Source organism: Vulpes lagopus, chromosome 6, assembly GCF_018345385.1.
Source record: "Vulpes lagopus strain Blue_001 chromosome 6, ASM1834538v1, whole genome shotgun sequence".
In the NCBI taxonomy this organism is placed as follows: domain Eukaryota; kingdom Metazoa; phylum Chordata; class Mammalia; order Carnivora; family Canidae; genus Vulpes; species Vulpes lagopus.
This window is the reverse complement of record NC_054829.1, coordinates 71,510,242-71,754,034: the sequence shown is the minus strand read 5'-3', so window position 1 is coordinate 71,754,034 and position 243,793 is coordinate 71,510,242. Positions and strand designations below refer to the sequence as shown.

Below are 243,793 nucleotides of genomic sequence, written 5' to 3'. Positions count from 1 at the left end.
TCCCACCTACGTCCCCTCGGGCCACCGTGGAGGTTGCCTATAGACAGTTCCCCTACACACCAGAGGCTGCAAATGTTCTCTGCCTGAAGGTGTTCTCTGGCCGTGGAATTTTGCTTGGCCCTTTGGGCCATGGAAGTTTGCTTCGCCCTTTCACAGAACAGACCAGAAGTGCTGGGAAATCCATGCCTCCAAGAGAGATCCTCCATAAAGGAAAGGAATCCACAGGTAAGTACTCCAGCTTTCTGCAACCAGTGGAACAATTCTGACATGCGTTCTGCACCGTCTCCAAACAAGTCCCAGCAGGGGACTGCCTTTAGTGGTGCCTGGCTCATCACCATACCCTTCATTGGCTCTTCTCCTTTCTTTGTCTACTTCCTTGCTCCCTCTTTGTACTTCTTGGGGTCATTTCCAAATGAACTCTGTGTACCAAATCCTTGTCTTAGGGTCCGCTTTTGGGAGAACCCAAAGACAAAAATCAGACCCATGACTCCTTGAAAGGTATCAATTGATGGTGCGTAGGTTCCTCATCAGAACTACAAAACACAGAAATTATTTTAACAGCTATATTCTCAATTCTCCCAAGGATAATGCATAATTAGTACTATTCCAGGTGCATGCAAGAGACATTAATTCATTACATATTGAATGCCTTAGGACATTTGGGCTTAATTTTCTCTCTCTCTCTCTCTCTCTTTTTAAGATTTTATTTATTTATTCATGAGAGACACAGAGAGAGGCAGAGACACAGTCAGAGGGAGAAGCAGGCTCCCTGCAGGGGAGCCTGATGTGGGACTTGATCCCAGGAGTCCAGGATCACACCCTGGGCGGAAGGCAGGCGCTAAACCGCTGAGCCACCCAGGGATCCCCTGGGCTTAATTCTCTTACAGAACTCTATCTGTATGCAAGGATAATAATGGCACCTACCTCATAGGGCTGTTAATGTAAAAACGCTTAGGATAGTGCCTAATTCTTAGCAAGGTTTCTACAAAGGTTAGTGTTTGTCATCATCCCCCAGAGTTGAGTAGTACGGAATATTAATTGTCCCCCAGGATCCCCTCTTCTTTTAGTAGTCAGAACCACTCCCAATGGATGCCCAGCCTCCCTTTCAACAAAGTGTGTCCATGTGCCTAAGTTTTAGCCAATGGGTTGTGAGAAGTGATCAGGCAAGTTCTTTATCATATTCTTACAAAGAAGCTGCTTGGCCTCCATCTATCCTTTGTCCCCTTTGCCATGGTAGAGAAATATTGAAAACTTAAGTAGCTACCTTGGTAGCAAAGACAGAAATCTCATATTGAGAACGACAGAGCCACACCACTGTTTACTTCTGGGCTGTGGTGTATGGGAGAAACGAGATCCCATTTTACTCCACTGTATTTTAGGTTCCCCCTTTCCCCAGCAGCTTATCCTTACCTAAGTAATCCAGCTCAAATCCCAAAGAGGAGATCAAGGGGTGTGAGATTTTTCTATCTTTAATTCTTCTATCGTGCCTACCAGGTGCCCGGTACTAGGCCAAGAACTGACTGAGGTCACAAGATGATCAGGATGAAGACCAAACACCACAGATCTCAAAGCATAATGAGATAGAAGGATTGAAAGACAAAACATTCAACCTTCTGTGATAAGTGTTGTGGAGGCAGAGAGGAGGGAGGAATTACCTCAAACCCTAAATTACCTCAAATCCCCGTCAAGCCATCGGGGACAAAGTGGGATGGTCATTGGGAGGCATTCCAGGAAGAGGTAACAATATGTGGGAAATCATGGGCATTTGGGCTAAACAAGTTCTAGATCCAATTTTATCATTCATTTGTCATGTGTCACTTTAACATCCTGAGTCTCATTTCCCAAATCTGCAAAGTAGGATCGAAACTTCCATTTACCTTAGGCTGAGGGGTGCCATAAGAGCTCAAAAATGAACATTTTGAAGAGCTATAAAGCATAGTGCAAGTGCTAGTTACTGGCATTATCATCTTAGAAGCCTAGTTTCAGACATTTTTGCTGGTTGGTTATGCTCGGCTTCACGAGATAAACAGGAACAGGCTCCTGGAGAACTGAGGCTCTTGGAAGGGTGGCATGGGCTCTCAAATTTCTCTTGAGGGCAGCCCGGGTGGCTCAGCTGTTTAGTACCGCCTTCAGCCCAGGGCCTGATCCTGGGGACCGGGGATCGAGTCCCACGTTGGGCTCCCTGCATGGAGCCTGCTTCTCCCTCTGCCTGTGTCTCCGCCTCTCTCTCTCTCTCTCACGAATAAATAAAATCTTAAAAAAAAAAAAAATTTCCCTTGAAAGAAATCCACTCTGCTTGGGAAGTGGTTCAACCTTCTTCATGGCAGTTGGGCAATGCGTACTAACGAGTCTTAAAAATATCCATTTTTAAAGATATGAGGAATTCACCTATTATGCAAAATAATCACAGATGTCACAGAGTTTGTGTATAAGATTGTTGTTTAAAATAGCAAAACCAACCAAACAAAAAAAGCCCAGGAAATATATCTGTACATTAGTCAAACACACTGTGGCACACAATGAATGTTCGTGGACTGCTATACTCAGGACACGGGTAAGTCTGTGTGATAAGCCTTGGGAGAGGAAATGTGTTGCCGTCCTCTGCAAGCACGTTCAGGACGACCCCACATCAGAAAGGCGTGGTGCATATATTGTCAGTGCTCAGCTGAGGTCTTTCCCTGGGAACTGCCCTTTACAAAGGGAGCTGCCTCAACAAAGACCCTAGAATACTGCATATACTTTAAACGTAGCCCCACCCCTCCCCAACACACTCATCCCCCTTCCCTGCTTCATTTTTGTCCATAGCACTTGTCCCCATCTGACAACTGTGTATTTTACCTCTTTACTTCTTCATTGTCTGTCTTCACCCTTTAGAATGTAAACTCTGTAAGAATCAGATATTTGTCTGTTCACTGCTGTATCCTCCACACCTAGAATAGCTGAGTGCTGTTTTAGGGTGTTCTAAGCACACAGTAGGTGCTAAACAAATAGCGTCTGAATGAAAGAATAAATACGTGAAAAGGATCTTTCAGTGTCCTCTGAGTTCCTGCCAGGTCTTCCTTGAGGGGCAGGAGTGGGCGCAGGGTGGGGCAGGAAGCAGGGAATAGTAGCAGCAGATGTGGGGAGAGTGTCTCAGGAAGAAGGAGGCTCTGGACAACACCAGCTGATGCCAAACTGTAGCCCAGATACCAGGTTCACTATGGCACCGGGGTCAGGTGGCAGAGGGCTTCCGACCTGTCATCCAGGTTGGGAGCAGCAATGGAGTCCTGGGCAGAGGGACACAAATCCAGAAATCAGCCCGACGCACAAAACACCCAGATCTTAACGCTCAGAGAAATGTGAAAGCTGTTCTCAAATATACAGTGGGTTAGGTTACCAGCAGCAGGAAGGCGATCCTGAGGGGCTGAACTGGGGCTAATGGACAGACCTTAGACAACTCCTATTTTGGTTTGCTATCAAGAACTGTCCCCCATTCCTCCTTCGCCAGCGCCCACGAGAGCCAGAGTCTGGGGTTCACTCATTCATCCCTGGATCGAACTCGACCCATAGGTTCAAGAGTCATCTGTGAGCTGTGTTTCCCCTGCGCCAGGTGCTCCACTCAGCACTGTGAGAGCGATGCCCAACAAACGTTTTCGAACACATAAATATGGACACGGCTACAAATTGTGGCGGTGGGGCCCCGGGTGGTTCAGCCGCTGAGCGTCCGCCTTCGGCCCAGGGCGCGGTCCTGGGGTCCCGGGGTCGAGTCCCGCAGCGGGCCCGGCACGGAGCCCGCGTCTCCCTCTGCCTGGGTCTCTGCCTCTCTCTGCGTCTCGCATGGATGAGTACACGAAACCTTTTTTTTAAAAAGGTTGTTAAGGCCCGAAACTGGGTTGGCAGTGTTGGGAGAGGAGAGACCTTCTCCAAGCAGGGGTCGGGAGGCCTCTCCGCGGCCCTCTAGGTGTGAGGGAGCGGCGGGCGGCGGGGAGGCCTCGGGCTCCGAGATGGGGGGCGCCCCCGCCCCCGTCCCGGTCCAGCGGCGCTGGAGGCTCAGCTTCCCCGTCCCCGTCCTGGTCCCCGTCCCGGTCCCCGCCCCCGTCCCGGTCCCCGTCCCCGTCCCCGCCCCCGTCCCGGTCCCCGTCCCGGTCCCCGTCCCCGCCCCCGCCCCGGTCCCCGTCCCGGTCTCCGTCCCCGTCCCGGTCCCCGCCCCCGTCCCCGCGGAGGGAGTCTCAGAAGCATAAAGCGGCGCGTAGGGCCGGCGGGGGCCTCGGGGCGCGCGGGGGGCCTGGGAACGACCCGCCCACGGACCCAGCAGGCCGGCGGGACCGTCGGAAGGTGCGGGGCGGGAGCGCCGGGCGGCGGGCGGCGGGGCCCGAGCACGAGGAGCGAGCCCGAAGGCGGAGCGAGCCGCGGCCGGACCCCCGGGGGGAACGGCGCGATGACGTCACTTCCGGGCCGGGGCATATAAGCTCCTGCAGGCCCGGCGCGCCGCGGAGAGGAGGCGGGTGGCCGACGGCGCCGCTGCAACCCGCTCCCAGGCCGCGCGAGCCGCCAACTCTCGCCAGGGTGCCCGCCGCCCGGGCCTCGGGCTCGCCATGCGCTCCGCCGCCGTCCTGGCCCTTCTGCTGTGCGCCGGGCAAGGTGAGCGAGCGCGGGGCCCCGCCCGCCGCCCCCAGGCCCGGCCCGGTCCCCCGTCCCCCGCCTCCCGCCTCCCGCCTCCCGCGCGGCGAGCGTTCAGCACCGCGGACAGCGCCCCGCTGCCCCGGACCCCGCGGAGCCGCCGCCCCCCCGACCTGCTGTGGGAGCCGCCGTAGGACCCCCTGGCGCCCCCTCTCGAGCCCCGTCTCGAGCGCCTCGGGGCCGGCCCCGCTCCGCGCCTGCCGCGCAAGGTCATGGGGGAGGTGGGACACCGCCGCGGCTCCCGCCCTCCCGCCTCCCGCCTCCCGGCTCTGGGCTGCCCCTCTCCTCACCGCTCACAGCCCTCGGCCTCCGCGGTCCCTCTTCCTCTCCCGCCTCCTTCCCCACCCCAGCCCCACTCAGCCACGGGCCTTGATTTCATGGCCCTGCCCTCCGCCTCCCCCACCTCCCACAAACCCAGAGCAGGAGCTTTCCCAAGGGGAGGTCAGGGAGCTCAGTGCAGCGCCTGGGGACCATCCCCCTGGGGGCAGCAGCCAGGGAAGGGAAACAAAACCAACCCCAGCACCCCAGCATCTCAGTGGGGGGAGTTTTGAAGGAGAGCACGGGGCTGGATGGGCCCCTATGAACCCAGTCGGGAAGGACTGGGCTCTCCTCTTGGAGCAGAGGCATGACCCCAGCTCTCTCCTTCTCTTCCCAGCCATTGCCCTTCCTGTGAGCAGCCCGATGAATAAAGGGGACACTGAGGTAAGAAGGGGTACGGGAATGCCCCAGGGTAGTGGGTGGGAGGCCCCCGTGAACACCTCACAGCCAGGTTTTGGTCAGCTGCAGGAGAGAGTCTGGCATAAAGCCAAGAGCCAGCACTGCGGCTGCTGAGCCTGGGAACAGCTTGTAAAAGAAGATATCAAAGATTGCTAGATTTCCCTGCCATCCCGCTGTGGGGACTTCCCCAGCTTCTTCTGAGCTGGGTATGCTGCCTGGCTCTTAGCTACTGGGCCAAGATGCCAGGCTTGTTGCTGTGAATGCTCCAAATCTGCAGGCCCTGCATGAGCTGCTGGGGGGCACTTCTCTCTGGTTATGGTTGTCCGCAGACCTGCAAGAATGGTCTTCACTTCTCTGGCTCTGGCTTCCCTCTTTGAGCTTCTCCTCCTCCTCAGGCTCTGCCAGCAATCCGCCCCCCCCCCCCACCAGCCCCCCCTCTTGCCCCCGCCCCCACCCCGGGCTGCATAGGCCCTCAGGCCCCAGCTCTCCCAAAGGCCACGAAAAAAACACTCTTGACCATGGCTTCTGCACCCAGAGGCCTGGCCATTGGGGCTGATGGTAGACGTCAGCCAGGAAAGGGCCTTAGGAGATACTAGTGGGAACCTGTAGCCAGTGAGACGATCTCTGTTGGGTGTGTACTTGGAAGTCATTCATGTCTGGGCTGGGGTTCTTTTTCCAGTCTCTGGTGCTCACAGACCCTCACTTGCAACTCTGATACATTTCTACCTTTTCAGGGCCTGTTTTCTTCCATTCCAGAGGGGCTATGGTTAAACCCAAAACATCAAAGCAATTTCAACCTCTATTTGCTCAGTTATATTTCATGTGTTTTCCTTGCAGACAGGCCTATATGTGGGCCTCTACCACTGTGTGGTTTTGGTAAAATTCCTTAATTTTTCTGAGCTGCCCCTTTATCCATCTATAGTATTTCCCTTGAGGGAAATTGTGAGTGTAGGAATCATAGATGTAAGGCACCTGGCAAATAGCAGGTCCTCAGTAAATGGGCACCTAGAGCTTCCCCTCTGAGCTCCTTATTATTCTTTGGACCCATACCCAATTTCTCTCTCCCAAAGTCTGTCCTCATGGACTGCTGATCATCTGATATTCCCAGTGTAAGGTCGACAGCTACAGCGGGAGGCAGGGTACAGGCTGCAGGGCCCTTCCTACCAGATCCTTCATGGTCACCATACTGGACCCAGCAGCCTGGGGTCAGGGGCACCATAACAGCTAGTGAAGACCTAAATATTCCATCCTGTGATGCTGTGACTACTGAAGCGCCTGTTTGCCAGTTTGCCATCCTCAATTTTTGGATGGGTTGCTTTGGCATGACATAAACACAGCCTGCCACCCCCTCACTCCCCACCAGCATTGCCTAATGCATGTCTGACACCTCCTGCTTCTCTGCCCTGCTCTAGGCAGCCAAAGCAGGTGGAGAGTTGTGAATCCCTCCCTTGGTGTGTGTGGCACTTCACACTTTATAGAGTGTTTTCCCATCTGTGTCTGATCACCCTGGGAGAGGAGTTGGAAAAGTCTTCTTGCTCTCATTTTACAAATGAGAAAGTTGAGGCTCAGAGAGGTCAAGTCATATGTTCAAGATCACCCAGTGTGGATACAGCATGGCAGCTGCCACTACCTTCAAATATCCATGTATCAGCTGCCTAATTACCCACTGCACCTTGCTGGGCACTGGACAAAACGTTCAGAGATATGGCTGCTGTTGGCCTGGGGCAGGCACCCAGATGTAGCTGATGTGAGCCCACATCCAGCCACAGGACTTATCCCCAGGGTAAATATAAATCCAGACCATGAGGCTGTCACTCCCTGCGTGTAACAGCACCATGGATTTTGGGAGAGAGTGACCCAAGTCCTGTTTCCAGACAGGGTAGAGCTAGGGAAGGTCTTTGCTCTCTGGGCTGTCCAGAAGTACTTCCTGGAGGTAGTTGACCTTTGAGGCACCTGCAAGACTAATGTACTTCTAAAAGACATACCTTAATGCCCAGGAGCAGCTTCCCCATCGTTAGAGAGACATGTGGTACTGGGTACCCAGTACTCAGCTCCCACCATGTCTCACCTTTGAGGGGTACCTGCTGGCTATATCATTAGAGTGCCTGGCACATGGCAAACACCATCTAAGGGGTTTCTATTATTGCTCTTATTGTCTGGCTGGGAATGCAGAGCTGTGCACCTGAGACAGGCATCCAGGGACTCCTGAAGACAAAAGCAAATGGTCCTATGTTCTCATTAGGAATTTGTCCTGGAGCTGAGCCCCAAACACAAACCAGCCCCAGTGTGCCCCCACTCTCTTCCTAGGTGATGAAGTGCATCGTTGAGGTCATCTCTGACACACTCTCCAAGCCCAGTCCCATGCCCGTCAGCCAGGAGTGTTTTGAAACACTCCGAGGAGGTACAGGCAAAGCTGGGGGCGGCGGGGTGGGGGTGGGGGTGGCAGCGCACTGCCCCTGGGGCTGGGAGGTGAGGATACAGGTCTGTGGCTTTTGGCAGAATTCAATGATTTAATTCAACAGTCACCGATCAAGTGCCTGCCCTGGTTGGGCTTGTGCTAGTGTTGAAGTGGTACGGGGCGGGGGGGCGGGGGGGGGGGGTTTGTCACAGCTCCTGGAGCTTGCAGACCAGCAGATAGAACAGATAGGAACACAATTAACTAGAATTCTGGGTGGAATGAAACCAGGGCCGGAGCAGCAGGCCACCTGGTCTACCCTGTTGACAGAGATGTTGTGTTATGATATCTCCAGAGCCAAGAACAGCTGGTGCCCGGCAGATAGTCTGTAGGTTTGTGATGAGGAAAGGAGTGTTGTGGGCGTGACAAGGACGGAGTGTTTGCAACTGAGCAGTTGAGTCTTGCCCAGCTGTTGGAGGGTCCACCATTAGCACTGGGGGCGGACCGTCCAGGAAGAGTCAGAAACCAACGGATAGAAAAGTCAAGAAAGGGTAGAACACGGTGTAGAGACAACCCCGGCCGCACCTGAGGGCCTGGCTCTCCCGCGGAGGCCTGGGCGCTGGGCTGGTGCCTGACCTCTTGAGGCCGTAGGAAGCAGTGACGTTGGGAGGGCAGCCAGTTCCACTGTGTATCTCAAGATGCAATCTCGCGGCTGCTCCCCAGGTTTTCAGTTTCCAAAATAAACTTGTGCTCAGCTGAAAATTGATGGTAATCTCTTTCTCGTCTGTTCTCTGGAAACCACTCATAACGACTCTCCCTCCTTGCAGATGAACGGATCCTCTCAATCCTGCGACATCAGAATTTGCTGAAAGAGCTCCAAGACCTTGCTCTCCAAGGTATTTTCCAGTCTCTGCATAGGAATCTGGATAAATTCCAGTAATTGATAGAAAACCAGGATGGAAGTTTGAGCAAGGTCCTATTTCTCTCTGTTATTTCCCTGCCAACATAGAGGAGGAAGGTGGGCTCTTCCCTGTCCCAATTTGTCATTGATACAGTTAAAGAGATAAAAGCCCAGAGAGGTTGAGTGACTTGTCCAAGGTCACACAGTAAGTTAAGGACATGCCAAGATGTAGCTCTCCTGATACCCTGCTGTCTCTGGGTATGAGTCATCTCGGTGGGGGTACTTTTAAGACTACGTTGCAGAGAGGATCCCTTTCCTCTGTTAACTGAAAAGCAAATTGGTCTCCAGGAAAAAGGAGGGGCCCATTACCACTTGTGAGCTTCTATTCAAGGAGTAGATGGGGAAAGCAAGGTCTTGCTTGCCCCCAAAACACAGACCAGACTCTCAGCATGTTTTAGAGTCGAGTATGTTTTTCTCTCAGAGATTCAGAAACATCCAGTGATACTCTTGGGAATGGAGTGACTTTGTGGGGGTAGTGAGCATCTTGTCACTGAGGATATGCAAGCAGAACCCAGATAGGATGCTGGGATGGAGAGTTAGGCTGATGTCATCCCGTGGATGCTCATGCCCAGATTGCTTCCCAGATTCCTTCACATGTGGTTCATGTGAGTCACAGAGATGTCCCTGGTACATTGAAAAAAGATGGGTCCTGGCCTTGCATCTTTCCAAGGTGACGCCCCTGTGGGAAGTGGCCGCTGGCGCTCTGCCTCTCCCCAGGCACTGGCCCTCTGCCAGAGATCTGCATCTACGTCCACCGAAGTGAGGACTCACTTTCGGGGCTGGGTTTCTGTGGGTGCAGTGAGGTGGGAGGCGCGCAAGCTGCTTCGGCTCCGGGAAGGCTGCAGTCGAGGGCCCACGGGAAGACCCTCCACGAGTGCGAATGGACGGCAGGCACCCGGTCACGTGGCCACCGGGAGCCTAAAGTGAGTGCCTGGCGCGGTGCTGGCTGGGGCCTGGCTACCACCGCCTGTCTCATCCATTTCATCTTCATTGACCCTGGTGGGTTTTTTATAGCTAAACATTAAATATTTTATTGCAATATGATAATTTAAAACTTAAATATTGAATGACTGACTTATTACATTTAAATAATTAAATCAAGTCAATGGAGACTGTTCCAGGGGTACGTGTCCTGGTGTGTCTGCACACATGGATGTGCGTGTCCAACACGAACCTTCTCGATGGGCACGCACATCACTGCTCTCTAGTAAGAGTACGGGATGAGGCTACGTGTCCGCCTGTCTGCCCACCCGGGCGTCCTCCCATCCACTCCCTCTTCTGCACTCAGACTGTCTCGTGGGCACCCGCACCTCAGCTAGCTCGCCACCCCACATCACATGGTGAGGAACAAGCCACCGGGAGGCGTGACCCGGGGTCCGCGTCTGCGGCCCACAGCCGATGTGCCGGCGCCTCCACCCACCCCAGGGATTCCCAGCCTGGTGAAAACTGCAGCAGCATCTGCAGAGGTGGCCTGGCCAGGGGGTCGTCATCAGGAAGCGGGCACAGGTGGGGACAGAGGCAGGAGCCCGGGGCCTAGGCAAGGAGAGGGCCGCCTGCGGATCCTGGCAGAAGCTCAGGCAGCTGCTGCCCAAGGACCAGGCCTGACAGGGTCCTGGAGGGACCTGGTAGGAGGGGTCCTACCAGTCAGTACTGAGGGGCCCTCACGCTCTGCTCCCCGGACCCTCGGCTCCATCTTTGTTGCTGTTGGAGGCAGCAGGCGAGGCTTGTCCTCGTTTCCCAGGTAGGAGAAATGTGTGCGTGGAGAGGGGCTGTGGCTGCGACGGGCCCTGGCTGGGAGGGGGCGGGGAGCTAGCACCCCTGCCCCCAGACTTGGCGCTGACTCATCCCACCGGGCAGGCCTGGAGTGCCATGTGCCTGGTTTACAGAAGTAAAGGGACACCGTCACTTGCAAATATGCCAGGGCTGGGCTTGGCCAAGTTGGACTTTGTTCTTCTTTTCTTTTTTTCCCCTCCTTCTCTCATACCAGGTGCCAAGGAGAGGGCACATCAGAAGAAACACAGCGGTTCTGAGGATGGACTCGCAGAGGCTCCTGACAAGCAGAATGACCAGGCCGAGCAGAAAGGTCAGTGCCGCCAGTCTAGCCAGAAGTGGGGGAGAGAGGATGTAGGAGCTGTACTTATAAGGATTGGGAGGGGTTAAGGAGCCCCTCCGTTAGGGCCTGTCAGGCAGCTAGCTCTCATTTTAATCTGTCCTGCACAAATGGAGAAACTGAGGCCCAGCGTGCTTTAAGCAGCATCACTACAGATGCACCTGTCCCCCAGGATCTGGTGGTGCCTCAGCATCAGTCCTGTTGTACGAGGATCCCAGACTCAAACACTAAATGAACCTGGATCATCTTTCTTGAAGCCAGAGAGCTTCTAAGGTCAAAGAGATCATGACTTAGGTCACGGGGGATGCCCCAGGACTTGTCCTCCCGCTTGGCAACAGCCACAAACCACCTCTGCTGGGCCTGCCCTTTGCATGTGGAAGGTTGGGGGACAGGCCAGTTCCAAGGATCAGGGGTCTCTGAGGGCTTCCATTTGGGGAGGCAGCTATGCGTCACCTGCATGTGGCACTTGGAGGCCCTGCTGCTTACAGACAGTGAGCATGGACAGGTCACCGTGCCTGTCCACGGGTCGGGCAGCGTTTCTGTAGATAGGATGGGGACACTTGGACCTGGGGGCCCAGAGTCAAGTGGTGGAATGTACTTGGTTACAGTGCTGGGTTTACTTTTCCTGGTTAAAAGGTACCTTCAAGGCAGCCACCAGAAAATGCCTTTTAACGAACCCATACAGTTAGGGATGGAGCACTTCCAAAGGACACTCAAGGCAGAGAAGCTCATGTGGAGGGGAGAACAAAGCTGCAGCACTGGTGCCTCTTACACAGAGAGGTTAAGGCACTTGCTCAAGATCACATAGCAATTCAGCTGATGTCCTAATTTTTAGTTCTGGGATCATTTTCAAGGTCTTTATTTTTTTTAAATCACTTCCTGCTTTAAGAAGTAGAATTACAAAGAAAGAAACACATACCCATTGTGCTGGGGTCAGACCCAGACATGGAGCAGGTAACACTAATTGTCATGAGTGTCTCAGGTGGGACTCACTGGAAGCCCAGAGATTCAATGACTGAGTTCTGAAATCGGGGGAGACCCCAGGTGCAGCCTGGTCCTCAGGGCCTGTTGTTTCTGCAGAGGTGACGGGAGAGGCATCCCCCAAGGATGCTGTGGAGAAAAAAGAGGATCCTAAAGAGACAGAGAATGATGGAGACACAGACGGAGCCAGGCCCCAAGCCTCCCAGGAACCTGGACAAGGGCCCCAGGTCGAGGGGGACAGCCAGGCCCCAGGGCAGCAGGAGGCTGCCAACACTCACTCCCCAGCCAGCCTTCCCGGCCAGAAACACCCAGACTCACAGGCCGAGGAAGACAGCGAGGGCCTCTCTCAGGGCCTGGTAGACACAGAGAAGGGCCCGGATGCAGAGCAAGGGCAGCAGGCAAAGCGAGAGGAGGAGGAGGAGGAGGAGGAGGAGGAAGAGGAGGAGACTGGAGAGAAGGCTGCGACTGAGGAAGAAAACCCCACGGAGGCACTTAACCCCCACCCAAGCCTCGGCCACCAGGAGACCCACAGGGGTGAGAGTATGTATGATGCCTGAGGGGGAGGGGGCTCATCCACACTCTCATTCCACCTCCACTGCAATCCTGGGAGGTCGGTATTAGCTCTTTTCCACATGGAAAACGGGCTCGGAGAGGTTAAGTAATCTGCCCAAGCTCACACAGCTGATTTGTAGTAAAAGCAGAGATTCCAGCCCAGGTTTGTGTGACTCCAAACCCTGCATCTCTCACTATTCTACACGGCCCCTCCCCTCCAACCCAGGAGACGAGAGGGTGAGTGGGAACAGAGGGACAGGTGAAAACGGGCTGGGCTGGGGGACGGTGTCAGCTTCACCCAGGGTCTAGGGGAGCTGCTGGCTCCTCAGGGGGCCTTGTCAGGGACCTTCCTGGCTCCCCAGCTGGGGCCCCGTGATCGGGGACTTCTGGGAGGAGGGGCCCATAGAACACGCAGGCTCTGGCCAACCTGCCTCTGAGCTTTGAGAGGCTCTTGCAAAGTGCGATATCAAGACTGCCTTTGCCTCCAAGTAGGATCATCACGGGGAGGCTGGGCTGGATCTGGCTGTGGTCTGCGGTCCCAGCAATGGCCACAGGCCCTGGGGAGCGGCAGGGGCCAGGGCGGTGCTCCCGCGTTCATTCTATTGCTCTTGTGCACCACCTGCTCCAGGTTGGCCCGAGGCTCAGGCTGTGGACGAAGCCAGGAAGACAGGGGCTAAGGAGGCTCGGCCCCCCGAGGGAGAGGGAGAGCGGGAGCACTCCCGGCAGGAGGAGGAGGAGGAGGAGGAAGAGGAGGAGATGGCAGAGGCCCCTCGAGGCCTCTTCCGGGGCGGGAAGAACAGGGAGCTGGAGCAGGAACAGAAGGAGGAGCAGCTCTCCAAGGACTGGGAGGGTGCCAAGCGATGGAGGATGGACCAGCTGGCCAAGGAGCTGACGGCCAAGAAGGGGCTGCAGGGGGAGGACGAGGACGACGACCCCGACCGTTCCATGAAGCTCTCCTTCCGCGCCCGGGCCTACGACTTCAGGGGGCCTGGGCTGCCGCTGCGTCGAGGCTGGAGGCCGACCTCCCGGGAGGACAGCGTGGAGGCGAGTCTGCCCCTCCAGGTGCGCGGCTATGTGGAGGAGAAGAAGGAGGAGGAGGGCAGCGCCAACCTCAGGCCAGAGGTTGGTACGGGGCGGGCTCCAGCCCCAGGCCAGGCCTCCAGAATGCGGGCCAGCCAGATGTGCGGTCCTGCCCCGCGGAGGGGACATGGCCAGTCCTCGGGGGTCTGAGCCCGAAGAGGCATACAGATGGGGCGGGGTGGGGGGCTCTGGGGAGCGGGGCAGGGCGGGGAGGGCAGGCGGTGGGGGGGTGAGTAAAGTCTGGCTCACAGGCTGCAGGCGGCTTGGGGAAATGTTCCGGGCGGGTAGGTCTCTGTCCCGCAGCGGGAGGGGCTGGAGTGAGTGCAGCTGCGCAGAGGGAGCTCGGAACGGAAAGCACCAGGCAGGGACCGGCCTGGGGAGGCCCCACTGGCCCCGAGAGGGTAGGGCCAGGCTCGGGGGCCCTAGAGGACGGGGAGGCCAGGGAAGCCCCTGCACACAGTGATCCAGCAACACCCCTACTGGGAGGCACACTTTCCCCCTAGGTTCAGATCCTGCCTCCTCTCCTGTGGCAGGGCCGGCCACAGTACCTCAGGCCTGGTGGGGAGGGGTGAGGGAGGCACGGAGGCCCCAGAAGACCTGGGTTCTGCCTCTTGCCAGCTGTGTGACTTTGGGCAGGTCATTCCCCTTCTCTGAGCTTCTGTTTCCCCCATCTGAGAAATGGGAGCAAGGTGACCTTCCTTGCTCACCTCATTGTTGTGGTCGGAATATAGGAGCATTCACAGCCTGGCTACGGGCAGGGCTACCCCGTTAGTTCAATGGTGTGCTGGGACGTAGCTGCAGAGGTGAGGAGGCGGAAGCTGGGTCCCCGGCAGGCTGGCGACACTGCCCTACAGCTGGAGGTGGCCTTTGGGGTCTGTGGTCCAGCCCTTGCTGCCCTGCAGGGCAGGGACCTCTCCATGGCCCCAGTGCCGTCTGCCCATCCTGACACAGACGTGGCTCCTTCCTCAGGTCCCAACCATCTTTCTGGGCTGTGACCAGGTTCGTGGTACCTCCTTGGCAGCCGGAACCAGGATGCATCCCCAGGAAACTGCCCCCACCTAGCTTTGGTCCAAAACAAGCCTGGGCACCTCTGAGCACCCCTCCGCCCCCCTCCCCCCACAGAAGCTGGAGACAGTGGAGTGCCGTGAGGGGCCTGCCAGCTTCCTGTCTCCATAGGCAGAGCAATCCCTGGGCTGCCAGGCAGAGAAATGGGGACCCCAGAGCCACGAGGGCAGGGCAGGGCCTCCTCTCCACCAGCCCCAGGGTCTCCTCAGAAATGCTCCAGCATCACAGAAACTCACGCCCCAGGGGCTGCTCCAAGACAGAAGCTCTAGGGCCCCTAACCATGGCCCGGTGGATTACTCCATGTCCTGCCTGGCATCCAGCAGGGACCCAAGGTCACCACCGGGGGTGGGGCATGGCTTTCCCTAACTGTGGCTCCAAGTCCCAGGTGTGTGGGCACTGGTCCCAGCTCCGGGGGTCCTGGCAGTTCCCCGAGGCTGCAGCACAGAGCACGGCTCACGAAGGGCTGCCCTGCCTGGCACCACCCTGGCAGCCAGAGCTTGGGGCCCCTGTGACTGGGGCTAAGGATCCAGGCCCAGCCCCCAGCAGGTAGAGGCCGGGCAGCTCCCGTATCCCCACAGCCCCTCAGGCCAGGAGGAGCACTGGAGGCTTTGTGTTCCCTGGGTTCGCCCAGAGCCACCAGGGAGGAGGCCACTGGGGGTGGTGGAGGCAGGCCCTGTCCCCTCCAGTTCTCTGCACAGTAACCCCCAGTAACCCCAGCAGGGCAGCATCTCTGTCCCCACGGTGTGAATGGAGCAGAGAGGCCGAGCTACCCATCTGAGACCACACAGCGGCCACGGCACAGCCAGGCTGGAGGACCGCGCCCTCCACGCCGCCTGCCTGTCCTGGCCTGATGTTCGTTTGTTCTCTCCTAGGACCAGGAGCTGGAGACCCTGACGATCATCAAGGCAGAGCTGGAGAAGGTGGCCCAGCAGCTGCAGGCGCTGCGGCGGGGTTGACCCGCCGGCCAGCCCCCCCACCCAGGGCCCCAAGGCAGCCGGTGGTCCTGGCTCTGTTGTTCCCCCTGCAGGTCCTGGCCAGGTGCGGCTGCTGGTAGGGAGACCGCTGCAGCCTGCCCAAAACCCAGGCCACCCTGACCCCCTCACCCCTTTCCTCCTGCTCCCAATTCCTGCCCCTGTGCGCCCCTCTGCAAGGGCGGACCCCTCCACGACTTTAACCGGTTGTCTTTTCTCGCGAGACACAAGCAGATTTCTAGAAGTTTCCTTCCCACCGTCAGAGCCATTGGGTGCAACTGCAATAACTTCTAACCTTTTGGTGAAAGCTGAGGATTCCTAATATATTCTTTACAAAATTTATCTAAGGAAAAATAAATCTGCTCTGGGCTCTTTCTGGTTTCTGTGACCGTTTCCCCCTCTTGACTCAGAGTGGGGGAGGGTGAGATGGGTTGGATTCAGGCAAAGGGACAAGGGGAGGTTTACTTCCCTGGAGCAAATCCTTTCTGGGCTACTTTTTTAGCCTGGGACTCTGGGTCCGCGACTTTGCATCCCTGGACGTCAGTCTCTTCATTTGAAAAATGGAATACTTATTTCCTCATTAGATGGTGACAGGGATTCAAAGGGCCCAGGGCCACAAAACCATGACGATGATGACATGAATCCATGAAGGGTCTTGGCCACCTTTAGGCCTCACTGATGAGGCTGGCGGGGGGTGCCCACTGCGGCTGCTAAGCACCCCGAGGCACAGAGGGACACCCCCACAAAGAGCTGGTGCCATAAGACGTCTATGTCTTCACACATTTCAAGGGTGTGCTCCACCCCCAACAGTGACAGAAATGACACACACATCAACCGTGTTCCAACCAGGCAGTCAGGTATCAAAACACCTGCTACCGAGGCCAGTTAACAGAGAAAACAAGAGGTCCCCTTGTCCCTGAAATAACCCACCCCGAAGATGGCCACCTGCGCTGTCATAATCACGTGGAGAAGCCAAAGGGCCGGCAGATGTGTCCTGGCTCTTCCAGAAGCCGTGACTCTACATACAGGATGTACACTCGTAGAAACCTCGTATGTGTGTATGTTCACAGATCAGATACAAAGCTGCTCAGGGTTCTGGGAAATGTTGCTTGTCGCTTGTGAGGAGGACTTAGCATTTGTCACAAAGCTCAGGTGTCACAAGAAACGCCACATTTTTGGTGAAGTCGCCATGCGAGGAGCTTTTTGAGAAAAAACAGATGTTGACAGGGTGTGATCCCACAAACAGCTCTGGAGGGAGAGGTCGGCCTCTCCCGGCCCTCAGGGCACATCATGGATAAGTCTGCAAGTGAAGGGGAAAGGCCCCTGGGGGCCTGGGGAGGGGCAGGTGCTCGGGAGCAGAAGGGGGGGCCCCGGGGTCCCACCTCACTAACAGTCCTGGGAACAGCTTGTGTCTGGGGCGGGCGGGGGATCACCCCAAGCTCACACAGGCGGCCCTGTGCACAGAGGTGGACGCCCTTTCTCGCGGAGGGCAAGACCAGTGGGAGCGCGGCTGCTCTGGAACCTTAGCCACGTCGATGCAGGCTCGGGCTCGGGCTCGGGCTCGGGCTCGGCGGGGAGACACGAGGGCTAGGGCGCAGCCAGGCTGACCCGGGAGGCAGAAGCCCAACCGCTTTGTCAGGCACCAGGCCAGCTCTCTGCCTCGTGGCCGGCCAGCACACGGCTCACGGAGCCATGAGGGGTCCCTCCACGTGACTGACTGTCCAGGGGCAGAGGCATGAGCACAACCCAGGGGCTTGAGCCGATGTGGGCTCCCAGATCAGGACAAGGACACGCAGTCTCCCCTGGCCTCAGAGTGGCTCCAGGCCCGGCCCACCCCCCCACGCACTGCAGAGCTCCGATGAATACCTGGTGAAGGACGCCAGGCCAGGACAACCCCCGGGCCCTCCGGAGGACAGGGTCAGTGGCCTGTGCACTGTCCGCAGAACCGCAGCATCTGTAAGCAGACCTGATTCCAGGTTCCTGCTCCACACTGCCCAGCGCTGAGACCCTGCAAGTGACCCCTGACCCCGCCCTGCTGGCACCTGTTCGGGGAGCCCTTGACATCAGCTGTGGGCTCAGCAGCCCCGGGCACTGAATCCCCTGGAGACCCCTACATGCCCACCACCCGGCAAAGGAAGCTTGGGAATGAGAGTCTTGATGTCCTGATTCCCGCAGGGCCGCTCAAGGTGCGACGCGTGCACAGCACAGCCGACCCCTACCCCCGCCAGGGGCCCCACAAGATTCCAGGGCCTCTGGTCCAGAGGCAGCACCAGCGACCCTCAGGAAGGAGCATCCTAGTGGCTCTGCGTTCCCCTGACGCAGACACCGCAAAGCCTGAGGAGACAGGAGGTCTGTGGAGTGTCCTGGGACCCACAGCTGTCAGTGAGCCCCCAGGGACCCTGCGAGGGAAGGTCTGGGGCCGGTGCACCACCACCGGCGACTCATGCTCCCTTCCCATCTGCTCCTGAGGCCCCTCAACCAGAGATGGCCAGTGTTTGCTGGACGGGTTCACAGCCGGGGCAGGAGCAGCCTGTGTGCTCCAGGGGCAGGCCTCCCGTCTCCCACCACCAGGCACTCCCAGTCTTTAGGAAGTGAACCCCTCCCTCGATTCCACTTCTGGAAACCATGGTCACCCTGCTCGCCACCCGCATCGGGGCCAGTGGGGGAGTTACTTGCTGCGTGGGCCCCGGAGCCGGAGTCGAGCTTGGGTGACCTGAGGGGTGGACCTCAGGTACACAGGAGCATGGAAAGGCCTCAGGGGTCACATGGCACCCCCACCCCCGCCCGCCACCTATTCTGAGGCAGATCAGGGTTGGAGTTTCATTTAAGAGAGTAAAGCTGTTTTATTAACAGTCCAGAACAATGGAAATTTTTAGCAACATTTGTAAACACGTGTGAAATGCGGTTTGATTTCAGTAGTTTATTTTGGAGACAAAGCAGTGCAAGAGGCCAGCCACACTTTCCTGCTTCCCCGGGGCTCAGGGTTGGACTAGGAAAGGCGCCATACAGACATTATAATCAGGGTTCAACACTCAAGTCGTGTAAACGCGGTTAGTCAGTGGATCCTCGGGTCACGGGGTTCCTCAGCCGGCCCAGTCCTGCCTTCCTCTGCCAGAGGGTGGGCGACCCCCCCCCCCACCCGCCCCTGCTGAGCCTGAAGGTACTGCCGCATGCCCAGGCCTTGCAGCAGCGTCCTCACTGGGCCACAAAGGACAGCCTGGAGGCCTCTCCCACCTTCTCCAAGTAAAAGGGTATCTGAAGGTCATGCTCACCAGGTCCTTTGCATTTTGCCTTGGTTCACCCTGTCCCAGGGCTGGCGAAGGTCCTCGCTGGCCACCTTCTCTGCGGAGGGGCAGGTGGTGCCCCACTGGCACCGTGGGAGGTGCCCGAGGGGCTGGTGGCATCTGCCGTGCATGGAGGAGGGGGTGAATATTTCCTCACTCCTGGGGCCGCAGCTCCCTTCACACTTGGCCGGCTTTGCGCTTGGGGCTTATGGGGAGTACAGGAGGGCCCGCAGGGCAGGTGTCAGAAGATGTGAAGCGCAGAGGCAGCCCTCCTGGCCATGGAAGCAGGCCTCAGCCACCTTGATGCCAGGGGGTGCACTGGGTTGACTTCTCAGGCAGGCAGGCCCCACCGCGGGGCGCAGGGCATCCAGCCTGCCTGTCAGAGGTCTCTGGTCTCAACTGCTCATCACACAGGAGGACGGTGAGGCCCAGCAACACCTGGGGTGATCTGTCCAGTCACAGCTCAAATCCTTGGCACAGGCAGGATCAGCCTGGGGCCCCTCATGGGTCCCAGGAACCACGTGTGGTCAGGGAGGGAGCCCCCCCCACCCTTGAAGGGCTGCACAGGACCCATGCTGAAGGGCCTAGGGTGCCGGATGTGGAGACAGGAACCAATTCAAGGCCTCGGCCTCCCCTGGGAAGCATCCTTTCGTTAGTGGGCCACAGGTGGACCACAGCCCAGACCCTATGTGGGACCCCCCTCCAGGAAGGAGTGGGTGCACCTCCTGCTTCGTCTGGCTCCTGCTCTGGGGAGCAACACCCAGCAGCTCCCCTGGCCACAGTGTGAGGCCCTGTCCCTCCCACAGCTGTGGAAGTGGCCAGCAGGAGGCAACAGAGAGGGGGCCGGGCCTGCGTGCCGGGGGCTGGAGAAGACAGGAGGAACCCTCGTGCACTGTCGGCCACCAAGCACCCAAGCAGGGGCGGCCCCCACGGGGTCCACAGCAGCCATGGAGACACACAGACGTGGATGTGCACACGCACTCGTACACACATAGCAGCCGCACATGCATACGCACAAACCACCTCACACTCAGACCTAGTGTTGAAGACACAACAAGTGTCAACCCAGTGAAGACATCTGCACAGCAGGTACCAGGTGGGATGTCCATCTTCCCCGAGGCTGGACCAGTGGGGTACCCTTACATCTCCCCCTCCACCACCCCTTATTTCGATCATGACATCAGCAAATCAGGTTAAAAATTAAAAATAAAAACCAAACATAAAACAAGAAGAATCAGATCGCTGGGAATTCTTAGTAGGAGCGTCGCTGCTGGGAGCTGCTTGCCCGGCAGGTGCACCCCGCGGCTCACGCCGCCCTCTGGTCCTGGTCTCCATGGCTATTGGGAGGAGGCCTTAGTGGCCAGTGAGGCCACGCAGTGCTGCTGGAAGCTGGGGGACACGGCTGCGGTGCAGCCAAGTCTCTGGTGTGGGAGCTTGGCGGTGCCGCCCGCGCCCATGCCGCCCGCATCGGCCTCCGATGTCCAGGGTGGGTCCGGGCCCATCATGCTGCCACAGCAGCCAGGGCCGGCGCTGCACGTCCGCTCGCCTGCCAGGCTGCCTGCCTGCTCCGCCAGGAGCCTGCTGTGCCTCAGTGGGGCCACATCCCCTGCGGCCGCTGTGGCTGTGCTCTGGCCCTGCAGGACGGTGGCCACGTGGTTCAGGAGGTCTGTGAAGAACTCGCTGACGCCCTCATAGCCTGTGTGTGGGGGAGAGAGATGGGGTGGGGGGGGCGTTAAGCCAGGTTGGGGTGTAAACGTGGCTGCAGACAGAGCAGGCCCACCTTGGGGCTCTTAGAGTCACGGTGGGTGTGCTGAGGACCGAGAGACCAAGGCGTGGTAGGTAAGGGGACAAACTGGAGCAACCAAGCCTAGACTCAGAGTGGGAGTGGGGCCCAAGGCTAGTCCTGGAATTTGGCTGAGCCCAGGGCGTGAAATGCTATTACACTGGAGTGGACAGACAGACGCCCTGCATCCTGTCCCTCTCAGGCACAGCTTCGTGTCTCATGTATTCACCCCCCACCCCCCATATGCTGTGATGCACGTGGGGGAAAAGGTGTGGAGGGATGGGGAACAGACACGGGCGATGGGGCACGAGGCATGGGGGACGGGAGATGAGGCACAAGGGACAGGGCACAGGAGATGGGGGGAGGGGGCCAGGCTTGGGGGGTAGGGGGACGGGCACAGGGGACAGGACAGCTCCAAAGACCCACTGCACACATGCTCTATCACAAACAGCTCCTTCTCCACGTGGCCTCAGCTTCCTCCTCTGTAAACCGCGAGATCTCGGGGGGAGACTTGACCCAGCGACCCTGGATCGACAGCTATTGCTCTGGGAACAGTCTGCAGCCCTCTCACCCCCAAGTCCCTGCGGGGGAACCGCTGTGCCACATCTCGGGGCATCAAAGCCAGCAGACCGAGACCAGGCCCCCAAGGGGCCCCTGCATGCCCACAACTGAGCCTTGAACACAGTGGGGCTTGGGCTCCCCCACAGTCCATGCTAAACCCCCAAGACAGACACGAAGGCAATGTCAGCCAACTGCTCCTCAGGCCACCACTGAGCGCTGTGCCATCAGGGCCAGGACTCTGCCTACTCCCCCAAAATTTCAAAGACATCAGTGAGTGGGCACCCAACACCGTCCCAAACCAACCAAGGCCTCCAGGAACAGGGCAGAGAGAGTGTGCCTGCCTAGAAGGGGCTCCAGGCACTGCTGACTCCCCACGTGACTGTGACCTCTGCCACAAGGTGGGGCAGGGCAGAGGGAGCAGGACCCTCCAGGATGGCCCTCACTGCTGTCGACACAGGCTGGCTGAAAATAAGCCTCAGGAATGGGCAGGGCGCCCTCCTTGTCACAGAAGAGCCCCCCAGGGCCAGGTGGCAGAGGCGGCCTTGCCTGTCCACCATCTGACTTGTCCAGCAAATAACTGCTGTCGTTTTGAGGTGCCTGAGGCTTCAAGGGGAACACAGATGTGCCCACAACAAAAATAAAAATGGGTAAACCAGCTGACATGCCCCGTGCTTCTGTGTGCCCTTGCTCACTTTTCACAATGCTGTTCCCATTCTGCAGATAAGGAGACTGAGGCACGGACTGCCAGGCTGCCTGCCCGTGTCCTCCCTGGTTTAGAAGATTTTGGTTTTTTTCTTTTCTGAGCTCTGCTGTCATATTTTCTATTTTTATCATTATCTTGACTTGTTCCCCTGCTTTCAAGGAACTAAAAAAATGAAATGGAATTATATCTATTTATCAAAAAAAAGTCAATTACCATAAATGTAAAAATAATAATGAATCGGTATCACACTTTCAAACCGGTTACCTCTAGAGCTTTACAAACAGGCATTTAAGAGTCGTTTGAACTATTTCATGTTACAAAACATTCCCATCAGCAGAGGGATGGATGCGGGAATGCGTGTTTGTGTTGAGGATTCCCAGGCTCAGGGAGAGCCAGCCTGCGGGCTGCATGCACAAGGGCCCCACTCGTGGCCTCCTCACCACCCCAGGGGCTGGGGCCAAGGGATTACCCAGGGTTTAGAGGAGGTAAGAGCTCCCAGATGGCAGAGCCGGGACCTCAATCAGCCCTTTGGTACCATCTGCGCCCAGGGTATCACGTGGAGGCCAGGGAAGAGGGGGTGGCCGGGGCCTCCGGGGGGGTGACAGCGGGTGCACGGCTAGGTTTCCAAGGGAGAGATGCAAATGGAGGGCAGAGAGCTGGACAAGAGTCAAGCCAAGAGCAAGGAACACAAGCTGGCTGCTCAGCCAGCACTCTGTGGCCCCCAGACACGGCCCAGGGCTGGGTGTGTGTGTGCTTCTGGGGCTCCCAGGGGTGGTCTGGAGACCTGAGGCTGATCTGGAGATGACGGGGGAGGCCCCTGAGGTCTGCCTGAACTGGCTACCAGCCACGCGGCCAGCTCCCGAGGCCTGGGGAGCTGACTGGGTGACAGCTAGCCCTGCGGGGCAGCAGCTGGGGGCCAAGCCCCGGGCCAACGTCCTCTCCTCCGTCTCTGCAGTGGGAGTCACGGCTCCCGCTGTGCACAACAGACACTGACAACATCCCCGTAGGTGGCTCGTCCCATCACAGGCTGAGAGGGCAGAGCCAGGATTTGAACCCACAGCTTCAGCTGGGAGGCAGGAAGCCATGCAATAGGCAGCAGGGCTCCACTCCTAGCTCTTAGCATGCGCGGGCCACAGGTCTTGGGCAGGTCAACCGGCCCCCACCTCCACGTGCCCACAGATAATGGGACCATAAGAGCTCACTGCATGCCATGCTGTGAACACGAGAGCAAAGCTCTCAGCACAGGCCTGGTGCACTACTAGTAGCTACTGCTCCTGCTCCTCCCCATGACCAGCGGCAGCCTCCTGGACAGGGTGCCACTGCCCACCCAGGGCCCCGAACTGGCCTTCCCCAGCGTGCACCCCTCAGGATATACCCCGAATACTCCAGACCCAGGCTCTCCTGGACACGGCCTCCCCTGGGCTCCCAGGCATTCCCCTGGCATTGGGCTCCCTAAGACAGTTTCTGCTGGGCTGGGTGGCCAAGGTGCTCCGGCTGCCGTGACCCGACCTCCATTCCCGGCCCCACCTGGGTGGCCCTTGTCTCAGCTTCTGTGGCTGGGAACCTCTCCGCCCATGCTGGCTCACAGTGTGCTCCTCTGGGCACATAGGATGTGGAGCCAGAACCGCGCTGGGAGGGGGTCTCTCAGGACCTGCACAAAGCCAAAGCTCAACTGCAGAGCTCCAAATGCTCACCACGTCCCACCTCTATCTTCCTAGAGCTTCTACCCCAACATCCCTGCATTGCCCCCTCCTTGTCCTCCCATTAGTCTGACTTGGCTCCCACTCTGCTGTCATCACCCGTGTCCTCCCTGGTTTAGAGCCTCTGATATGTCACCATTGGTCCCCGACGCACCCTGGATTCCTTTGGTCTCTCGTCCTGTCACTTACTCATCAAAATCCCACCTCTGGCAGCACCCAGGTCTCTATCTAGGCTGCACCCATAGCGACTGGAGAAACACAGGCCACTGTCCCTACCGGCTCACTCTTACCTAGCTCAGAGTGAAACCCCATGCTGTCACCACACCACATGGCCGGCTCCTCTCATGCCTCCTCGTCCCCCCCCCCGCCCAGAACCCTGGGTGGGGGTAGGTCTTCCATTCCTGCCGGGCTCTGCTCCCATATCATCACTTCAGGGAGGAGCCCCAGGTACCCCTGTCCTTTGAGGGCAGGGCTCTGGCAGCCATGGGCATGCTGCACCATGTGTCTGCAGCATCTGGGACACATAGTAGGGCCTCAACACATGTCAACCAATGAATGACAGAGAGCCAGCCAGTGGTGTCCAACCAGCCTTGGTTTCCTTGGCTGTGACTTGTGATGGTGGCTGAGCCTGGCTGCACACTGAGTACAGCGTCACATGTCAAGCACCCAGCCTGCGGTCCACACAGCCAAAGCCAGCTGAAAGGGTGAAAGAGTCAGCCTTGGGATAGCCCCATGGAACATGGGCCCATCCCAGGACCACCGACCAGGGACGGCACGGCCACCATCCCTGCAGGCGACTGGGCCTGCCAAGGGTTCAGTGGGTCCTATCTCCCCTGAGTCCCTTGCTGGATCCAGACAAGGGAAGTATGGCAGAGCCAGGCTGTGTCAGCAGCCCTGAGGACCCGGCACATGCTTCCTGCCTCTGGGCTCTGGCAGACAGTAGGGAGTGGGCGTTGCAGCCACAGGGAACCAGCCAGCACCAAGGCCGGCCCCAGAATCACTGCTTAGGGTCAGGGCAGGAGCATGGTGCTGCTGCCAACCTGTACCGTGACCTGGGGTCATTTCTCCATCCCCAAGAGACTCGTTCCCTGCAGGTAAACCGTGGAGGGTGTGCTTCCTCAGGGTTCTCTCCACTCTCTCAATCTACAAGGACCCAACAGATGAGCCGAGGGTTGGTGGGCCAACAAAGGCTCATGCTGACAACACAGGGTCAGGTGAGGAGAGTTAGATGTGTTTAGTGCAGGCCCACTAAGCACCCCGTGTTCTTCCTGGCTGGAGGCACTGACCTCATTTGCCAACCTCACCACATGCTATAAACCCATTTTGCAGGTGAGGCTGAGGCCTAGAGGGACTGCATGGGGTTGGGGGGCGCTGGTCCACCCGTCCATCGCCCAAGGTTACTGGTCTATAGGCTGAAGGTGCTTCCTGGCCCCACCACTTACCTGGGAAGGCGTTGATGTCGATGACCGCGTGCTGCCCGGTCTGATTGTTGATGATGATGTCAATCCCGAAGAGTGACACACCCAGCGCCTGCCGAAGCGCCCGGGATAGCTCCCGGATGACCTCGTCGCTTGGCCGCTCAAACACACCCTCGATCTTGTCCAGCTGCATGCGTGCACACACATGGAAGTCAGGTCGTCCCTCCAGGAGGGGTCAACATAGACCTAGAGTGCAGCACTCACACAGCTGCTCCTCAGCCCCACCGACAGCTGGGCAAGTACTAAGTGCTCATTACCCCTCTAATCCCTGCAACACCCAGAAGGACTGGCCCACGCGGCTCATCTTCTGCTCTCATCCCAGCCAGCCTGGGACAGGTGCACAGATTTTCACGGGCCCTGGAAGGGGCACTGAGGACGGGGAGTCTTGGGAAGGATTTGGGATCGGGGAACATGGATTTGAATCCTAACAAGGACTTTCTAGCTCTGTGTCCCTAGGGAGAAGTACTTGGCCTCACTGGGCCTCGGTTTGCTCATGTGCAAAATGGGACCAATGAGGCCTCTATCCTCTGCTGGTCACTGATGTGGTGGGAGAGTATGTACCTGGCTGGGAGGAGGTGCATGTAGGGCAGGGAGGGCACTGTGTTGCCTCTAAGTCTGCCAGGAGGTTACAGGAGGTACACCACAAACTCAGGACCCCAGTCCTGAGTCCTGGGGGCAGTAAGGCTCAGAGGCCAAATAGGACGAAGGGTGGTCAACCCATTAGAAATAAAAGCAAGGTTTTGTCAAAAACTTACACACAGAATTACCACATGAGCAGTAATTCCACTCCTGGGTCTGTCCCCCAAAGCCTGGGAACAAGGACTCCTATGCCCCTGTTCATAGCAGCACCATCCACAAAAGCCAGGGGTGGAAACACCCATGTCCATCAACATTGTTGATCTGTCCATACAAATACACAAATTTGTTTTCCACAACATGGCACAGCCTGGGTGAGCCCTGAAAATGTCAGCTAAGTGCAAAGAGCCAACACGACAGATCACCTACTGTATACTTCTGTTAACATGAGAGGTCTAGGAGAGCCAAGTTCACAGACATGAAAAGCAGATTACTGCTTGCCAGGGGTTGGGAAGAAGAGGGAAGGCGGAGTGACTGCTTAATGGGTACACAGTTTTCTTCTGAGCTGATGAAAATGTCTTGGAACTTGGTAGAATTGTTCACTTGACTATAGTGTACGTTATGGGAAAAAGAACCATAATGCTGAATCTGGAGGGCTGGGGTCAGAGCCCTGGGGTACCAGCCCTTTAACCCAGCACAGACAGCTGCAAGAGCCGACGAGAACTTCCAGTCACGCACAGAGCAAGGAGCCCCGCCCTGGGCCCCATCAGTGGGCCCTGTGAAAGCCACACTCGCAGGTTCTGCACAACCGTGTGGGCCTCCAAGCCCCGACCCTAATGGCCTGGCGTACTGTCAGAAACACTTTTGAAGGGGCAGTGCCAATCTGGCTGCAATGAGCTCTTGTCACTTAGCCCCTGCCCAAGCCCGGCTCCGCCTTGCAGTCCCCTCTTGCTGGTCAGAGGTCAGTCAGTGCAGTAGCTCGGCCCTGGACCTGTGGTCCGGGGTCCTTCGCAAGTCAGGGAGCACCAGGCAGCCCTGGCACAGCCTGCTCCCTCCTGCAGGACCTGAGCTGCAATGTACACAACGTACACTGGGTCTTGTTTTCTTGCTCTAATATATGGGGTAATGAAAACACATGCGCCATGGGATCTGGGGCCAAGAGGCTGTGGCACAGGCATGCCGGCGAGGGGGGCTCCGTCTTTCCTGTTACCAAGTCTCCTGACACACTGTGCCTGGAAGCCCTTCCTCAGCTCAGCTAGGGCATCTCAGAAGTCCTTCCAAAGCTGTTTGATGATCTAAACAGCCATCTGAGGACAATATAATGTCAAGGGGCTGTCAACGCCAAGGCTAGGACGGTACTCTGGGAAATGGGGAGGTGACAGAGGTGGCCACCCCTCCCACTCTGGGCACAGGGGGCTAAGCGCTTCCTGCACACTGCACTGTCTGCATGCTCTGCACCCAGTAACTCCCCAAATCCCACAACCACTCTGTGGGGCAGGAAGGGGAAAGAGGCTCAGTGATGCACTGTGACCATGTGGCACTCAGGTCTGATGCTGGCATTTGGGGGCCTGCAAGTGAGGTGTTGGGGTGGGGTTCATTTTCAGTGACCTCCAGATGGGAGAGAGGGAGCCAGGGGGCAAGTCTGAGGTGGAACTGTGTCAGGCTGGCCTGCGGGTGTGCACAGAAAGGGTATGGCTGAGTGCATGTCCCTTGTCTCCTTTTATGTGGTATCAGTCCTGGGGGCTTCCTGAAGAGCAGTCACAAGCTGAGGAGAGGGAGATGATGGAGGACCCTCCAGGGAGACAGGAGTCTCTCTAAGCTTTCCCACTTCATAGATGAAGAAACAGCCCAAGCAATGGCTATCTACAGAAGTTACCTGGGACCCTCTGGCGTCAGTTAACAGCCACGAGAGCCACATAGGGATCGGAGTGACAGCTTCCCAGGACGTCTGTGGAATGCACCCCCTGCTACTCCCCACTTGAGTCACTGGCCAAATATGGTCTGAGAGCCTCTCAGGAAGCCCCACAGAACCAGGTCAGTCTGAAGTCTCTGAAGGTTAAAAGACCAGCAAAGCTTTTCTTGCACAAAACAGCTTTTTATATCTTAGAGTGCACACAGCCAGGCAACTGAGAGGTTCTGTTTAAAATCTGGTTGTTCTCCAAGCTTCCCTGACCATGGAGCTTTTTCCTGCGGAACATCTATCAGCATCTTGAGGGACACTGGTCCTCCCTCCAGGTCCTCATCCACACCTGTGCTCTGTCAAACCCTCAGCACACAGCTGGCTCCTTGGAGGAACCACACAAACAAGAAATGAACAGGTGGCCTTGGAGGTGGGGGCAGGAGGTAATAGGCAAGTGCATACCCCCCACATAGGAGAGTAAGGAGCAGGCGCAGGGGCCTGCTGCGGATGGACAGGAAAAGAGAAAAGAAAATGGAGGTCTTGTTGCCTCCCATCCCTTTTTTAAATCAGGGAAAAAAGCAGACTTGAAAGTGGGTCTTCAATTCCTCATGACTGGAGAGGAGTGTGGGGAGGCCTTCACTCTGGGAGGACACTCAGAACATCCTCTATCAGGAGTGACCTAGGGGTACATGGTGTGGCTGTGATGGCTGTCAGCAAGGAGGCCCACAGCAAGCAAGGAATAGGGTCTCTGGGCCCTGCACCCTGCTCTGCTGGAGCTCAGCCCTGCACCCCACCGCCTGTGGCAACCCCACCCCCAGGGTCGGGAGGGAAGGCCAACCACGGCACAGAGAACGTACCGCAGTCAGGACCGATGAGGACTCGGGCTTCGACACGTTGTGGCTGTTGAAGAAAATGGACTCCCGGTCTGAAAATGCAAAGACAGGAAAGAGCCTGAGTTAGGTCAAGGCAGGGATGGTGACGCCATCCCCTGACACCAGGGGGCAGCACCACCCCAGTAACGGCCCAGGTGGCCTCACGGTTCAGAGGAGCGGGCCCAGCAAGCTGGGCAGCCCGGCACCAAGGAGACACTGCACCATGGCCAGGAAACATGTTCACTCAGGGCTCCCAGGTTGAGTCATCTTCCCGTTCAAAAGCAGCTGCCTTAGGAGCCTACCTCTGCCACCATCCTAGGGTGCTCTATCTGGCTTCCCCGACACTGAAGGCCCTGTTCCGAAATGTGTGTCTAGTGTGTCTTATGGACATGGCACTAGAAAGGGGGCTGCAGGGACGGCGAGGTGGCTCAATGAGCAGGAAATGCAGTGTATGTACCAGAGTGTCAAAGGCCCAAAGTCAAGATATCCAGGAAATGGGTCTTTCATCCAGTATTTCCAGTCCCTCCCAGTATTTGCCCCTGGAACTCCTTTTCAGGACAGCACTTGAGAAATGCTGAGCAGCTACTTGGCAGGTGAGTGTTTAGAATACAAGGGTTCGGGCAGCCCAGGTGGCTAGGCAGTTTAGCGCCACCTTCAGCTCAGGGCCTGATCCTGGAGACCCGGGATGGAGTCCCACATCAGGCTCCTTGCATGGAGCCTGCTTCTCCATCTGCCTGTGTCTCTGCCTCTCCCTCCCTCCCTCTATCCCTCCCTCCGTCTCATGAATAAATAAATAAAATCTTTAAAAAAAAATACAAGGGGTTCTGCTGTTTCCCAACTATATAGGGAGAAAATAGGAAGCCAGAACCTTGGCTTCTATAGGACCCATCCAAGAAAGTATACAGAACAATTTCTGTTTGGCTCTGGAAACCGGTACAACCCCCTGAGATACCCTCCACCTCCACCCACCCCATACTTCCCCGATCCCCACCACACCCTCAGTTCCCGAGGGGCACTCAGAAGGGCAGAACCATCCCAAGAACAATGAGAGCAGGAAGCAGCTGATGTGTCTGTCCATTCCGTGGAGTGAGGCTGGTCGGTCACACGTTCTTGGGCACTTGGAAGCATGGGCACATGAATGCAAGAATCACAAAACCATGAGCTTCATCACCCCATGCCCCCCACCAAGAATGACATGGGGCCCTGGGCCAAGAGCCCCTACATGGCCCCGGCAGCCTCTTCCTGGGCAGGGCATCATTGCTCCCAGCCCTAGGACATACTGCTCATCTACAGGACCGGAAGGGCCTTGGTTGAGCACCACAGTGTACGGGAGCCAGGCCACAGGGAGCACCTGCTCTGATTGCCAACGACCCCCACCAGCTCCAGGATTGAGGCGCCGCAACAATCATGCATGAGTAAGTGATTCGGGCGGAGGCCAAGCAGGCAGGCGCTGAGATGTACCTGGCATCCTTCCTGCTAGTGGGGCACACAGGCCCCTGGCCGCCCCGGAGTACCCGACAGTCCTCCCGCCGCTCCGACCAGAGCCAGTCCAGACGGGGGGCACGAGAGACGGTCCTGGGGAGGAGCCTGGGGAAAATAAACACCCTGCGGGACTTGTGCCAAGCAGCCCCACCGATCTTTAGTCCTGGGCGCTGACAGTCAAAAAGAGGGAACCCTCTGGGGTGGTGAGGCCCGTGGGGCCGGAGGACAGAGTGGGGCTCAAGCAGCTGGGCTGGGTGCTCTGGCCTTTTGTAGGCACACCTACTAACCCTGCGGTCCAGCCTGGCTCAACCCCACTAAACTTGGGGCCTCTCCCAAACCCGAAGTGTCCCCAGGGTGCAGAGCAAGCTGGGGTGTGGGGGAGGGGTGGTGAAAGGCAACACAGCAGGTAGACACAACCAAGTTCAGGGGGGCTGAGGAGCCTACAGAAGCCACAAGGAAAACATCATGAGTGCTAACTATGCCAGGAAGAGAAAAAGCTAGGCACTTGAAAGGCATGGCTGGCACCCCACTCAACTGGACAGACCCTGTCAACGCAACAGCATCTTTTGGCAGGAAGACCAATCAGAAATGTGACCATTTCAAAGGACACTGCTTATCTTCCTGGGTAACTGTGATCTGAGAGCTCCAGCCAGAGAACTATTCTGGGGAGGGGGGGCCCCATCCTCTGCTCACATCTGACTCCTGTATGGCCCCAGAGGGCGTGTGGGCAGCTTCCAGCTACTCCCTGACCCAGGAGACTGGGAAGCCGAGATGGGTCAGAATGGGTCACATGTACTTTGATGCTACTTCCTCCAGAGGCTTCAAGATAACCAGTCCCTCTAAAGAAGAACCAGACTAGGCCCTGGCACCCTGATCACAGCAGCACTCTAGGCCTGGTGCCCCAGGCCCTCCCTGGGTCCAGACCAGCTCTGAGACACACAGCCTGAGTGAAGAACCACCACCACCACCCTCCTGCAAGGGCAGGAGGGTAATGAGGGGAATATGGGTGCTTCGGCCAATTTACAGATAAGAAAGGTTCAAAGGAAGAGAGTAAATAAAAAGTATCCCCAGATACTGCACTAACTCAATAGTTATGAGCAGTTACCACCCATTCTTTGGTTTGGTTTGCTTCATCTTCACAAATGTGTCTGGGGAATGGTAGGACGTGTCAGCACTGCAGACTGTGGCCCAGATCTCCCACCAGATCCCACATCCCTCTCTACTCCATAGAGGAGCTGGACCTAGCTGCCCTGTCCAAGGAGCTCCCTCACCCCAGTAGTGGCCCAGGGTCCACAGCCTTTCACCTGTGCCACAATGAATCAATCTTTCTTTCCACATATGTGCTTTCTCCCACTAGAATACCAGTACAGGGGCAGGGTGCTTGGCTGACCACCTCGGTCCCTACTGGATCAGTTTCAGGCCCAGGGCTGGGCACACAGCGGAGTCAAGGACATGTGGCATCTACTGAGAAACTCCAGATGATAGCTCAGCAAACCAGACCCAGAAGGCCCAATCTGGCCTGTCACCTACATTTGTAAATCAAGTTTTATGGGGACACAGCCGTGCCCAGTTGCTCATATATTGTCTACGGCTGCTTTCATGCTACAAGGGCAGCATTACATAATTATGACAGAGCTGGGAGTATTTACTATCTGGGCTTTCATGGAAAGTCTGCTGAGCCCAGCTCTACGTGCTAAGTGATACCAATCTTTTCTGTACCCCAAAGGGAAAAAGGCCCAGGAAGGAGAGCAGAAGAAAGGGACCAGGTCCACACAGTCAAGATACAGAAGTAAATCCCCTGCACAAAAGGGAAGCTGAGAAACGTGTCCATCTCAATCCTGGCACTGGGTGGAGGGAGCCAAAGTCCCCAGCTGTGAACCGCAGGCAGAGAATGTGTGCTCCTGGTGGCGGGCACAGCCAACACCAACCCCCTCAGTAAGAACCTGGCTTCCATTTCAGCCAAGGCGATTGCAATGTGCCACCAGCTCTGAGACACACCTGACTTCAGAGATGTTATCAAGGAAAACCAAAAGCGCAACTGAAAAAGCAATAGAGCATGATAGTTATGGAGGGAAGGCCAGTGTCCCTGGCTCCTCCCCAGGTCCTGAAGAACCCCACTCATGGAGCCCCCAGGTCCCTGTGCAGATGGGGGAAGCTGTAGGTCTGCCACCCTGGGCAATGAGAACCAGAAAGACAGGGTGGGGGCTGCAAAGAGGCCAGAGCCCCAGAGCCCCCTGCTTGACTAGTCCAGCTTCAAGGGCTGCGGTGGAGTTACGCTTCTGATCCGGAAAGAACACGTGCATTAAGAGAACAGCCAGCACTAGCTCCTGAGCATGCTGCCCTGAAGACTGCAGACATGGGATCAGCTTTGGGGATAGACGAATGGCCAGGCTGAAAGTCCGCTTACTGAGCACAATAAACATTTCTGTATTAGCTCTGTGTGTTTTATCTACTCATTGATTTGGCCCTGGCCTACATTTTATGGGAAACTTGCAGCCTGGGAATGGTCAGGAGACGACACACATGTATGGAGCCCTCCTGCTCAAGACACAGGACATGGAGCCTGTACCCTGCTGGCTAACGGCTCCCGGTGCTGAGACAGAACCTGGCCCAGCCCTCTGCAACCAGGAGGTAAAGGAGTGGAAAAAGGGATACTTTTTGTCTGCAAAGGAGGAAATCTGGTGAGAAATTTCTTTTATAAGTAGAGGGATTTTGGTTTAAAAAAAAAAAGAAAAAAAGCAATCTACATAAGGAATACCACTCTTAATACATTTTCCACAGACTTAAAGCTCCTATTTTTAAAAACTCTGGAAAATGATCAAGGACTTTAAAAAAGTAGTCTCTTGGGGCCCTGGGTGGCTCAGTCAGTTCAGCATCCAACTCTCCATCTGAGCTCAGGTCTTGATATCAGGGTTGTGAGTTCTGGCCCCAAGTTGGGCTGAACGCTGGGCAGGGAACCTACTTAAGTCCCTTCCAGCGCTCAATTTAGAAGAATGCCTCTTGCTGGTGTATAGGCACATACAAAAAGACCCCCCAGACTGTGGTCCTCTCATCCCCAGATCATGCCACCATACCAGTGTACAGGGGCGGGGAACAGGGTGATAGTGGGGGTGTCTGAAACCCTGATAATGCAGCCTTGAAGTCCTGAGGCCCCATGTCCGGTGGGGAGTCTGCCTGCACCCAAAAAGGAAGTGAAAAATTGATGTACGTTTCCTAAGTATCTGCTGTGTTGTGTTAATGGGAAGAAAAAAGCCATCCAGGGAAGAAAAGCTGACAGAGGAAGACAGGAACAGCTGAGCTTCATTCAAGAGGAGTGGCTCAAAGTCATCACGAGTGGATGGTGACAGGCAATCCCAGCAGGGGAGACTTTAAGAAGACACATCTGTTTGCTCAGATGGAGACAGGACAGTCCGGTATTTCAACGCATCTGGTGATGGCGGGTTCCCTTGCAGAGATGAATGTACGGCGTGCCTGAGCAAACCACATGAGGACAATCAAATATCCTCCAAGGAACCCTCTTAGAAAGCTCTGCTTTTTTCAAAGATGCTGTTACTCTGTTCTAATGGTCTCTGGATCTTGCCTTAGAGATGTCTTCAGAACCACTAGCACATTCTTTTGAGTAGCCCCAACACCAGCAAATCCTTATCTTAGTCTCAGTTTTTGAAAGGGCCAAGGGTTACCTGGTATCAGGGGAGCAGCTAAAAAAAAAAACGCTGAGCTTGGGGAGCCCCTCAGCTTCCTCAGAGGACCCCCTCAAATGGCCCAAATGATGGCAGCATTCTGCAAACACTACCACCCTGTGATGTCTGAGGGATACTCAAGATCCAAAACACATGGACTTGGGCCTCACCCCTGCATGTGGGCGAACTGTACCCACATGTACCTGCTTGAGGTCCCACAGCCAGGAAATGCCGTAACCCTGCACGATGTCTAACGGAGCACACATCTACCTCAGTGGCTGCAGAAGCAGCAAATAACACAAAAGGAGACACGATAAAGCAGTCAGTGCTCTGGCCCTCAAACCACGAGGGGCCCTCTGCCAAACCCTCCCCTCCCTGAAGGGCTGATCGTCCATTCCAGCATGTTCCTGTGAGTCTCATTTCTGCATGGGGCCCCAGGAAGCATCCTGGGTGTGCAGAGCTTGCAAATGCTTCCTGGAGCTGATGGTGGTTCAGAAGGATGGAACCCCTACTGTGACCTGGTGGGATGGGGGTTTTACCTTGTTCTCTTAAGACCTTACGCACCACATGCTGCTCCTCTGACCTCAGATCACCCGATCCCTGTTCCCCCTCCAAAATAACACAGGGTGGCAGGGATAGTGCTGTGGTACAGACAAGGCCCCTGAGACGGCGGGAAGTGTGATTACCTGACGTGCCCGCAGAGAAGTTCTTCAGCGAGGGCCTCTGGACCACAGTGTAGGACTCGCCCACCACAAACACCTTGTACAGGACGGCATTGTGGTTGATGAAGTTCTGGACCACACAGGGCGGCTGGATGGCACTCAGGCCCTCCTGGTTGAACACGATGGCCATCTGCGGAGACAGGGGGCCAAGGGCTGTCAGAGTCCACTGCCTCCTCGATCTTAGACACAGGGCCATGGGACCTGTCCAGAGCTCTGCCACCAAGAACCATACATCCCTGTAAATGGAGGACCCCCACAAAGAATCTCAAGCCAGGGTGAGTGGAGTGAGACTCGAGAAGAACACCTGGGGATTGAGTCACTCCTGCTGTGGGGGTTTTGAGGTCCTGCACTAGCAGGCTCTCCCTGTAGGGTTGAACTGGCCGTGTACTGCACAACTCCAGTATTCACACTGTAATTCAGGAAGCTGTACACCACTCAGTCCTTATGACCTCCTCAGAGGTTCCTCCACAAAGATCCAGGAGAGGCAGGAAGCAGAAGGCAGTGGATGGGGAGGTGGAAAGTCTTGGGTCAAAATCCATGTGCGGACACAGCCTGCCTCTGGTTGAGCACTCACACTGGTTGAGCACATACACATGCCCAGCCCTGTTCTGACCACGTGACCTGAGCCACCTGGTAGTGCCCTCACAATGCACCTCAGAGGTGGGCATGGTTACTGCACACCTTTTACAGATGAGGAAACTGAGGACCTGAAAAGCTCACTGGCTTGTTGGACGGTGACAGAGCTCGGGATGTGACTGGGTCTGCCTAGCACACAGCCTTGGTCTTCGACACTCTGTGTGAGCCATATGGATGCTTAAGAGATGGTAAACATGCCGCTGAGTCCCTGACTCTCTGGGGACAAAGGCCCCCAACCCCTGAATGATCTGGTAGGCCACTCAAGTAGGGAGAGCAGAGGGACAGCTGGAGAACAACCTCTGCTGCAGTGTCAGCTGCCAGAGCTGGGGCCACTGCTAATCCCTTGCAGCCCACAGGCCCCAGGAAGGAGCCACCAGATGCCCAGGACTGGGCCCAGGAATGATGGAGGCTGGACAGCTGGCTGCCTGCACTGGCTGCTGCCCCTGTCATCCAGTGTCACCGAGCAGCACCTCGATATTCCTGGTACTGAGCATGTGGGGCAGAAGCAGAGATCCAGGCCACATGGGGGACCAAGTGTGTGCACTGCATGTTTGTGAGTTACCTTCTGCCAAGAGAGGGAAAGAACACAGAGGGCTCTGGAGCCAGGCACAGCTCAAGCCCCAGCTCACCACGGAGCTGCAGGAGCACAGGTGGGGGCCTTGCCCTGTGCTCCATAGCCCTCACTTGTAGACAGCAATAGGAAATACCATGGGACAGAATCAGGGGCGCTCTGCTTTGGGCTTCTGGCTGGTGGTTTAACATAAGGGGGCTGGTAATTTCACTGTCAAGCAGGTCAGTGTGGCCATACCGGCTTAGAAACAGAAGAAACAGCTCTGTGAACACACAATGAAAAGAGTAGTTTGGCAACACTAGTTGGTTTTGGCTGGGCTTGGGGCTGGGAGATTCAGGGGTAGGGCTCAGGGAGACCTCAGTATAGGCAGAGACCTGAATCAGAAAGCCTTATTTTCCCGTTTAAAGCCAGTCGTGTACATGGAGCTGTCCTCTACCCCTGCTGCACTTGACATCTCTAGGCACCCCCGGAACCAGTGAGGAGCCTTGCCCCCCAATCTCCAGACTCATGCTGTGGAGGACACCCCACCAGAGGGGGTATCCCTCTGATGTTAAAGCCTCCAGGAGGCAGGCAACCCACAGTGGACACAAACTTCCCCCCCGCCCCCAGGGAAGTTTGGAGCCCCTCCCTGATAGCACCTGGTGGGTCAGGAGCGAGGGGGTGGGGGAAACAGGGATGCACGCATGTGTATATTATGGAGCCAAACTCCGAGAGCCAGAGGAAGGGATGAAAGCCTCCCCTAAACACACCTACCCCACATCTGAAGGCTGAGACTCCTGCCAAGGAGGGAGCTAGCTCACTTGAATCTGGGACCCTCATTCCCTCTGCAGTGACCTGGCAGGCTCCACAGCAACCAGTTCCCTCCCAGTGCACCAGGCCTCATGGCAGCACATGGCAACGCCCTCATCCTATACAACTGCCATCAGAGAAGTTGGGTGATCTGCCCAAAGTCACAGGCAGCAGTGCACAGAGCCAGACCTGTTCCCAGGTCTACATGCTTCCGGAATCCCCTTGTGAAGAAAGAGGAGGTTCCTTTCTTGCAGGCCGAGCTTTTCTGCATCAGGATGGTCTAATCACACTGATGATGACCGGAGCCACCCTTCCATTCAGAAAAATGCAAGGCCCTGACCAACAGAGGGAGCAGGTGCTAGTGGAAGGCTGGCCGGCAGATGCTGGTGCCAGCGACGGGAACACGGGCTCTGGCAACGGGACTCTGGCTGTTCTGAGGCATTCCTGCTCCCTCCTGGGGCCTGGCAGGGAGCTCATCCCTGGCCCGGAGCCCAGACAGGCCCATACAGGCCCAGACAGGGACGACTCTACAACCTTGGGAGGCAGCTGGCCTCTGTAGCAGGCCAGGATTTCCAAGGGCTGCCCCCACATTCCTGCGCACGAGCAGAGGCATACCTCTGGCGCACAGCTCCCATCACACCATGTGCTGTGTCACACTGATGCGGTCTGTGCATAGATGTTTCCCCATAAATGTATGCCAGGGGTAAGGAGCGCCACAGAAATCTACAGGGCACTGCTGTGGGGCTGCCCGTGTTTTGTCCTAAGGTTCTGGGGACTGTTTCTGACTGTGCGGCTGCCCAAGGTCAGGCTCTCCCTATGGTGCCCTCCAATGGGTCACGCATCTCCTGCCCAGTACGCCCTCCAATGTGCCCAACAGGGAGGTCCCTGGCTGGGCTGTGCCTCTGAGGGCAATGTCCTGGGTGTGGTTTCAAGGACAGGAAGCACAAGAGAGACTGCACAGAGTCCCTGCCTGGCCATCTGGTCCTCTCACCCTCAGAAGGCCTCCTTTGCTTGTGGTCCTGTACATCTCACAGGTGTGATGTGTGTCTGGGATTCCATCTCTAGCACTGGGACAAGATGCACATCTTAGGCATTCTTTCCCTAGCACTGAGTGGGGCTGGGAACGCCCATGGGGAAATAAAGGAATGACCTGGAGGGTGGAGGAATCGCCACATACTGGCAAACAGTGCCCTTGCCTCTCCTGTCCCCTTCTAAATGCAGCAGAGCTAGCAGGGCTTCGGGGGTGGTAGCATCTTTCCAGTTAACAGCACTCAGAGGGGCCCAGCGCCATGCCTGGCACAGAGTGGGTGTCCAGGGGATGACAGACACTGACGAGCCAGAGTCGGAAAGTCAGACAGGTCAAATTGGAGTATGACTTGCAAGGGCTCAAACAGGGCAGGCAGACTGCTGGCACACCCCTCCCACCACGGTGTGGGACAGGACAGAGTGTGTGTGGGGGGGACAGGACAGGAATGGGCAGAGGCTGGAGACAGTGTACAGAGCCACAACCCAGAGCATGACAGGGAGCAGAAGCAGCAGGGGTGGGATCTAACACATGGACTCCTGTAGGCTCCCAGAGAGACGCTGTGAGCTACAGAGACAAAGGCCCGGGGTGATGGTGGGAGAGGGCAATCAAAGCCTCCACTTACCTCGTGAGAGTTGGTGCCATGAGCCACTCTGGTTTTGCAAACTATGGAGCAGGGAGAGAAAAGCAGAGAGAAATCAGTGATGTGGTTTACTCACAGAGGCTGACCCGGCAGGCATGGGGAGAAACTTGTGACACTCCTGCAGTGGGAGCTGGGGAGACCTGCTAGCTCAACAGTGGCCAGCATCCTCACTCAGGGTGGTCTGAACAGATGCTGCCTGACCAGCAGAAGAGCACCTTCAGCCCACACCTGAGGACCCATCTCCACTGCACAGGAGGGAGCAGGACCCGGAGCTAGCCCTCCTGGGCAGCCAGGACCCTTGTGCATCCCGGGGAGCCCCAGACAGCCCCCACCCCACCCTGCCCAGCAGGGCTTGGGGGTAGTACTCACTGAAGGGGAATGCCAGGCCGTTCTGCTCCAGGAGCCTCATTGTGTCATCTCCACTCAGGCTCGTGAGCTCCATGAAGGGTGGCGAGCAGATCCTGTCATCTGTGGATGGAGAAACAGCCCACGTCAGCGAGCCTGCCCGCTAGCCCCCAGGCCCACTTCCTGTGACAGACCCACCTCCCCAGGGCCACCCTCAACATTCCCGCTCTCCTGAGCTGACGCCTGCAACTCCGTAGTGAGTGTGGGAGCGCACGCACACACACACCAATAGTAACAGCAGTTCATTCCTTCATTATATTTTTCTATTAACGTTTCTGTAATTACAGAGCCAATGTATGAGAAGTATAAAACTTGGACATCAAAAGAACCACATGCATTCACCAATATGACTATTACTGCCACCCAGCCTTTAGTTGAGGCTCTTGCACATTCATACACACAAAACTTTACAACAGCATGCTGTTTTGTAACCCAAACGTTCACTCAGCGAACTACGAACATTTTCTCGTTCCATGAAGACTTCTCCTACCATACCCCTCATCAGCTTAGCAGTAACTGCAGGAATGATGCTGTGTGCTTAGCTGCTACCATGCATCCAGCACTGTGCTAATAAGGCCTTTGCAGGCACCACCCCTGAAGTTCACAGAACAATCCTAGAAGAAGGAAGCTGAGGCCGAGGAGATGAAAGCATGTGCCCCAGACCACACAGGCATTCCTGCACCTTGGGACACAGGCCCCTCGCCCTCTGGCTACCTAAAGGACACATCTCATCACCTGTCTGTTAGGCGCGGCCTCCTGACTTCCCCCACGCCCCCTCCGTCTCTCAAGCATACTCACAGCCCTTTCTCCAGCCCCCTGCACACAGACTCCAGGCCTGGACCTGCCCCCCACCCCCACCCCCAACACCTTCTCACACCCTGGCTTGCCTGAGTCCCCAGTTTCGGAGTAGCACCCATCCAACGGGTTCTCGGCACGTTCAGTTTTTCTGAAAAGCACTGGTAGCTAAGTCTGCTCTGGTTGTCAGGATGCTCCCAGTGCAAGGCACCGAGTTAGGGCAAAACAGGTAATTTGTGGGATAACCAGATGTATTCTGACGCTCCCTACAGTTTGTTAAATTACATTACTGGTTTATATTTCTGAGGACAGGGATCGGGAAAGGCGGAGCGTTAGTGAGGCACCCTTCCACCCCCACCGCCACCCAACCTTGGAAAGCAAACCAAAAGTCAAGAAGCAAAGTGGCTTGTCTCCAGGAGCTTCGAGATACTTGGCTGCCTAGAAGGTCAGTACATTAAACCAAGGTAAGATCCTGCCTCATATAGCTCATAGAAATGAATGCCAAGAATTAAACAGGGCATATTAAAAATGTTTTTAATCCCCCCCCCCTCACCTATATGGAGTAAAATCCAAACACCATATAAGCGCAAAAGTGTTGGCAGATTTCAGGGGTTGCAAGACTTCTTGGGGGCCATGCGAGAGTGGTCTGGGAGAACTGTTTGCTGAGCCCTGGCAGATGGTGCTGCAGGCCCTCCAGAGCATTCATTTCATCCTCAAATTGCTGGGACCGTGTCTCTGTGGATAGAGGCCAAAACAGGCCCCAACAGGCAATCTGCCCAAATTCACATGACGGTCAATGACAGAGGCAGGATGAGGAGCTAGGTTCAAAGGGCAGGCCAGGAAAAGAGCCCTCAGGAAAATCAGGGTGGGGAGGTGGGGCTACATGTTGGCTCTCAGCTGTACACCATTATCTCAAGGCCCCATTTCTGCACCCTCAGCCTGGACTCAGAGCCTGGGCAGGAAAGCTTGTTGCTGTGAATACACAGCCCCTGCAGCTCAGCCCCCACAGGATGTGACACTAAAGGCCTGAACAAATAGAGGAGGGTTCTGCAGCAAACAGGTGCTCACCTGGGCCTCACCCTTGGCCTATCCCCTCCCACAGGAAGATTCGAAGACTGCTGGAACCCAACAGACCACCTCCTGTAAGAGCTTCCAGACTTCCCATCACCAGACTTTTCAGAGCAGAGGCATCAGCCTGGCCTTTAGATTTGCCTTGCAATGCCCCCATCGATGTTCCCCCTCTCCCAAACCTAGCCCACTCATATTTCACATGTCAGTGGTAATAGCCAACTTCTTAGTAAACTGCACTTGTATGTGTCAGACAACACTGTCTACAAAGCAACTCAAGCCCCCTCACCAGGAGCCCAGGAGAAAGTCATTGCTCCCATTCTACAGATGAAGTCCCCTGCCCAAAGTCACCCAGTGCATACATGGTACAGCTGGGGAGGCTCGTACCTGGGCAGCTGGCTCCCTAGTAGATAAAATGCCCACTTCGTATTAACAGGATAAAGACAAAGCTTTTACTGAGATGACCATCTCAGCAGACTCAAAAAAAGCATCTGACAAAATCCAGTGCACTTCAGGATAAAACACTCAACAAACTAGGAATAGAAGGGAATTTCTCCATCTGATTAAAGAGCATCCACAACAACCACAGCAACATTTTACGTTGGGGTAAAAGACTGGACACTTTCTTCCTAAGATCAAGAATAAAACAAGGATATCTGTTCTTGTCACTTCTATTCAACATCATACTGGTGGTTCTAGCCAAGATAATTAGGAGAGAGAATGAAATAAAAGCATCCAGAATGGAAAGAGGAAGTAAAACTGCCTCTATATGCAGGGGACATGGTTTTGTATACAAAAAATCTCAAGGAATACACACACACAAAAACCCAAAACCTATTAAGATAAATAAGTTCAGTAAGATTGCAAAAGAAAAGACCAATACACACAAAAAATTGTATTTCTATATTTTACCAGTGAATAACCTGAATAGGAAATTAAGAAAATAATTCTCATAATGGCATTAAAAAATAAAAACACTTTAATAAATTTAACAAAGACTTAAATGCTGAAAACTACAAAATATTGTTAAAAGACATTCAAGAAGACCTCAACAGACAGAAAGACATCTCATGCTCATGAATAAGATACTATACTAAGCTGGCAACACTCCCACACTGATCTACAGGTTCAGTGCAATCCCCACCAAAATCTCAGCTTTCTTTTAGCAGGATTTAAGCTAATCCTTAAATTCATGTAAAAATGCAAGGGACCTAGGATAGCCAACCTTGAAAAAGAGCAAAGTTGAAGACACACAATTTAAAAACTTACTACAATGCTACAGTTACGCAGTACGGTAGTGGTACCAGAACAGACACATAGATCAATGGAATAGATCTGAGAGACCAGAAATAGAACCATATTTGTGAATCAATGGATTTTCCACCAGGGTGCCAATACAATCCAACGGGGGAACGATAGTCTTTTCAACAAATGGTGGTAGGAAAACTGGATATCCACATTGTAAAAGAATGAAGCTGGAACCCTACCTCACACCACACACAAGAATGGATTCAAAATGGATCATGATTCTAAATATAAGATCTAAAATAGGGATCCCTGGGTGGCGCAGCGGTTTGGCGCCTGCCTTTGGCCCAGGGCGCGATCCTGGAGACCCGGGATCGAATCCCACATCGGGCTCCCGGTGCATGGAGCCTGCTTCTCCCTCCGCCTGTGTCTCTGCCTCTCTCTCTCTCTGTGACTATCATAAATAAATAAAAATTAAAAAAAAAAAGATCTAAAATAATAAAACTCTTAGAGGAAAACATGGGTGTAAATAAGTCTTCATAACCCTAGGGTTGGGTAATGGCTTCTTAGATACTAAAAGCACAAGCAAACGAAGTGAAAACAGGTAAATCTGACATCATTGAAATTAAAAACTTCCATGCTTCAGAGGATACTATCAAGAAAGTGAAATGACATCCCATGGAATGGGGAAAAATATTTGCAAATCATACATCTGACAAGGGTCTAGGATCCAAAACATACAAAGAACTATTAGCAAACAGTAAAAAGACAACCCAGATTTAAAATGGGCAAAGGGTCTGAAGTGACAGTTCTCAAAATAAAATATACAAATAACCAAAGTGCCTGAGAAAAGATGCTTAACAGCATTAGCCAGCAGGGAAATGCACATCCAAACCACAATAAGGTATTATTTCATATCTACTGAGGATGGCCATGATCGAAAAGACAAAGTAACAAGTGCTAACACCGCTGGTGGGAAAGTCCAATGGTGCAGCTGCTTTCGGAAGCAATCTGGCAGTTCCCCAAATAGTTACACATGGAGTTACAGAATGACCCAGTAAGTGCACTCCTAGACATACAACTAAGGGAATGGAAACTTATGTCCACATGAAACCTGCCCTGCAATGCTCATGGCATTATTCCTAATAGCCAAAAAGTGGCCGCAGCCTAGATGTCATCACCTGACGAGTGGATGATATGCCCGTTCAAGAGAGTATAATTCAACCAGAAAAAGAATGACACATGCTACAACATGACCTTGAAAACAGAATGTGAAGCTAAGCCAAGGAAGCCAGTTACAAAAGCCACATGTTATATGATTTCACTTATATGAAATGTGCAGAATAGGCAAATCCAGAGAGAGAAAGGAGCTGGTGGTTGCCAGGAGGATAGGGACTGACTATAAATGGGTACATTTCTTTCTAGGGTGATGAGAATACTCTGGACTTAGATAATGGTGCTGGTTGCAAAATTTCGGGAATACATTCAAAGCTACTGAATTTTACGTGTACTTTAAAAAGGTGGATTTTATGGCATGTGAATTATATCAATTTAAAAAAGAAGAACAATCCCCCAGCAGCAGCAGCAGCAACAACTGTCATCCCTCAAGTACTTGCTTTCTGCAGGCACTGCCGGGCTAAACAAATGCTTCATGTACGATGTCTCCTGCAAACCTGTAGAATCGCCCCATGCTGGTCCAGGATGAAGTCAGACAAGGATAAGGACAGTGCTTCCCCCAGAGATGTTTGGGGTCCAGATGAAAAGCAGATGAGATGTTTCCAGTTAATGGGCCACACCTAGCATGAGGCTGGACATCCCCACCTCTCTGAAATCCCAGGCTCTGAGTGTGAGGCAGGGCCCAACTGGGATGGCAAAAAACTAAGTGCACCAAAAAAGAGGGGCTCATGCACACTGTCATGGTCTTCCTCCTTCCTCCTAGTCAGGAGCCTGCTGACCACACCCTGATCAGCAAGCCCCATTGGCTGCCTACCTTGCTGTCTTTCTGTCACTCCAGGGGTCAGGCCGGTACTGAGATTGGCCCAATCACACTGCCAGGAAGAACCCAGAGTCAAAGCTGAGTCACCACCAAAGGCCAGCTTTGGGTGAAGGCAGCCACCAGCCTCCAGGACAGAGACTGGAAGGGTCCCTTGTCCCTTACTAGGCCATGGCTGCTCCATCTCCCAGGCCTGCCCCACTCTGGACTCCAGTAGAGTAAACCACAATGTCTTTACTTCCTGAACCACTTTCTGGCTACCTGTAGCCAAAATCAACCTGCATGACTATGAAATCATGGTAAATTAGAAACAACTACCATTCCTATTTTGGTTTCAACAAACATTCACCACCAGTGGTAAAAAATGTGTTAAGGCTCTGCTAAATCTGCTAAAGACCTAGCACTTTACAACAGACACAGCCTGCCCTCTTGGAGCTTGCCTTCCCAAACAATAAACCAGAGTGTTAAGTAAAATGTACAGCTAGACGGTGCTGGTGGGGAGCCACACAGGGTTGCCAGCAGGGCAGGAGGTGAGGTCAGGGAGCATCTTGTTCAACACAGACAAGGGAAAGTGAGCGTGTGGCAAAGGCGATGCGTCTGGGGTCGGCCTGCTTCCAGCACAGGGAACAGACCATGTAGAAGCTCTGCCTAAGGACATGCGCTGGCTGCCTCTGCACAACCTGCTCCCAGCCTCTGAGGTGAGGGCGCAGACATCCACCCAGCTCTCAGACACAGGCCACCTGGCTGATGAGAGGCCAGGAAAGGACCCAGGGCCCTGTGGTAGCAGAGCCAGCCCCGCCTCACAAGGGATAGTAATAGCAGAGGTTCCACTGGCTCTCCCGTGGGAAACTCGCAACTTTGCCAGCAGCTCTTCTCCCCAAAGAGAGACAGAATGAAGAATCTTTCTATAAGTCAGTGCTGGGAGCCCAGGGAAGCTATTTCTGGTTCCCAAGAAAAGGCTCCTGTTGCTTATTTATCTATCGTCTTTATTTCTGGATGGAAGTTGGAAGGGCTTTTTTTAGGTGGATGGTGGGTTGTGTTCTGTGAAGAGCTGAAACCTTAGCCCCTGGGAAACGGAAACCCTGCCCCTTGTCCTCCCTCTGGGCTGTCCCCATCACAGACAGTGAAGCTGGAGCCCTGGGAGATGAGCCATGAGTCCCAACCATGCATCCACATGTCCAAGATGGATGGAAAAGAGTTGAAGGCCATAGCCTACCCACTCTGCAGGGTGGACACACTCTTACCTGACTAGAGGCAGCTACTGGGGAGCTATCCAGATGATAGAACAGTGACCAACAGCAGTTTGTGGCAGGGGAGAGCCAGGGTGGGGGACAGAGAGAGATGGCACTTTGAAGCCTGACCCTGAACCTCAGGTAAGTTACTCATGAGTTGTAATACTGACAAGTGACTAAACTCTGCTGGGCCTCACTTTCCTCATCTGTGAGATGGGAGCAGTGTCTCCCTGGTGGGTTGTTGGGAGACTGGGTCCATCCCAGGTACCCTGTGATGGCTGGGGACACCCAAGCAGGCAGATGCTGTATCATGGCCACTGGTCATGTCCAGCTTCCCGGGAGGCGTCAGGTGCCAGGCCCCATCCTCACTTGCTTCTCTGTGTGCCCAGTGTGGTGCTGCCAGAGCGGGTCATCCTTACGTGGGTGTGGAAGTAGCCCTGGCAGGGTATGCTGGGTGCAGTGTACCAGAACCAACCCTGCCTTGGTTCCTTCATCTTGGACAGATCTAATCACTTCACCCAGAACATCTGATGAAAAGACCCAGTCCCCGAGGACATGCAGGGCTGGAGTGCTCTGAAGCCCCTACGATGGGCAGGGCCCCAGGACAGAACACAACCAGGAGTCAGGGCTGGGTGTTGGGGGAGAAAAGACAGAAGACAAGCTGGATGGGACCTGGAGATCAGTGTGCAATTCTAGCAGCTCCCCTGGGTTCTGGGCTGCTGGCTGGCAGAATGGGAGAATGGGAGTCCCAATGAGCCAGCCCTATCTAGTGAGAACCGAGGACAAGGAAAAAGTGCCACAGACCCTGGAAATAAAGAAGCTAGGCTCTCTCGGGGGCAGTAAGGGCCTGGGACTGCCATCTGTTCACACCCTCCTCCTCAGCAAGGGAGCCTAAGGGCCCAGATGCCACCACGAGCCAGGTGGTGGCACAGGGCCATTGGTTGCTGCCTGCTCCAGAGGGGGACAGAAGCATCCTTACGTGGCTGTGGAAGTAGCCCTGGCAGGGTATGCTGGGTGCAGTGTACCAGAACCAACCCTGCCTTGGTTCCTTCATCTTGGACAGATCTAATCACTTCACCCAGAACATCTGATGAAAAGACCCAGTCCCCGAGGACATGCAGGGCTGGAGTGCTCTGAAGCCCCTACGATGGGCAGGGCCCCAGGACAGAACACCACCAGGAGTCAGGGCTGGGTGTTGGGGGAGAAAAGACAGAAGACAAGCTGGGGGGTGGGGGTGGGAGGGACCAGGGCGGCCTGGAGCCAGCTGTGTGGTCCTGAGCAACAGGATGGCACCACTGCGGGATGAATGACATCACTGCAAGAAGTGCATCCACCAGATCGTGTCTCCCTCTCTGGGATGTCAGTTCCCTGTGGGCGGGCAGGAGATGCTGGGTTTTGTTCATAGCTGTAGGCCACAGCCCAGACCACTGCCCAGAACATAGTAGGTCCTCAACACTTGCCGGGCGAATGAGCTGAGTGAAGTGAAGTGATCGGTGGTGCCTAATGCACAAGGCTTGCTCCTCGGACATCTGGGCCACACCTGGATGGAGGCAGGGCAGCCCAGGTGGCTCAGCAGTTTAGCACCACCTTCAGCCCGGGGCGTGATCCTGGAGACCCAGGATCAAGTCCCTCATCAGGCTCCCTGCATGGAGCCTGCTCCTCCCTCTGCTTGTGTCTCTGTCTCTCTCTCTCCTTGTGTCTCTCATGAATAAATAAATAAAATCTTAAGAAAGAAAGAGAAAAGAAAAGAAAGAAAAGAAAAAGAAAAGAGAAAAGAAAAGAAAAGAAAAGAAAAGAAAAGAAAAGAAAAGAAAAGAAAAGAAAAGAAAAGAGCAGTCAGGCATATTCCTGCTCAGCCGCCAGGTCTTTCACCCTCCGAAGGGCTTCCCTGCACAGACATCCTCTTGACCTCCTTTGTTATGATTGTCATTAGACCTGCTTCTTTAATCCTGCCGTTACTGAACCCTGTTGCCGTCACTGAACCCTGTTGCCGTCAGTATCTCCCTGCGATCTTGCGTATCCCGGTTACCCAGCTGGTGACATTTGTCCCTAAAGTCAGACATTTATGCTTGTGTCAATTTTTCTCTCCCAGACCATGCTTCAATGAACATTTCTCATGTGTAAGGCTTTGTGCTGTGGCAAATCACTTCCACAGGCCAAATCCTGAGTAGTGACTTTCGGGGTCCCCAGGAATCGACATTTCTAGGGTTCCTGCTACACGGTGCCATGATGTTTCCACAAAGGACTGCAGGACTTCGCTGTGGTACCTATAGTGAACGGGTCTTGCCTACACCTCCTTGGCCCTGGGTAGTTAGTTCTACCTTCAGAAAGTGGGGCAGTCCTTTCAGGAAGGAGGACCATGGCTGACATGGGGAACAATGCCTTTGCTGCATATACGGTCACTGTGGGGCCAGCAGGCCACCGGGAACAGTGACTGAAGCATGAAGACCGTGAGGCTGGTGTGGGGAGTCACTACCAGCAAAAGCTCTGGATGGGACCTGGAGATCAGTGTGCAATTCCAGCAGCTCCCCTGGGCTCTGGGCTGCTGGCTGGCAGAATGGGAGAATGGGAGTCCCAATGAGCCAGCCCTGTCTAGTGAGAACCGAGGACAAGGAAAAAGTGCCACAGATCCTGGAAATAAAGAAGCTAGGCTCTCTCGGGGGCAGTAAGGGCCTGGGACTGCCATCTGTTCACACCCTCCTCCTCAGCAAGGGAGCCTATGGGCCCAGATGCCACCACGAGCCAGGTGGTAGCACGGGGCCATTGGTTGCTTCCTGCTCCAGAGGGGGACAGAAGCAGAGACAACAGGAGCTCCCGAATCCCGTACATGCTGGAGACAAGTCTGGGAGAGTGTGTGTGACTCAGACGACCAGCCAGCACGCCAGGGCTCTCCAGCCTCCGAGGGGCAGCGCCCCAGGCCAGGTACTAGGAAGCATGTGGTCCAGGAGATCAGACTTCTAACTGCATCCTGGAAAGACCAGGAGGGCTCCATGGGAGGAGGCAGGAAGTTTCCATCTGTACATGCCCTCTCATGTTAGCTAGAGCTGCTGCACGGACGTAGATCCACCTTTCAGGCAGAATGTAGGCTCCAGGAGGGCAGGGACCATCCCCATTATGTTCATGGCCCAACCCCCAACAAATGAGTGGATGAGGGAATGAAGCAGACACCAGACTGGCCTCCCACTCGTCCCAGCCCAACAGAAGTGGCCTCCCAAAATGCAGTTCCCACAGGGCAGGAGCATTTTGTCCAGGGGCCCTGTGCACCAGGCCCCAGATGCCACCTCCCCGAGCTGGGCTGTGTCCTCCTTCCTGGGCCATTCCCCACTCCCAAGAGTCCCTGTCCTAGAGCAGGAAACGGTATGATGCAGGAGTGTCGCTGATGGAGCAGGCACAGCAGGATGCGGGTTCCCACCCAGTCTTCCAAGAGCTGAGGAAAAACTAGTGCCTGGAGCCTTGTACACGCTGGACCCTTGGCCTACGCCCACCAAGCCCTTTCTTGCAACCCCTTTTTGGCCTGACAACCTCCTGCCTGTCCTCCAAGCCTCATCAGGCCATCTTCCTGCTCTGGGAGGCTCCTCTCAACACCCTCCTTCTGTGCATCCAGGACAAGGCTCCTTCTGCTGGCTTACCTTATCTCGGTGAGTAACGCAGAATAGGCTCCCCTGGATGGTCTGCAGGGACACAGGCTACCTGGGTTTGAATCCCAGTGCCACCCCATGTGAGCTGTGTGGCTCTGGCCAAGTAACCCCTCTGCCTCAGTGTCCTCAATGGAAAATGAGGACAAAAGTAACCTACCTCACAGGGCTGTACCCCACATTCAGAAAACATATTTTAAGTCATAGAACAGGCCATAAAAACAGAACATATATTCATATCTGTTATAGTTGCATCAGACCCTTTTAATTTAACAAGAAATAAATTGGCTGGTACGGCTAAATCCCAAATCACCAAGCGTAATGGGTGTGCTGGGGAAGAGGTGGCCAGTCAATTCCCAAGGACATACCCCAGACATGTCCACCATGACACCCAGGGCCATGGGAATCATGGAAGACTGCCTGAGGTGGCAGTCACCACAGACGGCAGCCCAAAAAACAAACACAGCAGCGATAATGAGCATCAACTCTGCAGCTGAGAACCAACTAAGTGCCTGTAACCTGTGCCACCTGGGTCAGGCCACTCATCCTCTCTGATTCCTTCCCTCATCTGTAAAATGGGACAGCAATGCTGCCTACCTCCCAGAGTGATTATGGAGACTTGGTGAGGCCATGTCCATGGAGAGCACTTGGAAACCATGAGAATCAGAGTTAGCCCTGTTTCAGGGAACACAGCCCTGTCCTCTGCAAGCCCTGCCCCTCTAGGAGGAGGCTCCACCATCCCTCTCCCCACCAGCCACTTCACCCCAGGGTTTGGGAAGGTGCAGTGGCCTCAGCCAGTCTTCCTGGGACACTCGACCAAACAAGTGCAGAGGCCCAGCACTGGGACTTCTTCCCAGCTGCCTGACTACATGGGCTGAGGTCTGTGCATGCAGGAACCTCCTCCTTGGAACCCCCACCCCATAACTCTCTTCTCCCCACAGCATCTGTTCTACCCACAAGCCACGGATTTCTGGTGTTTTGCCACCTTATCCACCATCTAACCCAAACCTCCATCACCATTAGATCCTGTATCATCTTTCTAAGGCTCCCACCTACATACTGAGGCTGCTCTCAACTCAAGAATCGTCCATGGCTGAGTTAAGTCAAAGTCCAAAGCCCTTCCAGGCTCCTGCAAGCTGATCCTGCTTACCTTCATGGTACAGGCTGGACTGTTCCCCTCAAAATCATAGGCTAAGGTCCCAACCACCCCCCCCCCCAATTCCTCAGGATGCGACTGTACATGGACACATGGTCTTTAGAGGTGATTAAGTTAAAATGAGGTCCTATGGGTAGGCCCTGACCCAGTCTGACCAGTGTCCTTCTGAGAAGACAGGAGGGAAGACCACAGGAGGACACAGGACAGCAGCCACCTGCAAGCCAAGGACAGAGGCCTCAGGAGATGCCAGGTCTGCAGATACCTTGATCCTGGACTTCCAGCCTCCAGAACTATGGAGCAGTATATGCCTACTGGTGAGACCACCCTGTCTGTGGTGCTTTGCTAGGGCAGCTCCAGCAAACTACATGCCTCCCAACTCCTCCTGGAATGCAGAACCCAAGACCCTTCCCTGGGTCTACACGGAGGTCTCACTACTCCCCACACACACCTCCCCCTCCTGCCACCACTTGGCAACAGACCTCCCATCCACTGGCTGTAGGCTCTCCAGGGTAGGTGGTCTCGCACAGTTACTGCCACCTCCCAACAGCACCTCATCTAGAACCTTCCACTGGCAGCCTTGCTCGTTCCAGCACCACCTCTCCCCTGCACTGCTACCTTGCTTGATTGCTCCTCTCTCAGACCCTGTTAAACTTCCACATGTTTGGGTTTTGACTCAGCAACCAGGCAGTGTGTTCCTTGGGGTCAGGATCCACTTTCCCCCAGTCCAGTGTTGCTCGGAGGCAGCAAACCGTAAGAAACATCTCTCTGCCAATACACGTGGGTGGGATGAACCAGGAGACAGAAGAATGAGCTGTGAGTACCAGAAGCTTGGGGCCAGCACAGGGAAAGGGGACGGGCTGCAACTTACCAGTCAGCCATGCATGGTGCTGCTAGGGTGGGACAGCTCTGAAGACAGCGGCAGACCCCAAGGGGGAAAGCCCTGAGAGCCTGGCCTGCCACCCACAAGGGCCAGTGTTCATGACTCATTTTGTGCCTGATTGTCCAAAGTCACCCTCCCTCTGCCGTGAAGCTGTTATGGGCCAGGTGCCACATGTTCCTGACTTCTAGACAGGAAAAGGTGTTCTGAGCATGCTGGGTAATCAAGTGCCAGTCTGACAGCAGCTCTGAAGGTAACGCGTGAATGGCTCCTGGGCTCATGATGATGGCGGCCACCCTGTAATTTGGAACAGTCAAGTCAGGCACATGGGGGTGGGAAAGCCACTGTAGGCCCCGGCCAGGGGGCTAGGAAGGGTCCAAAAGACAGGCCCATGGATGGCAGGAAATGGAGGTGGGAACCAGTCTCTGATCTAGAGCTGGGCTCCGGCCTGTGCAGGGCATTCCCTGTCCGTGACACAACTTCCCACGCCCGCTGTCCAGAGCATAATGGCCCATCCACCCGGCCTGTCCAGGAAAGGCTCCAGCATCATCTTAGCACCTGCGTGTGGCCTTTCCCACGGCAGTGCTCTGCCCTCACCTCCCTGCTGTCCTGGGTGAGTCTAGGATGGCCTCACTGCCTGGGTCTCCAACCATCCCAACTGCCCCTACATCAGAAAGTCACAATCTGTTCTTTCTTCTTGCCGATTCCCTCCAGTTATGCCTATGACTTGTCTCCTGCTCTGGTCCCCTCTGTCCCGGAACACCTACTTCCACGGTGCATTCTACGTTCCATTTACGGCAGGTGATTCACTTCTCCCTGCAGCCTGAGGGCACCTGGATTTGTTGGGGGTGGGGGGGGGGTGGGATTTGTGCTGGACTTCAAAAGGGTGGAAACAATTGGACAGCAGTGACATCATTGTGTGTATCTTCAGACCCATTCAGAGCCTCAGGTGAGACGAAACTAAAATAGTACGTTTTGTCTTGTTTAAGACCGTTGTAGCCCTCAAAGCCGGTGTGCCCTGGGGATGTGGGGACCAGGGAGCCTGACTCATGGAAACCACCTGGGAATGTGCCGGGGCTTTGGGTTGGGCCCAGGAGAAGCAGTGCCTCATCTTCATGGCCACTTGGAGGCTCTGGGGAGGCATAGCAGGGGGCCGAGTGCCTGGGTTCCAATCCTAGGTCCACTGTCTCAGTCCTGGCCACTTCTCCACGCCTCAGTTTCCACATCTGCCAAGAGGGGATAACACCAGCAGCTACCACACAGAGGACCACTGTGAGGTCTGAATACCCCTGAGGGGAGGGGAAGTGAGAGAAACGGCACTTCCTGAGAGTGGATGGGCCTCATGCGGTCTCCTGGCGAATCTCACAGAGCAGAGGATGAGGCAGGGGTGAGGGAGGCCCAGCAGGAGGGACAGGTGGAGGCCCTGCCGATACATTCCACCTGCCACCCACCTCTGCCCCGGGCTCTGCACAAAACAGGCTTCACTCAGTATCTCAAACAAGTTCCCAACTCAGGGCTCATGCCCCCATCACTGATACCCCATTGCCCCTGACAGGACTGGGGGATCACCCTCCTCACCTCAGTACATGTGGGGGCTATCCTAGAGCTAGGAACAAGCAGGCCGGTAATGGCTACGCTCTGTGGAAAGCTGTGCGGGGTTACGACGTGGTTCCTTCTACCAAGAGGTGGACCCTCGCAGGTGCACACAGCCCCATGCCAGAACCACTGCGCACACCTGTAGGTCTCAGCCTGGAGGAATCTTCTAGCAAAGCAATGGGAAGATTACTACTGTCACCACCATGTGCATGGAAGGACACTGAGGCCCTGGGAGGCCTAAAGCCTGTAGGTAGCAGAGCGAGCTCCCACATAGGCAGCCTGGCTCCAAGGCCTCACAACAGCCTACGAGGTGAAACCTCCCTCCCCATCTCTCCTCAGTCCCTCGAAAGGGCTCTGGGCCCAGAAGGAGTTGGAGAACCTTTTCGTTCCTATCTCAGAGACCAGGAGATAAGAGGTGTCAAGCTGGCTGTGCTTCCCCCACACTGTGGAGAAACACTGTAGGCTGCCTGGGTATGTGTGACCTTGAGAAGGTTCCTTCACTACTCCGTGCCTCAGTTTTCCATCCGTAAGATGGGGATAAACACAACCCTCAGTCCTGTTCATGGAGCTGCTGCCAGCATCAAACGAATCCACACACAGAACACTTATTACAGAAACTGGCACGTAGTAGGTACTGGCGGCAGGTACCCTCCACCGCCCTACTTCCATCATTATCTGCAGGTCTACCGCATTGGCAAGTCTATGATCACCTTAGTGAGCCCAGCACTGCCCCGTATGATCCGACCAGGCCCCTTGGGAGACAGGAAAAAAAAGATGGCCTGGGGGAGAGCAACATGCTGGCTTTTTCTTGCCCGGAAACGGTACTCTTGACACCGAGCATGAAGGAACATGGCTCCTTCCCGTCCATCTGTCCACTGGGACAGAATAGGACTCTTACAGTAGATCAGCAGCAACTGTCAGGCCACCCCCCCAGAGGGCCCCCACCCCCCCTCTCAGCAGAGCACATGGCTCCGAGGCAGCATCCTTATGCTCAGAATACAAGGTCAGATCAGAGCTATCATCCCTAGCTGGGACAGAGAACAGCAATGTCAGCTACGGGCTGAAAAAACACGACAGAGACGAAACGTTCACAGGCCTGATGGTGTTCTCGGCCACAGTCAGCACTGTCTGAAGCTGCACAGTGAAGACTCCTGTGGAAGAGTCTTCTCCAAAGGGAGGGGGAGCGGGGGGCCACGGCTCTGACATGGGTCCCTGACTTGACTGTGTTACTGGAGATGGTGGGTGGAGGGCACATCACAGCAGTGGCTGCAGCCCCTACTGCTCCCTGGAGGCTCTGAGGGGTCTTCTGGTCTTGTTGCAGCTGTCACTGCCCTGCCAGGAGCCTGATCCTCGGGCTATAGGTGAGCTGGCGGGGGCGGGGACAGATGACACTGGAAGATGTGGAATCAGCCTGCAATTGAGGTAGGGGGTGGCTTGTGGGCAGAGACAGAGGGCAAGAAATGCCACAGATCTGACATTTCCTGGTCTGACACTGCCCTGGTCAGCTGGATGGCCGTTTTCTCCCATCGGACTGAGCTAATGACCTGTTTCATCTCCAGAGGGCTGTTTGCACCCGGATGTTCAAAAAGCCCAAGAACAGAGGAGCCAGACACGGCCCGGCAGTGACACAGACATTCCCGAGCCCTACTCCAGCTGATGAAAATAGCTACTGGTGATGGGGATTAACTCCATGGCAGTCGTTCGCAGTGATTTACATCCCCTTCCGGACCAAGGCAGATATTCACTGCCCCCACTCAGCTCCAACTCCCAAAATGCAGCAGCTTTTTTTGTTTTCAAGACATTTCAAAAATAATACCTAAAGTGCTCTCTCTGGCAGTACAAGTTCTAAAAGCAGAACAGAAAATGTTAGCTTGGCCCCCGTACAAAGATGGAAGCTTCTATTGATGAAACTGTCCATATTTTAAACAATGAAACAACTTCCTTAATCCAAAAAGGGCTCTAACCAATCAATAAGAAAGACCAACAACCCAATAGAAAAGTGGGCAAATGACAGGAAGAGATTCACACGCAGAAGAAAGGCAAAGGGCCAATAAGCACATGAAGACATGCTCCATTTGGCCGATGAAGAAAGACATGCAAATTAAGGTAGGTATCATTTCCCTGGCAGATGGGCACAGAGTAGTGAGATCTGCTCAAACTTTTTCAAGAACAATCCAGCAGTACCAGCCCATGTGAGAAATGTTTATAAAAATTTTTGAGAAATTCCACTTCTAGGAATTAATTTTATAGAAATATGCAAGGATCTATGTTTACTACTGTCCAAGAAACAAACAAACAAAAAATTGAACTAGAATGACCTTATGAGCTCAATGTAATTGAGTAAACTATGGTTCTTTCAATCATGTGCTAAAATATTATGTTGCCACCAAAAAGAGCCAAGCAGACCTCCCTCCCTCTTTTATGGGCCATGGAAAGAAGCCAAGATATACACTCAGTGGGGAAAAAAACAAGTTTTATGAGAACACATATGTAATATGATCCTGCTTTTTTTTTTAATATACACACACACACTTTTACATGCATGAGAAGGGTCTAGAAAGATGGATTCCACAGTGCTAAAAGCAGCTGCCTCTGGGAAGTGAGTCACCAACACCCAGGGCCCTGCCTGTCTGATAGAGGGAATTCAAGGTCAGATCTGTGCACAGTAGGAGGTGAGTAGCACCCAGTCTGGGAATTTTTAAAGTGTGCTGGGTGGAGCAAGCTTCTCACCAGAAGCCCTACGGGGAGGAAGAGGAGAATCTATGAGTGATTAAGTGGAAAAAGTCAAGTACTGTCATATTCCACTGATCCTAAGACATGTGTTTTTTCATTTTCCATCCTAGAGGTTGAGATATGTGTCATCATTGACGGTTTATCACAATTTAATTAGCACTTTCCCCCTTATTAGTGTGATATAAACTACCAGTGTGTCTTAACATTAGTGTAAAATTCAGCACACCACCTCCAGAAGCCTCAAGATTCATATTAGTATGTTAAAGGCTCTGAGAAGTCTTGCAGCACAGAACCCTCTCTAACACATCCCCCCTTTTTCCTTCTTTCTCATCTTTGCCTTTCTTTTTACTTACAAATGAGCTGAGGCTAGAACTCAGGGAAGGGGCCTCCTAGGGACGTCTGCAAAAGTCCCAGTTTGAAGAGGGCAGGTTTATTACTTTTTAAAATTCAATATAGTGACCTTTTGGCAAATAGCACAGTAGTGATGCTTATCATCAAGAACCATCAGAGGATGCTAAAATAGCAGGCAAAAGTATGATGAGAAATAGAACATCTGCAAAGGATCTCCGTATAAGATAACCCTAATTACAAAGAGAAAAATAGAAATGAACAGTGGAGAAACGTGACAGCACTCTGGCCAAATGATCGGTTAACTAGATAGAACCCATATCAACGTCATGGCCTCCTGAGATACAGGGGGTGCAAAGAAGGGAAAAAGCACTGCCAGTGCGGTGTTCCTGTCCAAAAGGCTAACGTCAACCTAATGTGGTAACACTGGGAAACATCCCATAAGCCCAAACTGATGCAGGGCTGTTCCACAGCATCATCGTCATCAAAGACAAATAGCCTGAGGCCCTGCCCTAGACACGAGGAAGCCACAGAGAAGGATACCCAGAGGAAGGGCAGCAGCGGGAGAGCTGGTGGAACTTAATGAGTAGTACTGCCATTGATGGGAATTCCCTGGTTTGGAGAACTAAATGTATTGTGGTCACAGGAAATGTTAACTCAAGATGCAGCTGTGTGGAGGGTATGAGGGAACTTTGTGTACCAATGTTTCCAACTTTTTTGGCACATCTATTTAAGAATAAAAAAATTACATGAAAAACCGTACAATGTGAAGTTTAGTATGAAACCATGAGACACTGTGAAAAAGTCATTAAGGTTAGGACAAAAGCCCTGCCTGCTGAGGTCCCCCAAACATTCTCATTTGGGGAAATAAACCCAGGTGATGCATTTATAAACAGGGAGCTGAGTGTTCAGGTAGGATGGATGGAGAGGGGACCACTGCCCTGGATGGGTCTGGTCTCATATGGGTCCTGAGGCCCACAATCCAGGAGGCTAGCACAAATCCAGCACCAAACATAAGTGCAGGAACCCGAGACTACTAGGGTCATGACACACAGGTGTGGTCTGAAACCCACCATGTAGTGTCACCTGGAAGAATTACCATCTGCGGAGTATTTATGCCTTAAATGCACAACCACACTGAATCCTTACAACTACTGATGAAGAAGGTGCTGCTACCATTACCCCTCTTTACAGATAGGAAAACCGAGGCTCAGTAGGTTAAATCACTTGCCTAAATGCATGCAGCCAGGGATGAGGACAGCACCTGAACCCAGGCAGCGTGACCTGTAATGCTTCTGGGAAGATTGTTGCAGAGGTGCAGGTCCCAGGAACAGAGCACTTAACTGAGAAGCAGAAAGCATCAAGGGGTGCTGGGTTGGTACTACAGCCTCTCTGGGCCCCTATCATCATCTTCAAAGATATGGAGATGAGCAGCTTCAGAAGCACTGAGAGTTCAAGATCTCTTTCAGCTGGAAAGACACTATGTGGGCTTTAAATTCACATTAAAGTGTAAATGACTAGGGCCTGACACTTTCTGATCAATCTGACCAAGTATGTCTTGGGTATCTATCTGTCCTCCTCCTCCCCAGGGAAGAGATGTTGAGATTTCTTACATGGGACCTGGGGGTCTCAAGGTGTGATGAGGGAAGGGGGGGACAGGGTCCTGGGAGTCTCCAGTCTGAAGGCATTGGTCATCACAACAAGGGGAAAGAAACTCCAGAAAAGGGAGCTAGTCTCAGAGATATCAGCATCTGGTTCACCAACTGGCCTGGGGCAGCCTTGAATATGTAGGGAAGAAAGGACTGGGCTGGTGGAGCCATCAGGGCCTGGTGGAGTCATTCAGGAGGGGTGGAGTAGTGTGTCTGTGGGTCAGGAGGAGACAGGGCTTCCTAGGAGGGTCTGTGTGCCAGTGGGTGAGCACCAAGCCTTTTATCTGGTGCAGAGCCGCTGAGCTGGATGGAACCAGAGAGAGGCACCTGTGGACCAAGGCTGCTCCTGCCTCACTGCTGTTATCCTGGAGGCTCAGAAGGCTCCATGAGAAGCTGAGTGCACAAACAGGAAAGTTCTTTCCAAGGATGGAACCGAGTCTCCTTAGGGGGCTGCCACCAGTCACTGTGACAGCTCATATCACTCCTAGTCTCTCCTTGGAGCTCCAGTCCTGTGTCCTGGGCCTTTGCAGAGCAAGTGAGGAATTTGGCAGAGGGCTGCCAAAGATAGAGGGTCAGTGCCAGCCTGGAGATGGCAGTCCATCGGGCGTGCCATGGCAGCGTGAAGGCAAGGTGGGAGTCGGGTGCTGGCCTGTGGTCATTCAGCAGAACATCCCAGCTTTGGGACGCTAGCTTTCAGCATAACTCTAGAAAATGGGAAACGAGGGGATCTCTGCACACTCCCCCGGAGGGAGTTACTGCACTTCCATCTCTCTTACCTGGCAGGACTAGCCTGTGGGCCTCAGCACTAGGAGGCCTGGGCCCTGAGAGCTAAGGCAAAAGCTGAGTCTGCTTCCCCAGGAAGAGGGCCACTGCCCTCTGGGCACAGCACTCGGCCTTCTGGAAGGCAGGAGTGTGTCAGGAGAGTAGTTGCTGAAGAACGGGGGGCGGGGAGGGTGTCTGCTCATTCCCTAAGGTACCTCTCACCTCCCCATGCCAGGTAGGCCAAGGAGGGCAGACGACAAGGAAACAGCACTCTGGCGGGAAGAGAAAGAGCAGACCTAGGCCTGCGGGGGGAGGGGTGGCGGCAGTGAGCAGATGTGAACCTGTGGGTGTCCTCCTATCCCTGGGCTCCTCAGTCTGCACTGTGAGTTGGGCCAGCAGGGCTGAACACTCTCAGGATGCGTGGGTCCCCAGGGGCGACACAGAGCCTCCTCTCACAAGGGGACCTCTGAGGCTGAGGATGAGTGGGCAGGCAGGTGGGTGGGGAAGGGACACATGCTGAGTTCCCGCAGGGCAGGACTCCGCACAGTGGCAGAGGTGAGCCCTGGCCCCAGGCCTGGGTAGCAGGTTGTGGCCTCTGATGGGGAGCCAGGGACAGGAGCAGATCCCACCCAGGGTCAGCAGAGGGCACAGTGAGCACTCAACTCACTGAGGGCACAGAGATGGGTGGGGTTCAGAGAATTTGCTGTGAAATGCGCCTGGTGGAGAAAGGAAGCTGAGTTTGGGAGTCAGCACGGGACTTGGCGTGAAGATCTGGTAGCTCTGAAACTCTCGCCTCGCTTGAGTTCCACTTTGAAATGGAGGAACAGCTCAGCCGTGTAGGAGGATTTGCAGCGAGGAGAGGAGCAGCTGCCCACCCAGGGCCTGGTCCTGAGGGCCATCCCCACCACTCTGAGGGAAGGAGACCTACTTCCTCTTGGCAGGTAACGAAAGGAAGGATCCCCAAGACATAGACAGGCCCAGATGCCACCTGAAGCTGGGAAAATGCCTACCTCAGCCTGGCCCACAGCTGGTGCTCAACCCACCATCCCCCCCCCCCCCCATCTGAACACGGGGTCTCTAGCTGGGTCGCTGGAAACATGGACAGTGTTTCCCCTACAGACCCCCAAAGTCAAAGAGAAAACCAGGAGCCAAGCGCCAACCCAGAGCCCCCATGCTCACCCCAGCTTGTAGAGGTTGTGCCACTTGCATGGCCACCTGCTCTGGGAGTTGGTCTGGGCCTGGCCCTGTCCCCTTGGCCTCAGCACTGCAGATTGTGCTGGCTGACCCTCGAAGGAGACACAGCAGGCACCATCAGGCCTCCTTTGAAGCCCCCTTGATAGGTGTTGAAGCATTTTCTTGGTGGGCTGATCCAAAACTTCAGCCCCTTGCACAAAATCAGGCCAGAAGCTGGCTGACTTGGGAGTGACAGTTCTTGGGGTGCGTTCATTCCTGCCCTCCTGGTCCTTCATGTCCTCCACCACCCACAGCTTTTGCCATATGCCTCCCACTTAGAACCTGGGCACCCAGCAGGACCAAAAGGGAACTGACCACATGTGATACCTGATTCAGAGCCACACTCGCTGCAATGAATATGGCCAGACCTGCCGTACACCACCTCTCATGGAGCTGATGGCAGCCCCTGGGGCACAGAGGAGCAAATGATTCTGAGAGGGCTGGTGACCACCCAGGACGAACAAGGGGAGCTGAGCGCGGAGCCCAGGTCTATTGGTGCCAAGGCCTGTTCTTTTCCACGACCATGTGTGGCGCTGCTCTCAAATGGAACAGACAAGGTTCCTGTTTCCTTGGAAACTCTAGGAGCAGAGAGTCCATGACAGGAGCAGCAGAGCTGCTCATTCTCTGTGGAGTGGACCCCAGGGCCTTTCTGTGGTCAGTGTCCTCTTCTGAACACCAGAGGGCACCCACAGGTGCCAGCAGCTGGCAGTGCCCACACACCTGCCCCCAGGCAGCAGAGTCCCGCTGCTCCACATCCATGCAGACTCCAACCTCACTCAGCCCCTGCAGGGCGGGGCGGCAGGACACCCAGGGCTCCAGGAACCATCAGCTAAATTCAAATCCCAGCTCTACCCCTGAAGTAGCAGTGCGGCTGGAGCGGATGAGCTTATGCACTTCAGTGTTCTACCTTTCTCGTGGGGTCACGGTGAGGATTAAATCAGCTCAGACATGTACAGTGCTTCCAACAGTGCCTGGCAGGAGCAATGGCTCCCCGGCACCCAACAAGTGCCGACAAAGTGCGCTCAGACTGGAAAGTGACCCACCGAGGCCACACAATGCAGGGGACACAGGCAGATCTGAGGCCCGAGCCTTGACACCAAGCCCTCTTTCTGGCCTCTCCTCCCCTACCCACAGGCCTTTGCCAGGCACCAAAGGTGGACAGCCGCCCCCCAGCTCTGCCCCTGTCCCCCCCCCCCCCCACACCATAGACCTAGCCTGACTGAGGCTCTGTGGGAAATCACTCCTCCAGGCCCTAAGGAATGTTCCTTTCTCTTCACTTGCTACCTAGATTACTCCATTCTCAGTCCAGCTTCCCAACATACTCCCAGATGAGCCCTGATTACACCCTCATAAAACCCTAGGCAGAAACGCTTCAATCCGTGGTGTGGACCTCCCTCCCCAGGGAGGCCTGACATGCCGATGGCCATCTGTCATCTCCACAGCACATGTCACCCATCACCCACCGCTGCATCAGCACTGAAAGGTCTCTGGAGTCCTCTGTCCTGTGGCCTGATGCCCTCCATTAGCTACCATCCACCCCTACCCCCCAGGGCCAAGACGACCAGCCTGTGTCATCCAACCACAGCACAACTTTTTCTCATGATGCTTTGGCCAGTTCAGGAGCCAGCCAGAGCCTCACCCAGAATTGCTCGGCCTGGGGTGGCAGAGCCAGGCCTTGGTCTTGGGGCTTCCACCTCAAAATCTTGGTCTGTGGCAAAGCAGGTGGCAGGGAGAGACAAGGCCTGCTCGGCAATCATGACTTGTTGACGTGGCCTCCCTCCCCCTCCTCCATGCCTGTGCCAGGCAATGTTCTACTTCTGGGAGGTTCCTGTACTGGGTTTGAACTGGATCCAGGTTCAGTGCCATCTGTGTCTCTGCCTAAGGGGTGTGGGTGCGGCCTTGCTCAGAAACAGTTACCTGTTACAGAACCCTGTGGCCCAAATGCTCTTGGGTGGGTCACTCTGCAAACCTAGTGACTTCTGGCTGCTTTGAGCTGCTAAGGTCACAAGCTGAGGCCACAGCCCCCGGCCAGCTGGAGGAGGAATAGTCATTCCAAGAGTCATTCACCCATGGATTCTCCAGGTAGCAACCCACTTCTCAGGTAAGGTGGTAGACAGTTGTCTCCTGAAACTCCTTCTCCCCATATTCCAGCTCCCAATTTTAGCTGGGCATACGGCTGCCCAGAATAGAGCCCACACTCCCCACACTCCCTTGTGGGGAGTGTGGGGAGCCACACTCCCTTGTGGGGAGTGTGGGGAGCCACACTCCCCTTGCAGCTCAAAATGGAACTCAGTCCCAGCCAATGATGTGTGGAAAGAGCATCATGAAAAAAAAAAAAAAAAAAAGAAAGAGCATCATGTTGTGGCTTCCAGAACCTTTCCTTAAAAGATAACTAGGGCTGCCTCCCCCTGCTTCCTTTTCCTCGGCTCCTCCCATCCCTTACCCTAGACCCCTCTGGATGTGATGGCTGGAGTTTTAGTGGCACCATTGTGGACCAGGAGTCCCACATCACAGAATGACCAGCTGGTAAGAAGTCTGGGTCCTTTCTCTGGGCTTTTCCATGAATAGAGAAATGAAGTTCTATCTCATTTAAGCCACTGTTATTTCAGGTCTGTTGCTACAGAAACTTTAGTACTAACTACATAAGCAGGTTTGAGACCAAAAGGTCTGAGGCAGAGAAAGGTTCCCATCTCCCCTCCAAGCTCTGAACTGGAAGAGGATGAGCTCTGGGAACACAGAACCAAGATATCACCAAGGTACTCGGACGAGGAGTTGGGGGCTCCAGGCAGCAGGCAGTAGGCTTCACCTGTCTCCACAGCTGATGCTCTGCACGGAGACAGAGCATGAACCTCCTGCTCCAAGTGCTCTGCCGCTGCTCCTGGGAGACTGCCACCCCTACTGCAGGGAGCCCTGGGCACCTCCCCAAAGCAGCCTCCCCTGGCCTGTCTGCAGCCACCCAGGATCTCTGAAGCAGGCAGAGCCACCTTGGCATGAAGGACAGTGACACCCTGAGCAGCAGTGTCACTTGCATTGTTCTAATTGTCTGGGGAACTTACAGGGTAATTATGGCCATTTACAGCACACTTAACAGGGCTGCCTCCAGGAATAGCAGGAGTGGGGCGGAGGAGTGCTGGGATGTGCCTCCCAGAGAAGGTTCTCTGCATCTGCAGGGAGGAGGAGCCCGGGTTCTGGGAGGATGGAAGATGGGAGCCAGCAGTGCTTCTATAAGAACAGCTGTGGGGGTGGGGGTGGGAACAGGAAAAGGTTCCAGGAAATCCCAGCTTCTGCCCACCCTCCTGGAAGAATACCAGCCCAGCTTGGTATGCACGATAAGGAAAATCCAGGGTGCAGCGGTCACGGCCCACCCACAGAACAATTCCTGCTGGCTTAGGACCAAGCTGGCTGTTAGGGTTCGGTCACACGTTCCTGCTGGGCATGGAGGGGGCTTCCCCATCCCCCAACCTCCAACCCCCACCCTGCAGGCAGCTCCGGAGCTGATGACACCTGAGTCTGAGGTTTCCTGGACCCAGTAGTGTGGGGGCTGATTCTCTCCCCCCGGGGGTCGGTCACCAGTCCCTTACACACGTGGCTCAGTATGGGTAACTCTTACAATAGGATATAGGTAACGGCTATCAGAACCTGTCTCCAGGCCACGTCTGCACTGATCTAAGACGCATGCTCACGTCCTCATTCGCTTGCTCACACACCGTCAGTAGGTGCCCATGAACGAAGCCCCCAACTGCTTAAGACATTCCAAGTCCCCCACACTGACCCAGTGACCTACAAGTCATGCACAGGCACTCCACACCGCGGCTGTGTGCCACTCTGCTTATACCACTGCCCTGTCTGGGAGGTCTAGGCTGTCACCCTCAGTCTCATCCACCAGGGACAGGCCTGTTTCCTGTGCATGGTGCAATCTGACCAATCACCAGTCCGCGGCTCCCTGACTGCACACCCACACTCCAGGCCCAGGCTCACCCTTGACCACAGCCTTGATGCTCTACCCATGAAAACCGAGAGAGACTCCAAGATCCAATGCAGCTGCTTCAGCCCCCTCCATCATAATGGGAGCTGTGCCAGCAGCTGCCATTTCCGGGTGACACCATGAGCCAAGACCCACGCTAAGTGCTCATTAGATGTCATCGCAGTTATGTCAATCCCAGACCCTGTAGATAAACTACTTATTATCAACATCTTAACAGAAAACCAGCAGGGCGAGGTCAAGGGACTTGGGCCAAGGCCACACAGCACCAAGAGCCCAGATGTAGATACTACCTCAGTCTGTCTCCCCAAAAGCCTGTGCTCTTTGCCCTGAAAAGCCCTTCTCGGCAGTAACCTCCCTGACCCCATCAGAATACATCACTCTTCTCATGAACTTGGGAGGCCACGAGATGTGGTGGCCAACCTGCAACTCCTCCCACCAATTGGGCCTTCTCATCAGGATCAGATTCACCTCCTGTCCCTTCACACACCGTTGGTGTTCAATGCATGCAATTCCCAGGAAGAGGCAGATTTCCTTGCCAGAACCAAAGTTTACCTGGAACATCCCTACAGATCTTCCTTCTCATCTGAGGGTTCTAGTTGGACCCAGGGAAGGAAGGCAAAGGGAAGGGAAGCTGACCTCATTCATCGCTGACCATTCCAGGCCCAAGGGCAAAAGGATGCTGGCATACTGAAAAGGCCTGCCGTTTGGGGGCCACCCAGGAAGCCCACGCTTTAGGTCACCTGCTGAATGCCAGGCACCCAGTGAAACGGGCCTTGAGACCCCCTCTAGGACAGCCAGGTCCAACATCCAGCTCTTCCACAGGGCATGTTCCTTAGAGAAGCAAAGACTCACCAACTCTCCTGGCCAAGGTCCCTGACAGCATCCATGCCAGGGGCTTGCTAGATCTAGGGCCCTCTAGCCGTGGACATGGAAGTTAAGCTGAGGGGCTAGGAGCTGGCAGCCTGAGTTGGAGAGACCTGGCCAGATGCTGGCTCTGCTGCGCACAAGCTGTGTGGTATTGGCCCATCTGCTAACTGCTCATTCTCCACCACTGTCTGCGGAACATGGTGGATAACTGTGCCCACCTCTATGAGCACCAGAAGAGAGAAAGTAAGGAGAAAACTTAAGCTACAGACAGGTTTGCTGCCGGTCTGGCAAGCCAAACTTTTCCCACCAGTCCCACCATCACATGAAACAATGCCAGGCCAAGTCACCAGCCAAGTCAGGATTCAGGGCAACCCAGGTAAGCCACACTCATGGTGTGGGTGGCAGGTGTGGGGTGTGCCTCTCCTGTCCCAAAGATGGATCCTCACACAGCCCTGGGACACGAACAAAACACTTTTCCTTAGAATTAAACAAGAACTCTCAGCAAGGAACGCTTGGACCAGGCAACGAGAACTAGGTTATTGTTCACATGAATCTTTCCCCAAAAGCCCTTCTCACATAAACAAACACCTCTGGAGTGGGACTCCCAGACCAGGGAGGTGGGGAGAACGAGTCCTCAGAGACAAGACGACGTAGCTGGCAGGAAAAGCTCCCACAGCTAAGCAGGAGGCTCTGGCCCTGGAGAACAGAGCGTACCCCATGAGGTCCAGCCGCCACATTACACATCTCCATGTGTTTGATTAAAGGCCCTTCAATTTCTGTTTGTCTCCAGTGCCCAGTTACATAACTCTCCTTGGCTGCCCGCTGCTCAAGTTATTCTACACACACGCCTGCTCTCTAACCACTGTGTTATCAGGACACTTCATCACCACTCTGTGGGTTCACAACAAAACAAAACTGTCTTAAAGTGATTGCAGCCACTCTCTCTCCCAAAGAGCACCCTAGGGCTTTTATTTCCTAACCGCTGGTTAGAGAAGGAGAGAAAAAGGGCCTCCCCAAAACGTGCACCCCACAAGGAATTCAAGTGCTTCCTGCCCCAAAGGGCTTCAACAGATCAGCACCCTATCTCCCTCCGACGCGATGGGACTGTCGAGGTGTCGAGGTGTGCCACCGCCACAGGTGCCGAGCCACGTGCGTCCGTACCTTTCATGTAGGCCTCGATCTTCCGGATGAGCTCATAGGACTTGGAGCGGTCCAGCAGGGTCCTGATGGCAGGCAGGGGGTCCAGGACAATGGTCTCAGGGTGCGCATCGATGTATTCCTGAAAGGAAAACACACCTCTTCCGGTTGGAGGTGGGAGGCTGAGGCAGAAACAAGGTTTCCGCAGGATTCCATCCCTCCGTCCCCCCCCCCTCCTTCCCCCCTCCCTCCAGCAGCCCCTACCTCTGCCCGGGCTTCACCCGCTCTGGGGGGCTTCACCCGGTCTGGGGCGGTTGCCTCCACGCTCCGGGCCACCCGGCCACGGCGGGATCACGTGGTGCCGATCAGACCAATCAGCACCTTCCACCCTGGCCACGGGCCCGTGACCCGAGCTGGTCCTATCAGGCGCAGGCTCCGAGCTCTTGCTAGGGATGCTGGGACAAGGCCGGTCCCCCCACACTGAGGCGCCGCGCGGCGGGGAGCGGCCCGCTGGGCTCTGAGGCGGGGACCTGAAGAGCCCGGAGTGAGGAACGGGGCTGACGGGGCGCGCAGGCTGCTTCTGCTCAGCTCGTCTGGGCGCACAAAGGCCCCCCCCCCCCGAATGCAGCCCGCTGCCCATGTGGATCACACCCCGCACGGAAAAGGCCCTGGGGCGGGCGGCGGCGGCGGCGGCGGGAGGGCGGCTGTGGAAGGGTGGGGAGAAGCCCGGGCCCGTGTGTCTGCCGCCGGGGAGAGGACAGCCAGGACAGACGGCCCCGGGGCAGCCTGCGGCCCGCGAGGGGCCCCCGACCGCGTTGGGAAGCCACGCCAAGGCGCACGGCGGGAGGAGCTGCGTCTCCGAGAATCCGGCGCTGCGCCTCGCCGCCTCCGTGGGCCCCCCAGCTCGGCCCGGGGCCTGGAAGTGGGGCTGGCCCAGGCCCAGGGCCCTGTGAGTCTGCGGCCTGAAGTGTGGGATGCGGGAGCCACGGGGGGCGGGGGCGTGGCCAGGAGAGCCTGGGTGTCAGGGAGCTGTCCGTGATGAGCCGCAGTGTGTCCTCAGTGGGTCGCGCTCGTCCTGAGCCCTGGGGCTTGAAAGTGTGACCTTCTTTGGAAACTGTCTTTACAGACGGAATCAAAGGAAACTGAGGCCGCACGGGATTGGGATGGACCCTGGTGCACTGGCTGGTGTCTAAGATGGGGACCAGCAGACAGAGACACCGCGAGGCCCTCTGAGGACAGACAGGACCCAGGCCGCGCCTGCCCAGGATCCCCAGCCGGCCACCAGGACGGCAGGAGAGCGGGCGCCTCTAGCAGGAAGCAACCCCAGACGCCCTGACTTCAGATGTCTACTTCCTTAACGTGATGGAGAAAGAACTCCCTGTTGTGTGAAGCCACCGAGGGTGTGGTGCACCGTGTCCAGGCCGCCCCAGGGAAGGAATAAACCAGCTTATTGCATCCTCCTGCCCCCATCTACAAGACCAGTCTGCGGGGTCGGCAAAGGCCAAGGAAAAAGCCACAATGCTGCTTTTCAAGTCAGCCTTATCAACAAAAAAGAAAGCACCGTTTGAAACTACTCTTTTTTTTTTTTCAGTGAGCCTATTTTGGTTCCTAGTAATCATTTTTAAGAGCTCTCAACACAAAGCCAGAGATTTATATCTACTTCTCTCCTGAAATTTGCTCCCATCCCCCCGCCCTTGTGTTTCATACCAGAGTATCTGGTTATGGGCTCATTTGTGTCTTTTTTTTTTTTTTTGAATGTTTTAAAAGACACTTCTCTGTTCCTAAGGGGGTGGCCAGAACATGCCAGCGGGGAGTTCTTCCCATCCCCACACCCATGAACTCTCTGGGGCCCACACGCTCTCCGCCCCTCTCCCTGCACACCCATCCTATAGACATAAACACAGAAGAGAAATCACCTTCCTCCTCCTCCCAAGATAGGTCAACAAGTCAGCTCAGTGACTGGCCCTCTTCCCTACTTATACAGAACAAGCCTGGCAGCCGATGCACACGAGCCCACAGTGGCCACCCACAGGGGCTGTGAAAAGCTGAGAAGTATCCTCAAGAAAAGATTATTACAAGCTGCATTCAGGCCACGGTTCCTGTCCAGTTCTCTCCTACAGCCCCAGCCTCACATAAGTGCCTAAGTGCCTGCATCTCTCCAAGGCTGGCTCCCCATCAGCAACTATCCCCATCAGCATCATTTCTTTGAACCAGGTCTGCCATAAGAGTGTATCATTCACGGGACACCAAGATTCCCACATATGTACAAAATGTCACTGTCTTCATGTTAGAAGATCATTCACATAACAAACTGCACATCACCCACAGTGCTTAGGACATTGTGCAGAGTATTAAAGACACATGGGCTTTAATACTACTACTTCGCCCAGGATCTGTAATCCTGGCCAACAAATTCATATTGTGGGTTATGACCTGAAGGCCCTGAACTGTCCCCACACACCCTCTCCTCCTCCCCTACCCCAACACACTAGGAAGCAGCCTGGTGCAGAGAGAAGAGTAAGGGCCCAGGACTCAAACCCAGGCTCTCACTGTTACCACCTCCCAGGGTCACCCTGGGCAGGCCACCTGGCTTCTCTCAGTTCCCTCGTCTGTGACTTAAAAACCTAAATTGGAAAAACAGGACTAGCGTGTATGGAGGCAGACTTTGGGGCCACACATGGGGGCTGTTTTAGAACTGGATGGAGAGCCACCTGCTAGAGGCATTACAGATAATGGCACACACACACATGCTTGCTGGCTTGCCTAAAAAGAGGAGGCAGTATCAAAGATGCTGGCTTCAATGGGCTGGCCCAGTTCTCCCCCAGCAACTGAGTCCCATAAAGTCCAGACAGGATCCTTCCTCCCCCTAGAAAATCCACACCCCGCCCCAGTCTCAAGAAGAGTATCCGAGTAGTTGCTGGATCTGGTTCCACTTTTATGTGTTAGGGCAGTGACCTTTAAAGAGAGAATTCAGAATCATTAAGACATGGATTTAAGCCAAACTCATGAGGGAAAGAAGTTAGAAGAAACCAAAGGGGAAAATATCTGACCAGCAGGCGCCAACAAGCTTTTGACCCAGGATGAAAGCATCAGTATTAACAGAAGAATTATTCCTAAACATGATCTCTTTTGGGACAGGACAGAGAGGGCAAAGAAAGTGTTTTTCCAATCACCCCGCTATCCACAAGTGGATCTCCTTCCAAGCCTTTCAGCTTATCTATTGTACCACAGGCCTCATGCATTTTTCACAAGACTCTTAGAATTACCAAACCAATTGCTGGAAAAGTGAGCACCCTGTACCATTTTATCACCACTCAGAAGAAGAAAGGCCCAAACGGTCTCCATGGCAAATGGTAAACACATGTTCCTTTAGAACGTCTGCCCATAACACCTACAAAGGGAGCCTGGATGTTAATTAGGGGGGAGCCCAGCTTGAAGCAGACGGAAAAGGGGGGGAGCAGAGATAGAGAGCCCTAGTCAGAGGGACAGGAGGAGGGTTAGAGAAAGCAGACTGTTTGTTGAGGGGACAGAGAGGCAGAGGCCAGCCAGGTGCCCCCTGCCCCTAGGCCCAAAGGATGATGATGCCAAGAGGGATGCTGGGCCCTCTCTGCTAGGCTAGGGGAAGTCCATCTTTCCCCACCAAGAATGTGAGCCAAATGAGATGACCAGGATGAACACCACAAATACCATTTCTTCTGCAGTTCCATTTATGGACAGGAAATGAGAGATGCAAGGGTTTGCTCTTCTCTAACAGAAAATGTAGGCAGAAGTCCCAAGTTCAAATCCGCCTCTGCCACTTATTCCATGTCTATGAAAAAGAAAGTATAGTTTATCTCTCTGAGATTGTTTCCTGGTGTGCAAAATGTCCATTTTACCCCCAAAGACTCATTTATTTCAGAGAGAGAGAGAGTAAATGCATGAACATAAGTCGGGGGAGGGCGGAAGTGAGGGAGAGCAGACTCACCACTGAGTGTGGAGCCTGATGTGGGGCTCAATCCCCTGACCCTGAGTTCAAGACCTGAGCCGAAACCAAGAGTCAGATGCTTACGTGAGCAATAAGCAACCTACGTGCCCCTGCATTTTGGATCAAACCTATCTCAGGTAGCTGCTGTGGGCAACAAGACCTGGACACGAAAGGAGCTGGTAGATAGAAAAACAAAGAGAGTTCTCAGAATTGGACAACACGTGGACTCTTGGCACCAAACCTGACTCAAGGTCTCTGAACTTACCCTGCCATGCCTCGTGCAGCAGGCAGGGGCATGCCAGCCCTGCACCTGAGGTGAGCAACAGGGCTATTCTGGCTGGGTGGGGTCAACCCTCCTGCTGACGCCCAGAGCACCACAAAATCCCATGCCCTGTGGCCCAGGCTCCAAGGTGCACCCTCTGTGGACAGGTCCTGGCAGAGCCCACAATGCCAGCTGCAGCCAGACAGCCAGCTCCTTACAGGGGAGCGAAAGAAGTGCCTGTGCATAGTTCCTGCCGCCTCAATTCTCAGAGGTAATAGACGTTCTGGCCCACTCCCCCAAAACACTGCAGGCCCCTTTTTAGAAAGTGGTGATTCACATTTAGAGATGCATGCTGGGGGATCCCTGGGTGGCGCAGCGGTTTGGCGCCTGCCTTTGGCCCAGGGCGCGATCCTGGAGACCCGGGATCGAGTCCCACGTCGGGTTCCCGGTGCATGGAGCCTGCTTCTCCCTCTGCCTGTGTCTCTGCCTCTCTCTCTCCCTCTCTCTCTGTGTGACTATCATAAATAAAGAAAAATTTTGGAAAAAAAAAAAAATAGAGATGCATGCTGAAATCATTTATAGATTAAATATGAGTGGAATACAGGTCGAATCTGCTTCAAAGTAACCAGGCACAGGGAATGGTGAGAGAAGTAGGTGAGGCAGAGAGAAAACAAGAGTGGCCATAAGTTGCTAACTTGTGAAGCTGGGTGGTGGCATGTGGGAGTGTGTGCTGTAGCATTCTCTCAAGTATTTAAATTTTCTGTAACAAAAAATCGGGGACAAAGCAGAGGGAGGGAGTAAAGTAACCAGGCAGGTCCTCCCTTTCTTCAATCCCACACACCCCTTGTGCCAGATACAGATTCAGACACCAACACTATCTTTCCAGAAGGAGCAAGAGGCAGCTAGCCAGATGGGAAACACAGTGAGAGATTAATTATGGAAAAGATGATAATAAATAAAAATCATCATAATTTTTAAATAATAGCAGTCACCACTTACCCAGGACCGGCTGGCTACATGCACACAGCTGGGAAAATGTGGTTTTCAAGCACCATGTCCTTTAATATAAAAATCAATGAGGTGAGAGCTGAAATTACAGAACTCTTAGAAGAAAGCACTGGTATACATCTCTTCATGGCCTTGAATCAGACAACAGTTTCTTAGATATGAGACCAAAAGTAGAAAAGAAAAAATAAGCTGAACATCATCGACATTAAGTGCTTTTGTGAATCAAGGACACTACCACCCGCCTGAGACCTGGCAATAGCCTCACTTCATGGCACTCATGACCCAGCCGCTAAAAGGCCACCTGCTGGACTGTGTGCCTGAGAGCTGGGCCAGGCACAGCCTAACCTCTAATCTCCATAGCAGGATTGGGAAATCAGGCGCAGTGAGATTTTCTGTTCCAGAAATCTCCCCTGTAGGGGCACGGAGCAGGGATAGAAGCAGCATCACCACACAGAACACAGGAGGGAAGCCCCTTCTCCTCTCCAGGCTTCTTCCTCCTCTAGAAGGCACATGCCAATCCTGTGAAGATGCATGGGAGCTGGAAACGGCGAGACCTGAAGTAGAACCCTGCCTTTCCCCCTTAGGACTCTGGGTCTCCATAAGCCTCAGGCTCCCATCTGTCAAATGGAGACTGCCATAGTTCCTACCTCACAAGATGTTCTTAAACAAAAGAGAGAGAGAGAAAAAAAAAACCCTGAAAAACAAAAACCACGTTTATTGAGATAGATTTCATATACCATTCAATTTACCCACTTAAAGCTTACAATTCAGTGATTTTCATATATTGACAGAGTTGTGCAACCGTCAGCACAATTAATTTTAAGACATTTTTACCTCCCCCCCCAAAAAAAATCCCATACCTTTTAGCTATCAGCTTCAATTCACCCATTCCCTCCAGCTCCTGGACATCACTATTTGTTTCTATACACTTGCCTATTCTGGAAATTTCATATAAATGAAATCCAGTGCAGTCTCCTGTGACTGGCTTCTTTCACTTAGCATAATGTTTTCAAGGCTCACCCATGCTGTAGCATGTGGCTGAATCATATTCCACTGTGTGGATCTACCGGATTTGTTTAATCTGTTGATCAGGTGACACGCATCTGGTTTGTTTTCACCTTGCGGCTTCTATGAATAATGAACATTTGTATACAGGTTTTGTGTGGACTAGCAAGTTTTCATTTCTTTTGGATTATATGCCATATATTCTTGGGTAAGAATGCAAAAGATCACATAACTCAGCTGCTCAGGCATGGATGTTTTAGGTAGCGATCACAGCAATCTACCATGGAATACAAATAAACCATTTCCTTGGTTTCTAAAAGCTGCAATCACACAAAATGCTAGATTTGACCCTCAAAGACATCTCTGTTGTTTATAGAGTAAACAACTCTATTTTTATTCTCATTTCATAGATGAAAACACTGAGTCTCTGAAAGGTAGTGACCGGCTCAAGGTCATAACCAGCTGGGGCTCTGCCAGGATTCAAAACCACCCATTACGACGTCGAACCCAAGGCCCTGCAGTGTACCTTGTCACCTACCTAAATACAAGTTATGTGGCTGAAGTGCTTTTAATTCCCAGGAAGTCTAAGGACTCATTTCTAATCTAAGTGCTAAATAACCTGTACACAACTCAGGCAGGTCTAGAATAGGAGAGGACCAAAGCCTGGGGCCAGTGATGGGAAGTTGGGAATGAAGAGACCGGGAGCTGCCCAGACCGTCCGTGGACCTCATAGTATCTCCTGGGTTTCTGGGAGGCCGGCTCTCTGAACCATTCCTAAGTATCATATCTAAGCACTTAGAGAGCAAACATGCAAGCACTGCGGTGAGAGTGAGTCCCGCCCATGTTCCGGGACTTTCGATCTCAGCAAGGTGGGACAGGAAGCAGCACAGTGAATGCTGAAAAGGAGTCACATACAGGGCTGGGGAAGCTAAGTGCCAGGTTCCCCTGCCAACCCTTCCTGTGCATATTAACCTGAAGGCTGGAGGGAGTGGCAGAGAAGCTTTCTAGGAGGAGAATTAGAGGATTAAAGTAAGTTTCAGAGAAACCCTGCTGGCCAAGAGTGGTGTTGGGGACGACCAGGTGGGAAGCCATTCACAGAACAGGGATTTGAGAGCATTCAACTTGTTGGAGAAAGTTAGCATTCTAGTTTGGTAATTAGCCTCTTTCCTTCCAGAGTCTCTGTTCCACACCCCCAGGAAACTGTCACATGAGAGCCCGGCGGGTCCTCACTGAGCATGGAAAGAAAAAGAAGGGGCAAGGCAGGTTGGATAAAGGCAGGGAAGGAGTGGGAGCCCATGTGTGGCTCTAGGGAGCAGCTCTGTGCTACTGTTTGATCTGGCGGTTTACACGGTATATCTGGTTTGTAAAATTCATGAAACTTCTCACTTAGAGGTACAGTTTTCTACATATGTATTACACTTCAACTTATTGGGGGAAAAAAAGGAAAGCGAAGAAAAGCACTGGACTAAACAAATAGCAAGGACCGGTCCCAGTCCCTGCTCTGCAGCGTGGTCTGCCTTGCATTTATCCTCTCTGGGCCTCCAGCCTCCTCTTTGGAGTAGGCCAAGGATGGAAAAGGAGGCACAATCTACCACACCTCCCCAGGGCCATGGCAGCTATCACCACTGATCATGGCAGCAGTCACTTGGGGATCACAACAACCTTTTGTACTAACCCAATGGGATTCAGAATCCTGATCATCACTTGGTTGTAGAAGTTAGATAAGCACAGGCACTCAAGGCAAATCCCACACACCATGCCTAGAATGAACTCCTCAGGCTGATTCCCAAGACCCTGTGAGTCAGAGTCTGTGTGTTTCCGTTAGCGCTCTGTCACCAAACAAATGTGGAGGAAGACTGACAAGGCTTCCCTGTGGCTGTTAAAAATTACTCACTGGGGCTTTAATGGAAAAAGAGGTAACCTTGGGCTTACTCAGCAGAATCTCACTCCTTCGACTCTTCCTGAGAGCACAGCCCAAGGCCAGATCTTCCAGCTGATGGCCACAAAGCTGGCCTTTGAACTAGCTCCTTCCACACCAAGTGGTGGATGAAAGACAGGAAGTTTCCAGTTCCTAAAGTCTTAACACTGTGATGGAGGTCCTGGCAAGACACCAGAATGAGTTATTACTAATAATTACAATAATAATGATTTTGATAGCAGCCAACTTTTCCTGAATGTTCACCAAGTACCGGACAGTGTTCTACACACTTTCAAGAACTGACACACTCATTCCTCAGAACAGCCCTACACAGTATGTCCTATTAGCAGCCCCATTTGACAGATAGAGAAAGTAAGGCTGCGAGCACCTCAGTACCTTGCCCAGGCTCTCCCAGTAATGAAGTAGCCAAGATGGCATCTGATCCAGGCTATCTGACTAGTTCTCTACTCAGCAAAGGCGGCATGGAAGCCCTAGTTAAAGGAAAGACACCTCAATCTTAGCTACAGCCAGAATTTCTCATGTGCATTCTTTCAAAATTTATGTTAAATAAAAAAAAAATAGGTCTTTCTCATGTTCTGCTAATGAGAAGGACATGACATTTGGTGCCAGTACAGGTATTTAAAGCACCCAAGAAAAAAAAAAGCACCCAAGAAAAAAATGGCAAAAGAGTTTGCAATTTTCTTTCCTGGAAGCAGAGTCACAGATGGTCAGACCTTGCAAAACCTAAGGTCCCTCAGTCCAGCCCATCTTTTCAGAAAGGAAAGAGAAGTCGAAACTAGCCTGAGGTCACAGTGACGTGGCAGAGATGACCTCCATCTGCTCTCCTACCACCCCGGAGTCTGCCCAGGTTCACTTGGCTCCCAGAGGTCCCAAGGAACAGCCACATTGGGCTAGAGTCTCTGCTTCTGTTGCCAGCTCTGGATCAAGACAAACTAACAACAGCCACAAGACAACTACCTCTTAGGAGAGTAATAAATGGCATGACCAGATGCTAGAGACCACAATGGCCTCTGTGACGAAGATCCATATGGCACCAAGGGAAAGCCCAGGGCAGGGTTCTCAAGGCCAGCACATGCTGCACGCACAGGATGCCTGCAGCGGGCACCTACCAAGTGAGGGAGTGGGACCCGCAGAGGGAGGTCTAATAGATAAAACAGTGTCATGGGCAATCAGACTTTCAAATGCACAGTATGCTTCCAGAGAAAGTGAAACCCATTCCTGGGAGATCGGCTCCACATGAGGATGAGGTCATGAGCCATACTGAGCAGAGCTTTCTGGGGAGGACAGCTAACGAATCCTCTGGGAAGACTACTGAAGCCATGGAATCAACAGTATTCACGGACATGAAATCAAATGAAGCTAGAGCCAAATGTCCCCCAGGCAAAGCCTTCCTGGCACCACCCAGAATACCTGTTTGTTCATTACACCTTACAGAAAACCACATACAACAGATAGTCCTGGAGAATCCAAGCCAGACCTAGGTGTCTTGATGCAACAGAATGTGCTAGGCAGCCAACCATGGCCCTAGCTAAACCAAAGCACCCTTGACTATTCTAGAATCACAGGCTAGGTGTCTAAAGAGGTAGCCAGGTTGGGCATAGGGCTGGGACTAGCGATGCATTCAGATAAACCTTGGAGGTGGGCTTCTGGAGGCCAAGAAAGCGTTGTGGCAGCATCTAGTACATACCAGGGGCAGGACTGCCAAGTCCAGCCACACAGGGTACCATTCACAGAGTCTGCCACTGACCTGTGCAGTGCACAACCTACATAACAGTCCAAGGTTTTTGCTTTCCAAACACTGGCTAGCTGACCATTTCTTTCCGCCCAGCAGCACCTGGCCAATCCCAATCCTAGCATGAGGACCCTGAGACACTGTGAAAGTTAGGGTAAAGACAGTCAAGAAATTCGGGTTCAAGTCCTAACACAGCCATTAACTTTATGTGTACTTCTGAAAGGCACTTGAATCATCAGTATTTCAGTTTTCCCACCTACAAAAACAAGTAGGTTAGAATAACATTTTTATAACATAAAAATGTCCTAGGATTCTTGGGTTCTGTGAAGTGATAAATGAACCAAAAAACCTCTTAGGGCCCTGCAGTCCAGGGCCTGTTCCCCTCGAGCATATGCAAAGTGCAACAACTACACAGAACCCAGTCTTGTTAGGACAGTGCCACATGTACCCACAATAGAGGGAAGAGACTGAGTGGAACAGGCCCATGAGTGACAGATGGCCAGTGGCTCTGCCACTGACATCAGTTCTTTGGCTCAAGCAATACCACACACACCCGGACTGCCTGTGAGTAGGGGCTAAGTCGACTCTCAGCCCAGAGTCTGTAGAGGGCAGCTCCTCGCCCACTACATCTCTAACCCTCCAATATGACTCGTTGGGGAGTGCTGGGCTTCCACGCTTCAGACACCTTGGTCTTAATTGACCCTCATCTGTATTCTGGAGAGATTGCCAGTGTCTGAGCACTCAGCCTGAGGCCACCCAGAGAGCATGGGGCCAGGCAGGGGGAGCCCCCGAAAAGTGTGTGTGTACACATGCATGTGTTGTGCATGCGTGCAGGTGCACATGTGCACCAGGGTGGAGGCGCCTCTGCCACTACAGAGTGGCCACATTCTGCCCACCCTCACTGGGGGCTCCTAAGTGCAGAGATGTAGGGAATGATGACATTGCCATATGGGAATGTGCAGGGGTGTGCCTCGGGGGCTAATCTAGCCGTGGGGGAGGGCAATGGAAGGAGGAGAGAGAGTTTCCGGAGGGTTTCTGATGACCACGAAGGGTCATTGGCATGAGCCACGAGGAGAAAAGGCATTCCAGGCAGAGGGGACGGCACGAGCAAAGACATGAGGTGAGGGAGCGCAGCATGCCTGGGCAGACCGAGGTCTCAAAGAGGTTATACAAGGCAGAAAGCAGGATAGAGAGCTAGAGACACAGCAGCCAGGGAGTCTGGATAGAATTCTAAAGCAACAGGGTCCCGAGCTGAGGAGTGGCAGGGCCAGCTCTGAGTCTTGCAGCCACTGGTCTATCGGCATGTGTGGCCTAGGGGCTGAACTGACAGGGAGCTGGCACTAGAGGCATGTGTGCTGGACTTTGCCGTTTGAGGACCAAAATACTGCTGACCTTTGGCATGATTTGGCAGAGCCAGTGAAAGGAAAATGATGCGCTCTGTCCCATAGCCTGGTTGCTCTTCAGACCTGTAATTTAAACCCACAAGCTCAGGCTGGGGTGGTCAGGCCCTGATAGCGCAGGGATTTCAGAAGAGTACGGCCAGGTGTGAACACATGAGCACCAGACACACACGAGATGGCATCAGGTCAAGGTTCAGACAGGCTGTGTGAGCCTGGCTCAGATGCTGCCCCCGCCACGGCCCCGAGTGCCAGCAGCAAACACAATGGGATGAGGGGACTGCTAGGGGCACACCCCCTCCCCCCGATACTCCAGAACTCCAGGCCAAATTATGCCAATGAGAAGAGCATCTCCCAAAGTGGTGGAGCACAGGCCAATTCTAGGTTGGTATAACTTTATGGGAAGAAACTGGGCACCAACCAAAATTAATAATATAGAAACTTAGTATTTCTATTTTGAGGTGTTTACGCCACAGAACTGCCCGCATGCGCATACAGATACGTGTGCAAGGGCGTTTCATCACTATGGCATGTTCCAGAAACATCACTAGAGGGCTGCTTAAGGGAAGGATTTAAGGTCAGTGAATGGAATACCATGTAGCCATTAAACAGAGTGAGGTAGTCCGAAAGGCTGATGTGAAATCATTTTTTTTTTAAGATTTTATTTATTTATTCATGAGAGAGAGAGAGAGAGGTACAGAGACACAGGCAGAGGGAAAAGCAGGCTCCATGCAGGGAGCCTGACGTGGGACTCGATCCCAGGTCTCCAGGATCAGACCCTGGACTGAAGGCAGTGCTGAACTTCTGAACCACCCAGCCTGCCCTCGTTTCTAAGATCTACTGTCTGAACAACGGCTTTGTGTAGGGAAAGGAAGACCATTTCTGTTCACTAACACAGAAGCCTCTGAAAAGGCTCAAGGCCAAAGGGAACCGATGGCTGCGCCCAAGATGGGAACTGGCTGGCTGGGTGGCAGTGGTGGGAGGGACTCTGACATTACCAGAGTCAGCCTGTCAGGGCCGCTGAGAGCCATGCACAGACGACCCAGCACCTAAGGAATGTGCCAGAGTCACAGTCCACAAGATGACGATGATTCTCGGTCCCAGATGGAGCACCAGGTAGGAGAAACACTGGGGCATCCAGGGAGGGCCCACCAAGCTTCCTCAGAGCAGAACATGAGCAATAAGCAGCCCCGCGCCCGTCCTTCCTGATGAACAGAACAGTTACAGGACAAGGGGTTCTAGAGTGGCCAAGGAGAAGGCGGAACACCCAGGCCCCAGCCTCCAGGATGAGCTGTGCAGACTCATACCATGGATGGGGCAAGCGAACCCTTTTCTGCATGAGGGGAAGGGAAGTGCTGAGACAGTGCCTGTGTGGGTCCAGGAGACAATGGGTTCTCCTGGGCCTGTGACTCCATACGCCCGCTTTTGTGTCCCAGCTGGTGGCCTCCGGGTCACAGGCACCCCCATCCCGAGGCCAGATGCCCCCCATGACTGTCCCTCCACCTGGGTCATCCTCCCAGCCCATCTCCACTGGGCAAATAGCCTGGGTAGCACATTGTGGTCCCCATGGGTGAGAAAGTCCATGAGGAAATGAGCTCCTGCCAAAATGTAAGCCCAAATGCTGAGGAAGAAGGGGCCAGAAGTAAACAGAATGCTGTTACTAAAGATGGCAAACACCTCCTTCCTGCCCTTCCCAGCGCCACCCCCCCCCCCCCCCGCCCAAGGAAAACAATCCCTCCCTTTCGGTGCCCAGACTGCAGCACCAAACTTCTAAGTGCTCACAATCCCCTGTCAGCAGGAGCTGGTGCAGTGCCTGGCCAGACTGGTCATCTGATGATAGTCACATGCCCTGTCACGGAGCCACGGCCTCCTCAGGTCCTCAGGAGAGAGATCGAGGCCATGCAGGCCTCTGGAGCCAGGAGAAGGACCTGCAGGGCTGGGTGCTGGTCGGAAGCATCCCCTCACAGGCTGACGCTAAACCAGGACAGACGAGCATTGCCATCCAGGGTTGCAGTGGGGCTCCGGGGGTCCCAGCAGTCTCCTGGCCCAACCATCAAGAGCTGGTGGCTGAGCACAGCAAGGACCAGAAAGGGGCTGTCTGTTCCCCACTCATGCAGCTGTCAGTTGGGCCCCACGCTCTTTAAGCACCTGTCTTAACACCTCCGTGGACCCCCTCCACATGTGGGGCCCACGGACACTCCCCTTCCTGTGAGCATCTGTAGAGCCCCTGCCCTGGGGCCACCTCACCCTCACCCCCGGGATCCTGGTCTAGCTACGGGAGCCCACCGTAGTTCCCAGAACAAGCTGAGGCCTCCCCAGGGCCTGCAGGACCCCCCAGCTTTGCTGGGTGTGTGTTATTCACTGAACTCAGGGAGCCCACACTGCCATGGTAGGGGAGGGAGAAAGAGTCATTGGGAACTGGTGCAGGGTCTGCAGTGTGCTGCCCGACTTCAGAAAAGTCAGGGCCACTCTTGTCAGAGCCACCTGGGTCCCTCCCATCTGCACTCGGGCCCCCAGTGTCCTGCTTCCAGCACCAGCTGCAGCTCCCCAGAACAGCCAGCCCCTGCTGCCACCCCACATACGCACCACATGCATTACCCCGCTGGCCGAGCTTCACGGGCTGACTTCCCCCTGCACCTCCGGCCTTGCTCCAGCCACAGCCATCAGGCATGCTCAGTCCCTGTGCTCTGATACCCGCACCAGCTTACTCAGGGTCCTTGAACCTCTGTGTCCCTGCTGCCCAAGGGCTTGGAAGACGCTGCCCCAGGCTGGCTCCATGACCTCCCCTTGATCAACCGGGCTTTTAGGCTTCAGCTCAAAAGTCAACTCCTTAGAGAGGCTGCAGCTTGAAATGGTAAGAACTTCCCTGTTGTCACAGCCTTGATTTTTCTTCTTTCTAGAACTTACCTTAACTAGAGACTGTGTGTGACTTTTTCCTCTATTTGCTTGTGTTTTGTTTGCATTTCCTTTGCTCCACGCCCCCCCCCCATAACAACTGTGTGGGGGCAAGGGGTGAGTCCATCTGATTTGTCTTATTTATTACTGTATCTGTAGTCTTTGAAGACTCCTGGCCACAGTAAGACTTGCTGGATGAACGACCCAATAGATCTTTGATGATCAATCTTCGAGCTCAATGAACAGACTAAGAGACACAGGCCGGGTCAGGGGCTGGAAGCCAGGGATTGTGGGAAGTCAGAGGCCCAAGACAGTTGGGCGTGGACCCCAGCAGCATGGGCCATGCGAGGAGGGCCTCAGGGAGGTCCCCATGCCTCGGAGGACCAAGGTCAGCAGAGGCCAGCTTGGCTGGTGAGAGGCTTTGTGATTTACTGCACGAAGGTGAAGAAAACCACAATAGCTATATCGTGAACATGCAGCCCACGTGGGAAACATGGAAACGAGGCAGGAAGTCACGGCCTCAGAACACACCAAGAGGAGAATGGAGAAGGTGACTTTTCTGTTGCAGGGGTTATTGAAACAAGAGCCCAGGAGACAGACTTCAGACCTCATGGTCTGAGATCCCGATCTCCAAAACCCAGCTCCTGTATCCAATGAGGCCTCAGTATCAACGTGTTTAAAACAGGAAGAGCTTCACTTACCCACCGAAGCCCTCAGAACAGCTGTGCTCTGGGAAAAGTAGGGGTTTCAACCAGGGGCAAAGTGGCCCCCCAGGAGCCATTCAGCAATGTCTGGAGGCATTTTTAGGTGTCACCATTGAGGGTGGTGTCACCAGCATTTAGTGGGTGGACATTGTATAATGTACAGGACAACCCCTCAGGATAGTCGTCTGGCCCAACAAGTCAGCAGAGCTAAGGAACCCTGAAATACCGTGCATGAAAAGTTCCTCTTCAGGGCAGCCCCGGTGGCCTAGTGGTTTAGTTCCGCCTTCAGCCCGGGGTGTGATCCTGAAGACCAGGGATCGAGTCCCACATCGGGCTCCCCGCATGGAGCCTGCTTCTCCCTCTGCCTGTGTCTCTGCCTCTCTCTCTCTCTCTCTCTCTGTGCTGTCATGAATAAATAAATAAAATCTTTAAAAAAATTAAAAAAAAGAAAAGTTCCTCTTCAACCTTGGAAAACTTGATTATTTATAAACATTAGTATTTCTAAAACCCAACATACCTCAAATCCTCTGCCGTGGAACACTGACCATCTACACACAGCCAGTGTGCTGGGTCAGAGTGCAGGCTTCCAGGGCAGACATGCCCTCCCACTGTGCCACCCAGTGCTGTGCAAAGTCCAGCTCTGCTGGGGACTGGAAACGGGGTCATAAAGTCGTGGGTCTGCCTGGGGGACCAATCTTCCGCTCCATGCAGGAAAGGCTAATGGCACTAAATGGCACCAACCTCCCCTGGGGAGAAGGAATGATTCACCACCAATGCCTGACCTGGGCACACAATGGGAGATTGTGTAGCCATCTCCACCCACAGCTGGGGGGGGGGGGTGCGGGGGTGGCCTTGTAACCCAGGGCAATAGTCACAAAGAGGCTGACCTCAGGGCCACCCCAGGATCAGACCTGTCCTCTGAGGCCAGGGTCACCAGCTATGCCCAGTTCTGCCTCCACTGGGATCTGCTGGCTGACATTCATCACTGTGCAGCACCAGCGGTGCCAGAGGCAATCCCAGATGGTGACCTCTTCCCTCAGGTGACCCCGGATCACTGGCCCTCACCCTCCCAAGGGTCGGTCACCTGCCAGCCAAAGCTGCCCCGAGGCATATTTGGAAGAACATAGGCTACAATCCTGGCTGTCCAGTTCTAACTGAGCAATCCCAGGCAAGTGCCTTAACTTTCTTGGGCCTATTTCCTTACCTGAAAAATGGGGAAGTAATTCCACTTTCCCAGGGATTGAAGTAAGCACAAAATGAGCTAAGAGATGTGGAGTGCCCAAAAAACAGGGGGTCAGCTGGGACCCACTTGGGAAGAAGCACAAGCCTCTCGCAAGGTTCCATGGTGACCACCCAGACCCTTTGCACCACCAGACCCAGCATTCTGATTCTGACACCCCCAGCCAGGGAGCCCACATGCCACTAAGCTCTGCTCCCAAATAAACAAAATTCACTTATTTTTTGTTAGTTTTAGATGTTCTCTCCCTAATCAGGTTAGAAGGCCCAGAACAACAAAATTGTGCTGCTTCTGCTTCCACTCTGCCCCTCCAACATGCGGCACACAGCCCACATCAGAAGTTGATAGGTTGTGATCCGGCCCAACATGAAATCATTTCGGAGCCCCAGGGATTGGGGGTAAGTGGAGCTGTGGTCTTGGAGGGGATCATTGCTGCTCATGGCAACCGCAGCTCCCAGTGCCTCCACCCCATGCTGCCATCCTCGCACGTTCCCATGGTAGCAGGCAGGGCCACTGAGGCCCCAGGGGCGGAGCCGGGCCTAGGACCTGAGTCTCCAGACCTCCACCCAGCCCTGCCTCCTGTTAAAGTCAATGCACCTTTCTGCTCCTGTCACAGAGATGCCTCCCATTAGGGGACATTTCCATAATTGCGTCGCGGACTACAATCACGACTGAGAACTCTCTGGTCGGCTCGGGTGAGCCGTGCTTGTGCTGGGGTGGTGGTAATAATACTAATACGAAGAAGCTGGCCTGACTCTGTGGCCTCTTGGTGAGACACATCATCACACCCAGGCGTTCACTGTGAGAGTAGGGAACATGTATCCACAAGCACACACGCTCAGAGCGAGTGCTGTTCTAAGGGCATGGCGCATCTTCCTTGTTCAATCCTCATGACAACTGTTGTTTTTAATTCCTGGGAGGAAAGGATGCTGTGGGGCTGCTGCACTATCTCCACCGCATCTGGTTCCCTGGCCTGCAAGCTGACCATGCGCGCGTGCCCACCTCCCTGTGGTGTGGCTCAGCCATGAGAATAGGTGAGGCCACTCACGTGGCAGAGTCCACGGCAAGTGTTGTGCTGGGGCACAAACTAAGGGCTGGAGCTCGCTTCACAGAGTTCTCCTCCTTTTGCCACGATGACAACCTGTCTTGAGCTGCCCAGTCACCCCAGCTCCCAGACATGCAGCAGAGCCCCACCAACCCCCCTGATGTCAGAGGGAACTGGAGTCTGCAGCTTGACTGGGAGGCAGGGGGCAGGTGCCACACAGGCCAGAGGCAGCAGGTGCCCCGCCTGGGCTCCAGGATCCACCAGCCCAGGCCCAGCACTTGGGTGCTCACGCAGTCAGCACACCCAGTCCTCCCGTAGCCCTGGGAGACAGGGGTGCAGACTGGCCCTGTTTCACTGATAAGGGAACTGAAGCGTGGAGGAAATTAAAAGACATTCCCAAGGCCGGCCAAAAGGCAGCAGTGCAGAGAGCCCTGGCCCCAGGCAGCAGGCTCTATTAGCAGCGTTCCCAAGTATTCTGCTCTGGGACACAGGAGGCTAAAGGAGGAAAATAGGCAAATAAATCTATGGAGCCCATAGATGTGAAGTATAAGGAGGGCTGCAGGAAGATGTGCAAATGACCAAGAAGCACAGAACGAGATGCCTGATGTCAGCAGCTGTCACAGAGCTTAAATGAAAACCCCAAGATACCACGTGACACCCATTAGGATGGCTGAAGTGGAAGTCAGGTTAAGTGCTGGCGAGGAGGTGGGAACACCGAGGATTCACACTCTGCTGGTGGGGATGTCAGCGCAGCCCTGGGAAGGCCAGTGCTGGGGGTCCCTGCATCAAGTCAAGAGCTACCACATGACCCAGCAGTGCGAATGTGTATATAAAAGCTCATAGCAGCTTTTTTTTTTTTTTTAAGAGAGGGAGAGGGGGCACCTGGGGACTCAGTTGGTTAAGCATCTGCCTTTAGCCCAGGTCGTAATTTCAGGGTCCTGGGACCGAGCCCCACCTTGGGCTTCCTGCTCATTGGGGCGTCTGCTGCTCCCTCTCCCTCTGTCCTGCTGATGCTCTCTCTCTGAAATAAATAAAATCTTTTTAAAAAGAGAGAGAGGGAGGGCAGCCCTGGTGGCTCAGTGGTTTAGCGCCTGCCTTCAGCCCAGGATGTGATCCTTGAGACCCTGGATCCAGTCCCACGTCAGGCTCCCTGCATGGAGCCTGCTTCTCCCTCTGCCTGCGTCTCTGCCTCTCTCTCTCTCTGTGTCTCTCATGAATAAATAAATAAAATTTTAAAAAGAGAGAGAGAGAGAGAGAGAAAGAGACTCTTAAGCAGACTCCACACCCAGTATGGAGCCCAACATGGGGCTCAATCTCACGAGTGGAAATCAAGAGTCAGACATTTAACTAACTGAGATACCCAGGCACCCCTGCAGCGTTATTCTCAATAGTCAGAACATGGAAATGACCATCAAGTGATGGCTGGACACACGATGTGCATCCAAATGGAATGTTACTCAGCCCCCAAAAGGAAGAAAGCAACGATTCCCAACATGGGTGAGCCTTGAAAACCTTCTGCTCAGAGAAAGAGTCACAGCAGTCAAATACCAGATGATTCTACTCATATGAAAGCCCAGAAGAGAGAAAACTCTAGGGAAATAGAAAGTGGTGGTTACTTAGGGCCAGCAGGGGAGGTGATGATCGTTCCAGATTTCAGGGGTTTTTTTGGGGGGTGACGAAAATGTCCTGAAACGGACTGCATGGATCCTGAATCCACTAAAACCCCTCAGACTGTCACTTTAAGTGTGCAAATGGTATGGTACCTCAATAAGCCTGTTTTCAAGCTAAGGAGTGGAACATGGGGGCTGGAGTACTATAGAGTGTTTCAAAAAGCTGTTTCCTTTCAGGTAAAACCAACACGCAGAGAGAGTGTGCGCTCTCTGCCTGCATCCCCGAGGTGAGGACAGAGCGCCTCCCTAGATCCATGTGGCCAGTGGCTGGCCGGGACCTGATGGGTGAGCAGGAATTGCCCTGCGTGGGCCCATGGGTGCTGGCCTGTCACCCCCAAGAGATCCTAGTGCCTCCGGGATGAGGATGGGGCACTGTGGGGTTCTGAGGACCATAGTATCCTCACCTCTCAGAATTCATCCTGCCTCGGCCATTCTCCCTCCTCAGGAGGCCTCTCTCCTTCCAGGGAAATCTGACCTTATCACCCTTACCTCGCCTGCAGGATCAGGTCCAAGCTCCATGGCCTGGCCAGAAGAAGCCATCTCTCCCCAACCTGTTCATCCTGTGGTTCCCCAGTCCGGAGGAACCCTCACACACACCCGACAGGCAGGGCCATCTGCCTCATGACCCTTCCTCGTGTCCTGCTTCCCACCCCCACCCCCACCCCCAGCCCTTCACTTCCTCCTCTGGCCCAGCAGGGCACCCTGAATGAAGCCAGCACCCACCATGCTCTTTTCCTTCACCATCTACGGGCACAACTGCTACACAACAGGTACCATGTGCGACAATGGGATCTCCGGTGAGCCTGACACGGATGCAACCCCTGCCCTAACGTGCAGCTAACCCCTGCATGAACAGACAGACAGTACCAACTGCTTGAGCATTATGCATTTCCCAATGGAGGGAACGAAACGCAGAAAGGTAGGAGGGCCTAGGGTAGCGGTTCTGTCCTTAGTGAGATGGTCAGGGAAGCCTCCCTGAGGGAGGGGCACCTGAGCTGACAGCTGGGGGTGAAGAAGGAATCCCAAGCACGAGGACAGCCTGGGCAAAGGCCCTGAGGCGGGCAAGAGCACAGAGCCTGAGGCACAGGGGTGGGGTGGGGGGGCGAGGTGAGGATGTGGGTGGAGAAGATGGCCAGATCATGCAGGCTTTGTCTCTGTAGGTCTCGTCTCATGGGCCTCACGCAAGACTGAACGAAGTCTTTGTTACCACTGCAAACAGGAGGCACAGGACGGTGTAACACCAGGACACGCAGTGATCAGGTGGGCACCAGCCCTAACTCATCACTCTAGGGGCTGTGAGGGTGGTCCTTATTTCCCCATGGGCCTGCCCTCTGGGCTAGGTCCTCCCTAGTGTTTGCAGAACACTTAGCAATCCTCTAGCTGGTCCAGGCAGGGAAATAGGTATCAATTTAGACGCAAACCTCCTTCCTCCATGCTCATTCAGGGAAAGCCCCAGGAAGATCCACCTTCAGCTCCACCTGCCCCACAGAACACAATCACTGTAACCCTTCTGGGCAATTCTGAGGCTGGAAGAGGCAGCAAGAGGGGACTGCCCCAGCCCTGGTAACTGTGCCCTGAGGGCGCCACAGTGAGAAGGTTCTCTTTGCTCCCTGGGGAAACAGCTCAAGAGAGGCCAGGACACCCCCAAGCACAGGGATGGAGACCCTCCCACCACCCCGGCCACACTTGCCCCCACGGGCAGGACCCCCAAGGTCTGCTCAGTGATAGATGGATCTCAGGCAGAGCCACGGCGGCACCAGGCTGCTGGCTCCCCATGAACTCTGGACAGAAAAACAACTGAATCATCCTGATGATTCTCCAACCAAAGTTCTCTTGGGGCCAATATTAAAAAAGGCTTGGGGGGGAGTAGTTTCTAAGGCAACCAGCTTTAGTGATGTGCAAGGAACCCCAGGCCTACACCCCCACCTTTCCTCAAAGGCAGCCAGGAAAGAAAGCATAACCTGTGAGCTCAGAATTCCTTTATATCCCAGGAGCAGGATGCTCGAGGGCTGGGGGGACACCTCAAGAGACTCCTCTTCCTCAACTCACTGCTCCTGGGCCCTGAACGTGGCATCCAGGGAAGGCCCCTCATGACAAGCCCCTTCTGGGGAAAACCATCTCACTCTGCATTCTTATTCACAACAAACTGCAGAAACAAACCCGAGCCCTGGGCTCTGCCTCCCTGCTGCTGAGCTGGGGTCCCTACCTACTCGAGCCAATGTCTCCTCCTCAAGGTCTTGCATAAATATTAATACAAGAATCAGAAAACCAGGGGCGGGACCAAGGCTAGGTGCCAGTTTATCTGGTCTGGCTCACACCCTACAGCAGTGTGGGTAACTCGGTCAGCAGACGGGGACCCTGTGGCAGGAGGAAGGCCTGAGTGTAGCCGCACAGGCCTCTCCCTGGGCTTCAGGGCCCTGAAGCTTCTTTCCAGTGGCCCTCAGCCACTGTCTCTTCCTTTCCTGGGGCCTCTGAAAAGCTCAGCCTGTCACCCTTTTCCCCAAAGGATTGTTCTCTTCACAAAGAAGGAAATGTCCTGGCCTTATCAGATATCTGGCTTCAGGCTCCAGCACAGAGTGCAGTGAACATTTATCCCCAAAATGCCCAGGCTGGAAGGTTCCACCGAGGTCACCGAGGGTGGCCAAGTGTGTGCACCCTGTCTGGGACAGATTCCGGGGACTCAGGCAACACTTCCCTGGAAAATGCACCAAGAGGCTAAAACCTTAGAGCCACCGGTCCCCACTTCCCACTGATGTGCTCTTTCCCTGTAACCTTCTCTTCTCCCAAGGCCGGCGCACGGGGACAGGGTCCTCTGTCACAGTTCAGCCACCACCTGGCCAGGAAGCAAGGGATGGGTGTCCCCCCAGGGGGCGGGTGGTCCTGAACTCCCAGGGCCTGGGGCTGGCTGGGGACGACAGCCCTTTACCCAGAAGAGCAGTAACACAGTGACAGTGGTGCTGAAGACCCTGCTCCAGGCGCAGAGGTGCACACGCAGCAGACATTAGGCACTTTTATGTTCCCGGGCCTTTACTTCTCGCAGTGACCTGGCTATCCTAAGGTGAGGAACGATTGGCTGAAAAGCATGATCAAGCATCAAGCAGCCCTCCCACCAGGGAGGCCCTCCACGTTGCTGCATTTTCACTGACAACATGACTTTGTTTTTCACACCCCCTCAAGCTGTTCTCCTGAGGAATGAATCACGTACTTGTCCACACCAGAGAAAACACAGGGCAGGTCAGTGGAGGGGCAGAGGCAGCACCTCCCAAGGTGGGGGGCGGTCGCTGTGAGGTTGAGACCTGGGTGGAGGTGGAGGGACAGGGAGGAGGGAGCAGCCAAGAGGACTGTCCATGCTCAGAAACAGGCACACAGGGGTCAGAGCAGCGAGCAGAGAGGGGCTTCTCCACCAAGGCTGGCTTCGGGGAGCTGGGAAGGCTGCTCTACCCCCACCGCCCCTGGGGTCCCTTCTCAACACACAGTAGGTGGCTTCCAACACGTGGGCAACTCGGAGGCAGCGACCGTGAACGGGCATGCCGCGGGTCACATGCCATGAGGACGTGGTGATGCTCTCGTCAGTGGAGCACGTCTGTACAACAGGTAGAGAGCGGACGGGGTACCAACCATGCGCTGGTCAATCCCATGTTACCAAGGAGACTGAGGCCCTCGCAGGGCAGCTGCACAACCATTCCCGGGGGTACACAGCGAGATAGCTGCTCCAGCCGTAGACATGCCCAGAGCCACTCTCGGGCCTCGCCTCCTCACCCTCCTCGCTCACCTGGAACCTGTGCACCAGCTCCAGGGACTGGCTGTCATTCTGGTCGGCTTCGAGGATGACATCGGTGAGCTTGTGGATGATGACATCCAGGGGGCCCTGCTCCTCGATGGGCCGGCTAAGGTTCAGCTGTCAGGGCAGGGGGAGGACATGGAGAAAAGCATCAGCATCAACACCTGAGCCCATGGCCCTGCTGTCCCACCCCCCTGACCTCATCCCTGTACATCCCTGCAGCACCGGGACAGGGGGCAGGAGAGGGGCTGGCACTCATGGAAAATGCAGACAGGGACGAAGGCACAAAGCCACTGGGCCTCTAGAAGTCCTCGGCAGGCCCCACGTCTGTGTTTCTGTCCCCAGGCCCCATGCTGCCCGGTGCAGAAGGTGCACACATGGGAATCAGGGCTTATCACAGCCACAGCGAGGGAGTACGCAACTGCCTGGGCCCCATGGGCGCGGCTGGCCCTGCTCCAATGGGGGGGCTGTGTTTATTTTTTCAAGAACAAGGGGTTGGTAAGATCACATCCCAAGGGAGCCAGAGCCACCCAGCTGACAGACAGTCGCCACCACCTGACCCTAAGACAGGAGCACCTGCCAACAGCTGGGGCGGCCTGACACCATGCTTCCTGACCCACCAGATGTCTGTCGCCCAGCACCCAGCCACCACCACCTGTAAGTCCAGTTCCCTGGAGTCATCAGTGCCAGCCTGGCACCTGGCTGACCCCGAGGACCTCGGCAGAAGCTGGAGAAAGCCACCAGCCTACCCCCGTCCCCACCCACACACAAGTGGGGCTCCCTCCAGGGTGCCAGGCTGTTTCAAAAGCTCCTAGCAAAGAAGTCACACGACAGCTCTGGATGTTCACTCCAGGCAGGCATCAGGCTAGGTTCTTATTCTCCAACCACCTGATGAGAAAGTGATTTTACAAATGAGGAAAGTGGGGACCCCCTTGGGTCTGACAGTGATGAGGTAGTGGTGCTCAGATGCAGATCTGAGGCTCTGCTTGTAGTTCAGTGCCTGCCCCCATCACCAAAGCCCACTCAGCCCTGGGAGGTGGAGCTCTAGTGCCACAACCACCTGGCTGCCCTGTCCTGGCTTCTGGCCGAGGGGCCCACGGAAGCACAAGAGAAGATGGGCGAGAGAAGATCAGGGTCTGTTCCCACCATCCTCACATTCCCTATCAAGCATGCAACCCCTCTCCCAAGGCTTCCCTGTCCCCAGGGCTCCCAGTACCACCCACCTCCCCTTGTCCCCTCGGCGAGGGGTGGTGACAGCTTGCCACTCTGTGAGCTTCACCACGACCTGGCAGCTGCCCCAACCCAGCCCACACCCTGTCATCCTCTCTTATTTAAACTCTTCTAAAGGTCAAACCTTCAGAAAGAACCAGCTCTTTCCTGGTGGTATTCTTAACTCTTCCCCTATTTTTGTTGCCTGCTAGAAAAGATGTTAAGGGATTTCCCTTATTAAGAAAAAAAAAAAAGTCCCATGGACCTCACAATAATACTGTCACCCAATGGTGACTAGCTTACATGCAAACTAGAACAAAAGTCAGACTGGCTAAGAAGCTGACCCCTCTAGGGCTCCTGGGTGGGAAGGGAAGCAGCACTTGCTGGTCTCACAGCAAGCCCACTGTCACAGACCAGGACACCAAGAGCCCAGGGAGGAAAAGTTATCGGGCAAAGCCTTGTGGCTGGGAAGCAGCCCAGTAGGGGCTTGGAGGGAGGCCCCACAGCTGAGGTGCCAAGTGTTCTGGGCCTGCACACAAGCCTGGCTTATCATCCCCCTGAGCCTCAGTTTCCCCTTTGATAAACACAGGGACTTGCATGGACCCTCCTGATCCTGTCTGTGGATTCAGTATTATGTTTCCATCCAGACCCACTTCCCAGGAAAACAAAGCAAAACAAACAGAATTTGAAGGAAGGGAGTGAAGCCAGTGGAAAGTGGTCACATGGGCAAAGGAACAAATTCTCAAAAGAGGCCACAGACACAAACCCATATTTGCCCTAACCTGTGGCTCCACTGTAATAAGCACCACAAACAACAGGCCAAAATTTTCAGACCAAGGCAGTTGGAAACGGCAGAGAAGTGGGTCACACAGTGCAACTTCAACCCCAGCAGCACACCCATCTCCAGACAGAAGCTCCCAGCTCTCCTGTGGGCCAGGAGGGGACAGAAATGTGTCCTGGGAGCTTGGGAAAGGAGGTGGGCACAGGAGATGCCCCTAGCTCATCCCAGCCTGGCACCCGCCTGCGCCCTGCAGACCTGATGTGCACGGGCTGTTTGGGAAAATAAGCTCTCCACATTCCCAGCCGCTCCACGAAGGTAAACAGTTGAGTTCTGGAAGGCTGCCACCTCTTTTTGTATATTTTCCAAGCATTTTTATGCCAATAAAACCCTTTCACAAGAACAGCCGCTTGGAACACACATCAGGCCTGGTCTGGTCCTGGCTTAGCCATCTCTCTGTGCAGCATCTTTACTGAGGCCTGACTGGAGTTACCACTGGTTCCAGAAAGTTCTCCAGCGTGGCTTCTCCTCAAGTGGCCAGATAAGTCACATGCGCCCTGAATAGTCCACCGTCCTTCAAAGATCTCAAGAAGCCCACTGCGGACAGGCGCTCAGGCAGGGCCTAGGTATTCCTGCAGAGGAGGGGACCCTGGTGGGCCGGCTGTACCTCCCAGATAGGGTGGGGAAGGGAACTCATTTCCACTGCCACTCATTTCCACTGCCACACTCAGCCTCCAGAGAAGGGAACTTTCTCAGGGACTTGCTCTGTTCTGCAGGAGGGGTCTGATCTGTCCCTCAGCAGGAACAAGGATGTCTCAATGAAAGGGCCGCCCACTGTGGCCAGAGGAGATCTGTGGGTGCCATGCTTCCAAGTCACGCCACCCTGTGAGGCCAAGGCTGGACGGTGTTCTGTGCAGCGCTCAGAGCTCAGGACTCAGAGGAAACAAGGGCCCAGTGTTTCCCTCAGCAACTATGATGGGAGGCTGGCTGGAGGGGGGAGGGCCGGGAGGAGTGGAACAAAGGCCTGCAAACCCCAGTGGCTGGAATGTCACCTCTGACTTCCATAGCAAGTGACCCAATCGACCCAATCGTGCCTGGCCCAGTATTCAAAGTGACCTAGGCTCTGAATATCCCCTTGACCCCCACCGACCTCGTCAGGAGAGGAAGATGGGCATGGCAGATGCCTGGAAACCCCATCACAGCTGGAAACTGCTCTGTGCCTCACCTTCCCAACCATAAAATGACACCTTACTGGGCTGTTTCAGTGGATTACAACATCACATTTATGGATGTGGCACAGGGTTGCTCTACAGCAGATGCGGTGTTAACGCCGCCCTGAGTGCTTAGATAACATCCCACCACTGCTTGCTCACTCATTCACTCAACGAGTATTCTCTGGGCACCTCTGGGTGCCTGGCCCACATGGCCCCTGCACTCCCTTCTCAGGACTCTGGGCCAGTGACGTGAATGTCCCGGGGCCCTGCAGAAGCAGAGCCAAGTGCCACGGCCACACACCGCTCCAGTCCTACCTGGGGCACAAGCTCCTGTGCTTGAGCCACCTGTCTGCCTAGAATGTCCCCCTGCCCACAAGCCCTCATCCACACAGTGAGCTCTCACTCACTTCTCAAGTCCCAGCTCCAAAGTTCAATGCTTTTCCAGACTTCTCAACTCACTGCACCCCAAACAGGAAGATTTAATGGGTCCCTGGTCTCACCCAAAGTCCTGGGACCCTTTGCACATCCTGCTGGGGTTGCAATTTAACTTCCAAATATCAAGTCATTTCTTTAACATATTCTTCCAGCAGATCCCAAGATCCCCCACCAACCAGGGCTGAGGCTGCATCCCGAGGACCTAGAACATGTTCCTGGCTTGAGATAAGAAGAGTTTGCTATCAACTGAGTGTTTTGAAGAACAAAGTAAACAATGCAGACCAACTAGAAGGAACATTCCAGGAAGCTGGGCGATTCCTTCCTATTGGGGGGTTAGAAACCGCCTCCTGGAGAAGGAGGGAGAGGGAAAAATGGGGGAAGAAAGGTGGAATGTAATGCATGTGGCAGGGGCAGCTGCAGAAACCATCCGCATTCAGTTCTCAACTTGCACTGCTCGTTGCCAATGCGTCGGGGGCTACAGGTGACCACCTCTGCACAAAGGTCTTGTCCTGTGGCACTGACCCCTGACTGGCACCCTGATACAGCCCCCACGAAGAGAGCATGTATGCAGTGGAGGGCACCCCAACAGAGGGTGCTAGCTCTTCCTTCTCTCCCAAACTTCCACACGTGCTTCCCTGACAGGATCAAGAAGCAGCCAGATATGGAAAAAAAAAAAAAAAGTAAGACCATCTCTGGGGCTCATCAGGGAGGCAAGGGACCTGGGAAAATGGCTCCCACACCATGCTAAGGCTGCTCGTCCTCCCTGGATGTGAGATGCAAGGTATTTGGTGCCTGCAGAAGTCTGGGCTGCTGTAAACAACCTACACCTCTCTGAATGGCCAGACAGGCTGCAAATGGAGGCCGTGCAGGAGTCAGAGAGGCTGAAGACCACCCTCCTGTGGCTAGGGTCAGGTCTCAGACACTTGCCCTGAGCCAGGCCCTGTTCTTTTCTTTTTAAGATTTATTTATTTATTTTAGAGAGAGGGAGAGAGTGCACACAAGGCAGGAGTGGTAGAGGGTGAGGGATGGAGAGGATCTCAAGCAGACTCTCTAGTAAGTGTAGAGCCTGACCAGGCCCTATTCTAGGCACTCTACGCACGACCTGATACAGTTCTTGCAACAGCCTGCGATCAGGACCCTTGATAGGCATGGAGGCTAAATAACACATTGAGGTCTCACAGCTCATGCTGACTCCTAACTGTTCCCAGCCAACAGCAAGATTATGCAACCTCCCCCTGGGACTTCCTGGCTGCTGGCACAGTCTTTTGTTCTAATGAGGCACAGCTTGGTGGGCTTCCAGATGGAAGTTGGTCACCAGAAAGATCAAGCCACAATTGGAAGTTTGGCATTTTCAGCCCCATCTCCTGTCCTCCAGCAAGGGGAGAGGGCCTGGAAACGGAGTTAATGATGGATTGTGCCAACACAATGAAGACTCATAAAAATCCCAAAGGTGCAGGGCTTGGAGCACTTACAGGCTGGTGAACACATGGAGGTGCTCCCAGAGGACAGGGCACTCTGCACCCTTTCCCACATACCTCACCCTGCGCTTCTCTTCCATCTGGATGTTCAACTAGATCCTTTAACATAGCCCCATATAATAAGCCAGCAAACAGGAAGGAAAGTGCTCCTGAGTTCTACGAGCCGCTCTAGCAAATTAATCAAACCTGAGGAGGGGGTCCTGGGACCCTCCAATTGAGAGCCGTCTGGCTGGTCAGGAGCACAGTTGACAAGCTGGACCTGAGAGTCGCATCTGAACAGTGTGGGGTGGGGGAGCAGGCCTGTAGGACTGAGCCCTTTGGCTGTGAATCTAATACTATCTCCAGGCAGAGGCTGTCAGAACTGAGGTAAGTTGCAGGACACGCAGTGAGGGTTAGAGTGTAGCTCGCACACCTGGTGTTAGACGTGTTCTGAGTATGTAGTACACGTGAGAGTAAAGGACAATCACAGGAGGCGTGTTTTTCCTATTCACTAGCACGCTCCATAAATGTCAGTTCTTTTATTTTCCTGTTCTTACGATTCACATTATTGCTGACCAGTCGAAATTTCCCTGACTTTCTATAAAGAAGGGCTCAAGCACAAGGCAGAATTTGAATCTTACAAAGCCAGGTCACTTGTACTGACTCACATGAGACTCCTCAAAGGGTTTGCTACCACAATAAAACTTACTGTCATTGTTAATAACGATTAATATTTGGAAAGTTCTTACCTTGGGCCACATACTATGCTGATAGGAGCTTCCTGCATGAGGTGCAGCTGAGGACATTGAGTCACAGAGAAATTAAGGAATGGACCGAGGGTCATGGAGTTACAGCTGCCTGAGACCCGGGTCTCTCTCCTGCCATCATCTCCTTCTCCTTTAGTTCACTCCTGTGGAGTGGTATGTCTTCAAATGTAAGTTACTAGATGAAAAGTTTTGTCTTGATCAGGGTCTAGACAAAACAGCCTGGAGGGAAGGCAAGTGGGTGCCCGTCTGCTTTGTTCCTCTGTGCTTGCCAGGGCTCTGGGCATCTGGGACAGAACTGCCCCATCTCCAACATGTAAAGGCTCGCCATGCAGTAACAGGTGTCCACTGAAGAAAAGGTCAGATCTACTGCCTCATGATCAGACCCCAAAGGGGAGCCCCGCCTTGGAAGACACAGCACCCATGTGTCTTCCCCACAAGGCTGGTTCCAAAAGACAACTTGGGGAGAGCAGGCTGAAGGCTCTTCCCCAGCAAGAGCAACTCTCACGCGCAAAGGAGAGCAAAGTGGCCCTCAGAGGGGTCAGGAGCAGGAGGCCACCTGCAGGTCGCCACCGACATCAGCAGGCTGGGCTGCTGGGACAGTGCTGGTCATTGCAGGCACTCCAGCTCCAGGAGGGGGAGCGGATGGTCGCCAACACCTCCTGACCTGCTTCCCAAATTTCTCAGTAACTGGTTTCCAATTCCTGGGTAATAACACAGAGTGATCTGGTTAAGGAGGAAGAGTGAAAAACCTTTCTCTCCCAGAAGGTGAGGGGCCGAGTTGAGTTCACAGTATCATGACCAACATACTTTACAGTTCCAAAGTTCTGGGCGTTTGCAAACTGACTTTATTTCAAAGAGCCAAAAAACTTAAACCCACTCAGCAAGTGTGGCTCCTTAAGAAAATGGCTAACCCCAGGTTCTTAGGAGATAAGAAAACCCTGGTCCTTATCCAATGCTAGGGAGCCAGGTTCAAGGGTAGATTATAAAGATAAATACAACCATGCCCTTTGACCCAGTGAGACGATTCCCAAGGTGCTGGCCTAAGGAAAAAAATCAACAGGTGAAGAATCACTCCTGGTCCAGGGATATTTGCTGAGGTCACATCGACAAAATACACAGGACACATAATACACGTCCCCAAAATGAGACTGGCTGTACCATAACAACAGGTACACCCACACCAGAGGGTACAAAAGAATTACTGGGAGGAGGAGGCCTAGTGGAGACTAGCACAGGGTAAAGCGGTGTGCCCCAACCATGTGAACCGACATCTGCTGTGGACAAAGCTAGAAAGGAAGCACAACCAGAACATGAGAGGATCTGGGCACACAGGTCACTGTGGGGATAGCAGCCCATCTAGACACACAGCAGGATGCACATCCTGGTTCACTTGCCACTGGATGCAATCAAGAAACTGGTTCTGGCCAATGAGCTGTGAGACAGTGTGAATTGGCACCTCCTGGCTCAGCATTTAGCTGCAGGTACCTGGGCCTCCTGAATGCTCTCCATGCTGGCACAGGATTGGCAACGTTCAAGGTGGAGGAGCCTTGGATCTCTGAGCAATTTCGAACAGAGTTCCAGCATACCCCCAGGGCCGTGTGGCCGGGATGAGACACAACAACCCCCTGGTTTAAGCTGTGAAGATTTCGGGTTGTTTGTTTACACAGCACACCCTAGTCCTAACTGTGTGCCCCTGTGGTTTTTTCTTCTCCCATTTGTTCAAACAAAAGAAGAATGGAAGGGAAGGGAAAGGGGAGAAAAGTTAAAGAAAGCAAAAGGTAACTTACAGGTAGCTTATCAGGTTGAGACTTGGCTTTTGTTGGTTTTTTTTTTTTAATTATAATTCAATATTTAGATGAAATAAGGCAATGGGGATTTATCCTGTAAGAGAGAAGATTAAGTGTCTAATCCTCTAGGATGGAAAGGTGGAAACCCCGAACGGAGCCACACCCAGCACCACTCAGAACAGCCCCTGAAGCTGCCTGACCCTGCGTGGCTCCGCGAAATGTGCTGCTTCCTACAAGCTCTGGTTCTCAGTGGTAGCTGCTGGCAGGAGTCAGGGCATGGAAACCAAACCCTCCCATTAGGTGCCAGGCACCAGCCTGGTCCTGTCCTGAGGGGAACACACAAGCCACAGACTAGAGAAAAAAAAGAAAGAAAACAGCATGAAAAGGGCTGGCAGATCCAGTCCCATGGAAGAGGAGTCAAAGGTCATGTTAACGAAGGCTGACTGCAGAGAGAGTGAGCGTCTCAGAATGGGGGTGCTCTCTCCTAATGCCCCATCCCTGGGCAGAGGAGCAAACCCAGAGTCCTCCTGACCTTAGCACACCCTGCTCCCTCCAGCCCATCCTCTTCCTCAGCCACCCTAAGCACAGAGGGCAGGGCAGTGTCCAGCCCACTTCCTCCCCTGCAGAGTGAGGGTAAGGAGACATCCTTCCTGAAACCACCCCGGCACACCACAAGGACACAGGAGCCGACCCCGTGTGAACAGAACACCCACACACACAGATGTCGGCAGTTAGGATCTTCCTCCTGACGTGAGGCTGAATGTTCTCTGGCTTCGAGGTAAGCCTCTCTCTGCCTGAGTGCTCCTGATGATCAGCACCACCAGGACCCTGCAGATGCCCAGGGTGCTTGCTGTGCTAAGCCCATCCCACAGGTATTTCCTCTAATCCTTCCAATGTCCCTGGGAAGCAGGGGAGGCTGCTACCACTTGATAGATGTGGCAAAGAACATTCTGGGGGGCTACCCAACCTGACAGAGGTTGTATAAGCATAAGCAATTAGGGGAGCTAGGTCGCTTGCCCCCCTGTCCTCACGGCTCCAGGACAGGGGTTCCTAGGCCCTCTGCTTTCCTCTGTCCTCCGGGTGACAGCAGGGACGGGAGGAGCAGCAGCATGGTCTAAGACATGGGTCTGTGGACTGGAGGCCGGTCTGCATCCATCTGGAGCTGCCACAGTACAGGCACCCCAGCACAGTCTTGCCCATGGCTCCAAAAAGAGCTAAATAAACATGGAGTCCATAGATGAAGACAGTGGCATTAAAAAAAAAACAGGAGATAGAAGATGGATTATTAATAAATGTTGCTGCAACCATTCAGTATCCATCTGGAAAAAATATATGGTAGATGCACACCCTCCTGTCTCCCACCAAAATAAATTCTAGGTGGAGCAAAGAGTTAATGATAAAAATAAAAAATAAATATTTGGAGAATCTGTGAGAGAACTTAAAAAAATTGAGGTGCAAAGAATCAAAGATATGAAAACATAATACATTCTGAATCGTAGAAAAGTAGAGATTGCCATTGTGGCAAAAGCACTTTAAGTCAAGTGAAAAAGGTGCCAAAATGAGGATGTTAAACAGGTGTCGGCCCTGCATGGGGCGTTGCTGGCTTCAGGGCCCTTGGCTTGGCAGCCTCTACTGAGCCAACAGTGGCATGCTGTGTTGGCTCAGTAGATGCCTCCACTATTTTCATATATTAACCCCCACATTTACTTTGCCCTTTTTCGATTCTCTGTTAAGTTGTATGGTCTGGCACCAATAACCACAATGGTTTGGCTTTCCTTTTCCTCCCCTCAAGTCATTTTAATTATAGTAGCTATAAGTGAGTTCCCCCTCATTATTCTTCCTTTTTGAGAATTTTCCTCATGCTCATTTCTTTGTTTTCTACATGTCTTCTAGAATAGAACTGGGGCTGGGGGCAAGTTATGTTTATGGGCAATCTAGGGAAAACCAGTGATTTGACATTGAATCTTTCTGCTGAGAAGAACGTGGTATACTCATGTCACCAATGTCTGGTTTTTTGATATATAACAAGCTCCAACAAATCACCAATAAAGAAACAACACTACAAAAATAAAAAGTGAACAAAAGAAAATGTTCAGACATGAGTATGGAAAAGTGAATAAAAACAGCTCCAAAGCATGTAAGTGTTAGAAAATGCTCAACATCACATAGGAGACAAAAGCAAATTACATCTACGTTAAGATACCAGTTTTCACCCACCAGATTAGCCGGTTTGAGAAACTGATAAAACACTGTTGATCAGGGTGTGGGGAAATAGGGACTCAAACCCAAGGTGGGGGGGGAGTGCAAATCCAAATCATCTCAAGAGGAAACAAGTTGGTCGTATCTGTCTCAAGTGTAAGTCACAGCAGGTTCAATTCTAGGAACCGATCCCAGGTGAAGTGCAAAGTCAGGCACTGCTACTGTATTTGTTATGCAAGGCTGCACAGAAGAGGAGGGGTGGGGAGATGAGGGAGGAGGAAGTGGAGGAAGGGGGAAGGAGGAAGTAGGAGACAAAAGTCTACCAAAAGGGACAGACCAGGCATCTAATGGGAACCCTGACACGGAACAGCACACAGCCACAGGAGAGAATGGGGAGTGTCTTCTGTACTGAGAAGGAGAGATCTCCAAGAGGGTGCAGACTGCCAAGTATGGAGCATTACCTACGGGAGAAGAAAAGATTTACACGCACACTGCTTGTACATGATGAAGGTCACAAGACGCTCGTCAAAGTGGCACTCTCCAGAGGAACCAGGGGACGCTATGGGGAGCAGCATACATGTGCTCACTCTTTAGTTTCCAATCAGTGAGGTGTATTATTTACGTAATTTGGAGCCAGACCTGAATCGAAACCCAGCCAGCATCTAACAGGCACGGAGCACCTACTGTGTGCAGACATCACTGTGAGCTAGCCCCCAACCACCTGGGAGGCGAAACAATTATTATCCCCATTATACCGATGAGGACCCCAAGGACCCCGTTCACACAGCTAGTCAAGGAGGAGCCAGGACACACACCCAGGGACACAGATGAGCAGGACACGTGGAGGACAAGACTCCAGTAACTAAAGCTCTGAGTGCCCAGGACACGGACACTTCCACAACATGTACGCAGACCACATGCACTTGCGCCCTCATTACTAATTACCCAGGTCGCAGAGCACACACACTAGCCACCCAGTAAGCGATGGGATAGCCAACTGTAAAGGGTGATGGTCTCCACTGTTGTCCTCCTGGTCCCCTTTCCAAATCATACAGAGATGGCTCATTGTCCGCCATGTCCACCTAACCAGCCTGGTCTGTTCAAGAGCAACAAGGGGCTCACTGAAAACCTCTCCCAGTTCATAGCGTAGGTATCAGAATCAGAAGGAACCCTGGCTCTCTTCTCCTTGGCTGCTGGCCAGAGGCGCCAGGGCTCCATCACCCAGAGAGCAGCAGAGAAGAAGGAGCAGCTGTTCGTGGCTTCCCACCGTCAGAGGACATCGATGGGATGCCCAGACCCCAGGCTAAGGTCAGATCTCTGATTTCGTCCATGTCTCTAGAGACAAGGACTCTGGGATGAGAGTCATGCAATAAAGAGAACCCAGAGTCTTGAGCCACTGCCTAGAGAAAGCACCATCAGAATATGACACACGCAAGAAATAGAACCTTCACTGTGTTGAACCTCTGAGATGCCGGGATGTTTGTTACAGTGGCTTGCTGACAAACATGCCCAGCCAGGGCAATCTCTGTCACTGGGTGCCCAATGCCAGGTCTCAGTACTGGCAGGAAAGCTGGAAGTAGTGGACAGAGCCTGGGCCTTTATTTTTTTAAAAGATTTTATTTATTCATGAGAGACACAGAGAGGCAGAGACACAGGCAGAGGGAAAAGCAGGCTCCCTGTGGGGAGCCCAATGTGGGACTTGATCCCAGGACCCTGGGGTCATACCCTGAGCCCAAGGCAGATGCTCAACCACTGAGCCACCCATGCCCGAGCCTGGGCCTTTAGTCAGTGACCACCAACCTCTCTGAGCCTGTTTCCTCATTTGTAAAATGGAGCCAAGGACACCTGCCTCCAGCATTTGATGAGACAGTGCTGGTAAAGCCCAGCAGCATGCAGCCCCACAGCGGGCCTTCTAACAAGCAAGATCCCCAGGAGTGGGCCATTGCCTCTCCCTTCCTAGATTTCTCTACTCAGTGTCCCTGGCCTCTCATCAGTTTTTGCTGGCTCCTCCACCACTGATGCCCCCCAGTAGTTGCCGTTCAGGTTCAGAATGGACTTTCCTGCACACTCTAATTCCCAAGCATCATGCTTACAGCACTGGCTTCTCTACAGCCTGTGCATCCTTGCCAAGGTCAGGGACTGTCCCGTCTTCCTCCCTGTGACCCCCACGTGGCCTGGCACAGCGCCTGGCTCTTCCAGGTGCCACAAGCAGGCACTGAATCGAACCCTGAGGCTGAAGACTCCGAACATCCATCCATATACCCACCCATTCACACAATGCTTATTGAACACTTATATTACCACCCCTCCAGGAACCTGTTAGCCACATTCTCCATTAAGAAAACAAGACAGAGAGAAAGAGATCAGGTAAGTTGTCCAAGGTCACAGCCAACAGGGGGCAGGCCCAAGGGATTCCTGACCACAAACTCTTACCTACCCCTTTCCCCATGGCCACCAAACCTCATTCTTTCTTCAACACACTCACCCACCCAAGGCCACTGGTGCTGGCCTCAGGGAGGGGGTGCTCCCTGACTTTGACTTCTTCAAAGACTTCTCAAGTCCCAGACACTACATTACCCGCAGGCTCCCCTGAGCAAGCAAGGACACACAAGCCCTGGAGATCGACCAGGCAACACGGACACACCAGTTCCAGCCCCACCAGTTCCAAGAAATGCACCTTGTAGGGAGGATACTGCTTCCATGTAGTCTGAGAGCCATCTCTGAGAGCCTGGATGGCTTTGTGGCAACTGTGTTCTTAGCCAAGCCAAGAGGCCATGACCTCTTGGAGACTAGAGATGCCAGGGCTCCAACCACAGCACAGAAGGGCAGAGCAAGGAGCTGCCATATTCTGGTGGCCCAAGCAGCTTCCTGGGCCTGAGTCTTGTCCTGGCAAGCAGACAGACCAGGGGTCTCTTGGGGGCCCCTGATCATAGGTATCTACAGCTGAGCAAAATGCAGGATGAAAGAGTCACCAGACACTGACCCTCAGAGACCCTAGAGGGTGGACAAGGAAAGGAGGCACAGGGACAAGACTCTCACAGACAGGTTTCAGCTCATCTCACCTGACCGTCCCCTAGAGCTAAAAGCCTGAGCTGCCATGAAGTCTAGGGCTCCAGTTGCGCTCCCAGCCAGAGGAGTTCAAATGCTACCACTTCCTTGCCAGTGCCTCCCCAGGCCCCTGCTGTGCTCTCCCTGCACTTCCGACAGAGGATTTCAGACTGAAACTACTGACTGAATTCCAAACTCTGTCCCAGACAGTAAACTTGAAGTTGGTGCCCAATGTACCCACCAAAGCCTCACACAGTGTGCTGGGCGCACATGGTGACAAAGGTGAGAAGAACGCCCTGTGGGTCACCAGGGTGAGTATCTGCATTTAGCAGAAATGACAGGAAAGGGTGAAAATAAAATGAGGTGTAATGTGTCCCATTTGGCAAACTCTCAAAACATCGAGAATGCATAATAGCAATCTTTGCTTCTGTGCTTTCAGATTTAAATAAAAGAGAAATCGCCAGCAGTTCACAAATCATACATAAAAGACCGTTGTCCTTCATTTGGTTTTCTTGTTTTCTTGAAATCTCAGTGTGTGGGTAGTAAATGAGGACAAGGGTACCTGCCTCACAGGGCTGTGTTTTCATCCACACATTCACTCATCTGCCCACGTGTGCCTACATTCATTCATTCCTGTGAGTGAATACGTTGGGCCTGGCATGGCCCAAGAACTGAAGACACACAGTGGTAGACAAGATGGCCAAGGCCCCATTCTCAGGACCTCTTACTCTAGTGAGGGGGGTGGTGGGCCATAAACATACATAGGAGGCCTCCAGGCATCCACCACACATTATGTCAATAATGCAGTGTAAACAGCATGATGGGAAGGGTGGGGGGCCTAATCAGAGAAGGCCCGTTAAGGTTTTAGCTGTGCTCTCCAAAAATGTTATATTAAAGTCCTAACCCCCAGTGTCTCAGAATGTGACCTTATTTGGCATGGGGTCATTGTAGATGCAATTAGTAAGGAAGCTCCTCTACCCACACCCGGTCTCCCAGCCTCCAGAACGGTGGGACAATTAATCTGTTGTTTAGGCTCCAGGCTGTGGGAATGTGTTATAGCAGCCCAGGGAAATAATGCAAGGCTCCCTCAGGAAGCACCATGTGAGCTGAGACAGGGACAAGAAAAGCCCAGGAAAGATCCGAGGGAAGGGAGCTCCAAGGAACTAGGAAAGCCAGTGTGGAACCCCTAGCAGAGGCTGTGTTGAAGGATCTCCGGGTGAAGGGGGACAAGGAGAGGGGGCAGGCTGCGCAGAGCCTCCAAGGGCCAGATCAGGAGTTGGGAATGTGGTTGTGGGGGAGGGGAAGCCACTGGAAGGCACTGGGGAGGGAGTCGTGGTCTTGGCTCCCTTTGGAGAGACCATTCTGGAAATTAACACATGCAAGGTGTCAACACCGCCTCATATTTGGCCTTCGGTTGCTGTCATTTTTTGGCCCCACAGAACAAGGGGCTTAGGTAAGGACTTCAAACTCTAGGATGCCTCAAAGAGAGCCTGTGGGCCCGGTCTTACAGATGAGGGCCCCAGGCCCCACTGAGACCTCTGAGTCTGGCCCCAAGAGCTCCTGGCATGAGAAGAGCTGCCCACCCCTTGGTGGGAGCCCCACTTCATGTCCCAAGCTGTGCTCTCTTCTTCCCCACCCAGCCCTGACTCACAGCCCAGGATGTTTTTTTCCTGCTGAAAACGGAAAACACATCTCAATGTATCTTTTATCTCTATGTTCCTCCCAGAATGGCAACTGGCAGCTCAGGTCACAAATGGCTGAGCCAAGCCAAAAATACATACTCTCTGCGCACCCTCTTTAACAACAAGGCAGGAAAACTTTGAGTCAAACTTCTACAAAGCCTGCGTAGATTATATTTTAAGCCCCAAAGCAGTACGCTCGCTGTATTCACTTATTTCCAGTCCAAAAAAAGACCATTCCTGGAGGCCGTTCCCAAACTGGCATTTGATGTAATATTAATGAAGGAGCTTTTCAAAAAAAATTAAGCACATTCTATGAAAAAGAGTTCAGCACTCAAAATCGCTTGAAAAGGTGCTGGCGGTGGGTCAAGTTAAACAGGTGTCTTTAGCACAGGACTTCTTGGGTGCTTAAAAAAGCTCATGTGTGCTGGAGATTGACACAGTGGGATCTCGGATTCACTTGGGAAAACTCATGCCAGCTCACAGAATTTAGAAACTTGAATCACCACAGGTGAGCCTAGAAAATGCATGTGACCCACCCTGGCTCTGCGATGGGAGGAAATCCCCATGGATCACACATATACCAGCAGCGAGGGGGCAGCTTGATGCCCTTGACTATCTTCTGCTCAGTGATGTCCTGGAGCAGCATATGATGACCTTGGGGAGTTGCAAGGACTCCTGGAGGGAAAACATACGCTACAGACAGTGATGTGCTCTGTGGCTCTGAGCAGCTGCTTATAAGCTCAGGTCAACAGGTGGCAAGAGGCAGGACAGCTCGTGTACCCGGTGAAGCTAGTCCTTGTCTGCAGGGTGAGCCTGGGCCTCCTACAAAGGGCTTGATGGGTTTCCGCTCACTGAGGTAACAGCTGCTCAAGAACCACATTGGAGGTCAAGACACAGAGATGCCAGAAGATACTGAGAGTGAAAGCAGAAATACAAAAAGGCCCTTGGGTCACATGAAAGGAACCACTTTCTAGAGCAGGGCAGCAGGGTGAAATTGGGCATGGGCTTTCCCAGGGTCTACAAATTTATCAGCAAATTCAGATGTCTGCCCCAGGGCCTGCCTTACTATAGCCCTGTCAGTAAGAGGAGGACTCCAGGGTCACCTGAATCAAGCCTAGGGGACAGGGTCAAGGATGGTTTCCTGGCATGGGTGACGTCGAGTTTAAACTGTTAGCGCAGGTGTGCCTCGGGCGGCTCACTGGAACAGCCACTGTATCAACTGGCAGAGTTACCTCACCCAATGCAGTTGCCGCTTCTCGTCTCCCCAGGAACCTTTATCAATGTCTCGTGTCAGCCACAGATCACTCTGCCCTGTTCCACATCGCCCAGCACCTTCCCTGGGCCAGGCCCCCAGGCTTGGTCCAGACACAAGGAGCAGGGCCAGCAAAGACGGAGAACAGACCAGTAATCCACAAACAGGGACGTCCAGGGTGGCCAAGGCAGGAGCACAGCATGCATGAGGGATTAGGAAGCCATGGGGGTGGGGGGATCCAAAAGAGAAACCAAAAGAAAGGAAGAAAGTAAGAGGTCATGTCAGAACTGGCTCCTGAGTACAGAGCACTGGAGTCAGGTCAGCCAAGGGGTAGGAGCCTACCAGGTTGAGGAGAGCGGCTCGAGAGAAGGCCACACAGAGTCCCAGGGCCATGGGAGCCTGAGAGGGCTTGTAACGGGAGAGCACAGCCGTGTGTGTGTGTGTGTGTGTGTGTGTGTGTGTGTGTGTGCGCGCGCGCGCGCGCGCAAGCACAGCAAGTAACTGCAGGGCACAGAGGGCTCCTAGGCAGAGCACGGGGGTAAACAGAAAGGTCTACAGTCAGAGCAGTACTGCTGAGTGGGGAGGACTATACGGCAACTGTGGGGCCAGCACCGAGGGTGGAGTGGGTGCCTACACAGCAGAGTCCCGCCACGGGGTGGGGCAGGGAGTGTTGGCCACCAGCCTTTCCCCAAGGCCAAGAATAGGGAGAAAAGAGCAGGTTCTGATACCAAAGTGAGAGCCCCCTAAAGCAGTCTAGTATTTTCTGGACAGGTCCCTACCAATCCCTGACCCAGCACCTTCCTCCCAGCTGCCCTCCTCCCTCATCCACCCCAGCAGCAACCCCCCCTCCCCCCACAACAGCTGACTGATTTAGGAACTAGCTTCCCCCTCCTGGTACTGCAGGGCTGCAGGCAGTGGTTCCCATGGCAACCACCACCCCCCTCCACAGAAGAGGAAGATGTGGGAAAACCCACATCAACTGGGGGTAAAGCCACTGGGTTTCTGGAATGCAGAGAGGTTCCTGAGTTTCCTGCTTCTGACACAGAGGTCTCTTCCTCCCTCTGGGGACCCCACAGGCCTCCTCAGAAGGTGACTCCAGTCCCCCTACCTAGTTATGTATTTACTTGTGTGCTTTTCCGGAACCTTTCACCAGGAAAGGAAATAGGAGGTAAACTCCACCATAGCCCCAACAGTCCTGGGTTGGGATGATGCATCTGCTATGCTTCCCCACTTGGATGACAGGGTGCACCCTAGTTACCTGGGCCCTCCAGAAACCCGGAGCCTGTAAGGGGTGGGATATGGAGAAAGTCCATGGCTGGCTGAATGGGCGCCCGATGATCCACCAACCAAGGGTCGAGTCAGCAGCTGAGATGTGAACCCTAAGAGTGAACACCCTGAAGGGGTGGGCAGCGAGCACAGCCTGCAGCACAGAAGGGGCCTGGCTCCAGTGCACAGGCAATGGACAGAGGCAGTGCACCAGGGTGCACGCCCTATGTGTCCTCACAGTGGGGCCAGGCTTCCGTGGTTCCCTCCATTTCGATGTACCGGCTCTCCTGCCCCCCTCCACCTCTCAGGCCACGGTGCTTCCACGGGCCACCCCCCACCCCACCTGGCAGCACTGATGTGCTCTGGGCACCCACGCCCTGGGGAGCACCCCCTCCCTGGGTCCTCCCTCTCCTCCCAGGACTGGGCCTTGCTCTCCCCTGCTCACCATCCCCTCAGAAACAAACCCCACCACTCAATGGCTGAGGGGCCCTGGGGCCCTGGTCACAGCACTTCATGGTCATTCACTCAGCAAGTGAAAACCAAGCACTCCCTATGGACTGAACCCCAGGCAGGGGCAGACACAGCCACTGTCAGGGCAGCGAGGCCAAAAAGGATGTGGTTTTTCCAGAACACCCGGCCATAATACAGCGAGGACACAAAGGAAGGTGTGGTTATTCAAGTGGGGGTCAGGACATCGAATCAGAGGAGGTGGCTGCTGAGCTGAGCCGAGAAGACTGTGGGGCCACTGCCCTCATGTGTCATCTGCCACCATACACCATGCAGGCCTACGGTGACACTGCACACTAAGGTGCTCTGGAAATTCTATATCTCAAAGCTGGCAGAAGTGAGAGGTCAGCAAAGGGCCAAACGGGCCCCACTGCCTTGGGAAGAAGGTAGAGAGAGCAGGGCTGTTGGGAGCAGGGGCCTCCGGGCAGCAGAGACAGCAGGGAACGGGGAGCAGGGCAGCAATAAACACAGGCTGACCAGTAACAGGTGCCCTGGTGGCACCACACTGCATCTGCATCTGCATCAGTACGAGGAGACAGGAGAGCCAAGATTCAACCAAGCCCAGGTCAGGCTGGGAACTGAAGGCCTGGACCCTGAGCATCCACAAAGGTCTCTAAAGGTCTGAGGCCTGTGGCTGTGGATGGTGGGCCTGGGTATTCCAGACGAAGCTTGGTGGGAAGGGAGATGTGGGCCTGGTGGACACCCCTTCCCAACCTTGACTTGAGCACTCTTATGACTAATTCAGGATGTTCTTATTCCCAAGGAGCGTGTTCACGCAGGCCAGGAAACAGGTGTGCTCAGTGAAACCCCTCCTGAGGTGCTCACAGCCTGCCACCAGGATGCCACCAGGACATACAACCAGGTGGACGCTGTCCACATCCTACCATGAGGGGAGAGCATGGAGCCCTGTCCCAGGATGCCCGCATGGGGACAGGGAACTGAAACACTCAAGGGCGCGTGGTCAAGGCCACAATACACAGCCTCCCTGTGACAGTATGAGAAAAACTGCAAACATCTTGTTGAGGTTTAAGATAAAATCGAAGACAATGAGAGAATGAACCCCTCAATGTGTGTGCCTTCCTCGAAGACTCCGGTGGAGCAGGTGGCCCACCTGACCCGCAGGCCCTTGCTGTTTGCAGGTAGCACCCTCCCCACTAGCCCCCCACAAGCCTGGCAGGCCTTCTGAACCACCACCGGCCTGGAGAGGGAGGAGCATGGTCTGTGATGGGAGCACAGGGTTCTCTCATCCAGCCCCCATAATTACTTCCCCTCCTGAGGCCCTGGAACACTGACCCTATTCTCTAGGCCCTGGGATCATGACCAAAAGCATGTGCTGCCCTTTCTCCCATCATCTCAATACCAGGGGCAGGGAGAGCACGTGGCTCCAAGAACTGGAAATGCTAAGGAATGTCTCCCCTGCGTGGACGCGTGGGGCTGGGAGACACCGCAGAGGAAGAAGCACCTACCTGCTGGACAGAGCAACCTCCAACGCCGCTGGGGAGCTGGGAAGGCCTTCTGCCAGCCCTGACCCCTGTCCTCCCCTCCTCTACTCTGACAACACTGCTCCTTTGTTCCCGGGCAGTGACCCCACTGCCATCGCTTGTTGTCCAAGCAGGTCGCCTCTGAGGCCTGCTGCCCTCCTCCCTGGGGGCTCCCTACTTGGGGCACAGCCCAGTAGTCAGTCCCAGTCCCCAGGGAGGGGCAGGGGGGCGGGTATTGGAACCTCTCCTCCAGAGCAAACTCCCTGCCTCACCCCTAACCCCAAGGCAAAGCCACCTCTGCATCTCTGCGTCCCCTGTGTGGTCCGCAGGGCAACAGTGACAGGGAAAGGAGGAGGGGCTTTCTCACCTCAGAGGTCAGATCCCACCTGCTTGTTTTACAAGGGTCAGGAGGACAGTGAGGACAGCAGGGGGAGGAGGGGTCCTGCCTTTTTTCCAAAGACAAAACCAAGGGTCAAATTCATTCCCAACATCTAACAAAAATTCAAATTTTAGTAAGGACTGTATTAAAGGTATTTTGAGGGGTGCCTGGGTGGCACAGCAGGTGATGTGTCTGACTCTTGATTTTGGCTCAGGTCCTGATCTTAGGGTCTTGAGATGGAACCCCAAGTCAGCTTCCACACTGGGTGTGGAGCCTGCTTAAGATTCTCTGTCTCTCTCCAGCTCCCTCTGCCCAGCCCCAGGGTGCACACACGCAGGTAGGTGGGCTTTCTCTCTCTCTCTCTCAAATAAGTAAACCAATCTTCAAACAAAACAAAACAAAACAAAACAAAACAAAACAAAATAAAATTGAAAGAAAGAAAGAAAGAAAGAAAAAGAAAGAAAGAAAGAAAAAGAAAAAGAAAAAGAAAAAGAAAAAGAAAAAGAAAGAGAGAGAGATAGGTATTTTGAGAAACAGGAAAATTGAGTCTTGCTGTCAGAATGAAACGGTAGCCACAGCCGAATGCCCAGCCAGGCCTGAGGCGCCAGGCTTCGACCTCAGGATGGAGCAGCCTGATCTACAGAGCCACCTGCCGGTTTGGCCCCCACTTCACGAAGAGGAGCCAGGCCTCCGGCTCTAGGAGACCTTGCTAGACATCTCAGGGCTGGGACACAAACCTGGCTTCCAGAAGGTGTGATCGGAAAGCCCAACACAGAGCAATGCTACATGACACCCCATAAAACCCCAAATGGGACATGGAGCTCCCCAGGAGCTCAGATTCTGGAGAGTCCTGTAGTGGAGACGGGGGACATCAGGCAGTGTGGGGAGATACCAGATGTGGCTAATAACATAATGCAGCTTTAAAAGAATCCTGATCAAATTAAAGGATCATTGTAAGAGATATTCAAATTCCAAGTTACTTATTCACACAAGACAATTCTTCCTCAGTCTCAGAGATAACCAGGAGTTTTTTTCCACACATCCCTCCAATTTTAAATATATTTTGCCCTAAATTGGAATTATAACACATCAACAGATTTGGATCTGATTTTTTTTAATTAAACATGCTATAAGGAATATTCTCCTATGGCATTATGTATTCTTCTAACACAGTATCACTTAAAGATTGATAGAAAATCAAAAATTTTTAAAAAATCAGTAAAGTGTAACTTACTTCACTACCTCTCTACCATTTAACCTTTGGTAGTTTCTAATTGTATAATCATAAACAACATCGGAAAAGGATGAAATTGCACCCCAACTCCTCTTTTCAACAAGAAAGATGACTGGGGATACAGGTTTTTTGTTTTTTTTTTAGATTTTATTTATTCATTCATGAGAGAGAGAGAGAGAGAGAGAGAGGCAGAGACACAGGCTCACAGTGAAGCAGGCTCCACGCAGGGAGCCCAACACGGGACTCGATCCCAGGTCTCCAGGACCACGCCCCGGGCTGAAGGCTGGTGCTGAATCGCTGAGCCACCCAGGGATCCCGGAATACAGGTTTAAACTAGAACAACCATGTTTCTGAAAACAAACATGACAGCTCCAAGAAACTACCAGAAAAACACAATTAGTGGAAAACCTCATTTCCTAGTCATGTGGGAAAATAAGATATTCAATAACAACTCCTGAAACCTGGGGCCTTTTTCTTGCTCAATTCTTCTCTGAAGTGAGACCCAATATAAGACACACCCCAAGTTCTAGAGCAAGATCACTGGGTTACTATCCCTGGTCCAGGGACACGCTGGCCACTGTAGTGTCCTGCAGCCATCTTTTCATGGGGTGCTGTCGAATCCAAGCCCACCCCAACACCCCAACTACCAGACGAAGCCTGAAGTTCCTGGGCAGCTGGCCTGGCAGCTGGATCTGGCCCCAACCTGCCTGGGGCTCCTCACCCATCACTTCACTCCACACACCTGCCAGCCAAGCGGGACTACTGCTCACAGCTTCCCAGGAATGCCCTGCGCCCCCACCTCCCTGTTCAAACAGGCTTTCCTGGGTGGACTTGTCTGAGGATCCTCCCCCTCCTCCATTCTATTCTGTGTGTCTATTTTTTTATAAACCCAAGGACCCTGCTCTGCACCTGACTCCCTGGATGAGGACACCAATGTCCCTGAGCCTGATCATGCTGGGAGGTACCTCAACCCCGGGGCAGGCCCAGGACAAACACCTAGTGCACCTTCTATATTCACACAACGTTTTGTTCCTTTTGGGCAAAACTGGCTTAATTTTAAACATTCTATGTTCACACGCCTGGCAGGCTCTTCATCCTCATCATCTTCCCTGGGAGGAGGCGGTCTGTGATTTCAAAGCCATTCTACAGATCAGAGAACAAAGACTCGGAGGGTGTGTATGAGGGTAGAGAGGAGCGGCCTAGACCCGTGCCAGGGGCTTCCCAAAACAAAGGCTGTCTCCTGCTACGACAGTGGGACTTGTGTGTGGGGTCCTTGGCCATGGCCCCAAGAGACACGGATGGGGTGGGGCACAGGTCTCTGCCCATCATGCCAAGCCTCACCTGCACCAACTCCCACCAACGGCAGAATGAGGTCCAAGTCCCCAACCAGAGCACAGAGCACACCGCCCTCGCCCAGTACTCTCACCTGGGTACCCCCATGAACACAGCATAGGCCAATCACCCCAAATGCAGCTCCTCTCAAAGCCCAATGGTGGCTAAGGCCTCAGCCTCCTGTCCGCCCCCCCCTCACCTATTGGATGAGCTCCCAGTGCTCTTCCAAGGGGCTACTCAAATGCTCCCTCACACTGCCGCTGTCCCTTCCCCGCACATGTCCCCAGGCATGGTCGTGTTGGGGCTGTGAGAACTGCTGGGGAGGCAGGAGGACTGGCTAGAAAGTCCTATCCCACTGGCTGGACGGCCTTGGGAATGGGCAGTTACTTGCCCTCATCAAAGCGATCTCTTCAGATCAAACCTCCTTCGCTGGGGTTCACGGGGTGGGGGGTGGGGGTCAAAGAGATTGAACAAGACACGCAACTCACTGAGCTCAGGGCAGGAGCTCCATACACACACCTTGTCTACCCTTCACTCGGTACAGAGCTGGGACCTCACACAGCCGCCACGAACCTGGCCCCCCGCACGAGTGCCCTGCGCCCCCCTCGGCCTTCCCACCTCTGCTGTCCGTGGGCCCGTGTCCACTCACCAATTTCCAGCGTCTAGCCCTGGGTGAGCACACTCCCTCTACTGAGGGATTACGAGGGGCCTGGCATGTTCATAAGCCTGGACTCCTCCTCACAAGACTCTGTTGGGCAAGCACCACTATCATTTACACCTCACTGATGAAGAAATGTAACTTCCTCAGTAAAACCGAGTAGTGTTTCCTCAGTAAGATTCATATTTAAGGATGAGGAAAGAGATTCAAAGAGGCTGCGAGGCCAGAGAGGGGCTGCCCTGGCAGGGGGCACTGGTGGGATCTGAGTGAAGTGGGGGAACCCGTTCAATAATCTCTGTGAATGACTGACTGACTGAACGAACAGGATTTTGTGTTCTCTCATCACACACACTTTGCCCAAACCCTACCCACCTCCTCCCTCCAGGACTTTTGTCCCACAAAATTCCTTTCCAACGCCCCCTCCACCAAGAAGTCTTCTCTGACCCTTCCCCGCAAGCAGAGGTGGTGATCCTCTTCTCCCTCCCTGCTCTCAGCACTTTTTACTCCGAGTCCCAAAGACCGACAGGCTCTGTGAGCACAGAACTGACCAGGCACTGACACGAGTAGAATGGGGCCTCGCTAAGACCCCTATTCAGTTCAGAGACCTCAGGAAATCAAGAGACCCCTCCCAGAAACAGGGCCTCAGCAAGGAAGGCTGCACCCAGACACACCAGGCGAGTGGGCCCAGCAAGCAGTCTGACGAGGCCCTGGTGCGCAGCCCAAACCCAAATACACAGCTGGTGTCCCAGCTGGCACCGACCTGTATGAATGAGCCTTCGTGACGAATGCTCCCTGTCCCTGCCTCCCAGATACTGGATCCAGGCAGTGTGTCGAGCTGGCAGGTTCCCAGGCATGTGCCCACACCCAGCATGAGCCCATGTCCATGTGCAGGACGGCAGAGGGCAGGCAAGGCCCTGTCTGCCTGGATTCCGATGACCCATGTGGAAGAGAATTTCCCAGATGTCAACTGGGAGGAGGTTCAGATGCTAGGAATCCTCAAGACACAGCAAACCTCTATGGTGGCCTCGTGTGGGCCCCTTCAGCTGAGAGCTCTGGGTAGCAAAGACCCCATCTCACCCAGCCTGCAGCCCCCACAGCCCACCTCACCAAGAACCAGCAGCAGCACACCGCCTGTCACACACCCACCACAGGCAGCACCTGCATGTTTCAGCTCAGTCTTCAGGACACCCCCCTACCCCCAATGCATGCAACCAGATCCAGAACTCTGGGATAAGGAAAATAATCCTCTGGAGCACAAACAACCAAATTGCCCTGGATCTCAGAGCAGCAGGTCCAAGGTCCAGACACAGGTCTAACAAACTTGAAACATGTGTTGTTCCTACTCTGTTGCCTAGTGCTAGAATATTATATCTTGATAAATGTTTACTGAGTCTATGACAGCCGCGCAGGAGCCAAATGTGTTGCTCCTGCCACACGAACAAACACGAGTGGGTCCCTTTCTACTCAGCCAGGTAGCTTCGATTCCAAGGCTGGGTGAGTCTTGGTGCAGGGGGTTCTGGAAAATGCCTGGTACTTTCTTTGTGTCACCAGAACCCGCTTGACATATAGCTATGTGGCATCAGGGTTTGCTTGAGGCTGTAATTTTCTGTGTTGTGAGGGTGCTGCTGAAACAGCCTCACCAGGACAGGGCTAAGAACTGGGCCAGGGTTGAAGTGGGTCCTAACAGGGCTCTGCAGAGAAGTTCTGAAAGTCAGCCTGTTGCTGCCTGCCCTTCCAGGGGAACTGGCGCTTGTGGGATGACCCAGGAACCAGCTGTACAATGCTGGGGCGGGGTCTCAGGAACAGAGAAAGTGCTGACGGACAGAGAAAGAGGGACCTCAGACAAGGAGAAGAAAGTTCAAGTCCTAACCCCATCCCTACACACTGACTTGAAGTCTGAACCTTTCCTCATATAGCTACTTCCAAGGTAAGAAAACCAGGCTGCCTACCGAGGCCCACACTGAGCAAAGTCTTAGAATTCTTGGCAGTGGCACAAAACACAGACCCAGGTTGGCCACCTGGGCCCCTGGTGGGTTCATGGCACATGTGGCCGTGAAGCCAGGGCTCAGAAAGGCCAAATGACTTGCCTGAGATCACACAGCTAGGGAGGCCAGGGTTCAGAGCTATCCTCATGCGGCGCAGAGAGGCTGGGGAGAGGCCTGAGGCAGACAGGTAATAAGCAGGCCAGGAACACCGCTGGGAGCAAAAGAACACCCCGATGGAGCTGCCAAAAGGCCACGTGCTCTCCGGGGTCACCGTAAGAAATGATCACAAGCCTGGGTCAAGCCACTGACCCTACTCTCCTCGGGGGCTATCATCAACAGGAAATTCCACGTGACCCTGTCAAGCAGGGGAAATGCCATCCCGGGTCCACATTGGCCGGGCAGCCCTGCTCCACCCAGCCCTACCTTCCCGGAGAACAAAGTGCACCAGTCAGGAATGTGCACCCAGGTCTCAGCCAGCCCTGGCCTGGCTGGGAGGAGGCTAATTCTTATCTGTGGCCTGATTAAAGCCAGATCTGATGACTGAGATCTTCAAGCCCTGGGGCAGGGAGTGCCGTAATCAGGTGCCTGTGACTACAGCACATCAGGGCTCTGGGGGTCAGGCCCAAACCACAATCTCTTCCTGACTTGTCAGGGCAGGCCTGGCATCCTGCCCAGAGCCCTACATGGAGCGGCCCACCCTGGCCCTTCCCACACCACACCCTCCATGCACCTGAGAGCACCATTCACACCTTTCTACAGCTCTGGTTTCCACTTTGCCCCTGAGACAAAGTCCACTAGTTAGCATCATCCCCCCACTGTGAGTTCTGAACACACGGAGACTCTTTTTCGTTCCCAGAGCTGGACCAGGAGAATCTGGCTCGGGTTTGTCAATGGCAAGCCTCTCACCTCTGCCCCATTACCCAGGGAGGCCAGAGCCTGAGGCGGCAAGAAAATTCTGGGGGGAGGTGCCTAAGAGCAAACAGAGTAGCATAGATGAAATGTCAATAAGGCCGAAGCAGTGGGGCAATGGATAGTGGCAGCGACAGTGGGCAGGTGGTTCAAACACTGGCCACTAATTCAAAGGGAAGAATGTAAGCGTCCTGTGTGGGCCGAGCAAGTCACCTGCAGGTCAGATACTGTCCAAGTCACTGGTCTGTGACCTGGTTTGCCCTGCTCTGCACAGATGGGGAAGCCGAGGCCCAGGCACAAGGACGGTAACTATGACAGAGGTCACATGGGTAATTACTGAGCAAGCCCAGAACAGAATTTAGCCCAAAGCCTGGACCAGTGCTAACTAACCACCTCACCCGCTGAGCTGTGGTCCTGGCGTGTGACGGAGCAGATGGGAACTCTGAGACTGCAATGACCCACAGGGTCCCGCAGACAAAGGACCTGAGAGCTGGGATTGATTCATATGTGGAGCAACTAAGCCACGCTGACATCCCCCAGCCACATGGGGATCTCGGATCCCGCAGGAGGGAGGGATAGGGGCTCAGGTGACACCAGCACTGCAGGGCAGCAGGAGGGGTATGGTCTGCCTCCAGGCCCCACTGGAGGCAGGTGAGGGGTACCCCAAGCACCCAGGCTGGTTGAGGAGGAAGAAGCCAAAAAATCCAATGACACCGTGACCTGTTGTGTTTAACTCCAGAGACCCTGGCCAGGGCAGGCCTCAAGATCCCCAGGGCCAGGACCAGTCCTGGAGCCAAGGAGGCAGAAGGAAGGGGCCTTGAGTGGCTTCCACCCTGTGATGTGCCTCCTGGGAACAAAGGCCCTGGGATGGAAGGCCAGCAAGGGGGTGGGGGGGCGGGGGGGGCAGCAAGGAGGCCTTGTGCCTAGCTGAAAGGTATTACAGCCCCTCAAAGTCAATTAGAGACCCCAGCTCACATGCATATCAGACCACTGGTTAACAAGGACCTGTCACTAGAATTCAACTACTTTTTCAACCATTTTTAAACTCTCTAATTCAGACATTTTACTGCTTCAGAACTAATTTCAGAGTCCAGGCTCTAGCCTGAGAGAAATCTAATCCTACCCTGGGCTTCATGTGCCGGCAGTACCCATTCTGAAACTGCTCTCCTCACCCACTCAAAAACACTCCATGGCTCCCTACTGCCACAAGGCAAGGATCCACACTCACAGCTCGCTGCTCTGGCTGGATAGAGTCCTCTCTGATCCCCTCCCCACCGTCCCTCCTTCAGTGAACATCCATGTGTGGTCTGAGGCCAGCCCTGCACCTCCGTCTGGATGGCCTGAGCATCTCGCCCTCACCCCGGGGCAACCATGGGCTCCACGTAAGGCTTTCTTGTGGCCCGTGCTCAGGGACTCAGACATGCACGGGCTTGCTGCTGGCAGGAAGCTGCTCACAGGAAAGCCACAGCTAGGAGGCTGAGCAGGGGCTCCCTGCTCTCGTTTTCTATTTTGTCGAGGAGGAAACAGAGACTCACAGAAAGTGCTAACCCAGGGCCCCAGGGTGGTGGGCTGCCCAGGCCCCAGTCGTAACGCCCATAATGCCCCAACTTCCTCCCCCACGTGTTGTGTCATGTCCCCCCCCCCCAGCCGTGCTCCAGATAAAAGAAAACTCTGAACCGTGTCCCTGTCATAAAAGAGATAAGATCAGCATACAGGAAGTGGGGAAACGGCTGGACTGGACGCTATTTAGTGCTCCAGGCTCCCAGTGCTCTGGGGCTTCAGGGCCTTTGCGGGAGGGGCCAGGCCAAGGGGGAGGGGGGAGGGCCAGTGTAGGATGGGGAGGGGCCACGTGGTAGGGCAGGGGAGAGGCCAGGCCAGGGGGAGGGGAAGGGCCAGGGTGGGGGAGGGGCGACCGGCCCAACTGACTGCAGGGAAAATCGTGCCAACAAACCTAACTCCAAATGAGTGGTCAACTGGAAAGCCAGGGCCAGAAGGGCAAATGGGTATTTTTCCATTTCTCCCAGGACTGAACACACCAACAAGGGACCCTACCCTCTTCCTGCCCGTGATGCTACCACAGCCTCCCCCTGCCTCCCCTCCGCGTAGAGACTGGTAAACAGGCCCAGGAAATGCTGTCCATTATCCATTATTGGTGGGCTCAATCTCCAAATGAACAGCCGGGCTGTGGCCCCAGGATTCACGTCCAGGGTGGGCATGCAACACAGGGCAGGGCAATGAGAGTATCGCATCACTCGGATCTAAGTGACTGGTGAACAAACAGGTGCTGTGGGTTGAACTGTGTCCTCCCCTACCCCCACACCTGTGACCATGATCTTATTTGAAATTATGGCCTTTGAACATGTCATCAAGATTAGATGAGCCCATTAGGGAAGGCCCTGAATACAATACAACTGGTGTTCTTATAAGAGGAGGAGACTGCCTAGGAAGACCCAGACACACTCGGGAGAGAGAGCAGTGAGGCCATGTAGAAGGTGGGGGCGGAGACTGGAGATGCTGTCACAAGTCAAGGAACTGCTGGAGCCCCCAGAAGCCGAAAGAGGCAAGGAAGGACCAGAGGGAGCGTGGGCCTGCCGACCCTCGAGTTCCAACTCCTCACCTCCAGAATGAAGACTGTGTTTCTGTTGTTTTCATCAGTTATGGCAGCATCCCTGCTCCTGCCCCAAATTAACATGAGAGGCATGGAACTGGAGCCAGACCAACCAGAGCCAACAAGCACCAGCCAGCCCTGCGACCTTGGCTGGACCCCGGGGCCAGAGGAGAGCCATACATGCATCCCTGCATCTCATGAGGTTGCCACGCTGCTGCAATGGAGCTGCTGGCAATCATTTCCTCATGACATGGCACACTTGCCCCAATAACCTGCAGGGAGGCTGGGAAATGAAACAAGATTCCTGATGACATATCTGAGTCCTTGATGGTCTGAAACCTGCCACACTTCACTCTGGACTTTGTGAGACATACATGCTAATAAACTCTATTTATTCATATTTCCTTGAGCCTTTCCTTTTGTGATGAAAATCTGTTGCTTTCAACCTGAAAAGCCTTTCTGTTTTATCATACACGGGATACACTTCTGTTTTTGAACGTGTCCAAATGAACATGGTTGCCCATGTCACCATGGGCGCGCCTACACTTCCAACACCAGTGGTAACAACGCTCAAGCACTGGTGTCCTTGTCTCCGGCACACACCTTTAGCCTGCAAAGTTCTGTTATGTGATGGCCAGACCTTAACCCAAAGGTGCACCTGATTTTTGATGACAAAAAAAATCAATCAGCCAAGCTCAGAATAATCAGGGAAGGTATATCTGATCTTAAGAAATGCTGATTGAGGGCACCCAGGTGGCTCCATCAGTGAAGCATCTGCCTTTGGCTCAGGTCATGATCCCGGGGCCTGGGATGGAGCCCTGCATCAGGCTCCCTGCTCAGCAGAGAGTCTGCTCCCTCTGCCTCTGCCCCTCCTCCCTGCTTGTGCTCACTCTCTTTCAAATAAATGAATAAAATCTGAAGGAGGGGAGGGGAGGAAGAAGGAAAGAAGGAAAGAAAGAAAAGAAAGAAAAAAAGAAAGAAAGAAAGAAAGAAAGAAGAAAAGAAAGAAAAGAAAAGGAAAGAAAAGAAAAGAAAAGAAAAGAAAGAAAAGAAAAGAAGGAAAGAAAGAGAAAGAAAGACTGACTAAAATGGCTTACATCATAAGGACACAGAGTTTGGAGGGAGATGGGTCTCTGGTGTTTCAACAGCTCGATATCAAGAGCCCAGGCTCTTTCCAAGTTTTTATTCTGCCGTGCTCCCTATGGCAGATTTCTGCCCTCGTTCCTATCACCTCATTACCACAAGGCAGCTGCCAGAGCTCCAGGTACCCTATCCCCAGAGGGTATCTGGAAGGCAGGGTGAAGGGGACAAGATCCAAAGAGATGGCTTTCTGAAGAGGAAATACTCTTTCTCCTTCTATCTTACAGGTCAGAACTGCAAGACATGGGTGCCCCTGGCTGCCAGAGATGCTTGGGATGCAAGTCTCTGGCAAAGGGAACTGTTTTTTTCATGACAGGCCAAGGTCAATCCCCAATGCCACCAGAAGCAGAGCAGGGACTGTGTGCAAGATGGAGGGTGAGGTGTGCTGGGAGGACAACTCCCCAGATAGTAAAGATATTAAATACGGGAGTCCCTGTGCCCCTGGAAAGTCCTAAAAAATCACTTCTGTGGCTTTTAATCTGATCTTGGGGTAAAGTCAACAAACATATGAGAATCATTTATCAAGGGCTCCCCATGCGCCAAGTTCCTTGCTAAGTACCCTTCCTCAGCCTTGAGGACCTCAGAGGTGACAGCGAAAGAGTGAGGAGCCCAGACAGGCACAAGGAGCCCGGGCATGGGCAGAGGCAGCCCAAGGAGGGAGGAGACAGAGGGGTCTGGGAAGGACACCTGACTGGGTGTGCCAAGGCAGGTCCCAAAGGGCATGTGTGCAGAGGCACGGGGTGGGGGCGGTCAGGGGGTGGCTGCTGTTTGACCTGGGGAGTGGCTGAGGCGAGGTGGCCAGGCTGGCAGTGACATACTCAGAAGAGCATCGTAAACCCTTCCCGAGGCGTACACTCTCACCTAAAGACAGCAGAAGGCAAGGGTGGGGCTCAGGGACTCTCCAGGGAAGGATACTCTGCGAGGAGGGGCGGGGGGCCGAGAGGCAGGGATGCCAGCCAGCAGGCACTCGGGGTGAGGGGGAGCAGGGGATCTACGACAGGAGACTGATGGACTGTGGGTGCCGTGCAGTGATGGCATCTGGGCAGGCTGCCTGGGTGGGAGGCAGGACCTTCCTCATGACCCAGGAAAGCAGGAGGGGAAGCAGGTTTGGAAAGGAAAATGAGTCAAGTTACGGGCCATGGCACCTCCAGACGGAGGTGTTTCCCTGGCACGCAAGCCTGCTGGGAAGTGCACCCCATGCGTGGCTTCACCCAACTGCCAAAGGCCGTGTGGGGAACAGCCTTCCCGAGGAGAGCAAGGCCTGGGGTGGCAAGCTGAAGGAGATCTGACTGCCTTAAATAGAAGCACAGTGCTGGGGCTGCTCTGCAGGAGCCCACGCGAGAACCACTGGGTTGTACTCAGGCCCCAGAAGGCACATTTCAAAGAAAGCCTAGTGGTTACGCTGGTTCTCCTGCCGCTGTTTGCTGCCAGCTTGTAGAATCAGACCTGAGCTTGCATCTGCGGAAGCCTTGCCTTCCAAGAGCCTCCAGGGGGCAGGACACCACCCTCCGATCTGGACCACATCCTGCAGTGGGCCCTGGGGGAAGCTGGTACTTCCACTCCCGCTTGCCATGTGAACCACTAGGTCCCTGTCCTGTATGCGGACGCCCTTCACTCTTGAGCACCATGCATTCCAGATGGTTCTCCAAGAGCCCCGAAGAGCAATGTGGGCCCTGCCCACCACAAGGCAAAGGAACAAGGGTGGACACCAGGGGTCAGGGGTCGCAGGCCTTGGAAAGCGCCCCGTCCGTGCCCCCCCTTCTCTTCAGGTATCACCTGTTCCCCTATCACCCACTCAGAAAGGTGGTAAATCACGGTCCTGGGTGGTGAGAAGTGTGGCAGGCAGAACTCCTGAGAGACGGGGTCAGGTGAGGGCCAGTCAGAGGCACAGGGAGCACCCCACCAGGCGGCGGAGCCCGCTATGACTGGCAGTGTCCAGTAGGTGGCGCAGCCCCGAGGCCGAGAGGAAGTGTGATGCTGACCAGTCACGCTGACCTGTCAGCAGAAAGGACACCACCAGCAGTATCTGCAGATTACAAGGCTGCACCCTTTGACCACAATGCCCAGAAGGTGATGAAAGAGACTCGAAGTCTCCCAAAGCCAGACTGTCTTCCCACCCTGGAAGCTCCTTGAGAACTGGGGTAATTTTGTTCTCAACTACATCCCCCTCCTCCTGCAGCACCCCCACCCCCCCGTACCCCCCTACCCCCCACCTCCTCCATCCCCCAGTGCCCACCCTACCCCATGGTCAGCACAGGGCCCAGCTGGCTGGACACACGAACAGCTGAAGAAGGCTTGATGAGCAGTCAGGAATCCGTGTAGTCAGGGGCGGCCAGCCTGCACTCCCAAAGGCTCCTGGCCCAGGCCGTCCCAGCAGCCCCACGGCACTCTGCATACATGTCACCTCAGGGACCAAGGCCCCAGTTCCAGCACCTGGGCCCCTGCCTTCTCCTGGCCCTGTCCCTACACATCAGTGGTTTTCAAACACCCCTGAATTCCAACATCTTGCCTGAAATGAAATCTAACATGAAGACCCCTGAATTACAAACAGATTAAAGCTGCTGCTGTAACTGAAGGGAGCCCGTTGTGCATAGGGACCAGCGACAGCCCCCTGGAAAAGCAGGCCTGTCCCCCTCAAAGAACCCCTGGGCTCCTCAGAGAGCCCAGTTTGGAAACTGCCGTGCTATCCCCTTGCCAACCCTAATCCAATGAGTGTGAAAACTCTGTGCCTCACAACTCATTGGATTGAGAAATGGGAAATGGCAGACGCAGCAGGAGCTTCCTCATCCGAAAGCTGAGTACCTCCCCAATTCCTGCCATGTCACAGATAGGGGGTGCTCATCCCCACACCTTTTGGGAGGAATGTCAACAAGTATCACCCATTTCAAGAACAACTCTTATAAGAAATTCGAGTGCGTCCCACTCCTGCGAGCATCAGCGTCTTCACTTTTTATAGCGAGAGACTGTCTGGGAGGAGCCCTCACCTCTGTCTGGGAGGTTCACCTGGAGCCAAGCAGAGTCTGAGAGAGCAGAAGGCACCCTGGGCTCAAATCCCAGCCCTGCCCTGCCAATCAGCAGCTCGGTGACCCTACAGTTTCCACATCTGAAAGGCAGGATAATTAGCTGTCCCTACGGCTCATGGGACCATCTTGGGTTTAGATGAGGGATTTTTTTCAAGTGCTTTATAAAGTGCTCCCAAACGTTAGCTGTATCTATGTGGTTCTATCATCATGCTGCTACAAACTCAAGCAGAAAAGACTAATTTCTGCTAAGTCATCTATACTTGATCCTAGGCTCTGTACGGGCTGCATGTCCTGATGTCAGACTTGGCTGGCCCCCCAACCAGGGAGCCTGGTCTTTACTCTGGGCCCGTGTGTCCTAGTGGGAACCTTAAAGGAACCCCACAGATGGCCTGAGTGACTCGGTGGGCTGGAAGTCCACCTGGCCTCCCTGGCCTGGCCTGCCGGTACCACCACCTCCCCCCAAACCCAGGATCCCCAAGGGGCCGGTGGCTGAGGCACACAGGCTTGGGCCGGGAGAAACTGGACCCTACCTTCCATCTCAGATGAAGTCCCCACCTCGACAGCAGGTGGCGCACCTAAGAAAAGCACCCGGACAGCATCCCTCAGATGCCCCCAAGGGCTCAGAAAGAGCTTCTGTGGCTTGCCAAGTGAGGCACATCTGGCCCCACGACATCTTTCACCACTACTGCTAAAAGCTGGTGGTTCGATGCTGAGGGTCCCAGACCAGCAGAAAACTTGTCAGAGATACACATTTTCAGTCCCCTTAGCCTTACTGGCTCAGAGACTCAAGTGAGGCCACTGGACAGCTGAAGACACCCTCCCAAGGGTTCTGGGCTCACTCAAGGCTTGTACCCATGAGCCACACCCCGCTGTGTATCAGAGGCACCCGGGAGCTTTCATGTATGCCAACGCTCAAGAGCCCCCAATCCCCCAATATCTCAATTTGATTAATGCTGCCCCAACAGTGATGTGAAGTGTTAAAAAAAAAAACAACAAACACAGAGGATTTTTAGGGAAGTGAAGCTAGACAAGACCACATGGTATGACATTAGGATGTGATACTCTAAGGGATACACATCATTACATATTTGTAAAGACCCACAGGAATGGACAACACCAAGAGCGAACCCCCATGTAAACCACGGACTCTGGGTGACTATGATATGTCAGCTTCATCCCTCCGGTAGGGGTGCTGGTTGCCGGGAAGGCTGTGAGGTAGGAGGGTGAGTAATACACAGCCCCTAAAACTCTCAGATGCCTGTGATCCCACAGTCATGGAACCTGGGCTGATGATCAGATTGAGCCTGACACGGGGCTCAACCCCAGGACCCTGGGATCATGACCTGAGCCGAAGGCAGACGCCCAATCAGATGAGCCACCCAGACGCCCCCAACTCTGCTTTTAACAGCTTCCTTCCCAGCATCTGCCTTAACCCTTCTGCCTGGCAGAGTCTGTGCATCAAAGGCTGGCCTGAGGGTCACTTCACCACCTCCAGGTCAACTAGAGTCCCCACTTTCTAGCAGGTGAACCTGAGCATGTCACCCACACGTCCCTGCCTTGACCCATTTTTCCATCTGTTAACAGTGTATTAAGATGTGGGAATGGGAACACAGAGCCGGACACAGAGTAAACACACAATAAACACAGCCTATTACAAACTGGCCAGTGCGACCCAGAGCCCACATGTGCCCCACAGAAAAGAGCATCCAGACGATATTCTCCTCTCCTGCCCGTACCTCCTCTCTGGCTCGGCGGCCAGGCTAGAGAACAGAACACAAGAGGGAATCCTCTCCCTGCAGGTCCATCTACACTATCACAGACAGGCTGGACGCACTAGGACAGAACACCCCTCATTCCTCAAATGCTCACAGAGCGCCTGCTCCAGGCTAGAGGCAGGGAGTGTACAACGTGCATTCCTCGGAGCACAGGGAGACTGCAGGCCCATGAAGAGTTGGGGGTGGGGGGGGAGTCACTGAGGCTCCAGGCTCCCCGCCAGGGCGCGCCCTCCTTGGAGCCCATATCCTCAGTGGCAAGGGGAGCATCTTCCCCACAAGGGCCTCAGGAGGAGGGACACTCAGGAGGTCCCAATGGGACCTGCTGCTGGACACCAGGTGTTCTACAGGGAACCCAAGGGTACACATTACAGAAAACTGCATACCCAGGGCGCCTGTGGGGCTCAACTGGTGAAGCATCTGCCCTCAGTTCAGGTCATGGCCACAGGGTCCTGGGACTGAGCCCCATGTCGTCGGGCTCCCCTGCTTCTCCCTCTCCCTCTGCTTCTACACACGTGTGCGCTCTCTCTCTCTCAAATAAATAAATAAAATCTTTATTTAAAAAGCTGCACATTTTTGCCTCCTGTGGCCTTTTCTGCCTTTTACGTTTTTTACTGACCAACATATGACAGATGAAAAAGTGTGAATCACGAGTGAGCAGCTTGAAGATTCAAACTCATGATGAAGGCTAAGAAGAGAACCAAGCCTGCAGGACCCAGCATGATGTCACATCTCCCACCGCGTCCCTGGCCCCAAAGGTAACCACAAGCCCGCCTTCTTTCCCGAAGAGCAGTCCTACGTGTGCAGTACTTCACCTAAATGGAACCCTGCAAAAAGCACTCCTCCGGGTCAGCTTCTCCAGCCACACACTACGTCTGTGGGCTCATCTGTGTTTGTTGTATGGCGGCCGCTGGCTCACTCTCACTGCTGCACAGAATCACAACACGCACATGCAACCCAGCGTCTGTGTCCGTCCAACAGCTGAGGGGCACTTCCACTGTGAGGCTATGATGCCTATTGCTGCGCAAACTCTGGGCTCGGTGGATGGCAGCACCACTTGGGGATCTAGATCCAGGGTGTAACGATGGAGTCAAAGCAGCATGTGCTCTGCTTTAACAAGAGGATGTCCCGAACTCCTACCAACCCCTGGCCCGTCACCCTGTCCACCGCTGCCCTGTCCACTGCCACTCGTCTGCCTGTTTCCACCCTTTAGGTGGGGTGCCTTGAGGGCAGGGACTGTGTTTGTTTTATGTGCTGGGAGCCCTCCAAGCCCCAACTCTGTCTGGCCCAGGGCAGATGCTTGAAAAACACCTGAAGTTCAGCTGAGCTTCTGCACTCTCTCCAGCACACAGGGCTCGGGGACCTCTCAGCAGTCCCTTTGGCCCCTCCCTCCCAGGGGTGCCTTCTCAGAGCCCAGGCCTACTCCCCGCCCCCACCCTCACCTAGTCCCCAGCCCCAGCTGCCAATGAAGCCTTGACCAGAGACTGGGGCCCCCACCCCGCCCCGCAATTCCTGCTATTTCTGCTACACAGTGTCCCTTCCCCAGGACGGAGCATAAAGGTTCCTGGGAAAAGTCCAGGCTCAAGTCTTGGCTGGGGGAGAGCCGGCTGACTAGAGCGGCATTCCTGAGCGCCGGCAGCAGGCCAAGTCCCCAGAAGAGAGGCAGGGCAGTCAGAGCACCAGCCAGCTCATGGTCCGAGGGGACAGCCGGGGTGCAGGGCAGGTGAGGCCTCTGGGCCGCAGGGCAGCTCCAGGGCAAGCAGAGATGCCACAGAAAGACGTCTCAGGGGCCGTTGCCTCCAAGACACCTATAACTCCCCATGGAAAGAAGGCAGGAGCGGGCAGCGCAAGCAGAGACTGACATGTATGGAGCAGAGGGGCAGGCTGGATATGGAGAGGCCCAGGAGAGATGCCCACTCCCAGCAGGACACAGGGAACGAGGGAGAGGAATCAGAGAGATTACAGGACAGGATGGGGTGCAGATGGCCTCTGGCCTCTGTCCTAAGGCTCACAGAGCCCCCGAGGGGTGTCCCAGAGGGGTTACCTGATGGCAATAGGCTGCACATAGGCTAGAAGGCACCTGCCATCTTCCTCAACTGCAGGCTCTGACCCAGCAGATCAGGGGGAGGGGGGGCGGGGGACGGGGGAATGGGACAGAAACAGAGACCAAGACAGTGCATGCCCCTCCCTCACCCCGAGGGATGAGGGATGAAGGAGAGGTGGGATGGAATCTAGAATCTTGAACACACTGCCCGGCCCAAGGTAGGCCCTCAGTGGCAGCCGCAACTCTCCTTCACACCACCCATTCCGGAACCTTCCATGCTGCTTCAGAACAGGGCCTCTTCTCTTGCTAAGCCTCAGACCCCAGCATCACCATGGCAACAACCACAAACACAGGAGCCCAGGCCTCAGTGCCATAAACAACCCTGACAGATTCAATAAATATAGATGTACTATAGCAATTTGTGGGGAATTTATGAGAAATTAAAAATTCAGCTTGGACAATAAACAACCCATTTCAGAATTTGCCCCACTTAAAGTTAAATAAACCACATGCAAGCATTTTTCAAGCATGATGTTTCAAGGTTAAAAACTGGGCCTTGCCAGAAACACTTCCTGAGCCACGAAAGCCGGGGTGCTGCTGCGGAAAGCACATCCACACATTCACTGACCTCAGAAGGTACTTTACAGTTTACAAAGCACCTGCATTCACCCACCTACTGCCCTGTGAGACAGAGGGGTGGGGGAGGTGGCAAGTAGGAGTAACACCATTATGATGGTGAGCCTTGAAGCCAACCAAGAGCCTGAGGCAGTGACTTGCTCAAGGTCACAAGGTCACACAGAGAGACAGGACACAAAGTCAGGCCAGCCCAACTCCAAAAACACTGTGCACACACACACAGCCATGTGCATTTGCTACAACACACAAATTGCGCCCGAGTGAGGTCTGACGTGGGGAGCTGGCTCAATTCTCTAGAAATCTGCCCTATTTACACAGCATCAGAGGGGGTTGCTTCAGACAGATCAACAAATTCTCGCAGGCACACATGACCCAGGGGGCAGGTACGCTCAGATCCCTGAGGCAACTCCACCAGGCTGTCTTCAAGAGGAAAGACTAAGAAACAAGCAGACAGAGATGGACAGAATGTACCCCTGCTTTCTGCAAAGTCAGAGAATCACAGGGGGGTGAGATGGGACGCCAGAGATCCCATCTGGGGCATCCTCCCTGTTTCACAGAGAAGGACCAGGAACCTGGCCCAGCTGCATGACAGGCAATGAGCCCAGGGTTCCTGCTGCCCGGCCCGGGGGGCCCAGAGCCGGCCACCGTGACTCAATGCCTTCTCCTGCCACAAGTGCCACACATCTTGGAGGCACCTGCAGGTACCCTCTTGGTCACTCTCTCCAAGTTTGCTGGCTCCGTGACCTGAGCTCTGGTTCAGCAATACACAAATCGCCTCAAGAGGCCACAAACAGGTGGGGGACACTTGGCAGCTCTGGGCACGCTGGAGCCCTCCCCAGCCTCCAGGTCGGGACAGAGGCCCACCCTGCTCCTACTCCTCTGATGCATCCCTAGGGTGGTCGGCCTCCCAGGGCCACAGGCACCCAGGTCACTGGAGATTGGGTTATCTCGGTGTTCCCAGGGGACAGCAGAGGGCCTGCTGCCAGGGGCCTGAGTGAACCCCCAGTGATGGAAAGCATGGATGGACCTGCCCCTAGTCCCAGCCCTCTCAATCACAACCACCTGGACAATAGAAAATGGGCCTGTCACAGGACAGCCACAGAGACATCTGGGAGGGCCAGACAGGAGCATCGGAGCCAGGGCTTACACTAGAGCCCAGGACGGATGGAGTGGCACCTCTGGGCCATGGGACCTGATGGTGTTCTGCCCTGAGGTCCACCAAATCACATGGCGGGGGAGAGGGGGGCACTGGCTGTCTTCACGCTCCACCCTGCTCATGCCTAGAGGTTGACCTCTGAGGTCAGCCAAGATCCTGGACTCCCAGCTACATCAGGCTCAGTGGGAGGTACCAGTAGGAGATCAGAGGCCAGGAAGAAGGTGAAGCTGTAGTATTTATCCCTCCACTCTGCTTGGGCAGGGACTCCAGCTCAGCATGATTCCAGCCTCCCTGGGACAGGCCCTTGCCCCACAGCCCCAGGAGCACGTATGGCTCCCCACAGCTAGGCTCCTAGAGCCTCTCCAGCGCCCCCCCCCCCCCCGGTCCCTTCATCCTGCCCACACTTCTACAAGGAGTCCCCACATTAAAGTCACTTCACTAGGGCCACATCTAGATCAAACATCATAGGATCAGAGCTGCGGGAATACACCTGAGTCAGAGAGAGGCATGTAGAGCCTGGCACAGAGCGGGCAGGGTGTGAACCTTCTCACCATCAGTGAGGGTGGCGGGTGAGCACTGGCATGGGGGGCAGTGGAGACAGCTCAGGAATGGGGGTGACCATGCTCTGCTGCAAAAGCCCTTGCAAGACACTGAGGGCTGGGCCTGTGGCAGCCTTGGAAATTCAGTAAGGGCACGGCAGGTTTTTATGGGAAACCAGGGAGGCTGGGTTAGCACCAGGGCAGGGGTGGGGGTGGGTGGCTGGAGGAGACAGAGCCCAGGCCATGGAAATCAAGCCCACCTGGTATCAAAGACCACACCAGTTAGCACCTGCTAGCTCTGGGACCTTAGATGCATCCTTAAGCAAGTGACACAGCTGAGCCTCAGTTTCCTCCCCTGGATAATAAAGAGATCCCACCTCACAGAGCGAGTCTGAGAACTCACCAAAGTAAAATCATCCGAGAAACACAGGGAAACCAGGCTCAGCAACGACAAGGAATGAGTTCGAAGTCTTGTGGTCATAATTCCCTGGGACAGTGACCCCTATCCATACGGAAAATTCTCCTCTTAAGTCTGGGCTGGGCCCACTCCACCAGGGAAGCACTACAGGGATTAACTCGGGGCTGCACCTACTCCCCCATCCCAAAGGGAAGTAGACATGCAAGTGGTGTTTGATACTCTTTTCAAAAGCTCTCTTTCCAGTCCTCACCCTGAACACAACCTGGTAGCTGGTCATGGGTCACTGAACATGGATTTTGTGCCAAGCTTTGTATTAAGTGCTTTGACACGCACACTATCTCTATTTGTCTTCCCGACCTTAGGGGTAGGTGATGGACAACCCTCTTCCAGGCGAGGAGGCGTAGGCCGAGGGCTAAATACCTAGCCCATGACCACCAATAACCGTGTGGGAAAGGCTGGTCCTTTGGCCACTGTGCGATGCCTGCTGCCTCTGAAGGAGGTGGAAGTAGGGCGACAGTGGTTGCTCCCCTGCTCTTAGTGACCTGATACAGTCAGAATTTCCTCTGGGCTAGCAAGCTGCATGTATGTGCAAAGAAGAGGAAAACACATGGGAGCAGGAGGGGTCCCAGAGGAGGGTGCAGCACCACCATACAGACAGCCCAGCCTTGGGGAGCAGCCTGCGGCCCAGCTGAGCTAGGAGGAGGCAGGATGGGGACCACCCAGGGGCCAGCCACCTCCCACCAGCACACACTCTCCATCCCTTTCCCTGGGTAAAGAAACACACAGGGCATATATGCCCATGGGCAGGGCTGCGGCCAGGCCCCAGTTCCCAGCCTCAATGGGCAGAGAGAAGTGTCTGAGGCATGAATGAGAAGGAAAGGGGGAGGGGCGCCTGGCACAGTCAGTTAAGTGGCTTGGTATCAGCTCAGGTCTTGATCTCAGGGTCATGAGATCAAGCCCCAGGTCAGGTTCCATGCTCAACATGGATGGAGTCTGCTTAAAAGACGCTCCCTTGGGGGCCCTGGGTGGCTCAGTGGTTGAGCATCTGCCTCCAGCTCAGGTTGTGATCCCAGGGTCCTGGGATCAAGTCCTACATCAGGCTCCCTACACGGAGCCTGCTTCTCCCTCTGCCTTTGTCTCTGCCTCTCTCTGTGTGTCTCTCATGAATAAAGAAAATATTTAAAAAATGACTCTCTCTCCCCCTCTCCTTTGGCTCCTCTCCCTCTCTCAAATAAATAAATAAATAAATAAATAAATAAATAAATAAATCTGGAGGGTGGGAGGGAGGGTACACAGGAGAGAAACAGATGCCACCTAAGTACCTGGGTACATTCAAAAATCCAGAAAAACAAACTCCAAAACACTGGTGCCTTTCCACAATTCTTTATAATGTTTGGGGGTCCCCCCCCCACGAAGTACATAATACTTTTACAAACTGCAAAGACGATAAATATGATTACTTATATAGCCCAAGAAATAATCACAGACTTGCCCAAATGATATCAGAACCAGATGGCCCTGACAACAGTGGAACAGTGATAAGTCAGAACCCCCACCAACATCCACCAAGGGAACTCAATAACTCTCCTTACAGAGAGAATATTATGTGGCCACTAAGAAAACAAGCCCAAGTAGAACATTCTACAAAAGGGAAAACACTAACAATAAGCTAAGTGTGTTTGTGGAGAGCAGATTACAAAAGGACAACAATTTTGTTTCAAACGTATAAATACATCTTCCACTTCTACACATGGAGAAAAAAACTCAAAGGATGTTGACAAAGTGTGGCTGACGGATCTCTCTGGACTCCCAGCCACCCCGGAGGTACTTCTGCCCCTTCTGGAGGGTCAGAGAATCACACAGGACAGAGGGGCACAGAGGTGAGCTCAGGTGGCCTGGAGCTCCATGCTGGCTCTGGTCAAGGCTGAGGCCCGGCCTCATCACACCCGGGACTGTGTGCCCTTTCCCTCAGCTACGCTGGCCAGGCACAGGCCCTTGTCCCCATCAGACAGATGACAGCACCAAAGCCTCACACTGCAAAATAAGGAGGCTGAGGCCCGAGCTGGCTTGAGGGCACCCAGGTCTCACGAAAGGGCCAGCCCAGAATATCCAATCAGTCACCACCCCAGCAGGCCCAGGGCTCAGGGGAGGACCGGGCCTCACCTGGTACAAAGTTCCATCAGGTGTGCCCCTACCCCTCTCACTCCCATGCCAAGCTCCCGTCCCCACAGGCCACACTCCTAGACCATTAGCTCAGTCCCAAAGGCATCCTTTCCCATCCAGGCTTTTGATGATCTTGTCAAAACACTGTAAATAACTTATTTCCACTTGGCAGGGCTTGCCACAAAAATATCGTCCAGGCAGAGAGAAGCCAGAGACCTAGGGCTGCGTCCATGCCAGGAAACCCACAGTCCTCCTGCCCAGGGATCTCTGGGCCCTCACTCACCAAGGATGGGACAGACTCAGTGTGAAGGCCAAATCTCTGCCCAATTAGGGGGATGGGCTTCCTAGGGCCCCTCGAGTTGTTTCAGGGACAAGAGAACCAGTGAGCTGCTGGGCGGTCCTTACGTCCCCCATAACCCCACACACCACCCTAAGCCCCTCTGCTGGCCTCAAGCTACTCAGGGACCCCTGAAGGAGGGCCTTCTGACCACACCCCAACCCATCTCCTTCATTGATCTTGTCACCGTCTGGTAGAAGAGCCTCAGAAGTGTTGCCACTGCCCCAGAGCTGCACAGCTACAAAGGGGCAGAGCTGAAACCAGGGCGGCCACCAGTGGACTCTGTCCAGGCAGGCAGCCTCCTGAACACAAAGGGTACCAGCTTTGCCACGGCCCACCCAGGTCCCATCCTGCTCTGCTGCTCCCTTGCGCAGTGCAGCGAGGCAGACGCTCCATGTGTCTGAACCCCAGGGCTCTCACCTGGCACCAGGGCGCTAACGGTGGCACCAGCCAGCAAGGCACAAACGGGAGTCACAGCTGCGGTCTGGGCTGGTTCACAGAAGCCAGCACCATAAGATTACCACGCAGACATCTCAGAGCTCTGAAGCACCCTTCCTAGGTGCTGGGGATCCCCACCTGCTCCCCCAGGACACCTGATCAAAGCCCCCCCCCCCGCCAACCGCTGAGTGCCTCCCAAGTGCCTTCTGCAAAGTGATGACTGCACTTTGCTGCATCGCCAAGTCCCAGGACACAGCACAGCCGCGATCTCCTTATAGGGTGTGCTCTACGGCCGTCACACAAAGTTCAGAAACAGAAATACCGGTGGTTCTGTTGCAAAACAAGCCTGTGTAGACGGGGAACAGGGGCCCAGAGCAACCAGGTCCCTGAAAGGGCGACCCCGCCCGCCCCTGTTACAAGACATTAGAGACCTCAGGAGAAAAAGATGGGGCCAAGGTGATGCCCAGGGGAGTTCTCGAGGGGGGAGGGGGGTTAAGGGGCAGAGGGAAAGAGCGAGCCAAGTAACAGCCCTGGGTTCACAGAACTGGGGACAAACCCGTGAAATCTCTGCTGTGCAACGTACTCCCGAGACCTCCCCGCGCCTAGCACAGGGGCAGGGGCCTTACGTGGCAAGGATAGAGGGCTGGCCCTCGCAGAGCTGGTGTCTTCACCCCACCGTGGCCAGACTCGGAGATGCAAGAAGAGGAAGGAAGTAAATTAGCCTGTGCCCTTGAATGCCCCCAGCCCAGGCAGACACTCTTCCAATCCCGGGGGCGCCACCCACCAGGCTGCACCCGGCCCAGCATGGGGGACAGGGCCTCAGGCCACCAAAGCCAGGAGGGGACTCCCCGGCGGGGACCCTGCCGGCCCACAGCAGGAACATTGTCCCTATAGGCCCCTCTTGAAGCAACCAAGTGGACCTGACCTGCACGGTCACATTTCTGGCTTCTTTCCTCGTGATAACAACTCGAACAAGAAAGGTTCTTTTATTTTGGCTCATCTACCTTTCCGATTGCTCCGCGACACACTCGTTTAGACTCCCACTGACGTCCACGGCGCTAAGGACAACGCTGACAACAGCAGCACCAGTGACTAATATGGAGCAGCTCCTGAGAACGTGCTGTGCACCAGGCCCTGGGCTGCTCCTCAGCTGCATCATGTCCACATCACAACTCTGAGGCTGGCCCCACCATGACAGCCGTTTTGTAAATGAGGGACCTGTGGCTCACTGGGGGGTAGGTCTCGGGCCAAGTGTGCCAGACATGGCTGGCTACAGCCCAACTCCCACTCTCCTCCTTAGTAACAGGACCCCAAGTTCACAGGAGGTGGCAGTCTGCCCAGCAGAAACACTGCACTTCCTAGCCTGCTAGCCGCCAGGTGTTGGAACACTCGACTCTGACCAAGGCCAGCAAGGCAGCAGTATAACATGGGACTTCTAAGGAGGTCACCCAGTGAGAACACTCAGGCATGAGGCAGGGGTGCCCTACTCCAGTACTGCTTTCCTATGACCTGGGATGTAGCCACAATGGCTGGAACCCCTGCAGCCACCTTCTGCAAGAAGGTGAGCTTGAGCCTAGAAGACAATGTAGCACAGAAAAAGAAAAAAAGAATTCTTTACCTATGGAGCCTCCACACCAGGCCTAGGTTAGAGCATCCAGCTTCTTTGGCACAGAGAGAAATAAAGATTTTATTTAGGCCACTGTTATTTCCAATCTGCTACTGGTTATTTCCAATCCTGATGGTTTCATGAGGAAACTACAGGTGGAAGTGTTTGGGAGGATGGGAGCTAGCTAGGCAGACATTCTCCCACAAAATACATGAGAGACTCATGGAGAATGTGCCCAGGCCACCTTCTCCTTGTCTTATAATTCTCTGTTTTCATCCACATCAAGACGATGAGTTCCTATTTGTGACATTGACAAGGTTCTTCAACAGTTTAGGAAGGAGGGTTCAATCCTCTCCATGGCTCTTACTCCTCCCCCGCCCCCCTCCTGAGGACTTACTTCAGAGATGCTCTCCTCTGTAGCAGAAAACCCCATTTCCCTGCATGCACTAGCCACTAGGAAGCTCAGAACTACCCTGGCCTCATAGCCCAGGCCCAACTGTATTATATTCCCCTCTGCTCCTCATCTTGATTTACTTCTTCTATGGTACTAACTTTTCCTTTGGGGAAAGAGAGAGAGAGTATAAAGCATACATAAGAGGGAAGAACCTCCTAGACTATAAAATTAACAAAAGCAACTCCTTCTTCTCAGAGAGTAGTTAAAATGGCAAATTATCTCCTAAGTTAGGACTTCGTAAGAACAAGGAAAATACTCCAGCTCCTGTATACATTCTGACTTTTCAAAATGGTGCTACCTGAGGGGCACCTGGCTGGCACAGTTGGAAGAGCATGCAACTCTTGGTCTTGGGGTCATGAATTCAAGCCCCATGTTGGGGGTAGAGATTACTTAAATAAAGAAAGAAAGAAACGAAATGGTACTACATGACATATCTCCCTGCTGCTGAAAATGAAGGCCAAGATCTCTCAGCCAGCCTCTGCCTTTATGCATCATCAAGCACTGAATCAGAAACTTCCACAATATACAAGTATGTTCTTACTGTATTTCCTTACTTCAAAGGCACCATCAGTCAGAACCATCACATTAAACATTCATTAAAAGGGCTCTAAGTAGGCACCAGAGAACCAAAAGAGAAAGAGGTGTATGTTAGTACAGGCATAGAAAACCAATGGAGAAGTTCACAGTGATTACTTCTAGAGAATAAGATGTTGGGAAACTCTGACAATTCATATACTGCCGTAACAGTCAATTATTTTCCACTGATTTTTCTGAGGAGTTCTTGGGAGGTGCATCTATAAGCCAGAATGCTTTGCTGGCACAACCTCCAGGAGAACAAGGTGTAGTCACAGCCGTAAGGAGCTTCCAGAGAAGGGGTAGAGCCCCCCAGTCTGTGATGACACCATGATATGGGAGCTTCTGTGCCAGAAGGAGGGCTCACAGGAGGGGGGAACCCACGCGAGGGAGGAACTCTCTGGGCCTGAGGCATCCAAGGAGGCTTTGAGGAGCTCATGGCCGTGAGCTTGCTCGACAGGTCAATGAGCATCGGCCAGATGGACCAGGAGGAGGGGCTGCCAGGAGAGGGTGTGTGGAGGACCAGGCCTCACTGGGTGGACATTGGGACTCTGCAGGGGGTGCTCTGGGATGTACATGAGGAAGTGGCTCGAGCTAGGTTCCCTGGGGTAGGAGCCAACTGTCAAGGGCTCCATGGACCCCTCCAAGGAATGAGTCTTCACCCTGTCCCTCCGCTGCTGCAGCCAAGCTGGGACAGATGGGGCCTGAGAAAGAGCACTCTGTCAGCTGGACAGCAGACAGACAGCCCAGCTCAGGAGAGCACTCAAGACACCACAGGCAAAGGAGCTGTAAGGAAGTGCTGCTTTCAGAATGATGCAAAACCAGGAGCAGGGGACATGGGAGGTCAGACATGGGCTGTGGGCACCAGCAGGCTGGGTTTTCTCTGCCTCATACTAGCTAAAGGGCTGGGGCGAGCTCTCCTTGACTCAGCTTCCTCATCTGTACAGTGGGGATAACACGTTTATCCATCCAATAGCACTGATAATAGTACTGACAGTCCCTCATTGTTGTGGGACTTCCGTGAGTTAACACAGGAAAGTGCTTACAAAAGACCCCAAACTACAGCAAGCCTGTGCTCACATCTGCTCTGATCAGACCCCACCCCATTATAGCGACCCCTCTTCAGGAGGTGCCCACCAGGAACAGTCACTTGGGACCCAATCAAATCCAACCACAACCTGGGTTTCTAATGGCTGCCCCCTCACCCCAGGCCCAGGGGCCTCCAGAACCTGCCTCAGCACCATCCTCCCTCACCTCCCAGAGGCCAGAGGCCAGTGCAGGGCATGGTCCTTGTAACCTCGAGCAGTGTGACAAGGCTGCTCGTCCCTCCCTGGGCCCTCCACCCCCCACCCCAGCACAGGGCTAGGCAAGGGGATGCTGCAGTAAACCACCACCGGGTCCTCACTGTGGGGAGCAGCACAGAGCCACACACGGTCTACAAGCCACAGGGCTCCAGACACCATAAGATCTTAATGCCTTAGATTTGGTAATGTCCCTTCTAGAAGGTGACCCCAAGACAGAACCTGGGATGCAAAGAGACACGCATGGCAGCATGTTCAGAGCAGCAAACCAGAAACCATAAGAACCCAAGGCTCTGGGATGGAGAAACGGTTACAGATGCTGGGGGCGGCCTGACTGTGGAAAACTAACACCACCCCCAGAATGGTCAGTTCCGAGGTGATGAAGCAGCACCAGCACATGCTTGTCTACCCCCCAAACACAGGTCACAGAACCTACAGACGCAGAGAAGCCCAATCTGGATTCACATGAAAGGTAACAAATAGCATATTTTAGGAAAAGGTATGAGGAAGAATTAAAATAACTTTCAATGATTATCTCCAGGCTTTCATATTTTTAGAAAAGATTTGAGAGAGAGAGCATGAGGGCGAGCAGGAGCAGGGGGAGGGGCAGAGGGAGAGAGTCTCAAACTGACTCTGTGCTGTGCACACAGCCCGATACGGGACTCGATCTCACTACCCTGAGACCACCTGAGCTGAAACCAAGAGTCAGACGTTTAACTGACTGAGCCACCAGGTGCCCCTGGGCTTTCACTTTTAAGCCTGTCTTTCTCTCCCAAGACTTCAAAACTGAGCACATATTACTTAATGAGGAAAGAATAACCAAGAATTTTATTTCTGGTTGGTCTTGTTAACAAACACAGACGCTCCGGGCCCGCCCCGTCCCATGTGGACAGCCCGGTCCTCAACTCGATCACTCAGCAGTGGGGGCAACACGGGGGCTCTGGGCCGCACACTGAGTAGCAGAGCCCAGGGGCACCTCAAGACAGGCGGTGACTCTTGGGGCAGACTCAGCTTTTGGCTCTTCCAGGTGCCCTGCCTGCCCCTTCCCATCCCCCACCTTGCATCTCCTCGCTCTTCCATGAAGCAGAAGGAGGGGAACAGGGCACCAGGGCCCGCCTCGGCGGGCAGGGGTGTGGACAGGCCTGAACCACCAGGACACATGGTCCCAGCAGGATGCACGGGCACCCGGCTCCCTGGCAGGGCTGCTTCCTGCTTTAAGGACAAGCTCAAGCTTACTTAGTCAAAGGCTGGGGAAAGAACACCCCAAAACGGAGACTCGCGGGCCTCTGAGGCCACACAGGACTGCCCCGATGCCAGAGGCAGTCTCTGTTTGCAACAGTGAGCCTAAGGAGCTCGAGAATAAAAATAATCCTGACAGGACGGAAACCACTCAGCACATACACGGTAGCACTCAGCACCTCCTGAGCATTTCCCACGTTGTCCTCCCAGATGCTGGCTCTTCTGAATGGCTACTAACAACGTGATGGGGGCAAACCCTGAGCTATAGGACGCCCTCCGCCCCATGGTGACATGATTGGAAAAAATACCCTGATGATGCTTTCACATAAATAGGTCTGACTCAGTTTGGTGTATACCCTAAGTAAACAACTCAGAATGAAAAAAATCTTCAACGTCTTGAAAAAAAGAAATGCAAACACCTGCATTTCAAATGGTAAAAAAACAAAATCTATCTTTAAAAAAGGAATAAGGGGGTGCCCAGGTGGCTCAGTCGGTTGAGTGTCCAACTCTTGAACTCAGCTCAGGTCTTGGGGTCGGCAGTTCCAGCCCCGCATTGGGCTTCACACCCGGCTGGAGCCTACTTTTTAAAAAAATTAATAAATAAAAAAGGAATTCAGCTAAAATCCACAACAGTTAGAAACCAGAAAGTGTAACTTGGGTGGAGTGTGGCAAACATTAAATTTTTTTTTTAATATTTATTTATTTGAGAGAGAGAGTGAGCGTGAGTGAGTGGGCAGGGACAAAAGGAGAGGGAGAATCTCAAGCATTCTCCACGCTGAGTGTGGAGCCTGACGTGGGGCTCGATCTTAGACCCTGAGATCACGACATGAGCTGAAACCAACAGTCAGAAGCTTAATCGACTGAGTCCCCCAGGCGTCCCCAGACCACATTCTTTACACCAGACAAATTTTTCAAAGCAGCACTATGCCACTCATAGCTGAACCCCACCTCCTGCCATAAACCATGCTGTTCATAACGAAGGATGAGCAACAATAAACCCGTATTCCGTAAGCTTGTAACAGGTGTCTTAAGTCCCATATGGTAAACATCCTTTCATTTTAAAGATGGTGAAAGTGGCATCACATCATCAGAAAACAGACTAATGGGAACGCAAACCTAGGTCTCTGGGCTCCACGGGAAGGTCAGGCAGAGTCAGGAACAATCTGTATAATGGACCCAAATGACCAGGGAAATGTTCCACACAATTTCCCAGTCCCACGGCCACCCTCCCTGGAGATGCCAGGATCTGCTGGCAAAGGTCAGGGTCAGACCACACCCTAGTAGCCTTCAGAAGCCATTGCCCATGAGGAGGCGGCTGGCAAATTGCCACGGGCTCTTCCAGCTGCAGGGGTGTCAGGCAACCTACATTCCTGCAGCCCCTTACACTGGGCTCTGAAGCACCAGCAGAGGAAGCAGATGAAAGGCACAAGGTTCACGGGAGTCCACCCTCCTGGGCCCCAATCACCCGGAAATAAAATCTACGGAGGGCACTGAGACAGGCTTGATGGCAGAGGGAACCCAGCTGGGGATTTGTCATTGGAAAGATTTAACCATGTACCTTTTAAAACAATTTTGAACCACTAAAGTATTATCCAAATAACAAATACATTGTTTTAAAACCCAACATAGGATTCATCACACATAAGCCTTGGAAAGCAGCACACGACTCAGCCACCAGGCTCTCTGGCTTTTGGTGAGGAAGCCCACTACTGAACTCATGTTGCTTGGATTCAACGCACCTGCGTGAAGCAGCCAGCTCTTTCTCCCCCCTGCTCCTCTTCCTGCACCCCTGGACCCTGCTGCATGGCCGAAATAAGTGAGAAGTGTGGGAAGTGACCCCTCCCTCTCCCTCACCTGTCACATCCACCTGAGCCCTACCATGTGTCTCACCCTGCCTTCCACTACGGCATTCATTCCAGCCAGACCCCATCTGCACCACCACCCCTGCCAATCACCACCCCAGGCCACGGCCCCAGGCTCCTTCCAGAAGACCCAGCTCTCTACCCTCTGGTCCAGCCTTATGTATCTGTTCCCCATGTGCCCTCCAGTGGGATCTTCTGCTGGCCTCTCAGTGGGGCCCACACCTCTTCCACAGAGAAGCTTTTGATGGCCACCAAACCAATGCCCCATCAACAGCTCACAGGCTGCTGCCCTCTCTGGCCTGGTCACTTGCCAACTCCATCAGAGCCAAGGCCCCAGTGCTTCCTAACCACACAGTCAACAGACCACCTTGCCCAGCTTCTCAGTCCTTGCTCACACATGCTGCCTGTCTACAATGACATTCAAATCCCTCACGCCCCATCCAAACCTGGGCCTAGTATGTCCTGTATCAAGGAGCATCACCTTCCCTACAAGGCCTTCCTCACCCTCTGCCTACCCCACCCCATACACAAATGTCCCCTCCTGTGTCCTCGCAGGCCCCCAGGGCTTTCCCACAAGCTTGAGGACAGTCCCCACTGCAGCTCCTCCCCAGAAGCCCAGCACGCATCCTCTGGCTCTATCCATATGTATCTCAGGGTTTCACCTTCTGCTTGGTGGTCAGCCATGCGACCTCCTTGCCCAAACGGCTTGCCTGGAAGAAACGGTGGCTGCTCCAGAGACAGGCTTCTGTCATGTCTGAATTATCAAGAAACTTGGAAGCAAGACAGTGGATCTCTGCTGGGTGGCTGTATTTCCAATACTTCTGGCTTGCTTCTCTGCATTTTAAAATACAACTCCAGCCCCCTCGACTACAACTGGACCTCTTCTTCTCCCTCTGCGCTCTGCAAACACCTGGTGAAAGCCCCAGAATGAGTGAGGCAGGGGCAGGATGCTGGGGCTGGATGGAGGGGACAGGCAAACAGATGTGTTGTTCTTTCCTGGTCTTCTCCCATCATATTCAGGGCTGCCCTAGAAAGCGGTGGTGGGGTCCAGGGATGGAGAACCTCCCAGGCTTCTCTTTCAAGCCCTCCCCACAGATCAGGTCACAGGGGAAAATGCTCCCCAGGTGACACCATCCTGAAGGGCTGATGCAAGCTTCCTGCTCGGCCCTCAGCAGAACCCCAGCTCCAGCCCCACACCCCACACTGCCTAGGCCACAGAGGACTCAAGTGGCCAAGAAATGTTTTCTCCCAATAAAGACTCAATGGGTGGAGGGACAGAGATGGCTATGCTGTGGTTGGCACTTGGTCATTTCTAGCACATTTGTGTTGCAGGAGCAGGAGCACAATGACCTGGGGAGCAGGTGAAGCCCTGGTTGGGACTGTGAGCTTGAACCTGCCTTTGGCTAGGCTCTGTCAGATGGACAAGGCTTGCAGCCACAAGCCAGGCTTGCCCCTCCCTCCTCTGGGAAGCCTTCCTGACATACCATCTCTTCCATGCCTGGGTCAGTGATCCCAGCCAACTTTGGCCTCTGGCTGCAGACTTCAGACAGTGGAAGGCACCCGGCCGTAGCCCATGTGAGCCCCCCACACCTGTGGCGTGATCACAGCAGGCCCCTAGGAAAGATCTGCTGAGTGCTGCTGTGGGGACAGCCCAGTCTTCCCAACCTACATCTGCTGGCCACAAGGGGCCTCATCTCCTCACACGACATGAGCAGAGAGAGAACAGCAGGTTTTCCTTATTAGAGCATCACCAGGCCCAATAGACCCAGGTTAGGGAAGGCTAGTCAGCCTATGGACAGGCCTACTGCCACGACCTTTCTGGTTCTCTGTAGACACACAGGCCCCAGGGTCTGAGTGGCCCAGCCCTGGGGTGGGATGCTCTGGATGGCCTGGAAGCCAGGCCACTGCCCCCTCCGAGACCATACCTGCCTCAGAGCCCAGTTCTGAGAAGTCAATGGGGTAATGTTCTAAAACAGTGGCCTTCAAACGAAAGCCCCCAGAATTAATGTTTAAAACTGTGTATCTATTTGTACATTTGCAAGTTAACATCTAAAATTTCTCATCTTAATTTAAATACTTGTAGAGGATGTAATTTCCAACATATTGTAAATATTAACATTTCAAAATAAAACTGTTACTGTTCCACTTTTAAATGGACCCAATGGAATCTAAATACCATCTCAGGGATCTCTGGGTGGTGCAGCGGTTTAGCGCCTGCTTTTGGCCCAGGGCGCGATCCTGGAGACCGGGCATCGAATCCCACGTCGGGCTCCAGGTGCATGGAGCCTGCTTCTCCCTCTCCCTCTGCCTATGTCTCTGCCTCTCTTTCTCTGTGTGTGACTATCATAAATAAATTTTTTTAAAAAATTAAAAATAAATAAATAAATAAATACCATCTCAATTTGAGATCCACCAACATCCATCCAAAAGTTACAGAATCCAGTTCTTCCTAAACACCTGGAAATTTAGAAAAGTTCCTTTTGCCTCCTCAAACTCCAATTTCCAACCCACATCCCTCAGTGTATTTCATGTTGAAAGGCCTTTTACTGATCAGTCTATGATGCTATAAATAAGTAAATATATAAATGTTTTAATTATTTTTATTTCGTGTGACCGTCAAGCTCTGTCAGAAATTTTCTTCTAGACTGAATTATTATTACAATTACTGTTAGTACATAACTGATCCCTGTGACAGAACCATTACAAATTGTACAAGGAATAAACATAAGACATTAAACCTTATCAGAAATACATCTCAGAAGAGACAAACGGGAATTTTTTAAAAGCATTTCATATATCCACAGATGAAGGCAAAGCTTATTGTCAATTGTATTTTTCAATTTTTATAGATGCAAGTGCTGAAACCATTTCTTCAAACAAAAAGATGGAAAGGGATTTACATAGCAAATTCTCTGAATTCCTTTAAAATAGGCCAAAAATTATAGCAGTTGTAATTCTTTTACAAAAACAGTCATTTTTAGTGTCCTATCAGCTGAAAACCCAATCAGATCCTCTTGCAATTTTGTAGCAAGAGAAGAACTGGAGAAACCTTACCTGCTGCAGGATCACAATGACCAGCAGCAAGGCCTAGGCAGGTTTTATGCCCCAGGGTCACATTTGTCTTGGACAATGTAAATAATGAGTTTCCCACATACTAGGCATGGTGCCAACTGCCTTACCCAATTAACTCAATTAGGTCTCATGTGATCCCTAGGAACAGGGATGACTATTATTCTCATTTTACAGACGGGGAGACTGAGGCTCTGGGTGGTTAGGAACTGGCCCCAAGGTCATGCAGCCAGAAAGGTGAGCTTAGGTGATCCTGACCCTCACTGCTACATGCACTGCCTCCGTAGAGATGGGATGGGGGCAAACATGGAAAGGATGCCAGGAAGGAGGGTTTATAAGCTCCCTCCCAAGCAGATGTGCTGTGGCAATGAGCACATGAAGGAGCCGAGGACCTGTAAGATTTGCTTTCTTAAATGTGTTCCCACCCTACCTTGGAGACGTTACCCACAGATGCTTTCTTTCAGGTAAACGGCATCAGTGCCCAGTACACCACAGTCCCTAATAAATGTTAACACTCATGTTGTCACTACTGCCATTAAATAGCAGGAAAAAAAATAACCCCCCTGATGGAGGACATCGCAGGATCTCACCAGCACTTCACAGTCTTGGTTCCTGACCCTGGGCCCTGGTTTCTTTTGTTTTAAATCATAGCTAGAACCAGGGTCACCTGGGTGGCTTACTGGGTTGGCTGAATGTCCCACTCCTGGTTTCAGCTCAGGTCAGGATCTCCCGGTCCTGAGATTGAGCCCCACCATGGACTCTGCTTGAAGACCCCTCCTCTCACTCACTCTCATGAGTATGAGCGCGCTCTCTCTCTCTCTCTCTCTCTCTCTCTCTCAGATAAATACATAAATAAAAAAAAAATGTAGCTAAAGCCCAGGTGATCACAGCCCTGGAAACATTTAGTAAATGGAGCAGTCCACTAACATGCAGAGGAGCCCCAGTTAGCAGAAAAACCATGGACTCTTGAGACTAACCAACCCACCATCAAACCCCAAGTCTACCACTTACCAGCCAAGTTCCCCAAGGAACATCCTAAACCTCCATTCCTCATCTCTAAAATAAGCATGAAAACACTACTCCCATCACTGGGTGGCTGCACAAAGAGGGACAATGCCACTGGGGCCATGGACACAAGAAATGCCGGGTGTGGGCCGCCAGCATGCTTACTCTCCTCCCTCCAGTCACTGCACCTCATGTCTGGCAAGCAGCCACCCCTGCATCCAGCGGCCCACCCGCTCAGAGATCTGGCCCACAAAAGCCTGGCTGATTCTGAAAAACCAGCCAAGTGTCTTGGCTTCCAATTTTTGCAAAGACTCTTTCTCTGCATCTTGGTATTTCAAGTTCTCCAAACACTCCAGGGTGCCAGGAGGAGGTGCACAGAGAGGCGTCACGGTGAGTTTTATTTTTAGATACTGGTGTGGAAAGCGCTCAGTTTGGTTTTTCTCTGGTCTCCAACCACCACTTCCTCCCCAAAGTCATCACCAAAGTGAACAGCAGACACATTAAGGAAATTTCTGCAACTCTTCCTCTGCCCCTCACATTCTAGAACAACGGCTCCAAGTCTCCCATTCCACCTCATTCTAAGGGGATCAAAGGTTCAAGTCTAATCTTCCCAGGAAGCCACGTAAAGCAAACACACTGCCTCCCCCAGGCTAGCCTACACCCCAGGCTGGCTGTACATCCTGAAGGCCCATGACCCTCTCCTCGCCCTGCCCCTCCCTCCTGGGGCAGGGGTAGGGGCATCATACTGTGTTAGTCTGGGGTCTTCCAGGACGGGAATCAGTACCGGGGGAAGGGCACATGTCTTCCCTTTTTAAGTTAACATGTTTGCTGGTGAGCACACGAATTCATTTCCTCTACAAAGTGTGTTCCCCACAGAAATTTCTTCGTAAGCCCTGACAAGCGCTGTAGCTTAAAGCACTTGGCCACTCTTACAGTAACCTCCAACTCATGCTCCAACTGTGAGGCCAGGTCAGGGGTGGGAGGGCGGGTTGTACAGCAGCAACCACAAAGGATCCGGGTACTTCCAAGGTAACCACAGTTAAGGACTAAGAGATCAAAATAAGCCAAAGCATCGTGGAACAGGATTGATCCGAGACACTAAGCCCCAGCATGACAAGTGTACAACTGCCACTCACCTGCCCACTGCTGGACCTGAGATGCACCATCACTCAACTCCTGCCCTCAGCCACCCACAGATTCAGAATCCTCCAGGCAGTCACTACCAATCAACCAAAATGGCCCCGATAGCACACTTCTTAGCCATTCCTGAATTCTGACTTCCCCCTTTTAAAGTCTAACAAACTAAGGTCCACAGAAAGACTCTGTGCAGATCACGCAACTTTGTAGAATCAAAAATGAGCCTGGATGAAAAATCCACAGCCGAGGAGGGGCTTTCAGAAACTACCTCCTCCCCTCAAACAGACCTCAGCCTCCAGGTCACAAGTTCAATCTGCTACCAGAGAAAGACCAGAAGAAGCATTAATTCAGCAACCCTCCACCAAGGCTTCCAAACAGACAGCCAGTCCCACCCCACCAACCACCCCCAGGGCTGTCAGGATGTGCACATCTCTTTCAGGGCCACAGAGCCCACCCCAGGCCCCAGGAGGGCTTCTCTCTCCATCCATCCTTCCTTCTCCAGCCAATGAGCACCTGACCCAAGTCTGCCCCAGGGTGAGGAAGCACAGGGGTCAGGACCGCACCCCCCCCCATGTGCACTGACTCGCCTACCCTCCAGGAGCCAGGGGCCCATAGAGAAAATCCGGTGTGGTCAACTGACAACAGGGAGAGGATGCACGTGACCTAGGGGTGAGGGGGAGAAGGGAAGGAGAGATGATGCCACTCACAAGAATGGTCTGATAGGAGAGAGCTCAACCCCAGAGAGTGGAGCACCCAAGGCTTGTGCTCCCTCAGCAGAGATGGAGAGTAGGGGCAAATAAACCCTGGAGGCAACGGACCACAGATGCCTGGCTGGGTGGCTATGCTCCCGCACCTGCCCCCCGCCCCCAGCTCGTCCATGGATGAAGCCACCCTAGCTCCATAAACCCCAGAGACCACCAACCACAAGTCCTGCCAGAGCAGAAACCATGGAGACTCCACACGAGGAGAAGTTAAACATGAGAAGCAGGTGAAGGTGCTCAAGCACCCAGACTCGAGGGAGAAGAGGAAAGGGGAGCCCTAAAAGGCTCACCCATTTGAAAACTGGTGAGGGTGTCGTTCGTACTCACCTGTACCACTTCTATCCCTCGCTTCCTGTGGAGAGAAAAAGAAAATAAAGGTTAATCAGGCAGCCAGTAAGCATCCTCGCTACAGAACACTCACTACAGACTCCTGAAGGCAGGAGGTGGGGAGAGCCTGCGACTGCTGTCAGGCATGCTCCCCAGAACAGCCCGTTAGCAAAGGGAAGGTTTGTGAACTCCTAGCCAGTCCTCAAGGCTACCTTCTGAAGAGAGACCAGCCGTCTCCCTCTCCAACCTCAGGACCAGCCCTTCGTGGGCGCAGCTCCAGCCTGGATCACCCTGGCATGCTCCCCTTCACCATATTTACCACCCAAAGCCTGACCTTCCCTCTTTGACTCAACTACCTCCATGGCTCCCCATTTCCTCCCATATCTGGCCTAACACCTTGGCCTAGCCTCCCAGGTCTGTCTCAGCCCATCCACTCTCCCATCTTGGCCATCTCTAGCCCCCATGGACACATCATGGACATCCTCTGATGGTAACTCAAACATCACAGGCCTCTCCAATATTCCTGCAAGCCTGGACCCTGCCCCTTGCATCTCGCACCCACAACCCCACGGCCACTGTTCTCCCACACACATGCCCTGACTCACCTCACCCCACTACAGACAGGGTCAGGGTCTCTGAGGGTCACCCACCTTTGTCTACCCTACCCCCAGCATCTGTGCACATGGGGCTGTGCCACTTCTCCAAGCCTTGGTCCACACTTTCCATCCCAGCCTTTAGGATGCAGCTCAGCTCTCCCAGGAAGCCTTCCCCCTGACCCAGGATGCCCTCGCCCCACCCACCTACCCAGAGCCAGAACACTCCCGAGAACCTGGGCCCCCATCATCCCAGGCCTTCATTCCACAGTCTTGGAGCAGGACACTGGGAAAGGCACAGGGGTGTGTGTGGAGTGCAGGTGGCACACCAATGGCCATGCCCATGTGTGTCTTCCTGGGAAGAAAGGCTGGGCACCCACAGATGCTCAGAGGAGACTGTGACCAGGAGGAACTGGAAATTAGGGCAGAGACTACGGCAGATGGAACGGCTGTGTGTGCCATGTGCCTACTTCTGGAGCCTGCCTGGCACACAGACACTCCCTTAATGTAAATATAGAAACACTGAGTTCGGCCTGGCCCAGCACACCCAACAGCCATGGTTCAGGCCCTGGAGGGGCTCAGGGTCTGGGGGAGAGATGGGCACAAAGCCACCTGGGAAACCTCTAGGCATCGATGAAGATGCACCATCACCATCCCCTTACACGACACAGCAGGGGTGACACCTACCAACTATACACTGGTTGGTTAGCCCATTCAGGTGTTTCCCAACACCTTCTAAGAGCCGGGCACCCAGTGGAACCTCAAAAGTAAGCTACTAGATGAGACAGGAAGACAGAGGTCAAGGAGGGCCCACCAATTTGCACTGTGGGGTATGCTGAGCCAGCCTGCCACTCAACCCCCAACACCTTGACACAACCCCGGGCCCCAAGGAACCCAATCTGAAAACCACAGCGATCCCCACCATCACTCAGCTTCTCTACAGTTCCAGAACAAATGCAGCCAATATCCGTTTGCTTCTGTGACCTCATGAGGGAAGAGACTGGGCACCCCTAGTAGGGACACCTCAGAGCCGCGGCCTTCCCAGACTGCCCTGCTCCACATGAGCATTGCTGACAGTAACTGGCCCATGGCCACTTGACTCGTGACTGAGACCAGCCAGGTCAGGGTCAGAGTGACTCCCCCCTGTGCCCGGCCCCTGCTCTGGGACAGAAATCCTGAACAGCTCAGGGAGCAGTGCCCCGCCCCCCACCCCAGGAAGCCCCAGAGGACAAGACTTGGGGCCGCACCACGGGAAGGACGGGTGGCAACAAAGCAGACAGAGGGTGCCTGGGGATGAGACCCCCACCAGGCGGAAAGGGCCTCTGCTGGGCCGAGGCCAGGCCCTGGGTTTTCCCATTGAGATAATCTTCATAGCACCCCGCCCCTGACCATCCCAGCGTGTGGCGCTCACCTCCTGAAGCCTGCCAACAATCCGCCTGCATCTGACACCACCGGTCAGCTTGCCGTCCCCCTGCCTTAAAATACAAACAGGACTCTCACTGGGAAAACCAAAGAGACCCGGAACATTTAAAAAAAAAAAAATCATCTTGAGAACAGGCAGGCTGAAAATCTTAAGTGGGAATGAGCTCCCAGAAGCCAGACCAGTTCTTCTGCAGCTCAGAGCTCCAAGAATGGGATAAATCCCGACTCTGGCAGAAAGGACAGGGGCTCTCCTTCCAGCCAGCATTGGGCCACACAGCGGACACCCCCACAGCCAGGGCAGCTAAGGTGCACTGGTTGCTCTCTGCCCCCAGCAGGAAGGGCCAGTAAACGGGTCATCCTCAGAGGCTGGGCAAGCTCAGGAAGTGTGGGTGCCCGCTCGGCTCAGCCGCTGGGCTGCCCCATGTCCAGGGGTTAACCAGCAGACCCAGCAGGGGAGGCATGGCGGGGGGGGGGGGGCAGGGGCAGGCAGATGCCCCATGGTGGAGAAACCCCACGCACACCGCTGCAACCCACTCAGCAAAGCAGAAGAACATAAGTGCCAGGGATCACTCCTTCCTCGGAAATTCCTGTGGGACCAACGTACCAACAGCTCTCACTTCCCAAGCAGCAGGTTCCAAAGGGGAGGGAGGAGAGGATAAGCCAGAGGACTCGCCGTCAGGTGATTAACTATTCCTCCTGAAAACCCCACGCCACCGTCCCACCCCACAGGTGTCCTTGCACATGTGGTGTTTCAGGCTGTGAACCGCCACACTGTCTCAAATACCCCACGAACAACCCACACATGGTCAGAGAAATACTAGGCCTAGGCCGTAAGTAAAAAGACCCAAGAAGCCTCCCTGTGCCCTGAAGGCTTTATCACCGAGACAACCCCTACGTGAAAACGCAAGGTGCAAAGCTGTGTGCTGCCTGCACCGGCCTAGGTTAAAAACAACATCCAGCACGAGAACGTGTGCCTGCACACACACAGAACGAACCGGAAAGTGCTGCAACGAAGAATGAAAGAAAATGGTGGTCGGGTGGCCTCTGGTCAAGGGCAAGGGCAGCTGGAGGGTGGGGTGAGCAGACTTCTTGCTTGCTGTGCACCCTCATGCCTGACTGCTGCACCCTGTGCACCCAACATGAGCTCCAAACTAGGAGCGTGCTTTCTGAAGGATCTTTTAAATAACAGGTAACACTGAGGCTGCCAGCATTCCCAGTGCTCAGCATAAGGTAAACGCCTGAAAATGGCATGAATCAATCAGTCAGTCAGTAACATGAACAGAGGAGTTCAGGATTCATCAGGAAAGTTCTGCTCAAAGAGGAGGTGAAACAATGCGCACTCTGGGGCCAGCGGACTGCCCGAGAGGGAGCATTCGAGTCCCAATTTGAAACACACTTAGATACACAAGGATCTGCAAACAGATCGGGAGGGAATGCACCCCACTGTCAACTGTGGCTGCGCAGGAAACACAGGGGTGGCTTCTGTCCTTCATGTTTCCTGGTATTTTCTAGTTTTCTACGATAAGCATAGATATTAGTCTCAAAACGACAGGAAAAAGTAACAATAAAAGTTAAATAATTAAAGAAGTTTATTTAAAACCTGGACCTGGAGAAAACTTGCACAGGCTCTAAAGTTGTTGCTTTTTTGATAAATATCGATTAATAAGTTCTTTTTGAGATTTTATTTATTTATTCATGAGAGACACAGAGAGAAAGAGACAGAGACACAGGCAGAGGGAGAAGCAGGCTCCATGCAGAGAGCCCGATGTGGGACTTGATCCCAGGACTCCAGGATCACGCCCTGGGCTGAAGGCAGGTGCTAAACCACTGAGCCACCTGGGGATCCCCAGATTAATAAGTTCTGGACACAGAGCTACCCCCATGGCTGATAAATATATACCTGCTTTTCCAAAAGCTGGGTAGCTGTGAAGGGAAGATCTATTTTATAAAAGGACCCCTCCTCGCCAGAAGTCCAAGGAGAGCTCAGCCTTGAGGAATTTAAGATGCTCATTTACAAGGCAAGCTATCCTTTCAGGGCAGGGGGAGAGCAATAAGAGAAGGCTTCAGGGAGGAGGTGGCATCAGCCATTTCCATGAAGGGAAACTCCAGACTCTCCGGAGGAGAGGTGAAAGAGGAACCACATGAGGAGTGCCCCTTCCCAAAAGGCACTGAAAGGAGTGGGAAAGGGTAATGAGAAGTGGAGAGAAGACGAGGGAAGCCCCAGAGGCCCCAGAATGTCACAGTGTGGCCTGGCCTTTACCCTGTGGGCCAGTGGATGGATGACTAAGAATCACCACCAGAGATTGCCAAAAATACCCATTCAAGGTCTGGTCGGTCCTGAAGACTCTGATTCAGGAGGCCTGGGTCAGAGCCTGGGGGATTCAGGCTCTGACGAGCCCCCAGCTGCTGCTCAGGAGCAGCCAGGGGTGGGAAGAAGGAGCAGCAAGACCACATGGGGGCTGCAGGGGGTCATGCAGAGGCAGCCCTCCCAGGTCTTGGGGACTGGGGTAAACATGGGAGAGCCAGAGCAGCTGCGATGCTCACAGTGTGGGTGCAGCAGGCCAAGGCCCCAGCCAGCACCGCCAGGGGACTGATGGCACACTGCACCAAGAGGGTGAACTCTTCCATCTTCTGGACTGGGACTGTCCCAGGAGGGGGTCAGAACCCCAGGACGGGGCCCAGCAGACAGCTCAGGGCTAGGAAAATGCAATCGGGGAAACAGGTGAAAGTGGAAAAGGCGGGTATGTTCCTAAGACGAGACCATGGAACCAGACCCCACTCTACCTTGTACCTTGGTCTTGTGCCTCGGTCTCCCCATCTCTCTCTCTTTTTTTTTTTTATAGATTTTATTTATTTATTCATGAGAGACAGAGAAAGAGAGAAAGAGAGAGGCAGAGACACAGACAGAGGGAGAAACAGGCTCCATGCAGGGAGCCCGCCATGGGACTCAATCCCGGGTCTCCAGGATCACACCCTGGGCTGAAGGCGGCACTAAACCACTGGGCCACCAGGGCTGCCCTCGGTCTCCCCACCTCAAGTGAGAAGGACCCCAGAACCCACCACGCAGGATGGGAATGTGGGCTTCTGTCATTTTGCTTTGTACTCCCTGCCTTCCAGAACTGTGCCTCCTGGATCCCATGTGATTCTGATGGGCAAGCAAACAACCGGAGGGTTGCATCCTCTCCAGGGTGCATGTGTCTGGCACCTCACCTGGAAGCAGGGTGGGCATGGGGCCAGGATAGGTCCCAGGGGACTGCCCACAGCACAAAGGGCATGGCCAGGAGTGGTCAACACTCGGTGACCTCTCTGTGGCCAGACTTAGGAGGAGGCCACGCCAGGAGAAATGCTCCTGCTGGAGGCTCGAGACCTCGATCGCACTGGCCTATATCCCATCCTCCCTGGACTCTCAGCTGCAGAAATTCACTGAAGCCGCAGTCATGCTTACTACAAGAGGCGCTCTAAGTGACAGTGGCTGCCACTTCCTGAAGATGACCCGGTGTGGGAGGACAGCAGACAACAAAGGATTCTGAGGAGTAGGATCAAAAGCAGAAGGTCCCATAAGCCAGGGTAGCAGAGCACCCAGAGGGAGATGCGTCCACAAGCCCACGCCACAAGGAGGCCATTCAAGGCTTGAGGCGTGGCCACTGCACAGGGCATCAGGAAGGCCCACACGGGACAACGACCCCTGCATCCACACAAGCGGCAGGCCTGCCTCAGAGCAGGGCCCTGTGGAAACCAGCTGCAGGCACAGGCCGGGGTCTCTGCTTCCACATCTGCTACATGGGTGTGTGACCCTTCTGGACCAACAGGACCTGCTGAGGCAGGCGTCAGACCTGAGGACAAGCAAAGCAGGTGAAATGGGGAATCAGCAAGGGGAGAGGATGACACTGAAGACACACAGGTCCCCTGTGACGGAGGGGGAGAGAAAAAATCCGGTGGCCGCTGGGAGAACTGCAGGCACTGAGAGAGCAAGCAGCAATCAAATTAAGCCTGAAAAACAAGGGGGCTCTGGGGTTGATCAAGAACTGCTTTCTTGCCATCTACAAGGCCACGGTCACCTGCCTCCAGCCCAGACACAGCTGAGGGCTGGCCACAGACATCCAGCCGCCACTGAAAGGGGCCCACAGGGCAGCCCAGCTGCAGAGGGAGACCCCCTTGGAGCAATTTCGCAGCAGAAGGAATCAACCCGGAAACACAGGCTCCTTCCCACCAACAGGGGAGGAGAAAGACACGGCACCTGGACCCAGAGCTGAACACCACCTAAGGGTGGGAAGTGTGTAATTATGTGAGTGGAAAATCAGACATGTGCTCGTCCAAGCCATTTGTAGCACAGTTTGTTAACTGCCAGATTTGAGGAGCCCCTTTAGCAACCACAAGACCTGCAGGAAAGGTCCTTATCTCCTGCCTCCGGTCTCTCCCCACCCGGCAGAGGGCAGGTCCTTGGAGGGCTCCTGGGAACTTGGGGTTCCCTGAATAGGCAGCTGGGCCTCCTCCCTCATCCATGGACGCAGACAGACACACGTCCCATTGCCTGGAGTGCCACCCCAATGCCACCACCTAACCCACACTCAAGCTCCCACACTCAGCTCCCTAAGACCCTTCCTTGGCTCCCAACCTCCTCAAGCACCCCCCCAGCCTGAACCCCAGCACCGAGTACAGATAGGTTGCCTGGCTCCATGTCACTGACCCCTACTAGGGTAAGAGCACCGTGGTAGACATGAACAGCGGCCACCAAGCCCCGCAGTTCTGCTGGGTACTCCCCACCCCCACGACCTCCGGCCAGGTTAAGCCTGGCCTGGTGAGGGTAGACTTGGTTTGACCAGTGAGATGTGCACAGAAGTGACCCAGGTCATTTCCAAGGAGAAGTTCTCAGCTGCCGGCACCCAACTCCGTAGCCAGTCCTCCAGGACACCAGCCATCGTGGGAATATGAGGACAGAGGGTCCCCCCAAAGCCGGTCCAGAAGGAAACCGTGAAGAGGGCCTCAGCCAGTGGTCATTCTCAACGGGGGTGCACTTTGGCTTCCAGGGGACAGTGAGCAACACCTGAAGACATCTTTGATTGTTACACAAGGGAAGTGCTACTGGCATCTGGAGCGTGGAGGCCCTACAGTGCACGCCTCCTGAAACAAAGGACTATCCAGCCTACACTGTCCACGGCGCCAAGGCTGAGAAATGCCAGGGTGTGGAGACCAGCACTCAGCCACCAGACCATGAAGGAGCTATAAATAAATCTGCTGTTGTAAACCTCTTGGAGTTGTTTGTTTTTGCAGCCTATCCTGCCTGATAAACGCCCCTTGAAGAAACAGGGCCTGTGGCCTCTGTCTACATTCCCAAAACCTGAGCACAACACTTGGCACATGGCACCTGTAGGTGCTGGATAAAGGTGCTGGGGGGTGGGTAGCACCAGCCCCTCCTCTCACGAGTACCACCCACGAAGGATCCCATTTTCTAAAACCACCTGGACCTGACCTAATTTTGTGCCTTTGCACAAACTGTTCTCTCTGCTTGCCAAGCCCTTCCTCCCCTGGCAAACTCCTGCTCAACCATCGAGACCAGCTCATACACCTCACTTGAAGTTGGTCCCCTGCCCCTTCCCCAGGGCAGAAGCGATGGTTCTGGAGCTGTATAGCCATCTGATGCTCATCACTGCCCTGTGCTGGGTTTTGGACCATGAGCCCCCACAGCCAGGGGCTGTGTTAGTTATTCCAACACCCTGTGCCCACTGCAGACCCCACACCTGGCAGGTGCTCTGTAGGCTCTTCCTGAATGAATGTCCCAGCCCCCAGGGCCAGGGCTCCAAGACCCTGAGCCATCCTTGCCCATCTGTTTCACCTACTGATGGTTTCACAGCTTGGATTTCCCTCTTATTAACAATGCCAGAAACTGAAATGGCCCAATATAAAGGCAACACACGAACAGAATTTTTAAAGCCAGTACAAACATTTGAATTGTTTAGACAGCTCCAGGAAAGAACCAGATAAACTGGAAGCTGCCATATGGCCATCGCTTTTCTGTGGGGGGAGAGGGAAGCCCTTCCCCTGATTGGACAGTCACCCGCTCTCATAACTGAAGACCTACTAGGTGCCCCACCTGGAGGCAGGGGCAGGACGCAGGATCCTCACAGTGCAGAGGCAGGAGTGTGAGTCAGCGTGTTCCTTCAGTCCTACAACGAGCCCATGGGGTCCCTGGAAGTGGCTTTTGCTCACAAACCCAAGAGGTGGGCGAGAGGCTGGGCTAGTGACACACCTGCCCAGCACGTCCTAGAGGAAAGGACACCAACCAGGGCTGGCAGGCACATGGCAACACAGGGGCCAGGGCACCTTTAAAACCCCCCACCCTGGGCAGCCCCAGTGGCACAGCAGTTTAGCGCCGCCTGCAGCCCAGGGAGTGATCCTGGAGACCCGGGATCGAGTCCCACATCAGGCTCTCTGTATGATGCCTGCTTCTCCCTCTGCCTGTGTCTCTGCCTCTCTCTCTCTCTGTCTCTATAAATAAATAAAATCTTTAAAAAAAAAAACCCACCCTGCAACTTTCAGGATAGGGAAACTGAGGCATAGACAGGCTGGAGATTACCCAAGGAAGGGTTCTGCTGCACCCAAAGCATCACCATTTCAGATTTTGTTTCCAGATGAAAAGTTGGGGTGATTTCCAGTCAGGGCTCCATTTTTTTATATAAATATTCCCTAAAATTCTTTAGAAGTCTTTTTACTATCCCCTTGCATGTGCTATGATTTTTCTTTCTCCTAATTACAGATGAGCCCTAAATTGGGGGGGGGGGTTACTAGACGCCCCCCCCCCCCCAGGCTGCAGGAAGAGCTGGATCCAGCAAAACCACCCCTACCACCTTCCACATGGCTGTCAGCCTGCCTGCCTCGGGGATAATGACTCAACCTGCCCCTCTTTGCAGCAGTTTCTCATTCCTAAGAATGCAAAATCATTTTAACATTATCTAAAGGAACAAAGTAATCAGCTATAGCAGGAGGACAGACGGGAATTCCAGGGCAGACACAATCCTCCTTCGGAGCCACTGGGGGAGAGAGAGGGAGAGGCCTGCCTGTTTTTAGCACCTACCCTTCAGGGACCACACACCCTTAAAATAACTGTCCAAATGTGTGTCCTGGGCCTGCACTTGGAATGGTGATGCTCTTCGAAGCTGTGTTCCAACGGTGCTTCAACATCTCCATCCACCAAGATCCTGCTGCTAATGCTCCCTTGCCATTGAAAGCTCCTTTCTGGCCCCCAACGGCTGGATTCCAGGGTCATGGGAAGGTTCTTTGAGCCCTGGCGGTTTGAGGGGGGGGCAGGGAAGGTCTCTGCCCAGCACAGGAGCGCAGAGCTCCGCGGATGACTGTCCTCAAACATTTGCAGCCTGAGGCTGGCCTGGGAACAGAGGGGCCCCCAAGCCACAAGCCCTGCCTAGAGATGCTGGTGGCCACGCCTCCCCATACAGCAACCATCTCTGGGTGGCAGGGGGAGTGGGAAGGTTCCTGAGGATCCCTGTCTGAGCTGAGCCCTGGGGGCGACCAGGAGGGAGGCTGTCAGGTGCGCTGCTCCAGTGGAAGGTCTGCCAAGCACCAGACACGTGGGGGCAAAGCCAGGGCTTCTGGGCGCTGGGATTCCCCAGGCCCCTCTACCACAGACAGCAGGGTTACGGTCACGTCAAAGGAAATCTCAGAAAACTTAAACTATGAAGCACTTTACTCAAAAATTTCCACAAACCCTCAGCTATTCCCAGGATGGCAGTGGCATCCTAAGTCCAAGCAGTCAGTTGAGTAACGGCCTGATCCACTAGTCAGTGATGAAGGAGCCGGAGCCTGGCTCTGACCTTGACCCAGCCACTCCCAGAGGCCAGCCCGAGAGGAGAAAGGCCATGTTTAGGAACACTGTATTCATTTCCTGCTGCTGCTGTAACACATCAGCAGAGACATGGTGGCTGAACACACACAAACTTCTTCACGTACAGCCCTGGAGGTCAGGAGCCCAAAATGAGTCAGCAGGGCTGTACTCTCCCTCTGGAGGCTCTGGGGGGAAAGCCTGCCTTTGCCCTCCTGGCTGTGGAGGCTGCCCGTATCCCTTGGCTTGTGGTGGCCACAGCACTTTGCTGCTTTGTTGTCACATGTCCTTCTGACCCTCTTGTCTCCCTCTTAGAAGGACCACGTGGTGACACTGGGCCACCAGAGTGATGCAGGATGGCCTCCTACCTCTAGACCCTTCACCTTAAGCCCCTCTGTTATGTGGGGGACCACGTTCACAGGTTCTGAGGACACTTGGGGGGCATGATTCTGTCTACCCCAACACAGGCTCTTATAGCTCTGCCGTCCCATGAATCTCAGACACTCCTGTGCAGCGTCCACATGCGGGCTGGGGCAGAGAGGATTCATCTAGAGGCTCGTTAGCAGCCTCTACAGTCACCAAGGAGAAGGCTCCTCTCCCCCTCATGCCCTTAGGATTCTCAAGGGGATCCCTGATGGGGAGAAGCACCCTAGGCCTGGGCGGTGAAGCCCCATACCTGGGAAGCCTTGGCTCTAAGCTGGGGGAGGGGTAATATCCCTGACCCCTGGGTCCACCATAAGGCCCATGACAGATGCCCAGACCAGCCAGGCCTTCCCACTGTTCACTCCAAGGCCACCTGGCTCCACTGAAGGCCAAGTCCCTCAGACCCTGCCAAGCGACTCTGAGCCATGACAGACACTCCCCAGAGAGAGGCATTAGGAGCCTGAGTCCAGCATGAGACACGCTAAAGCCAACAGGAGCCTGCTGGGCCCTGATTTACAGGTCCGGGGGTGCAGAGCCCCAGCTGTGGGCCACTGCTGTTCTAGATGCACTGAGCACACACCCAACTCTACAAACAGGCAGTGGCTTCATCTAGTGTTCCTGGGGCCCTTGCATTCAGGGAAGATTCCAAAGCCCTGGCACAACCAAACAACTGGCAACACCAGTCATTCCTGGGCCCCCTCACTTCCCACTCAGGCCAGGGAGAAGGGGCAGGGAGGAGATGGGGCCAGAAGGGGCGTTCCCTTCAGAGGCTGCATTAGCGGGTATGATGCTCCTATTTCTTCAGTGAGGAAATTCATAAGCTGGTCCAAGGAGCGCCCATGGGGCTCAGTCAGTGAAGCATCTACCCTCTGCTCAGGTCATGATCCCGGGGTCCTGGGATCGAGTCCTGCATCGGGCTCCCTGCTCAGCGGGGCGTCTGCTTCTCCCTCTCCCTCTGCCTCTGCCCCTTCCCCTGCTCCTGCACTCGCACTTTCCCTCTCTCAAATAAATAAATCTTTAAAAAAGAAACAAATCTTCAGTTTGCCTCTATAAAACTGGAAAAAATATACATGTGTTTTTTTAAAAAAAGAAAACTTGCCCCAAAACTTAAAGCCAGTAAGCCACAGCAGAAACATGATTGAAAGTTGCATCTGTCAGTGAAGACTGTCCTCATCCTGGGGCCTGGGAGAGTGGGGGACCCGCCAGGTCTAGGGAGTGAGGCTTCTGGGATTTCTGGAGGAGCAACCATGCTGGGCACAGCCACCCCTCCACCCCAACCCAGCCTACTGCCCCCATCCTGGGCTGACCCCTTCCTCCACTCTCTACCCAAGGAGGCTGGGGAAGCTGGGGAGGCCAGGGGAGGCCTGCAGGTGAAGAGCCTCACCAACAAGGCACTTCCAGGGGCTATGATGCCTCAGGACTGTACATGCCACGGGTCACCCATTTCTCCCTTCTCCACAGGGCTGACAGCTCCTCACAGGGTTACAATGTTGCCTGGAATCCACACTTTCCAAGCAGAAGGGCCACAGAGGCAGAGTCCAGCTCAGTCGCAGGGCAAGTTGCAGGCTCCCTAAGGTAGGCAGGTGGTGACTGGCCCTGACTGCAGAGGCCAAGTGTTCGCCACCAGGTGGGAAGACTGGTGTGTGAGGAAGGTGCCAGGGTAATGTCTTAGGAAGGTTCTGAATCCACCAACAGGAGAGAGCAGTTGGCCAGGTCACCAGAATCATGGAACTCAAAGGTGCTTCGAAAGCACAGGCCAGCGAGGCCTTCAGGGCACCAGGGGCCGCTCCCTGCGACAGGCACACGCCCCCACCTCCTCCTTGCCTGGGCTCCCGCTCTGCCAAGTTCTGCAGGTCCAAGCCCTGGCAACAGCCCTAAGCATCTTGAAAAATCCCTGAGGGCCCCTAGGGGGCTCAGGGGTTGAGCATCTGCCTTCGACTCAGGGTATGATCCCAGGGTCCTGGGATTGAGTCCCACATTGGGCTCCCTGCAAGGAGCCTGCTTCTCCCTTTGTCTGTGTCTCTGCCTCTCTGTGTCTCTCATGAATAAATAAATAAAATATTTAAGGAAAAAGAAAAATCCCTCAGAAACTCCCACAAAAGGCATCACAGCAGCAGCAGCCTAAAGCCAAAAGCCTGGTACTGGGCAGAAGTGCAAATGCCAAAAAGAGGAGGCCTCGATTCTCCAGAAGGCAGAGGGTGGCCGCCCCACCCGCAGACACAGGCCCCTGTTCAAGAGTCCATCAGGGCCACCAGCCTGCTGTCCCTGCACACTCCTGTCCCAGCCCACAACCTGTACAGCAAAGCTGTGACTCATCACCTCACTGCCACCCCCACATCCTCTGTGGCTCCCCCTGCCCGTGCTTGCATCAAGGCCTCTGTAACAGGTGCCCCCTCCTGGTCCTGGGACCCTCACCCCCATCAGGTCTTCCCTGGGCACACCCGCTCCATGCTCCCCTGCAGGCTGATGTCTTCACGCGTCCCATCACCTGCAACCCTCAGCACTGGAAGCTGGGAGGCAGCCCAGGAAGACCCGTGCAGAGCCCAGAGAGTCAGAGCACAACCTACAAGGGCCTCCGAACAGGCTCCTGAAGCAGAGGCAGGCTCCTCACCTGTGGACCAGACATAGCCCAACCCTGTCCGTGTGTGGGATGGGGAACCTACACATCCAAGCCACTCCTTGACTCCTGCAATCTCCACTGTCAGGATAAGAACCCAAGACAGAGAGGAATGAACCCAGTTAGCAGGGCTTTTTTGTTTGTTTACGTTGCCAGAGTTTTCTTAAACTAAATTCCACCTGATGACTTGCTTCGCACAAGCTGCCTTTCTGTCCAAAGTATTCCTTTATTCATCACTTAGCTCGTGCATACTTCCTGAGCACCTACTATGTGCCTGGGACAGTTTCACTACTGGGGATATGGCAGTAAAATCAGTAGAAAGGATTCCTGTCCCCAAGGAAATTAGAGCGTAAAAGAGAGGGTGAACAGGCAAACAAATGAAATAAATATAACACATGATGTGCTCTGAAAAGAACACTCAAGGGGCTGAGGTAGAGAAGGTGGGTCTGAGATCTAAAGGCTAAGAGGCCAGTAGTATGAAAGGGGAAGGGCCTGCTAGGAAGCAGGAAGAGCATCATGTGCAAAGGTCCTGAGGCAGGAGTTTCAAGCAGCTGAAGAACTGAGAAGAGATCACAGTGTGAGGGCAGAGAGGCAGGAGGCCAGTCTCGGGGCCCTGAGGGCTGTCCTTATGCATTTGTTAACCTGGGCCAAGAAGTTCTCTTTTCGCTTAAACCCATCAGAACTGTGTCTTCTGCCACTTGTGTCCACAACAATCCTGGCTTCCACAACATCCAAACCACAGCCTCATAATCCATCACCTTCTCCACCAACATGTGCCTTAAACTCAACAGCAACCACCATCACCCAGCAGCAGCCCCAGCCTGCATCACCCCCCACCACGTCTCCCACCCTCACCAGTCAGTCGCCACAAAAAGCTTCCACTTGGGCCTCTAGGCAGCCAAGGGCTGGGGGTCCTTCTCCCAGGGAGCTGGCCTACTGCAGGCGGGAAGGACAGCCAGGAAGAGGAAAAACAGATGGCCTCTCGGCTTCAGGAGAGAACCCCCAATAACACTGGCTGCCTGATTGCATATGATTATGAAGGAAACACTCTTTCAAATTAGCTTCCCAAATGTGGATATAATTTCAAGTGTCCCTTGCAGTGTGATGGCAGTGTCCGCCCGACACACATGTTATCGTTTTATTGTCTGTTCAGATCAATCTGGCCCCTGCAGGCAAAAACTCACAAAGCCAAAAAGGTGCCAGAGCCAACCAGCCAGCAGCTACCAGGGTTCCCTCCACCTCTCGCGGAGCCTCCCTAGGAAGGCAGGAGGCACTTCTCCCTCCCCTTTATCTCAGCATCTTCAAGGTTGGAGATATTCGAACTCAAAACCCAAGAGCAGCCACTCAATAACAATAAGGACAGCTTCATTTACTATACGCCTCCTATGGCCAAGTGCTGAACTCAGTGCCTCAGTCTCCCCCCTGTAAATGGGCACGGCCATGGTGTATAACTTGTGATGTGAGCAGAGACGCCTGGCATGCAGTGCGTGTCCAGTCCGATGTCACCATACTCCGCCACCACCTGCGCCCATTTGACTCTGGGAAGAGCACTGACCATTCCCACAGATGTGGACCGGAAGCCCAGAGAGCCCACAGGAGCCACTGAGCTAGTGGGTGAGAAGCATGGGTGCAGACACAGCCCTGCTGCAGTCGAAACTCCATACTTGTCATGCTGGGTCCTTGCTGGGCTCAGGGGATGGAGGAAAAGGGGTCAGAGCGTGAGCTTCCTGGTGTCCTAGCAGAGCAGACCAGTTGCACATGGACCACAGGGTGCAGCTCAGCCCCCTAGTTGTAGCGCACGACCCTCTCCAGGCGTCTGGGCTCTGACCTCATTACACGGTCTGGCTGGGCTAGCCTCCATCACTCCTCTCTTCTACTCAGGGGCCTCCACTGTAATGGGTCCCCCCATTCAGAACCAAGGCCAGGACTGAGAGGGACCAAGGTCATGGGGAAGTCAGGAGGCAATCAACTGTCACGGGGCCCTCGTGGATAGGCCCGACACTGGCAGACGGGTGCGCCGCTTGCTGGCACCCCAAATCCACACTAGTACCCAAGGACAGAAAGGGCTATCCCAGTCCCATCCCAAAGATGAGCAAACCGAGATCTGGAGAAGGGACAGGTGCAGGGTCCCCAAAACGGTACAAGGCAAGCCATGATGTTCCGGTCTTTCTCGCAGGCAGAGAAATGGAGCACCCGTGAGCCATGAGGGCCTCGTCCGCTGAGTGAGAACAGTGAGTGGTAGCAATAAAGGCAGGCTGGCAGCCAGACATGAGCCGTTACAAGGACCTGTGGCAGCCGGTGGCTCTCGCTAACAGTGACTGCCCCCCGGGGGCCACCTGGCAGTGCCTGGAGACACTGCAGGTGGTCACAATGGGAGGGAGGAGTGGCAACAGAGAGTGGAGGCCAGGGGTGAATCCAACGCCCAGGACAGCCCCTAACAAGACAGAAGGATCCAGCCCCAAAATGCAAACAGCCCCAAGCTAAGGAGCTCTGAGCTACAGTCCTCTGAGAACAAGCGTGTGGATCTGCCTAGATGGGCAGTTGGTTCAAAAAACCAAAACTGCAAATAAATAAATACGTGTGTGTGTATGCAGCACCCAGGCATCTATGGAAATGTCGACACATGTGTGCTTGCATGCTCATCTGCATGTGCTAGAATACCCTGGAAGGATAAAGAAACGAGGAGCAATTCTGGGGGCAGCTGGGGGTGAAGAGGCACCGCTAGGTCTAAGTCCTTTCTTGCCTTTTGGTTTGAACCAGGAGACCATACTATTTCAAAACATCTACATTCTCTCAAAACTAATAAAACAACCCTCCCCTGCATGTGCACAGTCTCCCTCAACCACCCAACCTCACCATTTTGAAAGCCTCTGGAGCGCAATAACCCAACGCCAGTCACCCCCAAAGTTTCACTGACAGCTGTACCTAGACCCTTGATTCAGATCCCCACAGAGGCACACTCCGGAGGGTCTCCACGCCCCCATCCCACATCCCCACCCTACCTGCTATTCCACAGAGCTGGGCCTCTGGCAGCCCTGACTTGGACGTGGCCGATGGCAGAGCCTGTGGAGTGACCCAGCCCAAGCTGGGCATGCTCCAGTCCTGGCCCCTGCCAACTGGGCCGGCCAAATTTCCATCCCATTACAACCAGCCTCCAGCAAAAGGGAGCTCGCTGGCCTGAGCCCCACTGAGCCTCAGCACCAGCAGACTCCAGAGGGGCAGGGCGCCAGAAATCCAGCAGAGGGGTGGACAGGCACGCTCACTCTGCCTCTGCCGAACTCCCCGGGCCCCAGGCACTAAGTCACCGACTCCTGATCGTGTTACTATGTCCCTCCAAGGAATACCTCACCAGAGCCTGGCGGACACCCAGCCAGCCTTTGTGTCTTTCTTTTCTTCTTCTTCTTCTTCTTCTTCTTCTTCTTCTTCTTCTTCTTCTTCTTCTTCTTCTTCTTCTTTTTTTAAAGACTCCTTTCTTTATTTGAGAGAGACAGCATGCACGAACAGGATAGGCAGAGAGGATCTCAAGCAGAAGCTTCACAGAGGATGGGCCTCCCTGTTCCAGAACCCCGAGGGCTGAGCTGGGTGCCATGGGCCGCCCTGCAGAGCCCAGGCCTCTCAGTCCTCCTGTGACCCCTTCCATCCCCACACTACCCAGGGGTCATGATGGGGCCCCTTATCTCAAATAAGGGTGCACCACCATCCTAAATCCCATGCAACCTTCCGGCTCGCACTTCCATCCAGAAGCCCACTTCCTCAAGTGGGCGAGCCTGGGCCTCCCCTCTTCCTTCCCCAAGGCCCACACCCAGGAGCAGGTTTTCTAAACAAGGGCTTCTTAGATGTCAATGTACAACAGGCACAAGCAACCCCCCCGGGGACCCTGCTAAAACGCGGATCCTTACTGGTGGGTTGGGTGGGTGGAGATTCGACAGCTCTCTTGAGCTCCTCTGCCCCGAGGCCACCTGCCCTGGGCCACACCCTGAGTAGCCAGGTTCCAGGGAGTCCTCACATCTGGCCAGCAGTCCAGCCCCTCCCCCTGCCTGCTCAGCCACAGAAGCCTACCCCCTGCAGCCCACGATCTGTCCCATCATCTCTGATCTGTCCTCAGGGGTGCCCACGTGTGCCTTGGCCCACCCCGCCAACATGCCTACTGTGGCTTCCACAGCCTTCGAGGCAAAGCCCAGTGCACAATGATGGCTTGCAGGGCCCTGTGCCACCTGGCCTTGCCTCGGGCCTCGTCCCCAATGCCGAGCTCCGGACAGATTCAACAACTCCTGGCTCCTGGACGCTCCTCCTCAGTATCCTGCTGCCTCAGCTCCTCTGACCCCAGAAGGGAGGGTCTGGGGGTCACCCGAGCCCCTTACACGTGAGGGCCCCGCAGAGGCCATTTGACCTCTGGTCTCTTCATCTGTCCCAGGCTGGGATGACCCCACCCAAGGATGTGAGGGGTCCCCTCCTGCCTCCTCCCAGCCAGGAACAGGTGTCCCAGTGGAAGGAGACTGCCAGGGCCGGGGGTCAAGGCACAGGAAGGTAGCTGCTCCGAGAGTCGCTTCAGAAAGAAAGTAAACAAGAAGCAGGGCTGGGTCTCTGTCAGTCTGCTCTGGAAAGGAATCTGTGCCTACAGCTCCCAGGAGGCTGAGGAGACATCCCCCCACCCCCGCACACCACCCCACGGCACAGTCAGCAGGACCCTATTGGCCAGGCTCAGCCTTGAGGAGCAGGTTTAAAAGCCACCAGTGTATCATCAAGTGCTTGCCTTGTGCTGGGTGCTGTTCGTGGACCTCTTGTCCCCCAAAAGGACCCGAGCAAGGCAGGGCCCGTCACCATCCCCCACTGAAGCCTGCAGACTGCAATGACCTCCCTGTGTGGCAGCCAGGTTCCAGGCCAGGTTCCAGGCCATGGGGCCACCCTGGGCTCCAGGCTCCAAAACGGCGTGGGTACAGTCCATGCTAGCCACTCACGGAGTGGACAAGACCCGCCACGGTCACCGGGACGACCAGCAGGGGCCCGTTGCCCTATGCCCCCATCCTGCTGCTTCCTAGCTGCTCTCAGCCCAGGCCCACCAGCCCCCACCTGCACCCCCTAAGCTGACAGGCCCGCAGTCCCTGTTCAGAGAGCCCTGACCTCACAGCATCACACCTTCACACAGCAGCTCTCTACCTGAACTACCATAAACCCACACACATCTGCCCCGGGGGGCTCCTCCTGACCCTCCAAGATGCAGTCCCCTCTTGCGTGAAGCCTTCCACAACCCTCCCAAGCAGAGACAGCAGCCCCCTCCACCATTCCCTGAGCACGTCTTCAAGGCTCCCTATGCCTGTGCCACCCACTCAACTGAGCTCCCAGGGTGTGGGGATGTCTGTTCCCAGCACCTAGACCCACAGCACCATCTGAGTAACACCACCACTGCAATGATAGTACCACCCGCCTACCATTCGCCAGATGTTTCTAATATTTATAAATAAACAAACACGGCAGGCCGCAAACTGCAGGACTTTATACTCAGTATTTCAACCGACACACCAACTGGGAAGCTTAGGTGTGCATGTAGAAACACACAGGTGTAGAAACCGAGGCATGGGGACCCCTGGGTGGCACAGTGGTTTGGCGCCTGCCTTTGGCCCAGGGCGCGATCCTGGAGACCCGGGATCAAGTCCCACGTGGGGCTCCCGGTGCATGGAGCCTGCTTCTCCCTCTGCCTGTGTCTCTGCCTCTCTCTCTCTCTCTCTGTGACTATCATAAATAAATAAATAAATAAAAATAAAAATTAAAAAAAAGAAAGAAACCGAGGCATGGAGAAGCTCAGTAACTGGTCCCCAACCACAGAGCTGGACAGTGACAGAAGCAAGGTCCCTCCTTTCACGGCCATCCTGGGCACCCTGGCCAACAGCTAGAGAGGTAACAGCCCGGCTGCCCCGTGTGTACAGAGGTGTCCACCCAGCCCAAGAGAACCACCCACTCCAGGGCACAGTCATGGGCCGTCGCCCACGTGAGAGCTGAGCACAGCCTCAGGGATGGTGGGAGCACCGCTTTGCATTTGACATTTAACATCTTAATATTCGTAGCCTGTGCACCTGAGCATGGAACTCTGGCAACGACCTCAGTGTTATTGAATACTGCCCAAAGGTCTTTAAAGGCTTATCAACATTCATAGATGGTTTTGTGCGATAATTTGATGGGAGCCTTTGCCCTCCCCCATCACTTTGCCCTCCCCCTGACCTAACCTAGGCACCATGGCCTGGAAAAGCCCTGAAGAGTCTGGCCCCCACCTGCCTCTCTGCTACTCCCTCTCTCGCATCTTCAATCATGCCTTCCTCCCTGCTGCTCCACAAACACACCAAAGCCTTTGCTCAAAAGCACCCCAGGGCCTTTGTACTTGAGGTCAGAGGCTCTGCCCCAGCCTTTCAGATAACTGCTTTCTAACCAGTCAGGCCACAGCCTCAAGTGCCTCCCTTAGAAAGGCTTTCTGTAAAGACCCCGAATAGCCAGGGGAATTTTAAAAAAGAAAACCTTAGCTGGGGGCATCACAATGCCAGATTTCAGGTTGTATTACAAAGCTGTGGTCATCAAGACAGTGTGGTACTGGCACAAAAACAGACACATAGATCAATGGAACAGAATAGAGAACCCAGAAGTGGACCCTGAAATGTACGGCCATCTAATATTCGATAAAGGAGGAAAGACTATCCATTGGAAGAAAGACAGTCTCTTCAATAAATGGTGCTGGGAAAATTGGACATCCACATGCAGAAGAATGAAACTGGACCACTCTCTTTCACCATACACAAAGATAAACTCAAAATGGATGAGAGATCTAAATGTGAGACAAGATTCCATCAAAATCCTAGAGGAGAACACAGGCAACACCCTTTTTGAACTTGGCCACAGTAACTTCTTGCAAGATACATCCACGAAGGCAAAAGAAACAAAAGCAAAAATGAACTATTGGGACTTCATCAAGATAAGAAGCTTTTGCACAGCAAAGGATACAGTCAACAAAACTAAAAGACAACCTACAGAATGGGAGAAGATATTTGCAAATGACATATCAGATAAAGGGCTAGTTTCCAAAATCTATAAAGAACTTATTAAACTCAACACCAAAGAAACAAACAATCCAATCATGAAATGGGCAAAAGACATGAAGAGAAATCTCACAGAGGAAGACATGGACATGGCCAACATGCACATGAGAAAATGCTCTGCATCACTTGCCATCAGGGAAATACAAATCAAAACCACAATGAGATACCACCTCACACCAGTGAGAATGGGGAAAATTAACAAGGCAGGAAACAACAAATGTTGGAGAGGATGCGGAGAAAAGGGAACCCTCTTACACTGTTGGTGGGAATGTGAACTGGTGCAGCCACTCTGGAAAACTGTGTGGAGGTTCCTCAAAGAGTTAAAAATAGACCTGCCCTACGACCCAGCAATTGCACTGTTGGGGATTTACCCCAAAGATTCAGATGCAATGAAACGTCGGGACACCTGCACCCCGATGTTTCTATCAGCAATGGCCACAATAGCCAAACTGTGGAAGGAGCCTCGGTGTCCATCGAAAGATGAATGGATAAAGAAGATGTGGTTTATGTATACAATGGAATATTACTCAGCAATTAGAAACGACAAATACCCACCATTTGCTTCAACGTGGATGGAACTGGAGGGTATTATGCTGAGTGAAGTAAGTCAATCGGAGAAGGACAAACAGTGTATGTTCTCATTCATTTGGGGAATATGAATAATAGTGAAAGGGAATATAAAGGAAGGGAAAAGAAATGTTGGGAAATATCAGGAAGGGAGACAGAACATAAAGACTCCTAACTCGGGGAAACGAACTAGGGGTGGTGGAAGGGGAGGAGGGCGGGTGTTGGAGGGGAATGGGTGACGGGCACTGAGGTGGTCACTTGACGGGATGAGCACTGGGTGTTTTTCTGTATGTTGGTAAATTAAACACCAATAAAAGTTAATTAAAAAAAAAAAAAAAAAAAAAGAAAGGCTTTCTGTGACCACCCTGAGGACCAGTCTTCACATCCCTGCTAAAATTACCGCCTTTAACTTACGGGCTGACTTGTTTGTCACAGGTCCTCCCTCCCTTTGTCCCCATAGACTAAATCTGCAAAGGACATGTCCATCCTGGCCACCACTGGTCTCACACACATCCGGGGTCTCTCACAAGGCCTGGCTTGGCAAGGAGGGATGCCAGTAGACGTCTGTGAACAAACACCCTCTGGGGCAGATGAAGGAGGTGTCCCAGTGGAAACACACAGAAGCAGACCAACAACAGGAAACTGGGCCTGGAAGCAATCCAGAAAGGTGACAGCACCCACCAACACAGGAGGGAGCGATGCCCAGATTCACCTAGTTTCCGCCTGAACACCCCAGGGCTCTCCCAGTTGGAAGAGTCTAGAATCTGAGGGCTCCTCTGTTCTAATGTTCTCTTCTTCCAGCTGTAGAAAATGAAGTTCAGCAAAGGGCATTGCCATATAGGTCACACCAGCCTACAAACAAGGACCAACCCCACACACTGTGGTCACACCTGTCCCCTCCCCCAGCCCCCAACCCCCACCAGTCAGCCTGTGAGCCTCCTCTCCGGAAGGTGACACCCAAGTTCCCAGAGGATCAGGCCAGAGAGCATCTGGCCAGAGCTGGGCAGAGTGAGGTGCCCAGAAATGCTTTCTGAACAACAAATGGGCAATCATCCCTTAGGGAGTCCACTTGGGAATGAGCACCCTGCAGTCTCCCGAGGTGGACCCTGGCTTGGCCCCCACCCTCTCCATGCCCAGCATAGCACCCTCTGAGCACCTGCCAGGGACCAGGGACCAGAGAAGGAGGGGTCTGCAGGGTGCCTCCTGGCACCCAGGGCCAGACCACACACTCTTATGGGCAGAAATGTTCCCAATTCTTGCCCCTGCTCAGTGTCAATGCCCTCTGCAATGACTTTACTGCTCCAATCAAGAGGTGACATGTACCGCGCAGCTAACCACTGTGACATGGTATTAGTATCACAGCCCCAATTTCAGACAGGAAAACTGAGGCTCACAGAGCTGAGTTCTGTGCCAAAGGTCACAAAGCTAGTAGGCTGCAAAACAGGCTGGTATCAGACCAAGTGGTACCTGCCAACATCTCCCAAAACGTCTTTTCCGCGATGCTAATGGTCACATGCACCATGCCAAGGAAAACAAAGATAAAATGTGTTTTGCATCTCATGGGATACATTACTCCCAAAAATGACGTGACCCCAGAATTCTTTAGTGGATTGTGTTGTAAGAAATCCTGTTCTGGGCAGCCCTGGTGGCCCAGCGGTTTGGCACCGCCTTCAGCCCAGGGCGTGATCCTGGAGACCCGGGATCGGGATCGAGTCCCACGTCGGGCTCCCTGCATGGAGCCTGCTCCTCCCTCTGCCTGTGTCTCTGCCTCTCTCTCTGTCTCTCTCATGAATAAATAAAATCTTAAAAAAAAAAAAAAAAGAAAGAAAGAAAAGAAATCCTGTTCTGAAGAAGGCTTGTATACCATCTTTCCTGAAAATCTATACCACAAGTGTCAAACAAGAAAACTTTACCTGAGATGCCTAGAATCTTTACTTCAGAAAGTCTGAAGTAAAGAAGTGGCACTCTTTGTACTGTGGTGTGTATCATCATGGGCATTTTTTCCTAGGAATAGGTTCTACAGATTTCATCTGAATGTCAAAGGTATCAATGACCTGCCAGAAAAGATAAGCAGTCCTGTTCTACAGAAACATGTGATTTATGTGAAGGACTCTGTATTTCTTTCAACAAATTCCATTTATTGCTTTAAGAAAAAAAAAAAGAGGTGAAGTTCATTTTTACTCCTTGAGTCTGTGTTGGCCCTGTGCCCTGTTTAGCCAACAGATGTGGTAGAGAGATCTGGCCTCCAGAGGACATGGCCCATTGCATCTAGGAACCCTGCCTCCCAGACTAGAACACAAGGCAGCGTGCGGGAGGATGAACACATGTGGCCCGGTCATCCCCACTGCCCTGGGCAACCACAGGCCACTCCCCAGCAGCGGAGACCCCGACTGACCCACAGCTGAGGGCACAGCCATCAGTCCCAGTAGGGAGCCCAGCCTGAACTGACGGCCCCCCAAAGGGTGAGCAGAACAGATGCTCAAAGCCCCTGCATTCAGATGGTTTGTGACTCCATGGTAACTGATCCAACTCCACTTTACAAGTAATGGATCAGAAAGGGAAGGAAGACATCTATGTTCACAAAGATGGGGGCCCCTGAGTAGCTCAGTCTGTGAAGTGACTGACTCTTGGTTTTGGCTCAGGTTGTGAGCTCAGGACCATGAGATCGAGCCCCACGTCAGGCTGTCAGGCTGTGTACTAAGCACAGAGTCTGCCTGGGATGCTCTCTCCCTCTCTCTCTGTCCCTCCTCCCTGCTCAACCTTGCATGCTCTACGGTAAGTAAATAAATCTTTTGAAAAAATAGTCAAAAGATGTCCAAGGCAGCACTGTCTATACCAGCAAGGGAAGCGGAAATAATCTAAATGTTTGATAACAATATTACAGCTCGCTGTATTACTACATGGATGTCCAATAGAAAGAACTATTCCATTGTGATTTTTAAAAACCATGTTCTGTTATACTTTATTTTCAGGAGTGAAAACAGCACTAGGTTTATGTTTTAAAGGCCATGTTAAAATATTTACATGTGAAATCATATGTCTGGAATTTGCTTCAAAATAATATGGGGAAAAAAATAATAATATGGGGAAGGGGCACCTAGGTGGCTCAATGGTTGAGCATCTGCATTTGGCTCAGGTCCTTCTGCTCAGGGCATGATCCTGGGGTTCTGGGATCAAGTCCCACATTAGGCTCCCCGTAGAGAGCCTCTGCCTATGTCTCTGCCTGTATCTCTGTGTCTCTCATGAATAAAGTCTTAAAAAAATAAGAATATGGGGGGGGGGGAAAAAAGCAAGATTAGCTATAATTCAATAATGGCTAACTCTATATTGAGGTGGAAAGGGGTGTTCATTTCTTTACTCTTTCTTATGTATGTGTTGGAAATTTCCATAATAAAAGTTCCTAAAAACTACATTCTAGGAAGACCATTCTGAAGACTATAGAATCACAGGATTTGTTTACACTACAGTGCTATATGCAGAATGCAATAACATAATGCTGAGCATACAATGATTTCAACTCTGTGACTGTTACATACAAAACAAAGAGGGAAAGACAATGTGGGGGATAGAGGGACAATTTGTCTCTTCAGGGATCCCCGGGTGGCGCAGCGGTTTGGCGCCTGCCTTTGGCCCAGGGCGCGATCCTGGAGACCAGGGATCGAATCCCACGTCGGGCTCCCGGTGCATGGAGCCTGCTTCTCCATCTGCCCATGTCTCTGCCTCTCTCTCTCTCTCTCTCTCTGTGACTATCATAAATAAATAAAAATTTAAAAAAAAAATTTGTCTCTTCAAATTTTGCTCTCATAATGTTAAGTTATATTCACAGAGGATAACAAATTTTAGGAAAAAGAAGGACATACATCCTTTGGCTTCCTTGAGCTTGGACTCTGGCTGATGGGGGGCCCTCCCAGAAGTATGTGGGGCTGGGGAGGTGGGTGGACTCTGCTGGAAGCCACAGGAGGCAGCTGAGGAAACCTTCCCTGGGCTGTGGAGAGGACCCTCAGCCACCCTTCTGGGCCCCAGCCCCCCACCCCAGCTGGCCAGAAGACAGGGAAAGAGTGCAGGCCCAGGGGCTATTAACCAAGATCTGTCCTTTAAGGGATCAGTTTAAGGGATCACACCAGCAGCTCCTTCCCCTTGATAAGTTTTGAGATCAGACAGTCAGTTGTCTAAAATTTATCTTCCGACAGAAAAAAAAAAAAAAAAAAAGATGATTTGGGGAAGAGGGTAAATTACAATCAGATCCCCCACTCTGTGCCAGAAACCACCACCACCAGTTCAGCTATCACCTCTCTGATCCCCCAATCTGCCCCATGACTGGGTGTCGATGTACCCATTTTACAGATGGGGAAAAGGAGACCCCTTAACCCGCCCAAAGTCGGGCTCACCTAGAGTGCAGAAGCTGGGTTCAGAAGCCAGCTAGTGACAGCGCACTTGTCAGCCTCCAGACCCAAGCAGCATCTGCACTGGCGCCACATATAGGAGGGGCAGGAGGTAGAGGGACCAAACCAGACTGAGGCTCCTCCCAGCCTTAGACAATGGCAGCTGGTGCTATACAACCCCCAGCAGGAGAGATGCTATGGACTATTGTGTCCCCCGACAATGCTATGGAAGCCCCAACCCCGATTGTGATGGTATCTGGAGGTGGGGCCTTCGAGAGGAGATTAGGCTTAGCCGAGTCTGGAAGGGCAGACCAGGGTTAGTGCCCTTAGATGAGGGCATTCTGGGTCTCGCCCCTCCAGACACAGGGAGAAGGTGACTGTCCATACACTGCAAAGAAAGCTCTCCCCAAAGAACTGGACTTCCAGCCTCCGGAACCATGAGGAGTGAAGGCCTGCTGCTCAAGCAACCTGGTCAGCAGAATTTGCGAGAGCAGCCCAGGAGGCCTGGGAAGGCAGAAGGTAAGCTGCAAGCCCAGAACCCCATATATTCCAACCGTCACGGCAGAATCACATAAGCCCTTTCTCCAGAATGCGCGGTGTTGGACCCCGGGCCCAGGGCCTTCAGAATCCACCTGCGTCCAGCTGGCCGTGGTTTACCTGAAGGGGAAGACGGAGCCAAGGGCCCAGCCTTGGGCTCTGACTTGTGGAGGTGCTCTTCACTGCCCTCTCGGGAGCACTGCCCTGCCCAGGAGACTGTGTGTGACCCCTCAGGCTGGCAGAAGGTAGCCCCTGGCCCCCACCCTGACTGCCTAATGGCCAACAGTCTGTCCAGCAAGCAGTCCCCACCTCCCTGTGTAGGGTCCGCCCTGCTCACAGCCAGACCATGCGGTGGGGGGAGAAGGGCATCCCTTGGCCCAACAACTAGCTGGCTCAGGGACAGGCGTGTGGCTCAGACTGACCAACCAGGGCCAATCAGAACAAACTTTGGGTCCCTTGGGGCCTGCAGCTGAGCAGGGGTGAGGCCCTGGAGCCAATGTACCCCGGTCTGAATCCCAGCTCTGCCACTTGCTAGCTGTGTGACCGTGGCAAGTCATCCAAGCCCTCTGTGCCCCATCTCTCCTGTTAGGAGACAGGAGTCCTACAAGCCCACACACCCTCACAGGCTCTAGTATAGATCACCCAAGAAACTTAGCACACTGCCTGGCTTGGGATAAAGGTCAGTGTGAGGTCTCACCTGCAGCCACACAGCCCGGGAATGAAGCCAACGTGAAAGAGGCCAGGTCCTGGGACATCATCTGAGCCCCTGAATCCACCCATGCCTGAAGCCAGAACTCTCCATGGAGATCACACTCACAGAGCCCCTTTGTCACCGAGCCTGGTCAGCACTAACATTTCTAGAGGAACCAATATATCCCTGTGACTTGTAGGAATCAGCCACACAATCAACATTTGGCTCAGATCATTAACTTCATCCTGACACTGCTCACAGTGATCAGGAGAGGGAGAGGACAGGATGACGCAGCTGCCAGGGTGTCCTCCAGCAATGGGGACAGATGTGCAGGCACATGGCCAGGTCTGCAGGTCTCGCTCTCAGGGGAGGCCCCTGTCTGCTGCTGGTAGAGGCACCCACAGAACAGCCCATGTCCCACACGGCTGCCTGAGGGAAGGAAGGGCCTGTCCACTTCCCTATCCTTCCCAGGGGAGCTTCCGGAATCTAAAGAGGTGGCCCCTTCAGCACTCCCAGCAAGGTTGGAGGAAAGACAGGAAAGCCTACTGGAGTGGGTGGCGGTGGATGGACCCCAAACCATTTGGCCCCAAGGACCGAAATAGCTCATCCTGACCAAGGGTGACTGGCTCAGATGACCCACAACAAAAGAGATCCGGCCTTACCCTCACACATGGCTCCCTGGAGGCCAAAGGGGGGGATAGGGGCATGTGTATGTTCCAGAGCTGAGGCCCCAGCTGGGCCAGCTGCATGGCTGTGTACACCAATCAACCTGCCAGGCTGGCACTCTGAGATATAAATCCTCATCTGCAAAGACCCCTTGCAGCTCAAAGGTTCTGGAAGGTCCTCCAAGATGGTGAACCTCTGCACCTCCCCAAAGGATCTTTACTCTGCTGTTACCTGGAAATAGACACGATGGGTCTGATTACAGGTAAGGGAAGTGAGGGATGGCCTCCTTTTCCCTTCAAAGATGGTCTCTGGCACATAGGAGAAAGGAGGAAGTGTGCATGCTGAGCACCTCCTGTGCACAGGCACGAGGCCCACTCCTGACAAGGAGGGAATCAAGGCCCAGAGAGGAGGTGAAACACACCTGGGGTCACCCATCCGATAGGAGGCCAAAGTAGGGTTCAAATCCCACCACCATCCAACACAAACACTGTTCCCGGGCCATCACCCAGAACCATGGCCAGCCAGCCTCCCCAGCCGAGTGGGTTATCAGCTGAGTCAGCACCTAAATTTCCTGACTCCAGGCAAGCCGGACTTCCAAATGAAATTGAAAGGGAACAGGAGAAAAGCTAACAACTCAGGGCACTGAGGGTGAGCCACTGGAGAACACCCACAAAAGGAAGGCCATCCTCCCATCTTCTGGATCCGTTGGACAAGAGCTACAACAATGAACACCTCTGTCGGGGTCAGGGGGACGACTCTGGATTCATGCAGACTGCTGTCCAAATCCTACCCTCAGGAGTGACCAGCTATGAACCCCGGGAAGGCTCCCATACCCCGTCTTTCCTGTATCTGGATGGAGAGCCTTCACACACAGCGACAGGCCGGGAGCACCCAGGGGCCAACCTGCTCTGGTATCACCGAAAACCACGCTGCAGGGACGACCCTGCTGTCTCCAGCAGAGGCAGGGGAGCACTTCTGGAGGAAGACCTGACAGGCTCCCCCCACACCCGGGGCAGCAGGGGCAGAAGCACCCTCCTCCCCAGAAGGACTTCCCAGGTTTACAGACAAAGGCCTCTACGAGGCCCATCGGCTCAAGACTAGAACCTTCCTACCCGGCAACCAAACTTCCCTCAGGGGCAGCCCTGGTGGCTCAGTGGTTTAGCGCTGCTTTCAGCCCAGGGCATGATCCTGGAGACCCGGGATCGAGTCCCACATCGGGCTCCTTGCATGGAGCCTGCTTCTCCTTCTGCCTGTGTCTCTGCCTCTGTCTCTCTCTGTATGTCTCTCATTAATAAATAAAATCTTTAAAAAAAAAAAAAAAAAAAAAAACTTCCCTCAGCACAGCCCACTGTACTTAAAGGTCAAGGTGAAGGCCACAGGGGTCTGGGGGCGGATTCATCAGGAAGCACAACTCCCTGCCCAAACCCCAAAACCCTCCCCCACCTGCTCACTGAGAGGCAGACACTGGCCTCTGAGGGAATAGTCAGACTTCCCTTTCTTTTCAAAGACCCAGCAACGAATCTTAAAGACAATAATTTAAGATTTAAATGTGAGGGCAGCCCTGGTGGCTCAGCGGTTTAGTGCCGCCTTTGGCACAGGGTGTGATCCTGGAGACCTGGGATCAAGTCCCACGTCGGGCTCCCTGCATGGAGCCTGCTTCTCCCTCTGCCTGTGTCTCTGCCTCTCTCTCTCTCTCCCTCTCTCTGTCTCTCTGTATGTCTCTCATGAATAAATAAATAAAATCTTAAAAAAAAAAAAAAAGAATAAAACGTTAAAGAAAAAAAGCTTTAACATCAGCAAGGCCAGGTTCAAAGCCAAGCTGCCCCTCCTACTAGCTCTACAACTCGGGGCTACATCTTCTTTCTGGGCCTTTGTTTCCCCATCTGCAAGGTGGGTGGGGTGCAAAGGGGAAATTCCACACAAAGAGAAACCAACAAGGGGGCACCTGGCTGGCTCAGGTGGTAGAGTGTGTGACTCCTGATCTTGGGGCTGTGAGTTCGATCCCCACATTGGACACATACAGTACTTAAAAAAATAAATCAATAAAATTAAAATAAGAAAATAAAAAACGAGAGGCCAGAGGGAAACCAACAGTCCCACAGCACTGAACATTCGTCACCAAGATGCCCAGGATCCTAAGAGGGTAGGAGCCAGCTCTTCTAGGATGGGCACCTGGGACTCACAAACACTGCCCCCCACATGCCAACATGCCCCTTCTCTCCAAGGGTCCCCTCAAGCCCCTGGGGGAACAGAAGAGAATACCACACGACCTGCAACCCCTGTATCACCCTCCCCTCTTAGGAGCACAGCCCAGCAAAGTTCCCTATGAGGGCTAGGCCTGTCCCTGGGGCCAGAGGGGACTCTGCAGTACTCACTGCTCAATGGGTCCCTAGAACCCAAGACTGGCCAGCAAGCAGCAGGCACTCAATAAATACATGTCCTGGGACCACCTGAAGGAATCAATGGGGTGCTTTTTAAAAAGAAGATCACTGGGCCCACCCCAGACATTCGGGAACCTGCACGAACAGCCCAGGGTGGGCCAGATGTTTCCTCACCTCCACACCACAGCCCTCCACTATTGGATGGAAATAGGGTGTAAGGCAGAAATGAAAGCCAAGCTCTCAGTATCCACCTACCACACCCGGGCCCTCCCAGGAAGCAGTGAGAGGTACGTCCTGGTCACTGACACTGCAGCACCTCCACACCACAAAAGTATCAGGAAGGGAGGAACCTGTCATTCCTGGGCTGGGCCACCAGAGATAGGTCAGAGGCCCCAGGCCCCAGCTTGGACAGGCAGGAGGGACCAGGGAGATGGCCTCCTGGGGAGAAGGGGGATCACTACCATTCATTATGCTTGGGCCATGCTCACTAGCCCTAGAGGCAGCTGTATTCTGCCCACCTGACAGAGGAGCAGAGGCTGTGGGAGGCAGAGTGGCTTGTCCAGTCACCCAAGGCCAGTTGGGCAAGTCTTGCGCTCCGAGTTTACCGCCATCCTCATCACCCACCACCCCCCTGGGCCCAGTAACTATACACAGAAAATGCTCAGGAAAGAACTCCTTGATTTGCTTCTCAAGTGGTTATCAAGCTAAGGGGACTCAGAGGCTACGTTCAAGGCGCAGGTGAAGGCCACCTGACAGGGTCGAAACAGCATGGTTCCAGGAGTCAACTAGCCACCAGAGTGAATCCCAGCTCTGCCACTCACAGCTGGGTGACCAGACAGGTCATCTCACCTCTCCCTGGGCCTCAGTGTTCTCATCTGGCACATGGAGACACATCACCCACGTGGGAGGGTCAATTCCCTACTGGAAGAGAGCGTCTGACCTGGGGTAGGCTCTCACTACACTCTGATGTGAGCCACCGATCTGGGGAGGGAAGGGGGACATCACCACAGCCTTCTGAAGCACAGAGGGCTGTGTGGATGAGCTCCAAGGGTACAGACCTCTAATAGGAAGCCGACAGGCATGCAGAGTAAACTGCAAAGTGAAGCACCACAGGCTGCACCACTGCCTCTGCCCCAGCCCGGCCTGACAATCGACCTGACACCTGGCCAGGCCAGTCCCCAGGATCGTCTCCTGTGCAAAAGCTAGCTCTTGTCCAGCCTCAGGACCCACCTGTAAGTAATTCCACTACAAACCAGCAGCCAGAGACAAGAAAGGTTTAAAAGAGGAGAGAGGATTGCCCAAAAGGTAGCAACCAGCAAGCAGAGCCCAGCAGGCGTGTCTGGAGGAACACGAGTCCCAGAGGGGCTCCTGGGACAGGCTGGCCCAGGAACCTTTTTTTTTTTTTAAATCTATTCATGATAGGCACACAGTGAGAGAGAGAGAGAGGCAGAGACATAGGCAGAGGGAGAAGCAGGCTCCATGCACCGGGAGCCCGACGTGGGATTCGATCCCGGGTCTCCAGGATCGCGCCCTGGGCCAAAGGCAGGCACCAAACCGCTGCGCCACCCAGGGATCCCCGGCCCAGGAACCTTTATATCTGATGCCCTGTCGGAGAGGCCCTGCCTCCCAGAGACCACTTTCACCCATTTAACTCAGCAATTAGCATGCCTGACAGTTTTGGGGTGAGGCCTAGTAACACTGGGGAAGGGCGGTGTGGGTTTCTCAAAAGTCACCAGAGCACTGATGTTGAAACAGACTCCTAGCCCCCTGCTCTGAAGATTTTCAAAGGGGAGGGGAAGGCGGAAGGATGTGTATTTTTCACCACTGCCCCAGGTGCTTTTTTGTCGGGCAAGTTCGCTAACACTGGCCTAGAGGAAGGTAAATGTCTGCTAAAGAGGGCAAGCTTCTGAGGCTTCCATCCCCTACCCCCAGACCCCATCTGGAGAGGCCCAACCTGAGCTTTGGGAAAGGACAAAGGTCAGCCGGACCAGGGTCTAACAGCAAGGGCCATAGGAAACCCACTCTCCGCCCCCCATCCCCAGGCAAGGCTCACAACTGTTCCTTCCTGAAAGGCTGGTGTGGGCCAGACCAGAGGGAGCCTGCAGCCTCCAGCCCCGGGGCCCAGGGAGCAAGGTGGGGCCAGGTCCACCCACCTGGCCCCCTATCATACCGCCAGGGAAAGAGGATACCGAGGACACTCTACTGCCCTCTTTGACCACCTGTCTAAAGTGGAAACCAGTCAGCCCTTCTCTAGACTGCCCACTGTCCACACAGAACCCCGGGTGATGGAGACAGGCCAGAGCATGTGGCCTCTGGGCAGCAAACAACACACACCCAACACTAGCTCCTCTGTTCTCAGCCTCTTTGGTTAAATGTGACCTCCTCGGAGAGGCTTCCTCTGACCACGCAGTGTTAGAGTGGCTGCAGCCACCCTTGCCGTGGCTCTCCTCTGTTCACAGGCTTCCCGGCACCAACTGCACTGTGTGCCAAATAAGTGCATCTGTGTGCAGACTTACCTTCATCTCCTCCCCGAGCGTGTGGGTGCCTGAGGGCACGGACCAGCACGCAGCACAGGGCTGGCCAGCTGCCTGCTCAGGATATGCTCAGTGCAAAGAAGAATGAAGGAATGACGCCCAGGAGGCCCTTCCCAGCCTGGGCTCCCCTAATCTCCCCTCATCCCCGGGTTTCCTTCTGCCCAGAGCACTCTAGAGCCACAAGTGGCTTTTGGCTGAGCCACAGGGACATGGAAAAAGCTTCCAAAACCCCCCCAGTCAGTTCCTTCCACTAAGAGATCATCTCTTGGGCTCCTACTCCTCGCGCCACCGGAGGCCCCGGGGTTCAACAGAGAACACATGTCTACAGAACAGCTCTCCAAGACAATGAGCAAGTCCAGATAAAAAGAACAAACCTATCAGGGGCTGAAGATTCAGAGGGGGCGGGGATAAAAAGCACCTCTCAGAAGCTGTCTTTGGGAGGAAGCTTAGCTTAGTTTGTGCGTCCTTTTTTTTTTTTTTCCCAAGATTTATTTACTTGAAAGAGAGAAAGAGAGAGAGAGAACAAGCAGAGGGAGGGGCAGTGAGAGAGGGAGAAGCGGGCTCCTCGCTGAGCAGGGAGCCCGACAGAGGGGCTTGATCCCGGGACCCCAGGGTCAAGACCCGAGCGGACGGTAGATGCTGAACCCACTGAGCCCGGCAGGCACCCCCTGACTGTAGGTCTGGGTTCTCATTCCAGGGCCAGCCCATGGCTCAGTGGTGGGCCCTGCCAGCCAGGCTGTCCTGAACACCAAGAGCAGTCCACAGGGTGGGACAGTTTCTGGCCATCCAGAGTGGGCCTGCAACTTCCTCTGAGGAGCCATTCTCAAATCCCCACAGTGACAGATCTGCCCCCTGAGCCCTAAAAGCAGGGTGGGGGGAGGGAAGCTTCCTCAGAGCTGTCACAATCTTCAGCCTGGCACCATGACGGGGCCTACAGAAACCAGCCCAGGAGGCCCCGCTGGGGAAGTGCAGGCCACAAGGGGCAGCTGCTTTCAGAGGAAGTTTGCAGCAGCAAGACAGAGCATCAGTTGGAATTCAAACAGCCCAAGGGGAATGGCCTGGCTGCTCCCCATGAGGTACCCTGGTCGTTACCTAGAGAAAGTACTGTCTGAAAGGGGGCTTCAGCAGGCAGTGGGGAGGGCACACGGGAGCAGGCGAGCCCCCTTGCCACATCTCACTGTATGACCTTGGACAAGCCACCTCACCTTACCAGACCTGAGTCTCCCTCTTGGGAACCCAACCCACACTCTCCCCAAGCAAGGCCACCCATGCTCAGGCCAGCTTCTTGAGGGCCAGTGGACAGGAAAGGCTAAGGTAGGCCAAATTCATGCAGGAAGGGATGGAGCAAGTGCACAGCTCCTCCATGATGATGTGCTTTCTGAAATGAATCTTACTTTTTTTTTTTTTTTTTTTTTTGACATTTGTATTTATTCATGAGACTTAGAGAGAGGCAGAGACACAGGCAGAGGGAGAAGCAGTCTCCCTGCAGGGAGCCTGATATGGGACTTGATCCTGGGACCCCGGGGTCACGCCCTGAGCTAAAGGCAGACCTGAGCCACCAGGTGCCTTGAACCTTACTTTTGAAAAAGGAGGTACCAGAACATTCCCTCAAAAAGTGAGCTTACCAGTTGAATTCACAGTATGAGTGGGAACAGAACCCCTCTTTACTTCTAACCATTGGGGGAACTGCACTCATGAGGCACTTTGCTAAGCATGTGCTGAATGCCCCAAGCCTGCTAACCCCATGGGAGACATAACCAGCGAGGGCAGGATGCATCGCCTGATGGTTAGGAATGGAAGTGCCAGCCTGCTGCCCAGGTGAGCCCAGCCCTGCACTGGTGCCTACCTAATTCAGTTGGCCCCACAATGGAAATAAGCCTCACCATCCAAAGAGAAATGCAAATCTAAAGTACCATCCCACCCATGCGTGTGGTCAAGATCAAACACGTGTGGGACTCCTGGGTGGCTCAGAGGTTGAGCGCCTGCCTTCAGCTCAGGGTGTGATCCTGGAGTCCCGAGATCGAGTCCCACTTCGGGCTCCCCAAAGGGAGCCTGCTTCTCCCTCTGCCTGTGTCTCATGGATAACTAAATAAAATAATAATAATAAAAAAAGATCAAACATGTGTCCCGTGGGCTGTGCTGCACAGGGTGTGGGTAACAGGCCCTCCCATTTGGGGTCACTTGTGAGCAGTGCCATCTCCCCGTGAGCAGCTTCAGAACTCCTGTGAAAAAGCAAACGTCTGTGCCCTTTGACCCTGCACTCACTCATCTGGCCACAGGCACCCAGGTGATGGGGCAGGGCACTCGCTGCCCCACTGTCCACACCGGCAGGGGCCGTGCAAAGAGCTGTACCACTCAGCCAGGAAAGAAATGAGGCAAGTGATACGGATCTGCCTCCCAATGAAGCAGAGATGTGCTACTTTCTCTAAGACACAATGTTCCGTGAAACGAGCTGAGGCCAGAACTCACATGTGCCTGTCTGCACAGAACACCTATAGGGAGAGGCTGCTGGCGACAGTTATCCCCAAGTGACAAGTGACGGGAACTCGAGAACCAGAAGGAAATGGACTCTTTACTGCATTCTTGCAGTCCCCTGATACTTTTTTTAAACATACGCATCTATTAAATATTCAAAAGATAAAGAAAACAATAGAAGTTACTAAAAATAGTAACAATTGCTTATGAAGACTCAGCATTTATAAGAAACAGCACAAATTCATCTTGAATCTCCAAATTAAAAAAAAAAAAAAAAGGAAGGACCTTCTGGCATTAGCAGAGTATTTTCTCAAGTCCTCATCTGTAGAAGAGGTGAGGGAGGCTCCCCTGCCTCCCGGGACTCCCGTGTTGAAGGAGAACATGAGACAGGACAGGGCCCGCCTTGGCCTGGTCTGACATCCCCACAAACCCCACACCCAGCATGGAGATCGGGGAACAGGCATCATGGGCTTCGGGGTCACCCACAAACGGCCCAGACGCACAGCCCTACATCTACCAATGGCAAAGGTCCTGGGGTAGAGAGGCATCTGTCGACCAAAGCCCACTCACCCCTTCCTAGAGACAGCTATATGGACAGCCCAGCACCAAGCAACCAAGAGTGCTAGCACGTCACACGCCAGGCATCCCGACCCCTTTCATGTACTCAGCAACCCTGAGCTTCGTACCGCTAATATCCTCACTTTGCATGGGGCAAACTGAGGTATGGCAGGCCCAGGGTCACATAGGCGGTCTGCTACGGAGCCAGGCCAGTGAACCAATAGGCAGCACTGTCCAGATGGACATCTTCTCCCACTGGATGTCCGGTTTCCTCCCCTGGAGTCAGGGAGAAAGCGTTTCTTTGCAAGACTGAGTTATGGACAAACCTCAGGGCATGGGTGTGAAGGAAACACAGTCAGTACCTCCTTCCAGCCCTGCTCCTTGACGGGGTGCACATCCAGCCGTGAAGACAGAGAGCAATACCAACCCACAGATCAGGACCACTTAATCCTGGAACAGATCCTCCATCCTCCCTTGGAATCTCTGGTAAGAATTCCAGCCCAGAATTTTAAGCCATCCGAGCCCAGAGGGACCTTCGAGACATTCCCTCCCAAAGGAAGGAATGTAGGCTGCAGGAAGGGGCCTGGTGGCACCCGGGTCCTCCCTGGCAGGCTCCCCAGGTCGGGTCGCCAGGGGAAAGTCCATGATGACAATGTGGTCCAAGACTGCCCCACAAACACACTTCCTGCAGACCTCATCGGTCCTGCTGGCCTCCAAGGCTCTCTAGGACAAGAACCTCACAGACATTCTTCTGTTCTTGGAGCCTCCAGGAAGCCCCAGCCTAACCTGGGCAGAGAAGAGACTTAACCAGGCAGCCGTGTCCTCCGGAGAGGAGGCCTCGTGACTGGGCCTGGAGAGAGCTGTTGGGCTGCGCGGGTCTCTGCCTCCCACCCCCAGGAGTCAGCATCCCCTTCCCTCTGTCCCTGGGCTTCTGGGAGCCTGAACTGACATGAGGTGCCAGGAAGGCATTAAACAGGCAGCTAGGGACACCTGGGTCCCACTGTTGGCTCAGCAGTTGAGCATCTGCCTTCAACTCAGGGCATGATCCTAGTGTCCTGGGATCACATCCTACATTGGGCTCCCGGCGAAGAGCCTGCTTCTCCCTCTGCCTCTGTCTCTCTCTGTCTCTCATGAATAAGTAAATAAAATCTTTTTTAAAAAAGTAAATAAACAGGCAGCTAACATAAAGCAAAGACAGACAAAGGGCCACCCACATCTTACAGCCAAATGCCCCAGGAAGCCCTGTGACTTTCCACCCCTGCAGGTTCAGCTGCAGGCTAGAAAAGGGTGAAAAGCCAGTGAAAATGGAGAAGAGGCGCAGAAAACACAAAGAGGGACAGATGGGTGGGGCCAGCCAGCATTTCTGAACGAAGACACTCACTGCGGAGAACTAAAAAGAATAAAAAATTAAAAACCTCCTCCAACACTTCCAACTACCAGCTTTCTTTCTTTACTTCCCCTTGGAAGTCCCTTCTGGGCCTCTTGACAAAGGCCCAGGGAGAGGGCGTGAGGGAACCTGCTCCAGGACTAGCAGAAGGGCAGGGAGGATGGCAGAGAAAAAGAGAACATAACCAGAGCCTCATCCGTGTCCCTGTCCCCGAGCGGGGGGAAGAAGCCAAGGAGAGTGACAGGAACAGTACCACTAAAAACAAGCTGAGTCAAAGGCCCATCTGTTGACAAGGTAGCCGTCACTCTTAAGGTGCCCCAGGGGTGGGAAGGCCGGGCCCTTCTGCCTACCTAACACATCCCTGCAAGCTTGGGTACAAACCCCCTACCACCGCCACCGACGTACGATTGCCCCCCCTCCCCCCACGCGCCCGCGCACAGAACAAGGCTTTACACACTTGCTGAGGGCTGGACTCTGCTTTGCAAGGAAAAGTGTCTCCCGGACTACAGGGCAGCATCTGTACCCCTGTGAAGGTAAGAGGGGGTCTGCCTCAGTGTTGGAAGTGCTCAAGTAGAAAGTGCTTTCCGTGGGGGTCTCGGTCTCCCAGTTGGGCCTGATCTAAGAGTTCAACAAAAGGAACAGAAGTATGGCACCTGCTCCTCTCATGCCTGTCTCCCCATCTGTACAACAAAGGGACCTGGATGACATGATCTCCCTTCCTGCTCTAAGAGTGTTACAAGGCCTGACATTCAGCTAAACAGCTCGTCTGGTCTATCCAAGTCATCCTCCGCTGACACTGCCCCAAACATTCAGAGCAGAGCTTCAAATCATTTTCAAACATTTCTGGGTTTTCTCATCAGAGAAAATCACTGACAATTCATCATCCATCAAAACCAGAGCCTCGACCCCTAGATGGTGAATGTCAAAAACAGGACAGTGTCACCTCTGGGGCCACTAGAAATGACACCAACATTCATACCAAACAGAACAGCAGCCAAGGGCTCCAGCCACCCTGTCAAGAAGGGCAGCTATCCGCACCCAGTCTAGAAACGTGGCCACTAGGGGGCGCTGCCCTGAAAGTAATAAAAAAAAAAAACTCTTTCTTGGTGTTTTCTTTTCCTTCTTAAGCTTCGGTGGCAAAATATCTAGATCTTCCCCAGTGAAAACACAAGTGGGGCTTCCTAAGGTTCCAGAATAGCCCAAGATCCTTTCTGCCTTCTCTTCGAAGCCAATATTCTGGCCAGAAGTAGTCATCCAGACTCTGAGGGCAAAAAACGTTTTTGGAGAAATTAAACCCCCATGCTGGACTTCCCCCAGAATGGTTGATATCAGAGCTTGCCCTGAACGCCCCTCCAGCCCCACTTAAAGGCAGGGGGAGTCTATGAGGAGGGAAAGGCAATCTGCAAGTCCAGCAGCAGGACCCAGCCCCAAGTCTGGGCTGGAACTGTTTTGCGAGAGGCTCCTAATTAGCAAGCAAAACATACCAGCCAGATGACAAGCCTCATGCTTTAGCTGCAGACACAGGATGACACAAATACAGACAGCTCCCAGTAGAAAAGGGTGCAAGGTATTAACTGGGATTTCCCAAGACTCAGATGACTGCAGGAGGAGCTCCAGGGCCTAACACCAGAACAGGGCTTCAAAGATACACCAAAGGGACTTCTCCACATTTCTTCAGTGTCTAGGGCACTTTTTCCATAACTGTGTGTGTGCGGTTGTGGTGCAACATTCAAGGGTCCTTTTCTAACGTTCCAAAGTCCTCAGACCCACTTCCAAAGTTCTAGCTGCAAATTCCTCCTGATTTCCTTGTGAATTCCCAGGCTGGTTGGCATGCCCTACCGACCATGAAAAGCTTGCTTTCTCCTAAGGAAGCCAGCCTGACAAATGGCAGCCAACTCCATCCCCAGGCCAAGGGATGCAGAGCCAGGAGCTGTTTCATGCAAGGTGCGCCCCTCCGGGTGCAGAGAACAGTGCCCTGAGGGTTTGCCCAGGGCAAAGGAGCAACAGGCCTTCAGGACAGGCAGGAGGGGCACCGAGGTGCCACTGGCTGGCAGGTGAAGGCCAGCTCAGACTTGCAGTGGCTCCGGTGCACCAGGAGATAAGGAAACCCAATTGTTCAATTCTGCAACGTGTTTGGGGACCCAACAGGGACCAAAGTGCAAGTAGAACACATTTTCAAGAATCAAATCTACCAGGTGGAGATGCTGCATAACAAAAGGATTCCACCTAGACTTTGCAAAAGGCTAGGGGAACCAGATTCTCTGAGGCTTTGGGTAAGAACAGGCTTTAACTAACAGCTTCCCAGAGGCAAAGCTACTGTTGTACGGCCAAGGTGAGGTATACCTGACCCAAGACTAGAGGCTGCCGTAATAGACTAGGAATGTGATCCTGTTAAAACACCACGAATCTCCACCACTGAGCACCAGCGCGGGGGGGGGGGGGGGGGGGGTGTCAGGCAGAAGAAGGCCACTCTACACCACATGCATTTACCTCCTCTGCACCAGCCACTCCCTGGCCACGGGACCCCATGCGGGAGGACCCCACCTCTCTGCAGATGGCTCCCCCTTCTCAGACATGTGGCCCAGAATCACCACCTCGGTCAACTCCCAGGGCCGGTGCGAGGCTCTAATGAGACAGCAAATCACCACATACGTGCCAAGTGTTGCTACTCGCCGCACACAGGCTTAACCCAGGGACTTGCCATGACAGCTCCAAGGGCTGCACACGCGGGGCGCACGGCAGGTGGTCCGCAAGCCGACAAACAGCGGCGCCCTCTCCCCACGAGGGGAGGGAAGGAAGGGAAGGGAAGGGAGGAAGACAGACACTTCGGTCCGAAAGCAGCCGCCGGCCCACGCAGACGGCGTGGGCTCCCGGGCCTCCCGGGTCCCTCGTGCACCTTCAGCAGCGTCCCCGGCGCGCTGCGGGCAGCGGGGGCTTCCCCGCCCGGGGTCGCGGCGCACCTGGGCGCCGGGGTCCCGCCAACCGCCCGCCCCGGCCGCCGCCGCCGCCGCCTGGCCGCTCGGACCCCGTCCCCGTCCCCGGCCCCGGCCCCGGCCCCGCGGCCGCCCCGGCCTCCCCCACCGCCGCCAAGGCCGAGCGGGGCTCGGGCCGGGGCTCCCCGGGGGCCGGGCCCGTCCTCCCTACCTGCACAGCTCGGCGAAGGCCTGGAAATTCAGCTTCTTGATTTTCTTCTCGCTCAGCCAGTAGCCAACTCTCTTCCCTTTCAGAAACGTCTGCATCTTCTTCCTCGGGCGGGGAGCTCGGGTCCGGAGGAAATCGCCCACAGGCCGAGCGGGGCGGCCCCGGCGCGCGCCGCGAGCGTGCGGGCACCTCCTCCGGCGGCGGGGACGCGGATCGGGGCTCGGGGCGCGCAGTCCTGCCGGGCGGGGCGGGCGGGCGGGGCGGGGGGAGCGGCGCTCAGCGCGGCGAGCCACTGGCTGCCGCCGCCGCCGCCGCCGCCCACGCCCCCGCCGCCCGCGGGGCTCGCGGGATCGCCGGGGCCGGGCCCGGGGCCGCGCCGCACGCCCCCCCGCCCCCCGGGGCGCCGCGCAGGCCCCGCCCCGCGCCCCTCCAGGCCCCTCCTCCCCGCCCTCCGGTCCGCGCCCGCGGGCCCGCACCCCTGCCCCGGCCGCGCCGTCTGCCGCCGCGAGCCTGGCGCGTGCCCTTCCCGGCGCGCTCGGACCCCGGCGGGGCGCACGCGGCCGCCCCCGCCCGCGCACCCCCGCCCCCGCCGCCCCGGGCCGCCGTCCTCACCCGCCGCCGCCGCCTCCTCGCCCTCGTCCCCGCGCGCAGCCGGCGCCCCGGCCGCCCCGGCCCCGCCCCGCCGCCGCGCCCCGCCGCCGCACTGACCCGGCCCGCCGGCCCGCTGGACCCCGCCGGGGCGGAGGAAGCGCCACGGCGCCGGCCGCCAGGGGGCAGCACCGCCCTCCGCCTCCGCCCCCGCCTCCGCCTCTTAAAGGCGCCGCGCCCTCCCGGCCTGGCTCTGCGGCGTGCTTGCGTCGGGCCCAGGCGGTGGGGCTCCGCGGCCGCGGGCGGCCATGGCCGCGGGGTTGTTGCCCTTTAAAGGGGCGAGAGGAGCCCTGGCGCGGGCGTCCTCTGCCTGCCCTTGGGAGGGTCTTCGATCCAAAGCATCTCCGTGCCCCCAGCCGTATTCAGCGCCCCCCCGCCCGGCGGCTCCCCGGGAGCTGCAGCGGGGGGCGGGGGCGGACGTTGGGTGAGGTCATCTCCCTTCCCTGGAGGAGGCCGACCCGGCCCGGCCGAGGGGGCTCCCGGGGCTGATGCCCTGGACGCCCAGGGCCTGCTCAGACTGAGGCTGGGCCGGCTCCCTCTCTGGGTCCCCTTCCAGTGAGTGGGGACGGGGCGGTCCTAGCGGCATCCAAAATAGGGGTGGAGCCCTCTCCGGAGACCGGTGGCCTGTGGAGTGCGAGTCGGCGGTAGCCTCGGTGCCTGTGATTCACTGAACCCTCCCAGCCTGCCCTGCCCGCCCTGCCCTGCCCGCCCTGCCCTGCCCGCCCTGGCCGCGGGGCAGGAGGGGAGCATCCAGCCTTCCGAGGGCTCCGGGTTTGGGAGGAGAAGACTTCTCTCCTCAGGCTTCGGCTCTGGCCGGAAAAAATGAATGAAGGGGCGGGGCTCAAAGTTTCCGGAGAGACTTTGAAGCTGGCCTGGGAAGATGAGGGAGGCTTTGGTCGGCCTAAGAAGGGAACCGAATGAAGTAGGAGCAAAGAACCAAGTTGTTAGGAATGACACCTTCTCCTTGACCAAACTTGAGCTCATTCTTTAAGGCCCAGACCCGGGGGCCTGCCTTCTTCCCCTCGCTACAACGTCCCCCACTCTTCTCACAATGGTCCTCCAAGTTGCAACTAGGAGAGGCTTGTCCGCCCTGAGACTTCAGGAGCGATCACACATGTCCACTGCCCGCACCTTCCACCTCTCGGAGCACTTGCTCCGAGAAATACCCAGAAAGAATACTTAGGGGAAGGAAGTATTTCTTGCTGTGTGACCTTGCAGTCTGCTTAGACTCTCTGGACCTCCAGAGCTCTATCTTAACCTCAAGAGATGAGATAAGCCCTGTCACTTGAGAGCACTTGAAACTGCAAAAAAGCAGTGGCTGTAAGGTCTCAAATGTATGATGTTGTGGGGTGTGGGGGGACGGAGAGACCGCAAAAGTAGAGATGTCTCTCATGTAATGGGAAGAACGGTCTTTGGCTTCTCTAGTTCAGCTCCTCCCAGCTTGGACAAGTAAGTCACTGTAGCCTTCCAAGCTTCAAGGTAGGGAAAGTAGTGCTTGCCTTAAAGATTGCAGTGAGGATGACAACCGGGTAATGGGCTGGGCCTCAGTGAACCTTCAGAAACGGTGCTTGCTACTGGCTCATCTGAGGACTCTTAACTTGAGGCCCAGCTAAGAGCCCACCCCACCCCCGGGCTTCAGGAACCCCTACAGCTGCCAGAAATTATGTACATAATAATGGCTTTTCACAAACCCTGGGGCTCCAGATTTGCCCCAAAAGTTGAGTCACTAATTATTCCAACTTACTTTCTTATCGATGAGGAAATAGGCCCAGAGAGGGAAGGGGATTTGCCCAGGGTCACCAAGCAAGTAGAAAAGGTTGCATCCCAGGGCCAAGGGGCCTCCCACATCACAGTCCTTCTGGAGGTAGGAGGGCAGTGAGTGAGGGGGAAAGGTTCTGAGAAGTGGACCACTGCCTAAGGTATAGCCAGATCCTTCCTATGCACTGGTGAGACCAGGGATCCACACACATTTCTCGGGACCCCTGGGCAGGTGCTGGCCTCAAGCCTCCTCTCCATTGAGAATGGGAACTTCAGTGGTTTTTTTATCTGTGTTACAAGATCTCAGTCCTGCCATGGAGGGGAGGCTCTGGGGCTAGAACCACCCTTCACAGCTGCCCACTTGGACTATAGGAGGGAACCGTTTTGCTTACCCCACTCCAGCCCAAGCAATCAATCAGTCTTTGGATGGGAGCTGACCCTAGGGAGGGACATGACCTTGGGGCAAGTATTTCTCAATTTATTACTTCCTCCACCACTTCCATCAACCCTTCCCTCCTTGTCTGTCTCCTGTAGTCCCAGCTAGTCTGTTCTCCACTCTTCAGCCAGAACAATATTCAGAAAGCAAATCCACTGTATTTGGAATAAAGCCAAAATTCCTTTTTTTTTTTTTAAGATTTTATTTATTTATTTGAGAGACAGGGAGAGACAGCAAGAGAGAGCAGGAGCTGGGACAGAAGTAGAGGGAGAGGGAGAAGCAAACTCCCCTCCAAGTAAGGAGCTCGATGTGAGACTCAATACCAGAACCCTGAGATCATTACCTGAGCCAAAGACAAGATGCTCAACCAACTGAGCCACCCAGATGCCCCCAAACCAAAACTCCTTGACAAGACCACCGCCTCCCAGCCTCATCTCCCACCAAGCTTCCCCCACCCTGCCCCCACTATTCTAGCCTCTGTGATCCCTTCTGTCCCTAGGACCCTTAGACATCCAGTCCATTTTTCTGTTATGTTCTTCTCTCTTTTTGCTTATTAGCTCATCCACCAGCTCCCAGCCCAGGGGTCCCTTTCTGGCATCCCAACCATCTAGTTCCCTACACTTTCAATGACCAGGATGATAATCATACTTGAACTCTTACTTGGGCTGAGTACTTGACTAATGTTTGTCCACCACTAACTGTGAACCCCTTGTGTGCAAGCACTGTGTTTGTCTTTCTCTTGCCATTGAATGTGTCTGATAACACAATAGTTTATAATTACTGGCTGAAAGTCTGGGTTCTCTGATGCTTCTAACAGTGCCCTGCACGAAGTACTTATAAAAATGATCAGATAGACATGCCTGGGTGGCTCAGTTGATTAAGTGGCTGACTTCAGCTCAGGTCATGATCCCAGAGTCCTAAGATTGGATTGAGCCCTGTCTCCCTGCTCAGTGAGGAGTCTACTTCTCCCTCTGCCCCTTCCCCCATGCGGGGAGGGGAGGCGGTGCTTGCTCTCTCTCTCAGATAAATAATAATCCAAAAAAAAGAAAAAAGAAAAGCGATTGGATAAATGTCAGGTTAGTCCTCCCAGGCGGTCCATTACCTCTCTCGAGGTAGGAGGCAAAAGTGGAAAAACTCCAGAGCAGGAATATGGAGACATCCACGTTCCCTTTGGGAGGCAGATGGACCATTAAGGGATTAAATGGGCTATTGTGTGTCCAGGGCCTGTGGCCATCTGGGAAAGGATTATTCCATCCTGGAAGAGGAGCTATAGTTGAGGGAGGGCCTTGGGGAGGACAGGCACTCACGTGGGGTAGAAGTTGTCCACCTGGGAAGCCCTCCTAACCCCAGTCCTTCTGGGGGAGAGGCAGGCTTTGGGAAGTGAGACAATGGAGTGATTGAAGCTTCAGATCTAGGATATGGCTGATGACATTGAGCAATCTTCTTAACCTCTCTGAGCCTTGTTTACCTCGTCTGAGAACCAAAAGATGGTGTCTATTAGTAGGAGACTGGTGAGGAAAGTTTGGCACAAGTAATTAAATGCGCTAGTTGGAGATGCAGCCAGCCTGGCATAACCATTTATAATCTGTGTGACTGTGGGCAAATTAATAAACCTGTCTGAGCCTCAGCTCTGTAATCTATTAAATGGGAAACAAAAAATAAATAATTTAGAAATAAAATAAGAGGCGCCTAGAGTGGCTCAGCTGGTTAAGCGTTAACTCTGGGTTTCAGCTCAGGTCATAATCTCAGGGTCGAGAGGTCAAGTCCCATGTCAGTCTACATGCTCAGCACCAAGTCAGCTTGAGATTCTCTCTCTCCTCTGCTCCCCCACTGCTCCTACTCTTGCTCTCTTTCTCCCTCTCCCTCTCCCTCTCTCTCTCTCTCTTTCTCCCTCTCAAGTAAATAAATATATCTTTAAAAAATAAAATAAGGGACCCCTGGGTGGCTCAGCAGTTGAGTGTCTGCCTTCAGCTCAGGGTGTGATCTCGGGGTTCGGCATCAAGTCCCATAAGCAGGGAGCCTGCTTTTCTCTCTGCCTCTCTCTGTGTGTCTCTCATGAATAAATAAATAAGTAAAATCTTGAAATAAATAAAATAAAATAAAATAAAATAAAATAAATAAGGGGCTCCTGAGTGGCTCAGTCAGTTAAACATTGACTCTTGGTTTTGGCTTGGGTCATGATCGCAGAGTTGTGAGATCAAACCCCCCATCAGGCTCCATACTCAGTGGGGAGTCTTCTTAAGATTCCGTCTCCCTCTACTCTTCCCCACCCTACTGCTGCTCTCAATCACGTGTGCTCTCTCTAGTTCTCAAATAAATAAATAAAATCTTTAAAAATAAAATAAATGGGAATGACTATCAACACTAGTTCATAAGATTGTTAGAGGCTTAAAGGGGTGTAAATGTGTAAAGGACTATAAATTTGTAAAGGAGCTAAATCCATGAAGGGCTGTATCAGACATGCCTTATGAGTGCTAGCCACCACTGTGCTGCCATTACTACATCATCCATGTGATGGATCTCTGCGGACATTAAAATAATTAAATAGAGGGGCACCCAGCTGGCTCAGTTGGTAGAGTATACAACTCTTGATCTCAGGGTCATTGAGTTCAAGCCCCACCCTGAGTGTGGAGCCTACCTAATTAAAATGGTCATTATCAACCAATAGAATATTAGTTCGTTCGTTCATTCATTCACTAAACATTTATTAAGCACCTACTATTTGTGGGGCACTATTCTAGACACTAGGGATACCACCGTGATGAAAACTGCTAAAATCTCTATTCTCGTGGAACCTATATTCTCCTGGAATGGACAAAGGACATGCAAAATAAGTAAATAAATTGTGTAATGTATTACACAAGGGATACATGCCACAAACAAGCAATTAGGCATACTGAAGGAGACAGGAAATGGTGGATTGTGATCTTAATTGAGTGGTCAGGGTAAATCCCACTGGAAGGCAACATTTGAGCAAAAAGTGACAAAGGTGAGCAAAAAGGCATGCAGATATCTGGGGTAAGAGCTCTCAGGTACAGGAACAGCAAATGCCCTAAAATAGGCTTGGGCCTGGGTATTGACAAGGGACAGTTGGGGGGCCAGTCTGGCTGGAGCCAAATGTCAGAGGGGGAGTTAAGAGGAAAACCCAGAGAGAGAAGAGCCAGTTCACATATGGCTCCTGGGCCACTGTGAGAAGGGCCTTGTACTCCAAATAAGATAGGATTCCTTGGGGCGCCTAGGTGGCTCAGTGGTTGAGTATCTGCCTTTGGCTCAGGGCATGATCCTGGGGTCCTGGGATCGAGTCCCGAATTGGGCTCCCCACATGGAGCCTGCTTCTTCCTCTGCCTATGGCTCTGCTTCTCTCTGTATGTCTCTCATACGTACATATACATACATATGTATGTATGTAAGACAGATTCTTTGAAGGAGCACCTTGTCTGGTTTCCCCAGGGTGCTGTGGCCATGTGCAGGAGAGACTGAGTGGAGCAGTAAGGATGGCTCAGAGAGAAGAGTTAGGATTCATTTGCAATAATCTGGGCAGGAAATGATGGTAGCTCAGACCTAGGCATAGCGCTGGAGGCAGTAAGAAGCAGTCACTTTCCAGACATTGCTTGAAGGAAGGTCAGTGGGATTTGCCGGTAAGTGGGATATGGACAGCAAGACAGAAATCATGGATGTCTGAGGTTTCTGGCTTGGGAAGCTGTAAGAATGAAACTTCCAACAACTGAAACGGGGAAGACAGCAGGAGATGAGGGGTTGGGAATTACACTGGAAGTCCTATTTGAACAGTTTAGGTTTGAAATATTTGTCTGACATCTGAGAGTCGTCAAGTAGGCCATTTGATAAGATTCAGGAGCATGACTCAAGCTAGAGATATAAAATCAGGAGTGGTCAGCACTGAGCTGGTACTGCAAGCCATGAGCCTGGGTGAGGTCACCAAGGATGTAGGTGTAGGTAGAGAAAAGTTCAAGGATGGACTTCAGGGGTATGACAGTGTTCAGAGGTCTGGGGGGAGCAGAGGCACCAGGAAAATGCTGAAGAGAGAGGAGGAAAATCAGGAGAGTCCCAGCCCTGGGAGCCACATGAGGGAAGTGCTCCAGGAGGAAGGAGCGATCAGCAAGTGGCACAACAGAAAGACAGACAGATGGCCTTGGACCTGACAATGGGAAATCATTGGTGGCCTTCATAAGATGGAGTATGGAAGAGTCTCTCAGATACATTAAGCCAAAAACAAAACAAAGCAAGTGCAATTCAGTATAGACAGTAGGCTGCCACCTAGTAAAAAAGTAGGGAACCACATGGCTTATGTATGTGTACATAGACAGAAAATGTCTTGTTTTTGTAAAGGTACACAAGAAACCATTAACAGTGGCTGCCTTTGGGGAGAGGAACTGGGAGAATGAGGTCCTTACAGTGATAGAGATCTCATATTACACTGCATATTTGTTTGGCAATCAAAGTATTTTTCATCAAACATGTATTACTTTTTCAATTAAAAATAGTTACAGAAAGGAAAATCACATGACTATTATGAAATGAGAAAATACATAGTGTTGGCACAGGGCAGATTCCCAGTAACTGTCCGTTCCCTATTGAAAGGCACTTCTGTGGGTTGGCTTGACCTTCACCAAGCTGAAAATGAATCAGAATTATCTTCCAGTACCCATCTTTTTAGAATAACGTTTTCTAATAGAACCACATTAGCATTATCATACTTTAAAACATGAAAAATATGGGGCATCTGGCTGGCTCAGGCCATTAAGTGTCTGACTCTTGATCTCAGCTCACGTCTTGATCTCAAGGTCTTGAGTTCAAGCCCTGCATTGGGCTCCACATTAGGTGGGAGCCTACTTTTTAAAAAATTAAAAACTAAATGAAGGGACGCCTGGGTGGCTCAACGGCTGAGCATCTGCCTTTGGTTCAGGGCATGGTCCTGGGGTCCTGGGATCGAGTCCCCACATGAGGCTCCCTGCAGGAAGTCTGCTTCTTCCCTCTGCCTGTGTCTCTGCCTCTCTCTGTGTGTCTCTCATGAAAAAATAAATAAATAAGATATTTTTAAAAAGAGAAAAAACTAGATAAGGTGAGGCCCAGTGGGGCCTGAACCCCATGCTGGGCTTTTCCTGCTCTTTTCTGCTACTGTGGGAAGTGGCAAAGAGGGGTGGAGGGCAGGAAACTTCAAGACCTCCAGAGGAAAGAAGGAAGGAAATACAGAAGCAAACCAGTGAAATCCAATTTTGAAATGCAGCTAGCTGCAGCCACACACCCTTTATCCAGGCTCATAAACCGAGGCAGAGGGAGCAGTAGCCAACTCTGCCTGCAAGCCAAGCAAAGCTGAGCTCCAAGGATTGCCAGGCCAGGGCCTCCCTGGGCTGTGCTAGTTCTCTATCTACACCGTAAGATTCAAAGCCAAAGTAGCAAAAAAAAAAAAAAAAAAAAAAAAAAGAAAGAAAAGAAAGAAAGAAAGAAAGAAAGAAAAGAAAAGAAAAAGAAAAGAAAGAAAGAAAAAAAAGCAGTGACCAGGCCTCAGTGTGGGCATTTGTCTCCATGAAATCATGCCCCCTTCCATGATATCTGCTCCCCTTCCAAGGCCTGGGAAATGTCCCTCTGAAAAACCATCAGTTCCCTCCATGCCAGACGTTTAGTGACATTCCTTTAGTCCTCTGTGGCACTTAGAAAACATAGCTATTGACTAACTATATTAAGAAATGCCATCCACAGCCCACCCTTGGCAGCCCCATGAGCCCCAGTGACGTCCACTCTCTGGGGTCATGGGGAAAGAGGCCCCTGGTGGCCTCTTGAGTCCTAAATTGCTTTTCCTGGCATGGTCCCGCCCTCTGGGCTCTGCCAGACAGGGAACTGCAGAGGGACCTTGCTTTACCAGAAATCTAAATTAAAACAGAGAAAAAGAAAAAAAGAAGGAAAGAAAGAAAGGAAGAAAGAAAGAAGAAAGAAAGAAAGAAAGAAAGAAAGAAAGAAAGAAAGAAAGAAGAAAGAAAAGAACAGACAAGTTTACAGCACATGTACCTCAATGGTTGATGCTTTCCCAGCAACCACTCCACTTGTGTCTAAAATATGACTCCATCTACTGTGCTGTTTCTTAAACGCCACTTTCAAGCACACATCAGTTGCAGAAAGGGAAGCATTACCCGCACGTGACACAAGAGCGTGTGCTTCTTCCACTTGAATGAGCACAAGGATCACTTGGAGTCTTCTTGAAGTACATGTTTTGATTCAGTGGGCCTGGGGGTGCAGGCTGGGATCCAGAATGTCTAGCAAGTGCTGTTGCTGGTCCACAGGTGACTTTGACCGCCAAAATACTAGCAACTATAATAAGACACAAATTCAGTGATTCCCTGGCTGCACATTAGAATCACTGAAGAACTTTTAAAAACAAATACCTCTGTCTGCACCCCACCCCAGACCAATGGATCAGAATTTCTACGTGGAGGGAGAGTCAGACTCAGAAAATAAACAAGAGCAGCAACTTGCATGCACCAGTGATGACAATGAAATGAAAGAGTACAATTCTTAAGATCATCTGTTCCTAAGATCAACATAAAGAAATGCAAGAAATGAAACAGTCTGCCCACAGATACTTGGATGCACATAGGGATTGAGAACTATTGCACTAAACTCAGCACATAGTGAGAAATGAATCATAAAATCATTATCATCCTCCTCCTCCTCATCGTTTATAATCAGGTACCCAGTATTCTTTACAGTTAAAAAAAATAAATGCACTTATCATGACACACACTGAGTAATGTAGAGAATTGTTCAATCAGTATATCATGCACCTGATATTAAACATATTAACAGTGACACCTGGATGGCTCAGCGATTTAGCACCTCCCTTCGGCTTAGGGTGTGATCCTGGAGTCCTGGGATCGAGTCCCACATCGGGCTCCCTGCATGGAGCCTGCTTCTCCCTCTGCCTGTGTCTCTGCCTTTCTCTCCCTCTGTCTTTCATGAATAAATAAATAGAATCTTTAAAAATAAAATAAATGGGAATGACTATCAACACTAGTTCATAAGATTGTTAGAGGCTTAAAGGGGTGTAAATGTGTAAAGGACTATAAATTTGTAAAGGAGCTAAATCCATGAAGGGCTGTATCAGACATGCCTTATGAGTGCTAGCCACCACTGTGCTGCCATTACTACATCATCCATGTGATGGATCTCTGCGGACATTAAAATAATTAAATAGAGGGGCACCCAGCTGGCTCAGTTGGTAGAGTATACAACTCTTGATCTCAGGGTCATTGAGTTCAAGCCCCACCCTGAGTGTGGAGCCTACCTAATTAAAATGGTCATTATCAACCAATAGAATATTAGTTCGTTCGTTCATTCATTCACTAAACATTTATTAAGCACCTACTATTTGTGGGGCACTATTCTAGACACTAGGGATACCACCGTGATGAAAACTGCTAAAATCTCTATTCTCGTGGAACCTATATTCTCCTGGAATGGACAAAGGACATGCAAAATAAGTAAATAAATTGTGTAATGTATTACACAAGGGATACATGCCACAAACAAGCAATTAGGCATACTGAAGGAGACAGGAAATGGTGGATTGTGATCTTAATTGAGTGGTCAGGGTAAATCCCACTGGAAGGCAACATTTGAGCAAAAAGTGACAAAGGTGAGCAAAAGGCATGCAGATATCTGGGGTAAGAGCTCTCAGGTACAGGAACAGCAAATGCCCTAAAATAGGCTTGGGCCTGGGTATTGACAAGGGACAGTTGGGGGGCCAGTCTGGCTGGAGCCAAATGTCAGAGGGGGAGTTAAGAGGAAAACCCAGAGAGAGAAGAGCCAGTTCACATATGGCTCCTGGGCCACTGTGAGAAGGGCCTTGTACTCCAAATAAGATAGGATTCCTTGGGGCGCCTAGGTGGCTCAGTGGTTGAGTATCTGCCTTTGGCTCAGGGCATGATCCTGGGGTCCTGGGATCGAGTCCCGAATTGGGCTCCCCACATGGAGCCTGCTTCTTCCTCTGCCTATGGCTCTGCTTCTCTCTGTATGTCTCTCATACGTACATATACATACATATGTATGTATGTAAGACAGATTCTTTGAAGGAGCACCTTGTCTGGTTTCCCCAGGGTGCTGTGGCCATGTGCAGGAGAGACTGAGTGGAGCAGTAAGGATGGCTCAGAGAGAAGAGTTAGGATTCATTTGCAATAATCTGGGCAGGAAATGATGGTAGCTCAGACCTAGGCATAGCGCTGGAGGCAGTAAGAAGCAGTCACTTTCCAGACATTGCTTGAAGGAAGGTCAGTGGGATTTGCCGGTAAGTGGGATATGGACAGCAAGACAGAAATCATGGATGTCTGAGGTTTCTGGCTTGGGAAGCTGTAAGAATGAAACTTCCAACAACTGAAACGGGGAAGACAGCAGGAGATGAGGGGTTGGGAATTACACTGGAAGTCCTATTTGAACAGTTTAGGTTTGAAATATTTGTCTGACATCTGAGAGTCGTCAAGTAGGCCATTTGATAAGATTCAGGAGCATGACTCAAGCTAGAGATATAAAATCAGGAGTGGTCAGCACTGAGCTGGTACTGCAAGCCATGAGCCTGGGTGAGGTCACCAAGGATGTAGGTGTAGGTAGAGAAAAGTTCAAGGATGGACTTCAGGGGTATGACAGTGTTCAGAGGTCTGGGGGGAGCAGAGGCACCAGGAAAATGCTGAAGAGAGAGGAGGAAAATCAGGAGAGTCCCAGCCCTGGGAGCCACATGAGGGAAGTGCTCCAGGAGGAAGGAGCGATCAGCAAGTGGCACAACAGAAAGACAGACAGATGGCCTTGGACCTGACAATGGGAAATCATTGGTGGCCTTCATAAGATGGAGTATGGAAGAGTCTCTCAGATACATTAAGCCAAAAACAAAACAAAGCAAGTGCAATTCAGTATAGACAGTAGGCTGCCACCTAGTAAAAAAGTAGGGAACCACATGGCTTATGTATGTGTACATAGACAGAAAATGTCTTGTTTTTGTAAAGGTACACAAGAAACCATTAACAGTGGCTGCCTTTGGGGAGAGGAACTGGGAGAATGAGGTCCTTACAGTGATAGAGATCTCATATTACACTGCATATTTGTTTGGCAATCAAAGTATTTTTCATCAAACATGTATTACTTTTTCAATTAAAAATAGTTACAGAAAGGAAAATCACATGACTATTATGAAATGAGAAAATACATAGTGTTGGCACAGGGCAGATTCCCAGTAACTGTCCGTTCCCTATTGAAAGGCACTTCTGTGGGTTGGCTTGACCTTCACCAAGCTGAAAATGAATCAGAATTATCTTCCAGTACCCATCTTTTTAGAATAACGTTTTCTAATAGAACCACATTAGCATTATCATACTTTAAAACATGAAAAATATGGGGCATCTGGCTGGCTCAGGCCATTAAGTGTCTGACTCTTGATCTCAGCTCACGTCTTGATCTCAAGGTCTTGAGTTCAAGCCCTGCATTGGGCTCCACATTAGGTGGGAGCCTACTTTTTAAAAAATTAAAAACTAAATGAAGGGACGCCTGGGTGGCTCAACGGCTGAGCATCTGCCTTTGGTTCAGGGCATGGTCCTGGGGTCCTGGGATCGAGTCCCCACATGAGGCTCCCTGCAGGAAGTCTGCTTCTCCCTCTGCCTGTGTCTCTGCCTCTCTCTGTGTGTCTCTCATGAAAAAATAAATAAATAAGATATTTTTAAAAAGAGAAAAAACTAGATAAGGTGAGGCCCAGTGGGGCCTGAACCCCATGCTGGGCTTTTCCTGCTCTTTTCTGCTACTGTGGGAAGTGGCAAAGAGGGGTGGAGGGCAGGAAACTTCAAGACCTCCAGAGGAAAGAAGGAAGGAAATACAGAAGCAAACCAGTGAAATCCAATTTTGAAATGCAGCTAGCTGCAGCCACACACCCTTTATCCAGGCTCATAAACCGAGGCAGAGGGAGCAGTAGCCAACTCTGCCTGCAAGCCAAGCAAAGCTGAGCTCCAAGGATTGCCAGGCCAGGGCCTCCCTGGGCTGTGCTAGTTCTCTATCTACACCGTAAGATTCAAAGCCAAAGTAGCAAAAAAAAAAAAAAAAAAAAAAAAAAAAAAAAGAAAGAAAGAAAGAAAGAAAAGAAAAGAAAAAGAAAAAGAAAGAAAGAAAAAAAAGCAGTGACCAGGCCTCAGTGTGGGCATTTGTCTCCATGAAATCATGCCCCCTTCCATGATATCTGCTCCCCTTCCAAGGCCTGGGAAATGTCCCTCTGAAAAACCATCAGTTCCCTCCATGCCAGACGTTTAGTGACATTCCTTTAGTCCTCTGTGGCACTTAGAAAACATAGCTATTGACTAACTATATTAAGAAATGCCATCCACAGCCCACCCTTGGCAGCCCCATGAGCCCCAGTGACGTCCACTCTCTGGGGTCATGGGGAAAGAGGCCCCTGGTGGCCTCTTGAGTCCTAAATTGCTTTTCCTGGCATGGTCCCGCCCTCTGGGCTCTGCCAGACAGGGAACTGCAGAGGGACCTTGCTTTACCAGAAATCTAAATTAAAACAGAGAAAAAGAAAAAAAGAAGGAAAGAAAGAAAGGAAGAAAGAAAGAAGAAAGAAAGAAAGAAAGAAAGAAAGAAAGAAAGAAAGAAAGAAAGAAAAGAACAGACAAGTTTACAGCACATGTACCTCAATGGTTGATGCTTTCCCAGCAACCACTCCACTTGTGTCTAAAATATGACTCCATCTACTGTGCTGTTTCTTAAACGCCACTTTCAAGCACACATCAGTTGCAGAAAGGGAAGCATTACCCGCACGTGACACAAGAGCGTGTGCTTCTTCCACTTGAATGAGCACAAGGATCACTTGGAGTCTTCTTGAAGTACATGTTTTGATTCAGTGGGCCTGGGGGTGCAGGCTGGGATCCAGAATGTCTAGCAAGTGCTGTTGCTGGTCCACAGGTGACTTTGACCGCCAAAATACTAGCAACTATAATAAGACACAAATTCAGTGATTCCCTGGCTGCACATTAGAATCACTGAAGAACTTTTAAAAACAAATACCTCTGTCTGCACCCCACCCCAGACCAATGGATCAGAATTTCTACGTGGAGGGAGAGTCAGACTCAGAAAATAAACAAGAGCAGCAACTTGCATGCACCAGTGATGACAATGAAATGAAAGAGTACAATTCTTAAGATCATCTGTTCCTAAGATCAACATAAAGAAATGCAAGAAATGAAACAGTCTGCCCACAGATACTTGGATGCACATAGGGATTGAGAACTATTGCACTAAACTCAGCACATAGTGAGAAATGAATCATAAAATCATTATCATCCTCCTCCTCCTCATCGTTTATAATCAGGTACCCAGTATTCTTTACAGTTAAAAAAAATAAATGCACTTATCATGACACACACTGAGTAATGTAGAGAATTGTTCAATCAGTATATCATGCACCTGATATTAAACATATTAACAGTGACACCTGGATGGCTCAGCGATTTAGCACCTCCCTTCGGCTTAGGGTGTGATCCTGGAGTCCTGGGATCGAGTCCCACATCGGGCTCCCTGCATGGAGCCTGCTTCTCCCTCTGCCTGTGTCTCTGCCTTTCTCTCCCTCTGTCTTTCATGAATAAATAAATAGAATCTTTTAAAAATAATAAACATATTAACACTGTATGTTAACTATACTAGAATTAAAATTTAAAAAATACAAACTTTTTCCCTAATTTTAAATAGACAAATATTGGAAGAAAAAAAAATTTTAAAAAAGAAAAGAAATAGCCACCATGCACACATTTATAAGGTTCTGACCCCATAAGTGCAACATTACATTTAGTCCTCATAAGGATCATTTTGGGGGCACCTGGATGGCTCAGTCAGCATCTACCTCTGGCTGAGGTCATGATCCCAGGGTCCTGGGGTGGAGCCCCATGTCGGGCTCCCTGCTTGGCAGGAGACTGCTTCTCCTTCTGCCCCTCCTCCTACTCTTACTTTCTCTCTCTAATAAATATATAAACTCTTAAAAAAAAAAAGGATCATTTTCTAGGATGTTACCAGGCCACAGCTAAATGCTCCCATTTGACACCTGAGGACACTGAGGGGCTGAGAGGCTACAGGTCAAGTTCAGAGTAAGAGGCTGGTGAGGCTGGAGCTGACTCCTGAGTCCATGCTATACACTGGGGACCAGCAAACTACAGCCTGGCCAAATCCTACCAACCACTGGTTCTTGTACAGCCCAACAGCTAAGAATGATTCTCCCATTTTTCTTTTCTTTTCTTTCTTCTTTTTTTTTTTAAGATTTTATTTATTTGAGAGACAGAGAGAATGCAAGAGCAGGGGGAGGGGCAGAGAAAGAGGGAGACAGCATCCCAAGCAGATGCCACACTCTGCACAGAGCTGGATGTGGGGCTTGATCTCACAACCCTGAGATCGTGATCAAGAGTTGGATGTTTAGCCCACTGAGCCTCCCAGGTGCCCCTGGTTCTCCCATTTTTAAATGGTTGGGGGGAAAGTCTAAAGAGTAAGAATTCATGACATATGAAAACTATACAGCATTTGAATTTCAGCGTCCACAAATCAAGTTTTATTGGCACGGAGCTGTCCATTCTCTTCTGTCTTGTCTAGGGCCGCGGCTCCTGCTGTAATTACAGAGCTGAGTCATTGCCATGGGCACTGGACAGCTTGCAGTGCTTAAAATGTTTACATCTGGCCCTTGCCAGAAAAGGTCTGCTGACCCCTGCTATATATGGTCACGCTCTTTGTAAATTCTGCACTTTTTTTTTATACCTAAATGACTACTGTTTTTACTCTCATACTATACTAAGTGGGAACATGTATAAAGTTGCTTTTTACATGGTCATTTAACAATAAATCAGGTAGTTACTTGTCCAAGATTTCTGGGGGATCAATTCAAGTCCGTGAATGAATGTGAACACAGGGATGGGCGAGGCCATGGAAACACTACTAGGGAAAGGAAAGCTCACCTTTCTCATCTTTCTCTATGTGGCAACTGTTAGTCCTCTGGAGGCTGGGCTAGGCCAGGCCTCAAGAAAGCAAGGGGCTAAGGAAAGTAAAACCAAAGAGGGTGAGGCACCCTCCACTAATTCCGTGAGTTTGTAAGATATAGGAAGGAAGCATTCAGTTAGCAAACAAACATCTGTTGTGACCGATTACACTCTCTGAGGAGTCAGAGCACAGAGACACAGCTTTTGGCCTCAACAAGCTCATGATCTAACAGGAAAATCAGTTAAGTGTGATTAAGTTCAGTGGGGAGCTTTATGGGAACGCCAGGAGAGGGTATCCTGGAAAGCATCCTGAGGAGGTGAGTGTAGCGCGGCTAAGTAGCAGGGGCTACATAAAAGTGCTGGGCTGTAACACCCTCCAGGGCAGGCTTTGTGGGTTTCTCAACTCTGCATTCCAACTGCTCTGTTGCAGGCCTGGGCCTGGTACCTAAGAGGCATTTATGAAATATTATTTTGAGTTTAGTGGAACAGAGGGAGGGTAGGTGAGAGAAAGACAGTGTAGGCCTCTGTGGGATGACCTTAGGTAGATTGTGGATTCCACATGGCTACCTGGGAAGAAAGGAAGGACTCAAAAGACTTTCCAGTCTGGTTTTGTTAATGATGAAAAATTTTAAAGGGTTCTATTTATATATTTGAGAGAGCACGTGTGTGAGAGAGAGCACAAGTGGGGAGGAGAGGGGCAGAGGGAGAGGGAGAAGGAGATGCAGACTTCCCCCTGAGCAGGGAGCCTGATGTGGGATGATGACCTGTGCTGAAGGTAGACACACAAATGACTGAGCCACCAGGTGCCCTGTTAATGATGAAATTAATACATACTCAGTAAACGATTGTTGGGAAAAAAAGAGCATGATTTCCCTTCCAGCATCTTCTCTAGAAACAGGGAACAAGTTTTATTTTAATGGTGTATCCCACATTCTCCCCACTCACAAACATAGTTTTTGTTGGGGGGTGCCTGGGTAGTACAGTCTCTTAAGCCTCAGACTCTTGGTTTTAGCTCAGGTTGTGATATCAGGGTCATGAGATCGAGCCCTGCTTTGGGCTCTGTGCTCAGAGTGGAATCTGCTTGAGTTTCTCTTGCCCCTCTCCCTGGTCATGTTCTCTCTCTCTCCCTCTCTCTCTCAAATAAATAAATAAATTAAAAAAAAAAAAAGCATCCCCTTTGTTGGAACAGCCTTAATAATAATTAGTTTTAATGACCTACCATCCTGCCTAGTGATTAGGCTACCAACTCACTTAACTAGTCCCCTGATATCGGACACGTGAGTTATCCTCTGGTTTTCAGTCTTATTGTGAGGACTAAGCAAGCAAGCTTAGATGGGCGTCTCCATCCCCAAAACTTCCTTATGGTGCTGTCCTTGGAAATGACTCCTCAGAGGAGAATGACTGGTCAAACTCCTTCAACAGCAAAAAGTCAAAGGAATTTCCAAAGGCTACTGCTGATTTAGGCTTCCTAGGAAGCTTTTAAAATGGAGATTGCTGCTCAGAGCAGTCATTTCAAGGTCTTTGTTTTCTAGTGCAAATGAAGCCAAGTCTTTTATGTGAATGAACTCTGTACAGAAGCCCTGAATTACCGGGGAGGTCGTTCTTTGACAAGTGCTCAGGTGCTTTAAACACATCTGTCAGCCCCTGGTTGCTACTGTATATATTTACATGCAGCCCCCAAGGTTACCAGATTGAACAAATTAAAATAAAAATTAAAACTTAAAATGCCAAAGGTCAGTTAAATTTGAATTTCCAGGGGCAGCCCAGGTGGCTCAGAGGTTTAGCGCCACCTTCAGCCCAGGGTGTGATCCTGGAGACCCGGGATTGAGTCCCACCTCGGGCTCCCTGCATGGAGCCTGCTTCTCCCTCTGCCTGTGTCTCTGACTCTCTCTCTCTGTGTCTCTCATGAATAAATAAATTAAATCTTCAAAAAATTTTTTTGAATTTCCAATACACAATGAACACTTTTTTAGTATAAGTGTATACCAAATGGGTTGTGGGATATTTCTTTCTTTCTTTCTTTTTTTCTCTTTTTCTTTCTTCTTCCTTTCTTTCTTTCTCTTTCTTTCTTTCTTTCTCTCTTTCTCTCTTTCTTTCTCTTTCTTTTTCCTTTCTGTAGGTTCCACACCCAGCATGAAGCTTGATGTGGGACTTGAACTCATGACCCTGAGATCAAGATCTTAGCTGAAATCAAAAGTCACACTTACCTAAGTGAGCCACCCAAGCGTCCCAGGATATACTAACACTTTTTAAAAATGTGGTTTTTGTAGGAGATTCCCATTTAATTGGGCCTCCTGTGTTTTATCTGGCAACCCTATTCCAAAGAGCCCCATCCAGTCTTTGAAGCCAACTCAGTGTGAATGTGACTTTTATCTGCCACCTGGGGTTAGTCCTTCCTCTTGTCCTGGTAGTGAGACTCTCCTTGTGGATTGAATTCCAAGGCCAAAATCCCTGATAGCATTTTCGGGGAAACTGGGCAAGGCTTAGAAGAGTCAGTTTGTTTTGTTGGGTAAAGATTTTGCCAGCTTATATTAGCAGGTAAAGATTTATTTTCTTTTGGGAGAGTCAGAAATATCCAGGCTGTCTTGGGCCCAGAAGGATTGGTGGAATAGGTCAGAGCCGGTGGGTTCTTTCCTGTCATCTCTGAGGAAAGCCCCTCAAGGATTCTCAAGGCCCAGTGGGGAGAGAGAAAAAGCAGTTAACCTTAAGATGCAGACCATAGGGGACCCATGGTGGGAGGTCAATCTCAAAGAGATGTTAGGGACCATCTCCCCAACATGGTGGTGTGGAAGGCCCCTAAGGACCTGTTGGAAGCTCTCTGGACAAGACTTCTCACCCAGAATGCTCCTCTCCACCAGGCAGCCCATTTTGCATCCACACCCTGACTTCCAGAAAGCACTTATGTCTTTCATGCCCAAACTCCAACTCCCTTGGGTGGACTCAGCAGTTTTTATCTTCTAGCCTAAGACTAGGACACACTGAGGAGCCTCCTTTCTGCTTTCTGTAGTGTGAACTTTGACCTCTCTCCTGGACTCTGACCGTTGGTCAGGAGGGCAAGGTATCACTGGGATTCGAGGAAACCAAGCATAGCTCCACTGCCTTGTGGGTTACCAGTCAGATCGAAGATAGTCACCCTGCCTGTGGCTCACTTCCCCCCTGGTGTTCTATCTCCAGGCCAGAACAGCCCCATTGCCTCCAGCAGGGTACTGCCCTCTGAGCCAGTTTCAGGACCACTTGAGCCCTGCTGGGCTCTGGCTGACTCAAGGCAGAGTCATTCCCTTTTCCTTTCTTCTTTCCTTCTTTCCTTCCTTCCTTCCTTCCTTCCTTCCTTCCTTCCTTCCTTCTTTTTTTTTTTTTTAAGATTCTATTTATTTATTTGATAGAGAGAGAGAGAGAGAGTGCGCATGAGTAGGGCAAGGGACAGAGGGAGAAGCAGACTCCCCACTGAGCAGGCCCCCCCCACCCCCATGCAGAGCTTGATCTCAGGACTCCAGGACCATGACCTGAGCCAAAGGAGATGCTCAACCAACTGAGCCACCCAGGTGGCCCTGAATTCCCTTTTCTTGAAATAGGCAGCAATATCGTCTATGCATGTGGCCTCGGGTCAGTAGCTTTCATGACTGGCTCTATCCCCTTCATTTCCTAGATAAGGAAGCTGAGGCCAAGTGACCTGCCCAAAGTCACATGGCAAGGTGGCAAAAAAATACCTTGAACCCAGGTCTCTGGTTCCTGAGCCAGACTCCTCTTTACTCTGTGCTCCCCTGGTGACTCCACAATGTGGACAAGGAGTGCCTGGTCTCATGTTTGCTTGGTTGAGTGGCATTGAGTACATTTCCCAGCCTCTCTACTGAGTCTCAGTTTCCCTATTTATAAAATGAGGATAACTTCAGCACCTCACTCAAAAGAGATTTTCCAGAAGATTAAAACAGATGATACTCAGGGCACCTCGGTGGCTCTGTTGGTTAAGCATCTGCCTTCTGCTCAGGTCATGATCTCAGGGTCCTGGGATCGAGCCCTGTATTGGGCTCCCTGCTCAGTGGGGAGTCTGCTTCTTCTCCCACTCCTTTTGTGCTTGCTCCCTCTCTCTCAAATAAAGAAATAAAATCTATTTATTTATTTATTTATTTATTTATTTATTTTTAAAAAGATTTTATTTATTTATTCATGAGAGACACACAGAGAGAGAGAGAGAGAGAGAGAGAGAGAGGCAGAGACACAGGCAGAGGGAGAAGCAGGCTCCATGCAGGGAGCCCGATGTGGAACTCGATCCCAGGTCTCCAGGACCAGTCTCTGGGCTGAAGGCAGCGCTAAACCGCTGAGCCACCTGGGCTGCCCCCCCCCCTTTTTTTTTAAAAAGAAAAGATCCCTGTGCAGTACTTGACCAATACCAGGCATCTAGTGAATATCACTAATTGTTGCTATTATTTTAAGACTCGCTTAAAATATGATTTCAGCAAAGAAAGAGATGGTGGTGGTCACTCTGTTAAAAAATCTCAATGTTGGGGGAGCCTGGATGGCAGAGCCAGTTAAGCCTCTGACTGTTGGTTTCCCCTCAGGTCATGATCTCTGGGTCATGAGATTGAGTCCCAGGTCAGCCTCCGGGCTCAGCAAGGAATCTCCTTGAGACTGTCTCTCCCTCTGCCCCTCCCCTACCTCTCTAAAAATAAATAATTAAAATAAATCTTTAAAGACAAAATGAAAAATCTCAATGTTGTCCAAAGTTGGGGGCTGGATGTAAATCAACTTTGACTTCCAACTCTTGTATTCTCTTCGAGCTGATTCTGAACACACTGTAAGGTAGAGGTCTAGGGATTGAAAATAGAGCTATCCTGCCCATCACTCCCTTATCCACTAATGTCACTGAGTGCCCTCATGTGCCCGGCCCTGTTCTAGGCCTTGCATAATCATCAGCGAGAGAAACAAACCTCTGTCCTCCTGCAGCTCACATTCTAGTATTGAGAACAAGCACTACACAAAGGAAAAAAAGAAAGAAGGGAAAAGAAAAAGAAAGAAAGAAAGAAAAATGTAGTCCACAAGATGAGGAAATGGTGGATGCTGAGGAAAATGAAAGGGAGGCCCAGCTAGGGATCTCGCCGGATGGTAGCGACCCCTAGCGGACATTTGGAGATTTGGGGGGGTTTTCACATTGCTGGAGCACACCAGGCCTGGAGGGCGCCTGTGTCAGGGACACCAGACGTTCTGGGATGCGCAAGACAGATGAGAGGATGAAGAGCTGAAGACTAACCCAACTTCGTGCAACTCCAGAATGTTCCAACAGACACCCATGGAGGTGAAAAATCTGCTTATAATATACCTAGATTATGATCCTGGAACCTAATTCGGTTTCATAATTAAGCACAAAGTATTTTGTACACAGAGTTATCACTCACTGCATCTTCAGAAATTCAAGAACTATGTATACAGAGGGAAAATTATACTTTGTTTTGCTTGGGACTCTACCAAGAGCTGGTCACTGTTTTAGGAAATCACATCCCTGTGGAATTTGAGTCAACATATCACATCTTTGTCACTGTCACATTTATAATACCTCTAGATATAAAAGCAGACTACTGCCAGAGCATTTATATGTTAAAATACATATTAAATCATTAAATATTTATTTTCTTTTATTTTCTCTTTTAAATTACAGTATATCCCACTGATTTTTCTCTTTTTTTTAAGTGTGTGCTTAGGGAGATTTCATTATCTGTGAATTCATTTAATGCTGTGAAAGTTACAAAAGGAATATTTGGGCAAATGGGCAAATGAGCAGAGGGGCTGCTGGTGGAAGAAAGGAGCCACAAACATATCTGGGGAACAATGTTCCAGATGGAAGGAATGGTGAGTGTGAAGACAGCAGGGTTGAAAGAGAGAGGAACACCCATTGAAAGGAGCCATGGAAGGAGTGTCTGGCTGGCTTTGTCAGAAGAGTGAGCAACTCTTGATCTCCAGGTGTGAGTTCAACCCCACATTGTATGTAGAGACTATTTTAAAATAAAATCTAAAAAAAATAAAAAAATAAAATAAAATATTGAAAAAATAAATAAAGAAAGGAGCCCTGGAAGGCCTTATCAACCATGGCAGAGGCTGGGACTCTGATCCTGTCTGTTGATCAGTGCTGAGGATTCAGAATTAGGCTAGCAGGACAAGCATGTCCCAGGTGCCAGGACCACGCATGGGAGAGGTATAATCTGATTCTCACCCACCCCATTTAAAAAAAAATTTATTTATTCATGAGAGACAGAGAGAGAGAGAGAGGCAGAGACACAGGCAGAGGGAGAAGCAGGCTCCATGCAGGGAGCCCGAGGTGGGACTCAATCCAGGGTCTCCAGGATCACACCCTGGGCTGTAGGCGGCGCTAAACTGCTGAGCCACCCCAGCTGCCTGTGATGTATTTTGATAGTAAAACACACAGGATTTGCTGATGAAAGTGTGATTAAAAACAACAACAACAAAACAGAGTAGTCTAGGACTTTCCCCTTAGAGAAAGAATGACAGAGGGAGGCATCTGGTTAACCCATGTTGCAGATTCAGGTTTCCAGCTAAGAGATTAAATTGAAAAAGGTTTCATATTTCAGAAAAACAACAGATCTCTAAAAATATAAAAAGTTAAGGTTATTTTAAAAAAACTTGTTAGTGTATCTTTAAAAAGATTTTATGTATTTATTTGAGAGAGAGAGAGAGAGAGAGAGAGAGCATGAGCAGGGGGGAGGGGTAGAGGGAGAGAGAAGAAGAACCCTCCAGCAGATTCCCTGATCAGTGTGGAGCCCAATGTGGGACTCGTTTCCATGACCCTGAGATCATGACCTGAGTAGAAATCAAGAGTTGAATACTCAATGGACTGAGCCACCCAGGCGCCCCTAGCACTTTTTATCTTTTCTTTAAAGATTTTTATATATATTTATTCATGAGAGACACAGACAGGGAGGCAGAGGCAGAGACACAGAAGGAGAAGCAGACTCCATGCACGGAGCCCATTGCGGGACTCGATCCCAGGATCCTGGGATCACGCTCTTAGCCCAAGGCATACGCTCAACCGCTGAGCCACCCAGGAGCCCCTAGCACTTTTTAAAAAGCTCAGCACTGATGTCTTTTGTGAGCTTGGGGTTTTATTCTTGGTAGAATTAGCCAGAACACAGGCAGCCTCAGGTCGACAGGTGGAGATGATGTGAGGAGGAGTCCAGGGCTGAAGCAGGACCGGAGAGCTGGTCGGCCAAGGTTCACGTTCTGGCCTTGACACTCATTAAGGCCTGCCTACAGCAGGTACAGCCCCTTCTCTGAGACTCAGTATTCTCATCTGTGAAATGGGAACCATATGAAAGCCTCCCCTTATAATGCCATGAGGACTAAAACAGATAATCTATACAGAGCCCCCAGCAAAACACCTGGCACAGATACTTGTTTCATTCTTGTAGCTATAATCGAGGACAGGGTCAGAGGACCAGAAGGGAGTTAGCTGGATCCTCTCAAAGAACAGCTCCTCAAACATCAGGCTCCCTAGTAGGGAAAGAACCCCGACCCAGGGCTAGTGCTGGAGAAGCATCAAGGTTCTGTGCCTCTAGCATCTTCCTGCAAAGGTATCCTTTCAATTAGTGCCTTTTTTCTCTCCAATCAGAAGGCAAATCCAGTCCCAGCTTCCTGTAGCTCAAGGATGAGGAGCAAATGTTTTTCCTCAGGAGGTCAGCTTGCTCTGTCCCTGTAAGCAAGAAAGTGAGAGGCCAATCGTAGCAAGGAGGCTATTTGATGAGCAAGGGGAAAGGAAATGGATGGATATTAAAATTTGCATCTGGTCCCTTCCCCCTTTTCCTTGGTCAGGGCCAGCCTGAGGAGGGACCTGAGGGGTCAAGAGGTTGGTTCACACAGGGGGACTGAGCAGACGTGGAACTAGAGTGAAGATAATGGGATCTCAGTTCTCACCGTGGGAGGAGAGAGTGACTTCCTGTGGAAAAGGGGAGACCAGGGTAAATCCTGTATGTTCAGCTGGAGCTGGAGATGTTGGTGTAAACTCATGTTTTTAAACATACACAGGGATTCAGAAATTGATATTAGATGTATGTATTGCCTAGGCATGTGCGCACACACTTCCCAGTTCTGACTGCTGAACCACCTGGAGACAATGTCAGCTCAGGAGCAATAAGCACACCTAGGATGTAGGCCTGCTTTCTAATTACCATTCCCGTCAGCACAGCCAAAACTCATCACTAAATGGCTAATTCCAAGGCTGAGGCATGGAAATCACAAGCTGAGCCCAGAAAATCACAAGCTGAGCCCAGAACATCTTGTGCCAAACATAAGGAGGTATTCAGAAAACAAAAATGATGAGAGGCAACTGGGTGGTTCAGTCAGTTAAGCATCTGCCCTCAGGTCATGATCCCGGGGTTCTGGGATCGAGTCTCATATCAGGCTCCCTGCTCAGTAGGGAGTCTGCTTCTCCCTCCTCCTCTGCCTCTCCTCACGCGCTCTCTCTCTCAAATAAATAAGTAAAATCTTTTTTAAAAATGATATGTGTATATCAAAGTAACTAAAGAGCAAACAGAAGAACTCCCAATAGTCAAAGTAAAAAAATATACATATTTATCTGGCTCTTTTTTGTGTGCCATGCACTCCTTAATCGTTCACTGACTGAGTCTGTTCGGCTGAGATACTAAAATACCATAGACTGGATGTCTTATAAATAACAGACTTTATTTCTTATAGCTCTGGAGGTTGGAAGTCTGAGGTCAAGGTCTGGCAGATCTCATTTCCAGTGAGAGCCCACTTGCCACCTTTCACTGTATCCTCACATGGTACAAGGGGCAGGGGAATTCTCTGGGGTCTCTATTAGGGCAGTGATTCCATTCACAAGGGTTCCATCTGCATGACCTAATCACCTTTCAAAGTCCCTACCTCCAAATGCCATTATGCTAGAGTTAGGATTTAACATACAAATAAAAAAAAATAACATGAAATTTAGAACACAAACATTTAGTCTATAGCATTGAGTACTAGGTAGGGTATAGGTTTAGCTGCCACAAAAAACCCCAAAGATTGACAATGGCTAAACAAGTAGAAGTCTAACCCTCTTCCACTTAGCACTCTGAGCTTTTAAGCTAGTGTGGTGTTTCTCCTCTGCCAAGTTATTAGGGACCCCAGGGCTCCTTCTATCTTGCTTTTCCTCAGTACTCCTCTTCTACCTCATGGGCAGGTATGGCTGCTCCACCTCCTGCCAGCACATCTGTGCTCCAGCCAGGACAGGAGAAAAGAAGGAAGAGGTAAGGATGTGCCTGCCTTTGTAGGACTTGACTTAGAAGTTGTACGTATTCACTTCTGGTCACATTCCGCCCTCCAGAACATAGTCACCATGTGGCGCCAGTCTGCAAGGGAGGTGGACGTGGGGGTGGGGAATGTAGGGTTTAGCTGAGCAACTATGCACCTAACTAAAAATAATTTTATCCTGTAAAACTGGAATAACAGAAATTGGAGGATGGTTAGCAGCCTCTGCCTCTCTTACAAATAGATTTCTTGTTGGGTTTTAGTTTAACAGAGTAGCTTTTCTTTTTTTTTTCTTTTTTTTAAGATTTATTTATTTATTCATGAGAGACACAAAGAGAGAGAGGCAGAGACACAGGCAGAGGGAGAAGCAGGCTCCTTGCAGGAAGCCCGACGTCCTCTCCAGGACCAGGCCCTGGGCGGAAGAGGGCGCTAAACTGCCGAGCCATCGGGGCTGCCCAACAGAGTAGCTTTCTGTTGCGTAGGATCCACGTGACGGGAATCCAGAAACGGGAGGGGAATGTTAACTTTTATTGACCATTGTCTACATCCCAGGCACTTCTTATACAGCGTCTCTTTTAGCCTTTTTTTCTTTTTAAATATTTTATGTATTTATTCATGAGAGACAGAGAGAGAGGCTGAGACACAGGCCGAGGGAGAAGCAGGCTCCTGCGGCCACCCCGAGGTGGGACTCGATTCCCCATCCCCAGGCTCACGCCCTGAGCCGAAGGTGATGCTCCATGGTGGAGACCTCCTGGGAGGGCTGAGTTGAGCGTGAGGCTCCGCGTGAGGCCCAGGCTCCCAGCTGACGTGCAGGCTGACGTGCAGGGCGCTGCACCTTGGCCCTGGACCCAGGGAGCCCCCCGTCTATCTCGGGCTCCCCCTCACTGCCCCTCATACAAACGGCACTTTTTCCATCTGGGGTGTGGGCCGACCTTTACGGAGTCGCTCACTAGTCCCCCACCCTTCGAAGTTCAGAGCCAGGCCTTGGGGCGTGGTCGGGGCAGAATCCAAATTAGGGTTAGGACTGGGGCCCAGGAGCTTGGTGGGTCCTATCTGCAAGCAGGTGGGAGACCTGCCCTCCCAGGCGGGAGTAGAGCGCGAGGCTCCGCCCAGGCTCAGGCTGGCAGCTGACAGCGGGGGGGGGGGGGGGGGGGGGGGGGGCGGGGGGGCCTGGAGGGTGTTTGTGGGCGCTCAGGAGCTCAGGAGGCCCTTCTGATTCTTCAGGCTGGAATCACCTGCTGGAATTCCAATCACACCTTATCTGGGTGCATGGGCGAGCTTTCTGCTGTCACTCACGTGTCCTCAATGCCCTGGAACTCAGAGCCAGGCTCGGGGCCTAGGTGGGACAGAACCCAATCTAGGGTTATGGTTCGGGTTTGGGGTTAGGGCTAGGGTTAGGGGTTCGGGTTAAGGTTCGGGTTAGGGGTTAAGGTTAGGGTTAGGGTGAGGGATTAGGGTTAGCAGTTAAGGGTTAGGGTTAGGATTAGGTTTCAGTTTAGGAATGTTTTAGGGTTAGGTTTCAGTTTAAGGTTAGAGTTCGGGTTCAGGTTAGGTTTAGGGTTCTTGATTGGGTTATATTAGGGTTAGGGTTAGACTTCAGGTGGACAAGGGTTCATGTTCGGTTTAGGGTTAGGGTTTGGGTTATCATTCATATTCAGGTTAGGGTTCGGGTAGCATTCGAGTTCGGGTTATGGTTAGGGTTAGGAATGCTTTAGGGGGGATCCCTGGGTGGCGCAGCGGTTTAGCGCCTGCCTTTGGCCCAGGGCGCGATCCTGGAGGCCGGGATCGAATCCCACGTCGGGCTCCCGGTGCATGGAGCCTGCTTCTCCCTCTGCTTGTGTCTCTGCCTCTCTCTCTCTCTCTCTGTGTGACTATCATAAATTAAAAAAAAAAAAAAAAAAAGGAATGGGTTAGGGTTCAGTTTAGTGTTAGTGTTCGGGTTCAAGTTAGGTTTAGGGTGCGTGATCGGGTTACGTTAGGGTTAGGGTTAAAGTTTAGGTTTGGGTTAGGGTTCTGGTTAGCGTTCATGTTTGGGTTTGGTTTATGGTTAGGGTAGGGTTTGGTTTTGAGTTAGGGTTCGGGGTTGAGTTAGGGTTAGGCGTAGGTTTATTTTTATTTTTTTAAAGATTTTATTTATTTATTCATGATAGACTAGAGAGAAAGAGAGAGAGGCAGAGACACAGGAGGAGGGAGAAGCAGGCTCCATGCCTGGAGCCCGACACGGGACTCGATCCCGGGACTCCAGGGTCGCGCCCTGGGCCAAAGGCAGGCGCTAAACCGCTGAGCCACCCAGGGATCCCCCTAGGTGTAGGTTTAGATTAGGGTTAGGGTTCGGTTTAAGGTTAGGGTTAGGGTTAGGCTTTGGGTTCAGGTTAGAGTTAGAGTTCAGTTAGTGTTCGGGTTCCATTTTGGGTTGGTGTAAGTTTAGGGTTAGGGTTTAGGGTTACGGTTGGGTTTAGGGTTAGGGTTTGGGTTTCGGTTAGGTTTCAGTTACAGGTTTGGCTTAGGGTTAGGTTTCCGGTTAGTTTCAGCATAGGGTTAGGGTTCAGGTTCGGGTTAGGCTTTGATTTATGGTTTAGGATAGTATTCCCTTCGGGTTAGGGTTTGGGTTAGGGCTAGGGTTTGGTTAAGTATTAGGGTTAGGGTTAGGCTTAAGATTAGGTTTACTGTTTAGATTAGGGTTTTATTTAGGATTAGTTTTCGGGGTGGGTTTGGATTTGGGTTAGGGTTAGGGGTCGTATTTGGGTTTGGGCTTGGGGTTTGGATTAGGATTCTATTTAGGTTTCAGATTAGGGTTTGGGTTCCATTCCGGGTTGGGGTTCAGGGTTTGGATTACAGTTCAGGTTAGAGTTTGGGTTCGGTTTTGGGTAAGGGTTCTGGGTAGGGTTCTGGGTAGGATTTGGGTTCGGGTTAGTGTTAGGGTTATGGTTAGGGTTCGTGTTAGGGTTTGGTTAGGGTTTGGGTTATGGTTCAGGTTTGGATTCAGGTTATGGTTTGGGAAGGGTTCGGTTCGGGTTAGGTTTAGGATTCAGGTTAGATTTCGGGTTGGATTTAGGGTTCGGGTTTTGTTGCGGTTTCAGATTCGGTTATTGGTTAGGGTTGGGGTTAGGTTTCAGGATAGGGTTAGGGGTAGATTTAGGGTTAGGGTTAGGGTTAGAGCTCGGTTCCGATCAGGGTTTGTGTTAGATTTCCGGGTAGGGTTCAGTTTCAAGTTAGGGTTAGTGTGGGGCTTGGTTTAGGGTTCATGTTCGGGTTAGGTTTTGGTTTTGGGTTAGGGTTTATGGCTAGGGTTGGGTTAGGGTTAGGGTTCGGGTTATTTTTATGGTTCGGGTTTGGGGTAGGGTTAGAATTATGGTTAGGGTTAGGGTTCTGGTACAGATTTGGTTAGGGTTAGTGTTTGGGTTAGGGTTAGAGTTCCAGGTTAGGTTTCAGGTTCGGGTTATGATTGGGTTTGGTTGAGGGCAAATTTAGTCTTCGAGTACAGGTACAGGTTAGGGTTAGAGTTCAGTTAAGGGTTCATTTTGGGGTTAGGGTTTGGGTTCGGGTTCAGTTTAAATTTAGGGTTAGGGTAGTCAGTGCTCAGTTTTGGGTTAGGGTTTGGTTTAGGGTTAGTATTAGGGTGGGGTTAGGGTCTGGGGTCTGGTTAGGGTTCGGGTTAGTTTTAGGTTTGGTGTTAGCATTAAGTTTAGGGTTAGGTTTTGGGTGAGGGTTAGGAATTGGGTTAGGTTTAGTGTTAGGGTTAGGGTTATTGTTCTGGTTAGGGTTAGGGTTTGTGTTATTGTTCTGGTTAGGGTTAGGTTTCTGTTTATGGTTAGGGGTAGTGATCGTGATCATTTTAGGGTGAGGGTAAATTTTCGTGGTAGGGTTTGGGTTAGGGTTAGGGTTGGGTTCGGGTTAGGTTTAGGCTTTGGTTTTGGGTTAGAGTAGGGTTTGGATTTGGGTTTGGGTTAGAGTTAGGGTTTAGTTTAGAGTTAGGGTTCTGGTTCTGGTTAGGGTTCAGTTAGTGTTTGTGTTCTGTTTTGGGTTGGTGTAAGTTTTAGGGTTAGGAATAGTGTTAAGGTTTAGTTATGGTTTGGTTTAGGGTTAGGGTTTGGGTTCAGGTTAGGTGTCTTATTTGGTTCAGCTTAGGGTTAAGTTTAGGGTTTGGGTTCCAGTTAGTTTCAGCATAAGGTTACTGTTTGTGTTCGGAATAGGGTTTGGGTTCAGTTTAGGGTTAGGTTTAGGTTCGGGTTAGGATTCAGGTTAGGGTTTGGGTTAGTTAGGGTTCGGTTTTGGGTTAGGTTTCAGGTTATTGTTAGGGTTTGGGTTAGGGTTCGGGTTAGAGTTATTAGGGTTAGGGTTTCGTTTCGGTTTGGGGTTCAGGTTTGGGTTAGGGTAATTGTTAGGGTTAGGGTGTGGGTAAGGGTTTGGGTCAGGTATCGTTAGGTTTAGGATTAGGGTTTGGGTTTGGGTTGGGGTTAGGTTTCAGGTTAGTGTTCAGGTTAGGGTTAGTGTTTGGGTTTTGTTCAGATTCAGTTAAGGGTTAGAATTAGGGTTTGGGTTCGGGTTCAGTTTGGGGTTTGAGTTAGGATTAGGATTCAGTTTCCTTTTAGGGTTCGGATTCGGGTTCAGGTTAGTGTTTGGGTTAGGGTTTGGGTTAAGGTTAGGTTTTCGTTTCTTTTAGGGTTGGGGTTTGGGTTAGTGTTTGGCTTCAGTTCCAGCTTGGGGTTGGGATTGGGGTTAGGGTTAGGTTTAGGATTAGGGTTCAGGTTAGAAATGGTTTAGGGTTAGGGTTTGGTTTAGTGTTAGTGTTCGGGTTTGGGTTAGGTTAGGGTTTAGGTTAGGGTTGGCTTCAGTTCCAGCTTGGGGTTGGGATTGGGGTTAGGGTTAGGTTTAGGATTAGGGTTCAGGTTAAAAATGGTTTAGGGTTAGGGTTTGGTTTAGTGTTAGTGTTCGGGTTTGGGTTATGTTAGGGTTAGGGTTCAAGTTAGGGTTTGGGTTCTGGTTCAGGTTATGGTTAGGGTAGAGTGCAGGTTCAGGTTAGGGTTAGGGTTGGGTTAGTGTTCAGGTTAGTGTTAGTGTTAGGGTTTGGGTTAGGGTTCGGGTTCAGGTTAGATTTAGGGTTAGGTTTATGGTTAGGTTTGAGGTTCAGGTTCAGGTTAATTTAGGGTTCAGGTTTGGGTTAGGGTTAGGGTTTGGATTAGTGTTCATGTTGGGTTATGGTTAGAGTTTGGGCTAGTTTTATGGTTCGGGTCAGGGTAGGGTTCTGGGTAGGGTTCTGGGTAGGATTTGGGTTCGGGTTAGTGTTAGGGTTATGGTTAGGGTTCGTGTTAGGGTTTGGTTAGGGTTTGGGTTATGGTTCAGGTTTGGATTCAGGTTATGGTTTGGGAAGGGTTCGGTTCGGGTTAGGTTTAGGATTCAGGTTAGATTTCGGGTTGGATTTAGGGTTCGGGTTTTGTTGCGGTTTCAGATTCGGTTATTGGTTAGGGTTGGGGTTAGGTTTCAGGATAGGGTTAGGGGTAGATTTAGGGTTAGGGTTAGGGTTAGAGCTCGGTTCCGATCAGGGTTTGTGTTAGATTTCCGGGTAGGGTTCAGTTTCAAGTTAGGGTTAGTGTGGGGCTTGGTTTAGGGTTCATGTTCGGGTTAGGTTTTGGTTTTGGGTTAGGGTTTATGGCTAGGGTTGGGTTAGGGTTAGGGTTCGGGTTATTTTTATGGTTCGGGTTTGGGGTAGGGTTAGAATTATGGTTAGGGTTAGGGTTCTGGTACAGATTTGGTTAGGGTTAGTGTTTGGGTTAGGGTTAGAGTTCCAGGTTAGGTTTCAGGTTCGGGTTATGATTGGGTTTGGTTGAGGGCAAATTTAGTCTTCGAGTACAGGTACAGGTTAGGGTTAGAGTTCAGTTAAGGGTTCATTTTGGGGTTAGGGTTTGGGTTCGGGTTCAGTTTAAATTTAGGGTTAGGGTAGTCAGTGCTCAGTTTTGGGTTAGGGTTTGGTTTAGGGTTAGTATTAGGGTGGGGTTAGGGTCTGGGGTCTGGTTAGGGTTCGGGTTAGTTTTAGGTTTGGTGTTAGCATTAAGTTTAGGGTTAGGTTTTGGGTGAGGGTTAGGAATTGGGTTAGGTTTAGTGTTAGGGTTAGGGTTATTGTTCTGGTTAGGGTTAGGGTTTGTGTTATTGTTCTGGTTAGGGTTAGGTTTCTGTTTATGGTTAGGGGTAGTGATCGTGATCATTTTAGGGTGAGGGTAAATTTTCGTGGTAGGGTTTGGGTTAGGGTTAGGGTTGGGTTCGGGTTAGGTTTAGGCTTTGGTTTTGGGTTAGAGTAGGGTTTGGATTTGGGTTTGGGTTAGAGTTAGGGTTTAGTTTAGAGTTAGGGTTCCGGTTCTGGTTAGGGTTCAGTTAGTGTTTGTGTTCTGTTTTGGGTTGGTGTAAGTTTTAGGGTTAGGAATAGTGTTAAGGTTTAGTTATGGTTTGGTTTAGGGTTAGGGTTTGGGTTCAGGTTAGGTGTCTTATTTGGTTCAGCTTAGGGTTAAGTTTAGGGTTTGGGTTCCAGTTAGTTTCAGCATAAGGTTACTGTTTGTGTTCGGAATAGGGTTTGGGTTCAGTTTAGGGTTAGGTTTAGGTTCGGGTTAGGATTCAGGTTAGGGTTTGGGTTAGTTAGGGTTCGGTTTTGGGTTAGGTTTCAGGTTATTGTTAGGGTTTGGGTTAGGGTTCGGGTTAGAGTTATTAGGGTTAGGGTTTCGTTTCGGTTTGGGGTTCAGGTTTGGGTTAGGGTAATTGTTAGGGTTAGGGTGTGGGTAAGGGTTTGGGTCAGGTATCGTTAGGTTTAGGATTAGGGTTTGGGTTTGGGTTGGGGTTAGGTTTCAGGTTAGTGTTCAGGTTAGGGTTAGTGTTTGGGTTTTGTTCAGATTCAGTTAAGGGTTAGAATTAGGGTTTGGGTTCGGGTTCAGTTTGGGGTTTGAGTTAGGATTAGGATTCAGTTTCCTTTTAGGGTTCGGATTCGGGTTCAGGTTAGTGTTTGGGTTAGGGTTTGGGTTAAGGTTAGGTTTTCGTTTCTTTTAGGGTTGGGGTTTGGGTTAGTGTTTGGCTTCAGTTCCAGCTTGGGGTTGGGATTGGGGTTAGGGTTAGGTTTAGGATTAGGGTTCAGGTTAGAAATGGTTTAGGGTTAGGGTTTGGTTTAGTGTTAGTGTTCGGGTTTGGGTTAGGTTAGGGTTTAGGTTAGGGTTGGCTTCAGTTCCAGCTTGGGGTTGGGATTGGGGTTAGGGTTAGGTTTAGGATTAGGGTTCAGGTTAAAAATGGTTTAGGGTTAGGGTTTGGTTTAGTGTTAGTGTTCGGGTTTGGGTTATGTTAGGGTTAGGGTTCAAGTTAGGGTTTGGGTTCTGGTTCAGGTTATGGTTAGGGTAGAGTGCAGGTTCAGGTTAGGGTTAGGGTTGGGTTAGTGTTCAGGTTAGTGTTAGTGTTAGGGTTTGGGTTAGGGTTCGGGTTCAGGTTAGATTTAGGGTTAGGTTTATGGTTAGGTTTGAGGTTCAGGTTCAGGTTAATTTAGGGTTCAGGTTTGGGTTAGGGTTAGGGTTTGGATTAGTGTTCATGTTTGGGTTATGGTTAGAGTTTGGGCTAGTTTTATGGTTCGGGTCAGGGTAGGGTTAGGTTTGGATTTTGGGTTAAGGTTGAGTTAGGGTTAGGGTTTGGGTTAGTTTTATGGTTTGTGTTCGGGATAGGGTTATGGTTATGGTTAGATCTAGGGTTAGGTTTAGGGTTCAGGTTTGGGTTCGGGTTATGGTTTGGGAAGAGTTTGGGTTTGGGTTAGGGTTAGGATTCGGGTTAGGTTAGGGTTAGGTTTAGGGTTTGGGTTTCGTTTTGGTTTTGGGTTCAGTTATTGGTTAGAGTTGGGTTTAGGTTTCAGGATAAGGTTAGGGTTAGATTTAGGGTTAGGTTTAGGTTTAGGGTTAAGATTCGTGTTAGGGTTAGAGTTCGGGTTTGGTTTAGATTTAGTGTTAGGTTTCAAGTTAGGGTTCAGTTTCAGGTTAGGGTTAGGTTTTGGGTTAGGGTTGGGTTAGGGTTAGGGTTTGGGTTAGTTTTATGGTTCATGTTCAGGGTAGGGTTAGGGTTATGGCTAGGGTTAGGGTTTGGGTACAGATTGGGTTAAGGTTAGTGTTCAGGTTAGGGCTAGGGTTAGGTTTGGGGTTCAGGTTCGGGTTAGGGTTAGTTTTAAGGTTGGAGTCGGTTTAGGGTTCCCTTTCAGGTTAGGGTAGAGTTAGGGTTTGGGTTCACGTTCAGATTCAGGTTAGGGTTAGGATTAGTGTTAGGGTTTGGTTTCGGTAGGGTGAGGGATAGGGTTTGGGTTCGGGTTTGGGTTAGGGTTAGGGTCAAGGTTCGGGTTCAGGTTATAGTTGGAGTTCGGGTGAAGGCTAGGTTTAGTCTTTAGTTATGGGTATGGGTATGGGTAAGGGTTTGGGTAAGGGTTCATTTTTATTTTTATTTTTTTATTTTTATTTTATTTTTTATTTTTATGTATTTATGATAGTCACACACACAGAGAGAGAGAGAGAGGCAGAGACACAGGCATAGGGAGAAACAGGCTCCATGCACTGGGAGCCCGACATGGGACTCAATCCCGGGTCTCCAGGATCACGCCCTGGGCCAAAGGCAGGCGCCAAACTGCTGCACCACCCAGGGATCCCAAGGGTTCATTTTTAGGTTAGGGTTAGGGTTCGGGTTCAGGTTCAGGTTAGGGTTAGGGTAAGGATTAGTGTTGAGTTTTGGTTCGGGTTAGGCTTAGGTTTAGGGTTATCATTAGGGTTAGTGTTTGGGTTTGGGTTCGGGTTAGGGTGAGGTTCGGTTTAGGGTTCATGTTTGGGTTAGTTTTCATTTTCGGGTTAGGGTTATGGTTATGGTTAGGGTTAAGGTTTTGGTACATTTTGGGTTAGGGTTAGTGTTTAGGTTAGGGCTAGGGTTAGGGTTAGGGTTACAGGTCAGGGTAGGTGTAGGGTAGGATTAGGTTTAGGGTTAGGGTTCAAGTTAGGTTTCGGGTTATGTTTAGGGTTAGGGTAGAGTTTGGTTTAGGTTTCGGGTTAGGTTTAGGTTAATATTCAGGTTAGGGTTAGGGTTATGGAAAGGGTTCGTGTTAGGTTTGAATTTAAGGTTAGAGTTTGGGATCAGATTCATGTTAGGGGTCAGTTTAGGGTTTGGGTTCGGATTAGAGTTCAAGTTAGGTTTAGATTTAGGCTTCAGTTTATGGTTAGGGTTCGGGTTTGGTTTAGGGTTAGGTTTCAGCCTACGTTTAGGGTTAGGGTTTGGGTTGGGGTTAGGGCTAGGGTTTGGGTTAGCTTTAGTATTAGTGTTAGAGTTAGGGTTTGGCTTAGGGTTAGGGTTTAGAGTTAAGTTTAGGTTAGGGTTAGGGTTAGTGGTAGGGTTATACCTATGTCCACTTTAGGTTTGGAGGTGCAACAGAAAGGCCCTGTGCTCAATTCTCAGAAAGAAGCATTCCTTGCATGCAGCTTTCAACTAGCCTCTCACCTATGGGAGTTAGAAGCTAGCTCCACTCTAGGTGAGGATGTGCCATGGAAAGCCAATATACTGAACTCTGAGACACAAGGATTCTGGGCCTGCAGCTTTCTACTAGTCACTCTTACCGACAGGAGGTAGAAGCTAGCTTCACTGTAGTGGACGGCCCACTATGCTATGTAGTGAACTGTGAGCAACCAGCATTCCTGGAGAGCAGCTTTGCACTACCCTCTCACCTACTGGCCTTAAAACCTATATCAAAAGCACCTATTTGAGGCTGAGGGAAATGCTACCTACTGAACTCTGAGAAATAAGTGTTCCTTGCAGGGAGCTCCTGACAGGCCTCTAACATATGAGAGTTAGAAGCTATGTCCACAGTAGTTGTGGAGGCCCAATGGAAAGGCCCTGTGCCAAAATATGAGAAAGAAGCATTCCTTGAATGCAGCTTTCAAGTAGACTCTCACCTATGGGAGTTAGAAGCTAGCTCCACTACAGGTGAGGAGGTGCTATGGAAAGACGCTGCCCTAAAAATTGAGACAAAAGCATTCCGGGCCTGCAGCTTGCCACTAGCCTCCCACACATGGGAGGTAGAAGCTAGCTACTCAGGCATGGAGGGCCCATGGAAATGTTATGTAGTGAACTGTGAGCAGCCATCATTCCTGGAGAGCAGCTTTCCACTACTCTGTCACCTAGCAGCATTAGAACCTAATCCTCATCATAGGTGAGGAGGGGAAATGATATATAGTGAACTGTGAGCAATAAGCCTTCCTGGAGAACAGCTTTCCAATACCCTCTCACCTACTGGCCTTAGAACCTATATAAAAAGCACCTGAAGAGGTGCCATGGAAATGTGCTGTACTGAACTCTGAGACCACGCATTCCTATCCTGCAGCTTTCCACTAGACTCTCACCTACAGGAGGTAGAAACTATCTCTACAGGACTGAAGGGTCCGTGGAAATGCTATGTAGGGACCAGTGAGCAACCAGAGTTTCTGGAGAGCATCTCTCTAGTACCGTCTCACCTACTGGCATTAGAACCTATATTAAAAGCACCTGTGGAGCCTGGAGGTCAACAGGGCCTCCTGAACTCTAGGAAACAAGCGTTCCTTGCAGGGAGCTTCTGATAAGCCTCTTACATAAGGGAGTTAGAAGCTATGTTCACAGTAGCTGTGGAGGCCCAAGGGACAGGGTCTATGCTCAACTCTCAGAAAGAAGCATTCTTTGAATGCAGCTTTCAACTAGCCTCTCATCTATGGGAGTTAGAAGCTACCTCCACCCTAGTTGAGGATGTGCCATGGAAAAATGCTGTATTGAACTCTGAGACACAAGCATTCTGGGCCTGCAACTTTCCACTAGACTTTCACCCACTGGAGGTAGAAGTTATCTCCACAGGAGTGGAGGTGCCCTGGAAATGCTATATAGTTAACTGTGAGCAGCAAGCATTCCTGGAGTGGAACTTTCCACCACCCTCACCTTCAGGCATTAGAACCTATATTGAAAGAACTTGTGGAGGCTTGAGGGAAATGCAATATATTTAACTCTTATAAACAAGAGTTCCTTGAAGGCAGCTTCTACCAAATCTCTCACATAAGGGAGTTAGAACCTATGTCACAGTAAGTGTGGAGGCACAATGGAAATGCACTGAGCATTACTCCAAGAAACAAGCATTCCTTGAAGGCAGCTGTCAATTTGCCTCTAACAAAAAGGAGCCTGACTACTCCTTTTTTTTTTTAAAAGATTTTTATTTATTCATAAGAGACACACACACACAGAGACAGAGACACAGGCAGAGGGAGAAGCAGGCTCCATGCAGGGAGCCTGATGTGGGACTTGATTCGGGGTCTCCAGGATCAGGCCCTGGACTGAAGGCAGCGCTAAACCGCTGAGCCACCTGGGCTGCCCTGAGCCTGACTCCTTCACAGTAGGTGGCGGAGGTGCACCAGAAATGAGCTGTATTTAACTGAGAAGCATTCTCTGAATGCAGCTTTCAACTAGCTTCTCATGTATGGGAGTTAGGAATTATCTTAACAAAAGGCTCAATCGGAAGGCCCTATCTTACCTCTGAGAATGGGCCCTTCCCTTATGCGATTTCCACTAGCCTCTCACATACTGGTTATGAACCTATCTGAACAGTAGGTGTGGGGCCGCAATGGCAATGCACCGTGCTTAACTCTCAGAAGCATTCCTTAAAAGCAGCTTTCAACTAGCATCTCACATATGGGAGTTAGAAACTAGCTTATCTGTAGGTGAGTAGGTGCTATGGAAATGCAATGTATGGAGCTCTGAGAAACAAGCTTTCCTGCACTGCAGCTTTCCACTAGCCTCATACCTACAGGAGGTAGATCCTATCTCAACATAGGATAGGAGGCACCATGGAAATGCTCTGTAGTGAACTGTGAGCAACCAAGGTTCCTGGAGAGCAGCTTTCCACTACCCTCTCACCTACCAGCCTTAGAACATATACCAAAAGCACTTGTAGAGGCTTGAGGGAAATGTGCTCTATTGAACCCGGAGAAACAAGGGTTCATTGTGGGCAGCTTCTGACAAGCAACTAACATAAGGGAGTTACAAGCTATGTCCACAGTAGGTGTGGAGGTCCCATGGAAAGGCCCTGTGCTCAACTCTCAGAATGAAGCATTCTTTGAATGCAGCTTTCAACTAGCCTCTTATCTATGGGAGTTAGAAGCTAGTTTCACTCTAGGTGAGGAGGTGCCATGGAAAGGCGCTGTTCTGAACTCTAAGACACAAGCATCCCAGGTATGCCACTTTCCACTGGCCTCTCATCTGTGGGAAGTAGAAGCTAGCTCCACAGAAATGGAGGGCCCATGGAAATGCTATGTAGTGAACTGTAAGTACCCAGTGTTCCTGAAGAGCAGCTTTCCACTACCTACTCACCTATGGGCCTTAGAATCTATATCAAAAACACCTGTGGAGGCTCAAGGGAAATGCAGCCTCCCAAACTCTTAGAAACAAGTGTTTCTTGCAGGCAGCTTCTGACAAGCCTCTAACATAAGGGATTTAGAAGCTATGTCCACAGTAGGTGTGGAGGCCCAATGGAAAAGCCCTGTGCTCAACTCTCAGACAGAAACATGCCTTGAATGCAGCTTGCAACCAGTCTCTTACCTATGGGAGTTAGAAGTAGGTCCACCGTGGGAGAGGAGGTGCCATGGAAATGCACTGTACTGAACTCTGAGACACAAGCATTCCTGCCCTGCAGCTTTCCACTAGCCTCTCCATAAGAGTAGAACTTGTCTCAACATAAGAGTGGAGATGCAGTGGATATACTCCATAGTTAACTGTGAGAAACAAGCATTCCTTGAATACGAATTTCCATGGCTCTCTCATCTACGGTATTAGAACACGTATCCAAAGTAAGTGTGGAGTCTCAAGGGAAATGCTATATACTTAACTCTGAGAAACAAGCATTCCTAGAATGCAGCTTTTGACAAGCATCTCACATAAGGGTGTTAGAATCTATGTCAAAAGTAGGTGTGGAGGGATCCCTGGGTGGCGCAGCGGTTTGGCGCCTGCCTTTGGCCCAGGGCGTGATCCTGGAGATCCGGGATCGAATCCCACGTCGGGCTCCCGGTGCATGGAGCCTGCTTCTCCCTCTGCCTGTGTCTCTACCTCTCTCTCTCACTGTGTTCCTATCATAAATAAATAAAAATTAAAAAAAAAGTAGGTGTGGATAGCCAAACTGTGGAAGGAACCTCGGTGTCCATCGAAAGATGAATGGATAAAGAAGATGTGGTCTATGTATACAATGGAATATTCCTCAGCCATTAGAAACGACAAATACTCACCATTTGCTTCGATGTGGATGGAACTGGAGGGTATTATGCTGAGTGAAGTAAGTCATTCGGAGAAGGACAAACATTATATGGTCTCATTCATTTGGGGAATATAAAAAATAGTGAAACGGAATAAAGGGGAAAGGAGTGAAAATGAGTGGGAAATATCAGAAAGGGAGACAGAACATGAGAGACTCCTAATTCTGGGAAACGAACTAGGGAGGGTGGAAGGGGAGATGGGCAGGGGGTGGGGGTGACTGGGTGACGGGCACTGAGGGGGGCACTCGATGGGATGAGCACTGGGTGTTATTCTATATATTGGCAAATTGAACACCAATAAAAAATAAATTTATATAAAAGACCGCCAAAATTAAAAAGAAAAAAAGGAGATGTGGAAGCCCAATGCAAATGCACTGTATCTCATTCCAAGAAACAAGCGTTCCTGGATTGCAGCTATCAACTTGCCTATAAGAAAACAGAGCTTAAATCTGCCTCAACAGTTGGTGTGCAGGCACAATAAAAGTGAGCTGTACTTAACTCTGAGAAAGAAGCGATCCCTGTGTGCAGCTTTCAACTAACTTCTCACGTAAGGCAGTTAGAAACTCTTCAACAGGGACGCCTGGGTGGCTCAGTGGTTTAGTGCCTGCCTTCGGCCCAGGGTGTGATTCTGGAGTCCTGGGATCGAGTCCCACATAGGGCTCCTTGCATGGAGCCTGCTTCTCCCTCTGCCTATATCTCTCTGTCTCTCTGTCTCTCTGTGTGTCTCTCATGAGTAAATAAATAAATAAAATCTTTGGAAAAAAAACCTCTTCAACAGTAGGCACAATGGAAATGCCTTGTCTTACCTCTGATAATCGACCCTTCCTTGTAGGCAAGTTCAACTAACCTCTCACATACTGCTAAGAACCTATCTGAATAGGAGGTGTGGAGACATAATGGAAGTGCACTGTGCTTGACTCTCAGAAACAAGCATTCCTTGACTGCTACTTTCAACTAGTCTCTCATGTAGGGGCGGTTGAACTTGTCTCAACATAGGAGTGTAGGTGCAATGGAAATGCTGTATAGTTAACTGTGAGAAACAAATGTTCCTTGAGTGCAGCTATCCATGATACTCTCACCTAAAGGTATTAGAATATACATCAAATGTAAGTGTGGAGGTCAAGGGAAAGGCGATTTACTTAACTCTGAGAAACCAGCGTTCCTGGAATGCAGCTTTTGAAAAACTTCTCACATAAAGGAGTTAGAACCTATGTCAACAGTAGGTGTGGAGGCCCAATGCAAATGCGCTGTACCAAGTTGCAAGAAACAAGCATTCCTTGAATGCAGTTTTCAACCTGTCTCTAAGAAAAGGGAGCTTGAATCTATCTCAACAGTAGGTGTGTGGAGGCCCAATACAAGTGAGCTGTACTGAATTCTGAGAAAGAAACGCTCTCTGAATGCAGCTTTCAACTAGCTTCTCACAGAAGGGAATTAGAAACTCCCTCAACTGAACCCTCTTACACTGTTGGTGGGAATGTGAACTGGTGCAGCCACTCTGGAAAACTGTGTGGAGGTTCCTCAAAGAGTTAAAAATAGACCTGCCCTACGACCCAGCAATTGCACTGCTGGGGATTTACCCCAAAGATTCAGATGCAGTGAAGCGCCGGGACACCTGTACTCTGATGTTTCTAGCAGCAATGTCCACAATAGCCAAACTGTGGAAGGAGCCTCGGTGTCCATCGAAAGATGAATGGATAAAGAAGATGTGGTCTATGTATACAATGGAATATTCCTCAGCCATTAGAAATGACAGATACCCACCATTTGCTTCAACGTGGATGGAACTGGAGGGTATTATGCTGAGTGAAGTAAGTCAATGAGAGAAGGACAAACAGTGTATGTTCTCATTCATTTGGGGAATATAAATAATAGTGAAAGGGAATAGAAGGGAATGGAGAAGAAATGTGTGGGAAATATCAGAAAGGGAGACAGAACATGAAGACTCCTAACTCTGGGAAACGAACTAGGGGTGGTGGAAGGGGAGGAGGGCGGGGGGTGGGGGTGAATGGGTGACGGGCACTGAGGGGGGCACTTGACGGGATGAGCACTGGGTGTTATTCTGTATGTTGGTAAATTGAACACCAATAAAAGATAAATTTATTATAAAAAGAAAGAAACTCCCTCAACAGTAGATGCAATGGAAATGCTCTGTTTTACCTCTGAGAATCAACCTTCCTTGTATGCGAGTTTAACTAGCCTCTCACATACTGCTCTAAGAACCTATATGAAAAGGAGGTGTGGAGACGTAATGGAAATGCACTGTGCTTCACCCTCAGAAATGAGCATTCTTTGAATGCAGCTTTCAACTTGCTTCTAAGAAAAGGGAGCTTGAACCTATCTCAACAGTAGGTATGGAGGCCCAATAGAAGTGACCGGTACTTAACTCTGAGAAAGAAGTGTTTTCTGAAAGCAGCTTTCAGGTAGCTTCTCACATAAGGAAGTTAGAAACTCTCTCAACAGTAGGCACAATGGAAATGCCCTGTATTACCTCTGGGAATCAACCCTATCTTGTATGCAAGTTAAACTACCCTCTCACATACTGCTTAAGAACCTATAGGAACAGGAGGTGTGGAGACGTAATGGAAATGCACTGTGCTTCACTCTCAGAAACAAGCATTCTCTGAATGCAGCTTTCAACTAGCCTCTCACCTATGGGAGATAGAACCCAGCTCAATTGTTGGTGAGCAGGTGCAATGGAAATGCACCGTGCTTCATTCTGAGAAACAAGCATTCCTTCACTGTAGCTTTCAACTAGCCTCTCACATAAGGGAGGTAGAACCTGTCTCAACATAGTGTAGGCACAATGGAGATGCTCTATAGTTAACTGTGAGAAACAAGCATTCCTTGACTGCAGCTTTCCACTACCCTCTCACATAAAGGCATTAGAACCTATCTCAACAGTAGTTGTGGAGGTGCAATGGAAATGCAATATACTTCACACTGAGAAACAAGTGTTCCTTTAATGCAGCTTACAAGTAGCCTCCCATACAAGTGAGTTGGAACCTATTTCAACCACAGGTGTGGAGGTACAAGGGCTATGCGTGCCACTTAACTCTCAGAAACATTCCTTGAGAGCAGCTGTCAACTCGCCTCTCACATAAGGGATTTGGAACCTATCTCAAAGCACGTGTGTAGACCCAATAGTCATTCACTCTAATTCATTCTCAGAAACAAGCATTCCCGGAACACCGGTGTCCACCGCCACTCACTTCAAGCTGTTAGACCCTTTTTCGACATTTGTGTGCAGACCCAATGGAAACGCATTGTACACGAATCTGGCCAACTAGCATTCCTTGAGTGTAGCTCACACCTACCCTCTCACATAAGGGTGTTGGAGCATCTCTCAAAACTAGGTATGAAGGCAATTGGAAATGCACTGAATTTAAATGTGAGAACCAAGCTTTTTAAAAAATTAATTAATTAATTATTTTTTTGGTATTTTTTTAATTGGAGTTCTATTTGTCAACATATAGTGTAACACTCAGTGCTCATCCTGTCAAGTGCCCCCCTCAGTGCCCGTCACCCCATCCCCGCCCACCTCCCTTTCTACCACCCCTTGCTCGTTTCCCAGAGTTAGGAGTCTCTCATGTTCTGTCACCCTTACTGATATTTCCCACTCATTTTCACCCCTTTCCCCTTTATTCCCTTTCACTATTTTTATATTCCCCAAATGAATGAGAACATATAATGTTTGTCCTTCTCCAAATGACTTACTTCACTCAGCATAAATCCCTCCAGTTCCATCCATGTTGAAGCAAATGGTGGGTATTTGTCAATTCTAATGGCTGAGGAATATTCCATTGTATACATAGACCACATCTTCTTTATCCATTCATCTTTCGATGGACACCGAGGCTCCTTCCACAGTTTGGCTATTGTGGACATTGCTGCTAGAAACATCGGGGTGCAGGTGTCCCGGCGCTTCATTGCATCTGTATCTTTGGGGTAAATCCCCAGCAGTGCAAGTGCTGGGTCGTAGGGCAGGTCTATTTTTAACTCTTTGAGGAACCTCCACACAGTTTTCCAGAGTGGCTGCACCAGTTCACATTCCCACCAACAGTGCAAGAGGGTTCCCTTTTCTCCGCATCCTCTCCAATTTGTGGTTTCCTGCCTTGTTAATTTTCCCCATTCTCACTGGTGTGAGGTGGTATCTCATTGTGGTTTTGATTTGTATTTCCCTGATGGCAAGTGATGCGGAGCATTTTCTCATATGTTTGTTGGCCATGTCTATGTCTTCCTCTGTGAGATTTCTCTTCATGTCTTTTGCCCATCTCATGATTGGATTGTTTCTTTGCTGTTAAGTTTAATAGATTCTTTATAGATCTTGGATACTAGCCCTTTATCTGATATGTCATTACAAATATCTTCTGCCATTCTGTAGGTTGTCTTTTAGTTTTGTTGACTGTTTCTTTTGCTGTGCAGAAGCTTTGTATCTTGATGAAGTCCAAATAATTCATTTTTGCTTTTGTTTCCCTTGTCTTCATAGAGGTATCTTGCAAGGAGTTGCTGTGGCCAAGTTCAAAAAAGGTGTTGCCTGTGTTCTCCTCTATGATTTTAATGGATTCTTGTCTCACATTTAGATCTTTCATCTAGTTTGAGTTTATCTTTGTGTCTAGTGTAAGAGAATGGTCTAGTTTCATTCTTCTGCACGTGGCTGTCCAATTTTCCAAGCACCATTTATTGAAGAGACTGTCTTTTTTCCAGTGGATATTCTTTCCTGCTTTGTTGAATATTAGTTGACCTTAGAGTTGATTGCCCATTACTGGATTCTCTATTCTGTTCCATTGATCTATGTGTCTGTTTTTGTGCCAGTACCACACTGTCTTGAAGATCACAGCTTTGTAGTACAACTTGAAATCCGGCATTGTGATGCCCCCAGCTCTGGTTTTCTTTTTCAATATTCCCCTGGCTAGTCAGGGTCTTTTCTGATTCCACACAAATATTAAGATGATTTGTTCCAGTTCTGTGAAGAAAGTCCATGGTATTTTGATAGGGATTGCATTGATGTGTAAATTGCCATGGGTAGCATAGATATATTCATGATATTAATTCTTCCAATATGGAATATTTTTCCATTTCTTTGTGTCTTCTTCAATTTCTTTCAGAAGTGTTCTGGGTACAGATCCTTTACCTCTTTGGTTAGGTTTATTCCTATATATCTTATGCTTTGGGTGCAATTGTAAATGGGATTGACTCCTCAATTTCCCTTTCTTCAGTCTCATTGTTAGTGTATAGAAATGCCGTTGATTTCTGGGTATTGATTTTGTATCCTGCCACACTGCTAAATTGCTGTATGAGTCCTAGCAATCTTGGGGTGGAGGCTTTTGGGTTTTCTTTTCTTTTTTTTTTTTTATGAATTTTTTTTTTAACTTTTTTATTATTTATTTATGAGAGTCATACAGAGAGAGAGAGAGAGAGAGAGGCAGAGACATAGGCAGAGGGAGAAGCAGGCTCCATGCACCGGGAGCCTGACGTGGGATTCGATCCCGGGTCTCCAAGATCGCGCCCTGGGCCAAAGGCAGGCGCCAAAGCACTGCGCCACCCAGGGATCCCGCTTTTGGGTTTTCTATGTAGAGTATCATGTCATCAGTGAAGAGGGAGAGTTTGACTTCTCCTTTGCCAATCTGAATGCCTTTTATTTCTTTTTGTTGCCTGATTGCTGAGGCTAGGACTTCTAGTACTATGTTGAATAGCAGTGGTGAGAGTGGACATCCCTGTCGTGTTCCTGATCTTAGGATCTTAGGAAGGCTCCCAGTGTTTCCCCATCGAGATTGGTAGTGATCTCTCCTTTCTCATTCATGATTTTATTGAGTCTTCTCTCTCTTCCCCCATTGAGAATGATATTTGCTGTGGGCTTTTTGTAGATGGCTTTTAAGATGCTGAGGAATGTTCCCTCTATCCCTACACTCTGAAGAGTTTTGATCAGGAATGGATGCTGTATTTTGTCAAATGGTTTCTCTGCATCTATTGAGAGGATCCTATAGTTCTTGTTTTTTCTCTTGTTGATATATCTATCACGTTGATTGCTTTGTGGGTCTTTGCATCCCGGGGATAAATCCCACTTGGTCCTGGTGGATAATCTTCTTAATGTACTGTTGTATCCTATTGGCTAGTATCTTGTTGAGAATTTTTGCATCTCTGTTCATCAGGTCTATAATTCTCTTTTTTGGTGGGGTCTTTGTCTGGTTTTGGAATGAAGGTGATGCTGGCCTCATAGAACGAGTTTGGAAGTATTCCATCCCTTTCTATCCTTTGGAACAGCTTTAGTAGAATAGGTATGGTTTCTTCTTTAAACATTTGATAGAATTCCCCTAGGAAGCCGTCTGGCCCTGGACTTTTGTGTCTTGGGAGTTGTTTTTTTTTTTTTTTAATTTATGATAGTCACACAGAGAGAGAGAGAGAGAGAGGCAGAGACACAGGCAGAGGGAGAAGCAGGCTCCATGCACCGGGAGCCCGATGTGAGATTCGATCCCGGGTCTCCAGGATCGCGCCCTGGGCCAAAGGCAGGCGCCAAACCGCTGTGCCACCCAGGGATCCCTCTTGGGAGTTTTTTGATGACTGCTTCAATTTCCTCCCTGGTTATTGGCCTGTTCAGGTTTTCTATTTCTTCCTGTTCCAGTTTTTGGTAGTTTGTGGTTTTCCAGAAATGCATCCAATTCTTCCAGATTGCTGAATTTATTGGCGTATAGCTGCTCATAATATGTTTTAAAAATTGTTTGTATTTCCTTGGTATTGGTGGTGATCGGTCCTCTTTCATTCATGATTTTATTAATTAGAGTCTTTTCTCTTTTACTTTTAATAGGGATGGCTAATGGTTTATCTATCTTATTAATTCTTTCAAAGAACCAACTCCTGGTTTTGTTGATCTGTTCTACAGTTCTTCTGGTCTCTATTTCATTGAGTTCTGCTCGAATCTTTATTAACTCTCTTCTTCTGCTGGGTGTAGGTTTTTTTGCTGTTCTTTCTCCAGTTCCTTTAGGTGGGAGGTTAGCTTGTGTATTTGAGTTTTTCCAATTTTTTGAGGGATGCTTGTACTGCAATGTATTCCCCTCTCAGGACTGCTTTTGCTGTATCCCAAAGATTTTTTTTTTTATCCCAAAGATTTTGAATGGTTGCATCTTCATTCTCATTAGTTTCCATGAATCTTTTAAATTCTTCTCTAATTTCCTGGTTGACCCTTTCATCTTTTAGCAGGATGGTCTTTAACCTCCACGTGTTTGAATTTCTTCTAAATTTATTCTTGTGATTGAGTTCAAGTTTCAAAGCATTATGGTCTGAAGATAAGCAGGAGACAAGCCCAGTCTTTTGGTATTGGTTAAGACCTGATTTGTGACCCAGTATGTGATCTATTCTGGAGAAAGCTTCATGTGCATTTGAGAAGAATGTGTATTCAGGTCTGTTTGGATGTAAAGTTCTGTAAATATCTGTGAAATCCATCTGGTCCAGTGTATCATTTAAAGCTCTTGTTTCTTTGTAGATGTTGTGCTTAGAAAATCTGTCATTTGCAGAAAGTGCCGTGTTGAAGTCTCCCAGTATTAGTGTATTAATATCTAAGTATGTCTTTACTTTGGTTATTAATTGATTGATATACTTGGCATCTCCCACATTAGGGGCATAGATATTCATGATTGTTAGGTCCTCTTGTTGGATCGATCCTTTAAGTATGATATAGTATCCCTCTTCATCTCTTTTAAAGTCTTTGGGATAAACTTGATTCTTGATTAATTTATCTGATATGAGGATTGCTACCCCTCCTTTCTATTGAGGACCATTTGAATGATAAATGGTTCTCCAACCTTTCATTTTCAGGCTGCAGGTGTCCTTAGGTCTCAAATGAGTCTCTTGTAGACAACAAATAGATGGGTCTTGCTTTTTTAATCCAGTCTGAAACCCTTTGTCTTTTGACGGGATTATTTAGCTCATTCACGTTCAGAGTAACTATTGAAAGATGAGTTTAGTCTCGTCATAATACCTATTCAGTCCCTGTTTTGTGGATTATTTCTTTGTGCTTCCTCTCTTTTACAGAGTCCACCTTAATATTTCTTGCAGAGCTGGTTTGGTGGTCACATATTCTTTCAGTTTCTTCCTATCTTGGAAGCTCTTTATCTCTCATTCTATTCTGAATGATAGCCTTGCTGGATAAAGTATGCATGTTCTTCTCATATAGGAGCCTGAATATATCCTGCCAGCCCTTTCTGGCCTGCCAGATCTCTGTGGAGAGGTCTGCTGTTAATATGATATTTCTCCCCATATAAGTTAAGAATCTCTTGTCTCTTGCTGCCTGAAGGCTTTTCTCTTTATCGTTGGAATTTGCAAGTTTCACTATTAAATGTTGAGGTGTTGAATTTTTTTAATGTTTTTTGCAAGGAACCTCTCTTTCTCTTGCATCTAAATGCCTGTTTCTCTCCCCAGATTAGGGAAGTTCTCATCTATGATTTGTTCAAGTATATGTTCTGGTTCTCTCTTTCTCTCAGCTTCCTCTGGAACCCCAAATATATGTAAATTCTTTCTTCTCAGGTTATCATTTATTTTCCTTAGCCTTTACTCATGGTCTCTTAATTGTTTTTCTCCTTTTCCCTTGGCTTCCTTCCTTATCACTAACTTGTCTTCAATGTTGCTCACTCTTTCTTTCACCCCATTAACCCTCATCATTAGGACATCCAGTTTGGATTGCATATTTCATCTATTTTTAATCTTGGCCTGATTGGATCTAAATTCTGCAGTAATTAAGTCTTTAGAGTCCTTTATGTTTTTTCCAGAGTCACCGGTAGCTTTATAATTGTGGTTCTGAATGGCTTTCTGACATCAAATTATAACCCATCTCCTGTAACTCTGTGGCAGAAAGTACTGTTTCTGATTCTTTCTTTTGTGTGAGTTCTTCCTCCTAGTCATTTTGCTCACTGCAGAGTGGCTTATTGAGTGGTATGAGGGGGCTGAGTCAAGAATATCAACCACAGGGGGAGGGGCAAGATGGCGGCAGAGCAGGGTCTCCAGGTCACCTGTCCTCAACAAATTACCTAGAAAACCATCCAATCATCCTGAAAATCTACGAATTCGGCCTGAGATTTAAAGAGAGACCAGCTGGAACGCTACAGTGAGAAGAGTTCGCGCTTCTATCAAGGTAGGAAGACGGGAAAAAAAGAAATAAAGACACAAAAGGCCTCCAAGGGGGAGGGGCCCGCGAGGAGCCGGGCTGAGGCCGGGGCGAGTGTCCCCAGGACAGGAGAGCCCCGTCCCGGAGGAGCAGGAGCTGCACCAACCTTCCCCGCGGAAAGGCCTCCCGGGGAATTGGAGCAGGATCCCCAGAAAGGCGGGGACGCCCTCGGGCTCCCTGGGACAGTAACAGAGGAACTGCGCCCCGGGAGATGCGCCGAGCTCCCTAAGGGCTGCAGCGAGCACGGCGGGACCCGGAGCAGCTCGGAGGGGCTCGGGCGGCGGCTCCGCGGAGGGGGCTGCGGGGCTCCGGGAACAGCTCAGCGGCGGCGGCTCGGGCGGAGGAAGAAGCTCCGCACGGAGGGGGCTGCGCGGCTCCGGGAACAGCTCGGAGGGGCTCGGGCGGCGGCTCCGCGGAGGGGGCTGCGCGGCTCCGGGAACAGCTCGGAGGGGCTCGGGCGGCGGCTCCGCGGAGGGGGCTGCGCGGCTCCGGGATCAGCTCAGCGGCGGCCGCTCGGGCAGAGGAAGAAGCTCGGCGGAGGGGGCGGCGCGGCTCCGGGAACAGCTCGGAGGGGCTCGGGCTGCGGCTCCGCGGAGGGGGCTGCACCGCCGGGAGCGAATCCAACAGCGCAGGCCCCGGAGCACAGGGCGCCGGGACACAGCCCAGGATCCGGCCTCCCCCGGGACAGGCAGAGGCCGGGAGGGCCCAGGACAGCAAGGACGCTCCTGCCTGGAACTGAGCAGATCAGCGGCCCCGCCCTGGAGCCCCCAGGCCCTGCAGAAGGAGAGCCCCGGAGCCACTGCGGGGGCTGGATCCAGGGTCCCAGAGCTTCCCCCGCCACTGTGGCTTCCTCCCGGGGCCTCACGGTGTCAACAACCCCCACTGAGCCCTGCACCAGGCAGGGGCAGAGCAGCTCCCCCAAGTGCCAACACCTGAGAATCAGCACAGCAGGCCCCTCCCCCAGAAGACCAGCGACACGGACCAGTTCCAAGGGAAGTCAAGGGACTTAAAGTACACAGAATCGGAAGATACTCCCCCGTGGTTTTTTTTTTTTTTTTGTGCTTTTTTTTTCTCTCTTTCTTCTTGATTTCTGATTGCTTCCCCCACCCCCCCTTTTTTTTCTTTTTTCTCCTTTCTTTCTTTTTCTTTCTTTTTCTTCTCTTTTTCCCTTTTTTTTTCTTCTTTCTCTTTTTTCTTTTTCTCTTTTCTTTCCTTCTCTCTCTTTTTCTCCTTTTCCCAATACAACTTGTTTTTGGCCACTCTGCACTGAGCAAAATGACTACAAGGAAAACCTCACCTCAAAAAAAAGAATCAGAAACAGCCCACTCTCCCACAGAGTTACAAAATATGGATTACAATTCAATGTCAGAAAGCCAATTCAGAAGCACTATTTTACAGCTACTGGTGGCTCTAGAAAAAACCATAAAGGACTCAAGAGACTTCATGACTGCAGAATTTAGATCCAATCAGGCAGAAATTAAAAATCAATTAAATGAGATGCAATCCAAGCTAGAAGTCCTAACGACGAGGGTTAACGAGGTAGAAGAACGAGTGAGTGACATAGAAGACAAGTTGATGGCAAAGAGGGAAACTGAGGAAAAAAGAGACAAGCAATTAAAAGATCATGAGGATAGATTAAGGGAAATAAATGACAGCCTGAGGAAGAAAAACCTACGTTTAATTGGGGTTCCTGAGGGCGCCGAAAGGGCCAGAGGGCCAGAATATGTATTTGAACAAATCCTAGCTGAAAACTTTCCTAATCTGGGAAGGGAAACAGGCATTCAGATCCAGGAAATAGAGAGATCCCCACCTAAAATCAACAAAAACCGTTCAACACCTCGACATTTAATAGTGAAGCTTGCAAATTCCAAAGATAAGGAGAAGATCCTTAAAGCAGCAAGAGAAAAAAAGTCCCTGACTTTTATGGGGAGGAATATTAGGGTAACAGCAGACCTCTCCACAGAGACCTGGCAGGCCAGAAAGGGCTGGCAGGATATATTCAGGGTCCTAAATGAAAAGAACATGCAACCAAGAATACTTTATCCAGCAAGGCTCTCATTCAAAATGGAAGGAGAGATAAAGAGCTTCCAAGACAGGCAGGAACTGAAAGAATATGTAACCTCCAAACCAGCTCTGCAAGAAATTTTAAGGGGGACTCTTAAAATTCCCCTTTAAGAAGAAGTTCAGTGGAACAATCCACAAAAACAAGGACTGAATAGATATGATGACACTAAACTCATATCTATCAATAGTAACTCTGAACGTGAACGGGCTTAATGACCCCATCAAAAGGCGCAGGGTTTCAGACTGGATAAAAAAGCAGGACCCATCTATTTGCTGTCTACAAGAGACTCATTTTAGACAGAAGGACACCTACAACCTGAAAATAAAAGGTTGGAGAACCATTTACCATTCAAATGGTCCTCAAAAGAAAGCAGGGGTTGCCATCCTTATATCAGATAAATTAAAATTTACCCCGAAGACTATAGTGAGAGATGAAGAGGGACACTATCTCATACTCAAAGGATCTATCCAACAAGAGGACTTAACAATCCTCAATATATATGCCCCGAATGTGGGAGCTGCCAAATATTTAAACCAATTAATAACCAAACTCAAGAAATACCTTGATAATGATACACTTATACTTGGTGACTTCAATCTAGCTCTTTCTACCCTGGATAGGTCTTCTAAGCACAACGTCTCCAAAGAAACGAGAGCTTTAAATGATACACTGGACCAGATGGATTTCACAGATATCTACAGAACTTTACATCCAAACTCAATGGAATACACATTCTTCTCAAGTGCACATGGAACTTTCTCCAGAATAGACCACATACTGGGTCACAAATCGGGTCTGAACCGATACCAAAAGATCGGGATAGTCCCCTGTATATTCTCAGACCATAATGCCTTGAAATTAGAACTTAATCACAACAAGAAGTATGGAAGGACCACAAACACGTGGAGGTTAAGGACCATCCTGCTAAAAGATGAAAAGGTCAACCAGGAAATTAAGGAAGAATTAAAAAGATTCATGGAAACTAATGAGAATGAAGATACAACCGTTCAAAATCTTTGGGATGCAGCAAAAGCAGTCCTGAGGGGGAAATACATCGCAATACAAGCATCCATTCAAAAACTGGAAAGATCTCAAATTCAAAAGCTCACCTTACACATAAAGGAACTAGAGAAAAAGCAACAAATAGACCCCACCCCCAGCAGAAGAAGAGAGTTAATTAAAATTCGAGCAGAACTCAATGATATCGAGACCAAAAGAACTGTGGAACAGATCAACAGAACCAGGAGTTGGTTCTTTGAAAGAATTAATAAGATAGATAAACCATTAGCCAACCTTATTAAAAAGAAGAGAGAGAAGACTCAAATTAATAAAATCATGAATGAGAAAGGGGACATCACTACCAACACCAAGGAAATACAAACGATTTTAAAAACATATTATGAACAGCTGTACGCCAATAAATTAGGAAATCTAGAAGAAATGGACGCATTCCTGGAAAGCCACAAACTACCAAAACTGGAGCAGGAAGAAATAGAAAACCTGAACAGGCCAATAACCAGGGAGGAAATTGAAGCAGTCATCAAAAACCTCCCAAGACACAAGAGTCCAGGGCCAGATGGCTTCCCAGGGGAATTCTATCAAACGTTTAAAGAAGAAATCATACCTATTCTACTAAAGCTGTTTGGAAAGATAGAAAGAGATGGAGTACTTCCAAATTCGTTCTATGAGGCCAGCATCACCTTAATTCCGAAACCAGACAAAGACCCCACCAAAAAGGAGAATTACAGACCAATATCCCTGATGAACATGGATGCAAAAATTCTCAACAAGATACTAGCCAATAGGATCCAACAACACATTAAGAAAATTATTCACCATGACCAAGTAGGATTTATCCCTGGGTCACAAGGCTGGTTCAACACTCGTAAAACCATCAATGTGATTCATCATATCAGCAAGAGAAAAACCAAGAACCATATGATACTCTCTTTAGATGCAGAGAAAGCATTTGACAAAATACAGCATCCATTCCTGATCAAAACCCTTCAGAGTGTTGGGATAGAGGGAACTTTCCTCGACATCTTAAAAGCCATTTACGAAAAGCCCACAGCAAATATCATTCTCAATGGGGAAGCACTGAGAGCCTTTCCCCTAAGATCAGGAACAAGACAGGGATGTCCACTCTCACCACTGCTGTTCAACATAGTTCTGGAAGTCCTCGCCTCAGCAATCAGACAACAAAAAGACATTAAAGGCATTCAAATTGGCAAAGAAGAAGTCAAACTCTCCCTCTTCGCCGATGACATGATACTCTACATAGAAAACCCAAAAGCCTCCACCCCAAGATTGCTAGAACTCATACAGCAATTTGGTAGCGTGGCAGGATACAAAATCAATGCCCAGAAATCAATGGCATTTCTATACACTAACAATGAGACTGAAGAAAAAGAAATTAAGGAGTCAATCCTATTTACAATTGCACCCAAAAGCATAAGATACCTAGGAATAAACCTAACCAAAGAGGTAAAAGATCTATACCCTAAAAACTATAGAACACTTCTGAAAGAAATTGAGGAAGACACAAAGAGATGGAAGAATATTCCATGCTCATGGATTGGCAGAATTAATATTGTGAAAATGTCAATGTTACCCAGGGCAATTTATACGTTTAATGCAATCCCTATCAAAATACCATGGACTTTCTTCAGAGAGTTAGAACAAATTATTTTAAGATTTGTGTGGAATCAGAAAAGACCCCGAATAGCCAGGGGAATTTTAAAAAAGAAAACCATAGCTGGGGGCATCACAATGCCAGATTTCAGGTTGTACTACAAAGCTGTGGTCATCAAAACAGTGTGGTACTGGCACAAAAACAGACACATAGATCAATGGAACAGAATAGAGAACCCAGAAGTGGACCCTGAAATGTACGGTCATCTAATATTTGATAAAGGAGGAAAGACTATCCATTGGAAGAAAGACAGTCTCTTCAATATATGGTGCTGGGAAAATTGGACATCCACATGCAGAAGAATGAAACTGGACCACTCTCTTTCACCATACACAAAGATAAACTCAAAATGGATGAGAGATCTAAATGTCTAAAAGACAAGATTCCATCAAAATCCTAGAGGAGAACACAGGCAACACCCTTTTTGAACTCAGCCACAGTAACTTCTTGCAAGATACATCCACAAAGGCAAAAGAAACAAAAGCAAAAATGAACTATTGGGACTTCATCAAGATAAGAAGCTTTTGCACAGCAAAGGATACAGTCAACAAAACTAAAAGACAACCTACAGAATGGGAGAAGATATTTGCAAATGACATATCAGATAAAGGGCTAGTTTCCAAAATCTATAAAGAACTTATTAAACTCAACACCAAAGAAACAAACAGTCCAATCATGAAATGGGCAAAAGACATGAAGAGAAATCTCACAGAGGAAGACATGGACATGGCCAACATGCACATGAGAAAATGCTCTGCATCACTTGCCATCAGGGAAATACAAATCCAAACCACAATGAGATACCACCTCACACCAGTGAGAATGGGGAAAATTAACAAGGCAGGAAACAACAAATGTTGGAGAGGATGCGGAGAAAAGGGAACCCTCTTACACTGTTGGTGGGACTGTGAACTGGTGCAGCCACTCTGGAAAACTGTGTGGAGGTTCCTCAAAGAGTTAAAAATAGACCTGCCCTACGACCCAGCAATTGCACTGTTGGGGATTTACCCCAAAGATTCAGATGCAATGAAACGTCGGGACAACTGCACCCCGATGTTTCTATCAGCAATGGCCACAATAGCTAAACTGTGGAAGGAGCCTCGGTGTCCATCGAAAGATGAATGGATAAAGAAGATGTGGTTTATGTATACAATGGAATATTACTCAGCAATTAGAAACGACAAATACCCACCATTTGCTTCAACGTGGATGGAACTGGAGGGTATTATGCTGAGTGAAGTAAGTCAATCGGAGAAGGACAAACAGTGTATGTTCTCATTCATTTGGGGAATATGAATAATAGTGAAAGGGAATATAAAGGAAGGGAAAAGAAATGTTGGGAAATATCAGGAAGGGAGACAGAACATAAAGACTCCTAACTCGGGGAAATGAACTAGGGGTAGTGGAAGGGGAGGAGGGCGGGTGTTGGAGGGGAATGGGTGACGGGCACTGAGGTGGACACTTGACGGGATGAGCACTGGGTGTTTTTCTGTATGTTGGTAAATTGAACACCAATAAAAGTTAATTAAAAAAAAAAAAGAATATCAACCACAACCTAAGTAAATTTCCCCCTAGATGATTCTGATGAGGTCAGAGACCAGAAAATGAAAATTATATCAAAACACAAGGGGCAGCCTGGGTGTCTCAGTGGTTTAGCCCCGCCTTCGGCCCAGGGCATGATCCTGGAGACCTAGGATTGAGTCCCGCATCAGGCTCCCTGCATGGAGCCTGTTTATCCCTCTGCCTGTCTCTCTGCCTCTCTCTTTCTCTCTGTGTCTCTCATGAATGAATAAATAAAACCTTAAAAAAACCCAACACAATAAGAGGACCACTAAGGTGAAAAACAAATTTTAAAACAAAGCAGTAAAAACTAAAAGGCCAAAAATCCCAAAGAAGAAAAAAAAAAAAAAGAAAAAGAATAAAAGAGAAAAAAAAGAGAAAAAAGAAAAGAGAAAAAAAAGTATAAGAAAAGGAAAAAAGGGGGGGTGAGCTGGGAGATGGTGCTGGTGAAGAAGTTGTAGTGGCAGGAGAATTTAGTCTATCTACATTCCTAGAGGGGTCCTAGTGGGTGTTTCTCTTGATTATGAGTGTATTAAGTTCTGTATGTTAGAAGATGCTCAGTCCCAAATTCATATAAAAGAGCAATACTTGTAGAAAGCCCCAACATTGACCACCAAAACATAAAGGAGATAAAAGATTGGGGCAGAATGGGAAGGAAGAGAGAATATAATCTCACAGAATTAACCAGCACAGTATTCCACTTGGTTCTGGGTGCATGCTGTCATGTTTTAGAAGGTATTAACTTCTGCCATTGTAGAAAAAAATGAGGCAGAGAAAACAAAAAACACAATACAACAACCCATGTCTCGTATATCTCCCCAAATTAAATTGAGCATGTTGAAAGGAATCCAGAAGTGGAAAATATATCTAGGACCTGTAATTGTAGAAATATGAAAGTCAAAAAGGAAAAAACTTAAAAGTGAAGAGGTGGTAAAATATTGTAGTTAAGGTGGAAAAAGAAAAAAATATTGGAAATTTTTAGTCTGATATAAAAACAAGTTGTAATGGAAAAGGGCAGGGGAAGAAGGGGTACCCTCTAGTTCTATATACTGTAAATCCCTCGACTTCCCCTGGAGCTTTCCAGCACTGCTTGGTCGAGAACTTACTCTTCCCCTGTTCTTCCAGCTGGTCTTCTGGGGGAGGGGCCTGCTGTGCTGATTCTCAGGTGTGTGCACCTGGGGGAGCTGCCCTGCCCCCTGCCTGGTGCCGGGCTCACTGGGAGCTATTTACCCCAAGTGGCCCCACATCTCCCAGACACATGGTGACACCAGGAGGAACAACAACACTGGCGGCAGCCAGGTCTCCAGCCCTGGAGTCAGCTCCCGACAGTAACCACCCACAGTCTCCCAATCTGCACTGGCCTAGATGCTCCCAGGGCGGCGCGTGCGCTGACCTGCACATCTTGGGTGTACCTGGTGGTAGGAGTGTCCTCGCTGTCCTGTGCCCTCCCCCACCTCCACCTGTCCTCGGGGAGCGCATGATCGGGGCTGTGTCCATCTCAGCATACCCTGTGGATCAGAAGCAGGCTCCATGCACCGGGAGCCCGATGTGAGATTCGATCCCGGGTCTCCAGGATCGCGCCCTGGGCCAAAGGCAGGCGCCAAACCGCTGTGCCACCCAGGGATCCCTCTTGGGAGTTTTTTGATGACTGCTTCAATTTCCTCCCTGGTTATTGGCCTGTTCAGGTTTTCTATTTCTTCCTGTTCCAGTTTTTGGTAGTTTGTGGTTTTCCAGAAATGCATCCAATTCTTCCAGATTGCTGAATTTATTGGCGTATAGCTGCTCATAATATGTTTTAAAAATTGTTTGTATTTCCTTGGTATTGGTGGTGATCGGTCCTCTTTCATTCATGATTTTATTAATTAGAGTCTTTTCTCTTTTACTTTTAATAGGGATGGCTAATGGTTTATCTATCTTATTAATTCTTTCAAAGAACCCAACTCCTGGTTTTGTTGATCTGTTCTACAGTTCTTCTGGTCTCTATTTCATTGAGTTCTGCTCGAATCTTTATTAACTCTCTTCTTCTGCTGGGTGTAGGTTTTTTTGCTGTTCTTTCTCCAGTTCCTTTAGGTGGGAGGTTAGCTTGTGTATTTGAGTTTTTCCAATTTTTTGAGGGATGCTTGTACTGCAATGTATTCCCCTCTCAGGACTGCTTTTGCTGTATCCCAAAGATTTTTTTTTTTAATCCCAAAGATTTTGAATGGTTGCATCTTCATTCTCATTAGTTTCCATGAATCTTTTAAATTCTTCTCTAATTTCCTGGTTGACCCTTTCATCTTTTAGCAGGATGGTCTTTAACCTCCACGTGTTTGAATTTCTTCTAAATTTATTCTTGTGATTGAGTTCAAGTTTCAAAGCATTATGGTCTGAAGATAAGCAGGAGACAAGCCCAGTCTTTTGGTATTGGTTAAGACCTGATTTGTGACCCAGTATGTGATCTATTCTGGAGAAAGCTTCATGTGCATTTGAGAAGAATGTGTATTCAGGTCTGTTTGGATGTAAAGTTCTGTAAATATCTGTGAAATCCATCTGGTCCAGTGTATCATTTAAAGCTCTTGTTTCTTTGTAGATGTTGTGCTTAGAAAATCTGTCATTTGCAGAAAGTGCCGTGTTGAAGTCTCCCAGTATTAGTGTATTAATATCTAAGTATGTCTTTACTTTGGTTATTAATTGATTGATATACTTGGCATCTCCCACATTAGGGGCATAGATATTCATGATTGTTAGGTCCTCTTGTTGGATCGATCCTTTAAGTATGATATAGTATCCCTCTTCATCTCTTTTAAAGTCTTTGGGATAAACTTGATTCTTGATTAATTTATCTGATATGAGGATTGCTACCCCTCCTTTCTATTGAGGACCATTTGAATGATAAATGGTTCTCCAACCTTTCATTTTCAGGCTGCAGGTGTCCTTAGGTCTCAAATGAGTCTCTTGTAGACAACAAATAGATGGGTCTTGCTTTTTTAATCCAGTCTGAAACCCTTTGTCTTTTGACGGGATTATTTAGCTCATTCACGTTCAGAGTAACTATTGAAAGATGAGTTTAGTCTCGTCATAATACCTATTCAGTCCCTGTTTTGTGGATTATTTCTTTGTGCTTCCTCTCTTTTACAGAGTCCACCTTAATATTTCTTGCAGAGCTGGTTTGGTGGTCACATATTCTTTCAGTTTCTTCCTATCTTGGAAGCTCTTTATCTCTCATTCTATTCTGAATGATAGCCTTGCTGGATAAAGTATGCATGTTCTTCTCATATAGGAGCCTGAATATATCCTGCCAGCCCTTTCTGGCCTGCCAGATCTCTGTGGAGAGGTCTGCTGTTAATATGATATTTCTCCCCATATAAGTTAAGAATCTCTTGTCTCTTGCTGCCTGAAGGCTTTTCTCTTTATCGTTGGAATTTGCAAGTTTCACTATTAAATGTTGAGGTGTTGAATTTTTTTAATGTTTTTTGCAAGGAACCTCTCTTTCTCTTGCATCTAAATGCCTGTTTCTCTCCCCAGATTAGGGAAGTTCTCATCTATGATTTGTTCAAGTATATGTTCTGGTTCTCTCTTTCTCTCAGCTTCCTCTGGAACCCCAAATATATGTAAATTCTTTCTTCTCAGGTTATCATTTATTTTCCTTAGCCTTTACTCATGGTCTCTTAATTGTTTTTCTCCTTTTCCCTTGGCTTCCTTCCTTATCACTAACTTGTCTTCAATGTTGCTCACTCTTTCTTTCACCCCATTAACCCTCATCATTAGGACATCCAGTTTGGATTGCATATTTCATCTATTTTTAATCTTGGCCTGATTGGATCTAAATTCTGCAGTAATTAAGTCTTTAGAGTCCTTTATGTTTTTTCCAGAGTCACCGGTAGCTTTATAATTGTGGTTCTGAATGGCTTTCTGACATCAAATTATAACCCATCTCCTGTAACTCTGTGGCAGAAAGTACTGTTTCTGATTCTTTCTTTTGTGTGAGTTCTTCCTCCTAGTCATTTTGCTCACTGCAGAGTGGCTTATTGAGTGGTATGAGGGGGCTGAGTCAAGAATATCAACCACAGGGGGAGGGGCAAGATGGCGGCAGAGCAGGGTCTCCAGGTCACCTGTCCTCAACAAATTACCTAGAAAACCATCCAATCATCCTGAAAATCTACGAATTCGGCCTGAGATTTAAAGAGAGACCAGCTGGAACGCTACAGTGAGAAGAGTTCGCGCTTCTATCAAGGTAGGAAGACGGGAAAAAAAGAAATAAAGACACAAAAGGCCTCCAAGGGGGAGGGGCCCGCGAGGAGCCGGGCTGAGGCCGGGGCGAGTGTCCCCAGGACAGGAGAGCCCCGTCCCGGAGGAGCAGGAGCTGCACCAACCTTCCCCGCGGAAAGGCCTCCCGGGGAATTGGAGCAGGATCCCCAGAAAGGCGGGGATGCCCTCGGGCTCCCTGGGACAGTAACAGAGGAACTGCGCCCCGGGAGATGCGCCGAGCTCCCTAAGGGCTGCAGCGAGCACGGCGGGACCCGGAGCAGCTCGGAGGGGCTCGGGCGGCGGCTCCGCGGAGGGGGCTGCGGGGCTCCGGGAACAGCTCAGCGGCGGCGGCTCGGGCGGAGGAAGAAGCTCCGCACGGAGGGGGCTGCGCGGCTCCGGGAACAGCTCGGAGGGGCTCGGGCGGCGGCTCCGCGGAGGGGGCTGCGCGGCTCCGGGAACAGCTCAGCGGCGGCGGCGGCGGCTCGGGCGGAGGAAGAAGCTCCGCGGAGGGGGCTGCGCGGCTCCGGGAACAGCTCGGAGGGGCTCGGGCGGCGGCTCCGCGGAGGGGGCTGCGCGGCTCCGGGATCAGCTCAGCGGCGGCCGCTCGGGCAGAGGAAGAAGCTCGGCGGAGGGGGCGGCGCGGCTCCGGGAACAGCTCGGAGGGGCTCGGGCTGCGGCTCCGCGGAGGGGGCTGCACCGCCGGGAGCGAATCCAACAGCGCAGGCCCCGGAGCACAGGGCGCCGGGACACAGCCCAGGATCCGGCCTCCCCCGGGACAGGCAGAGGCCGGGAGGGCCCAGGACAGCAAGGACGCTCCTGCCTGGAACTGAGCAGATCAGCGGCCCCGCCCTGGAGCCCCCAGGCCCTGCAGAAGGAGAGCCCCGGAGCCACTGCGGGGGCTGGATCCAGGGTCCCAGAGCTTCCCCCGCCACTGTGGCTTCCTCCCGGGGCCTCACGGTGTCAACAACCCCCACTGAGCCCTGCACCAGGCAGGGGCAGAGCAGCTCCCCCAAGTGCCAACACCTGAGAATCAGCACAGCAGGCCCCTCCCCCAGAAGACCAGCGACACGGACCAGTTCCAAGGGAAGTCAAGGGACTTAAAGTACACAGAATCGGAAGATACTCCCCCGTGGTTTTTTTTTTTTTTTTTTGTGCTTTTTTTTTCTCTCTTTCTTCTTGATTTCTGATTGCTTCCCCCACCCCCCCTTTTTTTTCTTTTTTCTCCTTTCTTTCTTTTTCTTTCTTTTTCTTCTCTTTTTCCCTTTTTTTTTCTTCTTTCTCTTTTTTCTTTTTCTCTTTTCTTTCCTTCTCTCTCTTTTTCTCCTTTTCCCAATACAACTTGTTTTTGGCCACTCTGCACTGAGCAAAATGACTACAAGGAAAACCTCACCTCAAAAAAAAGAATCAGAAACAGCCCACTCTCCCACAGAGTTACAAAATATGGATTACAATTCAATGTCAGAAAGCCAATTCAGAAGCACTATTTTACAGCTACTGGTGGCTCTAGAAAAAACCATAAAGGACTCAAGAGACTTCATGACTGCAGAATTTAGATCCAATCAGGCAGAAATTAAAAATCAATTAAATGAGATGCAATCCAAGCTAGAAGTCCTAACGACGAGGGTTAACGAGGTAGAAGAACGAGTGAGTGACATAGAAGACAAGTTGATGGCAAAGAGGGAAACTGAGGAAAAAAGAGACAAGCAATTAAAAGATCATGAGGATAGATTAAGGGAAATAAATGACAGCCTGAGGAAGAAAAACCTACGTTTAATTGGGGTTCCTGAGGGCGCCGAAAGGGCCAGAGGGCCAGAATATGTATTTGAACAAATCCTAGCTGAAAACTTTCCTAATCTGGGAAGGGAAACAGGCATTCAGATCCAGGAAATAGAGAGATCCCCACCTAAAATCAACAAAAACCGTTCAACACCTCGACATTTAATAGTGAAGCTTGCAAATTCCAAAGATAAGGAGAAGATCCTTAAAGCAGCAAGAGAAAAAAAGTCCCTGACTTTTATGGGGAGGAATATTAGGGTAACAGCAGACCTCTCCACAGAGACCTGGCAGGCCAGAAAGGGCTGGCAGGATATATTCAGGGTCCTAAATGAAAAGAACATGCAACCAAGAATACTTTATCCAGCAAGGCTCTCATTCAAAATGGAAGGAGAGATAAAGAGCTTCCAAGACAGGCAGGAACTGAAAGAATATGTAACCTCCAAACCAGCTCTGCAAGAAATTTTAAGGGGGACTCTTAAAATTCCCCTTTAAGAAGAAGTTCAGTGGAACAATCCACAAAAACAAGGACTGAATAGATATGATGACACTAAACTCATATCTATCAATAGTAACTCTGAACGTGAACGGGCTTAATGACCCCATCAAAAGGCGCAGGGTTTCAGACTGGATAAAAAAGCAGGACCCATCTATTTGCTGTCTACAAGAGACTCATTTTAGACAGAAGGACACCTACAACCTGAAAATAAAAGGTTGGAGAACCATTTACCATTCAAATGGTCCTCAAAAGAAAGCAGGGGTTGCCATCCTTATATCAGATAAATTAAAATTTACCCCGAAGACTATAGTGAGAGATGAGGAGGGACACTATCTCATACTCAAAGGATCTATCCAACAAGAGGACTTAACAATCCTCAATATATATGCCCCGAATGTGGGAGCTGCCAAATATTTAAACCAATTAATAACCAAACTCAAGAAATACCTTGATAATGATACACTTATACTTGGTGACTTCAATCTAGCTCTTTCTACCCTGGATAGGTCTTCTAAGCACAACGTCTCCAAAGAAACGAGAGCTTTAAATGATACACTGGACCAGATGGATTTCACAGATATCTACAGAACTTTACATCCAAACTCAATGGAATACACATTCTTCTCAAGTGCACATGGAACTTTCTCCAGAATAGACCACATACTGGGTCACAAATCGGGTCTGAACCGATACCAAAAGATCGGGATAGTCCCCTGTATATTCTCAGACCATAATGCCTTGAAATTAGAACTTAATCACAACAAGAAGTATGGAAGGACCACAAACACGTGGAGGTTAAGGACCATCCTGCTAAAAGATGAAAAGGTCAACCAGGAAATTAAGGAAGAATTAAAAAGATTCATGGAAACTAATGAGAATGAAGATACAACCGTTCAAAATCTTTGGGATGCAGCAAAAGCAGTCCTGAGGGGGAAATACATCGCAATACAAGCATCCATTCAAAAACTGGAAAGATCTCAAATTCAAAAGCTCACCTTACACATAAAGGAACTAGAGAAAAAGCAACAAATAGACCCCACCCCCAGCAGAAGAAGAGAGTTAATTAAAATTCGAGCAGAACTCAATGATATCGAGACCAAAAGAACTGTGGAACAGATCAACAGAACCAGGAGTTGGTTCTTTGAAAGAATTAATAAGATAGATAAACCATTAGCCAACCTTATTAAAAAGAAGAGAGAGAAGACTCAAATTAATAAAATCATGAATGAGAAAGGGGACATCACTACCAACACCAAGGAAATACAAACGATTTTAAAAACATATTATGAACAGCTGTACGCCAATAAATTAGGAAATCTAGAAGAAATGGACGCATTCCTGGAAAGCCACAAACTACCAAAACTGGAGCAGGAAGAAATAGAAAACCTGAACAGGCCAATAACCAGGGAGGAAATTGAAGCAGTCATCAAAAACCTCCCAAGACACAAGAGTCCAGGGCCAGATGGCTTCCCAGGGGAATTCTATCAAACGTTTAAAGAAGAAATCATACCTATTCTACTAAAGCTGTTTGGAAAGATAGAAAGAGATGGAGTACTTCCAAATTCGTTCTATGAGGCCAGCATCACCTTAATTCCGAAACCAGACAAAGACCCCACCAAAAAGGAGAATTACAGACCAATATCCCTGATGAACATGGATGCAAAAATTCTCAACAAGATACTAGCCAATAGGATCCAACAACA

At 51.9% G+C, this 243,793-nt stretch overlaps 2 protein-coding genes and 1 long non-coding RNA gene across 6 annotated transcripts; 2 read left to right on the top strand and 1 right to left on the bottom strand.

Moving 5' to 3' along the window:
- The first annotated feature begins 4,447 nt into the window (after nt 1–4,447).
- CHGA (chromogranin A) lies at nt 4,448–15,865 on the top strand. Of its 3 annotated transcripts, none has more exons than XM_041757633.1 (8): nt 4,448–4,620; nt 5,315–5,361; nt 7,684–7,777; nt 8,599–8,667; nt 10,720–10,815; nt 11,923–12,363; nt 13,004–13,437; nt 15,393–15,865. In XM_041757633.1, the coding sequence occupies exons 1-8, from the start codon at nt 4,575–4,577 to the stop codon at nt 15,474–15,476; spliced, it is 1,311 nt and encodes a 436-aa protein (XP_041613567.1). In that variant the 5' UTR covers nt 4,448–4,574; the 3' UTR covers nt 15,477–15,865. The 3 variants fall into 3 exon arrangements, with proteins under 3 accessions (XP_041613567.1, XP_041613565.1, XP_041613564.1); XM_041757631.1 differs by having other exon boundaries at nt 4,449–4,620; nt 11,923–12,357; nt 13,004–13,497; XM_041757630.1 differs by having other exon boundaries at nt 4,449–4,620; nt 13,004–13,497.
- A 2,526-nt stretch (nt 15,866–18,391) lies between these two features.
- Nucleotides 18,392–182,392, bottom strand: ITPK1 (inositol-tetrakisphosphate 1-kinase). 2 transcript variants are annotated; one of them, XM_041758262.1, is made up of 12 exons: nt 182,340–182,392; nt 181,731–181,962; nt 142,438–142,462; nt 87,242–87,367; nt 64,636–64,753; nt 38,265–38,363; nt 37,878–37,918; nt 34,197–34,362; nt 29,810–29,935; nt 28,334–28,401; nt 24,965–25,127; nt 18,392–20,471 (listed from the first exon to the last, which is right to left on the bottom strand). In XM_041758262.1, exons 2-12 carry the CDS (start codon nt 181,823–181,825, stop codon nt 20,113–20,115), a joined length of 1,386 nt encoding a protein of 461 aa, XP_041614196.1. In that variant the 5' UTR covers nt 181,826–181,962; nt 182,340–182,392; the 3' UTR covers nt 18,392–20,112. The 2 variants fall into 2 exon arrangements, with proteins under 2 accessions (XP_041614196.1, XP_041614197.1); XM_041758263.1 differs by lacking the exons at nt 29,810–29,935; nt 182,340–182,392.
- On the top strand, nt 76,676–79,552 carry LOC121492933. The gene is made up of 3 exons (XR_005988348.1): nt 76,676–77,034; nt 78,664–78,772; nt 78,973–79,552. It is a non-coding gene; the product is annotated as an uncharacterized LOC121492933 (long non-coding RNA).
- Nucleotides 182,393–243,793: the final 61,401 nt, after the last annotated feature.

Coding starts and splice junctions, on each gene's coding strand:
- CHGA (XM_041757630.1), top strand. CDS start 4,575: ATGCGCTCCGCCGCCGTCCTGGCCCTTCTGCTGTGCGCCGGGCAAG. Junction 5,362..7,683: donor TGAATAAAGGGGACACTGAG/GTAAGAAGGGGT, acceptor CTCTCTTCCTAG/GTGATGAAGTGCATCGTTGA. Junction 7,778..8,598: donor TTTTGAAACACTCCGAGGAG/GTACAGGCAAAG, acceptor CCCTCCTTGCAG/ATGAACGGATCCTCTCAATC.
- ITPK1 (XM_041758262.1), bottom strand. CDS start 181,825: ATGCAGACGTTTCTGAAAGGGAAGAGAGTTGGCTACTGGCTGAGCGAG. Junction 64,754..87,241: donor AGCTGGTGCACAGGTTCCAG/GTGAGCGAGGAG, acceptor TTTTCCTTTCAG/GAATACATCGATGCGCACCC. Junction 34,363..37,877: donor ATGGCACCAACTCTCACGAG/GTAAGTGGAGGC, acceptor CTGTCTCCGCAG/ATGGCCATCGTGTTCAACCA.